Source organism: Scyliorhinus canicula, chromosome 7 (assembly GCF_902713615.1).
Source record: "Scyliorhinus canicula chromosome 7, sScyCan1.1, whole genome shotgun sequence".
NCBI classification, from domain to species: Eukaryota; Metazoa; Chordata; class Chondrichthyes; order Carcharhiniformes; family Scyliorhinidae; genus Scyliorhinus; species Scyliorhinus canicula.
Window position 1 is genome coordinate 111,190,368 of NC_052152.1, and position 288,358 is coordinate 111,478,725.

Consider the following 288,358-nt stretch of genomic DNA (forward strand, 5'->3'; position numbering starts at 1 on the left):
ATACTGACTGACACCATTCCACAAGGCAAGGGAAAACAAAGCCAATGTTGTCACCCTGATGTCCCCTTCCATCAACGTCCCTTCCCTAATCTATTGCCAGCTGCTCCTGGCAACAACCTTGTTTGTAAGCTGAATTCCAGTCAGTATAAACTTTAACTAGAGTGCAAATACTATGAGTCCTGCGAATCGATAGTCCAGGTCAAGTGACAGAATACATAAAATCTTTCTACATTGTGTATTTCCGGTGCCATCCAAGATGGCATTTTATATTTTAGCTGGTTTGTTATGTACCTTCACCGAAGTAATAGTTGCCTCTTCACCACCAAGGTAAGTAAGGTAACTAACAATCTTCAGAGTAATTTGCATGTTATCGTTTATGGTGTTGACAATAATCAAACATCCTCTCAATCAAACTGGAATGAGTCACACTGGGTTTGATTCTTGCTCGTTGTTCGATCACGGAGGAAATTAAAACAGCTTGCATCAACCCACTTTGGTTTCAACCATACTCCTGTACTTACAGCCAGCAGAGATCATTTATGTGGATCAAATAAATCTTTGTCGCATTTGATCAATATTCAACTTTTGAATATGAAATGCATGTGTGAAATCATCCATTTAAAAATGGTTTGCAAATTATCTTCAGAAGCCATCATTAATGCACCATCATATTGTTTGTTTTTTAGAGACCAGGTTTTGTCTATTAACCCTCAGTCGGATGAAGAGATTCAATTTGTCAAACAAATATGCAGCCAATATCAGGTAAAAAGTTAGCCTTTTTTAGGCATTAGACAATGTTTTTTAACAGTTCATTCATTTTACCTTTCACTGAACAATTTGCTTTATTTAAAAAGTTGTTTAATTTCCTTTTAACCAAGATGTAGTGTCGTTCCTCATTGTTCAGTTGTGGAATTGCTCTCACATAGTTCCACTCTTACCTATCTGATTGTACACAGAACAAAATTACTTCTTCCATTTCTTGAGCAGCAGTAACATTCTGCTGTTCCACATTCACCAACTGGCCACTATTTATTCTTCAGCCAAAGTTATTGTTATCCGTGGTATCCTACTGTACTCAAATTGGTTGAATGTTTCCCACACTATAACAATTACAATTCAAAAGTAATTACTTGGCTGGCAAAGCGCTTTGGGAGATCCTGAGGGCACACAAGTTGCTAAAGATATCCTCATGTAAACCAGTTAAATCGGTGCCACTTTGGTTGCTCACTCCAAACCATCAGATTCATAGCACCACATCCCAACCTAGTTCTTTTGGTAGAGTATGTTCTCTGGGCTTCCTGGAGAACTCTAGTCATGTACAGAAGCAATTTTCTGCTCTGCATACCAATTTAACCACTACCTATAGAGGGTAGATTTTCTTTAACTTTATCCATGCTCGCAATAGCGTTGGCAGCAACATGTAGAGCATACATTTGGACACTTCACTGTAAAGTTTTATTCCTTTTGCATCTTCTTTCACCCTTTGTGATAATTGTATCCCTTGTGTAATCCATATTTGATACTTCTCTCTTTCAAACTGTTTTTCCTATATATACTCATGACTTGAAGAAAACAAAAAGAAATTCCGTGTATAAAGTTACATAATATTACATCGGACTGAATTTTTACCTTCGGTGAGAAGGGGGTACGGGTGGCGGGAGGGAGTCAACATCAGCCTGGGTGTTAACGCGACGCAGATTGGCCATCCAGCGTGAAATGTGCTCTGTGAAAGGCTGAGCGGCTGCCGGAGAGAGCGGGAAGAGGGCAGGCGCCGAGAAAAGGAAGCAGATGGAAGCAGAGTGTTTCAAACATGAGTCCCTCAGGGGGGGACAGCCGCTGCGGAGCTGTCTGAGGGAACTGCTGATCCGTAAAAAATAAATGGCAGCAGAAAAATTACGCCACGAGGGTCTGGGCAGCACAATTAAAACCCAGACCTCAGTCTCCAGACACATTTGTTAATTATATTTAAGCTCTGACTTTCATCTCATCCTGGATTGAGGTTGCAGTTATGCCACCTGGCCAATCGACCCACCCACCAACCATAAAGGCAGACGGGCCATACTTTTGAGGTCCACCAACAAAATAGAAGAAAGGAAATAAATTTAGGGACAAAGGAAAGGGAAGCTCCTGTTAGGGGGACTGCCCGAACATAGCAAAGATCAATAGAAACTTAAAAACATCAAAGAAGAGCCCAATTAATGGGGTCAATAAAGCACCCCAAACCCTGCAGTGCTCATGGGGCACAGAAGGCCTCAATGGTGCCCGTGGACAGCGCATGCTCCCTTTCTAGGGACACCCGGCCGTGAATGTAGCCACGGAAGAGGGGCAATCTGGCCAGACAACACCTCGGTTGCCCCGCTGTCTGGACCTATAAATGGCGTGCTTCGCAAGGCCCAGGAGCAGGTTCACAAGGAGGTCCTCCGAAGGCAGACGGGTCATATAAAATCCCAATCAATTGATGTTTAATTCATTTAAATTGGCTTCTTGATTGTCAGCGGGTGCACTTTGGACTCGCACACGTGCCTGCCAACCAAAATATTGCATCAGGGTGCGGTGACGTCCCCAATGTCTTCGCGCGCAGTTTTTTTGGATCGGGGTGTGCCTGAACTTCATACATAAATTTCAGGCCATAGTATTTACAAAATCGGAACAGACCATTTGGCCCAACAAGTCCATGTTGGTGCTTGTACTCCATATACCTCGGCTGACACTCCAAGTGCAGAGCTGCAGGAATGACAGCTGGGGTGTCATCTTTCAGATGTTAAATCAAGGCCAAACGATTCCATGGCAATGTTGGGAGTAAAGCAGGGGAGATCTCGACAGCTGCCTGGACAGTATTTAATTCCCCAATCACCATCATTAAAACAGTTTAGCTTGTAATCATTGTGTTGTGTTTTCTGGAAACTTGCTATGTACAAATTGGCTCACATTTCCTACTCTTTAACACTGACTCCTTCTCTGGCTGTGAAGCAATTTGGGATATCCTCAGATCATGTAAATTGGACTCCTGGTGACGGGGATGTGCTGAGCAGTCGCACATCAGGTGGCCTTCCTCTATAGGACAACAAAATAGGCACTTTTGGCTGAATATAGCCCGCAATGTTGGACTTAAACATCCCCTCACCCTCAACGATAACACGGACGATAAAAATGCCAGGAAGCAGTAGCTTGAGAGGCCGCAGGGACATCAGAAATTGCCGCAAAGGACAGCAGCTCGGACAAGCAGGTCAGCGGACCCACGAGGCCAGGAGAGGGGGAGACCAGCGTCCCCTGAAGTTCTCTCCCCCACCCCCGCCAGGTGATGGATGAAAGACCTTCCTAAATAGGGAACTAAAAGAGATGAAAGATGAGATCAAGGCCGAGATAAAGGCTGCAGTCAAGGTGGGTAGGCACTCGCCACCATGCAGACAGCGTTCGACAGCATGGGGAAGAGACTGAAAGGCCAGAGGAGCACAATGCGGGAGCTGGAAAAGGCATTGACGGACCAGAATGACTAAATTGCCGCCCTGGAGCCTGAGATCAAGAGGTTGGTGGCGACACAGGGGAGTCTGAAGGGGAAGGTTAAGGACCAGGAGATTGGTTGAGGCAGCAGAACATTCGAATTGGGGGCAACCAGAGGGATTCAACTGCAGAGACCCAACAGACTACGTGGCCCAACTGCTGGGCAACCTAATGGGGACGGACAGCTTCCTCAATCCGCAAGAGATCAACAGGGCTTACAGGTCTCTCCGACCAAAGCCCAGGGCTGGGGAACAGCCAAGAGCGATAATAGCCAAACTGCACAAATATCAGGACCGGGACAGGATCCTTCACTGGGCTCGACAGACGAAGGCTTGCAACTGGGAGGGACATAAAATCAGAGTGTACCAGGTCATTGGGCCGAACCTGGTAAAGCGCGGGGCCAAATTTAACCATGCAAAGGCGGTCCTAAATAAGAACAAGGTCAGATTCGGGATGTTATTCCCAGCCAGGCTCTGGATCTCACACCAGGGCAAAGAGCATTATTTTACTGTCCCGTCAGAGGTGGGAGGGTTCGTCCGTAAGAACTGTTTGTACTGGCAGCAAGAGAGGCAGCGATGAGAAAGACACAAAGTAGGTAAAGAAAGAAATGGACAATTTTGCGTGGGACGGCATCGCTTTGCAATGAACAGGGGAGCCAGCTCATAGGAGGGAGGAGACGAGAGCAGCACAGCGCAAGAGAGGGTGAGGAGGAGATAGAAGGGACTCCAGCAGAATGGGTATAAGAGGGGGTTGGAACAACCCTGGGAGGGGGTCCACCACACTAGTGGAAGTGCTGGTGCCAGAAGGTTTGAAAGAGGGGAACCATGGCACATCTCCCACTGGGGAGAGAATCTGGCGAGGGGGGCAGTGAGAGACACAGCAACAGGGGGAGAGGGCAGGGGGGACAGTGAAAGGGGCAGAAGGGGGGAACAAAACGACATGTGGGGGGGAAATAATAATAATCTTTATTGTCGCGAATAGGTTTACATTAACACTGCAATGAAGGTACTGTGAAAAGCCCCTAGTCGCCATATTCCAGCGCCTGTTCGGGTACACGGTGGGAGAATTCAGAATGTCCAAGTTACCTAACAGCATGTCTTTCGGGACTTGTGGGAGGAAACCAGAGCACCCGGAGGAAACCCATGCAGACCTCAACTAGCCATTCATATTCCTTGCTCCTTTCCCTATCCGCAAGTGCCTTGAATGAGATAATCTCCCCCTGTACTACCGCTTTTAGTGCTTCCCAAAATGTGGCCGACAACCTCCCCGTTTCGGTTCAATTCTACATAATCTTTAATCACAGCCCACACTTTATCACAAAATCCTCTATCAGTCGACAACCCCAAATCGAGTCGGGACATTGAAAACAGCGCGAGAGGAGAAACAGCCGGGAGAGTGAAAACACCGCGAGAGGAGAGACAGCCGGGGGAGTGAAAACAGCGCGAGAGGAGAAACAGCCGGGGGAGTGAAAACAGCGCGAGAGGAGAAACAGCCGGGAGAGTGAAAACAGCGCAAGAGGAGTGACAGCCGGGGGAATGAAAACAGCGCGAGAGGAGTGACAGCCGGGGGAGTGAAACCAGCGTGAGAGGAGTGACAGCCGGGGGAGTGAAAACAGCGCGAGAGGAGAGACAGTTGGGACATTGAAACCAGCGCGAGAGGAGAGACAGCCAGGGGAGTGAAAACAGCGCGAGAGGAGAGACAGTCGGGAGAGTAAAAACAGCGCGAGGGGAGAGACAGTCGGGGGAGTGAAAACAGCGCAAGAGGAGAGACAGCCGGGGGAGTGAAAACAGCGCGATAGGTGAGACAGTTGGGACATTGAAAACAGAGCGAGAGGAGAGACAGCCGGGAGAGTGAAAACAGCGTGAGAGGAGAGACAGCCGGGAGAGTGAAAACAGCGCGAGAGGAGTGACAGCCGAGGGGGTGAAACCAGCGCGGGAGGAGTGACAGCCGGGAGAGTGAAAACAGCGCGAGAGGAGTGACAGCCGAGGGGGTGAAACCAGCGCGGGAGGAGTGACAGCCGGGAGAGTGAAAACAGCGCGAGAGGAGAGACAGCCGGGAGAGTGAAACCAGCGCGAGAGGAGAGACAGCCGGGGGAGTGAAAACAGCGCGAGGGGAGAGACAGTCGGGGGAGTGAAAACAGCGCAAGAGGAGAGACAGCCGGGGGAGTGAAAACAGCGCGATAGGTGAGACAGTTGGGACATTGAAAACAGAGCGAGAGGAGAGACAGCCGGGAGAGTGAAAACAGCGCGGGAGGAGTGACAGCCGGGGGAGTGAAAACAGCGCGAGAGGAGAGACAGCCGGGAGAGTGAAACCAGCACGGGAGGAGTGACAGCCGGGGGAGTGAAAACAGCGCGAGAGGAGTGACAGCCGGGAGAGTGAAACCAGCGCAGGAGGAGTGACAGCCGGGGGAGTGAAAACAGCGCGAGAGGAGTGACAGCCGGGGGAGTGAAAACAGCGCGAGAGGAGTGACAGCCGGGGGAGTGAAAACAGCGCGAGAGGAGTGACAGCCGGGGGAGTGAAAACAGCGCGAGAGGAGTGACAGCCGGGGGAGTGAAAACAGCGCGAGAGGAGAGACAGCCGGGGGAGTGAAAACAGCGCGAGAGGAGTGACAGTCGGGAGAGTGAAAACAGCGCGAGAGGAGAGACAGCCGGGAGAGTGAAAACAGCGCAAGGGGAGAGACAGCCGGGAGAGTGAAAACAGCGCGAGAGGAGTGACAGTCGGGAGAGTGAAAACAGCGCGAGAGGAGAGACAGCCGGGGGAGTGAAAACAGCGCGAGAGGAGTGACAGTCGGGAGAGTGAAAACAGCGCAAGGGGAGAGACAGCCGGGGGAGTGAAAACAGCGCGAGAGGAGAGACAGCCGGGAGAGTGAAAACAGCGCGAGAGGAGTGACAGCCGGGGGAGTGAAAACAACGCGAGAGGAGTGACAGCCGGGGGAGTGAAAACAGCGCGAGAGGAGAGACAGCCGGGAGAGTGAAAACAGCGCGAGAGGAGAGACAGCCGGGGGAGTGAAAACAGCGCGAGAGGAGAGACAGCCGGGAGAGTGAAAACAGCGCGAGAGGAGTGACAGTCGGGAGAGTGAAAACAGCGCAAGGGGAGAGACAGCCGGGGGAGTGAAAACAGCGCGAGAGGAGAGACAGCCGGGAGAGTGAAAACAGCGCGAGAGGAGAGACAGCCGGGAGAGTGAAAACAGTGCGATAGGAGTGACAGTCGGGAGAGTGAAAACAGCGCAAGGGGAGAGACAGCCGGGAGAGTGAAAACAGCGCGAGAGGAGAGACAGCCGGGAGAGTGAAAACAGCGCGAGAGGAGAGACAGCCGGGAGAGTGAAAACAGCGCGAGAGGAGAGACAGCCGGGAGAGTGAAAACAGCGCGAGAGGAGGGCGAGCCGGGAGAGTGAAAACAGCGCGATAGGAGAGACAGCCGGGGGAGTGAAAACAGCGCGAGAGGAGAGACAGCCGGGGGAGTGAAACCAGCGCGAGAGGAGAGACAGCCGGGAGAGTGAAAACAGCGCGAGAGGAGGGCAAGCCGGGAGAGTGAAAACAGCGCGATAGGAGAGACAGCCGGGGGAGTGAAAACAGCGCGAGGGGAGAGACAGCCGGGGGAGTTAAAACAGCGCGGGAGGAGTGACAGCCGGGGGAGTGAAAACAGCGCGAGAGGAGGGCGAGCCGGGAGAGTGAAAACAGCGCGAGAGGAGGGCGAGCCGGGAGAGTGAAAACAGCGCGAGAGGAGGGACAGCCGGGAGTGAAACCAGCGCAAGGGGAGAGACAGTCGGGAGAGTGAAAACAGCGCGAGAGGAGGGAGAGCCAGGGGAGGAAAACAGCGCGAGGGGAGAGACAGCCGGGAGAGCGAAACCAGCGCGAGAGGAGAGACAGCCGAGAGAGTGAAAACAGCGCGAGAGGAGAGACAGCCGGGGGAGTGAAAACAGCGCGAGAGGAGAGACAGCCGGGAGAGTAAAAACAGCGCGAGAGGAGAGACAGCCGGGAGAGTGAAAACAGCGCGAGGGGAGAGACAGTCGGGAGAGTGAAAACAGCGTGAGAGGAGAGACAGCCGAGGGAGTGAAAACAGCGCGAGAGGAGAGACAGCCGGGGGAGTGAAAACAGCGCGAGAGGAGAGACAGCCGGGGGAGTGAAAACAGCGCAAGGGGAGAGAAAGCCAGGGGAGTGAAAACAGCGCGAGAGGAGAGACAGTCGGGAGAGTGAAAACAGCGCGAGAGGAGAGACAGTCGGGAGAGTGAAAACAGCGCGGGAGCAGAGACAGCCGGGAGAGTGAAAACAGCGCGGGAGCAGAGAAAGCCGGGAGTGTGAAAACAGCGCCAGAGGAGAGACAGCCGGGAGACACAGTGGTTGCTGATTAAGTGTTTTATTTTTTTTTGTATTTTTACCTGTATTTAAGTTGGGCGGTAAGCTCTTTGTTTTTCTTGTTTTTATCGTAAGTTATCTAGGGGGGATGGCAGGGAAGGCAGTGCAATGTTCCTCCTGCAGAATGTTTGAGGTGAGGGACTCCGTCAGTGTCCCTGCTGATTTCACCTGTGGGAAGTGCATCCATCTCCAGCTCCTCAAAAACTGCGTTAAGGAACTGGAGCTGGATAAACTTCGGATCATTCAGGAGGCAGAGTAACTTCAGGGATGTAGTTACTCTGAAGAATGAAAATAGATAGGTGACGGTGAGAGGGGCTGGGAGGAAGCAGTCAGTACAGGGATCCCCTGTGGTCGTTCCCCTTAGTAACAAGTATACCGCTTTGGATACTGGTGGGGGGTGGGGGACTTACCCGGGGTAAACCAACGTGACCGGATCTCCAACACCCTCGTCCCTGTGGCTCAGAAGGGAAGGGAGGAGAGCAATAGTTATTGGGGACTCGATCGGTTCTGTGGCAACGAAAGAGACTCACGGATGGTATGTTGCGATCCGGGTGCCAGGGTCTGTGACATCTCGGACCGTGTTTTCAGAATCCTTAAGGGGCGGGGGGAACAGTCACAAGTCGTGGGACACATCGATCCCAATGACATAGGAAAGAGTAAGGACAGGGATTTACAACAGGAATTTAGGGAGCTAGGATGGAAGCCGAGAGCCAGGACAAACCATGTTGTCATCTCTGGTTTGTTGCCGGTGCCACATGCTAGCGAGTTGAGGAACAGGAAGAGAGTGCAGATAAACACGTGGCTGCAGGGATGGTGTAGGAGGGAGGATTTCAGTTACGTGGATAATTGGAGCACATTCTGGGGAAGGTGGGACCTGTACAAACAGGGCGGTTTGCACCTGACCAGAGGGGCACCAATATCCTGGGAGGAAGATTTGCTACGGCTCTTCGGGGGGGCTTTAAACTAATTTGTCAGGGGGATGGGAAAATGAGCTGTAGTCGAGAAGCCAGTGTTGATAGTAGTGAGGTACTGAGGAGGGTATCAAGGTTGCAGGAGTGTACCAGCAGGCAGGAAGGTGGGTTGGAGTGTGTCTACTTTAATGCAAGGAGCATCCGGAATAAGGTAGATGAACTTGGAGCGTGGATTGGTACTTGGGACTACGATGTTGTGGCCATTACGGAGACATAGTTAGAATAGGGACAGGAATGGTTGTTGGAAGTTCTGGGGTATAGATGTGTCAGTAAGAGTAGGGAAGGTGGTAAAGAGGTGGAAGAGTAGCATTGTTAATCAAGGATAGTTTAACGGCTGCAGAAAGGCAGTTCTAGGGGGATCTGCCTACTGAGATAATATGGGCTGAAGTTAGAAATAGGAAAGGAGCGGTCACGTTGTTAGTAGTTTTCCAAAGGCCTCCAAATAGTAATAGAGATGTGGAGGAAGAAATTGCAAAGCAGATTATAGATAGGTGTGGAGGTCTCAGGGAAGTTGTCATGGGTGACTTTAACTTTCCAAATATTGATTGGAACCTCTATAGGTCGAACAGTTCGGATGGGGCAGTTTTTGTACAGTGTGTGCAGGAGGGTTTCCTGACACAATATGTGGATAGGCCGACAAGAGGGGGGGGCCACATTGGATTTGGTACTGGGTAATGAACCTGACCAAGTGTTAGATTTGTTTGGGAGAGCACCTTGGAGATAGTGACCACAATTCGGTGTCTTTCACTATTGCAATGGAGAGGGATAGGACCATACCACAGGGCAAAGTTTATAATTGGGGGAGGGGTAATTATGATGCGATCAGGCAAGAATTAGGGAGCGTAAGATGGGAACAGAAACTGTCAGGGAAAGGCACAAATGAAAAGTGGAGCTTGTTCAAGGAACAAATACTGCGTGTCCTTGATAGGTATGTCCCTGTCAGGCAGGTTGGAAAAGGCCGTGTGAGGGAACCATGGTTCACAAAAGAAGTTGAATGTCTTGTCAAGAGGAAAAAAGGAAGCGTATGTAAGGATGAGAAAACAAGGTTCAGTTGGGTCGCTTGAGGGTCACAAGGTAGCAAAGAATGAGCGAAAAAAAAGGGCTTAGGAGAGCTAGGAGGGGGCATGAGAAGTCCTTGGCGGGCCAGATCAAGAAAAACCCTAAGGCTTCTCACTCTTATGTGAGAAATAAAAGAATGACCAGGGTGAGGTTAGGGCCAGTCAAGGACAGTAGTGGGAACTTGTGCATGGAGTCAGAAGAGATAGGAGAGGCGTTGAATGAATACTTTTCTTCAGTGTTCACCAAGGAGAGAGGTTATGTTTTTGAGGATGAGAGTGTGGTACAGGCAGGTAGGCTGGAGGAAGTAGACGTTCTGAGGAAGGCTGTATTAGCCATTTTGAAAAACCTGAGGGTCGTCAAGTCCCCTGGGCCAGATGGGATATATCCTAGGATTCTTTGGGAGGCAAGGGATGAGATCTTTGGGTCCTCACTGTCCACGGGGGTAATTTCTAAAGTGGTGCACGTGAAACTGGACCCGGGCCCTCGGGAGGCCATATTCAGGGTGTCGGACCAGCCGGGATTGGAAACAGGTGTGGAGGCAGATGTTGTACCCTTCGCCTCGTTGATCACCCGAAGGCAGATCCTGTTAGAGCAACCTCTCCACCGTGTGGAGTGGCGGGGGGACCTGCTGGGATTCTTGAGTCTTGAGAAGGTTACGTTTGAACTGAGAGGAAGGATGGAGGGGTTCTACAATTCATGGCGATATTCATTATGCACTTTCAAGAATTGGATAACATCAAACATTAGTGGGGGGGGGGGCGGAGGTGTTGGGAGGGTTAGGGGGAGAGGGATTGTATGTGTTAATGGTGACTATGGGTGATCCCTGATTCCTTTTTGTTGTTTATGTTAACATGCGGGCTTGTGTAAGGGACTAGTTAGATTTTAGCTGGGGTTTTATGTACCTTTTTGGAAGCCACACAATGGGAAAAATGTGAACGCATTGGAGAGAGTGCGGAAGAGGTTACAAGAATGGTTCTAGGATTGAGATACTTCTGTTATAAGGATAGATTGGACAAGTTTTGGACTGTTCTCCTTGGAGAGAAAAAAACCTAAGAAAAGATTTGATAGAGATGTTCAAAATCATGAGGGGGCTGGACATGCAGATCGGAAGAAACTGTTCTTGCTTGTAAAAGGACCGAGAACAATAAGAGTGCAGATATGAAGCAATTTGCAAAAAAAGCAAATGCAATGTGAGAAAAAGTTTTTTCATACAGTGAGTCATTCGGGTCTGGAAAACACTCCCTGGCGATAGGTTCATTCAAGATAGCATGAGATGATTATTTGAATAGAAACAATGGTAAGGGTTATCGGGAAAAGGCAGGAAAAAGGCCCTAAGTCATAATACTCACTTGGGGAACTGGTGCAGACACGGTGTGCTGGATGGTATCTTCTGTAATATTTCTGTAATTGTGTGAAACATTAATAAGTTCTCCCTGACAGCTGACATTTATGACCTAATGCTCTTGCCCCAAAGATTATCCCAAGCAGTAATAGGGGTAATGAAAATGCATGGGATCCCAATATTACATGACATGTTGTTACACCATCTTTCTCAACCATGTGTGCCGGCTTAACATCACTTTTGGAATCTTTCTCAATTCAATTAGCAAGCTGACTGTATTTGCCATAAAACACACAGAGCATGATTCTCCTGAATTTTAAGTTTAGTCACCAGGGGGAATCGGGAGTGTATCACACTGGCACTGGGAGTGCTGCTCAGGTGCCATTCAATGGCACCTTTTTTGGAGGTGTCGGACTTTCCGCTGGCCATGAGAGGGCGAGGGCTAAACTCGCTAACAATCCTCTGGATTGCTGGCAAGGGCCCTCCCTCAAGTGAGTGGCACTGTTATGTACTCACAAAATGCCCCCCCTTTAGGACCCCCTTCTTCAGCCACCCCCGCCCTCAAGTCCCCCTTTTAGGCCTCACCGCTTGGCCGTGCCAACAAAGCGTCTTGGATTCTGAGGTGGGCAAGGGGGTGATCACCAATTCTACATTTGCCTTCAGGGAGCTGAGGGGGGGGGGGGGAGAGTCCATCAGGGGTGGTGGGGTTTGGTGGGGCTTGGGCTGGGCTGAAGAGACTAAGGTCAGAGGTCTTTCCCAGGATGTATGTCATGTGACAGGTCTTCCTCTATAAGTTTGAAGACCATTAAACAGTCTTTCAGCGTGCCAAGTTTTTGTTTAAAGTCTTCCCTTTGGTGTGTTGGAACCCTTTGATGCCTCTCCCAGCAGGTCAAGTTCAAAGATCTGTCAGAAGAAAGTGAAAGTATTCTCCCTGTAGCCTTAAATCCTTTAAACGCTCTCCAGCATTCCAATATTAATGATCTGTCAAATGAAAGTAAAGATCTTGCCTTTAATGTGCTGGAAACCTTTGAAGTGCTTTTTCACAGCCAATTTCATTCCCCTCTAATTTCCATGTACATATGTACATATATAGGAGCCTGGAAGCTTTGAACTGCATTGTTTACATTCAATTTCACAGTCCATTACCTTTTACAAGTCTCTTGATTGACAGGTCCAGTTATTTCAAAGGAGTGATTAGCATTGTTTTATAGCATTTCACACCAGGGTCCCAGGTTCGATTCCCGGCTTGGGTCAATGTCTGTGCGGAGTCTGCACATTCTCCCCGTATCTGCGTGAGTTTCCTCCGGGTGCTCCGGTTTCCTCCCACAGGCCCCGAAATATGTGCTGTTAGATGAATTGGACATTCTGAATTCTCCCTCTGTGTACTCGAACAGGCGCCGAAATGTGGCGACTAGGGGCTTTTCACAGTAACTTAATTGGAGTGTTATTGTAAGCCTACTTGTGAGAATAAAGATTATTATTATTATCGCAGTGGTCCATTAACTCTGAAATGCTTCATCTTTTCGGTAGGTATTCTTTCTAACCACAGTTTTTTTCTCCGAAGAGCTTCCTAGAAAGACCAGGTGCTCTGTCTGAGTGCCGCTCCCATACCAGGGCCGGGATTCTCCCCTACCCAGCGGGGCGGCGGGTCCCGGTGTGTCGGAGTGGCGTGAACCACTCCGGTGTCGGGAGTCTCCGCACCTTTAGGGGCCAAGCCCTCACATTGAGGGGCTAGGCCTGCGCCGGATTGGTTCCCACTCCACCGGCTGGCGTGAACGGCCTTTGGCGTCATGCCATCCGGGGCCGAAAGGACTTCCCCTGCTGGCGTAAGTCCGTGCAGGCGCCGGAGCGTCAGCGGCTACTGATGTCATACCGGCGCATGCGCAGGGGAGGGGGGTCTCTTCCGCCTCTGCCATGGTGAAGGCCATGGTGGAGGCGGAAGAAAAAGAGTACCCCCACGGCACAGGCCTGCCTGTCGATCGGTGGGCCCCGATCGCGGGACAGGCCACCGTGGGGGGCACCCTCCGGGGTCAAATCCCCCCCCCCAGGACCCCGGAGCCCGCCCGCGCCGCCAATCCCGCCGGTCAGGAAGGTATTTTGATTCCCGCCGGCGGGAGAGGCCTGTCAGCGGCGGGATTTTGGCCCATCGTGGGCCAGAGAATCGCCGCAGGGTGCCCGCCGACCGGCGCGATTCCCGCCCCCGCCAAATCTCGGGGGGCAGAGAATTCAGGACATGGCGGGGGCGGGATTGACGCCGGTCCCAGGCGATTCTCCGACTCCCCGGGGGGTCGGAGAATCCCGCCCCTGGTCTTTCTGGAAAAAAATTAAAGGGGAATTAAATTGACTGTGAAGAAAGCACTTCAAAGGTTTGCAACATATTAAAGGCAAGATGTTTACTGTCATCTGACAGATCATTGATACTGATATGCTGTAAGAGAGTTTTAAAGTTTTAAGGCTGCAGAGAGGAGGTTTTCACCTTCTTTAGACAGGTTTAGCTCACTGGGCTAAATTGCTGGCTTTTAAAGCAGATCAAGCAGGCCAGCAACACGGTTCGATTCCCGTACCAGCCTCCCCGGACAGGCGCCGGAATGTGGCGACTAGGGGCTTTTCACAGTAACTTCATTGAAGCCTACTCGTGACAATAAGTGATTTTCATTTCATTTAAACTTGATATGCTGGGAGAGACACCAAAGAGTTCTAACACATCAGAGGGAAGACTTTTAACTACAACGTGAAACGCTGAAGGACAGTTTAATGATTTTCAAAGCTACAGAGGGAAGACCTGTCACGTGACCCCCATCCCAGGAAAGACCCCTTACCTGAGCCCGCCCAGCCCAGCACAAGCCCCCACCAAACCCCCACATCCCCTGAAGAACCCCCTGGGCACCCTGAAGGCAAGGACAGAGACAGTACTCACCCCCTTGTCCCCTCTCCCTCAAGAGTGCAAGGTGCCAGGTCCATGCTTTTCAGGCTTTGCACTAATTCACACCAGTGTGACTCCCAGTGGGAGGGCAGGACCTACAGCATCCCAGGAGGCCGGTGTATCAGGCTTCCTACCCGATAATCCCATTTAAATTGATGTAAAGTTGTTTGCATATTCTTCTCAACATCTATGGAATTCTTCCCTGTTTTCATCAATGCAAGGGGTCTTCTCTGACAATCATACAATCTATATAAATGATCTGCAAGCAGGGACAGAATGTAATGTAGCAAAATTTGCAGATGATGATAAAATAGGTGGAGCAGCAGGCAGTGAAGAGGAAGTAAAGAGTTTATAGATGGACGTAGATAGGCTTGGAGAATGGGCCAAAATTTGACAGGTGGAGTTTAATGTGGATAAGTGTGAGGTTATCCATTGTGGACGAATAAATAGAAAGGCAAATTATTATCTAAATGGAAAGCAGATTTGAGTATAGTTATAAAGTGACTTAAGTAAAGACTGATTTTGATAATGTATGAAAACACTAATGCCTATCTGATTTCATTATCTACAGGTTGTTTTCTGGCAACCCAGCTCAATTGATGATATCAGATTAAACAAAGAAATCCACCTTTACGTAAATGCATCTAATATTGAAGAGGTGAAAAATCAACTGGCTACAGCAACCATCACATATAGGTATGCCAAACATGATTTTTATTATGATACAGGTGTCACAGATAGAATACAGTGCTAAAAATATTGAAAAACCCTTTGGTATTGCAGCTGCTGCTCCTGTATGAGGATAGGCAGTGAGTACTAGCAGCCAAGGTTGACTTTTGTACTCACCGAACATTCACACAGCTTTCAGCAGGAGTCACTGGATGGCGATCAATAGTGGGAACACGGATGTTTTTCCTCTCCCCTTTAACCCAGTGTGCTGAGTTCCAATTGTGGCACACCCAAAGCTGCCCCAGTTGGTCCATTTGACTCACATTTACACTGGATTTACCAAATAATCCACGAGGGGAGCTCTGACAGCATTTTCCACATTGCGAGCCCCTGACATTTAAAACTTTGCCCTTCTGTGCTTTTTGCTAATTTTGTTTGGCTGATCATTTACTTTTCAGCAAGCTTGCTTGTCCAAGTTACCAGCATAATTATCATTTTTAGGGTATTGATTGAGGACGTTCAGCAGCTCATAAAGAAACAAAAAAACGAGGCTTTGCGGCCTCGAGGTTTTTTTTCGTATTATGAAACGTATCATCCACTGGAGGAGGTAAGAACTTTTTAAGTAGCTTTTATTTCAAGTTCATACAAATATGTTAAGAGAAGGAACATAGCAACATAGGAGCAGGAATAGGCCTTACAGACTCGCAAGCCTGCACCACCATTCAGCGAGATCATGATTGATCATCTATCTACCTCTATGCTATTTTCCCACGCTCTCCCCATAAGTCTTGGTGTCATTAGTATCTAAAAATCTAGCGACCTCCATCTTGAACAGAATGACTTGGCCTCCACAGCCCTGTTGGTCAAAGAATTCCAAAGATTCACGACCCTTTGACTGAAGAAGTTCCTCCTCGTCTCATTCTTAAATGACCTGCCCCTTATTGTGTCCCTTGGTAAATGTAATATCTCCAAATTTTCAGATGAAACAAAGCTGGGTGGGAGGGTGAGCTGTGAGGATGATGCAGAAATGCTTCAGTGTGATTTGGACATGATGAGTAAGTGGGCAAATGGAGAGATGGAATTGCTTAGGATTGTATTCACTGGAGTTTAGAAGAATGAGGGTGGCTCTCATAGAAATCTATAAAATTCTAACAGGACTAGACAGGATGAATGCAGGAAGGATGTTCCCGATAGTGGAAGAGTCCAGAACCAGGAGTCAAAGTCTGAGGATACGGGGTAAACCATTAAGCACTGAGATAAGGAGAAATTTCTTCACCCAGAGAGTGGGGAGCCTGTGGAATTCATTACCACAGAAAGCAGATGAGGCCAAAATATTGTATGTTTTCAAGAAGGAGTTAGACATAGCTCTTGGGGCTAAAGGGTTCAAAGGATATGGGGGATAAGGAGGAATAGGTTATTGAGTTGGATGGTCAGCCATCATCATAATAAATGGCGGGACAGGCCCGAAGAGCCGAATGGCCGATGCCTGCTCCTATTTTCTATGGTTCTAGTCTCCCCAGCTAGAGGATACATCCTTTCTGCATCTATCCCTGTCTAGTCCCCTTAAGAATTTTGTAAGTTTCAATAAGATCCCTCTCATTCTTCGAAACCCTTGAGAATGCAAGCCCAGTCTCCTCAATCACTCCTCATAGGTCACCACCATGTGCTCAAGGAGCAATTAGGGATGGGCAATAAAAAAGCGGGACAACAGTCTGTGAAATAATTTTAAAAATGCAATAAGTAGTTTTCTCAGGTATCCATGTTGAGGCCTTAGCTGTTAACAAAATATAAATACTTTGGATGAAGGAATAGAGAGTTATATTTCCTGAATTTGAAGATGACACTAAGTTTGTAAATTGTGTTGATGGAAACAGGAATTTACAAAGGGCCATAGGAAAACTAAGTGAGTGGACAAACCATGGAGTTCAATGAGTGTAGTATGTGGTCATCTACTTTTGAGCCGAGAAAAACGAATGACTAGTGCGCAGGAACATCAAGTAATCAATAAGGTGAACGGAATGTTACCCATTATTTCAAAGGGGTTAGAATAAACAAGCAAGCAAAATATGCTTCAACTGTAAGGAACCTTGGTCAGATCCTGCACTGCATCCAGGTTTGGCAACAAATCTCAAGAAAGTTAATTGGCCTCTGATTTTGTGTTGGACAGATTTACGAGAATGGTATCAGGGTTTAAAGATTTCAATTATGAGAATAGATTGCTTAAAATTGCTTTGTATCCCCTTGAACTTAAGACAGTCAATGGGTGGTGACGGTCTTTAAAAGGATAAAGGTAACCAGACACGCGTAGTCAGGTTGAAGATGTTTGTTTTTGAATTGAAGGCTCATGATGTACGTACCATGTCTCTGAAAATAAAAGCTTGCAAAGACTAAGCTCCAGTTCTCTCCTCCAATGCCTCTGAGTTCTAATGGAGATAGCAGCAAAGAGAGATGGACATTCTACACTGAAACAGAGAGGCGAACAATAGCAATCTTGTGATCGAATGTCACTTGAAAGCTGAACTCATGTAATTTTCCTCCACCTAATTTACAGATTACAGTTCAAGGTACAAATTGGCTACATTACAGCACATATTGTACATCATTGAGTAAACCAATCGACAAGTGAAGTGAGGAGCTACAATGCCATCTCAAGAAACATCCCATAATATGACTGATCTCTCAAATTTCTTTATCTCTACCCGCACTCCCTCAGACAATGGCAATTCCACAAACCTGGAGTCAAATCTTGACCACAACTGAATCACCAAGATTATGGAAGCACAATATTTAATCTCAAGGTGTGTCTACAGCATGTTTAGATTTATGGGATTCCTAAAGGGCACCCTCATCATCTATGCTAGAAACTACAGAAAGAAAAGGACACCTGAGTATTAACCTTGGTGTGATAGCTTGTGGTTAATGTGAACAGTTTGATACTGTCTAGTTGGAGATGGGCATTATCTGGCACTTGACTTGTGTGGTGCGAATGTTAATTGCAACTTATCAGTCCAAACCTTTGTCCGGTCTTGCTGCATATGGACACCAAATCTTCAGATACCTCCAGGGGTCCATAAATTTAAAGTAGCCATTAATAAATCAAATGGGAAATTCAGGAGAAACCACTTTGTTCAGAGAGTGGCGAGAATATTGAACTTCCTATTACAAAGCTTCTATAAGTATATAAAGAGGAAGAGAGTAGCTAAAGGAAATGTTGGCCCTTTAGAAGACAATACGAGTGAGGTAATAATGGGGAACGCGGTAGAGGATAATAAAAAATTTCCAGAAACTTCAGTAAATGCAGAGGATCTTGGTGCAATAACCGTCACTAAGGAGACGGTATTGAATAAACTAATGGGATTAAAGGCAGATACGCTTCTGGGACCTGATTGCCTGCACCCTCGGGTCTTAAGGGAGGTGGCAGAAGAAATAGTGAATGCAATGGTTATGATATTTCAAAATTTCCTGGATTCTGGAAGAGTCCTGGTGGATTGGGAACACGCTAATGTGACGCCACTATTCTGTGGTGGGGAAATCACTGGAATCAATCATTGAGGAGGAGATGACTGAATATTTGGAAGGACAAAGCTCAATCCACCATTGTCAGCATGGTTTTATGAAGGGTAAGTCATGCTTGACAAACTTGCTTGAGTTCTTTGACAATGTAACCAGCAAGGTGGATAATGGGGAACTAAGTGGGTGTGATATATCTAGACTTCCAGAAGGCATTTGACTGATGCAGAAGGTGATACCGCAGGGGATTGGGGGTAGAGTACTAGATTGAATTGAGGATTGGCTGACTGGCAGAAACCAGAGGGTCTGGAGAGATAGGTCCTTCTCTTGCCAGTGAACTTTAACAAGTGAAGTGCCGCAGGAGTAAGTCCTAAGACCTCAACTGTTTACAATCTATATAAATGATCTGCAAGCAGGGACAGAATGTAATGTAGCAAAATTTGCAGATGATGATAAAATAGGTGGAGCAGCAGGCAGTGAAGAGGAAGTAAAGAGTTTATAGATGAACGTAGATAGGCTTGGAGAATGGGCCAAAATTTGACAGATGGAGTTTAATGTGGATAAGTGTGAGGTTATCCATTGTGGACGAATAAATAGAAAGGCAAATTATTATCTAAATGGAAAGCAGATTGAAAATGTGTCTCAGCAGAGGGATCTGGGTGTCTTTTTCATGAATCATAAAAAGTCAGTTTACAGGTACAGCATGTAATCAAAAAGGCAAATGGAACATTTGCGTTTATTGCAAAAGGACCTGGGTATAAAAATAGAGAAGTGCTGTTGCAATTGTATAGGATGTTGGTGAGACCACATCTGGAGTAGTGTGTCCAGTTTTCGTCTCCTTACTTGAGGAAGGATGTGGTGGCATTGGAGGCAGTTCAGAGGAGGTTCACCAGATTGATTCTGGGGATGAAAGGGTTAACGAATGAGGAGAGGTTGAACAGTTTGGGCTTGTACTCACTGGAGTTTAGAAGAATGAGAGGGGATTTGATTTAGGTATATAAAATACTAAAAGGGATTGATAAAGTAAACGTAGACCAAATGTTCCCCCCTGAGGTGCAATCGAGAATGAGAGGTCACAGATATAGATTGACTTAGACTTAGAACATAGAGTGAAGAAGGAGGCCATTCGGCCCATCGAGTCTGCACCGACCCATTTAAGCCCTCGCTTCCACCCTATCCCCATAACCCAATAACCCCTCCTAACCTTTTTGGTCACTAAGGGCAATTTATCATGGCCAATCCACCTAACCCGCACATCTTTGGACTGTGGGAGGAGACCGGAACACCCAGAGGAAATCCACGCAGACACAGGGAGGACGTGCAGAATCCACACAGACAGTGACCCAGTGGGGAATCGAACCTGGGACCCTGGCGCTGTGAAGCAACAGCGCTATCCACTTGTGCTACCGTGCTGCCCAAAGATTTCAACTTCGTCAGGCTTTATTCTAATGATAATTGACCACTGTCACCATTAGACCTTCTTTTCCATCTGCCATGATGGGATTCAAACCTGGGTCCCAAGGGTATTACCCCGGGATCTCTGGATTACTAGTCCAGTGATTATACCACTACACCATCACCTCTTAAGAGAGGCGGGAGATTTAAAACTGAGATGAGGAGACACTACTTCTCACCGAGGGAGGTGAAATGCCAATAGTGCAGTGGAGTCTGAATGATTAATTGGTTTCAAGAAGGAGCTAGATATATTTTTTATGGAAAACAGGTTAAATGGAAGAGGCAGGGAGGTGGATTTGAGACCAGGAAGAGATCAGCCATGATCTGATTGAATGGTGGAGCAGGCTCGAAGGGCTGAATTGCCTACTTCTTCTCCTAATTCCTATGTTCTATATGAATTGAATAGCACAGATGCATGTATGGAGAGAGGAATCAAAGATTATGCTGGTAAGTTCCTTCAGTGTCACTGCGTCAAAATCCTGGAATTGCTAACAACAGGGTGGCTGTATCCACAAACATGGGGCGGGATTCTCTGATCCTGAGGCTAAGTGTTGACGCCGTCGTGAACGCCGTTGCATTTCTTGACGGGGTCAACATGCCCTCAGGAACAGCAATTCTGACCCCTACAAGGGGCCAGCACGGCACTGGAGCGACCCGCGCCGCTCCAGTTGCCGATCCCCGGCGTCAGATGGACGCCGCAGGTCTGCACTTGCGCAGTGAGACCAGCGCCTGCTGTAAAATTCGATGTAATTCTGTGATGTTTTTTCAGTAAACCAGGACCAGGATTCTCCGATCCAAGTTCGCCCCTCCACCGCTGCCAGCGAGAACGGAGAATTTGGCGTTCAGCTGAAACTTCATTTACTGCAGTGGGACTGGAGAATCCCGCCGGTGTGAACGGACAGAGAATTCCGGCCAAGGTCTACTTGCCTGGGAAGTTTCATGAAAACTGTTATGTAAAAGCCCACTGTGGTAGTCACCACTGTTGTATTAATACTGCATACGAGGGTATTACGGTAGGGCCCCTGGACTACAGGTACGGGGGTAGATCCCTGCCTGCTGGCTCCGCCCAGTAGGCGGAGTATAAATGTGTGGGCTCTCCGAGCTGCAGCCACTTCTGTGTAATAAAGCCTCGATTACTCTCTGCTCTCGTCTCGTCGTAATTGATAGTGCATCAATTTATTACGCAGAGATTTCAAAACGATGGATCTCCGCGTCAAGGTTGATCGCCTGCAGCTGCACCCTCAAGCAGACAATGCCAAGTCGGCCTTCGCACATTGGCTAGCTTGCTTCGAGGCATACATCGGATCTGCGACTGACCCACCCTCAGAGGCACAGAAGCTCCAGATCCTTTACACACGGCTGAGCTCGGACATCTTCCTCCTCAACCGTGACGCGCCGACATATGCTGAGGCCATGGCGCTACTGAAGGAGAACTACACTCAGAAGACCAACAAGGTCTATGCCAGGCACCTCCTCTCCACCCGGCATCAACTCCCCGGTGAGTCTGGAAGATTTCTGGCGTGCCCTGCAACTCCTAGTGAGAGACTGTGATTGCCAGGCCGTTTTGGCCTCTGAACATTCGGACTTGCTACTTAGAGACGCGTTCGTTACAGACATGGAGTCGGCCTACATCCGCCAGCGACTCTTAGAAGGGGCTACCCTCGACCTCAGGGGGACCAAGAAACTGTCGCTCTCGCTCACGGTCGCCTCATGCAATATTCAAGTGTATGCCCCCGACCGCACGGCCCACCCCTCCTGGATAGCGTGGACCCCGCCAGCGAACGCCCTACCGTGCACCCCATCCACGACCGCCCCCAGCCAACCCCAGGCCTGCGCCGCATGGCAACCACACAACCACGGGGGACCCAAGTGCTACTTCTGCGGACAGTCAAAGCACCCCCGACAACGCTGCCCGGCACGGAGCGCGCTCTGCAAGGCCTGCGGTAAGATAGGACATTTTGCTGCTGTGTGCCAGGCCCACTCATTGCTGCCGTTGCCCCGGCGCCCCCCATGTGAGCTCCGCAGGCATCGCCATCTTCCTCCCTGCAGACCTCGTGCGGTCCGTGGGCGCCACCATCTTGCTCCCCTCACAACACGTGTGGCCCGTGGGCGCCGCCATCTTACTCGCCACCTTGCTCGTCTCACACGTGCGGCCCGTGGGCGCCATCATCTTGCCCGTCCCAGGACACGTACGGCCCGTGGGCATCGCTATCTTCCCCGCCTCAGGTTCTTGCTCGTCGGACACCTCATCGGGCCACTTATTGCTGCAACCGCCGCCGACCAGCTACACCTGGCCTCCGTCACGATCAACCAGACATGACCGCACAACCTCGCGACCGCGTCAACGACGGTGAAGATCGACGGGCACAAGGTTTCCTGCCTTCTGGACTCTGGGAGCACTGATAGCTTCATCCACCCCAATGCGGTAAGGCGCTGCTCCCTCGCGGTTCACCCCACCAATCAGAGAATCTCCCTGGCCTCCGGATCCCACTCCGTGGCGATCCGGGGATACTGCACTGGCACCCTCACCATCCAGGGCGTAGAGTTCAGCAGCTTCTGGCTCTACGTTCTCCCCAACCCCTGCGCTGCCTTGCTACTCGGCATGGACTTCCAGTGCAACCTCCGGAGCCTAGCCTTGAAATTTGGCGGGCCCCTACCACCCCTTACTGTATGCGGCCTCACGACACTTAAGGTCGACCCAACTTCCCTGTTTGCGAACCTCACCCCGGATTGCAAACCCATCGCCACCAGGAGCAGACGGTACAATGCCCAGGACAGGACCTTCATCGGGTCTGAGGTCCAGCGGCTGCTACGGGAAGGTATTATCGAGGCCAGCAACAGGCCCTGGAGAGCCCAAGTGGTAGTTGTAAAAACTGGGGAGAAAAACAAGATGGTCTTTGACTACAGTCAGACCATCCATCGGTACACGCAGCTCGACGCATATCCCCTCCCTCGCATATCTGATATGGTCAATCAGATTGCACAGTACCGCGTCTTCTCGACAGTAGACCTGAAATCTGCCTACCACCAGCTCCCCATTCGCAAGGTGGATCGCCAGTACACCGCTTTTGAAGCGGACGGCTGCCTTTACCACTTCCTTAGGGTTCCCTTCGGCGTCACTAACGGGGTCTCGGTCTTCCAACGGGAGATGGACCGAATGGTTGTCCGGTACGGACTGCGGGCCACTTTCCCGTACCTGGACAACGTCACCATCTGCGGTCACGACCAGCAGGACCACGATGCTAACCTTTCCAAATTTCTCCACACTGCCAAACCCCTTAACCTAACAAACAAGGAGAAGTGCTTGTTCAGCACGGACCCATTAGCCATCCTCGGCTATGTGGTCCAGAACGGAGTTCTAGGGCCCGACCCCGATCGCATGCGCCCCCTCATGGAACTCCCCCTCCCCCACTGCCCCAAGGCCCTCAAACGGTGCCTGGGGTTCTTTTCATACTACGCCCAGTGGGTCCCAAACTATGCGGACAAGGCTCGCCCACTCATTCAATCCACCGTTTTCCCACTAACGGCCAAGGCTCACCAGGCTTTCAACCGTATCAAGGCCGACATCGCCACAGCCGCGCTGCACGCGGTCGACGAGACGTTACCATTCCAAATCGAGAGCGATGCATCAGACGTCGCTCTGGCCGCCACCCTCAATCAGGCAGGCAGGCACGTGGCATTCTTTTCCCGCACCCTCCATGCCTCTGAAATTCGGCACTCCTCTGTCGAAAAAGGAGGCCCAAGCCATCGTAGAAGCTGTGCGACATTGGAGGCATTACCTGGCCGGCAGGAGATTCACTCTCCTCACTGACCAACGGTCGGTTGCCTTCATGTTTAACAACACAGCAGGGTAAGATCAAAAATGATAAAATCTTGAGGTGGAGGATCGAGCTCTCCACCTACAATTACGAGATTTTGTATCGCCCCGGAAAGCTCAACGAGCCCCCCGATACCCTATCCCGAGGCACATGTGCCAGTGGACCAACTCCGGACCCTGCACGACAATCTGTGTCACCCAGGGGTCACCACTTTTATGACTTCATAAAGGCCCGCAATCTGCCCCACTCCATCGAGGAAGCCAGGGCGATCACCAGAGACTGTCAAGTCTGCACGGAGTGTAAACCGCACTTCTACCGGCCAGACTGTGCGCGCCTGGTGAAGGCCTCCCGCCCCTTTGAACACCTCAGCGTGGACTTTAAAGGGCCTCTCCCCTCCACCGACGCAACATGTACTTCCTCAATGTGGTCGACGGGTACTCGAGGTTCCCCTTCGCCATTCCATGTGCCGACATGACGTCTGCCACCGTCATCAAAGTCCTCAACTCCACCTTCGCTCTGTTCGGTTTCCCCGCCTACGTCCACAGCGACCAAGGATCCTCATTCATGAGCGATGAGCTGCGCCAGTACCTGCTCAACAGGGGCATTGCCTCGAGCAGGACGACCAGCTACAACCCCCGGGGAAACGGGCAGGTGAAGCGGGAGAATGGGACGGTCTGGAAGGCCGACCAGCTGACCCTATGGTCCAGAAATCTCCCGGCCTCCCGCTGGCAGGAGGTCCTCCCTGATGCCCTTCACTCCATTCGGTCGCTCCTGTGCACCGCGACTAATTAAACCCCCCATGAATGTCTATTTGCCTTCCCTAGGAAGTTCACCTCTGGGGTTTCGCTCCCAACATGGCTGGCAGCTCCAGGATCCGTTCTCCTCTGTAAGCACGTGCAGCTACACAAGGCGGACCCGTTGGTTGAGTGGGTACAGCTACTTCACGCGAACGCGCAATACGCCTACATGGCATACCCCGACGGCCGCCAAGACACAGTCTCCCTTCGGGACCTGGCACCAGCTGGGTCCCCACACCCCCACCCCCCTGCCCCGGCACCACCCTCCCTTCCCCCGGCGCACCCCGGCTCCAGGACAATCCACCCTCCCCTTGGTCCCACCCGTGGATGAAGATGAAGTTGACACGCTCCCGGAGTCACCGACGACCGAACCAACGCCGGCATCAACACCACACCTGCGGCACGCGCAACGGCGGATCAAGGCGCCCGATCGTCTAAATTTGTAGACGCTTTCAAAATGTTTTTAACAACCTGTATGTAAATAGTTTCCACCACCCCCGCTGGCCTCTTTTTTTAACAGGGGATGAATGTGGTAGTCACCACTGTTGTATTATATACTGCATAACGAGGGTATTACGGTAAGGCCCCTGTACTACAGGTACGGGGGTAGATCCCTGCCTGCTGGCTCCGCCCAGTAGGCGGAGTATAAATGTGTGTGCTCTTTGAGCTGCAGCCATTTCGGCAGCAGCTACAGGAGGCTACACATCTCTGCGTAATAAAGCCTCGATTACTCTCTACTCTCGTCTCGTCGTAATTGATAGTGCATCACCCACTACCTTTATCTTTCTGTTTTTAATAAACTGATTATCTGGTCACTGGGATTGAGGGGATTTGAGAAGAGAATTCATGTGGAGGGAAGGTGGAGCTGAGGGGGTTTGAGAAGAGGGCACATGTGCCGGGGAGGTGGGGCTGAGGGGGTTTGAGACCAGGCCTGTTAAAGTCCACACAATGTTAGTGAAACCTGGAGGAACACCAAAACAATAAACATAGCGTTCCTTCTGGCAATGCTCTTTGGATAAACCTGTGTAACAATTAAATGCCAGGTTTTTATTTTGTTTTTTTTTACTTTATCAGAGTTACACAGCCAGAGTTCAGAGTGTGGACAGGGGCAAATCCCTAATCCAGCTTCTTGCCTACTCCAAAAACCAATTCAAATTGAATCCAATGCATGGTCCCCACAAGAGAGATGTTCAAGATCCAGGCATTACACCTGACATCAAACAGTGACTTCATTTCCAGAAAATGTTTAATTGATTATGAAGTACTTTGGAAATTTTGAGTTTGCAAAAGAAACAGAATCTACGCAATTCCTTGCTTTTCTTACTTTCCCACCAGCTGGTACTGGGAAATTCATGTATAGCTACACACAATACACCTCCTACTGTCCTAATTAGGCCATTGGGGTCCAGTGCAACTTATACCTTAAAAGGCCTATCGCTTGACTCAGGGGCACCCAGTGGGAGGCCTGGGGAGATTGCTGCATCACTGCTGTTATAAACTGCCTGGAGGTCATGGCGGGATTCTCCAATAATGGGCCAATGTCCCAACGCCCACGAGAAAATGGGCGCGAATCACTTCGGACTTTTTTCTAGAAAGTCCAGAGTGACTCTCCGTTTTTAAGGGGGCTAGCAGGGCCCCAAAATGCTACACACAGCTCTGGCTGCCCATATGGACCCTGCACTTCCGGCCGCGGGTCCACACATGTGTGTAGCGGCAGCCTGCGGTGCCGGCCCTGCGCGACATGGCGGACCAACACAATGGGCTGGCGCCGAAAAAGTAGGCCCCCCCCGCCCCAGATCACGCGTGCCCGCCGATCGGTGGCCCCCGATCGCGGGCCTGGCCGTCGTGTAGGACCCCTCCCCATGGTGACGGATCCCCCCGCCTCCCACCAGGACGGCAATCACAGCCGCGAATCCGAGCTCCCACCGGATGGAACCATACGTGAACCACGGTGGCGGGAACTCAGCCAGTCGTCCGCAGAGAATCGCAGTGGAGACCTCTTTCAACGGTACCCGACCGGCACTGCGTCGACCGCGCGTCTCGACTGGCGGCGATTCTCCGGTTGCCAGGGAATCATGGGACGGCGTCGGACCTGATCGCGGGTCCGACTGCCCATTCCCCGCCCCGCGCTGAGCGCGATTGCGGTGCGGAGGCTCAGAGAGTCCCGCACCCATGGGTCTGAACCATTAGGTTCCCCTTGGCCTCACATGAATACGATCTTCCCCGATGCGGGGGCCGGGCTAAACCCTTAACCGGGAAGCTCTGTGCACATAAAAAGCTAACCTGGTGCGGGAAACCCTTCTGGGAGTAGTGCCTGTAACTTGTTATTTGTGTATTGAATCTTTTTGTTCCATATCCAATACTGCTTCCTTGTCGCCGCTTGTCTGGATCCTACACTGGTGACAAGGATCAAGTGGAGTTAATTTCCTCAGAACTCAGCCCATTTTGCAAAGGCCTCAGGAGGCCTCTGGCCAGCTATGCCGTATTTGGGAAGCTAGAGGAATTTGACGCCAATGCGGGTGATTGGAACAAGCTCATCGAGCAGATCCTATACGTTTTCTGTTTGAATGCAATCATTGGGAATGAGAGGCAGATAATTACCGTCCTCACGGCTTTGGATTGGATTTGTTTATTGTCACGTGTACCAAGGTACAGTTCAAAGTATTTTTCTGCGAGCAGCTCAACAGATCATTAAGTGCATGAAAAGAAAAGGAAATAAAATAAAATGCATAATAGGGCAGTACAAGATACACAATGTAACTAGATAACACCAGCATTGGGTGAAGCATACAGGGGTAGTGTTAATGAGGTCAGTCCATAAGAGGGTCGTTTAAGAGTCTGGTAACAGTGGGGAAGAAGCTGTTTTTGAGTCTGTTCGTGCGTGTTCTCAGACTTTTGTATCTCCTGCCCAATTGGAGAAGTTGGAAGAGTGAGTAGGCTGGGTGGGAGGGGTCTTTGATTATGCTGCCCGCTTTCCCCAGGCAGCGGGAGGTGTAGATGGAGTCAATGGATGGGAGGCAGGTTCGTGTGATGGACTGGGCTGTGCTCACGACTCTCTGAAGTTTCTTGCGGTCCTGGGCCGAGCAGTTGCCATACCAGGCTGTGATGTAGCCAGATAGGATGCTTTCTATGGTGCATCTATAAAAGTTGGTAAGAGTTAATGTGGACATGCCGAATTTCCTTAGTTTCCTGAGGAGGTATAGGCGCTGTTGTGCTTTCTTGGTGGTAGCAGTGACGTGGGTGGACCAGGACAGATTTCTGGAGATGTGTACCCCTAGAAATTTGAAACTGCTAACCATCTCCACCTCGGCCCCATTGATTCTGACAGGGGTGTGTACAGTACTTTGCTTTCTGAAGTCAATGAGCAGCTCTTTAGTTTTGCTGGCATTGAGGGATAGATTGTTGTCGCTACACCACTCCACTAAGTTCTCTATCTCCCTCCTGTATTCTGATTCGTCGTTATTCGTGATCCGGCCCACTATGGTTGTATCGTCAGCAAACTTGGAGATGGAGTTGGAACCAAATTTTGCCATGCAGTCGTGTGTGTACAGGAAGTATAGTAGGGGGCTAAGTACACAGAATTGTGGGGCCCCCGTATTGAGTACTATTGTGGAGGAGGGGTCATTGTTTATTCTTACTGATTGCGGTCTGTGGGTTAGAAAGTCGAGGATACAGTTGCAGAGTGAAGAGCCAAGTCCTAGGTTTTGGAGCTTTGATATGAGCTTGACTGGGATTATGGTGTTGAAGGCGGGGCTGTCGTCAATAAATAGGAGTCTGATGTAGGAGTCCTTCTTCTCAAGATGCTCTAGGAATGAGTGTAGGGCCAGGGAGATGGCGTCCGCTGTGGACTGGTTGCGGCGGTATGCAAATTGGATCAAGGCCTTCTGGGAGTATGGAGGTGATACGCTTCATGACCAACCTCTCGAAGCACTTCATTACGACTGACGTCAGGGCCACCGGACGGTCTTCATTAAGGCACGTTGCCTGGTTTTTCTTTAGCACTGGTGTGATGGTGGCCTTCTTGAAGCAGGTGGGGAGCTGGGAGTGGAGTAGGGACAGGTTAAAGATGTCCATGAACACATCTGCCAACCAACTGGTCCGCGCAGGCTCTTAGTGCATGACCAGGGATCCCATTCGGACCCGTCGCCTTCCGAGGGTTCACTTTCAGGAAAGCCAATCTGACTTCGGAAGCTCTGATGGTGGGTATGGGTGAGTTATGGGCTGCTGGGGCACTCGACAACGGATCGTTGGTTTCCTGCTCGAACCGAGCATAGAATACATTGAGTTCATCGGGGAGGGGTGCGCTGCTGCTGGAGATACTGCTCGGCTTCACTTTGTAGCCCATTATGTTGTTTAGGTCTTGCCACAACCGCTGAGAGTCTGTAACGCTAGTCTGTGACTCTAGCTTGATCTGATATTCTCTCGTGGCATCTCAGATGGCTTTGCGGAGGTCGTACCTTGATTTCTTGTATAGGTCAGGGTCGTACGGTAGCATGGTGGTTAGCATAAATGCTTCACAGCTCCAGGGTCCCAGGTTCGATTCCCGGCTGGGTCACTGTCTGTGTGGAGTCTGCACGTCCTCCCCGTGTGTGTGTGGGTTTCCTCCGGGTGCTCCGGTTTCCTCCCACAGTCCAAAGATGTGCGGGTTAGGTGGATTGGCCATGCTAAATTGCCCGTAGTGTCCTAAAAAGTAAGGTTAAGGGGGGGGTTGTTGGGTTACAGGTATAGGGTGGATACGTGGATTTGAGTAGGGTGATCATTGCTCGGCACAACATCGAGGGCCGAAGGGCCTGTTCTGTGCTGTACTGTTCTATGTTCTATGTCTGACTTGAACGCCTCAGACCTGTCCTTCAGTGTGGAGTCAATCTCGCGATTAAGCCATGGTTTCCGGTTTGGGAACATATGTACTGCTTTCTTTGACACGCAGTCGTCCACATTTAGTGATGAAGTCTGTGACGGTAGTGGCATATTCATTTAAGTTGGTTCTTAAATATGGACCAGCCCACTGTCTCCAAGCAGTCACGATAGGAGCTCTTCAGTTTCCTCGGACCTGGGCCCGCCACATACAGCATCATAAAAGCTTAACCTACCCAGGCACACCTGATATGCGGTCGTTCGCACAGCCACATTGGTGATTGAACATTTTAATCCAACGACACCCATTATAGTGAGGCATTTTTGATTTCATACTGCCACGCAAAGCCAAGGGGAATCGGCCATCTCCCTGGCCCTACACTCATCCCTAGAGCATCTCGAGAAGAAGGACTCCTACATCAGACTCCTATTTATTGACTACAGCTCCGCCTTCAACACCATAATCCCAGTCAAGCTCATATCAAAGCTCCAAAACCTAGGACTTGGCTCTTTACTCTGCAACTGGATCCTCGACTTTCTAACCCAAAACTGATTTTCTGGCCCGCCTGAAAAAACTTTCTGTCTTTGGATCGGCACGATCCGAGACACTAAGGGACAGATTGGTTTGTAGCATCCAGGATGCGGCAACCCAGAGGAGGCTGTTGGCCGAGATCCACCCAGATTTACAAAAAGCATCCAAAATAGCTTTGTCAAGAGAAAGTGCAGAGTAAGGAGTTCAAGAACTGGAAGCGATGGCACCCTCAGCCTTCCTGGGGTCCTGACCATTGTCGGCAGGCCCCATAGGATCGGCGACTATGGTCCCCCAATTTGGATGGCCCAAATCAGAAGGGTCAACACGCAAGTGGAAGGACTGGAGAGAGAGAGGCATCGGAAAGGAAACTTACCCGTCTGCCACCCCACTGGATACGGCCACCCATGGGTCAGGTCGTATTTCATAGATGACCGGCAACACTTGCACTGCATCGCAGCAGCAAGAGTGGAGCCAATCTCTGTCACTATCCGGGTGAATGGTTTCCCAAACAAGACACCCAAATTGAGAAGGAGGGGTTGGACGTGGTTTTTTGAGTGGAACGTTTTCACCAGTAGGTATACAGACACGCTTTTACAATCCTTACAGACCACTAACCCTTAATTGGGGTTATTCAAGAAGGAGAGGACAATTCCACCCCTGGCATCGGTGTGGACTCAGTGTTGGGCATTGCTATTGGCAGCCTATGAATCCATCCTAGAGCACAGATCAGGGATGAAGAATCCCAACGTGGATGCCCTCAGCCGGCTTCCTTTGCCAACCAGGCCACCGGCGCCTGTTTGCACCGACAAAGTGATAGCGGCCTAACATTTCTGGGACATTCAGCCTGTTATGGTGGCTCAAATAAAGACATGGGGCAGAAGGCAGAAGGCTTCCTTTTCTGCACCGGCAATGGTGGACAGCTACAGCCGCCGTTGCGCAAGAATAGAGTGCCCCCATGGCACAGGCCCGCCCGCGGATCGGTGGGTCCCGATCGCAGGCCAGGCCACCCTGGGGGCACCTCCCGGGGCCAGATCCCCCCGCGCCCCCCCAAGAACCCCGGAGGCCGCCCGCACCGCCAGGTCTCGCCGGTAAGGACCTACTCCAATTTACGCCGGCGGGAGTGGCAAAAAACGGGCAGGACTTCGGCCCATCGCGGCCGGAGAATTCAGGCATCCCTGGGGCCCATTGAGTCGCGCCGGTCCCTGCCATTCTCCGAGGCGGGCGGTGCGATTCACGCCGGGGCGATTTTTGGAGGGCTGGAGAATTTGGAGGACGGCGGGGGCAGGATTCACGCCGACCCCCGGCGATTCTCTGACCCGGCGGGGGGTCGGAGAATCCCATCCATGGACTCAGGCGGACCCAGTATTAGTGGTGTCCGTCATATTGTATTGTATTCTGTGGGTTCAGCATCGTTTGCTGTCGAACGACCTGAGGGCATTTACAACAAAGGTGGGGGAACCCAGTGCTGAAGACGGGGTCCAGCTGTGGGGTTTGTGTGTGGTGGTGCTGGAGAAAGGCTGCGGGTCTGTTCTGAAGGACATGTACAATGGGCCATCCGGGAGTCTCAAAGACAAAAATGCTAGCCTGCAGCTACGTATACTGGCCTGGCATCGATGTGGACATTGAGACACTGGCAAAGCAGTGCGTGTAGTGCCAGGGGCATGAAAGGCTGCCATTGGTGGCACCCCTCCATCCCTGGGAGTGGCTGGGCAGGTCAGGGTCGAGGCTGCACGTTGGTTTCACAAGACCCTTTCAGGGCTCAATGTTTCTACTCATCGTGGATGCCCACTCACAGTGGTCGGACGTCCACCACATGGCATCCACTACGTCGCAGGCCATGGTCCAGAAGCTCGGCCAAACATTCAGCATCCACAGAATCTCGGAAGTTTTGGTCTTGGACAATGGAACAGCTTCCATTAGCATGGAATTCGGTAACTTCCTACAGACAAACTGCATCCATTACGTGCAAACCGGGCCATAATATCCAGCGTCAAATAGGTTGGACAAACAGGCGGTACAAACATTTAAGCAGGGCATGCGGAAGCAGACCACGCTTGGCCTGTTAATTCTTCTTCTACAGAATCATACCACATGTCACACGGGATGGCATCATCCGAACTACTGTTGGGGCAATGATTGCACACTCAATTGAGCCTTGCGTTGCCCGATATTGTAAGGAGGGTGCGCAGCGGGCAGGAATGCTCCACCTTGGATTCAGCAGATGCATGCCCAATGGAGAAGTTTTGCAGATGATACGGTAAACGTTCGGAATTTTTCTGATGGAACCTTGTGGATTCCGAGGGATGTGGTACAACAGTTAGGACCAGTCTCCTACTCGGTACGAGTTCAGGGCAGAGTGTCGAACTGGCACGCGGGCCACTTCTGTAGCCACAACCAGGAGGTGTTCGATAGGTTTAGCGGTCAATATTGCCGCTCCCTCCGGCACTGCCACCTGTATCATCTCCTGAGGTGCACATAACCCATGACACAGAGATGCGGGAGACCCAGCTAACCAATGTGATCACGGATCCGTCCGAGGCCCTGACGCATCTGGTCAACTATACATTCAGCCCATCGAGTGTGCACCGATGCTCTGAAAGAGTACCCTACCAGGGCTCACTATCCCCACCCTATCTCCATAACCCGACCTAACCTGCACATCTTTGGACACTTAGTAAGGCAATTTAGCATGGCCAACTCACCTAACCTGAACATCTTTGGTCACGAAGGGAGAATTGATCATGGCCAATCCACCTAACCTGTACATCTTCGCACTGTATATCTTCGCTGGTTGGAGTCATACCTAACACAAAGGAAGATGGTTATGGTTGCTGGAGGTGAGTCACCTCAGTCCCAAGACATCACTGCAGGGGTTCCTCAGGGTAGTGTCCTGGTTCCAACCATCTTCAGCTGCTTCATCCAACATGAGGTCAGATTGGGGATATTAGCTGATGATTTGCTGATGATTTGCACAATGTTCAGCACCATTCGCGACTCCTCAAATACTGAAGCAGTTCACGGGCAAATTCAGCAAGACCTGGACAACATCCAGACTTGGCCTGATAATTGGCAAATAACATTGGGCCACACTCCAACAAGAGAGAATGAAACCATCGCCCTTGGCATTCAATGGCATTGTCATCACTGAATTCCCTATCAACATCCTAGGGGTTACCAGTGGGCAGCATGGTGGCACAGTGGTTAGCACTGCTGCTTCACAGCTCCAGGATCCCAGGTTCAATTACAGCCTCGGATGACTGCCAGTATGGAGTTTTCACTTTCTCCCTGTGTCTGCATGAGTTTCCTCCGGGTGCTCTGGTTTCCTCCCACAGTCCAAAGAAGTGCAGGTTAGGTGGGTTGGCCATGCTAAATTGCACCTTAGTGTCCAAAAGGTTAGGTGGGGTTACTGGGTGACAGGGATAGGGTGGTGGTGTGGGTTTAAGTAGGGTGTTCTTTCCAAGGGACGGTGCAGACTCGAAGGGCCAAATGGTCTCATTCTGCACTGTAAATTCTATGATTCTATAACTCCAGTTTTGCTAGGGCTCCTTGATGCCATACTTGATCAAATGCTGCCTTGATGTCAAGGGCAGTCACTCTCACCTCACCTCTGGAATTCAGGTATTTTATCCATGTTTGAATCAAGGCTGTAATGAGGTCAGGAGCTGACTGACCCTGGTGGAACGCAAACTGAGCATCCGTGAGCAGATTATTGCTGAGTAAGTGCCACTGGATAGCACTGTAATATACTCCTTCCATCACTTTACTGTTGATTGAGAGTACACTGATATAGCGGTAATTGACTGGGTTGGATTTGTTTTGCATTTAATGTACAGGATGTACCTGGGCAAATTTTCAAGTTGCCAGGAAGATGCCAGTATTGTAGCTGTACTGAAACGGCTTGGCTAGAGGTGCGGCAAGCTCTGGGGCGCGGCAAGTTCTGGAGCACAGGTCTTCAGTACTATTGCTGGAATATTGTCACGGCCTTTGCAGTATCCAGTGCCTTCAGCCGTTTCTTGATATCACATGGGATGAATCACATGGGATGAATGTGAAGACTGGCATCCACGTTACTGGGCCCTCTGGAGGAGACTGAAATGGATCATCCACTCGACACTTCTGGCTGAAGATTATTGCGAATATTTCAGCCTTGTTTTTTTCACTGATCTGCTGGGCTCCTCCATCATTGAGGATGGGGATATTTGTGGACTTCCTGCAGTGAGTTGTGTAATTGTCCACCGCCATTCACGACTGGGTGTAGCAGGACTGCAGAACTTAGATCTGATCCCTCAGTTGTGGGATCGCTCAGCTCTGTCTATCACTTAAAGCATTTGTTGTTTGTCATGCAAATAGACCTGTGTTAGGTTGACACCTAATTTTTCAGTGCCTTGTGGTGTTCCTGTCATACTGTCCTGCACTCGTCATTGAACCAGGATTGATCCCCTGGCTTGATGGTAATGGTAGAGTAGGAGATACTCCGGGCCACATGCAAACAGTGGCTGAGCACAATGCTGCTGATGGCCCACATGGGGACCTCGAGAGGTGACTGAAGTGGGTCATCCACTTGGCACTTGAGTACTGATTCATCAGCTGAATGTGTGAATCATCAGGAGGGGGCGGCACGGTGGCGCAGTGGTTAGCACTGTGGCCTATGACGCTGAGGGTCCAGGCTCGATCCCGGCCCTGGGTCACTGTCCATATGGAGTTTACACATTCTCCCCGTGTTTGCATGGGTTTCACCCCCACAACCCAAAGATGTGCAGGTTAGGTGGATTGGCCACGCGAAATTGCCCGTTAATGGGAAAAGAAATAATTGGGTACTCTAAATTTAATTTTTAAAAAAGGGAATCGTCAGGAGGTTTCCTTGTCCATGTTTGACCTGAAGCCATGAGACTTCATGGGGTCCCTCCCAACTGTATACTGGTGCCGGTGAGACAGGACATACCCAGGAACGGTAATACCGGGATGTTATCTGTAAGGTATGATTCCATGAGTATGACTATGTTAGGCTGTTGCTTCTCTAGTCTGCTCTCCCAATTTAGACACAAAGTAGGCATTTCAGAGGGCATTTAAGAGTCCACCACATTGCTGTGGATCTGGAGTCACATGTAGGCCTGACTGGGTAAGGCAAAAGGTTTCCTTCACTAAAGAACAATAGTAAATGTTGGGTGGCATGATAGCACAGTGGTTAGCACTGTTGCTTCACAGTGCCAGGGTCCCAGGTTCGATTACCAGCTTTGTTCACTGTCTGTGCGGAGTCTGCACATTCGCCCTGTGTCTGCATGAGTTCCCTCCGGGTGCTCCGGTTTCCTCCTACAAGTCCCAAAAGACATGGGGAGGGATTCTCCGACCCCCGCCGGGTCGGAGAATCGCCCGGGGTCGGCGTCAAGCCCGCCCCCACCATGTTGCGAATTCTCCGCCCCCCGAGATTCGACGGGGGCAGGAATCGCGCTGCGCCGGTCGGCGGGCCCCTCACTGCGATTCTCCGGCCCGCAATGGGCCGAAGTCCTGCCGCTGACTAGCCTCTCCCACCGGCGTGGATTAAACCACCTCTCTTACCGGCGGGATTGGCGGCGGGGCGGGCGCGGGGCGATCTGGCCCCAGGGGGTGCCCCCATGGTGTCCTGGCCCGCGATCGGGGCCCACGATCGGCGGGCGGGCCTGTGCTGTGGGGGCACTCTTTTTCTTCCGCCTTCGCCACGTCTTCAACATGGCGGAGGTGGAAGAGACCCACTCCGTTGCGCATGTGCCGGTATGACGCTAGCAGCCGCTGACGCTCCGGCGCATGTGTGGACTTACGTCGGCCGGCGAAGTCCTTTCGGCCCTGGGTGGTGTGGTGCCAAAGGCCGTTCACGCCAGCCGGCTGAGTGGGAACCACTCCGGCGCGGGCCTAGCCCCTCAATGTGAGGGCTTGGCCCCTAAAGGTGCGGAGACTTCCGCACCTTTGGGGTGGCCCGACGCCAGAGTGGTTCGCGCCACTCCGACACGCCGGGACCCCCCGCCCCGCCGGGGAGGGGAGAATCCCGGCCATGGTGTTAGGTAATTTAGACATTCTGAATTCATCATCCATGTACCTGAACAGGCGCCGGAATGTGGTGACTAGAGGCTTTTCACTTAACTTAATTGCAGTATTAATGTAAGCCTACTTGTGACAATAAAGATGATTATCATTTGTATTATTATTAAATTAGCTGGGGTTTTATGACAATCGACAATGGTTATTTCACAACACCAGGGTTCTATTCCCGGCTTGGGTCACTGTCTGTGCGGAGTCTGCACGTTCTCCCCATGTCTGCATGGGATTCCTCCGGGTGTTCCAGTTTCCTCCCTGTAGTCCTGAAAGACTTGCTTGTTAGATGAATTGGAATTCTGAATTCTTCCTCGGTGTACCCGAACAGGTGCCGGAGTGTGGAGTCTGGGGGATTTTCACAATAACTTCATTGCAGTGTTAATGTAAGCCTACTTGTGATACTAATAAAGATTATGATTCTTATTAGACTTTAAATTCCAGATATTTATTGGATTCAATTTCCACCATCTGCCGTATGGGATTAGAACTCGGGGGCGGGATTCTCCTGCATCCCCAGGATGGCCTGATGCCGTCGTAAAAAGCGGCGCAAACCACTCCGGCGTCGGGCCGACCGGAAGTTGTGAAATCCTCCGCACTTCCGGGGGCTAGGCCGGCACTGGAGGGGTTGGCGCTGTGCCAACCGCCGCCGAAGGGCCGGCACAAGTTAGCGCATGCGCAGAACCGCTAGCGTGCTTCCGCGCATGCGCAGACTGGCCGGTGTATTCTTGCGCATGCACAAGGGGGTGTCTTCCCCGTGCCAGCCATGGCGGAGCACCACAGGGGTCAGCGAGGAAGGAAGGAGTGCCCCCATGGCACAGGCCCGCTCGCAGATCGGTGGGCCCCGATCGTGGGCCAGGCCACCATGGGGGCCCCCACCCCGGGGCCGGATCCCCCCCCGAGGTCCGCACCAGCCGGCCTACCAGCCAGGTCCCGCCATGTGGGACCATGTCGAATCCACATCGGCGGGACTGGCCAGAAACGGACGGCCGCTCGGCCCATCGGGGCCCGGAGAATTGTCGGTGGGGCTGCTACCAACGGCCCCAAACCGGCGCGACGTGATCCCCGCCCCCGCCTGAAAACCGGCGACAGAGAATACGGCAGCCGGCATCGGAGCGGTGGGGCGGGATTTACGCCGCCCCCTGGGGATTCTCTAACCTAGCGGGGGTCGGAGAATCCTGCCCTGGCTCTCTGGAGTACCAGTCCAGTGACAATACCACTACTCCACCACCTTTCCTTCTGACGCAGATAGTCCTACCAGCTGAGAAGAGGCTGACACCACAAGATTTATTTATAGGAATCCACTGAGTATAATACCTTGCACAAACTATGGTACAATGACTGGACTAAAACTGCCTTCCGCCTCTGACAGCAGTGAATGCTGCCAACCTCTTTACCAACAGTATGCAACAACTCCGACATTCACTTTTGGTTCCCTTTCACCAAGGGACAGACAGGTTCCCATTCTTTCACTTTATTTCAGGGCAAACCTTTAAATATTCCATTCAAAGGAATGTTTCCATTCCTTTGAAATTCATGTGTGATGATGTCTATTATCATGAAATGCTTTGAGCGACTAGTCATGAGACGGATCACTGCCAGCCTCCCAGACGGTCTCGATCCATTGCAGTTCGCCTATCACTGCAAACGGTCCACAGGAGATGCTATCCCCCTGGCTCTACAATCAACACTTGAACACCTCAACAACAAGGACACCTACGTCAGACTGCTGTTCATAGACTACAGTTCTGCCTTCAACACCATTATCCCAACAAGACTAATAACCAAACTCTGCAATCTTGGACTTGACCCCTCCGGGTGCAGCTGAATCCTTGACTTCCTCAGCAACAGACCGCAATCTGTCAGGATAGCCAACAGCACCTCCTCCACAATAGTCCCCAACACCGGAGCCCCGTAAGGATGTGTGCTCAGTCCTCTACTGTACTCTCTATACACCCATGACTGTGTGGCAAGATTTAACTCCAACTCAATCTATAAGTTTGCGGATGATACGACTGTGGTGGGTCGTATCTCAAACAAGGACGAATCAGACTAAGGGAGAAGGGAAATAAATCACTTGGTTGCATGGTGTACCGAAAACAACCTCTCTCTAAATGTCAGAAAGACCAAGGAATTGATCATCGACTTCAGGAAGCGTAGCATGACACACACACCCGTTTGCATCAATGGCTCCGAAGTGGACATGGTCGATAGCTTTAAGTTTCTGGAGGTCACCAACAGTCTGTCCTGGTCAACTCACTTTGATGCAACAGTCAAGAAAGCCCAACAATGTCTCTACTTCCTACGGAAGCTAAAGAAATTCAGCATGTCTGCATCGACTCTAACAAACATCTGCAGATGTGCCATAGAGAACATCGTATCCAGCTGCTTCACAGCTTGGTATGGCAACAGGTCGGCCCAAGGTGACAAAAAACTGCAGAGTGTGGTGAACTCAGCCCAATGCATCACACAAGCTTGCCACCAGCACATTGATTTTGTCTACACCTCCCGCTGCCTCAGGAAGGCAGACAGCATTATCAGAGACCTCTCCCACCCAGGCTTTGCCTTCTTCCAGACCCTTCCATCAGGCAGAAAATACAGAAGTCTGAAGACCCGCACATCCAGACACAGGGACAGCTTCTTCCCCACAGCTACTAGACTCCTCAACGACTCTCCCTCGGACTGATCTGTTCCATGTAACAACACTATTCACGATGTCCTATGCTGCTCTTGCTCATGCTTTGTTTGGCCCCTTGTTCCGCACTGTAACTAATCACTGTTTTGCGATGTACCATTTGTCAATTTACTCTGTTGATTATTCTCTTTGTCTACTATGTACGTACTGTGTACGTTCCCTTGGCCGCAGAAAAATACTTTTCACTGTACTTCGGTACATGTGACAAATCAAATCAAATCAAAATCAAATTTTAACTCATTCTGCCTGGATGGCAACCACGGCTGACAGACTCACCCACAAATCCTGCGGGCTCTGATCTGCTCCTCTGAGGAGTCAAGGGGCGAACATCCAACCTCCTCCTTTAATATTCAAATCAGGCTCCGATAATAATGCACAGGCCCAATGAGGCGTTTTTGTCCTTCAGCCCCTCGTGAAGTGCCTCAAAACAAGCCTGCCCTGGATCCTCTGGCTTCATTGCCAAACCAGCCTGCTGTGATACCTCCAGCCTCTCGCAACGCCAGCACGCCCGACGTAGTGCCTTCCAACCTCCTCCTTTAATGTCAAAATCAGGCTCCGTAATAATGCACAGGTCCAATGAGGAGTTTTTGACCATCCGCCCCTTAAAATCTGAGCCAGTCCTTGCTGCTGTTTCATGCCTCATTCAGTTTATGGCTCGGATCTTGAAATGACCGAGACTGTGAATTCTGCAGAGGGTAACTCACCTCCTAAAACCCCAAAGCCAATTCTCCCCGTGTCTCCGTGGGTCTCACCCCAACAACCCAAAGATGTGCAGGGGAGGTGGATTGGCCACGTTAAATTGCCCCTTAACTGGAAAAAAAAATAATTGTTTGCTGTAACATCCCAAAGCCATCATCTACAAGGCACAAGTCAGGAGTGTGATAGAATACTCCCAACTTTCCTGGATGAGTCCAGCTTCAACAACACTTGGCCCGGCATCATCCAGGACAAAGCAGCCCGCTTGATTGAACTCATAAAATACTTGCATCTTAGTTGAACAGTTTGACACTTCCTTATTAGGGGCTGGTTTAGCACACTGGGCTAAATCGCTGGCTTTTAAAGAAGACCGAGGCAGGCCAGCAGCGCGGGTTCAATTCCCGAACAAGCGCTGGAATGTGGCGACTAGGGGCTTTTCACAGTAACTTCATTTGAAGCCTACTTGTGACAATAAGCGATTTTCATTTCATTTCATTATATGTCTTACCCAGACAATAATATCTTCTGTCGCAATAAATAAACTGTGGCTTCTTTATAATTGAAGCTGGTTTTTGACCTCATGCGTATCCTGCCTGAAATGGGAAAGCAGTACCACTACACATGCTTCATTTGAGGCACATACGGCAAGATGGAATATGAACATGTTGGCATTATTTCAGCTGCGGCAGGGAAATTAAACGGAGGAATTTGGATTTAATTTGCTCACTGTCACTTTGCTTTGTTTTCCTGATCTTGGTGACAGTGAGGAGCACAAATGGTGAGATCTATAAAGTTTGTGTTTGAGCTGGAGTCCCAAAGGAGGGGAGGGGAGGTGGGGCAGTCAGTGGAATGGGTAGGTTACGTGTGCAAAGTCGAAATTACTAATTCAAAACACAGCAACAATACATTCTGGAATGTTCCCATTATCTCATATTCACTCTGTCCTTTCCCTCTGTGGGGTGTGTTCCTTCAACTTTTCCAAGGACTTTCAGCATCGCTGGTTGAACAGTCATCCCAATTCCACACAATAAAGCAACTTTAGTCGCATTTTAGATTGGTACTGGGGCAAATTTTATACCAAATTGGAGAGCAAATGGAGTGAGGTAATGGGTGATGTTGCTCATTATGCTTTCCTTAATTTGCTCTGTTTCTAATTACCTTTGCTCAAGAGTCGCCAGGTATCTTTTTGATACACCACAAGGTTCAAAACCGAATACTGATCAATGACTCGATACACCAGTTAGTAAGTTTGAAAGCAATGCATATTTATTTACACACACAGTCAATTATTACTCATTCACAAACTCTACTCACTAAACTACAACTATTACTACGAAGCCTATACTTAGCTTCGGGTGCCCACTCAGTCAGAGGAACAATGGCCGTTGTCCGGTTCTGAGGCTGCTGGCTCCGAACGGGTATAGAATAGTAGCTAGGAGCGCCTATCTCGTAGCGTGCGTTGACCTTAGACTTACTTGGCTGTTGCTTGGCAGGCCTCTCGTCACTGAGAGCCAAAGGCCAAGGTGAAGGTGAAGAAGAAGAGTAAGAGCTCTTCCGAAAGCTTCAGAGAGACCGTTCTGACCTTGGGGACTCTGCTTTATAGTCCAAAGGGCTTCGCGCCCTTCTGGGCAGACCCCGGACTTGGTCCCAATTAATTGGACCATGTCCCAATCGTTTGTATCGATTCTCTCCAATAACGGAGTCGTTCCCCGATCGCTGGGCGGGCTCTAGGTAACCGTTGTCCTGCCTTTGTTTTAGTCTCCACTGGCGCCGGGGAGTCTGCCCTGGTACCGATTGCTTAAATGTTTCTCTTTTGTCCCCAGAGATAGCTCATTACTATGCTAATAGCTTGTAGTATCAGTCCTTTCTGGGATCTGCAGGTTCCAATCCACAGGAAACCTTGTACCTGCTTGTTTTTCTAGTGCTGTCTATTTTTCCCTGTACTCTTTGCGAGTGTCCATTTTGGAATCGGGACGTGGCCACCCCAGGTGGCTACACTGGGCAATGAGGCTGTATGAGCAATGTGGTTTCAGGAAAATCCACTAATTTAGCATCTTACTTTGGCAAGAAAATTACATCAGTCATTGCCAAGAATAAAGTAGAAGAATAAACAAATTATTTTGACTAATGGGCACATAATAACATGAATCTACTTTAACCAGGTAAATTCAACAATCTTACACTCCCAACACCAATCTGTCCTTGAACAGAGCACAGTTAGAGAGACGGCTACATAACGGATAACTCAACGTCAGTGAATTAAGCGCAGCATGGTGGCGCAGTGGTTAGCACTGCTGCCTCACGGCGCTGAGGACCCGTGTTCGATCTTGGGTCACTGTCTGTGTGGAGTCTGCACATTCTCCCCATGTCTGCATGGGTCTCACCTCCACAACCCCAAAAGATGTGCAGGGTAGGTGAATTGGCCACGCTAAGTTGCCCCTTAATTGGAAAAAGAAATTGAATATTCTAAGTTTATAAGGAAAAAAGAAATTAGTGAATTAATCTGCAAATATTCAAAAAAATCAATCATCAGAATATAAAGAAAAACAATTAGTGAAATGTGACTGTGTTAATAACTCTTTGGCCCAGACACCTAATTTATTGTAAAATGTCTACTTTTCTTTCATAGTTGAAGGCCAGGTACTTGCAAGAAACCCTTTCATTGCTAACTCTGTACAGACTCTTGCCAACAGCTAGTATACTGTAATTCTAAATATGCTATCACGTTTTACAAATGGAATTTCATCACTACTCAATAAAGAATTTGATAGAGTCAAGTATACCAGCTGCAGCCAAGTACAGAGTGATAGAAAAGGCCAAAGGATCACGTTAGTGAGAGTGGAGCGATGTCTGGCTATGGTAGTGTTGCATTGTCAGGTGCTAATGGATGCTGACACAGACTGTGGAATCATGCTGCCTTGGGGTACAACAAATCCCAGAAGTTGGTTTACCTTCTGCCAGGGCTCATTTCTGAACAGCAGAATCAGCCCTCAAAGGTCAGAACTTGATAGATGTAGGATTCAGATTCCAACTGATTCTGTAAATTAGTTTTTACTTTAAAACTTGGCTCGGTAACAAGAGAACGATTCAAAGGAGGAAATACAGCTGCTGCAGTTACTGTGTGATATATGTGGAAGCTGGCCTAGGCGCACCCGCCGGCAGCCGGAGAGCCAGCGCTCCAGGTGCCTCTGTCGAGGTAGGCATCTGTTCCAGGGCCGAGCCCTGCATCTGGATGACCCAGAAGAGGCAGAGGATGAGGCTGAGATGCAGTTGAACTGTTTGGCAGCACCCTGTGTGCCCCCTATTCGAGTTCCAATATAAGTGAATGGTTATAAGCTCCAAATGGAGCTGGATACAGAAGCAGCTGTTTCTGTCGTGGCGCAGAGCACTTCTGATCTTATCAATTGAATTATAGAATTTACAGTGCAGAAGGAGGCCATTTGGCCCATCTTGTCTGCACCAGCCCTTGGAAAGAGCATCCTACTCCTCAACCCTATACCCGTAACCAAACCTAACCTTTTGGAAACGAAGGGGCAATTTAGCGTGGCCAATCCACCTAACCTGCAAGATCTTTGGACTGTGGGAAGAAACCGGAGCATCCGGAGAAAACCCACACAGACATGGGGAGAAAGTGCAAACTCCACACAGAGAGTCACCCGAGGCTGGAATTGAACCTGGGACCCTGGAGCTGTGAGGCAGCAGTGCTAACCACTGTTCCACCATGCCGCCCAAAACAGGGAGTGCTTACTTTGTCTTTGGCTTACATGGCAGTTCGTTTGGCCACTTATACCGGGGATTGGCTGAATATCGTGGAGTCCACCCTCACTCCGGTGGTTTATGGGTGCTGATCGGTGTGCCTTCCCCTCATTGTTATGCAAGAGCATTGCCCAATTCGACGTCGACCTCTTTGTCACTTTGCACCAGATGGTGCAGTGTTCGTTCATAACTTCAACAATGGTACTTGCTGGCTCTCTATAATTGTCATCCATCACACGGGACCAGTCTCTTACCAAGCTCAGGTCCGGAGGCAACTAATGAAACGACACCTGGATCACATTCGCTCTCGGAGGTTGCTCCCTCGTGAAGTGCCTCAAAAGAAGCCTGTCCTAGATCCTCTGGCTCCATTGCCAAACCAGGGTGTGATACCGCCAATCTCTTGCAATGCCAACATGCCCGACGTAGTGTCTTCCAATTCCGAGATTGTCCGCCACGCTGCAGACAGCATTCATCGGCGCAGTAAACTCCGACTGATCAGGCACATCAGGTCCATGAGGACTACCAGAGCACAAGAGACTCCGATGTCCTCCGCCTGCTCCTCCTTCTCATCGCTTATTGAAGGGCGCATTGGACTTTGTGGGGTGGGGGAATGTAATATCCCGCACGGGACCTATGGGGTGGGAATGCTTGTCATTTCCATGCTCCTTGCAGAGTATTAGCGCCCCCTGCTAGGGGAGTGGGGTATCTCAATTATCCAGTGTATATAAGGTTGGCTAGTAAAACGCCGATCAGAAGGAACCCGGCAGGGAACTATTGGGAAGTGTATATATGTAATTTGTAAATAAAACTTTGTTCTTATTTTTACTGGGTGTGGATTCCCCGTGTTCTGATTAAAGTTTTCACCTCCATTGCTTTATTGGGGAGCCTTTTCCATGTGTTAATTGTTCTTTGTGTAAAGGAAAATATCCTGAGAAATAAAATTGACCTTTTACCAGTTTCCACCTGTGCCCTCTTGTCTGATCTAGATTCAGCTATTCCACAATCCTCGCCATCTGGCATATTTCTGTAAGAAAACTTATTTTAAGCCTGGAAGGCCCAAGTCTCTGCAGTCTTTCCTCATCAACTGTCACCCTAACATTAGGGGTCTGCCACATGGCTCTTTTCTGCACTTCTATCCAGTGCTTAATGGCTCATTGCATTGTGGTGCCGACAGCAATGCACAGTTTGATCTGTAAGTTACATTTGATGACGAAGCCATGAAGTGTGTTTAAATACACAAACCTTTCAACTCCAGAGACAAGAATACTATCAACTGAGACAAGCTTACATTATTGGTGCCATATTAGGTGGTTTAATTGATTTGTAACCTGCATTTCAATGGTAGTTACGTTCAAAAATAATAGTGGTTAACATGCCATTGGAAAATGTAACGCTACTGATGCATATAAAGAGAAATATCATAAAGATAAGAAATTGCTGATTCCCTTCCATTCCCAAACTGAGCCTTTTAATGAAAAACATTTCATGAAATTAATTACTTGGGGCCTATATGATGATGCAAATTATATTAATTATTTGTCTTTATGGCTTGATGTTATTAACAGATTTATTTATGGATGTCAGAAATTACAAATGCGTATCCATCCTTCATTCAAAAAATACTTATTGGACCATCATCTGAGAAGCGTCTAATTTATGTCTTGAAGGTAAAGTTGTTTTCTATTTCTGTTTTGTCTTTTTTTTCCTCTTTAAAGAGTGGGGTTTAAATGCACAACCCTTCCAACTCAAGAGACAAGAATGCTATCAACTGAGACAAGCTGACATTATTGGTGCATACCCTTGTCCTGTTGTCGCTCTTCTTTCCGCAGCTTTTCAATGGTACTGCATCACCGAAAGGCGCGGTGTGGATTGACTGTGGTATCCATGCCAGAGAATGGATAGCACCGGCGTTCTGCCAGTGGTTCGTTCAATACGTGAGTGTGTCAAAAAGACAGATTATTTCTAAACATGCTGCCGTGATTCCCTATGCACTGCATCTCCCAGTATAGAGAGAGCAACCTACTACAGTTACTGACACTCCACGATTGCCCTGGCACCTCTGGGAGTTAAGAAAGTAACCTCCAGAACACTGCCTGCGAGAAACCCTGGCGAAAAGCCATTAAAAATTGAGTTATTAAAAAAAATCTTTGAACGCTTTTCTTTATATTACTAAAAATAATGAAGCTGGGTTAAAAACAAAGCAGTTTGACCGACAATAAAGAATCAACCAATCAGAGAATGGAGAGTTTATCCAATTGATATTTTAGATCAAATAGTTTGGATGGGGTAGTGTTTGTGCAGTGTGTCCAGGAAGCTTTTCTAACACAGTATGTAGATTGTCCGACCAGAGGGGAGGCCATATTGGATTTAGCACTTGGTAATGAACCAGGGCAGGTGATAGATTTGTTAGTGGGGGAGCATTTTGGAGGTAGTGACCACAATTCTGTGACTTTCACTTTAGTAATGGAGAGGGATAGGTGCGAGCAACAGGGCAAGGTTTATAATTGGGGGAAGGGTAAATACAATGCTGTCAGACAAGAATTGAAGTGCAGAAGTTGGGAACATAGGCTGTCAGGGAAGGACACAAGTGAAATGTGGAACTTGTTCAAGGAACAGGTACTGCGTGTCTTTGATATGTATGTCCCTGTCAGGCAGGGAAGAGATGGTCGAGTGAGGGAACCATGGTTGACAAGAGAGGTTGAATGTCTTGTTAAGAGGAAGAAGGAGACTTATGTAAGGCTGAAGAAACAAGGTTCAGACAGGGCGCTGGAGGGATACAAGATAGCCAGGAGGGAACTGAAGAAAGGGATTAGGAGAGCTAAGAGAGGGCATGAAAAATCTTTGGCGGGTAGGATCAAGGAAAACCCCAAGGCCTTTTACACATATGTGAGAAATATGAGAATGACTAGAGCGAGGGTAGGTCCGATTAAGGACAGTAACGGGAGATTGTGTATTGAGTCTGAAGAGATAGGAGAGGTCTTGAACAAGTATTTTTCTTCAGTATTTACAAACGAGAGGAGCCATATTGTTGGAGAGGACAGCGTGAAGCAGACTGATAAGCTTGAGGAGATACTTGTCAGGAAGGAAGATGTGTTGCGCGTTTTGAAAAACTTGAGGATAGACAAGTCCCCCGGGCCTGACGGGATATATCCAAGGATTCTATGGGAAGCAAGAAATGAAATTGCAGAGCCGTTGGCAATGATCTTTTCGTCCTCGCTGTCAACAGGGGTGGTACCAGAGGATTGGAGAGTGGCGAATGTCGTGCCCCTGTTCAAAAAAGGGAATAGGGATAACCCTGGGAATTACAGGCCAGTTAGTCTTACTTCGGTGGTAGGCAAAGTAATGGAAAGGGTACTGAGGGATAGGATTTCTGAGCATCTGGAAAGGCATTGCTTGATTAGGGATAGTCAGCACGGATTTGTGAGGGGTAGGTCTTGCCTTACAAGTCTTATTGAATTCTTTGAGGAGGTGACCAAGCATGTGGATGAAGGTAAAGCAGTGGATGTAGTGTACATGGATTTTAGTAAGGCATTTGATAAGGTTCCCCATGGTAGGCTTATGCAGAAAGTAAGGAGGCATGGGATAGTGGGAAATTTGGCCAGTTGGATAACAAACTAGCTAACCGATAGAAGACAGAGAGTTGTGGTGGATGGCAAATATTCAGCCTGGAGCCCAGTTATCAGTGGCGTACCGCAGGGATCAGTTCTGGGTCCTCTGCTGTTTGTGATTTTCATTAACGACTTGGATGAGGGAGTTGAAGGGTGGGTCAGTAAATTTGCAGATGATACGAAGATTGGTGGAGTTGTGGATAGTGAGGAGGGCTGTTGTCGGCTTCAAAGAGACATAGATAGAATGCAGAGCTGGGCTGAGAAGTGGCAGATGGAGTTTAACCCTGACAAGTGTGAGGTTGTCCATTTTGGAAGGACAAATCTGAATGCGGAATACAGGGTTAATGGTAGGGTTCTTGGCAATGTGGAGGAGCAGAGAGATCTTGGGGTCTATGTTCATAGTTCTTTGAAAGTTGCCACTCAAGTGGATAGAGCTGTGAAGAAGGCCTATGGTGTGCTAGCGTTCATTAGCAGAGGGATTGAATTTAAGAGCCGTGAGGTGATGATGCAGCTGTACAAAACCTTGATCAGGCCACATTTGGAGTACTGTGTGCAGTTCTGGTCACCTCATTTTAGGAAGGATGTGGAAGCTTTGGAAAAGGTGCAAAGGAGATTTACCAGGATGTTGCCTGGAATGGAGAGTAGGTCATACGAGGAAAGGTTGAGGGTGCTAGGCCTTTTCTCATTAGAACGGAGAAGGATGAGGGGCGACTTGATAGAGGTTTATAAGATGATCAGGGGAATAGATAGAGTAGACAGTCAGAGACTTTTTCCCCGGGTGGAACACACCATTACAAGGGGACATAAATTTAAGATAAATGGTGGAAGATATAGAGGGGATGTCAGAGGTAGGTTCTTTACCCAGAGAGTAGTGGGGGCATGGAATGCACTGCCTGTGGTAGTAGTTGAGTCGGAAAATTTATGGACCTTCAAGTGGCTATTGGATAGGTACTTGGATTAGGGTAGAATAAGGGAGTGTAGGTTAACTTCTTAAGGGCAGCACGGTAGCATTGTGGATAGCACAATTGCTTCACAGCTCCAGGGTCCCAAGTTCGATTTCGACTTGGGTCACTGTCTGTGTGGAGTCTGCACATCCTCCCCGTGACTGCATGGGTTTCCTCCGGGTACTCCGGTTTCCTCCCACAGTCCAAAGATGTGCAGGTTGGGTGGATTGGCCATGAAAAATTGTCCAAAATTCTATGATTAACCTAGGACAAAAGTTCGGCGCAACATCGTGGGCCGAAGGGCCTGTTCTGTGCTGTATTTCTCTATACAGGAAGGTGGTATGTTGCAAGTATTGCGGCCTGTAGCAGAAGCGTGGGGACACAGGGCAGTTGGAAGCAGGAAGCGATGATGGCTTCAGTAATATATGCCACGAGAGTTAAGGAAGCGCTACAATTTACAGAGCGGAGAATGGAGCCAGCAATACAATGACTGCCACTACTTGAGCTGAAGTCTGGTGGTACTGTTGGTCAGGCTCCTGAGGAATACCCCAAGACTCCTGAGGAATTCCTTGTGATTCCTGAGGAATATTGTGCAGCCAGAGAGTCGTGCTGTTACCACGCCTACAGGACAGAGCTGTATAACATCTGCTTTCCTCCTAAACACCTGAGAATGAGCTACTCAGGTGACTAGGAGGCAGAGCTCCCTTCTAATTGGAGGAGCTCCCCACTGAATGTAAATCCTGACCTGGAAGCAATTCGGGGAAGGAGACCCTGTGGGGAATGGAGTAGAGTAGAGTGGAGTGTGAAGATGAGTGATTATTGTGACTCGTGTAGAATAAAGTGAGTTGTACCCTGTCAGCTTGGCCTTTCATGGGGTCTTTGCCGCCATCTACATCACTGGCGACGAGGATGACGTGGAGCTGCCATAAGAAGCCAGTGCTGCAACCTGGGATCGTTTATCAACCACTTTGGGAGGCCGCTCTCCAACCGGCAGGCTTGGCATACATAGGTAAACCTGGGCCCAGTACGTCGAAAGACTTCAATTTTTTTTCCGCACGAACACCATTTCCAGTGACAAGCGACAGTTCGTCACTGTGCTGACCACCGTTGACGGACCGACATATGCACTAATCAGGAACATGACTCGCCCGGACAGACGGATGGGTTACAATCGCCATGGTATCTTCCTGCGGGGGACGCGAGTGGTCATACCCAAACGGGGACGTGTGCTCCTGCTGAAAGATCTCCATAACGGGCACCATGGGGTGGCCAAGATGAAAATGTTGGCACACAGTTATGTTTGGTGGCCCGGAGTGGATGCCGAGATCAAGCAGGTGACCCAAAATTACATCCCAGGCCAGGAACACCAGAAGGCCTCACCGGTGGCTCCGATGCACCCTCAGAGTGCCCCAGGAAGCCTTGGTCACATGTACATATTGACTTTGCTAGTCCGTTTCAGGGGGCCACATTCCTTATAGTGGTGGACATCCACTCAAAGTGGCTGGAAGTACACCGGATTTCCACAGCAACCACAACGGAGAGACTGAGGGACATTTTTAGCACGCACGGACTGCCCGAGGTCCTGGTGTCTGACAATGGAGCGGCGTTGATGAGCCAGGAGTTTGTTTTCTCCATAGCGACAGGACCGCTCAGACACGGACTCCCACTGCCACTCACAGGTGTGCAACTTCACGTTAGGTGACAGGGTTTATGTGTGGAACTTTGGGACCAGAGCCACATAGATCCCTGGGATGGTCCTCCACATGACAGGTCCAGTCTTCTACACGGTCCAGGTGCAGGGGGCAGAGACACACCTCCACCTGGACAACTTGTGATGATGCGACCAGGAAACACCGGCCCATGGCCTGGAGGCCCCATGCAGGACCCGGATACTGTCCCCCGTATGGCCAAGGAGGAGCCCCAAAACCAGTGGGCAGCATATCGGCACCACTTGTACCAGCAGCCTTACTGACTGGGCCAAGCTAACTGCAACGTTCTTCACGGAAGCAGCGGTTCCGGTACGCTACACATCTCCAGGACCGGCTGTACCGCCCCTGGAACTCCGCTCACAACCCAAGCGGCCACGGCACCTTCCACCTCAGGAAATGTACATTTCTCCGGACTTAGGGGGAAGGGATGTTACAATCCCCTACAGGGACAGAGTTGTAATACATCCGCTTCCCCTCCTACACACCTGAGAATGAGCTATTCAGGTGACTAGGGGGCGGAGCTTCCCACAAAATATAAACCCCGATCTGGAAGCAGTTCAGAGAAGGAGACTGTGGGGAGTGGAGAGGAGAGTGGAGAGGAGTGCGGAGAGGAGAAGAGTGATTATTGTGACTAGTATGGAATACAGTGAGTTGTACCCTGTCAGCCAGGCCTCTCGTGGAATCTTTGCCTCCGTCTACAACACTTCTGATGCTAGTATAAATAACTCAAGGCTCCTTAAGGTCCTGGAATTCCCTCCCTGACAGGACTGTTGGTGTACCCACACCACATAGACTGCAACTGTTCAAAAAGGACACCTCCTCAAGGGCATTTAGGGATGGGCAATAAATACCGGCCTAGCCAGCAACACCCACAACCCATGAATAAACAAAAATACAAATTTGTTGAAATCATTGCTTCCCATCATTTGACTGAAGGGGCAGCCCATCGTGGGGGGAGAATTGTTGCTGCTGGGTGGTCCTTTCTGTAATATAGGGTCCACATTTTATAATCAATGCACTTAAATGCTCAGCAGTTGTAAGGTGAGAAACTGAACACTGGTAAGGTTTGGGCAGCCAGCAGCCTGTTACTAGATATTCAGACTTTGTTCATCAGTTTATAATTTATTTTGGAAACTTATATTCTGTTGCTCCCACTTTGCAAGGTACAAAGACACTGACTGACAGGATGGGTAGGAGACCCATAGAGTCATAAATACTTACAGGATAGGAAGAGGCTATTTGATCCCTCGTGTCTGTGCTGGTTGTTTGCAAGTAAACATATCATTAGCACAGGTTTAGATGTTGCCATTCATGCCTCATGAAATTCAAAGGTCTCAGAAGATTATCGGTGCAAATCAATCGAGATATTAAGAACATTTTTATCCTTTTGTGCATTTATTGGCCATCCTTAATTGCTCTTGACTTGCTTGCACGGCCATTTCAGGGGGCATTTAAGAGTCATATGTAGGCCAGACCAGGTAAGGATGGCAGATTGCCTTCCCGAAAGGACATTAGTGAACCAGCTCACAACATTGGTTTGTGTCATCAGATTTTTAATTTCAGATTTTTACTGAACCAGCTGGGCCCCCAGAACGTTACCTGGGGATTGGATTACTAGTCCAGTGACAATACCACCATGGCCATCACCTTCCCCACATCATCACCTCCCCCAAAGTAAATAATTTCTTGGAAATGAAGGGTGTTGATATGGAATTAAAACAACCTTCTAAAGTTAGTAAATATGGCAGGACAGGTGTAAGGAGCTGAATAGTCTGCTCCTGTTCACATCTGCCTACATAATATTGTGCACAATTCTGTCACAATAATTGTCAGACTACATTTTTTGCATTTTATAAAAATGTGGAAATTCCAGTCACTTACTCCTGACTTTATTTTCATATAGTTAATGGCTTGTTGATATGTCACAAAAATAAACATCTTGACTCTATTGATTTTTAGCTCATAGATTCACAGGACACGATGATCACTGACATTCTGAAATCTTTTGAAATATACATCCTTCCCATCTGGAACGTTGATGGTTATGAGTACACATGGACAACAGTAAGGTTTTTATTTATTTGGTTCATGTTAACATTACACTTAACAAGATAACTGCATTTGGAGCAATTCAATAGAAAGAAAAAATGATTAAACGTAAGTTTTTCTCTTAACTGTATAATCCAATTCCTATTTACATTTCTGATGAAATAGATCTGCCAGTGAATGGGGAGTGGAAAAGGGAGTTAGAGAGAAAATAAAGGAGAGTTTAGATGAAATTCCACGTCAAAAAGAGAGTGGAGAAATCAGCAAGGGGTTTAAATAGGTTCAAATCAAAGGATTTGATTGTTCAAGGTATTCCAGAATACTTATTAGAATAAATAATTCTTGAAAAAATGATGAATGAAGCTCACATGCTGTTTCATGGCAGCAAGGCGGCACAGTGGTTAGCACTGCTGCCTCACAGCGCCAGAGACCTTCAAAACCGACATCAGGTGACTGTCAGTGTGGTGTTTGCATGTTCTCCCAGTGTCTGCGTGGGTTTCCTCCAGGTGCCCCGGTTTTCTCCCACAGTCCAAAGATGTGTAGGTGGATTGGTCATGGTAAATTGCCCCTATTTGGGGTTACAGGGATAGGGTGGGAGACTGGGCCTAGGTAGGGTGCTCTTTCAGAGGGTTGGACTTGATGGGTCAAATGGCCTCCTCCTGCACTGTAGGGATTCTATGATGATGATTCAAGGTTGGACTAACAGGAACTGAAGTAGGTCCCACCCACCTTAGCACTGCCTTGCCTTTGCCCACTGACTGTATTGTTTCTGTCATTCACAGTACAACAGTGGTGGTGCTGATGTGGAGAACAAAATCTGCTAATTTAACAGTTTAAAAAAGGGTGGAAATACATTTCAGCTATCATTCAGAACAGTAACATGAACAGGCCTCTCTGCCTCTTTCAGCTGCTCCAACATTCAGCTCGATCATCACATTTCCGCTGCTCTTCAGTCATATCAGCTGCTGACAGACCTGCTGAGCTTTTCCAACACTTTCCATTTCCATTTCTCCAGCATCTGCAGTACTTTGCTTTTATTTCAGTTAGACCCTGGCTGATTAAAAAGGTTATAGAGTGGACGGAACTTCCCATAATTTGTAACAGTGTCAGTTTCAGTGTGAAAACCACCGTCTAGCTCTCCAGCTGCACAGCTGACCTTTCTCACCAGATTCTCTGGCACTCGGTGGTGAGCTCTGGTGGGGCGGGGCCTGATAGAACGGGCAAGGCCGGCTCCACACAGAGATTGGCGCATCATCTTTAAAGGCATCAGGGTGCCCACCCCACCACACAGGAATTGGGGCACTCCGCCCCACCACACAGGAATCAGGATGCCCCTTCCACACCACCATACAGGCATGGGCTAGGGGCGTGGAAAATCAGAAAATGAGGTCTGACCGTTTCCCGACTCTCGGTTGATTTGGGCTTGTGTTGCCGTTTACGCTGACGGCTACCACAGGCTCAACATCGCCCCAATGTCTTTCACAACCTCAGGATATCCCAAAGTGCTTCACAACTGAAGTGTTACTGTTGTAATACAGGAAATAAAGTTGCAATGCAATTGATTTGAACTGGAGTTGATCTACACCTCAACTCCATTTACCTACCTCAGCTATACTCCCCATTGTGAAAATGCAAACTTGCAGAATTTTCTCCCTTTTCTCCCTAGCCCAACTCCCTCAAATGCCAGCAAGTCAAGCAAAAAATTCAATTTTACTGAACTTTCTATGACATGTTTCTCTGACGAACAGTGGAGCCCCTCCCTTAGCACTACACTGATTGTCAGCTTAGATTTTGTGCTGAAGCATCTGGAGCAGGATGTGAACTGATTACCTTCTGACTCGGAGACAAGACTATTACCACTGAGCCACAGAAATATTTTAAAAATCAAAACAATATCTTGCGTAATTACCCCGTACGGGACTTACAGGGTGGGAATGACTATCTTCCCCGTGGTTCTCGCTGAGGGGCAGGGGAACTCTATTTACTTGTGTATAAAAGATCGACCAGTAAGGCACCGACCACAAAGAGACCCGTGTCCTTATGAAACTAAGCATATATTTAAAAAATGCGTCAAATACTTTGTGGGCAGCAGGGTAGCATGGTGGTTAGCATAAATGCTTCACAGCTCCAGGGTCCCAGGTTCGATTCCCGGCTGGGTCACTGTCTGTGTGGAGTCTGCACGTCCTCCCCCTGTGTGCGTGGGTTTCCTCCGGGTGCTCCGGTTTCCTCCCACAGTCCAAAGATGTGCGGGTTAGGTGGATTGGCCATGCTAAATTGCCCGTAGTGTCCTAATAAAAGTAAGGTTAAGGGGGGGTTGTTGGGTTACGGGTATAGGGTGGATACGTGGGTTTGAGTAGGGTAATCATGGCTCGGCACAACATTGAGGGCCAAAGGGCCTGTTCTGTGCTGTACTGTTCTATGTTCTATGTTCTACTCCACAGCCTGAGGTTTTTGCCCATTGAGCGTGAACTCTCGGCGAGTCTGGAAGAGGGCGTGGAACATGCTTTGTGGTAAACCACTGTTACACCTGTATTAGGTGATGTAAGGTAGGACCTGGACTACAGGTTCGCCGTAGCCCCTGCCTGCTGGCTCCGCCCAGTAGGAGGAGCGTGTCCTCTATCAGCAGCCATTTCGCCAGCTGCTGTGGGAGGCCACACATCTTACTGCAATAAAGCCACAGTCGTATCCAACCTTAGTCTTTGTACAATTGATCATGCATCAATTTATTGCAGTCAGATTTTCTAAAAGGTGGACCTCCGAATCAAACCAGATCGCCTGCAGTTGGATCCGCACTCAAGCGATGCCAAAAAGGACTTTAATTGCTTCGAGGCCTATATCAACTCAGCGACCACCCCTCTGACGGAGGCTCAGAAGATACAGATCCTATACTTAAGGTTGAGCTCCAATGTGTTTCCGCTGATCCAGGATGCCCCGAACTACGCAGACGCCATGGCGCTCCTCAAAGAAAACTACGCACAGAAAACGAACACACTCTTCGCCAGGCACGTACTCGCCACTCGCTCTCAACTCCCTGGTGAGTCCATAGAAGACTTCTGGTGGGCCCTAATCCCACTCGTCCGGGACTGTGACTGTCAGGCCATTATGGCCACGGAACATTCCAACCTTCTTATGCGCGATGCGTTTGTAACAGAGATTGGGTCGGACCTCATACGCTAGAAGGGGCCAGGCTCGACCTAGCACTCTCCATGACGGTCGCCTCACCTAATGCTCAGGCCTACCAATCCGGCCGAGGGGCTCACCTCTCCTATCCCTCGTGGACCCCACAGATGTCCGCCCCAGCCGGAGCTTTACCCAGCCAGTACGCCTGTGCCACACGCTAACCCGCGCACCCCGGGGTCCCCGATGTTACTTCTGGGGCCGGCAGAAGCACCTCCGCCAACGTTGCCCGGCCCGCACTGGCATTTGCAAGGCTTGCGGCAAAAAGGGGCACTTTGCCGCGGTGTGCCAGGCCCGCGCAGTCGCCGCTATCGCCCCCTCCCCCCTGACCTACACACAATGGGCGCCACCATCTTCGTCCCAGATCACGCGCCGCCAGTGGGCGCCGCCATCTTCACCTCCCCGGACCACGTGCAGCTAGTGGCCGCCGCCATTCCCCCCCCCCCCATAGTCCACGTGTGGCCCGTGGGTACCGCCATCTTGTCCAGCCCCCGCAATGTGCGGCCCATGGGTGCCGCCATCTTGTCCAGCCCCCGCAACGTGGGGCCCACAGGATCTTCAGGCGCCACCATCCTGTCTTTCCCACGGGGCATGGAATCCAACATCATTCCACGACCTGGGCCCCCCACGCTCTCCATCTTTTGACGCCAGCGACAACCGACCGCAGCTCGCCTCAGTGACGATCGACCAGTCACGTCCGCACAACCTGGCCACCACTTCGACCAGTGTGAGAATCAACGGTCACGTGACCTCTTGCCTGCTGGACTCCAGGAACACCGAAAGCTTCATCCACCCGGATACGGTAAGGCGCTGCCTCCTCGCGGTCTAAGAATCAAAGAATCTCCCTGGCCTCCGGATCCCAATCCGTCGTAATCCGGGGTTCTGCACAGTCACTCTCACAGTCCAGGGCGTAGAATTCAGTGGCTTCCGCCTCTATGTCCTTCCTAATCTCTGCACTGCACTATTACGAGGCCTGGACTTCCAGTGCAATCTCCAGAGCCTTACCCTCAAATTCGGCGGGCCCCTACCACCCCTCACTTTGTGCGGCCTCGCGACCCTAAAGGCCGACCCACCCTCCCTCTTTGCCAATCTAACTTCGGATTGCAAACCCATTGCCACCAGGAGCAGACGGTACAGCACCCAGGACAAGACCTTCACCAGGTCCGAAGTCCAGCGGCTGCTTTGGGAGGGTATCGTCGAGGCCAGCAACAGCCCCTGGAGAGCTCAAGTACTCGTCATTAAAACTGGGGAGAAGTATAGAATGGTCGTGGACTACAGCCAGACCATTAATTGGTACACGCAGCTCGACGCGTACCCCCTCCCACACATATCTGATATGGTCAATCAGATTGCGCAGTACCGGGTCTTCTCTACGATTGATCTAAAATCCGCCTACCACCAGCTCCCCATTCGCAAATCGAACTGTCCGTACACTGCTTTCGAGGAGGACGGTCGTCTCCATCACTTCCTCAGGGTTTCCTTCGGCGTCACTAACGGGTTCTCGGTCTTCCAAAGGGAGATGGGCCAAATGGTCGACCGGTACGGTTTGCGGGCATCTTCCCGTACCTAGACAACGTCACCATCTGCAGCCATGATCAGCAGGACCACGACGCTAACCGTGCCAAATTCCTCCACACAGCCACTCTCCTCAACCTCACCTACAACAAGAAGTGTGTGTTCAGCACAACCCACTTAACCATCTTCGGCTATGTGGTGAGAACGGAGTTCTGGGGCCCAATCCCGACCGCATGCGCCCCCTCATGGAGCTCCCCCTCCCCCACTGCCCCAAGGCCCTCAAACGCTGCCTGGGGTTCTTCTCCTACTACGCCCAGTGGGTCCCAAACTATGCGGACAAGGCCCGCCCATTCATTCAGTCCATCCACTTTCCTCTTACGGCCGAGGCACAACACGCCTTCGCCCGTATTAGAGCTGATATAGCCAAGGCCGGATGCACGCAGTAGACGAGACACTGCCCTTCTAAGTAGAAAGCGATGCATCAGACGTCGCACTTGCCGCCACCCTCAATCAGGCAGGCAGACCGTGGCATTCTTTTCCCGCACCCTTCATGCCTCAGAAATTCTCCATCTTGCGGTGGAGAATTGAGCTCTCCTCCTATAATTATGAGATTTTGTATCGCCCCGGCAAACTCAACGAGCCCCCAGACGCCCTATCCCGAGGTACATGTGCCAGCGCACAAATAGACCGCCTCCGGGCCCTACACAACAGCCTTTGTCACCCGGTGGTCACACGATTGTACCATCTTGTCAAGGCTCGCAATCTGCCCTACTCCGTCGAGGAAGTACGGACAGTCACCAGGGACTGCCAGGTGTGTGCAGAGTGCAAGCCGCACTTCTACCGGCCGGACCATGCGCACCTGATGAAGGCTTCCCTCCCCTTTGAACGCCTCAGTGTGGATTTCAAAGGGCCCCTCCCCTCCACCGACCGAAACACGTATATTCTCAGTGTGGTCGATGAGTACTCCAGATTCCCCTTCGCCATCCCATGCCCCGATATGACGTCTGCCACCATCATCAAAGCCCTAAACACAATCTTCGCTCTGTTCGGTTTCCCTGCCTACATCCACAGCGACCGAGGATCCTCATTCATGAGTGATGAACTGCGTCAGTTCCTGCTCAGCAGGGGTATTGCCTCCAGCAGGACGACCAGTTATAATCCCCGGGGAAACGGGCAGGTAGAGAGGGAGAACGGGACGGTATGGAGTGCTGTCCAACTGGCCCTACGGTCCAGGAACCTCCCAGCCTCTCGCTGGCAGGAGGTCCTCCCTGATGCACTACACTCCATCCGGTCACTACTGTGCACCGCTACGAATAACACACCCAATGAACGTCTTTTTGCCTTCTCCAGGAAGTCCACATCCGGGGTATTGCTCCCCACTTGGCTCGCAACTCCAGGACCGGTCCTGCTCCATAGGCACGTCCGACTCCACAAGGCGGACCTGTTGGTGGATAGGGGGCACTTGCTCCATGCCAACCCCAGTATGCCTATGTGGCGTACCCTGACAGCTGCCAAGATACTGTCTCCCTCAGGGACCTGGCACCAGTAGGTTCCACCCATACACACTTCTCTGGCCCGGCGCCACCCTCCCCTCCCCCGGCGCTCCCAACATTAACTCCACCAGGACCATCCCTCCTTCCCCTGCCCACGCCAGAGGATGAAGAGGATTTGGGCACACTCCCGGAGTCATCCAACATCAGGCCAGCATCGACATCACCAGCATTGACATCGCCGCCACCGCTACGCCGCTCCCAGCGGAACGTCAAGGCACCAAACCGGTTGAATCTCTAATTGGCACTGGACTTTCAAAGGACATTTTTTTTTCTCTTTTCCCTGATAAAACACTGTTCATAAATTCACTACTGTATATAGTTCTCCACCACCCCCACCGGACTCATTTTAACAGGGGGTGAACGTGGTAAACCACTGTTACACCTGTATTAGGTGTTGTAAGGTAGGACCTGTACTACAGGTTCGCCGGTAGCCCCTGCCTGCTGGCTCCGCCCAGTAGGAGGAGCATGTCCACTATTCTATTCAGCAGCCATTTCGCCAGCTGCTGTAGGAGGCCACACATCTTACTGCAATAAAGCCACAGTTATACCCAATCTTAGTCTTTGTACAATTGATCGTGCATCATGCTTCTAGCTGCGAGCGGTCCCGGAATGTGATTTCACTCTGACTGGCTGATTAACAGGCAGCCACTGTGAAATATGCATTGGGAAAGGCTCAGAGCTGCCGGGGAGGACGGGAAGAGGCCAGGTGTAGAGAAAAAGGAGGGTGCGGCCTGGTGCTTCTAACGTGCTCACAGGGGGACAGCCGATGCGGCGCTGTCTCAGGGAGCTGCTGACCTGTAAAATATAAACTGTAGTGGAGAAGTGCTGCAAAGAGAGTCTAGGCAGCACATTCAGACACAAACCTCAGTCCCTGGACACCTTATTATTTCAGCCGACAGTTCATCCCGCCCTGGGTCGAGGTGGCAGTGAAAACATAAAGGCCGCCTGGTGAATGTGCTCACCCACCAACTGGAAAAGCATACTGGCCAATGTAAAATTACCTTCAATTGACGCCTCAATGGGCTAAATTGCCTGCTTGATTGGTGATTGGCACAGTAGTTAGCACTGCTGCCTCACAGCATCAGAGACCCGGGTTCAATTCCAGCCTTGGATGTCTATCTGTGTGGAGTTTGAACGTTCTTCTCATGCCTGTGTGAGTTTCCTCCGGGTGCTCCGGTTTCCTCCCACAGTCCAAAAATGTGCAGGTGAGGTGGATTGACCATGCTAAATTGCCCCTTAGTGTCTAGGTTCGATGTGCAGGTTAGGTGGATTACAGGGATAGGGTGGGATAGGGGGGAGTGGGCCTACATAGGGTGCTGTTTCAGAGGGTCGGTGCAAACTCGATGGGCCGAATGGCCTCTGTCTGCACTGTAGGGATTCTATGACATCCGACTTACAAGTGCCCACCAACCAAAATAGCGCGCGAGTGCTCGATGACATCACGATCTGCACCCATTGTCTTTTTGTGCGATTTCATGTGCTTAACCAGATCAGGTGCGTGCCTGCTCAAGCAACATACAATTCTGCCCCACAAATTCTAAATGTCATTCTTTTAAGAATTATAGCATCTGGAGACTTCCAGTGCACTGCCTGAAGTCTAAAATAAAGGGTGGAGCATACCATTTTCAAGTTTTGTCCTGTGACATGGGCAACACCAGCAAGGTTGCATTTCACAGGATTGGTACAGTGCAGAAGGAGGCCATCGTGCCTGCACCGGCTCTCCAAATGAGCAATTCGATGAGTGCCATTCTCACATCTTCTCCCCTTAACCCTGCACATTCTTCCTTTTCAGCTAACAATGTAACTCCCTTTCGAAAACCTCGATTGAACCAGCCTCTACCACTCTCTGTGACAAAGGCAGTATTTTATATATATTGGATTAGAAACATTTGGCAAGTTAAAGGTAAAAGCCTGGGTTAGAGTGTGTTTGACTGCAGTATTCATGCTGTTAAGAGTCTGGTTTTGCAAGATTAATAACATTCGAAAACAAACCAAAATGTTGTGAATTGAATATTTCAGAACCGCTTCTGGAGAAAGAACCTTTCCAAACATAACAGGGGTCGATGCAGAGGGACTGACCTAAACCGCAACTGGGATGCAAGCTGGTGTGGTGAGTGGTTTATATCAAAGCACAAAGTTTTGTCCATAGTGTCAGTTCTCATATTCATTTTGGGGGAACTGTCTCCACCTTGATAAGAAATAAAGTAACAATACTGTGACTAGTTTTCATAACTCCATGAAGCCTGTTTTAGATGTCGAAAAATTCTGGCACTTTCAGTGGTAAGTGAGTCCAATATCTGTATTTACCACAGCAAGCTGTCAGGAGACAATTCTCCACATTATTACCAGTAATTAATGAAGCCTTTCTTCCCAAACAGCAACAGGGTTAATGAATGAAATGGAATACAGAAAGAGATGTTAATCTAGTCAAAAATATTCAGGAAGTCCAAATTAACTTAACGGGAGGTTGATTTTTACCATTAACGAGAATTTGAAGAGGCAGCTCTCCATCTCGGAAACAATCAATTTACCAGTGGCTGAACATCACCAATAGAAGAGGCTTCAGAGTGCTGAAAGCAATTTTTTGGGAGAAAAATAACTTGACTGGGGATATAAAAATGGCTTCCTTGTGTAAAGGAGAGGAGACTGTTGGAACACAAGTCTTGCATTCGATGCAGAAGATGATACTTGGAAGCTATAAATTAACAGGCGACTAATGTTTATGTTGATGTCAGGAATGATGATCATGGGGAGGAACAGCTTGAGTCAAGTCTAAATAAAGCCATGCTTTGTCTGAGACGCTCAGCACAAAGCCAAAAGTTTCAGAGGGCGGGATTTTCCGACTGTTCCTGCCGGCGGGATCTTTCGGTTCCACTGACAGCGACTGAACACGGAGCGGGTTCCGTGGCAGTGAAGGGTGCAAACAACGGGAAACCTCGTTGACCCATGAGTGACTAGGCTTTGAGAACTTGCTGTTGGAGGCTTGTCGAAAAAGATTTGATATGGTGAATTTTGGTCTAAAAACCTTTGAGAAGGAGCATGTGGTCATGAATATGAATAATGATGACCTGAATCCCACGTCTTAGGGAGTCTATTTCTCCAAAGAACAAATGGACTTAATTTGGTGCAGCAAAGGTCCAGGGAACAGGAAGGGGGAGGGAAGGAAAGGGAAATATTAGACACAGGGCCTGAATTTCATGGAACAAGAGCGACCTTTAACAGTGCCCGGTGGGACCCGATTCTGGGCTTCTAGCCCCCATTTCCGGCAATTTTCACTGCTACGGGATAGCAAATCAAAACCCTGCATTCCTGACCTGGCCTGCTTTATTGCGGGAATAGGCACCTCATACCCACCACATAAGCTACAGAATTTTTGTGGCCTTGGACCAGCTTCTAGAGGATAAGTGGTTCACAGTCGCTCAGAGGATTTATGAAGCAGAGTCTTGATTCCAAAATCTTATGTAATGGTCCCATGATTTCCCCCCCATGTCCCCATGATCCCCCCCCCCCCCCCCCCCCCCCCCCCCCCCCCCATGTCCCCAGATATGCAGTGCAGCGCTGCTTCAGTACTGCACTGGAGTGTCAGCCCAGATTCAAGTGAGGTTTAAACTCGTGACCTTCTACCTCAGAGGCAAGATTTCTACCACTGACCCAAGGCTGACACAGTCACAGCATATCAAACAAATGTAGATTTATATATTATGACTTCCAATGGCGGTGATGTGCTGAGCGGATGCACATCAGGTGGCTCTCCTCTGAACCAGGACAGGAAAAGGCACTTTTAGTTGAATTTTGTCCAAATTTCAAAGGAAACAAATCCCTCAACAACTAAAGGAGGGTAACCGATGAAAGATCCGAGCGAATGGGAGCTCGAGGGGCCGAAGAGATGGCAAAAGCGGCGGAAAGAGCCACAACCAGCAGGCGGACGAGACAGTGGACCTACAAGGCGAAGGGGCCCCGACCACCCAGGATAGAGGGCAGCTAATGACTCGAGCATCAGCCTCCACTCTCTCACCACCACCTGGAGACAGATGGAAGAGCTTCCTGATGAAGGAACTGACCGCCATGAAGGAGGCCAGGAGAGGACGATCCTCGACCTGGAAAAGACCTCGACGGACCAGAGAGACAGAATCGTCGCCCTGATGGCGGAGGTAAAAAGGTTGATGGCGACCCAGGGGAACCTATGGGGAAAAGTAGAGCATCAGGAGAACAGGTTCCAATGAGAAAACCTCAGGATCGTGGCAAGACCTGACGGACTACGTCGCCCAAATACTGGGCAACTTAGTCGGGTGAGACAGATTCCCCAAACTCCCAGAGCTCAACAGAGCGTACAGGTCGCTTAGACCGAAATCGAAAGCCAGGGAGCTGCCGAGGGCGATTATTGCAAAGCTCCACTGATATCAGGACATGAAAGGAACTTGCGATGGGCACGGCAAACAAAAGCAAGCACCTGGGAAGGACATAGAACAGAATTTACCAAGCCATTGGGGCAGAACTAGCAAAATGCAAGCCCAAGTTTAATCAGGCCCTGTACAAGAACGGGTACGTTTCGGTATGCTGTTCCCGGTCAGGCTCTGAATCGTGCACGTGGAAATTATAATAAAGACAAATTCTTCAAGTTTTGTTAAAGGAAATTTATTTGACATAAATATTTGTGGAGAGGGCCGGGATCTGGCTGCATAGCCATTCCTCACCACATACAGTTAAAAACCATTATATTTATAGTGTGAAATAAACAACTTTGAAGAGATAAACCTCGGGAACAAACTCAAGAGGAAATCTGAATGTTTTGCCCTTGGTTTAAAAACAATTTGAGTACGCATTTTATTGTCCTTCGGAAGAATAACTTGTTATCATAATAAGGCTGAGTCCAAAACACTAAGCAGTATTTTGTTTCCGTTACCTGACCAACTTATTTTCGTTCAAAACCAGTGTTAAACTATAGTCAATCATTCTCAGATTGCTTCAGTGGGCAACTCATTAATTTCCCTTCCACACTTCAACTCTCCAGAGGAAGCGAATGATTCGTTATAACCAATGGCCTGGACAAGGGACAGACACGGCACCGATGAGAGTTGTACAGAGAAAGACTCTGAAAGAGCAAAAGACTCATTGGACACTGAGCATGTTTGCGCAAGACTGTGCTTTCTCGTTCCGATTATAAAGGAAAGAGTATTAGAAAGGAGTGGAGACTGGGGAAAGCAGGTGAGGATTTAAACAGAGAGAATGGGCAGTCAGCGGAGGAGGACCACCACATTAGCAGCAATACCTAGCACGGGATGACAGAAAGCAAGGGGGACTGCGGTGCACCACCTACAGGGAGGAAGCGTCTGGGCAGGGGGCCGGGCACAGAGACGGGAAGGGAGAAACACAGGGGAGACAGGGAAAGGGTGACACAGGGAGAGGGGGTGGATGGGGGGGGGGGGGGGGGGGGAAGGGACACAATAGGAAAAGAGATGGAAAATGAGCTGGGTGTTGTATAGGCCTCGGCAAAGAGGAACAGGCTGAGGAAACAAGATGGCACCACAAGCAACCACTTTGGAGGGTCCCTAAACAAAGGGAAACCCTAGAGTGCAGGCGTACACAGAGTTGGAGGCTATGTTGGGTGCCCTCTGGACAAAGGGAAATTCTGGAGCGCAGGGACCCGACCACAAGGTGAGAATGGTGACTGCGGACATTTTGGACGGCCCCGTAACAAAGGGAAACCCTGGAGTGCAGGGGCGCGTCCACAAGGTAAGTATGGTTGATCTCACAGGAGCGGGGATAAAAAACACCCACCAGGATTTTCACCTGCAATGTCAGGGGACTTAATGGCCCAGTGAAAACAACTAAAGTCTTCACCCATCTGAGAAGCCTGAAAACTGACATAGTCTTGCTACAGGAAACACACATGAGGGAGAAGGACCGACTGTGGGTAAGAAAGGGCTGGGTGGGACAGACATACGATTCAAGCTATGGGACGAGGGCTAGGGGAGTAGCCATATTGATCAGTAAGAGGACAAGGTTCACGACGACAAGGATGGTTATGGACCAAGTGGGAAGGTACGTCACGGCTGGCAGTGTCCTAGACGGGGCACCAGTAGTCCTGGTTAATGTGTATGTGCCCATTGGCTTAATGTAAAAAAGACCTTGGTGCAAATCGTCGACATTGACACGCACCGACTGATCAACAAAGAACAAAGAAAAGTACAGCACAGAAACAGGCCCTTCGGCCCTCCAAGCCTGTGCCGACCATGCTGCCCATCTAAACTAGAATCTTCTACACTTCCTGGGTCCGTATCCCTCTATTCCCATCCTATTCATGTATTTGTGAAGATGCCTCTTAAATGTCACTATCGTCCCTGCTTCCACCACCTCCTCTGGCAGCGTGTTCCAGGCACCCACTATCCTCTGTGTAAAAAACTTGCCTCGTACATCCCCTCTAAACTTTGCCCCTCGCACCTGAAGTTAAAACTCACCACTATTCCTAGAATTCCCCCTATACCAAAAAGGGTCTATATTCTAAATGGTGAACAGGGATTCTCACTCCCTGACTCCGATGCAGGCTTCGGTGGGTGCTATTCAGGTCAAACTATATTTTCAAGTTATCCCCCGGTATAACCCATACCTTCACTTACCCCTTAGTAGCATCAATGTCCTGGGTCCTGCGTTGCTAGGTAAGTAAAATAGGCTAATAACCACTGTTTGAGGTTAAAACTTTAAAGTTATTTTATTATTATAATTTTTCTTTTAAAAGCTGCACTTTCTTTACAGAAAGGTAAAAAGATCTTGCTTCTGGATCCTTCTGGTTGGTTGAAGGGACCTTCAGGCCCAACTTGACAATCAATCTTCTTTTTAAAATCTGGTCTTCTTTAGATGTATTCGCTGGTGAACTCGGTTGCTGTGTCCTGTCCTTCCCATGTACCGAGCAGTGAGAGCTGGCTCTGCTGGCTGTCCCCTTTCTTCGGGTTTATATTCTCTTTCAAACAGTTATTAAGTTTTAATGACTTTAAGGGGCTGGTTTAGCTCACTGGGCTAAATCACTGGCTTTTAAAGCAGACCAAGCAGGCTAGCAGCACGGTTCGATTTCCGTACCAGCCTCCCCTGACAGGCGGCGGAATGTGGTGACTAGGGGCTTTTCACAGTAACTTCATTGAAGCCTACTCGTGACAATAAGCGATTTTCATTTTTTGTAAATTAGCTTATTTCACTTTGATTGTAAAAAGTATCTTTGATCTAAAACATTCTAATACAACTAAGTATTCATTTTGGGAATGGCCTCAGCCCTCAGATCTGATTACATTGTCCTTTGTGATATTCAAAAAATGCTTTGGTTTCAATAGAGGTGTTACTTTTAATACCTGTAATTTCAATAGTTTAATTTTCCAATTGTCCCCAGCTCATAAATTTGCCTTTGATTTTGACTTCAAATTATGTTTCTCGTAGACAGGTTGTCTCCAATTTTCTTTTAATTTACTTGGTATTAGTAGAATTTCACACTTAGAATTGACACCAAATTCAACTGAACATTCATTTCCTTTCCAGCTGTTTACTAAGCTGTAGTTGTTATGGGGGACTTTAACTTTCCAAATATTGACTGGAAATACTATAGTTCGAATACTATAGATGGGTCAGTTTTTGTACAGTGTGTGCAGGAGGGTTTTCTGACACAGTATGTAGACAGGCCAACAAGGGGCGAGGCCACATTGGATTTGGTACTGGGTAATGAACCCGGCCAGGTGTTAGATTTAGGTGTAGGTGAGCACTTTGGTGATAGTGATCACAATTCGGTTATGTTTACTTTAGCAATGGGCAGGGATAGGTATATACCGCAAGGCAAGAATTATAGCTGGGGGAAAGGCAATTATGATGCTATTCGGCAAGATTTAGGATGTATAGGATGGGGAAGGAAACTGCAGGGGATGGGTACAATCGAAATGTGGAGCTTTTTCAAGGAACAGCTACTGCGTGTCCTTGATAAGTATGTACCTGTCAGGCAGGGAGGAAGTTGTCATGCAAGGGAACCGTGGTTTACTAAGGAAGTTGAAGCACTTGTCAAGAGGAAGAAGAAGGCTTATGTTAGGATGAGACATGAAGGCTCAGTTAGGGCACTTGAGAGTTACAAGTTAGCCAGGAAGGACCTAAAGGGAGAGTTAAGAAGAGTGAGGAGAGGACACGAAAAGTCGTTGGCGGATAGGATCAAGGAAAACCCTAAGGCTTTCTATAGGTATATCAGGAACAAAAGAATGACTAGAGTAAGATTAGGGCCAATCAAGGATAGTAGTGGAAAGTTGTGTGTGGAATCAGAGGAGATAGGGGAAGCGTTAAATGGATATTTTTCGTCAGTGTTTACACTGGAGAAAGACAATGTTGTCGAGGAGAACACTCAGGTTCAGTCGACCAGGCTAGATGGAATTGAGGTTCAAAAGGAGGAGGTGTTATCAATTTTGGAAAATGTCAAAATATATAAGTCCCCTGGGCCAGATGGGATTTATCCTAGGATTCTCTGGGAAGCCAGGGAGGAGATTGCAGAGCCTTTGTCCTTGATCTTTATGTCATCTTTGTCGACAGGAATAGTGCCGGAAGACTGGAGGATAGCAAATGTTGTCCCCTTGTTCAAGAAGGGGAGTAGAGACAACCCTGGTAATTATAGACCTGTGAGCCTTACTTCGGTTGTGGGTAAAATGTTGGAAAAGGTTATAAGAGATAGGGTTTATAATCATCTTGAAAAGAACAAGTTGATTAGCGATAGTTAACACCGTTTTGTGAAGGGTAGGTCATGCCTCACAAACCTTATTGAGTTTTTTGAGAAGGTGACCAAACAGGTGGATCAGGGTAAAGCGGTTGATGTGGTGTATATGGATTTCAGTAAGGCGTTTGATAAGGTTCCCCACGGTAGGCTATTGCAGAAAATAAGGAAGTATGTGATTGAAGGTGATTTAGCGGTTTGGATCAGTAATTGGCTAGCTGAAAGAAGACAGAGGGTGGTGGTTGATGGCAAATGTTCATCCTGGAGTTCAGTTACTAGTGGTGTACCGCAAGGATCTGTTTTGGGGCCACTGCTGTTTGTCATTTTTATAAATGACCTGGAAGAGGGTGTAGAAGGATGGGTTAGTAAATTTGCAGATGACACGAAGGTCGGTGGAGTTGTGGATAGTGCTGAAGGATGTTATAGGATACAGAGGGACATAGATAAGCTGCAGAGCTGGGCTGAGAGGTGGCAGATGGAGGTTAATGCGGAAAAGTGTGAGGTGGTTCACTTTGGAAGTAGTAACAGGAATGCAGAGTACTGGGCTAATGGCAAGGTTCTTGGTAGTGTAGATGAACAGAGAGATCTCGGCATCCAGGTACATAAATCCCTGAAAGTTGCCACCCAGGTTAATAGGGCTGTTAAGAAGGCATATGGTGTGCTAGCCTTTATCAGCAGGGGGATTGAGTTTCAGAGCCACAAGGTCATGCTGCAGCTGTACATAACTCTGGTGCGGCCGCACCTGGAGTACTGCGTGCAGTTCTGGTCACCACATTATAGGAATGATGTGGAAGCTTTGGAAAGGGTTCAGAGGAGATTTACTAGGATGTTGCCTGTAATGGAGGGAAGGGCTTACGAGGAAAGGCTCAGGGACTTGAGGTTGTTTTCGTTAGAGAGGAGAAGGCTGAGAGGTGATTTAATAGAGACATATAAGATAGTCAGAGGGTTAGATAGGGTGGACAGTGAGAGTCTTTTTCCTCGGATGGTGATGACCAACACGAGGGGACATAGCTTTAAATTAAGGGGTGATAGATATAGGACAGATGTCAGAGGCAGTTTCTTTACTCAGAGAGTAGTAGGGGTATGGAACGCCCTGCCTGCAACAGTAGTAGACTCGCCAACTTTAAGGGCATTTAAGTGGTCATTGGATAGACATATGGATGAAAATGGAATAGTGTAGGTCAGATAGGCTTCAGATAGTTTCACAGGTCGGCGCAACATCGAGGGCCGAAGGGCCCGTACTGCGCTGTAGTGTTCTATGTTCTATGTTCTAAGAGAGTTAATTTCAATGAAGGTGTGAAACATTTGCTTTTAGCTGTATGCTAAATTTCACTTGGTTATGACTTGAAAGACCTGCCTGTTCTAAACATTTGTCACTTAATTCAATTGAAACCTTCATCCATGCTTTTCCAGATGCTTCCTAAGATAGTTACATTCAATGAAGGTGTGAGCCATTGTTTTACCTTAATACATGACTCGTGTGTGTTTGCTAAATCTGCTTGTGAGAAATAATCTGCATTTTATAATCCTGCTCTTTGCAGCTGCTATTAACCTTTTGTGGGATCTTTCCCTGTATCCTCTCATGTTTCTATTAGACCAGATATTGCCAGACTTCCATGTTTCAAATGGCACATTTTTCCGTATTTTCAACAACACACCTTAAAACTATGCCCCCTAGTAATTGACCCCTCTCCCCTGGGAAAAAGCCTCTGACTATCCACTCTGTCTGTGCCCCTCATAATTTTGTAGACCTCTATCAGGTCGCCTCTCAACCTCCGTCATCCCAGTGAGAACAAACCGAGTTTATTCAACCGCTCCTCATAGCTAATGCACTCCATACCAGGCAACATCCTGGTAAATCTCTTCTGCACCCGCTCTAAAGCCTTCACATCCTTCTGGTAGTGTGGTGACCAGAATTGAACACTATATTCCAAGTGTGGCCTAACTAAGGCTCCATACAGCTGCAACATGACTTTCCAATTGTTATACTCAATGCCCCGGCCAATGAAGGCAAGCATGCCTTATGCCTTCTTGACTACCTTCTCCACCTGTGTTGCCCCTTTCAGTGATCTGTGGACCTGTACACCTAGATCTCTCTGACTGTCAATACTCTTGAGGGTTCTACCATTCACTGTATATTCCCTACCTGCATTAGACCTTCCAAAATGCATTACCTCACATTTGTCTGGATTAAACTCCATCTGCCATCTCTCTGCCCAAGTCTCCAAACAATCTAAATCCTACTGTATTCTCAGACAGTCTTCATCGCTATCTGCAATTCCACCAACCTTTGTGTCGTCTGCAAACTTACTAATCGGACCAGTTACATTTTCCTCCAAATCATTTATATATACTATGAACAGCAAAGGTCCCAGCACTGATCCCTGCGGAACACCACTAGTCACAGCCCTCCAATCAGAAGAGCACCCTTCCATTGCTACGCTCTGCCTTCTATGACCTAGCCAGTTCTGTATCCATCTTGCCAGTTCACCTCTGATCCCGTGTAACTTCACCTTTTGTACCAGTCTGTCATGAGGGACCTTGTCAAATGCCTTACTGAAGTCCATATAGACAACATCCACTGCCCTACCTGTATCAATCATCTTTGTGACCTCTTCAAAAAACTCTATCAAGTTAGTGAGACACGACCTCCCCTTCACAAAACCATGCCGCCTCTCGCTAATATGTCCATTTGCTTCCAAATGGGAGTAGATCCTTTCTCAAAGAATTCCAGTAATTTCCCTACCACTGACATAAGGCTCATTGGCCTGTAGTTCCCTGGATTATCCTTGCTACCCTTCTTAAACAAAGGAACAACATTGGCAATTCTCCAGTTCTCCAGGGCATCACCTGAAGACAGTGAGGATCCAAAGATTTCTGTCAAGGCCTCAGCAATTTCCTCTCTAGCCTCCTTCAGTATTCTGGGGTCGATCCCATCAGGCCCTGGGGATTTATCTACCTTAATATTTTTCAAGACGCCCAACACCTCGTCTTTGTGGATCTCAATGTGGCCCAGGCTATCTACACACCCTTCTCCAGACTCAACATCCACCAATTCCTTCTCTTTGTTGAATATTGATGCAAAGTATTCATTTTGTACCTCACCCATTTCCTCTGGCTTCACACATAGATTTCCTTGCCAATCCTTCAGTGGGCCAACCTTTTCCCTGGCTGCCCGCTTGTTTTTTATGTACGTGTAAAAAGCCTTGGGATTTTCCTTAACCTTATTTGCCAATAATTTTTCATGACCCCTTTTAGCCCTCCTGACTCTTTGCTTAAGTTCCTTCCTACCTTCCTTATATTCCACACAGGCTTTGTCTGTTCCCAGCCTTATAGCCCTGACAAATGCCTCCTTTTTCCTTTTGACGAGGCCTACAATATCTCTCGTTATCCAAGGTTCCCGAATTTGCTGTATTTATCCTTCTTCAGCACAGGAACATGCCGGTCCTGAATTCCTTTAAACTGACATTTGAAGCCTCCCACATGTCAGATGTTGATTTACCCTCAAACATCTGCCCCCAATCTAGGTTCTTCAGTTCCTGCCTAGTATTGTTATAATTAGCCTTCCCCCAATTTAGCACATTCACCCTAGGACCACTCTTATCCTTGTCCACCAGCACTTTAAAACTTACTGAATTGTGGTCACTGTTCCCGAAATGCTCCCCTACTGAAACTTCTACCACCTGGCCGGGCTCATTCCTCAATACCAGGTCCAGTGCAGCCCCTTCCCTAGTTGGACTATCTACATATTGTTTTAAGAACCCCTCCTGGCTGCTCCTTACAAACTCTGTCCCGTCCAGGCCCCAGCACTAAATGAGTCCCAGTCAATATTGGGGAAGTTGAAGTCTCCCATCACAACAACCCTGTTGTTTTTACTCCTTTCCAAAATATGTCTACCTATCTGCTCCTCTATCTCCCGCTGGCTGTTGGGAGGCCTGTAGTAAACTCCCAACGTTGTGACTGCACCCTTTTTATTCCTGATCTCTATCCATATAGCTTCGCTGCCCTCTGAGCTGTCCTCCTGTAGTACAGCTGTGATTTTCTCCCTAACCAGTAGCGCAACTCCGCCACACCTTTTACATCCCCTTCTATCCCGCCTGAAACGTCTAAATCCTGGAACGTTTAGCTGCCAATCCCGTCCTTCCCTCAACCAGGTCTCTGTAATGGCAACAACATCATAGTTCCAAATAGTAATCCAAGCTCTAAGTTCATCTGCCTTACCCGTTATACTTCTTGCATTAAAACATATGCACTTCAGGCCACTGGACCCGCTGTTTTCAGCAACATCTCCCTGTCTGCTCTTCCTCAGAGCCATACTGGCCCTGTTCCCTAGTTCTCTCTCAATGCTTTCACTTTCTGACCTATTGCTCCGATACCCACCCCCTGCCATGCTAGTTTAAACCCACCCGTGTGACACTAGTAAATCTCCGCGGCCAGGATATTTATGCCTCTCCAGTTTAGATGCAACCCGTCCTTCTTATACAGGTCACACCTGCCCCGGAAGAGCTCCCAGTGGTCCAGATAACGGAAATCCTCCCTCCTACACCAGCTGTTTAGCCACATGTTTAGCTGCTCTATCTTCCTATTTCTAGCCTCACTGGCATGTGGCACAGGGAGTAATCCCGAGATTACAACCCTAGAGCTGCTGTCTTTTAACTTTCTGCCTAGCTCCCTGAACTCCTGCTGCAGGACCTCATGCCCCTTCCTGCCTATGTCGTTAGTACCAATATGTACAACGACCTCTGCCTGTTTGCACTCCCCCTTCAGAATGCCCGCTACCCATTCGGAGACATCCTGGACCCTGGCACCAGGGAGGCAACAAACCATCCTGGAGTCTCTTTCAAGTTCACAGAAGTGCCTATCTGTGCCCCTGACTATAGAGTCCCCTATGACTATTGCTCTTCTGCGCTTTGACCCTCCCTGCTGAACATCAGAGCCAGCCATGGCACCACTGCTTTGGCTGCTGCTGTTTTCCCCTGATAGGCTATTCCCCCCAACAGTATCCAAAGCGGTATACCTGTTCGAGAGGGGGACAACCACAGGGGATTCTTGCACTGACTGCCTGCCTTTTCTGGTAGTCACCCCTCTCTCTGCCTGCACCTTGGGTGTGACCACGTCTCTATAACTCCTATCTATGATGCTTTCCGCCACCTGCATGCTCCTAAGTGCATCCAATTGCTGCTCGAACCGAACCATCTGTGAGCGTCTGTGAGGAGCTGCCATTGGTTACACTTGCTGCAATGTAGTCGACCGGAATGCTGGAAGCGTCACAGATCTGCCACATCTCACAGTTGGAGCACTGCACCCCGCTGAGTGACATTTAAGCACTAATTAATTAATTAAAAACAACTGTGTACAGGACCCATTGACAGACTGATCGAACTCCAGATCAGGGAAAAGGATAGTCATGGCCAGGAAGTTGGCAACATTCATGGAGCAAATGGGGGTGGTGGACCTGTGGCGGTTCCCACATTCCAGTGAGAAGGAATTCTTGCTTGTTCCGCCGGTCCTCAAATCATACTCGAGACTAGAATTCTATGCAGTGGGGAAAGCGGTGCTTCCAGGGATAGTAAGAGCGGAATATTCTGTGATAGTTATGTCCGGCCACGCTGTGCATTATGTGGATGTGAGGTTGGAGACACACTTGAGCTGCTACTTTGTAAATATCACGTGCGTTCCATGTTAAACTGTTATCCTGTTAAAGTTGGTAAATGCCAATAAAAATATTTTTTAAAAAGATTTGTATATTATAATTAATGATTTTGTGATTTCCCCAGAAGATATTTCTTTATGAATATGATAGGCTGGCATCTGATATTCCAGCTGGGAATGTTGGCCAGGCCTTAATAAAACCATCTGTGTGGCTGAATAAAGCAGCTGTTTCAACGACAGCAATTAATTACCATGCTGGATTGATAAAGATACAGGCTGCATGCTAAAAAAAGAAAGGGCCGTTGAGCATAATGCACCTTGCTGAGGAAAGCCACAAATCTACTTTTGTCGAAGTGGAAGTAAACTCTCGAACTCATGGTCTATGAAGAGTAATATATATAGAATTCTGTGCAGTGCCCAGTATAGAACTGTGTGCGGCATGGAAATGTCAGCATAAAATAATGCGCACCATCAGTCTTCTGACTTGCAAACCTGCGACACCACAGGGTATTTGTGAACAATTCCACGGGAGAACCTCTGGCATATAATTATTTTTTCAGAAATTCACATCCTCAAATAACTCAGTCATTCTAACTAGAGATCATACTTCTGAGGTCTGAGGACACACAGGACTGTGAAATATTGAGACTGCTGCACCACCAACCAAATTAACGTGTGAAAACTGATCGACTATTTTTCCTGGTAAAACTCTACAATAAACAGGAGCAAATGTCTGCCATTGATTTAAGATAGTACAGTAATCTAAACGGTCAGAGGGTTCAGGAATAGAACATTGACAATTCAGGCCTCACTATGATGACATAGAGAGATATACACTGTTCTCCATTTCTAAATATGTTTGGCGAGAATATAAAAGTTAGTCTGTGTACTCATTTTGGCTTTTCTCCTGTCTAAAGGTCCTGGGGCATCAAACAACCCATGCAGTGAAACCTACTGTGGACGTCACCCTGAGTCTGAACCAGAGGTGAAAGCTGTAGCTACCTTCATCAGGCAGCGATCAGATCACATCAAGGGTTACATCTCAATACATTCATACTCTCAAATGGTTATGTTTCCGTACTCTTACAAAAGGTCTAAGTCTAAGGATCATAAAGAGTTGGTAAGAGATTAACTCAAATGTTCAAATAAAATTACATACATGTGGGCATGTGAACATACAGCCCAAGTGTGTAAAAGTTTTTGGGTGAACTAACACTCATGATCTCTCTATTCTACAGAATTATGTAGCGCAGAAGGCAGTTATTGCTGTCAGGTCTGTGCATGGAACCAACTACAGATACGGAAACTCAGCAACTTCTACTTGTGAGTATCTTTAAAGTTCGGCAAAACACATACCAAGAGGAGCAGTTCACAAAAAGCAGATATTATAGCAAAATTTCTTCTTTGAGGCATAAAATGAATTTCCATAACACATGAATGATACAGCACAGAGCGCGACTGTTTGGCTCAGCATGCCTTTATCAGCTCTTTGGAAGAGTCATCCACTCCCCTGCTCTTTTCCCATAGCACTGTCTTACTTTTCCCCTTTCAAGTATTCATCCAGCTCCGTTATGAATGCTACCACCACAGTATCAAGCAGTATATTCCAGAACACATTATAGTCATTCAGGAGACACAAAGATGAAGATTTAAACAGATTTATTCTAAACTCAAAAGCAAAGCGCACAACACAAGTGTCCCAGTCTGGAACTAACAGAACACCCAGTCTGGGTCTGGGATGGCATTTAAAGGGGACAGTAACAAGTCCCTGCTGTGGTGTTCTTTGTGTTGCTAATTTTAGGACAGTTGGCGTAGTGTTCACAAAGACTACAAATAGCCATAAATTTAACAAAGCTATAAATTTATTAACACTACTTATTTGGATTTGACACTTACTCCTGTAAAATTCACAGTTGATAATAAGCATATAATCTACACTCATCAACTACTAATCTCTACACTATTATATTAGCTATGATCTGCTCTCACTCACACTATCTTTCCTTCAGTCTGTTCTCTAGCTTTCTGCTCAACCTCTCACCCATAATGCTTATCATCAACACATTTTATAGTTGTACATCTAGCTCCCTCTAGTGGTTGATTTAGACATTACACTAACCCTTGCAGTTCTTACATTTATGATAATGTCACACCCGCTAAGTGGGTCACCACCTGTTACCATGGGAATTCATTCTCTATGAGCCCCATGGGGAGATTAATGAGTCATTCCCCGAGTTGCTCGTGAAGGTTATTACGTAAAGATCATAGGATTTACAGTGCAGAAGGAGGCCATTCAGCCCATCGAGTCTGCACCGGTCCTTGGAAAGAGCACTCTACCCAAGCCCACGCCTCCATCCCATCCCTATATCCCCGTAACTTAGTAACTCCACTGAACCCTTTTGGACACTAAGGGCAATTTAGAATGGCCAATTCACCTAACTTGCACATTTTTGGACTGTGGGAGGAAACCTGAGCACCCGGAGGAAACCCACCGCACACAGGGAGAATGTGCAGTCTCCACAAAGACAGTGACCCAAGCCGGGAATCGAACCTGGGACCCTGGAGCTGTGAAGCAACTGTGCTACCCACTATGCTACGTGCTGCATGTCTCCTCTGATTCTTGTGCCAATCACCTTAAACACATCGGGGTCAAAATACATCTCAGGTGGGGAGCACAAAATGGCGATATTGGATCAGCCCTCTGTTATACACAGCACCTGCTGTACAGTGACTATCGGGCGGTGCATAGAGTGGCCAGCCGGTTAATTATTGCCCACTTTGAGCCACCACCCGAGACAGATTTCTACCCCATGGACGGATTCTCTGTTTCTGAGACTAAGTGTTGATCCAACTCAGAACTCGTGGACTTTCACGACAGCAAAACTGGCTCTACACCTGGAACGAATCTGCTACCGTTAAGGAGCTTGCACCATCGCCACGTCGATTCAAATGAGAAATGGCGCCAGATCTGCCTGTTCCGTGATTGACACTCAGGAGCCTGTCAAGCTTCAGCAGCATATACACACTTCGCTCCCCACACACTCCAACCCAGCCAACAAGATGACAGCAAGGAGAGCAGCCCTGAGATTTACCGATGCTGAACTGGAGACCCTCTTGGTCGCGGTGGAGGAGAGGAGGATGACTCTGTACCCCGGCCCGGGAAGGGGGCTGCCAGCCAGCACTGTTTGCCATTCCTGGGCGCAGGTGGCAGAAGCGGTGAGTCCTGTGGGTAACAACGTCCGGACCGGCCAGCAGTGCTGAAAAAGCTGCAAAACCTCCTCAGTGTGGCCAGGGTGTGTAGGGAGCGCTGTACCCCTGGCACTAACCCACATCCCACACACCCGTGACCTGACCCCACCCCCCCCCCTCCCCCCCAACCCTGTGGGCGAGCGAACCTCCACACTGCACCACATGCCAGGTGCTACCCACCCCCTGGGCTGCATGCATTGGACTGTCCAACACTATTGTTTTCTGCACCCCCCCGCCCCCAGGGGAAGGCCGTGCAGACTGCCGGGAGCAGCAGAAGGTGGGAGGGGGAATGTCGGACCTGCAGCCCCTAACCATGACAGAACAGAGGACCCTGGACTTGGTCGGCGGTCTGGAGGAAAGGGAGGCCGCCAAGGTGTATTTGGCCGCGGGCGAGGAAGTGAGGTCCCGCTTAATTACGGTCCCCGTGACACGTGTGTCAACTCCTCCCCACCAACACCACCCCCACACCACCCTCCCCCCACACCATCTTCATCCTACACCACCCCCACCCCATCCCATGCACCAACCCCCCCCCCGGCCCATGGTCTAATCATATGTCTTGTCCTGCTAGTGATGGGGTGGGTCCACCTGACTTCCCTCATCCCCAGCCTGTGCCACAGCCGGAGCCCCCCACCCGCCGCCCCGTGAGCCGAGCAGTGATGGGAGCAACTCAGTCACCAACCCTCTGCCCGAGAAGTGGGAGACCCTGGAGCTCGGGTCAGAGGATGACAGTGACTTCCCGTCACAGCTGTCTCCAACACCCTCCATCATCCCAGAGACACTCACCTCGGTTGGGCACTTTAGTGAAGAGGCTCCTGGGACACTCTCTGGTGAGCACCACACAGCTGCTCTGGTACAGGAGGTGGAGGGACGAACACCTGAGGGAGCGGACGGTCAGAGGGCAGGCCAACCCGAGGAAATAGCCTCAATCCAGATGGGTCTCAAGCTTCTGGAACGGACAGTCCCATCCATAGTGGATATGCAGTCGCAGAGCCTGGAGCTACAAGAAGGGTTATCGGCGCACATTCACCACCTGCAGGTGCAGTTGGAGGAGTCCAACCATGTGCAGCATCAGGAGGAGGTGCCGAATGTGGTAAACCACTGTACACCTGTATTAGGTGATGTAAGGTAGGACCTGTATTACAGATTCGCCGGTCGCCCCTGCCTGCTGTCTCCGTGCAGGAAGAGGAGTATAAATATGCGTGTCCTCTATTCAACTGCCATTTCGCCAGCTGCTGTAGGAGGCCACGCATCTTACTGCAATACAGCCACAGTTGTCCCCAATCTGAGTCTTTGTACAATTGATCGTGCATCAATTTATTGCAGTCAGATTTTCTACAAGATGGACCTCCGAATCAAACCAGATCGCCTGCAGCTGGATCCGCAATCGGCCGTCGCCAGAAGAGACTTTAATCACTGGCTAGCTTGCTTCGAGGCTTACATAAACTCAGCGACCAACACACCGACGGAGGATCAGAAGATTCAGATCCTGTTCTCAAGATTGAGCTCCAGCGTGTTTCCGCTGATCCAGGACGCCTCGACTTACGCGGACGCCATGGCGCTCCTCAAAGAGAACTAAGCGCAGAAAGCGAACTCGCTCTTCGCCAGGCACCTACTCGCCACTCGCTCTCAACTCCCTGGTGAGTCCATTGAAGACTTCTGGCGGGCCCTAATCCCACACGTCCGGGACTGTGACTGTCAGGCCGTCACGGCTACCGAACATTCTAATCTCCTCATTCGCGATGCTTTTGTAACGGGGATTGGCTCGGACCTCATCCGCCAAAGACTGCTGGAAGGGGCCACACTCGACCTAGCGGAGACTACAAAGCTAGCGCTGTCCATGACAGTCCCCTCACGTAACGCTCAGGCCTCCCCCTCCGGCCGCGTTGCCCACCCATCCTATCCTTCGTGGACCCCGCAAACGGCCGCCCCAGCTGGGGCCTTACCCAGCCAATACGCCTGCGCCACACGCCAATCCGCGCACCCTGGGGGTCCCCGATGTTACTTCTGCGGCCAGCAGAAGCACCCTCGCCAACGCTGCCCGGCTCGCACCGCCATTTGCAAGGCTTGCAGCAAAAAGGGCCACTTCACCACTGTGTGCCAGGCCCGCGCAGTCGCCACGATCACCCCCTCACCCCTGACACACGCGCGGCCAGTGGGCGCCGCCATCTTCACCACCACGGACCACGCGTAGCCAGTGAGCCCCGCCATCTCCCCCCCCCCCCCAGTCCATGTGCAGCCCATGGGTGCCGCCATCTTGTTCAGCTCCAGCAACGTGCAGCCCATGGGCGCTGCCATTTTTTCCCCCGCAGGATCCTCAGTCGCCGCCATCTTTTCTTCCCCACGGGGCATGGACGCCGACGAAATTCCACGACCGAGGCCCCACACGCTCTCCGTCTTCTGACACCAGTGATGATCAACCGCAGCTCGCCTCGATGACGCTCGACCAGTCCCGGCCTCACAACCTGGCCACCGCTTCGACTACGGTGAAAATCAACGGCCACATGACCTCTTGCCTGCTGGACTCCGGGAGCACCGAAAGCTTCATCCACCTGGATACGGTAAGGCGTTGCTCCCTCGCGGTCCACCCTGCCAACCAAAGAATCTCCCTGGCCTCCGGATCCCATTCCGTCCCGATCCGGGGTTCTGCACGGTCACTCTCACGGTCCAAGGCGTAGAATTCAGCGGCTTCCGCCTCTATGTCCTTCCTAATCTCTGCGCTGCACTATTACTAGGCCTGGATTTCCAGTGCAATCTCCAGAATCTCACCCTCAAATTCGGCGGGCCCCTACCACCCCTCACTGTGTACGGCATCGCGACCCTAAAGGTCGACCTCCCCTTCCTCTTTGCCAATCTAATTTTGGATTGCGAACCCATTGCCACCAGGAGCAGACGGTACAGCACCCAGGACAAGACCTTCACCAGGTCCGAAGTCCAGCGGCTGCTTTGGGAGGGTATCATCGAGACCAGCAACAGCCCCTGGAGAGCTCAAGTGCTAGTCGTTAAAACTGGGGAGAAGTATAGAATGGTCATGGACTACAGCCAGACCATTAATCGATACACGCAGCTTGACGCGTACCCCCTCCCACGCATATCTGATATGGTCAATCAGATTGCGCAGTACCGGGTCTTCTCTACGATTGACCTAAAATCCGCCTACCACCAGCTCCCCATTTGTAAATCGGACTGTCCATACACTGCCTTCGAGGCGGACGGTCGTCTCTATCACTTCCTCAGGTTTCCGTTCGCCGTCACTAACGGGGTCTCGGTCTTCCAAAGGGAGATGGACCAAATGGTCGACTGGTACGGTTTGCGGGCCACCTACCCGTACCTAGACAACGTCACCATCTGCGGCCATGATCAGCAGGACCACGATGCCAACCTTGCTAAATTCCTCCGAACCGCCATTCTCCTCAACCTCACCTAGAATAAGGAGAAGTGTGTGTTCAGCACGACCCGCTTAGCCATCCTCAGCTATGTGGTCCAGAACGGAGTTCTGGGGCCCGATCCCAACCGCATATACCCCCTCATGGAGCTTCCCCTCCCTCACTGCCCCAAGGCCCTCAAACGCTGCCTGGGATTCTTTTCGTACTACGCTCAGTGGGTCCCAAACTACGTGGACAAGGCCCGCCCACTCATTCAGTCTACCCATTTTCTCCTTACGGCCGAGGCGCAACAGGCCTTCGCCCGCATCAGAGCAGACATAGCCAAGGCCAGGATGCACGCAGTAGACAAGACACTGCCCTTCCAAGTAGAAAGCAACGCATCAGATATCGCACTTGCCGCCACCCTCAATCAGGCAGGCAGACCCCTGGCATTCTTTTCCCGCACCCTTCATGCCTCAGAAATTCGGCACTCGTCCGTCGAAAAGGAGGCCCAAGCTATCGTTGAAGCTGTGCGGCATTGGAGGCATGACCTAGCCGGCAGGAGATTCACTCTCCTCACTGACCAACGGTAGGTAGCCTTCATGTTCAACAACACGCAGCGGGGCAAGATCAAGAATGATAAAATCTTGCGGTGGAAAATCGAGCTCTCCACCTATAATTACAAGATTCTGTATCGCCCCGGCAAACTCAAACGATCCCCCTGACGCCGTATCCCGAGGTACATGTGCCAGCGTACAAGTAGATCGACTCCGGGTCCTACATGACAGCCTTTCTCACCCGGGGGTCACAGTTGTACCATCTTGTCAAGGCTCGCAATCTGCCCTACTCCGTCGAGGAAGTACGGACAGTCACCAGGGACTGCCAGGTCTGTGCGCAGTGCAAGCCGCACTTCTACCGGCAGGACCGTGTTCGCCTGGTGAAGGCCTCCAAACCCTTTGAACGCCTCATCGTGGATTTCAAAGGGCCCCTCCCCTCCACCAACCGAAACACGTATATTCTCAGTGTGGTCGATGAGTACTCCAGATTCCCCTTCGCCATCCCATGCCCCGATATGACGTCTGCCACCGTCATCAAGGCCCTCCACACAATCTTCGCTCTGTTCGGTTTCCCCGCCTACATCCACAGTGACAGGGGGTCTTCATTCATGAGTGATGAGCTGCGTCAGTTCCTGCTCAGCAGGGGTATCGCCTCCAGCAGGATGACCAGCTACAACCCCCGGGGAAACGGGCAGGTAGAGAAGGCGAACGGGATGGTTTGGAGGGCCGTCCAGCTGGCCCTACGATCCAGGAACCTTCCAGCCTCTCGCTGGCAGGAGGTCCTCCCTGATGCACTCCACTCCATCCGGTTATTACTGTGCACCGCTACGAATAACACACCCCATGATCGTCTTTTTGCCTTCCCTCGGAAGTCCAGATCCGGGGTGTCACTCCCGACTTGGCTCACAGCTCCAGGACCGTTCCTGCTCCGTAGGCTCATCCGACTCCACAAGGCGGTCCCGTTGGTGGACAGGGTACACTTGCTCCATGCCAATCCCCAGTATGCCTATGTGGTGTACCCCGACGGCCAACAAGATACTGTCTCCCTCAGGGACCTGGCACCAGCAGGTTTCACCCATCCACACTTCCCCGGCCAGGCGCCATCCTCCCTCCCCCGGCGCTTCCAACATTAACCCCACCAGGACCATCCCTCCTTCCCCTGCCCACGCAAGAGATGAAGAGGATTTTGGCACGCTCCCAAAGTCACCCGACATCAGGCCGGCACCGACGTCGCCAGCATCGGCATCGCCGCCACTGTTACGTCGTTCCCAGCGGAACATCAAAGCAGCAGACCAGTTGAACCTCTAACTGGCACCGGACTTTCAAAAGACTTTATTTTCCCCCTCTTTTTTTTCTAATAAAACACTACATAATTTTCACTACTGTATATAGTTCTACACCACGCCCGCCGGACTCATTTTTAACAGGGGGTGAATGTGGTAAACCACTGTTACACCTGTATTAGGTGATGCAAGGTAGGACCTGTCCTACAGGTTTGCCGGTAGCCCCTGCCTGCTGGCTCCGCCCAGGAAGAGGAGTATAAATATGTGTGTCCTCTATTCAACTGCCATTTTGCCAGCTGCTGTCAGAGGCCACGCATCTTACTGCAATAAAGCCACAGTTGTATCCAATCTGAGTCTTTGTACAATTGATCGTGCATCACCCACCATGCATGCCACCCAGGCCAACACTGCAGGGGTGGTGTCCGTGATGGAGGCATTGGGGCGACAGTTTTGGCCATCGATCAGTATGTCAAAGGCCTGGGGCATTCTGTGCAAGCACTGACCGAGGCCCAGGACAGGGTTGCCACCTCACAGGCAACCATGTGCCAGAGCCACCTGGACATTGCGGCAGCACTCCTGAGCATGGCCTAGTCACAGCAGGCCATGGCTGGGAAAATCAGCGGCATTTCCTAGGCGCTGGCCAACGTGGCGCAGACACAAAGGGAGGTGGCCCAGTCCCAGAGGAAGATGGCACAGTTACTGACTATGTGACACAAACCCAGAAGATGGTGGCACAGTCGCAGCGTGATATGGTGCACTCCCAGACGGAGATGGTGCACTCCCTCTGCTCCATGGCCGCAAGCATGCGGACCCTGGTCGAGACCAGAGAGGGCCTCCAGGACTTGCTACGCCAGGTTGCAGGGGTGCCTAAGGGTACAGCTCTCCTCGCAACCCTGCCTTGTGGAGTAGCCCAGGAGCCATTGGGCATCCCGAGGGAGGAGGAGGTGATGGGATTGGTGTCGGCGACTCCTGCAAGGGAGGTGCCAGAACACCACAGCACCTGGGACCCCCACCCCCTTACTGTCCCTGGTGCATCTAATGGGCAGAAGGCAGAACGGGGCGGCACCACGCCACAAAGGATCCCTGAGCAACAACCGGGCCCATCCAGGCCCGGTCGCCCCAGAAGACGACCGCCAAAGGGGACCCAGGTCGCAGGGCAGGAATCACAGCTACCGCCTCCACTCCTGCTGTACTGTCTGGGGAACCACCTAGTGTAGCTTTAGGGCCCGTAAGACCAGCAAGTTTGAGTTGGCACGGGCGCAGAGCAGAGTTCAGTTAAGGGCCTAGGACACAAATCTGTAAATATTTGTTCTCATTAAACATATGTTATCACTGTTGCAACCTGTCTCGGTGCTCTGTCAGATGGGTGTGAGGGTTGAGTTGGCCTGGGTTGACCAGTGGGGGAGGAAGGAATGGGCGGACATTGTGGGCTCGCCTCCACCCAACCAGCCCCACGACCGTCACCCCATCGTTTAGATGGGACCGTGTGATAGAATGGCCAGCTCGCATGCAGGTATCACCCAGGTGGATGGCGGAAAGTACTTCCGTGGGCAGGAGTCAGATGTTGTCATACGATGTGGAGCACCAGAGCTCATCGCAGAGCGGGTTGTCATCGTCCTCTATCCCTTGGCAAGACTCGCTGTTACTGCCAACCCAGGACCCCACCCCTTGGTGCGGCAGGTATGTATCATGGAGGGAGTTGCAGACAGGGCATGGCCAGTGGGGTGATGTGGTGTCTGTGCAGCTGGCCAGTCCCCCCTTCCACCCCGCACCCCCCAGTTGATGAACTTGGAGGCGATCGGAACATCTCGTGCGGGTTGATCCTGGCACATATGTCATGCGGCCTCCCTGTCCTGCCCATCCCCCCCCTCCCCCGCATCCTACTCGTCAGACGAGGCCTGATGTTCATCCTCCTCCAGCACATTGCCTCTCTGCTGCACTATGTTGTGGAGGATGCAGCAGGCCACCACAATGCGGGTGACCTTCCCAACGTCATACTGGATGTGAACCACATCTTCAGGAGCCCAAAGCACTGTTCGATCACGCTCCCGGTTGCTGTATGGGTGTTGTTGTAGCGATATCCGCGTCGGTCTATGTCCTCTGGATAGATGCCATCAGCCACAATCTCAGTGGATAACCCCTGTCGCCCAGGAGCTAGACCCCTTGCCGCTGGGGTGTCTCGAACATGTCAGGAATTGTCGAGTGTGCCAGGATGAATGTGTTTTGCACATTGCCCGGGTATCGGGCGCAGAGGTGAATGATGCGCAGCTGATGGTCATATCTCAGCTGCACGTTCATCGAGCGGTAGACCTTTCAGTTTGTGTCGAGCAGCCTGTCATCTGGCTGCTTCCCGTCAATCACCCCCTGGACCGGGCGCATGTCGGCAACCTCGCCGGCGGGCCAGCCTGGTGGACCCAGTCCATATTTAAGTGGGTGTATTGAGCCGCCTGGGCATATAAGGCCTCAGTGATAATGTGGATGCACCTGTGCACCGTGGTCTGTGAGACCCCGGACAGGTCCCGTCGCATAAAAGTTCATGGTAACCCCGTCACCTTGAAGGCCACCGGAGCGGGCTGCAGCACACTCCACTGCTGCATGCTCCGCTGCTGCAGCTTCCTCCTCAAGCAGGTCCAGCTTGTACAACCGCAGGGCATCCCCCAAGGCTGTGGCGACTAGCAGGAAGGCCACCATTGCTGGTTGATATCCAATTTCTGCAGGGGTGAAAGGCTGACATGTTAGCATGGTGCATGCCCTCCCCCGTACCAACCAGGTCCAACGGGCTACATGGTGGCCCCTGTTGGCACTGCGGACTCTGCCCCCGCATGTCCCCAGTCCCCCATCTCCGCACTCCTGGCCCCGTCCCTTGCCAGCACCTTGGAGGCTTCTGGCCCTGGCACTTGTCCCTGATGCCAAGGTTACCATCGGCAGGCAATGCCTTCGCCAGTGGTACATTCCTCCCTGGGTGGGCCACCAGTGGGTGGTGGCCTGGTGTGAGGAGGCATGGCGGAGGGTATGAGGATGGGGGGCACCCATAAGGCTGATGTCCCTCTGCAGAACCAGGGTCCAGGCTTAGCGTTCAGTGGGGTGCGCAGCAAGATGGCTGCAGTAATGGCGGTCCGTGCCTGGACACTGTCCCAGTCCCATGGGAGGTCACCCAGGCCGCTTGGCCTGTTCCCCCCGTCACCCCACCTTTCCCAGCCCTGGCAGGGCCCCAACCAGCCTGGCCAGTGTCCAGACCGGCAGCTCACAATCGCCCCTTTCTCTATCCTTCATCAGTTTTTTGGGTAATGAACCAGGCCAGGTGTTAGATCTGGAGGTAGGTGAGCACTTTGGAAACAGTGACCACAATTCGGTGACCTTTACGTTAGTGATGGAAAGGGATAAGTATACCCCGCAGGGCAAGAGTTATAGCTGGGGGAAGGGCAATTATGATGCCATTAGACATGACTTAGGATGTGTTGGTTGGAGAAGTAGGCTGCAAGGGTTGGGCACACTGGATATGTGGAGCTTGTTCAAGGAACAGCTATTGCATGTTCTTGATAAGTACGTACCAGTCAGGCAGGGAGGAAGGGGTCGAGCGAGGGAACCGTGGTTTACCAAAGAAGTGGAATCTCTTGTTAAGAGGAAGAAGGAGGCCTATGTGAAGATGAGGCATGAAGTTTCAGTTGGGGCGCTTGATAGTTACAAGGAAGCGAGGAAGGATCTAAAGAGAGAGCTGAGACGAGCAAGGAGGGGACATGAGAAGTCTTTGGCAGGTAGGATCAAGGAAAACCCAAAAGCTTTCTATAGGTATGTCAGGAATAAAAGAATGACTAGGGTAAGAGTAGGGCCAGTCAAGGACAGTGGTGGGAAGTTGTGTGTGGAGGCTGAGGGGATAAGCGAGATACTAAATGAATACTTTTCGTCAGTATTCACTCAAGAAAAAGATAATATTGTGGAGGAGAATGCTGAGACCCAGGCTATTAGAATAGATGGCATTGAGGTGCGTAGGGAAGAAGTGTTGGCAATTCTGGACAAGGTGAAAATAGATAAGTCCCCGGGGCCGGATGGGATTTATCCTAGGATTCTCTGGGAAGCCAGGGAAGAGATTGCTGAGCCTTTGGCTTTGATTTTTAGGTCATCATTGGCTACAGGAATAGTGCCAGAGGACTGGAGGATAGCAAATGTGGTCCCTTTGTTCAAGAAGGGGAGTAGAGATAACCCCGGTAACTATAGGCCGGTGAGCCTAACGTCTGTGGTGGGTAAAGTCTTGGAGAGGATTATAAAAGATACGATTTATAATCATCTAGATAGGAATAATATGATTAGGGACAGTCAGCATGGTTTTGTGAAGGGTAGGTCATGCCTCACAAACCTTATCGAGTTCTTTGAGAAGGTGACTGAACAGGTAGACGAGGGTAGAGCAGTTGATGTGGTGTATATGGATTTCAGTAAAGCGTTTGATAAGGTTCCCCACGGTCGGCTATTGCAAAAAATACGAAGGCTGGGGATTGAGGGTGATTTAGAGATGTGGATCAGAAATTGGCTAGTTGAAAGAAGACAGAGAGTGGTAGTTGATGGGAAATGTTCAGAATGGAGTTCAGTTACGAGTGGCGTACCACAAGGATCTGTTCTGGGGCCGTTGCTGTTTGTCATTTTTATAAATGACCTAGAGGAGGGCGCAGAAGGATGGGTGAGTAAATTTGCAGACGACACTAAAGTCGGTGGAGTTGTAGACAGTGCGGAAGGATGTTGCAGGTTACAGAGGGACATAGATAAGCTGCAGAGCTGGGCTGAGAGGTGGCAAATGGAGTTTAATGTGGAGAAGTGTGAGGTGATTCACTTTGGAAAGAATAACAGAAATGTGGAATATTTGGCTAATGGTAAAATTCTTGGCAGTGTGGAAGAGCAGAGGGATCTCGGTGTCCATGTACATAGATCCCTGAAAGTTGCCACCCAGGTTGATAGGGTTGTGAAGAAGGCCTATGGTGTGTTGGCCTTTATTGGTAGAGGGATTGAGTTCCGGAGCCATGAGGTCATGTTGCAGTTGTACAAAACTCTAGTACGGCCGCATTTGGAGTATTGCGTACAGTTCTGGTCGCCTCATTATAGGAAGGACGTGGAAGCTTTGGAACGGGTGCAGAGGAGATTTACCAGGATGTTGCCTGGTATGGAGGGAAAATCTTATGAGGAAAGGCTGATGGACTTGAGGTTGTTTTCGTTAGAGAGAAGAAGGTTAAGAGGTGACTTAATAGAGGCATACAAAATGATCAGAGGGTTAGATAGGGTGGACAGCGAGAGCCTTCTCCCGCGGATGGAGGTGGCTAGCACGAGGGGACATAGCCTTAAATTGAGGGGTAATAGATATAGGACAGAGGTCAGAGGTGGGTTTTTTACGCAAAGAGTGGTGAGGCCGTGGAATGCCCTACCTGCAACAGTAGTGAACTCGCCAACATTGAGGGCATTTAAAAATTTATTGGATAAGCATATGGATGATAAGGGCATAGTGTAGGTTAGATGGCCTTTAGATTTTTTTCCATGTCGGTGCAACATCGAGGGCCGAAGGGCCTGTACTGCGCTGTATCGTTCTATGTTCTATGTTCTAAGTTACAACGCCAGTTTCACGATTTTTAAAAGCACAAGTGAACCACGCTATTGGGAACTTGGCCCATCGGAGGAGAATCACGGAGGCCCCGGAGAATATCGGGTCGGGCCCACTAATTATATCCAAACGGTGTTTACTATACTGGCGTTCCGGTACATACTGATGCTGCTGTCAAGGTGATGGAGAACTGCGATTTGGTGTCAAATCGGATCTGCCGCGATTTTGGCGTCAGAACCGATTCTCCACCCAATCGGGTATTGCAATTTCAGCGTCGGCCAACGGAGAATCCTGCAAAAGATCTATTAAATGTAGCAACATTAATCATTACAACTTACAACGGAACACCACCCATGTTATAAAGCATTGGCAATAATGACTGTCGCTCCAAGGTGGTTTTGAAACAAAATGTCCTCCTATACTGGAGGGAAGAGAGACATATCAGGTTTCAACACCCTTGTGTTTTAGTCACATTATTCCACTTATACCCACCTTGGAGTGTTTGGTATCCCTGTTAAAATTGATAGTGACCATGTGCAAGGAAGCATAGCAGGAAAGTTATATAAATCTCAAAAAGCATGAACCTTATCACAGTAAAAATCACTTTCTCAGCTAAATGTTTAAAATGGTTGGAACATTTCATTAATGTCTGCTCTATATCATTGCTTTATCAGGAGGGAACAGAAAATAAGAACAAAATTATTGATCATTTAAAAGACAAACTACAGAAAAACAACACTTTTGTTCATTAAATCCATCAATAACCGTAGAAGTATCAAAGGTCACAACGGTTTCAATCGATCTCCAGTCATTGAAAACAACTGGAAACTATTTAGAGCTTGAGGTGGCTGAAATGTATTATTATTAAAATAACTTTAAATTCAATTGTTAGTCCAGCAGAAGCTGGCAGGTTTTCTAATGGAACAATCAATCTGCCAGACTTTTCAGCCTTTCTGTCAGAATTAGTTAGAGGCAGAGACATCCTAATGTCATCTATCCAGTCCTGTCAGAGAATCACCTGCAATGGCTTCTCTTTCTGCTCCCAGTGTTACATCTGGACTTCTCCAAGGATCTATCCTTGGCCCCCTCCTATTGCTCATCAATATGCTGCCCCTTCTGATGAAGCAATTGATAAACATTGCAACAGGTTTCAAATATAGATCATAGAATTTACACTGCAGAAGGAGGCCATTCAGCCCATTGAGTCTGCACCGGCCCTTGTCTCCACCCTATCCCCATAACCCAGTAACCCTACCTAACCTTTGGACACTAAGGGGCAATTTAGCATGGCCAATCCACCTAACCTGCATATCTTTGGACTGTGAGAAGAAACCGGAGCACCTGGAAGAAACTCACGCAGCCACGATGAGAAAATGCAAACTCCACACATTCAGTCACCCAAGGTCAGAACTGAACCGGGGTCTCTGCATCTATGAGGCAGCAGTGCTAACCACCGTGTCACAGTGCCATGAAAAGTAGGCCCTTGTGCTCCTCGTAACCAAAATTAATAAACAGCTGTAGGTCAGGTGAACTCCATGATATACTTTGGAGTTTTCTAAACCCTGGCGCATAACTAATTGGAGGTTCGCGGGATAAAAGCCTATCCTTCATGATTGGATTGGCTTAGTGAACTTAAAGACAGTGAGGGGTGAGCATATTTGTGTTTGCTTTTAAGGTGTGGTATTCCAGTTTAGGTAGGGAGTGTGTTGTGGACAATGGCTCTTTCAGAGGATCAAAAGTTTTTGGGGGTGGAGAAGGTCACACGCAGTACTTTACAAACAGGGACTAAAAAAAGGCAAAAACATTGCAGTTAACATTGCCTGATAAAATACGAAAAGAGGTAATTGCAGCGGTAGCTGAACATTTAATTGCCTGAAACACAGTCAGACTCATTAGAAATGGCAAGAATTCAATTTCAGGTTAAGCAATTTGAACATGAAAAAGAATTAAAGCAGCTTGAATATAAAATGAGGGGAAAAGAAAGTATAGTCCTGGCGGAACAAAAAGAGAGAGAAAGGGAGGTACAGATCATGGAAAAAGAGAAAGAAAGAGATAGAGAGGAAAAAGAGAGAGAAGAAAGGGAAAAAGAGAGAGATTTCGAACTTCGGAAAATGGCCATGAAACGTGAAAGTCAGTTAAAATTGGCGGATGTAAAGAGAAACTTACAGTCTAAGGATAGTGATGAGGATAGTGAGCATGAGCGTCATAATCGAAGGCTTGGTGGGGATCTATTTAAATATGTCCAAGCATTGCCAAGGTTTGATGAGAAGGATGTAGAAGCCTTTTTCATTTCATTTGAGAAGGTAGCTAAACAAATGAAATGGCCACAGGACATGTGAGTATTACTGATTCAAACAAAGGTGGCAGGTAGAGCTAGTGAAGTGTTTGCATCACTATCAGAGGAGGCATCTGGAATGTATGAGGAGGTGAAAAAAATCCATCTCAGGTGCATATGAACGAGTGCCTGAAGCCTACAGACAAAGGTTTAGAAATTTAAGGAAATAACCTAGTCAAACAGACATGGAGTTTGAAAGGATCAAACAGAGTAATTTTGATGGGTGGATAAGTGCTTTGAAAATAGACCAAACGTATGAAGCTCTTAGAGAAATTATACTTTTGGAGGAGTTTAAAAATTCAATTCCTGATATAGTGAGAATTCATGTGGAAAAGCACAGGGTTAAAACTGCGAGATTAGCAGCAGAAATAGCAGATGATCATGAATTAGTTCATAAATCAAAGTTTGGTTTCCGACATCAGTTTCAGCCTGTGAGGGACAGAAACTGGGGAAAAGAGAAATACTCAAGTGGTAAAGGGAAAGGGTATTTAATGGGAGATAATAAGGAGAGTGTACCTCAGATTAAAAAATAAATCCAGGAGGGTGGAAGAGAAATGAAAAGTTTCAGATGCTTTTACTGTAATAAACTAGGCCATGTAAAGTCACAGTGTTGGTGGTTGAAGAAAAGTACTGGGAAGGCTGATGTGGTAAAACAGGATAAGTAAAGGAAAGCCCAAGTGAAGTGAAGAAGGTGCAAACGATTGTCCAGCCTGATCAACACGTTGCTTTTAAAGGTTCATCTACCACTGGTAACAATATTAAAACTTTACCTCCACTGACAAAACTACAAACTTTTGCATTCTTGTCCGCTACCCGTTTCATCACATGCTGTGCAACTTTTAAATGTTGTCTCGCCAATTCATCTGCTCCATTTAAGCATTCCCTAAAATTTGACAAGTAATCCAATAATGTAATTTGAGACTGCTCACTCAACAATTTCCCCTTAATCAATTTAAGTGGTCCTCTTACCTCATGACCAAAAATGAGTTCAAAAGGACTGAATTTGGTTGACTCATTAGATGCATCCCTAATTGCAAACAGTACGAATGGAATTCCTTTATCCTCTGGATAATCTTGACAATAAGCCCTCACCATTGTCTTTAACGTCTGATGCCACCGTTCTAACACTCCCTGCGATTCTGGATGGTACGCAGTTGATTTAAATTGTTTTACTCCTAAGCTATCCACAACTTCCTTGAATAACCTTGATGTAAAATTTGGTCCTTGATCCAATTGTATTTCTGTGGGTAGTCCACATCATTTTTAAGGTAATATCATTCCGGTATACACTCAGATTCCTCTTCCGTATATGCTTTCTGATACATCTGTTTTATTTCTATATCTGTCTGTTGTAACTCCGCCAATTTTCTTTACCTTCCACCAGATCTTGTTCTTTTCCAACCATCTGATCAAAAATTGTTTCCGATAATTGAACTTCAACTTTATATTCACTCTTTGATTTCTCCTCTTGTATTAACCTGTGACTTTGTGACCTTGTTACTACACAAGCTGGAAAAATCCCAGGATATTCGTCCTTCAACAATTCAGTTGCTTGATTTTGTACTAGCTTATCAACCATAGTAGGCATCACTTCCACCTGCGATCCAGCTATATCATTACCCATGATAAACTGTATTCCTGGACAAGATAGTTTCTCTATTACTCCTACTATCACTTTGCCACTCTTCACTGGGCTTTCCTACCTTACTTTATATAGTGGAACACTACTCTTCTCACCCTGAGTTCCACTTACCTTCCAGAGGAAAAACAAACTGACCTGAAAGAGTTATTAATATCACATGGGCAAGTTTGTGGAAATAAGTTGGGAAATACTGAAATGGCTATACATGATGTAGATGTGGGAAATGCTGCTCCAATTAAACAACATCCATATAAACTTAACCTGTTAATATTGGCACAGTTTAACAAAGAAATTGAAAGTATGCTGAAAGATGGCATAATTGAAGTGGGTTGCAGCCAATGGAGCTCACCCATAATGATGGTACCGAAATCGGACAGTACCTAATGATTGTGTGTGGACTGTACAACGGTTAACGCAGTTACAAGAACAGACTCTTATCCTATCCCATGCTTAGCGGACTGCATTGAGAAGCTGGGACAATCAGCTACTGTCTCTAAACTGGATTCACTTAAAGGTTACTGGCAGGTACCTTTATCCGAAAGGGTGAAGGCGATGTCAGCTTTTGTGACTCCAGATGGTATATACCAATTCAAAGTTATGCCATTGGCATGAAAAACGCCCCAGCCACATTTCAATGGTTAACTAACAAAGTAATTTCAGGATAACCCAATTGTGCGGTATACATCGATGATCTGGTGATTTTTAGTCAGGAATGGAAAGAACATTTGAAGCACCTGATGGAGTTATTCGATCGACTTCAGGATGTGGGTTTGGTGGGAAACCTAGCCAAAAATGAATTTTGAAAAGCCCAAGTCACGTTCCTTGGCCATGCAATTGGACTGGGTCGAATGGTCCCACGGGATGTGAAAACAAAAGTTATTAGGGCGTTTCCAAACCCTCTACACGGAGGGAAATAATGCAATTTCTTGGCATGAGTAGATTTTACCGAAGATTTGTGCCGGATTTTAGCAGTGTGGTTGTTCCACTGACGGACTTGCTGAAGAAGCATCGCACATTTCAGTGGACGGCAGAGTGTCAACAGGCATTTGACGACCTGAAGGCTGTGTTAACCACTGCTCCTGTGGTGGCCACCCCAAATTACACAAAGTGGCTGTCGATGCAAGTGATGTGGGCGTAGGTGCTGTACTCTTGCAAGAATACAACGAAGGAATAGAGCGGCCTATTGGATATTTTGCCAAGAAATTGAATAATCACCAGAGGAAGTATTCAACGATTGAGAAGGAGACTTTGAGCTTGGTGCTGGCTTTGCAACATTTTCACATTTATGTGACCAGCACTTTGTCTGAAACAATTATATATACTGATCATAAACCATCAACGTTTTTGAAGCGATTCAGGAATAACAATACCAGACTGTTTCGATGGAGTTTATTGTTACAGCCATTTCATTTAAAAATTATACATGTGGCTGGACGATAAAATGTGATAGCCGATGCTTTGTCACGAATGTGATGAAGCAGGTTCGATGGTGGAAGAAGAAGAAATAAAATGGACTATTATTATTATTGATTGCCTGTTTTGTTTTTGTTTAAAAAAAAGTATATTTATTGTCAATTTTTCTTAAAGGAAAGTGGAAAATGAAACCATCTTGAAGTTGATGGGTTATTTTTTTTTCTTGGGGAGAGATGTCATGGTTGTGTCCTGTTAAGAAATGGTTTGTCTTCTCAAATGGCAGCTGTGATGTCATTGTGTGGGTGGAGCTGGGCTGTGGCTCTGGCTTTTACTTTTGTTTTGAGCTGGGAGCTGGCTGTGGCTCCGGTTTCTACTTTCGGCTTACACTGTTGGAAGCTCGATTCAGACAAAGAAGGTTTCTTTAGTCTCTCTCTCTCTGCATGTTAAAAGGTGCCCAGATCACTTGATAATTTAAAAGTGATAGCTGTTTTCTGGAAAGAACTCAAACCTACATCTTTGGTAAAAGGGTTTCCTGGTTTAGTGGATGTTATCAAATTGAAACAGTTGAAAGGGAAGTTATTAAGGGTTTGAGAGAGAGAGAGAGAGAGAGAGAGAGATTAAAAGCAAATTATTGTGGATGCTGGAAGCTGAAACAAAAGAGAAAATGCTGGAAAATCTCAGCAGGTCTGGCAGCATCTGTAGAGAGAGAAAAGAGCTAACGTTTTGCATCCAATTACTCTTTGTCAAAGCTAACAGACAAAGAAAGTGGGAAATATTTATACTGTGAAATGAGAATGAAAGATGAGTCATAGCCACAGAAACCCAGGTAAATGGGGTGCTAATAGCCACGGAAACTGCTAATGGCAGTCCTCAGAGAGAACAAAAGGTGTGAAAGGCCAAACAGCAGAGAAAGTAATATCAGAGGGTAAACTGTGACAGATGTAGATGTGGGGGGAGATGGGGACAGGGGAAGGGGGAAGCAAAGGGGAGAAAGTGGAAGCAAAGGTGGATAAGATGCGGAGTGTTAAATCAATATTAAGCAAGACAAGAAAGAAATAGTAAAAGACATTTAAAATGAAATGGGATGAAAACAAATGGGTCGAGGTGGGGACTCAAAACGTTAGCTCTTTTCTCTCTTAACAGATGCTGCCAGACCTGCTGAGATTTTCCAGCATTATCTCTTTCGTTTTATATATATATATATATAGAGAGAGGGTACTGTAGCTGTGTGGGGTATTTATGTTTGTAGTTGATAAAATGCTTACTGTGTGTGTTTATAGAAATGTTAACTGAATTTGAAGAGTAAACTTTGTTTTTGATTAAAAGTGCTTAATGCCTCTGCTGAATAACACCTTATCCTCCTCGTAACCAAAATTAATAAACAGTTGTAGGTCAGATGAACTCCATGATATAATTTAGAGTTTTCTAAACGCTGGCTCATAACACCGTCCATAATATACACTGACGACACCCAGCTCTACCTCACCACAACATTTCAACCCCTTTCCTGTCTCCAATTTTTCATGCTGCTAGATCTGACATCCATTTACGCACGAGCAGGAATTTCCTCCAGCTAAATATTGCCAAGATTGAAGCTATTGGCTAGGATTTTGCGCCCGTGCGGCAACGTGGGCACAAAATCCCTCAAGAGAGAAAAAATGGGTATCTTGCCGGTGAGGTCTCGTGGTGTTTGTCCTCGTCCTCCAGCCATTGATGTTTTGAAGTTCCTGCCCAGGAAGGTCAGGAACCTAATTCCAATAGATTAACATCTAATTATAAGGCTTCCCTGCAATATTGTGTCCTCACATTGGGATTCCACCCCCCCTCCCCCTCGTCAACGTGGTCATGTCAGCGCGGTTTATAATAGATGGCAGTGCCTGGGACAGTGTGGTGGGAGTCCTCTGGGGAGCTGCATGGTGCGATGGGTTCCTAGTGTCTGTGGGGGGGGGGGGGGGGGGGGGGGGAGGAGAGGGGAGTGTGCGGGGGGGGGGGGGGAACTTAGTGTCATCGACAAACTTAAATAACATAATGGAAAGCCATGTATCCAAGTTATTAATAAATATAGTGAACAGTTGAGACCCCAGCACAAATCCTTGTAAGACACCACTAGTCACTTACTTCCAATTTAACTACATACTCATTATTGCTACTCAATATGTCTTCTACTGCCTAACCAATCTCCTAACTTAGAATTGAAAGCAAAATACTGACATTGAGCCTTAACTTTAGTGAACAGTTGCTTACGTATTACTTAATTGAATGTCCATATTAAACACACCCACAGACATTCGCCTGTTGGCTAATTTAGTTGGTGCCTCAAAAAATGCAATTAAGTTTGTTAGACGTGCCCTCCCTGTTGCAAATCCCTGTTGGTTCTCATGGATTTCAGAATCACAGGGAAACCAAATATTCACTTGATGTCCACACATTTGCATTCCCATTAGAGATCATTGGACAGCAAGGAGGAATTGGAAAAAGCCAACCTTGCCAACTCTAAATCACCACTGACGGAGTAGCTGAGCTTGGTCAATTCAGACTAGAAAACTTAATCTGGGATATGCATGGTTTGATTGCTTGCTGGATGAAATTATTTCACCTGTTAGATAATCCTCTCCTTTGGGGACAGCTCTTAAGAAATGATGGCTGGCAAATTAAAATAGATTCTTAAAATCTTTTTCTCATCATTGTTACAGATTTATCTAGTGGATGCTCAGATGACTGGGCTTATGACTTGGGCATCAAATATTCATTTACCTTTGAACTTCGTGATACTGGGAGATATGGCTTTTTACTTCCACCTGACTTAATAAAACCAACTTGTGAAGAAGCTACAGCTGCTGTGAGCGAAATTCTGCGCCATATCACTCAATCCATTTGAAAACACTCATCTCTGATCAAGAGTACCAATAGAAATGTTTAGTTACAGCTACTCTCTGATGTTCTTATGCATAATACTTTTTTCCCATTTTGGTAGCGTATCTCAGTCTATATCTGATAATTCAGTCGCTTTTGCATTCTGTAAATTGAAATATTAAAATATTTGAACTTAGCAACATATACAATGCAGTGTGGAAATTTAATGCTTAAAATTTGAATTAATTGACTTTGAAATAAGTGTTTACTGTATGTGATTTAGAACAATATTTGAAATATTCAATTGTATTGGGCACATAGGTTTATTGCATGATAAACAATGTGAATTATGTCAATGAATCAGTAGAAATCTAAAGTTAATATATATATGGAGTATGTTATACTAATCATGGAGACCAGATTTGTGTTTTCACTTGGGATCCTGACAGGAAGTGATTTTATGCATATATTGGATGTGGCGTGGCTAGCAGGGCAATAGCCAGTTTAATTGACGGGCCTGTGGGGCAGACACCTGAACCAGGAAGAAGTTGCTCGAGGTATGGCCCTCAATTGCCTGTCCACATAAACAGCAAATTGAAAGGAAAACCCATATTTATAGGTAGAATTTAGGACAGTTTTCCTTCACGGAACTTGACCAGGCTCAAAATAAACTTTGAACAGATTCAGTGACAGGGCTGATCAAAAGAAAATGTCACTGAAATAGGTAATCGGAACAATGTGGCATATTTTTTATTAATTTCTTCACTATCGAGCAGGAACTCAAGTCAAATTGAAATAAGATGTGGAGATGCCGACGTTGGACTAGGATGAGCACAGTAAGAAGTCTTACAACACCAGATTAAAGTCCAACAGGTTTGTTTCGAATCACTAGCTTTCGGAGCACTGCTCTTTCCTCGGGTGAATGAAGAGGTAGGTTCCAGAAACATATATATAGACAAAGTCAAAGATGTAAGACAACATTTTGAATGCGAGTCTTTGCAGGTAAATTGAAATAGGCTGAGATTTGCTGTAAATGTTATTCTATATGTTCACTTACTGACTGTTAAATAAAGTAGTTTAATGATTCATATCTGGTCTTGGTTAATTGAAGCATTTAGCACAGGATGCATCCTAGGACGCTGATGAAAGTATAGCAGAAATTGCAGAGATACTGGCATAATCTTCCAATTTTCTTCAGATGCAGGGGTGGTGCCAGAGGACTGGAGAACTGAAAATGTTACATCCTTGTTCAAAAAAGGGTGCAAGGATGAACCTCGCAATATAGGCCAGTCAGTTTAATCTTGGTGGTGGGAATGATTTTAGAATTAATCATTCAGGACAAAATTAACAGTCACTTGGAAAAGTATGGATTAGTTAATAAAAGATTTAATGAAAAATTCTGTTGAATTCACCTGATGGGTGAAGACAGTGACAGCATGGATATGAAGTTCGCTGAGGGTGAATGGTTGTTTTTCGGATTGGAGATAGGTAGTGATGTTCCCTATCGTAGCAATGTTTGAATGCAGGCTACTTACCTGGATCCACAGGAGTTAGGAAGATGTTGGCAAATGACAAGGATTATGTATTCCCATCTATGTGTGCATATGTTACTGAAATTTAATTATTCACTGATTCGTTCCCCAAGGCAATGCCTTAGCCAATCTAAGTCAAGCTGCCTGTTTTAAATTTAAAACACTGTTTGGCAGTTAACTGTCATTCCCCATCAACTAGTGCATTCTCCATGGCAACAACTCTACCCATCAGAGTCCACTTTCCAAACAATCTGCACTCTCTTCTTCTCCTGTATAAACTGTTGTTTTTCCCTTATACTGGTATTCTTGAGAAGTGTCCTGATGGGCACAAGATAAATGTTTTGACATGTCTCTTTTTCAGTCATACTGAAGTTTAACCAGTTAAAATTATGATATTATAATAAATCACTGGAAAGCTTCACAACGTTTCCCCAGCTGGAACCAGTCCAGCGATCAAAGCATTGCTTGCAAGATTATCCAGAACTGAGTGGAAAATTTCCAGTTGCTCCCTTCAGCCAATACCCAGCCCGCTTCCCCATCAGATGATAATCCCAGATTCCATTGGGGAGACAGGCTTGCTGGTCACTCATCTACTTTGGGAGTACTGTTGCAGACTTGACTAGTGAAGTGTCAGATTATTCGTTTACCACAGAGTTACATTTCCATCACTAGGCGTTATCTCGACAAACTTGATCGCAGAGCCAAAGACAGAAAATACTGGACAATCTCAGTGGGTCTGACAGCATGTGTGGAGAGAAGGGAGCTAATGTTGCGAGTCTGGATGACCTTTTGTCAGCTCAGGCTCAAAATGTTTGCTTTCTTCTCTCTCCACAGATGCTGTCAGACATGCTGAGATTGTCCAGTATTTTCTGCTTTTGTTCCAGATTCCAGCATCCACAGTAATTTGCTTTTGATCACAGATACCTTACTTCTCCTCCTTAACCCATTCCCAAAAATGTCACTAAGCAGATAGCGCCCGCCAGGAATTCCTGCTGAGATATATGGCTTACTGCCATTTTCTCTCTCACTACAGTACTGCTGCTGTCAGTTGAGTGATAGCATCAACAGCTGGAGTCTGAGAGTTACAGTAACTGCATGACTCTCCCCAACTCCAAAAAGACAACAGAACCCTGGATATATTAGTGCATGCTCTCGTGTCCATATAATGGGCGGATTTACTGAATTTTTTGTCAAATGTCAGCTCAGGTGGGGAAAGCAGGGGGTAGCCCACTGGTTGCGCTGCCGGCTTTTCCCACTATAATTTAAAACTCTTTGTTGTGGACGGAGGCAAAGACTCCACAAGAGGCCAGGCTGACAGGGTACAACTCATTTTATTCCACACTAATCACAATAATCACTCCTCTCCACTCCCTGCAGGGCCTCCCTCCCCAAACTGCTTCCAGGTCACAGTTTATGTTCTGCGGGGAGCTCCTCCAGTTAGGAGGGAGCTCTGCCCCTTAGTCACCTTGAGTAGTTCATTCTCAGGTGAGCTGTGTAGGAGGGGAAGTGGAAGTTATACAGCTCTGTCCCTATAGGAGGTTCTAAAGTCCGGAGAAATGTCCATCTCCTCAGACGGAGGGTCCCGTGGCCACTTCGGTTGTGGATGGAGCTCCAGGGGCGGTACAGCCAGTCCTAGAGGTGTGTAGGGAACCGGGGACTGCCATTTGCATGAAGAACATTGCAGCTGCTGGTACAAGTGGTGCCGGCGTGTAGTCGCTAGGCAGTCCAACGTCCATAACGGAATCCAACTCGCTGTCTACGTCGTCGCTGGCCGGGTCCAAAGACACCACAGATCCCCAGCATCTTGATGGGCAACAGGAGGCAGAACGGGCGGGTGGAATCCATGTTCCCCACTGGTCTCGGTGTCTGGGTCGTGCGTTGGGCCTCTGAGCCATGTACCGGTGGTTCCTGGTCGCGTCGTCGTAAGTGGTCCAGGTGACAGTGTGGCTCTGCCCCCTGCACCTGGACTGCGTGGGAGACTGGCCCCGTCGCATGGAGGATTGTCCCAGTGCCTCCGGTCCCGAATTCCACACATAAACCACATCACTGTTGTGAAGGTGCACACCCATGAGCGACGGTGAGGGTCCGTCTGAGCGGTCGGGGAGGACGAGGCTGAGACGCATCTGGTGTCAGCGCCGAATGAGTAACTCTGCCAGTGCGATGCTGATTGTAGCATGAGGCATCGTACAATAACTGAAAAGAAACCCCTCCAACCCCAAGGTCATCTTTTACATGGCTTTCTTAAAGATTTGTACTTCTCGTTCGAATAGCTCATTGGAGGCTGCGTGGTATGGGGCCATCCGTATGTGCCTGATACCATTCACGGCCATGAACGATGCAAACTCTAAGCGTAGTTGCCCGCCAGCATTTTCATCTTGGCCACCCCGGGGTACCCGTTATGGAGGTCTTTCAGCAGGGGTGCACGTCCCCTTTTGGGTACGATCACCCACATCCCCCAACGGAGGGCACTGTCTTCGACGCTCATCTCGGGTAGCTTTGCGGTGTAGGTAGTATCGCCCTATGTCAGGCCCCGTATTGGACCATATATCGGACCCGTGACAACTCGGGGTCGGTCTGTGTCCATTCTCTGTTATGAGCTGCCATTCTTGGCAAAGTGTCCGTGAATTGGAGAGCGGCTATCACCTCCTCAACTGGGGCGGGAGCCACAACTTCGAGGGTAGAGGCAGGCGACTCATTGCGTCCGCATGTGGGATTCTTGTGCCCGGGTGATGCTCCGTAGCATACTCGTAGGTCATCAGCAGCAGGGCCCACCGTTGAACCCGGGTGGATGCTATCGGCGGAGCCACCCGATCTTCTTTAAATAACCCCAGCAGGGTCTTGTGGTTGGTATAAACCGTGAACGGGCCCCCAGAAACGTACTGGTGGAATTTCCGCACCGCAAACAGCACTGCGAAGCCTTTCTTCTCTATCTGGGCCTAGTTCCGCTTGGTGTTCCGCCAGCATGGGGGACTCAGAGGCTGGAGGTCGCTCCGAGCCATCGGGCATCCAGTGTGCCAAGACCGCCCCGATGCCATATGGTGAGGCGTGGCATGTGAGGGACAGGGGCTTGTTCGAGTTAAAATGGGTAAGCAATTCCTCTGACGAGAGCCACTGCTTCACCTTGTGAAATGCCTTCTAGTCAGTCTCTACAATGAAGGTTGGAAGCCCAAACACTTAATCATGGTACCTCGTCAGCCAATTATTGAGCCCGAGACACTTTTTCAATTTGTGTGTATCATCGTTCAGTGTCTGACATCACCCTGGATGCATACGCCACCGGCAGCCAGTCTCCTTCTAGATTCTGCTGGAGCAGGACCACCCCCAAACCATCCTGCGCTGCACCGGTTACAATTTTTGTGTTCTTAGTTGATCAAAAAACATGAACACTGGCACCATGGTAAGCAAAGCCTGCAGTGCCTGTCACTCTTGTTCGTGCTTGCTAGACCACTGGAATGATGCATTCTTCTTCATGGTCTCCCTCAGATGTGCTGTTTTGGCTGCCAAGTTCGGATGAACTTGGGCCCAAAATTTATCATGCCTCGCATTCTTATAGTGCCTTTTTCATCCGTAGGGTGTGGCATCTGCAGAATCGTCTTTATCTTGTCTCGATCAGGCTGAACCCCTTGTGCGGACAGCTTGTCTCCCAGGAAGGTGATAATATGCACCCCAACTTGACACTTTCCCTGTTTAATCTCAGATCATTCTTTTTGATACTCTTCAGGACCCTTAGCAGACGCTTATTATTTTCTTCCCGAGTCGACCCCCAAATGATAATGTCAACCACATACACACAGACCTCCAGGACTCCTTCCATTATATGCTCCATGGCACGATTAAATATCTGTGAAGCCGAGGTGATTCGTAAAAAACAATACCTCTCGAAGGGTGCGTTGAATGTGGACATTTTTGCGTTTTCTTTATCTAGCTTCAATTGGCAGAAGCTTTTTTGATGCGTCCAATTTGCTGAAACAGGTTGCTCCTGCCATTTCACACAATATATGAGTCTATTATCTCCTCCCTTTTTGGTACAGGGTAGTGTATTCTTTTCATATTGAGATTCAAATCCTTCAGATCCATGCAGATTTTTAGGTCCCCATTACGCTTCTTTACACAGACCATGGAATTAACCCAGTCAGTACGGGCTTCAATACATTTAATGACACCCAAGGCAATCGTTCGCTCTAACTCTACCTTTAGTTTATCCGTTAATGCCGCCGGCACACACCTCGGCACATCACAGGCTTTGCATCTTGCTTCAACTTAATCTTGTATGTGGACGGTATTGTACCAAAACCGTGGGAAATTTCAGGGAAATCATTCAATATGGAGACTCCGGAGGGTTGAGAGCCTGTTGCAGCATTGTCCGCACTGTAGACTCATCGGCCGAGCTGTAGCTCCTCATACGCCTCAACTCTAAAATAAGGACTCACGGTCCGCCACCACCGCAGAAAATTTCAGCTTGTACCTCTTGGTTTTGGCTTTGACATCAAGCTCACATGCTCCTAACCACGAGAATTAGTTATCATTATAATCTTTCGTTATTACCTTTCCGGTAACTATTTTTGGCTGAAATCGGAGCTTTTTTACATCAGACAGGTTGATGAGGTTGGCCCTCGCGCCAGTGTCAAGTTTTACTCTTATTACTGTGCCATTTATTTTTAATGGCACCGTCCATTTATCTGTATAATTATATGATTTCAATTCATTATTGCTGCTGATTGGACAAAATATTCTTCTGTTTGATATACCTTGAGTCATCTCGTCTTTGTCGGAGATCACGGGCTGGATTCTCCGAGGCTGAGATGATGCCAAATGGCATTCGTAAAAAACAATACCTCTCGAAGGGTGCGTTGAATGTGCACATTCGAAACGCGATCAGCCGGAGAAAAGGATTTGATGCCGAAATTGGCTCCAACGTCGGTTCGGCACCAATTTTAGATTGTTCGCACCCGCAAAAATGGCGTGATCGCGGAGGGCGCCGCACAGCCCAGAGAATCGCAGGAGGTGCCCCAAGGACCAATTCTCTAAGCCCTTACACATTCTGCACCCCGGATGGGCCGAAGGCCCGACGCCGTGATTCGAACCACGTATTAAAAATCGCCAACCAGTCGTGCTGGCTGTTGAGGTGGCAGGAAGAGGTAGGGGTCGGCGTTGGGGGGACCTCGGGTTCTCAAAACGGACTTGGCCATGCAGGGGAGGGGAGAGGCCTTCCAGAGTCAGGGGAGTGTCGGTGAAATGGGGCGGAGACAGTCTGGGCAGCTGGGAACCACCCGCCATGTCGGGGTGGTGCCAACTCAACGGACGCCATTACGGCAGCCATGTTGATGGGCACCCACCCGGGCGATGGCTCAGCGCAGGGCTTCTTGGCCGTTTGGGTGGTTGCCGGACCCCTCACAGGACACCCTACCCAGCAGGCGACACCCACCAGGGGGGAAGACCCAGGGCCATACCCACGGCAGCCCCCAGTGAGGGCAGTGCCATTAAACGGTGGTCCTGGCAGGAGGGACGGGCGACAGGAGCCGAGGCACTGTCGGGGCGGGGGTGAGGGGCATGCTTGGCTGGGGCGCATGCAGCCAATGTGGGCGACCATGTAGCCCATAGCAACTGGTTGTGGAGGGATGTATGCCCCATGATAACATTTTGTGTATCCTGTTTGGGCACCAGCCAGTGATGTTGGCCGCCGGGGGGGTGGGGGTGGAGGCGGCTGTGCTGGATGAAGCCTTTGGGAGCAGGGGCAGGGGCGACACAGAGAGGAGGCAGAGGCTGCAGCAGAGGAGCGGGACACAGAGGGGCAAATGCCACCCGCTCAGGCTGGAGTGCCGCTCACCCGAAAGGCAGAGGAGGAGGAGGATCAAGACCGGGGTGGGGGGGGGGGGGGGAAGCCACAGCATGAGGTTGCCGATGAGGAGGAGGAGTGGGGGAACAGAAGATGGTGGTGCCAAGGAGACCCCCAATGAGGCCTCGTTCATACCGGTGCCACATGTCCTACCAGGACCTCACGGACCAGGCATGCAGGAGGAGACTCTGGATGAGCCGGGAAACTGTCGCCCATATCTGCCACATGATGGCACACCTGGCACCATGTGGGACAGGGGAAGGACACCCTCTCCCGGTGCCCATCAAGGTGACGGTCGTCCTGAACGTTTATGCTGCGGGATCGTTCCAGTTACCGAATGGAGACCTGTCCGGCATCTCGCAGGCATCAGTGCACCGGTGCATCCGTGCCATGACGGATGCCCTGTATGACCTTGCAGACCAGTATATACAGTTCCCTGTGGATCGCGCCCACCAGGATGCCAGGCAGCTGGCCCCATTGCCATCACCAGGATACACGTGGTTCAGGGGTAATTGATGGGGTGCACGCTGCCCTGTGACCCCCAGCGGATAACAGGTCGATGACAGAGGGTCTGGTCCATGGCATGGAGGATGATGACAGCCCGCTCTGCGATGAGCTCTGAGCTCCACAGCGTTATACAATGTCTGACTCATGCTCACAGTTAGACCCTCCACCTGGGTAGTTCCTGTATGCGGGCTGGACACTCCATCACATGACCCTGTCGTTTTGCTGGGGGGCAGGGTGGTGTGGATGTCCGCAGGGGGCGCACGTCACACCCACCGGGGCTCAACGTTCCATTGCCCCGTCACCCACAGTGGCACCCACTTCTGGCCCCACCCCCACACACATTAGACAGAGCGCAGAGGCATCTTCCATCCGTGGTAAAATGTGTTTCATTAGTAAAGTTATATACATGTGCCCTGACCCCTATAACTGAACTGTGCCCTGTACCCGTGCCAACTTACTAAGTGTCTAACTTTCTGGCCTTACGGGCCCCAACACTACGCCGGGGTGCTTCCCCAGATGGTTCAGCAGGAGTGGAGGTGGACTGCTGTGATCCCTGCCCTGCGACCCGGGGCCCTGTTGGCGCACGTTTCCTGGGGCGGCCCGGCCTGGATGGGCCAGGCTGCTCCTCGGGCATCCCGGCTGGCGTGGTGCCGCCCTGTTCTGCCCACTTCCCACCAGATGTACCAAGGACAGGAGGGAGGGGTGGAGTTCGAGGTGTTCTTGGGCATCCCCTTCAGGAGTCACCGGCAGGGGCACCAATACCTCCTCCTCCCTCGGGGTGTCCAGAACTTGGAGGACACGGTAGAGTTAGCTACGACTATGGAGGTCACGTTCCGCAGTCTGAACTCATTCACTGCGGACCAAGCGACCCCATCGTGGGCCACTGATCAGCGACTGCCCCAGGCCTGTGCCGCGCGGCCACCCACCCACTTTGGAGCACCAGCGTGCCATTTTTGTGGCCAGCCCCAACATCCACGGCAGCACTGCCTGGCCCGCAACGCGACCTGCAGCAGCTGCGGTCGTAAAGGACACTATGCCCGAGTATGCCTGGCAAAATCGCTATCTGGGAATCCAGGTGGCTCGGAAATGGGAGGCACTGCATAAGCTTAATCTATCCCGGTTGGTAGAGCAAATGGAAGGGGACTTTAAGAGATGGGACATGCCTCTGTTGTCACTGGCGGGGAGGGTACAGACTGTGAAAATGACGGTCCTCCCCAGATTTCTGTTTGTCTTTCAGTGCCTCCCTATCTTCATCCCTAAGGCTTTTTTCAAGCGGGTGGACAAGATCAGCACGGTAGCATTGAAGGGCAGCACGGTAGCATTGAAGGGCAGCACGGTAGCATTGTGGATAGCACAATGGCTTCACAGCTCCAGGGTCCCAGGTTCGATTCCGGCTTGGGTCACTGTCTGTGCGAAGTCTGCACATCCTCCCCGTGTGTGCGTGGGTTTCCTCCGGGTGCTCCGGTTTCCTCCCACAGTCCAAAGACTGGCTTAGCTCACTCAACTAAATCGCTGGCTTTTAAAAGCAGATCAAGCAGGCCAGCAGCACGGTTCGATTCCCGTACCAGGCTCCCCGGACAGGCGCCGTAATGTGGCGACTAGGGGCTTTTCACAGTAACTTCATTGAAGCCTACTTGTGACAATAAGCGATTTTCATTTTTTTTCATTTTCAAGATGTGCAGGTTAGGTGGATTGGCCATGATAAATTGCCCTTAGTGTCCAAAATTGCCCTTAGTGTTGGGTGGGGTTACTGGGTTATTGGGATAGGGGAGGTGTTGACCTTGGGTAGGGTGCTCTTTCCAAGAGCCGGTGCAGACTCGATGGGCCAAATGGCCTCCTTCTGCACTGTAAATTCTATGATTCTAAAATTCTATGATCATCTCGGGCTTTGTATGAGCTAGTAAAACCCCGCGAGTGAAGAAAGTGTTGCTGGAGCGCAGTCGGGGGGAAGGTGGGTTGGTGCTGCCGAACTTCTGCAACTACTACTGGCCGGCTAACATGGCCATGATTAGGAAGTGGGTAATGGGGGAGGGGTCAACATGGGAGCGGTTGGAGCGGCGTCATGTAAAGGAACCAGTCTGGGAGCATTGGTAACAGCACCTCTACCTCTGCCGCGTCGATACTCCACAAATCCGGTAGTAGTGGCAGCACTGAGGACTAGGGGCAATGGAGGAGGTTTAAGAAGGTGGAGGGTATGTCCTCCCCCTGTGTGCGTGGGTTTCCTCCGGGTGCTCCGGTTTCCTCCCACAGTCCAAAGATGTGCGGGTTAGGTGGATTGGCCATGCTAAATTGCCCGTAGTGTACTAATAAAAGTAAGGTTAAGGGGGGGGGGGGTTGTTGGGTTACGGGTATAGAGTGGATACGTGGGTTTGAGTAGGGTGATCATGGCTCGGCACAACATTGAGGGCCGAAGGGCCTGTTCTGTGCTGTACTGTTCTATGTTCTATGTCGGTCTGGACCCCGATTTGCAACAAGCACAAGTTTGCACCGGGCAGGCTGGAGGGCAGGTTCCAGAGCTGGCAGAGGGAAGGAATTAAAAGGATGGGGGAATCTGTTTATAGATGGGAGCTTTCCCAGCTTGGGGGCGCTGGAGGATAAATTTAAACTGCTGCCAGGGAATGGTTTTAGATATTTGCAAGTGCGGGACTTCCTGAGAAAGCAGGTACCGGCCTTCCGCTACTGCCGCCGCGGGGGATACAGGATAGAGTAGTGTCTGGTACCTGGGTGGGGGAGGGGAAGGTGTCGGGTGTCTCCCACCTTTCGGAGGCGGAGGAAACCCCGGAGGAGTAGCTTAAGGGCAAGCGGGAGGATGAGTTAGGTGGAGAGTTAGAGGCGGGTCTATGGGCGGACGCCCTAAGCAGGGTTAATTCTTCCTCATCATGTGCGAGACTCAGTCTAATACAATTTAAGGTGGTCCACCGGGCACACATGACGGCGGCGAGGATGAGCAAGTTTTTCGGGGTAGAGGACAGGCGTGCAGGAACCCCAAGGTAACCATGTCCACATGTTCTGGGTATGCCCGAAGCTCAGAGGGTTTTGGCAGGGGGTTGCCAAGGCAATGTCCACGGTGCTTAACACACAGGTGGTGCTGAGTCCAGAGGTAGCGATCTTTAGAGTGTCAGAAGATCTGGGAGTTCAGGAAGCGAAAGAGGCCGACGTTCTGGCCTTTGCCTCCCTGAGAGCCCAGAGACGGATCCTGTTAATGTGGTGGGACTCGAAGCCCCCGAGTGTAGAGACTTGGGTCAGTGACATGGCTGCGTTTCTCAGGCTGGAGAAAATAAAGTCTGCCTTAAGAGGCTGGTGGCAGCTGTTCGTCGACTTTCTCGGGGAAAATTAAAATGTCGGCAGTAGCAGCATTCTGAAGGGGGGGGGGGGGGGGTGGCAGGCAGGTCGGTGTTAGATGGTTGAGGTGTGTGAAGATTGGGTGGGGTGGGAAAATGTTTATTTTACCATGTCAATGTTATTGTTTTTGTTATTGTTTTAAAAATTTTGCAAATACCTCAATAAAAATATTTTAAAAAAGAGAAAACAAAGAGTAGGTATTAACAGGTCTTTTTCAAATTGGTAGGCAGTGACAATTGAGGTACCGCACGGTTCAGTGCTGGGACCCCAGTTTTTCATAATATATATTAATGATCTGGATGAGGGAACAAAATGTAACATCTCCAAATTTGCAGATGACACCAAGTTGGGTGGGAGGGTGGGCTGTGAGGAGGATGCAGAGATCCTTCAGTGTGATTTGGACAAGTGGGAAAATGAATGGCAGATGCCGTATAATTTGAATAAATGCAAGGTTTTCACTTTGGTAGCAAAAGCGGAAAGGCAGACTATTATCTGAATGGCTGTAAATTAGGAGAGGGGAATGTGCAATGTGACTTGGGTGTCCTCGTACACACGTCACTGAGGGTAAGCATGCAGGTACAGCAGGTGGTAAAGAAGGCAAATGGTATGCTGACATACATTGCGAGTGGATTCGAGTACAGGAGCAGGGATGCCTTATTGCAATCATACAGGGCCTTGGTGAGTGTTGCTATATTTATTTGGTTATAAATATGGCAGTCAGTATGGTCGCCTTCCTTAATCCTAATTATGTGTGCTTTAGAGTCGCCAGGTATCTCTCGATACCGCCACAAGGTTCAAACCCGAATGCTGATCAAAGAGCCAATAGTTAGTTCAAAGTCAATACTATTTATTTACACGATGTGGAGATGCCGACGTTGGACTGGGGTGAGCACAGTAAGAAGTCTTACAACACCAGGTTAAAGTCCAACAGGTTTGTTTCAAACACGAGCTTTCGGAGCGCAGTTCCTTCCTCAGGTGAATGGAGAGGTATGATCCAGAAACATTTATATAGACAAAGTCAGAGATGCCGGACAATGCTTGGAATGCGAGCATTTGCAGGTAATCAAATCATTACAGATCCAGAGAGAGGGATAATCACAGGTTAAAGAGGTGTGAATTATCTCAAGCCAGAACAGTTGGTGGAATTTTGCAAGTCCAGGCCAGATGGTGGGGGGGTGGATGTAATGCGACATGAATCCAAGATCCTGGTTGATTTACACACGCAGTAAGATCTACTCATGCACAAAGTATTACAAACTAAACTATCTCTAATGCTGTCTATACTTAACTTCGAGGGCCCACTCAGTCAGAAGAACAATGGCCGTTGTTCGGATCTGAGGTCGTTGGGTTCGAAGTGGTACAGGAGAACAGCTAAGATCGTCCGTCTGGTAGCGAGCGTTGACCTTGGACTTACTTGCTTCTGGTGATGCTGGTGGACGGGTCTCTCCGCTTTGAGAGCCAAGTCCAAGAGAGCGAGTCTCTCGTGGGGGTTCCTTCTTATACCCGGAGGGGCTTCGTGCGCTTTTAGGCGGGCCTTAAACTTGGCCCCAATTAATTGGGCTGCTTCACGATCATTGCTATCGATCTTGACCAATAAAGGGGTGGGTGCCCTGATGGCTGGGCGTGTCTTAGGTGGCCGTTGGCCTGGCTTTGTTTGTGTCTTCGGTTGGGGAACTGGCGCCGGGATGTCTGAAACAGTATCGGTTGCTTGAGTGTCTTTCCTTTGTTCCTGGAGATGGGCCATCAATATGCGAATTGACTATAGTTTCAATTCCGTCTGGGAGCTGTCTCTCCAATATGCATGCAGGCTCTATGCCTGCTTGTTTCCCTAACATTGTCCACAGTTCCCTACATTCTTTGCGAGCATCCATTTTGTATTCTGGAAGTGGCCATCCCAGATGGCCACATGAATGAAAATGAATGACTGAAAATCGCTTACTGTCACAAGTAGGCTTCAAATGAAGTTACTGTGAAAAGCCCCTAGTCGCTACATTCGGCGCCTGTTCGGGGAGGCTGGTACGGGAATTGAACCGTGCTGCTGGCCTGCCTTGGTCTGCTTTCAAAGCCAGCGATTTAGCCCTGTACATGAGCCACATCTGGAATATTGAGTGCAGTTTTGGTTTCCTTATCTGAGGAAGGATGTTCTTGCTCTGGAGTGAGTGCAGCAAATGTTCACCAGACTGATTGCTGGAAAGGTGAAACTAATGTATATGGTGAGATTGAATCCATTAGGATTGCATTCGCTGGAGTTGAGAAGAATGAGGGGATCTCATAGAAACCTATAAAATTCTAACAGGACTAGACAGGGTAGATGCAAGAAGGATGTCGCCGATGCTGGGTGTGTCCAGAACCAGGGTTCACAGTCTGAAGATACAGGTAGACCATTTAGGACAGAGATAAGGAGAAAGTTCTTCATCCAGTGAGTGGTGAGCCTATGGAACTCTTTACCACAGGAAGTAATGGAGGTCACAACATAGTGGCTGGGATCAGACTCCGGCGGGGGCCTCCACAGCGTCCAGGCCCGCGATCGGGGGCTACCGATCGGTGGGCACCCACGATCTGGAGGGTGTCTACCTCCTCCCTGCAGGCCCACTGTAGGGCTCTGCCATGTTGCTCCGGCACCAGTGCGGAGACGGCCACCATGCGCATGCGCTCGCATGATGGCCGTCGCGCGCATGCGCGGACCCGCACCGGAAGTTCAGGGCTGCCTTTCAGCAGTGGAGCAGTGCACAGCACTCTGCCGCCCCCTGAGGGCCGCTGAATTGCTGGGCCAGGAGGCCTGTTGACACCAGCATGCACCACTCCGGTATTTACGTCGGCATCAACACTTGGCCGAGATTTCGGAGAAAATCCCGGCCAGTATGTTTTCAAGAAGTAGTTAGGTATAGCACTAAGGGCAAAGGGAATCAAAGAATATGGGAGGAAAGCGGGATTAGGGTAGTGAGTTGGATGGTGGAACAGGATCAAAGGGTCGAATGGCCTCCTCCTGCTCCTATTTTCTATGTTTCTATTATTACATTTAAGAAATACCTCAATATGATTCACAATTAATTTAGTTGAGATGAGGTAATTGTAGTTCCAGTCCAATGCAAACACTGACATGGTACATGGTTAAAACTGCCCAATGTACTTTTTCGGAAAAAAAGGTGAATTTCTAAGATTGTACTTATGATTTAAACAGAACACATTGAGGCCCTGTTGATCTTTCATTACATTAAGGTGAACAATTCTTTTTATATGAAAATATTGTGTATTGCAATTTTCACCGTGTGAACGAGCAAGCTGGTATTCCCACAAGTAATGTCCGCTTTACTTTAAGAAGTCTTACAACACCAGGTTAAAGTCCAACAGGTTTCTTTCAAACACGAGCTTTCGGAGCACGGCTCCTTCTTCAAACCTGTTGGACTTTAACCTGGTGTTGTAAGACTTCTTACTGTGCTCACCCCAGTCCAACGCCGGCTTCTCCACATCATCGCTTTACTTTAGTTGAGGGTGTGTCTGCAACAAATGTATTATCGCAGTTTGGAAAAAAAAACTCACATCAGATGACAAATCTCATTGATAATGCTTTTTGGAAAGAACTGCACCCACTTCAGTGGGAGGATCCTGAGTGTTTTTAAAAAGGGATTAATTTGCTGAAACACTGTTTGATAGTCAAGAACTCCTTGCTTGATAGTACAGAAATTCTTGTCTGACTTACTGCTGCAGAGGTGAATTCAGGCTGTCACCTCAGGGACTGGCTGACTGGCGCTCTCTGCGTGTTGTCGCCGGGTGATGACGTTGCGGTGTCGCCCAGTTAGCGAGCAGCGAGGCCCCGGCCGTCCGGTCCCGGACCCTCAGCGGCATCTTCAACCCTCTCCAGGTGGGTGCAACACACTGAGCCGGGAGGCTGCCTGAAACAGGCCGCTAATCCGCCAGGTTTAACCGAGAGAAGGATGGGAGGGTATAAGTGAGCGGGCCTGGGCCTCGGCTCGGCGCTCACCGCGGGGAGGGACATCTCTTGGCTGCTAAATGGGCCGGCCCGAGCCGCTCTGTCCTTCTCCCCACTCTGGGGAACAATAGGGGGACAGCTTGCCAGAGGCGCAGCGGTTAAACCCCAATTCTCTTAATGGCTTTGTAAAATCCATCTTGGTTTGTTAACGTGGCTAGTGCGCGTTAAAGTCTGCATCTGGATGGGTGCTTTTTGTACAAAGCCACCCCCACAGGGCACATTTACAAAAATCGTTATCCCTGTGGGTGACCCACCCTGCCAGGCAGCTCCACTTGGAAAGGCTGTGCTGGAAGCAGAGACTGAAGGGCCTTTTTCACCTGTAAAACACCTCAACAAGATTTAAAAAAAGAAAAGCATGGATTTATCTCATGGTTATTGAGGCCACTAGGCACCTCAAAGCGCTTTATGGGCAATTAAGTATATTTGAAGTGCGGTTGCTGTTGTGATGAAGGAAATGCAGGTAGCTAATTTTACACACAGTAAGATCCCACAAACAGCAGTATGATCATCGTCAGATATTCTGTTTTTGTGATGTGGAATGAGGGATGAATATTGGTCGGGATAACACTGATAACTCCCCTGCTCTATTTTGAAATAGGGTCCTGGGATTTTGAAATAGGGTCCTGGGATCCTTTGTATCCACCAGAGCAGGCAAATGAAATATTGGTTTAAGCTGCAGAAACTAACTAAAATTCTCAGCCTCTGACCTCTTATAGTCACCATCAATATAACTAAGAATAATTAGAATTAATAATCTTTATTGGTGTCACGTAGGCTCACGTTAACACTGCAACGAAGTTACTGTGAAAATCCCCTAGGTGCCACACTGCGGCGCCTTTTCGGGTACACTGAGGGAGAATTCAGAATGTTCAGTTCACCTAACAAGCATGTCTTTCGGGACTTAATGGAGGAAACCGGAGTACCCGGAGGAAACCCATGTAGACGTGGGGAGAACGTGCAGACTCCGCACAGACAGTGAACCAAGCCGGGAATCAAACCCTGGCGCTGTGAAGCAACAGTAATAACCACTCTGCTACCCCAGTTCTGTTTCTGGTCAATGGTACCCTCCAGAATGCTGATAGTGGGGATTCAGCCATTGAATGTTATGAGGAAATGGTTGGATTCTCTATTGTTGGAGATGGCCATTGCTTGGTCTTTGTATCTCATGAAGGTAACTTTCAACTTCTCGGCCCATGCCCGAGTGTTGTCCAGGTTTTGCATATGGATGTGGACTGCTTCAGTATCTGAGTCACAAATAATGGCGAATATTGTGCAATCATCAGCAGACATCCCCAGTTCTGACCTTATTTGTGACGGAGAGAACATCATTGAAGCAGCTGAACATGGTTTCGCCTAGGATACGTTTCAGGAGGAACTCCTGGAACTGGGATGATTGATCTCCAACAACCACCAGGTAGGTATGAGACCCACCAGTGGAGATTTTCCCCCCTGATTCCCATTGACTCCAGTTTTGCTGGGGCTCCGTGATGTTCAAATGCTGCCTTGATGTCAAAGGCAGGCACTTCATCTCATCTCTGGAGTTCAGCTCTTTTGTCCATGTTTGAACCAAGGCTGCAAACAGGTCAGGAACTGAGTGACTCTGGCGGAACCCAAATTGAGCGTCAGCGAGTAGGATACCTCTGAGTAAGTGCTGCTTGACAGCACTGTTAATGACACCTTCCATCACATTGATAAAGAGAACAGTGGAGTGGTAATTGTGTTGGATTTGTCCTGCTTTTTTGTGTACAGGACATACTTGGGCTATTTTCCACATTGCTGGATAGGTGCCAAAGTTGTAGCTGTACTGGAACAGCTTGGCTAGGGGCACAGCTAGTTCTAGGGCACAAACCTTCAGTACTTCGCAGTATCCAGTGCCTTCAGCTGTTTCTTGACATCATGTGGAATGAATCGAATTGGCTAAAGACAGGATTCTGTGATACTGGGCACCTTAGGAGGAGGCTGAGCTGGAGCATCCACGCAGCATTTCTAGCTGAAGATAGTTGCAAATGCTTCAGCCGTATCTTTTGCACTGATCTGATGGGCTATTGAGGGTGGGGAAATTTGTGGAGTCCCCTGATCATTAAGCCAGTCGATCATCTGCAACGCACAAGTCAGGAGTTTGATTAAATATTCTCCACTTGCCTGGATGAGTGCAGCTGCGACAACACTCGAGAACCATGATACCATACAGCACAAAGCAGCCTGTTTGAGTTGCACTCCCTCCACCGTCTCCAACATCCACCCCATCCATCACTGATGTACAGTGGCAGCAGGCTGTACAATTTACAAGATGCACTTCAGCTCACCAAGGCTCCTTCAACAGCACCTCCCAATCGAGTGACCTTTTCTACAAAGAAGTATAAGGGCAGCACATGCATGGGATCACCACCTTCAAGTTCCCCTCCAAGCCACACCATCTTGATTTGGAACTATGTTGCTGTTCTTCACTGTGGCTGGGTCAAAATCCTGAAACTCCCTACCAAACAACACTATGGATTTACCTACACCAAATAAGCTCACCACCACCTTCTCAAGGTCAATTAGCGATGGGCAACAAATGCTCGCCTGGACAGTGATGGTCACATTCCATGAAAGAATAGGAAAAAAAAAACAGACTTGGCTGCCATGTTGGGTAGAAATTTGTTATAAAATGGGAAGTAGCACATCTGCCACCTATTGTACATTCCAGCCCAGTTTTCAATTCCTTTGAAGTCGTGATGGGCAGCCAATGTGATAGCATCGGTATTTTGTCACCGCTAAAAAGGAATTTCTACCACATTATTTTTTTTGAATTCTAGAATCCACGCAGTGCAGAAGGAGGCCATTCAGACCATCGAGTTTGCACCTAGTCTCTGAAAGAGCACACCACTCAAGCCCACTTCCCTGCCCTCTCCCTATAGCCCTTTAACCTAACTTACACATCCTTGGACACTAAGGGGAAAGTTAGTATAGCCAAAGCACCTAACCTACACATTTGTGGACTGTGGGAGGAAACCAGAGCACCCAGAGGAAACCCACGCAGGCAGGCACCCAAAGCCGAAATTGAATCTGTGTCCCTGTGTCCCTGTGAGGCAGCAGTGCCAGGGACTGTCCTGCTGTAAGGGGAGAGCCGACTGGGGTGATTTAACCTGAGATGCAAAGTTGAGAAGGTGGGGCCTTCATGAATAACACAGCTGGTACGGGATTTGAACCTGTGCTGTTGCTGTTCTGTATTACAAACCAGTCGTCCAGTCAACTGAGCTAAACTAACCTATCGCATGGGAACACATCAAAGACTCAAGTTCTTTACCAATCCCCTCCAGGGTAAGATCCGGTGTCTCCCTCAAAGAACGAAGAAAAGTACAGCACAGGAACAGACCCAAGCCTGCGCCGACTATGCTGCTTGTCGAACCTAAAACCTTCTACACTTCCGGGGTCCGTGTCCCTCTATTCCCATCCTATTCATATATTTGTCAAGACGCCTCTTAAATGTCACTATCGTACCTGCTTTCACCACCACCTCCGGCAGCGAGTTCCAGGCACCCACTACCCTCTGCATAAAAAAAACTTTGCTCGCACATCTCCTCTAAACTTTGTCCCCTAGTAATTGACTCATCCACCCTGGGAAAATGTTTCTGACTCTCCACTCTGTCCATACCCCTCATAATTTTGTAGACTTGTATCAGGTCACCCCTCAACCGTTGTTCCACGGTGAGAACAAACTGAGTTTATCCAACCTCTCCTCATAGCTAATGCCCTCCATCAAGGTTAACGGAGAAACTCTCCCAAATGTGGAACTTTTCCCATATCTGGGGAGCCATCTCTCCTCCAAGGCTGACATTGATGCGGAGGTCCAACATATCCAATCTGTGAGCACCTCCTTCGGATGCCTAAGGATGGGAGTCTTTTAAAATAAATTTAGAGTACCCAATTATTTTTTTTCCAAATCTTTACTATAGCTTTTCATTATGTCCAAAGATTTTGCATTCCTCAGCATGGCCAATCCACCTAACCTGTACATCTTTGTGTTGTGGGGGTGAAACCCAAGCAGACATGGGGAGAATGTGCAAACTCCACACGGACAGTGATCAAGGGCCGGAATTTGAACCCGGGTCCTCAGTACCGTAGGCAGCAATGCTAACCACTGTGCCACGTGCCGCCCTAGGATGAGAGTCTTTGACCATGACATCTGTGCTGATACGAAGATCCTTATGTACAAGGCGGTTGTCCTCCTAACTCTTCTATATGGTTCAGAAAGGTGGACAATATACAGGCGTCCCCTCAAGGTCCTGGAGAGGTACAATCAACGCTGTATAAGATGGATTCTCCGCATCAGCTGGGAGGACAGGTGTATTAACATCAGTGTCCTTGAAGGAGCCAAGAGTTCCAGCATCGAGGTCACGATCATTCAAAACCAACTCCGCTGGGCTGGCCATGTGCTTAGGATGTCGGAGTCTCGACTTGCAAAGCAAATCATCTTTGCCTAGCTCAGGGAAGGCTTCCGAAGGACTTCAAAGACACTCTGAAGACTTGCCTCAAGAAATGCAACATCAAAGTCAATGCCTGGGAGACCCTTGCTCAGAAGAGACCTACTTGAAGGAACATCGTGATTGAAGAGACACAATTCCTCGAAGACGCCTGATGGCAAGAGGAGGTCGAGAAAAGGAACCTGAGAAAGGAATATCAGCAATCTAGAGTCCGGGGACCAATGCCATGTCCCGGAAACACCTTTCAAATGTGTGGTCAAAGAAGGTGCTCTAGGATTGGTCTCATCAGCCAAACAAGAACCCACAGAACCCAGTACCAGTAAAATGGAGCTTCTCAGGTGGACAATCATGCTTATTAGTGCATTATCACTGAAGAAGAAGATGTTGTTAAATACCTTGTAGACCCAGAATAAAAGTAAAATCCCGTGGATACTGAAAATCTGGAAAAAAAACAAGGTGCTGAACATAGCAGATTTGGCATTTACCATTGTCTTTTGCCATTTCTTTCTTTATTAATATATATTTAATTCCCCCCCCCCCCTCAATCTTATCCATCTTTCCTTCATCTTTCTCCTCTTTGCTTCCCCCTTACCCTCCCCCCACATCTACAGTTCATCCTCTGATGTTAGTTTCCCTGCTGTTTGACCTTTCACATCTTTTGTTCTCTCTAGGGACTGCCATTAACACTCTTTCCCCATGGTTTCTGTGGCCATTAGCACTCAGTTTCCCTGGGTTTCTGTGGCTATGACTCATCTTTCATTCTCACTCCACAGTATAAATATTTCCAACTCTCTGTCTGTTAGCTTTGACAAAGAGTTATCGGACTCGAAACGTTAGCTCTTTTCTCCCTACAGATGCTGCCAGACCTGAAGTTTTCCAGCATTTTCTCTTTCATAGCAGATTTGGCAGCATCTGTGGAGAGAGAAACAGTTAACATTTCAAGTTGAATATGACTTATTTGGAGCAGAAAGGGTGTAGGTTTATACTGTTAAAAGAGGGAGGGAGGTAGAACAAAAGGGAAGCTCAGAGACAGGGTAGCAGGTGGGAGAGATGAAATGACAAAAATGTCAGGGAACAAAAGGGAAAGGGATTGGCAATGGTTGTAGTAAAGAAAGAAACATTGATGCAGAGTGAGTGTTAATGGAACAACCTTCCTTTGGGCACTCTACAGCCTTTAGACTAGACAACTTCAGATCGTGAACTCTATCCTCCATTATGATTTGCGTTTTTGCCAAGTGTCAGTCTATTTTCATGATTTTTGAGCTGTTTATTATTCTGCCATTAACAGAGATAACAACTTGCAGTGTTTACTACAGAGACGGGGTTTCCATTAAAATTTGGTGAGTTTTCTCACCATTTCTGAGTTTTAGTAGAACTTATTTAAATGCTCTGCCGTGACTTCAGCCCTTCAAACATCATTAAATCAGGCCAGGTTTCGGAAGAGGCTTCATTATTGATTAACTTGCTGGAGTGATTCTTGCCCAGGATCCTTACCTGAGACTCTACCCTTTGCTGAGGACTTGCACAGAAAATTGCTGCCAATCAGCCAAACACCTTTTAAGGCTCCTGCCTCATTGTCAGTGGTAAGGATCTACAGCTGTAAGCAATATTGTGCAAAACAAAAATCAATTTTACCTCCTAGATTTTGTATCCAATGTTTCTGCGTATGAAACCCAAAACCCCAGAGTCAAAGATGGTGTCTATACCCTGGATTTCCCTGTTCTTCCAATGTTGTTAAGAATTTTACCATTTAGGATTTACTTCCTCCCCAGGTTTCTCTACATTGGGCTCCAGTGCTCTTTACCCAGTCCCCTACCCTCTTCATGCCCTGCAACCTGTACAATTTATTTTCAAAGTTTGCAATGTCCTCTAACTGGATGTCTGCTAATTTGGTAAGATCAATGAACTTTGATTTAATTCTTCTTTTAACTATGTCTGATTATTTATAAAGAGAGAAACAAAAGCAATGCTAACATTGTTCCTTGCCACTAATCACATAAATATTCATTTATTCCTCCATTTTCCCTCCCATCCATCTATCTAATTATGCCGCTGTATTCCCTTTAACACAATAAGTCTTTGTGGCATCTTGTCAACTGCTTTATGACAATCTGTAACATAATTTCCATTCCCTTTACAAATACTGTGATATTCCTGAGAAAGTTATTTAATAAAACGCAGCGTGCCCATTATACTTTTGTGCTGACTGTCCCTAATTAGCTCATTACTCTGTAATGCAACAGATAGGAGAGAGAGACAGGCAAACTGTACCTACTTTGCCCCTACCACCTGTCAGGGTTTTGAATTATTTTAAAATATGTAGTGTCATGGTTTCTAATTCCTCAGTTTGCGTGACCCAATTTACTAATAATCCAAGCAAACTCCCAAGTTATGATTAACCCAGAGGGTTAATTTTCTTCACATTAGAAAACCCTGGGGTGGAGTGTCCACAACTTCCCACCGTGCTACACGCACACACACAGTACAGGTGGGATGGGATACAAAACAAGAGGTGTGAGATTCCAGAGAAAATATTTATTTTGTGCGTGTAACCTCTTGGGATAACCCCCAGACAGAGGCCAACCCTGTGATCATGTGGCTTGTAGCAGCCATCTTTTTTTGGTTCCACAGAAAGTCTTTTTTAAATGGCAAAGGAATAAAGTTATGTGTTTCTTTCCATGCCCTAGGGAACCAATATTAAGCATTCATTAATTTGTCACTTAGCAGTACAGAAGTTGAGTTTTTCTGAAAGAAAATAGACTTGCTGTCGAAGTTCATCTTACAGTCATCACGACAGATGCAAGACTGCCAAATTTCAACGGGAACAACAATTTATAGTGCATGCGAAAAGGGATGCTGATTGGTTGGCAAGTTGACCCTGATTGGCCTAGCCATTGCCATGCCTAATGCACCACGGAGTTATTGTTCCCCATGCTTTTGTTTATTCAGAAAGTTGCAATGTCTGGACACATTCCCTTTGGTGCGCAGGACAGGTCCTTGCAAATTGATCTATGTAGCTTCCAGCAAGTGTAAGTGAGCTACATTGTGAGGTGCTGCCCAATTGTGGAATCACATTTAACATTATGTTTTGAGTTTTGCAAGCATGGGTTAGTTGAGTGCGGTCAGTATTCTGCCTATTGTGAACAGCTGAAGGGAAGTGTTGTTTGTTATGATCTGTCAGTCGTTGGGGCATACGACCTGCATACCTGACTTTGTACCAGCACGAAAATTCAATACACCTCATTACTCAGGAGGAGAATGAAGGTTGTTACAGATGTATTCTGTTTCTTGCTTCTATCATTTTATCTGGTTGTCCGTGAAGCTTTTGGTCTTTGCTGACAGAAATAACCAATATTACTGCAATATTTGAGACTGAGCTGAAGAATGAACTGAATACAAAGTCTGTGTTCTGGTACTAATATTCAGAGCAATACCTGGAATGGATTGAGAGACACAGAGGACCCTGCACATATTCCCACTCTATTGTATCAAAAAGGAGCATGACTTGTTGATAGTCTTGAACAATCTTGATGTTCTACACTCGATTTACTGTCTGTGTTGGGGATCTTGCGCTTCAGTTTGATAAATGAGTTAGATTTCAAGTCTTTGCTGGTATGTAAAGCATTGATTGATGTAAATCTGTACTCGGTTTTAGGTGATCGCAATCTGCCCTATTGGCAATTCTGAGCAAACCATACTTGTGCTGGGTAGGGGGCTGAAATATAGTTACCATTTCTGAAATCTTGACCGGGTTTACTGCAATATATACATGTTAACCTGGGTGGAGATGCCAGCTGAAACCATGAAAATGGTCAAAAAAGACTTTGACTGAGGCATGTAAGTGGATATCAAATAATAAGTATTCGTAGATGTTCATTAATAAATGAAAAGGGGACCATAAGATGGTCAAATTCAATTTAGTCAGGTAAGGTTTGAATTTAGTGTTTTTGTGTGCCGAAGTAATAGAATGATGCTATTCAGTCAAAGTAAAATACCACACTGGGACTTAATATGCCGTTCCAAATTCTTGAATACTGCAGTAGATTCCATCTCTCATCCCCAAGTTTGAATAACCGCTAATATATGCTGTGCTAATGTAGTGAATGAGTAAGAGCGTATCAGCTCAATGGATTTATCATGAAATAGTGGCACGGTGAAAAGAAAGTGCTTTATTTTACATTTTTTTTTTTAAAAAAAAATTACTTTTCTGAGTTACAAAGCCAGGTCGCAGAGTGTGGTCAGGGGCGAACCCCTAATCCAACTCCTTGCCTGCTCCAAAAACCAATTCAAATTCAAATTGAATCCAATTCATGGTCCCCACAAGAGAGACATACCAGATCTGAGCCAAAAGGCAGGGCAGATACTACACTTGATCTTAGCCAAAAGACCGAGAAGCGATTATTTTACAATTATTATCAACCTTAAATGTACTTAGTACAGTTAACAACAATTCACTACCGCATGCCAATACCTGTGACCTCTTTCAGCCATGAGTGAGAGCAGTTATTTCATTTTGTATGAAAATACATACAACCTGTTCATTTAGAGTGCATGTGTGGATTTTAGATAGGGAGAACACCTATCTAATAATCTACCCCAAGTTCCTCCCTATGGCCGGAGAGAATCCCTGCACGACCTTGTGTACTTTCCGATATCCATTCAGACTGGCATAAATAGGATGAATGAAATATTAGTTTCTGCTAGAAAGGACCAGTATTTTGTTAGTCTGTCCTGGATGCCCAACCATTATTTTTAAAAATGCAGTCAGCTCTTCGTCCTCCTGGCGAGCTTCTCCTGTCAGGTTTTCCTCTTCATTTTGTATTTTAATTATGGATGATGACATATGTGTTTTGGCTGAGTTTTTCTATACAATTTAATATTAACAGTTTTACTGCATAGTCTATTCAGCACATTGTTAACAAACCATGGGAATATTGAATTTAAACTAATGCTATTCCTTGTCTGCTCCCCCACTGACGACCCCCCCCCCCCCCCCCCCATGAAGAATTTATTTTTCCAGTTTTGTTCTTCTCTTCTGAAGACATTAACTCCTGGGTTCTGTTTCCGCAGCCATGGATAGGGTGCAGGACATCCTCCAAAACGTCAGCATGTTCACTTTCCTGCAGTGATAAATGGATATTGATAAGTAAAAATTCTGACTGACCCCATCTCCTCTTTATGGCTCAAGGGTGCTGAGGTTATTTACAGAAATCCAACTGCTGCCCTGGTTCAGATCAGCAGAGGTCAGGAATCAAGCTCCACTTGGAAACTTGAACCAATACATGCCAATGCAATTATCCAATTGAATGAAGCTTGTCGACCATTATTTCCGTTTGTTCCTGTGACTCTTGTCGCTATTGACAACAGTGCTTTGCATTATATTACAATCCGGGCCAGATCCCAACAGTTGCTAGGATACTGGACAGAAACCCCAATATTTGATTTAATTTGTAAGACTGTGAGGAAAGGACACTTAGCTCCAGGAGTGCTTCCATGAACAAATATCGCTATGGTATATTAAAACTTTATTACTAACACAGGATTAAAATAACTTTTCACATCATACAAGAAAATAGCGTACAATTACCCATTAACAATACTTAGCAATGAAAATGAAACAACTCTTATCTCCAATCAAGCAAAACCCGTCTCAGGTCAAAATCCACTTTTAAATACAGTTAAAAAACACAGGGTTACATGTTGTACACTTGAATAGAGTTCCTTTTAAAAGACCAATAGGAGAAAGGGGAATCCAGTCAGGAAACAGTCTGTAGATTGTTGTCTGGCCAGACTACTGTTTAATCTGCCAGCCTTTGGCAAAAAGTTTCTACCCTGTTCACAGGCAAATCTTGAACCTTTTGAGAGAGGTTGTTTGTCTGGTCACATCCCAATCTTTAACTGAATTCCAAAACTGAAACTCAACACCTGACTGCCTCAGCCCCTGGCTCATCCCATTAATTATATCATCATACTAAAGTTAAACACAATGTGTCTGATTATCTGCTCCCCAGGGAACGCTCTTTATATAACCAGCAGTCCTTTCTTTTACTATGCTTTAATTGTACCTCTGTTATGGGCCATGGTTTAGAGAATCCCAAAGTGTATCATGGAGTTCACCTGACCCACAACTTTTAATAGATTGTGGTATGGGGAGCACACGGCCCACTCTACAGGTGTGGTACAGCAGAAACGGAAAAGTATTTTTTAAAGCAAAACAATGTTTATTCCATGAACTCAAGTTAACCTTTTTAAAACATACAGTGAACATCTTAGCAACCATCTATTCAAAATATAACCCCCAAACAATACAACGCTAAGTAATCCTTAAGCAGTCCTTTTAACATCCATAAAACGAAAAAAAAACTTTTAACAGAAGCACATTAAAGTCACTACTGAGAGCAGTTATTAGTTTTAAATCACCAAAGGATCGATTTACAGTCTTTAGATTACAGAGAGAGAGAGACTCGTATACCTTCTGGCTGTGACTGCAGCTATCCCGCTCTGAAAAAAAAATTAAAATGCACCCTGCAGCAAACAGCCTAAAACAAAAGTAAAAAGCTGACGTACAGCCTAGCTCCACCCACACTCTGACATTACTGATAAACACCCATTTCTTAAAGGTACATTTCTTAAACTCTCATTTCTTAAAGGTACTCTCACATGGCATCTCTGTAGCCAAAAAACCTGGCTGTCTTTTAAATGTGGACTTTTAAAAGTGCATCAACACACTAATCCATGCTTTTAACCTTACTGCACCAAATACATATAATACAATATATATATGAAATTCCTATATTCATCACACTTAGAATATTTTGAGACACAACATAAGATTTACTGTCCAAAATTGACATTTGTAATGTTGCCCATTTTCCATTGGCAAACCTGTCATTACAATCTCAAGCTCCCATTGAAACATAGCTGTATGAGAATGTTTAGGTTTGTGATATTGCTACCGGGGAAGAATTGATTAATGGAAGTTGCCATATAGCTGTTATTCAAGTGGATCCCAATGGAGAGTGTATATTTTCATACAATGTCCCCTTAAAACATGTGGGGATCACAGCAGTAACAGATTTAATCTTTTTCTTTTCTGATATGTGGATTGTTTGTGGATTAGCCATTTTGAACTATACAAGTAAGTAAAGCTGCCAAAGGCTGATTTCCCCTTTGAAGGGGAGAGCTGACTGGTGGTGATTTAATATGAGGATCACCACACCTCAGGCGAAGGGCAAGGTTGAGATGGTGGTGACAATATTGAGTTCTTTACCAATCAGACTGGCCTCAATAAAACTCGAGATGGATTTGTAGATATAGTATTATTTATTTTTAACCAACTTGCAAGGCTGACTCGCTCCACAGAGATTCAGAACACAGGCAGTCTTCTGAAGCCCCAGAACCGAGTGAAATCGGAGACAAAGAAATCTCTGCAAATATCATTCAAATGGCATCAAGTTTCACATACAAGATTCCCATAGGTCATCCTGTACACCTCATGACCTGGCCATATATCCTGATTGGCTCACTTCGCATTCCTCAACCCTGGGCCTCTTGTTACCCAGCATCCTTTTCCCCAATCCGCCACGAGGCACCCCTCCACCCTTCCTGGCCATGCTTTCTGAATCTCTTTGTCCTTTGTTTGTGAACTCACTGCTATCAGACTGGCTCATATCTACATTATTCTAACTAATATTTTAACTAACTATTTTATATCACATTCGTTTGTTCAATTCCTCAGTGGGGCCTTCATGAATAACCTCAGCCGGTATTGAACCCGCGCTGTTGGCCTCACTCTGCATCACAAACCAAATGTCCAGCTAAACCCGCACACCAGGGTGAAGTGTTCGTACTTGCATATATCTGACATGCGTATTGCACACCATTTTCATCATGAAATCAGAGGTTCATACAAGAAGCATATCTTATACAAGCCAAGATGCTTTAATTTAAGTGATTCTGTTGTTTTTGCTTCAACCTCGCGAAATAAACCCAGCTCACACTGAACATGAGATCAAACATCTGCAAGGAAGTTTCTGCTGATAGCATCTTAAACCCCCTTCAGCTGATGATTCACTACTCTTCTATGTTGAATACCATTTGGAACAAGCAGTGAAGGTGGCAAAGACACAGAACGTACTCTGGGGTGGTGGCTTCAATATACATTTATCAAGAGTGGCTTGGTAGCGCCACCATTGAAGAACTTCATTGATCTCATCCTCACCTGTCCTAAATGCAACTCTCCATGATAGTATAGACACAGTCCTTCTGGAGATGAGGACCAGTCTTCATGCTGAGGACACACTATTGTATTGTGTGCACTACCACTTTCTCTCAATTGCAGATTTAATTAATTGAATTTATTAATTAATTTAATTTAAATTTCACCGGCTGCCGTGGTGAAATTTAAACCTGTGTCTCCAGAGCGTTAGCCTAAGCCTCTGGATTACCAGTCTGGTGACATTCCCACTATGTCACCATATCCCCAAATGTTACTGTGAACTTATTCGTTAACCGATCAAGCTGGCAACCAATCCTGTTTCAATGAGGAATGTAGAAGAAGACATCAGAAACCATACCAGGTGTACCGAACAATGAGATGTCAACTTAGTGAAGCTACAACAAAGAACTCCATGTATGCTCAACAGAGAAAGCAACTGCATTCAATCCCACAACTAATGCATTAGATAACAATTGTAGGCCTGCCACATCCATTCATGAATTAAGGTAGATGATTAAAGCACTAAAAGGCAGAGAAGGCTCCATAAACATCTCCATCCTCATTAATGATAGAGCATAGCAATCATTGAGTGCAAAAGGCAGGGCTGAAGCCTTTGCATCCATCTTCAGTTAGAAGTGCTGATGATCCATCTTGGCCTTTTCTTGAGATCCCCATCATCACAAAAGGCAGTCTTCAACCAATTCAATCCACTCCACATGATATCAAGAAATGGCTGAATGCACTGGGTGCTGCAAAGGCTATAACAATATCTGGCTGCAGTGCTCAGAGTTAACATGTCTCAAGCCAAACCATTCCAGTTAATATTCAGAATCTACCTGACAATGTGGATAATTGCCCAGGTATGACCTGTCCACAGAAAGCAGAACAAATCCGATTGGGCCAATTGCCACCATTAGTCGACTATCAATCATCAGCAAAACAATGGAAGTTGGCATTGCTATAAAATAATGTTTATTCATCAATAACCTGCCCAGCAATGTTCAGTTTGGGTTCCACCAAGTTAGCTAAGCGCCAAACCTCCTTCCAGCCTTGGTCCAAACATGAACAAAAGAGCTGAATTCCAGAGGTGAGAGTGGCTGCCCTTGGCATCAAGGCATTTGATCACGTTTAGCATCAAGATCCCACCAAGAGGAATACTCTTCAGTTGCAGATCTCATACCTAGCAGCAATGAAGATATGGTTATTGATGTTGGAGGTCAATCAACTCAGCCCCAGGACCTCACTGCAGGCGTTACTCATCATTGACAAAAAAATTGACCATGTACTTAAATATTGTGGCTACAAGAGTAAGTCAGTGTTCTGGGTATTCTGCACAAGTGACTCATGTGATTTCGCCCAAAACATTTCTACCATCGACAGTTTTGGAGTTTGTTGAAATGCTAGTTACCTGTCTGGGTGAGTATCAGCTCCAACAACGCTCAAGAAGCTCAATAGCATCCAGGGAAAAGGAGCCAATTGATTGGCAACCCATCCACCACCTGAAGCATTCACTGCCTCCACAAACGCTGCACAATGACAGCACTGTGTACTATCCACAAGATACATTGCAGAAACTTACCAAGTCTTTAACAGCGCCGTCCAAACCTGTGACCTTGACCAGCTGCAAGGGAGAGGACAGTCCTAGCTCATCCTGACTTGACCATTCCTTCATTGCTGGGTTAAATTCCTGGAACTCCCTCCCTAAGCGCTCTGTGATTGTACCTACACCACACAGACTGCAGCGATTTAAGAAGGAAGCTCATCACATTCTTCTGAAGTGCCATTGGGAATCGGTAACAAATGCATGCCTTGCCGGTGAAACCCATATTCTGTGAATGAAATTTAAAAATCATTTTACATATCTTATTTAATATACTTTTCCCTCCAAATGTTAAATGCCTCACCAGAAATTTAAAAATCATTTTACATATCTTATTTAATATACTTTTCCCTCCAAATGTTAAATGCCTCACCAGTATTAGGGGCAGCAGGGTAGCATGGTGGTTAGCATAAATGCTTCACAGCTCCAGGGTCCCAGGTTCGATTCCCGGCTGGGTCACTGTCTGTGTGGAGTCTGCACGTCCTCCCCCTGTGTGCGTGGGTTTCCTCCGGGTGCTCCGGTTTCCTCCCACAGTCCAAAGATGTGCGGGTTAGGTGGATTGGCCATGCTAAATTGCCCGTAGTGTCCTAATAAAAGTAAGGTTAAGGGGGGGGGTTGTTGGGTTACGGGTATAGGGTGGATACGTGGGTTTGAGTAGGGTGATCATGGCTCGGCGCAACATTGAGGGCCGAAGGGCCTGTTCTGTGCTGTACTGTTCTATGTTCTATGTATAGAGCCATGGAGGTCTACACAGAAAAGGCCCTCCCAGCCCATCGCGGGTCAAAAACAACCACCTAATTATTCTAATCCCATTTTCCAGCACTTGGGCCCATGGCTTTGTATGCCTTGACATCTCAAGTGCATGTTTAAATATTCCTTGTAAGCACTAGTAAGACATTTCTTATCCTTGATTTTCTCACATTTTTCTATAGAAAAAGATATGGGGGGAAAGCAGGATCAGCCATGGTCATAATGAATGGCGGGGCATGGTCGAAGAGTTCAATTCCCTCCTCCAATTTTCTGTGTTTCTATGACTATAATGGGCTGTGAACCACAGTTTGTGTGTACATCACTGATGTCACTAAGCATTATTTTTACATATAATGTGACCACCAGAGACATGTGATCTCATCATGTGACATGATGGGACAAAGTATTTTACTGCTGTGAAGAAATTTATTGCAAATTGAGATCAGGAAGAGCATTGAAGTACTTTGGGAAGTACAAGCTGAACAAAAAGCAGCATTGGTTTGTAAAGGGTAGATCATGCCTGACTCACTAAATTGAATAATTTGAAGAGGTCAGTAGCACGGCGGACAGAGCATTGTCTATGGGTGTTATCTCTCTGGACTTCGAGAAATAATTTTATAAAGTTCCACAGGAGATTATTGGCAGAGGTGAAGGTATACAGAATTGAAGGGAACCTTGTGACTCATGGATTGATGATTGTTTGGGAGGTAGAAGGCAGTGAGTTGATCAATGACTGATAGGATGTGACAAGTGGTGTTCACCAGAGAATTCTTTTGGGCATATATTGTGATGGACACCTGGTCAGCTCTCAACAGTGGCTAAGAGACTGGGCTAGATGCCGTCACATTTTAAAGTTTTAGGGCGGTGCGGAAATATCGATTTGTTCCAGGAGTGGCAAGGCATTAAGGGTAAAGTAGTAGCATGGATAGAGGGTTGGTTAATTAGTAGAAAGCAAAGAGTGGGGATTAATGGGTATTTCTCTGGTTGGCAGTCAGTAGCTAGTGGTGTACCTCAGGGATCAGTGTTGGGCCCACAATTGTTCACAATTTACATAGATGATTTGGAGTTGGGGACCAAAGGCAGTGTGTCCAAGTTTGCAGACGACACTAAGATGAGTGGTAAAACAAAAAGTGCAGAGGATACCGGAAGTCTACAGAGGGATTTGGATAGGTTAAGTGAATGGGCTAGGGTCTGGCAGATGGAATACAATGTTGACAAATGTGAGGTTATCCATTTCGGTAGGAATAACAGCAAAAGGGATTATTAAATGATAAAATGTTAAAATATGCTGCTGTGCAGAGAGACTAGAGTGTGCTAGTGCATGAGTCGCAAAACGTTGGATTACAGGTGCGACAGGTGATTAAGAAAGCAAATGAAATTTTGTCCTTCATTGCTAGAGGGATGAAGTTTAAGACTAGGGAGGTTATGCTGCAATTGTATACGGTGTTAGTGAGGCCACACCTGGAGTATTGTGTTCAGTTTTGGTCTCCTTACCTGAGAAAGGACTTACTGGCACTGGAGGATGTGCAGAGGAGATTCATTAGGTTAATCCCAGAACTGAAGGGTTTGGACTACGAGGAGAGGTTGAGAAGACTGGGACTGTACTCGTTGGAATTTAGAAGGGTGAGGGGGATCTTATAGAAACATATAAAATTATGAAGGGAATAGATAGGATAGATGCAGGCAGGTTGTTTCCACTGGCGGGTGAAAGCAGAACTAGGGGACATAGCCTCAAAATCAGGGGAAGTAGATTTAGGACTGAGTTTAGGAGGAACTTTTTCACCCAAAGTGTTGTGAATCTATGGAATTCCTTGCCCAGTGAAGCAGTTGATGCTCCTTCATTAAATGTTTTTAAGATAAAGATAGATAGTTTTTTGAAGAATAAAGGGATTAAGGGTTATGGTGTTCGGGTCGGAAAATGGAGCTGAGTCCACAAAAGATCAGCCATGATCTCATTGAATGGCGGAGCAGGCTCAGGGGGCCAGATGGCCTACACCTGCTCTGAGTTCTTAACGTTCTTATGAGTGATTGTATAACAAATAGGGCGTGGTTATTTTATAAACAAACTTTATTAAAAGGAAAGAAAACCATATTTAAACTTCAAACCTAACAATTACATGCAGTTCTTTAACACACTAATTCCCATTAAAAGAACGTCAAATACATACATTCAGCTCTCATTCCACTTACAGAGACAGGCAAAGAAGGTACTTGTATTTGTGAAGCAATTCTCTGCTGTAAGTTAAGTTCCTTTAGAACCCTTTTTGAAAGTCTGTATTTGGAGCAGTTTCTTTCATGACCACTCCGGATGACTTTTCCAATCCTTCTCCTGTACCTGTTCAAAACAGGATTTTCTTTCTCTCTCTCTCTCTCTCTAAGCTCCACTCAGCCCCTCACAAAAGAACAGAGCCATGCTATTGATCTGCAACTAACCTCCCATTGACTGACAAAGAAGCCGCCAGACTCTGTAATGGGCTAATATCTGGTTAGACAAGATGGTCCCAAAGGACAGTGGATCTCGAGTGACTCATCCTTGCTGAACTGGGTCATCCTGTGTATCCCCACTAACTAGTTTAAATCCGAATGGGACAGTGTAACGCGTGCCAGGTGTGGGCATGACTCTGTGCTAACAGTTTTTTTTTCCTCGGCCTGTTTCACCCCTAAGTTGCTGGCTACATTGGGATCTCATTTCTGGACTCAATTTCCTAATATCGCCCTTGTGTAACAATATATTAATAACTTGTTTAAAGAAAGTTTATATTAAAATTTGAAGGTAAATTGTAAATTGTGTTGATAGAGGGAATTTACAAATTTAGTGGAAAAACTGGCAGATAGACTTGAGTGAGGTCATAGACTTTAGATCTGAGAGACAAATGGAGTATTTTCTGACTGGTGAGAGAAGATGAACTGAGAAGAGAGATGTGATTTGGGTATCCGCGTGCACAAATCACTCTCACAGTTGCAAAAGGTAATCAAAAAGGCTAATGGAGTGCTGCCGTCTATCACTAGGTGACTTGAATGCTAAAGCGAAGAAGTGATGCTTCGGTTGCACAGCGTCATGGTCTGGCCTCAACTGGAGACCTGCTTCCAGTGCTGTGAACCACATCTCAGGAAAGATGTATTGCCCTTGGTAGGGATATAGTGTATATTCACCAGAATGATACTGGGAATGAAAAGAATAAATTATAAGGACAGGCAGCCTAATTGTTGCATCATGTTGCATTTAGAATGTTGGGGTGATCTAATTAAGGTTTTAAAAATGAAGAATTGATAAGGGAGATACAGACACACTATATCCTCCAGTGGAAGAATCTAACCCAAGCTATCATGATCTTAAAATGAGGGCTCAGCCAGTTAAGTGTAAAAGCATTCTTTCATACAAAGGGTGTAGAGAGAATCTGGAACATTCCCCAAAAGGCTGTGGATGTTGGGTCAGTTGAAATTTTCAAAGGCAAGGGTACTGATAAACGGCAGAAATATCGGGAGTAAAACATCAGCAACATGAAATAGGCTCAGAGCGAGTTGGCAGCTAATTCTTTACCATTCCCAGTCTTCATCTCACTGAAGTTCAGAGCGATAGTTCAAACTCTTTTCAAACCACTTCCTGGTTTCTAATATTTTTAGTTGGTTTGAAATGTAAAAACCGTGACGATATTTTCCAAGTCCATGAAAAATTAAAATTGTGGAAAACTGGCTGCTGGTTCACTATAGGCTGTTTTATCACCACTACGTTAGATCTATATCACCCCTGAAGCGCTGAGGTACAAATCTACTATGGTCTAATAGAAGACTAAATTCAAGGGGCTGAATGGCCTACTGTTTCTTTTTTGACTTTCCTTTATATACAGAGTTATATTCACATCTATGAAACAATTGAACCTGGTTTCCCCCTCTTGTGTTAATGCTACATTGCCCAGTATTAGGGTACCGAACCAGACTCCCAATTTATATTGGGGAAACTGGCCAAGAAACCTCAAATATTTTTTTATTTGTAAACTGTGAAGAAAGGATACTTCACCCCCAGGAGTGATTCCACTGACAAATAGGGATTTTTTGAATTATAACAAATGTTATTCACACAGGATTAACCCCATTAACATCCAAGTTAAACCGTTTTTTAAAAAAAATAAAGAAAGGTGTTGAGCTTACTTTCCCATCTACTTCTAAAATTTCAATTGAACAAAATCCCCATACAGGTCAAATGCTACTTATTAATAAAGTTAATGCTTGGTGGCTTACAGATTTATTCAGAGAGAAGCTTTCCTCAGAACCCTGGGCAGAACTCTAAAACCGAAACTAAAAACAGACGCATGGCATGAAAAACAAAACTAAAGACAGACCCAGTCCCTCCCATGCGTGACATCACAGCCTGCCCAACATTTAACTCCTTAATCGCAGCTTTTTAAAAAAAAAAATGTTTTTATTCTCCATTTTCACATTTTCCTCCAAAATCTACACCCCACCCACAAACAGTAAACGGTAACAAATACAAAATCAATCTCCTTAACAATAACAACGATCCCATCCTCCCACCACCCCAAACAACGGCCCACCTGTCAATATATGCATCCAATAAAACAAACCCTCCCATGGTGGAAACAAAAAACAAAGGAGAAAAAGAAAAAGGAGTCCGGGGCTACCCATGGTCACCATAGAGTCCACCCCCCACACACTCAACGCCGCCCGACCTCTGAAAAGTACCGTACGTGATACCCGAGAGTTGTAAACGCCCCCCCCCCCAAACTCCTCCCGTCCACTGCCTCTTGTAAAACTCCTCCCCCCAACCTCGGTTCCTTCCCCCCAACTTTCCACCCCGGCTAGACCATTCGAACCCTGTTCTGCCAGGCTCCGATGGCCGCAGCCCCTCCCCCCACCTCACTCCCGTTCACTGGCCGGTTTAAACCCCGCATATCCACCTACACCCCACCCGTGTCCAAATATATACAACATTGGATCCTTTAGCCCATATACCCGCACACAGTGAAACAAAAAAGAAGAAAATACAGTCCTGAGGTTACATCGGCACATGGCCATTTCTCAATTTCTCAGTTCTGCCACAGTCCTTCTACCTTCGCAAACTCCTTCGCTGCTTCTGCCATTCCAAAATAAAAGTCCTTGAGCTTATAAATTACCCTCAGCTTCGCTGGAAATACAATGCCGCACTGCTAATGTACAGTGCCTTCTTCACCCTGTTGAAAGCAGTCCGCCTCCTCGCCAGCTCCACCGTAAACTCCTGATATACACGTATACCATCTCCAGCCCACTGCACCACCCGCTTCTGCTTGGCCCAGCACAGGACCTTCTCCTTCACACTGTACCTACGGAAGCACAGAGTCACTACCCTTGGCGGCTCACGCGCCTTTGGTACAGACCTCCACGACCGATGAGCCCGTTCCGGTTCATATCGGGAGGGATCCTCCCCCAATAGTTTCGCCAGCATAGCGGCAAAATACTCCGTCGGCCTCGGCCCTTGAACTCCTTCGGGCAGCCCCACAATCCTCAAAGTCTGTCGCCTGGATTTGTTTTGCACGTCTTCCATTTTTCTTCGCAGATCCTTGTTAATCTTCATCACCTTCCGCATCTCCTTCCCCATCGACGTAAGTTGATCACCGTGCTGCAACAACGTCTCCTCCACTTCCTTCAGCGCCTCCCCTTGTGCCCGCACCTCCACCACTGTACCCGCCACCGCCGTCGTCACCGGGGAAATCGCCTCCTCCACCAGCACACTCAAAACCTCCCTCATCTCCTTCCTCATCGTCTCCAAGTGTTTTGTAAACTGCCTTTCGAATTCTGCAGCCATCACCTTGGTTATTTCTTCAGCCGTAGGCAATGCGGCCTCCCTTGGTGGTCCAGCCTCCTTTTTCCTTGGTGACCCCGTGGTGACCTCTCCACTCCCCGACGGGCCCTCGGCTGTTTTTTTAACGGCCATTTTCTTGCTGATCCTGGACATCTTCTTCTGCTGTGCCTTCTCCCTGCCTTTGACGCGTCCGTGGACCCTGGGACCGGGCTTAAAGCCCCTAGAATGCCGTTCCTGAACGGGAGCCCTCTGCGCGGCTGCCTCCCGCCCGCAGTCACCGGAAGTCCCATAATCACAGCTTTAGCAGACATATAATCTGGATACTTTGACCTAAATTATTTTACTGCAACAACTATATAATACCATATATATCAAAATTTTCTACATTCATACAGCTACACTGATAGGTGATATCTATACAGACAAGACAGGCAATAGTGAACTTTTGTTGTCAGTTGTTATAAATACCTAGTTCATGGTTCATAGAAATATTTTAAGGGTCATTTTCAGTTTTGGAAAGATTAGGTTTAATTAAAAGAGGGGATAAATGCAACTAAAGCAGCTTGAAGATTATTACACTTAAAATGTTGGGTCATGTTGATTTAAGAGGTTAACAGATTGAAAGGTAAGATCTTAGAAAGCAGATGGGCTTCCTTAGCTGGAGAATCGGAGATGAGTTGTCTACACTGCTTGTAAATAAATGCAGCCGAGAGAATTTTTGTTTTGGGAGTTGGAGCTGCAAATAATTAAGCATCCAATAAGCCTTGGAAGGCTGTGTTGTAATGGGGGTGGGTGAATCTCAAGTAAGTTCAAAGGTTTCAATTTATCCATGTGTTCGTGGGGAGGGAGTGTTCTGCAGCAGGAAAATACCGTAATGAGAGGGTGCTGCTGCTAGCAGGCTCCAAACAACCAAAGTGTTGCTGAGTGTTGCTGTTAGCTGGCTTGTGTGATTGAGACTCAGAAGACCCAAGAACCGTTTTATGGCACCGTGCAGTTAGGGCACAGTAGAAATCCTAAGGAGCTGAGATGGTGTCAAAGATCATTGGTTTTATGCTGTTTAGGGTTCAGAAGAAGCCCTGAGAGCTATTTATATATTGGTATAGCTTGGGGGATTGGAGCGTGATGAAATCCAGGGGCAGTGCTAGCACAGTGAAGCTAGCCAGCTGTTTAAATGCTGAAATTGCACCAGTAAGTAGAGGCTGACGTGCACTTAGAAATCCAGGAGAACAGTGTCTTTGGAGACGAGATTGAAACCCTCGGTAGTCTGCCGTTGATGAGGCAATTGACTTGAAGCGACTTTGAGAGAATTCAGAGGCAGGAGTTTCAAAAGGATTGGTTGACTCACAGTGTTTACTGATGTCTGAGTGGGGTGCTGAGAAATCTATGGGGTCGCATTTATTATTTATGTACAATGTGGAGTGTTCGGCACAGTTTGTCTGTTAATTCACATGTACATCATATTAACCCTGAATATTTGAGTATAAGATACATATTGTAAATTATTTTCTTTTTTACCTTGTTTGTTCAAAATCTGTGGAATCTTATGGCTTCATTCACTTAGCAAGTGTCTGGAATCTCAAGCTTTGTCTACCTTAAACAAAAACATTATTGGTCCTTAACTGGATCTTACCAAAAACCTGGGGATCCAATCTAGGATCATAACACAATGCTGAGCTTTGCTAGACACAACTAAGACATGATAGGTCCACATTTTGGCCTGCACTTGCCACTAATCCGGCTTTACTCAGATCGCAAAGCCTTGCAAAATTATTCCTAAAATAGTTGCGTTTTTAAATTTCCGTACAAATATAATGGAGGGAATCTCCCCTACAGTGACTAGTGAAAAGCCTGGTAAGGTAAGGCAAACTTAGCACTGATATCCGGAAGTTCTTCACAAAGAGTAATTATTATTTGGAATGTACCCCTGAGTAGCTGATTACAGTGATGGGGGGACTGTAGACTTTGTTGAATGGGTGAGCTAAGCTGACCTAAACCTATACGTATTTATCTTGTGTTTTTGTGACCTATTGAAAAGTATGGTTGTGAATCCTTAAAGGAATAGACAGACCACCAAATAAATACGCATATGCAGTGATTTGCTGCATAATAATCCGACCAAGTGTAATTAAATAAACCCCAAGACTGTGCATTTTCTTTAACCCAGAAAGCCTATTTTTATAAATCTGATGTTTCAATTTGCAAATTCATATTCATAACCTACTTAACTCAGAGCTACATTTAGCCTTTTAGTTTTCCATTTATCACGATTAAAGCTAAAAGTGCAAATGAAGAAGCTAGATGTTGTCCTGTACACTTTCATATGGTTGTCTTTTTATTTTTAGCTTCCAATGAATCAGAATGTCAAAAGTGAGGAGGAAGGTTACTGTTGAAAATTCAAAGACCATTTCTGAGAGCACGTCTCGTAGACCCAGTGTGTTTGAAAGGCTTGGGCCTAGCACAGGGTCAAGTGCTGAGGTCAGTATTTTATAATGGGGATAGCTTCTACTCTCCAGTTTTTTTTATACTAAATATTTTCTTAAAAGGATACTCTGGACAAACAGAAACCGATGCTATGATATAATGAATGGTACAATTGCATTTAATCGCTGCAGTGTTGATAATCTAATATAACTTTTGAATTTAATTTATATTTTCAGATGCGTATTCTGAAAAAGAATTGAGAATTTCTTGGTCCTTTTTGAAATTTATTTCTCCACTTTCCTGTGCACTGTTCTCAAACTGAGGGGTTTAACACACTTTATAATACATGTGCCGCTTTGTCAAGTGAATTTAAAATCAAATTGATTACCACTGTGACATTTGTATGTATTCACCTCCACAATATCTCAAACAATGGCTCCCTTCATATTTTTTATTATTTTGTGTTTTTCCTTTTTTGTCCTGGAGCAATACAGACCAGATAGTCAAGAGAATTCCTGAACTATAGATGCAAATGATCATCGATCAGAGAAAGAAGATAGATTAAGGTGGCAGGCTAGGGACTGCCCAGTGATTTGCTTAAATAAAATGCAAGTTAAAGCTTGTGAAGGAGGTTGGGTGGCTCCTGGTGTGTCATAAATATCTCATAACCTTTGAATAAACACTTGGATACCTGTGCAACTTACCCTAAGCCAATATGTTAATACAGACTGGAAGTAGGAACTCCTCAAACATTTGGATACTTCATTGATATGTTTCTGAGGTACTGAGATTGACCGTAATTTAAACATCAAGTTTTAATCAGCATAATGTTTTTGAATACTTATTATTTTACACGTGACACATGTCAGTCCTTACTATTTCGTTTTCTTCCTGGTTGCCTTGACAACCAATTACCTACTTCTAGCCAGTTAGTTTGCCATATATTGTCTTGATCATTTGTGTGTAACTGTTTACAGATTTTTTTTTTTACTTCTTTATTTCAATGAGCTAAAAGGCTACAGCTGTCCATCAGAGAGTCATTGATCTGAAATTGTATTAATGGCAGTACCCTGAGCAACATTTTTGCTGCAACTTCAGTATTTCGGGCTATATTTTGAAAATATAAATGTGCTTCGCACAAGTGATGTATGTAATGATCTGGGAATTGGGTATATAATGTATGGGAACTCAATCCATTCACCGTTGAGACATATTGAATCCTACCTCGACTCCCATCTCTCCTGACACTTATGAGCTTTAAGAGTAATGCTCACAGATAGTTGCAATCCAATTCATAGCACAAAGATCATTTGGCTCTGGATTGCTGCCTTGTTCAGAGAGAAAACAAGAATAGTTGGCAAAGAAAGTACTCCTATAAGAATAGTTGGTGAACACTAATATAGTAGAGGATTTTCTGAGGAAGAGGGTCAAGGCACATTTTTAGAGCAGCCTAGAGATTCAATGTGGGATGTTCCTGATCTAGAAGTACTTGATAACACTAAGTGCCAAAATTAGGAAACAGTTCCAATTCCAGGAATTAACTGTGTCACCTGATGTCCAGATTCATTAAAATATTAAATTAAGCCAAATGTGTTTCTGGTTTCCTGGAGTACAACTTTTAAGTTACAATGGAAAGATGCATTCATGAACATTTTGTGTTAAATTATTTTGAATATGGTACTGTATGTATTTTCACATTGCACTTTGTTCAGATGTGTGGCTGTGGTGTCCAGAAATAAAGCATAGAATTCACACTGTGGTATCAAGTGTTTGACTGATATTGCTGGTTCATCACTGTGCTGTGGTGTGTTCTACACATCTCATTTTGTGTTATCTGTTTGCCAGTTTTCTCTTTATAAAATCATAATAGGAAAAAAAGGTTGTACAGCATTCCCCACTGCATGATGCACTCAACAGGCCGAATTACGACAAAAAAATGGAGTGTTGCCCCCGTTCCACCTCTGTTGTTTCGAGAGAAATGCCTCCCTCAAAAATGAATGAAAGGAAGGCTAATTTAGGAGAGTTGGGGTTACTTAGAACAGTAAATAATTTTATGTGGAGTGAAAAAAATGGTTTCAACAATGCTGAAGCAGCATGAAATATGCTTCAGCATAAATTCATACTTGTATTTCATGGTTACTCTTGAATGTTCCAATGCATTACACTAGTTTGTAAAATACTGCTTCTTTGTACTTTTGAAAAACGCATGAGGTGCAACTTCAGTATCATGTTTTATAGCTCGTGAGGTTAATTTATTTTTAGTACAGTAAGATTCACATTAGTAATCACCTGTATCACCCACCACCAGTTTCCTTTCAAAGATCATTTGTAATCCCATACTTAGCAGTCATCGTAGGATACGATATTGCATGGAAGGTATTCAGACTAGCTGTAATTTTACAGTATGAGGTTATTGCATTTCTGAATACATTGGTGCACATTTAAAGTATAATTGTCAGAATTATTTGAGTCATAACAAGGCTAAGTAAAAAATCTTGGCCCAACTGGCCAATTATTAGTGCACATTAATCACATTACTCATAAAACATCTCTCATCAGTCATTGGCATTGATAGAATGTGAGCAATGAGTTTGAGTTGTAGCCGCCAGTCACATTTGTGACATTTTTAGCCATACAATAACTAGAGTATTCTACATGAACAAGGCGATATGGTGATCTTGTCATAAGGTAGCATCACTTGTTGATTGCTGCCAATTTTCCCTGTCTGCAGCCATTGTTTAGGTTTCTCTAGTTATTGGTAAGCATATTGGATTTTATAATTAGATGGCAGTTGACCTCTTGAATTGCTCTGCACTAGTTAGGATAAACATTATTGACTGGAAAGCTTGTTAATGTACCAAGTATTCTCACGTAAAAGAACATGGTTCTGTTGATAACCACTTATGCAATATTTCATTAAACATGAATGAACTAATTGCTATATCCGTGAATCATTTATTCACTATCAAGCTAAACGAAACACTACATATTTCATAGCTCTATATAAATCCTATATTCTGAGTAGTAACTTCAAGAAAAAATCTAGACAAGTTCTGAACATCAGGATGTTACATCCATGTTATAAAATGCGGGGAACACTCGTGCAGGCCAGTCAAGATCTGTGCAATAAACAGCCAGGTTTTCCTTTTATGGGCAGACTCCTGAGAAAACTGTTCTCTCCACAGATGCCGGCTGACCTGAGTTTCCCCAATATTTCCCGTTTCTGTTTCATATTTCTGCCGTATTTTGCTTTTTAATCGCGTTTTTAAATTTAAGCAATTTATGCATTACACAATATTTCAAAACAGGGGCATCTAAATTACAATACAATTACAATGATGTGAAAGATTAGCCTTCAAAATCTCTAATCGATCATGATGTACTTTTATTGTAGGGATGAAGGTTTTATGAATCCGTTTCGAGACCCATCATGTACTTTGTTCATAGCTACATTACATAGTCAGGATTGAAATAATGTACCTTCATAATTATATTAGCAAAATGACTTGATTTCTGTGGCTTGCTTCAGTGGTTTGAAGTGTTGTAATTCTTACCTGCACAGATGAAAAAGAGGAGCTGAGTTTGGAAATGGACCTTACTTCTTAGTTTCCAAATGTGACAGAAGTCATGAAAATTAATTTCCCTGGATGGTGCAGCACTCCGAATCAAATTCATTTTTATGTTCAAAACAAAGAAAAGGTGCGGGTTACTTTAATTAAATTTAGGAGATGTGAGGGTGATGGACTATATAGCTGTAAAACTAAGTTTTTAAATCGTAAGTTGTTGAACTAAAAACATGCCCATGAAACCCTAAAAACATTCCGAACCAGGGTGTTTAATGGGCACACAAGTTTAGCAACATCCTTTATGTCAAAAGATGCATAATAATCCATATACAAGAAGCTACTAAACAGAACATTTAAACAGGTTGGAGGGTCATGAGCAATTTGAGTCTCTATGGACTGACTATTTTGTTAGTTTGCACAGAATGATGCTTAAAGAAACACCAATGCTATGTTAATAATTCGCTCACATCAGCAGCAGCTTTTTTATAGCTTCACATATTAAAACTAACAAATAATTAGCAAAATACCTTGAGCTAGAGGGTGGCACATGTTTGTCTAGTTTTTATAATCCCAGCAGAACTTGTATCTAGTTTCTAATATCGATAGCATTAGTTTCAAAAAAAGTTATACATTTTCAGCCCATTTATAACAGTTAATTTCACACCACAATTGGCCAGAACTGGTAATTAACAACGACAAGCTACAATGGGAGCGAGGATGTCGCAAGACATACGATAATGACGTAACCATGACCGAGGATCTCCTGGTAGGAGTAGCTATAAGCAGGAGAAAACCCCAGATATTCCGAATGCACGCAATAAAATTAGTCTTAAAGTGGCTGCAGACATCTTGTAAAAATTTTTCACTTACTCTTGGAGTTAATAATTCATGAGGTGGTAATTTGAACTTTATTTTCATTGTATGGTGGAACTTTGGTTAATGAAAATTTTGAGTTTTTTCATTGCTGGGACTTGAAATTCTCTTAAAGCTGGGAACCATTTTAGAAAATGGAAAAATAGGAGTTGGAAGATTCATGAAATTGATGCCTGCTTTACTATGATAACTATCTATAAATTCTCTACAATGGTCTGCCTTTGCAGAATCTTATTTCATAATTTTCCAAATCTTGTCACAACTTGCATTACCATTTAACACAAGTGTGAGAAATGTATTTAAGTCACATACAGTAGCTTGCTCCAGTAATGCTTCTGTATATTTTGAACGGTTGCTTTCTTTGAATATTCGTTGAACATATTCAGGTCCTTGTGAACGTTTAACCAAAATATTAGCCTTGAACACTGAAGGGGCGAAATCCTTGATTATTTGTAATTAAACTATGTTTTTGTGACAGGGTTTTCAATAGCAGGTTTTATACAAAATTTATAAACTGGACCACCCATGCTTATTTTATCAGTCTATTTTTTAAAGCTATTCTCAACAGTTGTATAATTACAAATTCCCTGTATTTTTATTTAGACACAATGCCGTAATTGGATGAAAACTGGCCTCTGTCCATATGGGAACACTTGTAGATTTACGCATGGATCCTCACCCAGAGGTAAAGGATATAGTGCCACATACAGAAGGTAAAACATAACTGATTTTTAAAAACTTAAAAGAAAATGATTTTAATAACCATTTTGTAGGACATTGTAGAATGATTTATTTAAAATCATTCACTATGTTTTATACATTAATCCTGTTATAAAACAACATAGTTCAAATGACTGAGTAATGTGACAGGAGATCTATTGTATTTAAATAGATTTTTAAAAAAGTTTTTTATCTGCCACAAGACCAGGCTCAAATTTCAAATCTACAAATCAGGGAGACATCATTACAATCAACAATCAAAAACTTAAATTTTGGATTTTATAAGGGAAAATGAAAATGGGGTGATCAGAAAAAAGAACAGGGAATAAATCAGTCTTGACGCTTGAAATAATTTTCAAAATGTTTTTGTACGCTGTCTTCGACCAGCAGTAACAAAAATTACAAAAAAACTTGTCACTTAAGATATAAAATAAATTTGCAAAACATTTCATCTTTCTCATAAAATCCCCAACTCATCCAACCGCCCCATTTAAGATTTAACTTCAATGTTAAACTTCAGATTTCTTAAAATCAATGGGTACTGATTGGACTATTTCACCATGTGTGTGGCAACAAGATTGACTGTACTAAAGTAAGGAAGTGACTTTGAGCTTCTGCTCAAGCCAAATTGGTCTTGACAAATGAAGGACTGCACTGAATGAAACATTGAATTTGGGGGGGGGAAACTTACTTGCTGGCCACAAAATATCTCTCATTCAGTGTCACAGGTATTGCCATCTTTGTACATTGACAGGATTAAATAGGAGACTGGATGTGGAAGAGGGATTGAAAACAAAGCCTGAGAAATGTGGGCCAAGAGAGGGATGGGGTGGGTGGTTTTTCCTGTAGTTAATTAATTGTCAACTAAGTAATGTTTGCTCAGCATTGTTTTTAGTTTGTTTGTTAAAGTAAAAGTCTTAAAATGTGAAATCTTGTGTGTTTCTTTGCATTGGTAACTGGGCTATTCATATCTCTTTAAAAGTTATCAATCTTCACGGGATCGTAGCAATTCGAGGAAGCTTGGTGAACAGTTAAGGGGGAATTCAGTGTGGCCAGTACAATTATCCTGCACATCTTTGGGTTCTGGGGGGGGTGAGACCCACACAGAGACTGGGAGAATATGCACACTCCACACGGACAGTGACCCGGGGCTGGAATTGAACCCGGGGCTGGGATTGCTAACCATTGCGCTTATCGTGCTGCTGTAACACTAAATATTTAAAGGCATATCTGGAGACTTGCATGTTAAATTGTAGAAGAAATAGAAGTCTAAGGGAAGTGATTGTGTGTCAATAAGGCTATTTTATTACCTTCAGTATGCATAAAACTCGATGCTATAACTAGCAATTTTGAAATTGAATTTGAGATTAAACTAAAATAATTATTGTAAATTTTACGTGGTACGAGTATAATAGGTTTAACGACAAATTAATACAAGCAACCTTTGTCACACCACGTGGAATTTAATCCATCTGAAATTCATGGTAAGTGTTCACATTAATTTCTCCTTTGCCCAATAATGCATTGATTTTAGGGTGTTACTTTGCATTACATATTAGTAACAGGAATGGAATCCCCCTTGCCCTCCAGCCCATAAAACAGTGAGAAATCTAGTACCAGCTATTAGATTACAGAGCTGCAACAGATTTGACTAAATGGAAAGTCAAGTTGGAAGAAGTGATAAATTTGGATGAGAATAAATGAAGCAAAAAGCAATTAGAGATGAAAATGAAATATAACTGACTTACCCCAAAATTTTGAAGGCCTGGATGGCAAGATGAGAATGGAGCTAATGACCAGAGAGAAAAGCAATTACAATTCTAGAAGAAATGATCAAAGTTGTCTAGGCATTCAACATTGCAGCTATGTAGGATCTTTAATACAGGAAAATGTTCCACAGCACTTTACAAAGGGTGGTAATGAGAAAGCCGTCTTTAAAGAGAAATGCCAAGAGTGAAGGGCAAGGGAAATGGGATACCAAGTCACTCGGCAATTTTTCACATCTAGCCTTATTAAAATGTTGTTTGCTCATCTTGGATGAAAATAGGCTGTTTCTCTATGGCGCTAAAGAAAGGAAGACTTTGTTTAATAAAGTGGAGTAAATAGCATGAAAAAAGGAACTGAGTGAGCAAATAAGACAATCTAAGCAGATCATGTTCCGCATGATAAATATGACTAGTATTGAATTGTGAAGTTGAGTTGAGCTGTGCTCAAGACTGTTTGCCATTTAAGGTCCGTATTTATACCATGCAAATCTCTTTTCAACCCTACTTTATCCATCCTTCAGCGGTGAATTGGCTATCCTCTCCAATTCAGCAATTTCATTGAATGCACTGTTATGATCCAAACATGCTGTTTGGGGAACTGTGGGCTTGAACTCATGAAATTGTTGTTTGTCTCCATCCTTCACCCTCTTCATTCGACATTGCCCTTTGGTTGCATGGTTGGTCTGCACATCAGTGACTAGAATAATGCGTTTTGTGGGAGACATCTGGGACATTTCTGAGAGATGTGACAAGACATCAAACAAATATTGATTCTCCTCTTTGTAGCACCGACTCCGAATGTTCCCACGCGCATCTATGTAGGTAGAAATGACAGAACAACTTAATGTTTTTAAAAATACTTTATGGTTTACTTTATGATGTCACGGTCAAATTGTTGTGACTTCAGAATAGTTATTATGATCTCATAAAGTTATATTTTCTCTTGAGGACAGTGAAATTTATGACTAAAATCCCTTGAATGCAGAGTCTGCCCCTTAAGTGAAAGGAATGTAATTTGTTCCCATTCTTGAGGACGACTGAAAACCTCGCCAGTGCCACAGGTCAAAATGAGTTGTAGGCTTTTAGTTTAAATATTTTCATAGCTGTTAGCCAATTATGTATATGATAAGTACAATATAAATACTTCAATATGTGAACATGCAGTTTTAAAAGAAATGTTAGGGCAATGTTAGAAATGTTATATAGTGGGTGCAGCAGTTTAAATATCATGCACTGGATCTTGAAATGGTCAGCTCAGAGATGTGTGGATAGTTCTAAATTACAGTCCCAGGCCCTCCTGGCTATTCAAGCCTGCCAGACCATGGTCAGGATATCATTATTTGGGTGAAGGCTGTGCAATTTGAATGAACCCACTTAGAAGTCCCACAGCCTGTACAATTGTGCCTAGTTAGTTGTCAATGATACTTGAGATTTTGTTTTAGTTGACGAGCAGTTATTAAGCTTTATAAGTACAAAATTGCCTCTTTTTTTTAAACTCAGGCAGAAGCAAAATTTTGAAGCTCCTTCAAGTTAAAAGTAATTAATAGTATTGAGGATTTAATGGTAGCTAATTGGAAAAATTAATGTCTTCAGAACAATTTTCTTAGACGTGCTAGATATTCCTGTTGCTAAGTTCAAGTTGGGTTTAGTTTTCATCAGTTAGTATCTATATTGTGGCTTGTAAATTGGAATTGTAATGGTGTTAATTGCATGGGCTGTGTTATCCATCTGTCAATATATCTTCTGCATGTCTCTAGTGCAGTGGCCGTGCATGCCCTCTCGTCTGTGTATTTGACCGAAAAACTAGAAACAAGAATCCCTTAAGAAAATTTCTGCTTTGTGTCAACAGAGAAAAGTGTGTTACTTTATTTTGTGGGTATATAGATCTCCAGAAAGGCCAACTGGTGATTTACGAGAGAGAATGAAGAACAAAAGGCAAGATGTGGAATCTGAACCACAGAAGAGACCCCAGGATGAGTCTTCATCCCCAACAAGGGTGAGAAAGAATCCCATTTCAGAATTTATGGATTTAACTGACATATTCCAGTCAAGGTTGACCCTTTCACCTTTACCAGAGGCTAATTTTTATTCCTAAAGAAAAACGTTAAAGTCAAATAGTTAAAAACTTTGTAGGTTATTATATGGTAGTGGAACATTTTGGGCTGTAAATCATGACTATTTTGTAACTATTTGTCAATGTCCGTTTATAGCCAACCTGAAAGCTGCCGATTCAAAATAATGCTTAGTGTTTTAAATAAATTTGGGGTACCCAATTCTTTTTTTCAATAAGGGGCAATTTAGTGTGGCCAATTGACCTACCCTGCACATATTTGGGTTGTGGGGGTGAGACCCATGCAAACACGGGGAGCATGTGCAAACGCCACACGGACAGTGACCCGGGGCCGGGATTGAACCTGGGTCCTCAGCGCCATGAGGCAGCAGTGTTAACCACTGCAGTGCCATGCCGCCCACATGCTTAGTCTTTTCAAGGGGATTTTGAGTAGAATAACTCATTTTCTATTTCGTTGAAATGCAAGCTAGATTTAATTGCGTTGGAGTTTTGGACTTTGGAATCTATGAACGCTTATAATAACTAAAGCAATTCAATTATATTTCTATGCGTTTATATTTTTAAGAAAGTTGAGTAGTAATAATTAACCCTAGAAGTTATGATTGAAATAATACTTGCCGACAGAGGGAGGACATGGTGTGCCAGAATTCTGTGCTTGTAAATTTATTATGATTTCTTAGTATAAATTTACAAGCAGGAGCGAACAAAATTATGAATTAGGAGCATGAATAGGCCATTAGGCCCCTTGAGCCTGCTGTGCCATGCATTAAGATCATGACCGGTCCGATTATGGCCTCAACTCCAGATTCGACCTCCCCCTGATAACCTTTGACTCTTGCTCTTCTAAACTCCCAGTGGCTGCAACCAACCTTTCTTTGTAGCTCAGATTGTGAAAGAGCAAACCAGAAGAAATATATGCATTTTGTGCAGCACAATGATATACATTCTCATTTTATTTAGAGGGATACTTCGAGGAGCAGACACCGAGAAAAAGAAGATGCTAACCTGAAAATTACGAAGGAGCGCACCCCAGAAAGCGAAGAAGAACCGGCTGATTGGGAAGCAGGTGGGGATGGTAAGTGGGATTTAATCAAAAAATGCTATAAATAAATATATATTTTTATTCCACATTTTCAGATTTATACATCATAAAAACAATAACATGATATAACCCCCCCCCCTCCCCACCACTAGAAAACCAAATAGAAAACCCACCCACCACCTGCCTCCCACGCCCTCCCTAACAACTAACTGTGACCTGCTCTTTAAAGTGCAAAATAAATGGCTGCCACCTTCGGTAGAACCCTTCAATTGCTCAAGGTACAAAAGTTCTATGAGATCCTCCAGCCATACTGAGGCACTTGGTGGAAAAGCTGACCAGCCCATCAGCACCTGCCTTCAAGCAATAGGCGAGACAAAGGCCACAGCATTAGTCCCCACCCCGTCTGCAGCTGCAGCAGGTCCAGTGCCTTAAATATGGCCCTAAGGGGCCAAGGCTTCAGTTCAATTTGTAGGATCAGCGACATGGTGGCAAAGAAGGAGATGCAGAACCCCATGATCTTTGGACCCGACCAGAGCATGTGTACATGGTAAGCCGAGATCCTCCCACAACGCCCACATTCATACTCCACACCGCAAATAGCCTGCTCGTCTTGGATTTGGTCAAGTGGGCCCTATGCACCACCTTCAACTGTATCAGCCCTAACTTCGCGCATGATGATGTTGCATTCACCCTACGCAGAATCTCACACCACACCCCCAGCTCGGACCCCAGCCTCTCTTCCCACATGGCCTTAAGCCCCTCCAAGGATACTGCCCCCTTTGCTATGATCCTCCCATAAACCCTGAGGTGGTTATCCCCAAGTATCTAAAATGGCAACACCCCCAAATTGACCCCTCTTCCCCAGCTGAGTTTCAGGGAAACACTCACTTTTCTCCCAATTCAATTTATACCCTGAAAAAGCCCCAAATGACTTCAGTAGTGCCATGATATTCCCCATTGTGGGGATCGGATCCATTGCATAAAATAAATCATCAGCCTACAGGAACGCCATGTGTTCACCACCGACCCGACCCCTACCCTCCTCCACCTATCCAACCTCCACAGGGAAATAGTCAACGCCTCAATTGCCAACATAATGCCTGTGCAACTGAAAATACCCCGAGCTCACATTGTGTGCTCCAACACTAGCCTTAGCTGCCTTATTAAAATCTTTTTATTCTCCTCATTTTCAACATTTTCATCAAATAAACAACAAAAGAAAACAAACAAAAACAAATACAGTACCAATCCCCCAAACAACACCTCATTCAATATACAGACCAAAACATCACCTGTACAGTCCAAGTAAAAACGAAAAGTAACAATCAATCAGTAATCAGTGTAACCATGAACAACTATTACCCCCTCCCTAATGTTCGATGGCAACCAATTCTCGAAAGTGCATAATAAAGTCCCCATGAATTGTAGAACCCTTCCTTCACCCCCCTCAGCTCAAACTTCACTTTCTTGAGAGTCAAACATTCCAGTACATCCCCCCGCCAAGCCGAGGCACAGGGCGGAGAGGGTGACCTCCATCCCAACAGGCCACGCCTCCAGGCAATCAGCGAGGCGAAGGCTAAAAACATCTTCCCCCGCACCCGCCTGCAGTCTTGGTCAGTCCGACACCCCGAAAATAGCTTCCAGGGGCCCTGATTCAAAGTTCACGTGCACTACCCTCGAGGTGATTCTAAAAACCTCCCTCCAGTACTTCGCCAGCTTCAGACAGGACCAAAACATATGTACGTGGTTTGCGGGGCGCCTCCCACATCATGCACATACGTCCTCCACTCCCTCAAAGAGTTGGCTCACCCTTGCCCTCATGAGGTGCGCCCTGTACACAACCTTGAGCTGTGCCAGTCCCAACCTCGTGCAGGAGGTTGAGGCGTTCACCCTCCGGAGCACCTCATACCACAGACCATCCTCCATAACCTCCCCCAACTCTTCCTCCCACTTGGCTTTGATTTCCTCCATGGACAGCCTGTCCTCCCCCAGAATCTTCCCGTCGATTGCAGACACCTCTCCATTCCCCCTGCCATCAATATCTCTTCCAACAATGAGCTATTGGGAAGCTCCGAAGTTCCTTCCGAGCAAAGTCTCAGAGCTGCAGGTACCTAAACCCTTCCCCTTGCCCCAGTTCATACTTCTCCCCAACTTTTCCAGCCTCGCAAAACATTCCCCCAGGAACAGGTCTTTGAAAACCCTGACCCCCCCCCCCCCCTTCTCCCATCTCCGAAGCCTCCCGTCCAACTTCCCTGGCTCAAACCTATTATTCCCCCTAATCGGCATCTCTCTTGACCTCATCCACAACTTAGAGTGCTGCCTTTACTGCCTCCAAATCTTCAGCGTTGCCCCACCACCGGACTCCCAGAGTATTTACCCGGGGCCATCAGGAGTGGCACTGTTACCAACGGCCTCAGCCCCGACCCCTGCACAGACCTTCCTCCATTCTAACCCGCTGGGACTCTTTTCTCCATCCCCCAAAAACAAACAAAAAACGATCAGCTTATCCACCCTCAAAAAAAGCCTTTGGCAAAAAGACCGGCAGGCACTGAAATAGAACAAAAATTGCGGCAGTACATACATTTTAATCAGCTGCACCCGACCTGCCAGTGACAGAGGGAGGCTAGCCCACCTTGCCAAATCCGCTTTCACCCTCCTTTCCCTCATCCGGCATCATGATAACATTTAATAATATTTGAGAATAGCAGCCTTCCTTTCACAAACTCCGTCTGGTCCTCCCCTATCACCTTACGGAGGCACCCCTCCAACCTAGCCGCCAGTACCTTCGCCAATATCTTTGCTTCAACATTTAGTAGCGATATAGGCTTGTACGACCCACACTCCGTCGGGTCCTTATCTTGCTCCAACAACAAGGAGATTGAGGCCTTCCCCAATGTTTGTGGTAGCACCCCTTCCCTATTACCTCCTCGAACATCCCCACCATCAGCTTCGCCAATGTATCCTTGGATTTCTTGTAATACTCCACTGGGAAACCCCCATGGCCCTGCCATCTTACCCGATTGCCTCCTCCCAATTGTGTCCTTTATTTCCTGTTCACTACCGACCTCATCAGTGTGGCCCTATCTTCCTCCTCCAGCCTCAGACACTCCAGTCGTTTAGAAACTCCTGCATCCTCTAATCCTTCTATGCTGGTTCCAACCTTTACAGATTTTCATAACCCCCCCCCCCCCCCCAATGTGCTCAATAAACCCCCTCAGCTTCTTCGCTACCGCTGACACTCTTCCTGACCTCAAATTCGACCGATCCAGCCTTGGATCCAGAACCATATTAAAATCCCCTCCCTATTATCAACCGATGCGAGTCTAGGTCGGGGATCTTCCCCAGCACCTGTCTCATGAACTCCACATCGTCCCAGTTCGGAGCACAAATATTGACCAGCACCACCGGCATCCCCTCCAATTTCCCACTCACCATAGCATACCCCCCCCCCCCCTCGAGTCAGCCACTATACTCCCCACTTGTTAATCAAAATTGTCACCCCCCCCCCCCCCCCCTCGTTTTGAAATCTAATCCTGAATGGAATATCTGCCCTACCCACCCTCTCCTCAGGCTCGTCTGATCCGCAACAATCAGATATGTTTCCTGCAATAGAGCTACGTCCACCTTTAAACTCTTTTAATGTGCAAACACACGAGCCCTCTTGAATTGCCTTGGTTACAGTGCGGAACAAGGTGCCAAACAAAGCAAATACATGAGCAAGAGCAGCATAGGACGTTGTGAATAGTACTCTTACAGGGAGCAGATCAGTCCGAGGAAGAGTCGTTGAGGAGTCTAGTAGCTGTGGGGAAGAAGCTGTACCTATGTCTGGATGTGCTGGTCTTCAGACTTCTGTACCTTCTGCCTGGTGGAAGGGTCTGGAAGAAGGCAAAGCCTGGGTGGGAGAGGTCTCTGATAATGCTGTCTGCCTTCTTGAGGCAGCGGGAGGTGTAGACAGAATCAATGTGCGGGTGGCAAGCTTGTGTGATGCGTTGGGCTGAGTTCACCACAGTCTGCAGTTTCTTGCGATCTTGGGCAGAGCAGTTGCCATACCAAGCTGTAATGCAGCCGGATAGGATTTTCTCTATGGCACATCTGTAGAAGTTTGTGAGAGTCGTTGCGGACATGCAGAATTTCTTTAGCTTCCATAGGAAGTAGAGACGTTGTTGGGCTTTCTTGACCGTTGCATCAACGTGAGTGGACCAGGACAGACTGTTGGTGATGGTGACCCCCTAGGAATTTAAAGCTGTTCTTTTAAGTTGCTGTTCTGACCTCCTCCAGCAACTCCTCCATCCCTTCCCGATCTTCCTCCTCGACCTTGGGGCACTCCAAACCCTCCAAAAACCTCAACATATCCAACTCCTCCTCCGACAGTTCCAACCTATAAAGATTCTTATACCGCCTTAAACGCCCCATTAACTTTGTCCGGTGCCGACACTAACCTACTACCTGATTCCCGAATCCACACAATGTCCCGGGAGGCCATCTGCTGCCTCAGTTGACCAGCCATGAGCCAACTGGCCTTCTCTCCATATTGCCTTATCTGGATAGCAGATCAAACTGCTACTAGTCAGAAGCTCTGATGTCGGATCACTCAAATACCTGCCATCCACCTCCAGAATCTCATCCACCAACTGCTGACGCTCCTCCTTTCTTGTCTCCCGATTCCTTCTGTGCCTTCCCTTGCACCACTGCCTTTAGGACCTCCCACAGTACCAAGGGCGGGAACTTCCCATTCTTGTTGAACCCCACATATTCATCAATCACCCTAACCTTCTTCTCACAAAATCCCGAATCCGCTAACAGCCGCACGTCCAAACTCCACGCCGGCTGCTGGGCCGACTCCTGAACCACGTCTACCAGGTGCAGAGCATGATCTGATATCACTATTGTGGAATATTCTGCTTTCCTCACTCCTAGCAGCAGGGCTCTCCCCATCACATGCTATGCGCGAGTACACATTGTGCACCAGAGAGAAAAAGGAGTATTCCTTGCACCCAGGGTGCAAAATTCGCCATGGATCCGCTCCATCCATCTCCTTCATGAATGCTGCAAATATCTTCGCTGCCCCCAAAGGGGCCAGTGCTTTCGGCTGACACTGATCCAGCTTGGGGCTCAAAATGCAGTTCAAATCACTTCCCGATATCAACTAGTTCATATCCATATCAGATATCGCAGCCATCATCCTCTTCATAAACTCCACTCAATCTCAGTTTGGGGCATACATGCTCACTAAAACCACCTACGTACCCTTCAGTGTCCCTGTAACAATGACGTACCTGCCACCCTGGTCTGCCACCACCTCCTTGATCTGGAACCAAACTCTTTTATTAATAAATATTGCCCCTACTCCCGGGCCCTGCTATCAAAGCCCAAGTGGAATACCTGGCTAACCCAACTCTTATGAAGCCTGGCATGGTCCTTTACATGCAGGTAGATCTCATGCAAAAGGACCACATCGGCTTTCAAACTTTTTTAATTGAGAGAAAACTATTGCATGTTTCACTGGGGCCCCCAAACCCCGCACATTCCACGTAACCAATTGAACCGGGGGTCTCTAACCACCCCCTCCCCTTCAAGTCAACCATTTCCACCATGAGGGCTTACCCCCTCCATCCACCCATACCCCTGAAAACATAGCCCACCCAAGGTGGCCACCTGCCCCACCCCACAAATGGGACAACATCCTACCCTCTATCATCAGCACTCTATTCCCCCATCCCAGAAATCCCCCAACCACTTCCTCTCGAACCGCTACCATCCCCATCCCCCCATCATTCGCACCTTCTAGGCTCAACGAAACCTGGCCAAAGAGGTCCTGCAAGCAGCCCCCACCTACCCACCTCACTCCCGTTCACTAGCCAATCTCACTCAGCTAGCAAGGGAGCCCCCTGCAAGAGCCCACCATACCCAAGTAAACAATCAAAAACAAAAGCCAGACACCAAACCAAAACTTCTCCAATCATCAAAAAAGACTTGCGTAGGGGGCGACACGGTGGCGCAGTAGTTAGCACTGCTGCCTCATGCCGCCGAGGACCCGGGTTCGATCCCGGCCCGGGGTCATTCTCCATGTGGAGTTTGCACATTCTCCCCGTGTCTGTATGGGTCTCACCCCCACAACCCAAAAAAGTACAGGGGATGTGGATTGGCCATGCTAAATTACCCCTTAATTGGAACATTTTTTAAAAAAGACTTGTGTGCAAACATAGCATTTATAAAAGTTTGAGGCCAAGACTATGAACTTAATTATATTAGTACACTTAGCAAATATAGTGAGACAGTTCAAGTAATGAGAGTTTAAAATGAACAAAACAAAGTTCCTTTCAAGCATGCTCATAATTTTTCTCCATATGTTTGCCACTTGTCTGTTCCCCACCAGAACACTATGTACCTGCAGGATGAGACTGAGGGAGAAGAATGAATAAATGCTTGCAAATAATTCCTATTTGGAAAGTATTTTTTAAAAATATGATGTAATTGTAAGGCCCTGGGTTGGTTGGCTACTGACTGCCATCTGTTGGGAAACAAAACAATGGTTTTAATTGTCTTAACCCTGACCTAGGACAAAGTGTTGAAGATCTAATAATTTGCAGAAGTGAAATAAGGAAGAAAATACATATCACAATTCCAGTAGGAAGAAAGGTGTAGGCCTGAGGAGGACATTTTATAAAGGTGATCAGCAGGCATGGAGGAATCTAGGAGTAAGTCCAATTTGGTGCTCAGCATAGCAATATGGATACTACAAGAGTGAGAGTAACTGAGAACCCTAAAGAACGGCAACAAATGGGCGGCACGGTAGCACAGTGGTTAGCACTGCCGCTTCACAACGCCAGGGTCCCTGGTTCGATTCCTGGCTTGGGTCACTGTCTGCAGAGTTTGCACGTTCTCCCTGTGTCTGCATGGGGTTCCTCCAGGTGCTCCGGTTTCCTCCCACAAGTCCCAAAAGAAGTGATGTTAGGTAATTTGGACTTTAATTCTCCCTCTGTGTACCCGAACAGGTGCCGGAATGTGGCAACCAGGGGCTTTTCACAGTAATTTCATTGCAGTAATGTAAGCCTACTTGTGACAATAAAGATTATTATTAAATCCAAATCTGAGGAAGAATAAGAATACATAACCAGAATGATACAAGGAACATTTCCTCTATAATTCGTGATAATTCCAGTCAGATTAACAGCTTCAATGTAATAATATGGTGGCTCTCAAAGAGCTGAATAGCATAGTCCTGAAAATTCTTGAAATGCCATCCTGGGATTGCACCTGCCGATACACCTGATCATTAAATTTCTTTGGCATTGGATCAAGATGTTAAAATAAAATATATATTTTTTAAGAGGTCTGGTCTGCTTTGCCTGATGTAGACTCTTCCAGGTAGGGCCCTCTTGTGTTCATTTGGAGGGTGACATGCTTTATCTTGCTCTGTGTTGGTCTCAAGTACTACACCAGGTTGCTACTAGGCCAAGGAAGCATAAACCCCAGGTGTAGGGTGTCACTGTCCCTCTGGCAGAATTTGCCTCCTCAGGAATGGGTGGAGCAAAATCCCAGAGACAGTAAAGATTCAGCACAGCCACATCCCTGTTCTTCTCTGGTCTGTTCTGGACCTCAGCAAATATTTGGAGTCACAAATCCTAAGGAAAGGATGTAGTTTCTTTGAGGTAGTGGAAGTTTTTAAAATAAATTTGGAGTGTCCAATTCTTTTTTTTCCAATTAAGGGGCAATTTAGCGTGGCCAATCCACCTACCCTGCACATCTTGAGTTGTGGGGGCGAAACCCACACAAACACGAGGAGAGTTTGCAAACTCCACACGGACAGTGACCCAGAGCCGGGATCGAACCTGGGGCCATGGTGCCGAGAGGCAGCAGTGCCATCCACTGCGCCATCGTGCTGCCCTGAGGCAGTGGCAGTTGAGGGGTGCAACGTTTTGAGATGCCAACACAATTGAATACTTGGGCCTCTCTGAATTCCATATGAGCTAACATGGTATCTATTTCAAAAATATCGCTAGACCAAGCCAAATAATTACAACCCTATCTGATAATATATGGAATTAGCTGTCAAAGGTAAACTTGAATCCTCCCGTATGGTTAAATACAATAAATATAAATTTGCATTCAGAAGGAGAAGGTTGTTCCTGATTAACCCTGTTGTCTTTTTTAATAAGTGAATGTCCAGCTGTACTGTAGAAAGGTGTACCTAACTTCATGAATGGTGTACCTGAACTGCTGAAAAATAGTTGTCAAAGTTCCACCCAGATTACTGCTGCTTCAGCTTAAAATATTGAGGATTCAAAAATAATATTTGGAACGGATAAGAGATTGGTTAAATAGGATCAATGATGGGAAGTGGAGGAGTGAGTGCCTGATGGATTAGTGTCAGCATCTTATTGTTTTGAATTTAGTTTAACAACTTGTGTTGCCTTTGTATTATTCTTGTGCTGCCCCAAGCCCTAGTCTGAAGTGGGAAAAAAATAGATCCCGATGCTTAGTGCAATCAAGACTGGTACAGAAGGTGAAGTCACACGGAATCAGAGGTGAACTGGCAAGGTGGATACAAAACTGGCTCGGTCATAGAAGACAGAGGGTAGCATTGGAAGGGTGCATTTCTGAATGGAGAGCTGTGACTCGTGGCGTTCCTCAAGGATCAGTCCTGTGACCGTTGCTGTTTGTAATATATATATATAAATGATTTGGAGGACAATACAACTGGTTTGATGTAAATTTGCGGACGACACAAAGATTGGTGGAATTGCGGATAGCGATGAGGACCGTCAGAAGATGCAGCAGGATATAGAACAGTTGAAGACTTGGGCGGAGAGATGGCAGATGGAGTTTAATCCAGACAAATGTGAGGTAATGCATTTTGGAAGGTCTAATACAGATGGGAAACATACAGTAAATGGCATAACTCTTAAAGAGTATTGATCGGCAGAGCGATCTGAGTGAACAGGTGCACAAGTCACTGAAAGTAGCAACACACGTGGAGAAGGTAGTCACGAAGGCATACGGCATGCTTGCCTTCATCGGCCGGGGCATTGATTTTAAAAATTGACAAGTCATGTTGTAGCTTTATAGAACCTTAGGCTTCACTTGGAATATAGTGTTCAATTCTAGTCGCCACACTACCAGAAGGGTGTGGAGGCTTTGGAGAGGGTACAGAAAGGATTCACCTGGGATAAAAACTTGGTTTGTTCTCACTGGAACGACGGAGGATGAGGGGTGACCTGATAGAAGTCTACAAGATTATGAGGGTCATGGGCAAAGTACAAAGTGGATAATCAGAAGCCTTTTCCCAGGGTGGAAGAGTCAATTACTAGGGGGTATAGGTTTAAGGTGCGAGGAGCAAGGTTTAAAGGAGATGTACGAGGCAAGTTTCGGGTGGTGGGAGCCTGGAACCCGCTGCCGGGAGAGGTAGTGGAAGCAGATACAATAGTAACTTTTAAGGGGCGCCTTGACAAATACATGAATAGGGTGGGAATAGAGGGATATGTCCCCGGAAGGGTAGGGGTTTTAGTTCAGACGGGCAACATGGTCGGTGCAAACTTGGAGGGCAGAAGGGCCTGTTACTTTGCTGTAATTTTCTTTGTACTAAGTTACATATGTAGATGATATCAAACTTTGGAAAGGAGTGGAAAGAACTATGTAAATGTATAAATAAGACAAAGAGAGGCAGATGAATTTAAATGCAAAGATGTATGTATAAAATGTACACAAATAAATGTTAGAAACCTTGGAATATTAATGCACTGTGACTTGACATGCAATCAGGAGAACAAGTACAATGCTGAATTGTATGAGCAACCCGGAAGAATATGAGTCTGAGGAAGTTATTCTTCAGTTGTAACCACTGATTCTTTCGAAACAATGCGTTGCATGGTAGCATAGTTGGTAGCACTGTTGCTTCACAGCGCCAGGGCCCCAGGTTTGATTCCCGGCTTGGGTCACTGTCTCTGCGGAGTCTGCGCATTCTCCCTGTGTCTGCATGCGTTTCCTCCAGGTGCTCCGGTTTCCTCCCACAAGTCCTGAAAGACGTGCTGGTGGGTGAATTGGACATTCTGAATTCTCCCTCTGTGTACCTGAACAGGCGCCGGAAAGTGGCGACTAGGGGCTTTTCACAGTTAATTAATTGCAGTGTCAATGTAAGCCTACTTGTGGCAATAAAGATTATTATTATTCTTTTGAACCATTAAGCTGAGTCAAGGCATTCACCAGCAGCGGACACCTTATATCTTTTGGAAGTAAATGGATCACAATTGTCGGGTCACAAATGGCAAAATTTAAAAGCCCACAGACGATTTGAAAATACGTTTTGTGGCTTAATAAATTCAGTATTTATGACTCATTTGGGGGAGGAGAGTGGAGGGAGAAATTACGTAGTATTTTCCAAGCATGTTCATTTTTCATGGTAATATTATGGATTTACAGATTCTGATAATGGAGATATTAACTATGATTACGATCATGAACTGTCTCTTGAGCTGAAGCGGCAGAAAATCCAGCGGGAACTGATGAAACTTGAACAGGAGAACATGGAAAAAAGAGAGGAAATAGTCATCAAGAAGGAGGTTTGTGAGCAAGGAACCCTCTTAATTGTAATCTCGCACTGGTAAGATCTAGACATCGTACTGGGCCAAAGCATACTAATAATTGAGACGACATGTTTTTCAAGACTTAAAACTGTGTAACTCTTATTGTCTCAGCCTGAATTGAACATATTGTGCTAAATATTAGAATTTTTTTTACTGTAGTGTTGGAACTTTTTATTTGTTATATTTATAATGATGTAATTTATAACAATATTAAATACACATGGATATTATAGAAATTCTCTCATTTGACTCCTCGAATGGGAAAGCTGTAAAAGGCTGAGAACTGTTCGCTAATCAGTTGCTTTATAAATTCTATTTCTTATATATGTAGCTTTTTAAAATGTTATTGCTAGTAACTGAAGTTCCCAATCACAACGTTTATTTAAATTTGAAAGTATGTGTTTGATTTCCTCCTGAAGCCTGTTAGCAGATAGACAGTAATGGCAAATTAACTTTCCTGCTTAGGTAATGACAGAGGCTGGGAGAATACATGTATCGTAGATGATGGGCGGAATTCTCCGCAAGGCCCGACGCCGTCGTGAAACCCGGAGAGGTTCACGACGGCATCGGATGCCGCTCCTGGCCCCCTATCCCCCCCCCCCCCCCCCCCCCCCCCCCCCCCCCCCGGGGCTAGGAGGGCCGTGCCGTAAATCTCGGCCGCCGGGCCTTGTCGCCGCCGTTAAGGCCCGGCGCGCCTAATGACGTAAGCCGCACATGAGCGGTTGCCGTCTTCCCCTCCGCTGCCCCGCAAGACGTGGTGGCTTGATCTTGAGGGGAGGCGGAGGGGAAAGAGTGCGTCCCTTTGAGACGCCGGCCCGACGATCGGTGGGCACCGATCGCGGGCCAGTCCCCTCCCGAGCACGGTTGTGGTGCTCACTCCCCTCTCCGCCCCCCACAAGCCACAAACCAGGTATTGGCGCCATGTTCACGCCGGCAGCGACCAGGTGTGGTTGCCGCCGGCGCGAACCGGTCGGGAACGGCAGGCCGCTCGGCCCATCCGGGTCGGAGAATCGCGGGCTGCGTGTTCAGAGCGGCGTGTCACAAAACGCGACACGCCATTTTGGGCGGGGTGGGAGAATCGCGGGGGTTGCCAGAGCGGCCCTCCCGCAATTCTCCCACCCGGCATGGGAGCGGAGAATCGCGCCCGATATGTGCGTTATTCAGAGGCAGCTCATAGACCACTACAGCTTAATTTTTTCCACAAATTGTAATGCCTCAGTCCAGATTTTAAAAAAAATTATATCATAGATTTCTCCAGAACCGGTGAGAAGTAAGCACTCTCCATCTCCAAGAAAAGCAAGCAAATCTCCGAAGCGGAAAACAAGTCCAAAGTTATCTTCGTCTGGTAAGAAGGAGAAAAAAGCATCAAGATTTTCCTCTCCTCTAAGAGACCCACAAAGGTTGGTTTGACGGTTTTAAATATCAGTACTTCCTAACCACTGCAAATGTGGGAATGTTATGGTTTGAGATATTGTTCTGGATCACAATGGGTTTCCTAATAATTACCTTTCCTCAGATATCAAGCTATTGTTGGAAACTGGGCCAACTTGAACCTTCCTATATCTCAGTCACATACCTACACGAAGAGGTGGTTTCTGTAAGTAAAACAGAAATATAACCAAAAACAAATCCCTTTCCTGGATGTGCACTTGCGATCCCATCTGGAAATGGGATTAGAATAGCTAGGTGGTTGTTTTCGACTGGCACAGGCGCGATGGCTCAAGGCCTGTTCTGTGCTGTAGACCTCTATAGTTCCAGATATTCACTGTATCAAATTGTGCAGTTAAAAACTGGTTTATTGCTCCACCATATGGCAGAACTGACCATGGTAAGGCACAAAGGAACCCCTTTCCTGTTGTCTATTTTTAATATAATCTCAGGTCGCCATAATCCCAGATGGCCATAGGGTGCTTTCCCATTTGAGGGGTAGAGCTGACTGGGGGTGATTTAACCTGAGGATCACCACACCTCAGACGAGCGGCAAGGTTGAGAAGGCGTAGACTTCATGTATAACCTCAGGCGTTACGGGAATTGAACCTCCATTGTTGGCCTCGCTCTGCTTCACAAACCAGCCGTTCAGCCAACTGAGGTAAAGTTAGATCATTTGCATTTCAAAGAATAGCGGAGGCTGTCGTTGCAAATAACGGTTATCTGGAAATGATGTTACCACTAAGCCATCATGAAAACCTGGACGTCTATCATCTTTAGTATCTGTCATGATGCTGTTGATTTGTCCATCATTGTTAATGGCGTCAGCCTGTGATTTATTTCCAGGTTGATACAGGGTGTGGATTGTCATGTGACTAAAGTCTGATTTTTGCAAGTAATGTTTCGACACACTTGGAACATCGACTGAAGGCCTGGGGCTGGCTTCTCCCCTACCCGGCGGGGCGGAGGGTCCCGGTGGGATGGAGTGGCGTGAACCACTCCGGCGTCGGGCCGCCCCAAAGGTGCAGATTTCTCCACACCTTTAGGGGCCAAGCACTCGCCTTGAGGGGCTAGGCACACGCTGGAGTAGTTCCCGTCCTGCCGACTGGCGTGGAAGGTCTTTCACGCCATGCCAGCCAGGGCTGAAGGGACTTTGCCGGCCGACGGACGTCCGCGCATGCGCGGGAGCGTCAGAGGCTGCTGACGTTATCCCCGCGCATGCGCAGGGGAGGAGCTCACTTCCACGTCGGCCATCGCGGAGGCTATGGCCGACTTGGAAGGAAAAGAGTGCCCCCATGGCACAGGCCCGCCCACGGATCGGTGGGCCCCTATCGCGGGCCAGGACCCCGGAGCCCGCTTGCGCCGCCAGTCCCGCCGGTAAGGGAGGTGGTTTGATTCACGCGGGCAGGACAGGCATTACAGCAGCGGGACTTCGGGCCGGAGAATCAGGGGGAGGGGAACGGCTGACCGGCGCGGCCCGATTCCGGCCCCCGCCGAATATCCGGTGCCGGAGAATCCGGCGGGGGCGGGATTAACCTGTCTGTTAAGATTCTGCATTTATTTAGGCAATACTTTTTCACAGTAACTTCACTGCAGTGTTAATGTAACATTGTGACAATAGAGACTATTTTTAAAAAAACTTGTCTAATATGTGGATAGTCCACCTCAGCTGTACCAACATCATTGCCTCTGTGCCGAACATATCTACCCTTCTGAGAATCTCATTGATCTTGTCCCACCATTGAACTTTCATGATCTTTCTGAGATAACCTAGGTGAAAAAACATGGTTGCATTTTCTGATGTGGCCATTCTTTAAGTGGCCCACCTATTACACGTCTATAGTCAGGATGTTACAGCTATTGCTTTTTAGATTTTAAGTTTTCATATCCGTTTAATGTTTTTGTTCCACAATGTCACAGAACCTTCCAAAAGCACTACTGCCTTTAAACAATCAATAGTTCCCTTCATTGCCTGGGTACACATTGCTTCCTTCAATTCAAACAGGGTGCATTTTTCATTGATGATATAGGGTTTTCCAGTGGCAGGCTAGTATAAAACCTCCATCGACATGAGATTGATGATGAGACCAGTTTTCTTCCAAGAGCCTGAGAAATGGTCCACACTAACTCAGGTCATCTTCTGCGCAGGCCGCAACCATCAGCAAACAAAAATAAACTTGCTTAGGTATCTGCTATATTGTAGCTGTTGAGGTCAGCTACAAATTGTGCCATCTCTATAAGTAATTGGTAATTAATTTTAATAGAATTTACAGTGCAGAAGGAGTCCATTCAGCCCATTGAGTCTGCACCGGCCCTTACCAAGAGCACCCTACTCAAGCCCACTATCCCCGTAACCCAGTAGCCCCCACTTAACCCTTTTTTTGGACACTAAGGGCAATTTAGCATGGCCAATTCACCTAACCCGCACATCTTTGGACTGTGGGAGGAAACCGGAGCACCTGGAGGAAACCCACGCAGACACGGGGAGAACGTGCAGACTCCGCACAGACAGTGACCCAGCGGGGAATCGAACCTGCGACCCTGGATCTGTGCAGCAACTGTGCTAACCACTATGCTACCGTGCTGCCAAATCTGTTAAACCTGGTTTATGTTTATCCAGAGATTGCAATAAGGAAACCCTCTCTAGCTGGCTAATTGAATTACCAAACTGCAGTTAATATTATAGAAGCCCGGATTGGACTGTAAGATGAAGTATCAGTTCAACTCTCTATCATTGTTGTGACTGCATTTTCCTGCAATCGTACATTCGGTATACAATTCCAGGGTTCTCTGAGAGGCATTGCTATAGTTTTGATGGATGATCATTGACCTGAAACATTAACTCTGTTTTACTCTACAGGTGCTGCCTGACCTACTGAGTTTCTGTGGCATTTATTTTCTTATTTCAACCATTGATAGACTAGCTATTGAAGTGTCGGTCGCAATCCCCGACAGCTCTACACAATCATTCCTTCACTGGGCTCTTTTCTTTTCATATGCTATTTGGAAATCTGCTCCCTCCATAGCACATTCAACATTGCACTATGCTTCCCTTTGTTCCTCTCATCACCAGCCCTATGCTATCTTCATAAATCCCCAGGTCTCACCTATATATGATCAGATGTTGTTGCCTACAGTGTAACTATTGGAATGGTATACCTATGGAATGGCTCAGCGATATTTACTGATCTAAAAGTCAAATTGCTTCCTTTGTGTCTCGCAAGGGAAAACTGTGCTTAATAAATGGCGAAGAAAAATCCAGAAAGTTAAAAAAGAATCCTCTTTTTAAGGAATAAGGACATATATTTATATAGTGCCTTTCGTGACCACGAGACTTTACGGCCAATGAAGTACTTTTTGAAATGTAGTCGCTGTTGTGTTTTAGGAAATGGAGCTGCCAATTTATGCACAGTGTAAATATTCTGGGTTTTTTCTGATGTTGACTAAAAGATAAATATTGACGAGGGCAATGGGGATAATTCTCCTCTTCTTGGCAATGGATATTTTGCTTCCACTTGGGAGGGCAGTTGGGGCCTCAGTTTGACATCTCGTCTGAAATAAATCACCTCTGACAGTACAGCACTATCTCAGTGCTATAGTGAAGTGTTAGTTTTGATTTTTCTGCTGCATGTTGCTGTGGGATTGGAGTCATGTGTAAGCCAGACAAGGTAAGGACAGCAGATTGCCTTCCCGAAAGGATATTAATAAATCAGATCGATTCTTATAGCAATCCTATGGTAATGGTTACCTTTACTGAGGCTAGCTTTTTTTTTTTCAGATTTATTTAATTAATTGAATTTAAGTTCCCCAGTTACCATGGTGACATTTGGGCTTGTGACTCTGCATCGTTGGCCCAGACCTCTGGATTACCACTCGGATTACATAGCTGCTTTGCTACTGTCAGGCTGAAGTAGATATTACAATGTGTATTTGGACAAGATGTCTGCACTCGCACCACAGTGCATTTATTCTTTACTGAAATGCTGCTTTAATCTTTGAAGCTGGCAACATGCCAATAAACCAGTTGTGCTTCTATTACTTCAACTAAGTAAAGGCCTTTGTTGTAATGATATACTATCTTCCTTTCCAGAAAATCTTCAAAAGTGCAGCAGGGTAAAAAGAAAGGACCTCGTACTCCGAGCCCACCACCCCCTATTCATGAAGAGACTCCGGTAACTAAAAAGCATAAAGAAAAGCTAAGGACAAAGGAGAGAACTGAAGAAAAAACCCGAGAGAGTAGAGAAAAAGGAAGGGATGTAGAAAGGCATAAAGAAAAAAAAGAAAAGCACAGGTGGGTGATACTGCCATGATAAAGCTGAATTTTCTTTTGAATTATTGCCCTTCCTTACAAAATACTTAACCATCTCTCATTGCTACTGTGTATGAGTACATAACAAGCTACATTTGAGGTGGTATCTTAGTTGTGATTACTATCAAAGGCCCCTTCTAGCTTAACTTCAGTTCATTATTTATTGCTATTTACAAAGGTACCATCAACCATGATGGACAGGCTAACAAAAAGTAGAGCTTAGAGGAGTGTAATGAAGCCTTTTGCTCATTTATATATAGGTTGTTTTCCCAGCAAAATTATTTTATATTTGATGTGTTGACCAATACTGCGAGATATTTTTTCAAATATCTCCCAAATAGCCTGTCTTCCTAATTACAACCAAGTGTCTCTCAGTGGGCTTTTCAGAATATTAATGAGTTAAATTGAGCAACTTTATCCATTCTAAGCTCTTCCGTCAGATTTGACAGATTTGAATTGGAACTATATCCAAAAATTAAGCATCTTTACATTGATTTAATATTGCTTTTGAAGCCAAATACATTTCCCATTAAATGGCCACAGTGTGTAATAATTTGCCGCAATTATCAAGTTGATATTTAGAACAGTCTGTCCATTGAATATTAGGATTGTTCTAGAAAAAAGTTTCTTATTTTAAGTGCTTGTTAATCTATTGCCAATTTTTGACTCCTGCACAGAGCAAAATGTAAGATTAAAGTATGAACTTTGGGATCATCTTGTACAGGATCTAATTTCTGTTTAGCTATTTGAATGGGTCTCACCATTTTATCACTTTAACCTTTTACTCTTGATCTGCATTCAAGTAGATCACACAAACAAAATAGTAGTCTGATTTTCTAATAGTTGGATAGACACAAAATGAAATGTGCATGAAATTCACAGTGCTGTTAAATTGTCATGTTGACGCCTCAAAAACATTGTCAAAATTAGTCATAAATTTCAAGTGACTAGCAGGTCATCTGAAATGTCATAGTGCAGTTCATGGTACTTTTTCTCCCCTTAAATCGATATGACCTACCAGGGAGTGTTTGGTACTCCCAATGAAATGCAAACATTTTCTCTTTCCCAATAAATTCACCCATTCAAGGGATGAGGATTAGACAAAAAAAAAGTTACATTTGTGTTCAGCAAATCCAATTATGATATTGTGCAAAAATTATTCTTCCTACGAATATCATCAGTTAAATTGTTTTTCTGAAAATATCCACTTACATTTTTGCTCTGTCCAATATGGAATAAACTTGCAAATTCTGAATATTTTAGGTGATGTATGGCTTCTGTCACACTTGACAGATAAGAGTGAAGAAATTATGCAATAGAACATTGCAGGTTAGATCTCTATCTTGTTCAACTTTCAGGGATCACTCTGATAGCCTACATAGACAGAAGAGGTCTATAAGCCCCGAGGAACAGTCTGGCAGCACCTCTTCTCGTTCCAGAGAATATTCCCCACCGGCAGCAAGGAGAAAATCCGTCTCTCCAGCTCCACCTAAGTCAACTTCATCTTCCTCTTCTCGAAAGCATTCCTTCTCCCCACGTCACAGGTATAGAATCCTCAAAATTGTGACAAGAGGCAGGTGAAGACGATGGCTACAGGGGAATAGAATATCTTTAAATATTTACAAAGGGTGTAATGCATATGTGCACTCTGTTTAGTAAGTAGCAAGTTTTTTTGTGACTGACTATAGTTTGTAAAAATATACATTGTGTAAACATGTATATATTATGTATGCAATAGTATAATGTGTTTGAACAGGTTAGAATGTAAAGCTGGATTGCAATTCACTGCAATTAGTGGGAGATGTTTCACTTGTTTGGTGTGCCTGGATGTAGCAACCAAAGCAGTTTCTAATTAGTTCTGGTTGTACAAGACAAAAAGAAAAGGAAAGTTTTCTCCAGATGTAGCAAGTGATTGGTACAGTTTCTGTATATTGATGTGAAAAATCTGCCATGTGCTTTATAATAAAAAATCTAGACATAATGTACTCTGCAAAAATTGAAAGAAAAATAATTTTAACGTTGGAAGTAGAACATAGAACGATACAGCGCAGTACAGGCCCTTCGGCCCACGATGTTGCACCGACATGGGAAGTCAAAAGCTAAAGGCCATCTAACCTACACTATGCCATTATCATCCATATGCTTATCCAATAAACTTTTAAATGCCCTCAATGTTGGCGAGTTCACTACTGTTGCAGGTAGGGCATTCCACGGCCTCACCACTCTTTGCGTAAAAAACCTACCTCTGACCTCTGTCCTATATCTATTACCCCTCAATTTAAGGCTATGTCCCCTCGTGCTAGCCACCTCCATCCGCGGGAGAAGGCTCTCACTGTCCACCCTCTGGTCATTTTGTATGCCTCTATTAAGTCACCTCTTAACCTTCTTCTCTCTAACGAAAACAACCTCAAGTCCATTAGCCTTTCCTCATAAGATTTTCCCTCCATACCAGGCAACATCCTGGTAAATCTCCTCTGCACCCGTTCCAAAGCTTTCACGTCCTTCCTATAATGAGGCGACCAGAACTGTACGCAATACTCCAAATGCGCCGTACCAGAGTTTTGTACAGCTGCAACATGACCTCATGGCTCCGGAACTCAATCCCTCTACCAATAAAGGCGAACACACCATAGGCCTTCTTCACAACCCTATCAACCTGGATGGCAACTTTCAGGGATCTATATACATGGACACCGAGATCCCTCTGCTCATCCACACTACCAAGAATTTTACCATTAGCCAAATATTCCGCATTCCTGTTATTCTTTCCAAAGTGAATCACCTCACACTTCTCTACATTAAACTCCATTTGCCACCTCTCAGCCCAGCTCTGCTGCTTATCTATGTCCCTCTGTAACCTGCAACATCCTTCTGCACTGTCTACAACTCCACCGACTTTAGTGTCGTCTGCAAATTTACTCACCCAACCTTCTGCGCCCTCCTCTAGATCATTTATAAAAATGACAAACAGCAACGGCCCCAGAACAGATCCTTGTGGTACGCCACTCGTAATTGAACTCCATTCTGAACATTTCCCATCAACCACCACCCTCTGTCTTCTTTCAACTAGCCAATTTCTGATCCACATCTCTAAATCACCCTCAATCCCCAGCCTCCGTATTTTCTGCAATAGCCGACCATGGGGAACCTTATCAAACGCTTTACTGAAATCCATATACACCACATCAACTGCTCTACCCTCGTCTACCTGTTCAGTCACCTTCTCAAAGAACTCGATAAGGTTTGTGAGGCATGACCTACCCTTCACAAAACCATGCTGACTATCCCTAATCATATTATTCCTATCTAGATGATTATAAATCGTATCTCTTATAATCCTCTCCAAGACTTTACCCACAACAGACGTGAGGCTCACCGGCCTATAGTTACCGGGGTTATCTCTACTCCCCTTCTTGAACAAAGGGACCACATTTGCTATCCTCCAGTCCTCTGGCACTATTCCTGTAGCCAATGATGACATAAAAATCAAAGCCAAAGGCTCAGCAATCTCTTCCCTGGCTTCCCAGAGAATCCTAGGATAAACCGCATCAGGCCCCGGGGACTTATCTATTTTCACCTTGTCCAGAATTGCCAACACTTCTTCCCTACGCACCTCAATGTCATCTATTCTAATAGCCTGGGTCTCAGCATTCTCCTCCACAACATTATAAAGTAAATATGCTTTCAATTTTATGAGGCGATGGTAATGACTTCTGATGAAGGAGAAGGTTCTTTCTATTAAACTTGTAAGTAAGTCTTTCGAAGCTTTTCCCTGGGCCATGTGTCTTTGTGTCCAAGAGGCCAAGAGGTGAAGGACAGCAGTTCAGTCAGGTAGTCCATCGTGTTTCCCTTCTCTTTGCCGAGAGATTCCTGGCCTCTGTCCAATGCATTGCCCTATGGCTGACAGCAGACTGGAGTCTTTAACCACCTGCACCATGATTCTGTCTCTTGGGCCACATTGATATTAATTGAAGTGAAAATAATACTCCTGGTATAAACAGCTTTGGGAGTGAATTAGCTCTGATGTAGCTGCTCGTTGTTACAGTTTCTCTGATGGTAATACCTTGGTGGGATTTTTCCCAGCTACTATTCTTGGTAGAAGAGGTCCTTTCGATCAGTTGAGAGGGTTTATTGGAAGACATACGAATTATAGAACTGTTATGCATGACTAAATTCTGTAATTGTCTAATATTTGTTGTGTAAACTTAACTTTGATAGTTTATTAAGCATGGAATTACTATTAGTTCGAGGAAATGTCCCTTGATTTGAAGTAATAGGTATGTAAGTAATTTTTAGGAGTTTTAATTTTGGGAATCTTGGTAGTAAGAATGTTGAAGCTATTCAAGCAAACAGGATAATAAGATCTATTCTATGTTTAAAATTTTGTTTTCTCCTGTTTGAAAATGAATAAGAAATGATAACGAAAGCTTTGATTGAAATTGATTTTAAATTTTCTGAAATGAGACTGGGTATCGAATTATTTATGTATTTCTCTAAGGGATATTTTCTAAGTAAGGAGCAATAAGGTCTCAATGCAGATCAGATATTTGACAGGTATGTGGATTAGAAAACTAGTGAGCACTTGAAGGGAGAGCACTTTGGAACAATTACAAGCCATAATTCAGTGTTCAAGTTAACAGTAAAAAGTATGTCTGGACTTTTGCTCAGTGGAATATTGAAAAAGCACCCATAATAAATTACTAGCTCTGTTGTCTCGTGTACCTTCAGATGTGGAACAAGATTTCAGTTATAGCTGAGCATTAGGTTGGGTCTCTGGATTACTAGTCCAGTTCCCTTCCAACTTTCCCCATGCTCGTAGACAAGATTGTAGATTGCAAGAGGAGATGCTTTAGAAGGCAACAAAACCATTTTAGAAGTTGATACACTTAATAAATGGTGCTTCAATGCACAGGTAACTTATGAGGGATTTAATCAATTCCACTGCTTTCCTATCAAATACTTTGGAGAGATTAAATTTAATGCAGTTGGTACCATTGGCTAGCTATCTGGATTTTCAGCTGGAAGAGATTATTTTTTTCTCTTTATTCTTTCATGGTACATCCCTAATTGCCCTTGAACTGAGTGGTTTGCTCAACCATTTAGAGCAGGGGTGGGCAAACTGCGGCCCGCCAAAGGTCTTTATGCGACCCACCAAGATCAAGTCATTAAAAATAAATAAATAAATAATTTTTTAAAAAGGTTAATGGGGGTTACTGGTATAGGGTTGATACGTTGACTTGAGTAGGGTGATCATTGCTCGGCACAACATGTGTTTCATGTGAAGTTTCTACTTTAAAATATTAATTAATAAAAATTAATTGCTTTTTTTTCTTTAAACTGAGTTACTTTGTTTTTCAAATAAATGTGTTTCATGTAAAGTTTCTACTTTAAAATATTAATTAATAAAAATTAATTGCTTTTTTTTTCTTTAAAAACCTTTTATTTTGGCTATTTTAAATATTAATTATTTTACTTAATATACTATGCGGCCCTTTAAAATTGTGAATTTCTGAATGTGGCCCTTGCACGGAAAAGTTTGCCCACCCCTGATTTAGAGGGCAGTTGAGAGTTAGCCACATTACTGTGGGTCTGGAGTCCCATGTAGGCCAAACAATAATGACAGATAAAAGAAAAGACAATTTAATTAGACATTTATAGTTCTGGTAGTTGTTCAGAAACTTACAACTGCTCATCGGTCCTAGACTAATTTAAGAGGAAGCCATTTAACCAGTGGTCAGGAAGCTCTTTAACAGCAATAGCCCCTCCTGGTTCCTGCCTCACATCTCTGCACCATGCTTTTAATTTTTATTTTATAATTTCCAGATTGCCAATTATTATTATAAACCAGGGGCTGGTTTAGCACAGGGCTAAATCGCTGGCTTTGAAAGCAGACCAAGGCAGGCCAGCAGCACGGTTCAATTCCAGTACCCGCCTCCCCAAACAGGCGCCGGAATGTGGCGACTAGGGGCTTTTCACAGTAACTTCATTTGAAGCCTACTTGTGACAATAAGCGATTTTCATTTCATTTAGAGTACCCAATTCATTTTTCCAATGAAGGGGTAATTTAGCGTGACCAATCCACCTACCCTATACATCTTTGGGTTGTGGGTGTGAAACCCACGCAAACACGGGGAGAATATGCAAACTTTAAAAAAAAAAATTAGAGAGCTCAATTATTTTTTTTACAATTAAAGGGCAATTTAGCGTGGCCAATCCACTTAACCTGCACATCTTTGGGTTGTGGGGATGAAACCCACGCAGACATGGGGAGAATGTGTAATCTCCACATGGACAGTTACCCAGGGCCGGGATTCAAATCTGGGTCCTCAGCGCCGCAGCCCCAGTGCTAACCACTGCACCACATGCCGCCTTGAATATGCAAACTCCACACGGACAGTGACCCAGAGCCGGGATCGAACCTGGGACCTCGGCGCCATGAGGCAACAATGCAAACCACTGTGCCACCGTGCTGCCCCTTAATTCTTTCTTTTCATGTTCAACCAACTTGGTGGACCAAATGTTGGTGGGTAACTTTTGGGTAAGTGTGATCATGGTATCTTAAGGTTTAGATGAGTAATGCAAAAGAGAAAGGAATATCCAAAGTTGAAGGTTTAAATTTAAAAAAGGCTAATTTCAATGTGCGAGAAGAGACCTAGCTAGGGCAAAATGGAACCAAAGGCTGACAGGAAAAACTGTTATGGGGCAACGAATAACCTTTAAGACGGAGAAGCTTCAGGTACATTCCAACAAGAGCAGAAGGTAGGGAAACCTGAATTCCTTGGATGATGAGGGAAATAGAAATTATTCGGGATAATGAGGATGCTATATGCTTAGAAGTATAGGCTGAGGCTAGAATACTTGAACAATTTGTATCAGCATTTACTAAGGAAGAGAAAGCTGACAAATTATCGGTAGAAATGGCGATGGAAGTGGTAATGGTTGGGGTGAAGATTGAGAGGTAGGAAGTATTGGTCATGCTTCGAGTGGATAAGTCACCTTGGGCAAGATGGCTTGGAAAAGGAAGTGGGGTGAAGATAGTGAAAAGGCTTTCCAAAATCTTACAATCTTTCCCAGACAAGGGGGAAGTGACAGGATGGGAGAATGGCAAATGTGATACATTCAAGAAAGGGTGCGAGGCTAGTCCTAGTATCAGGCCAGTTAATTTAATATCAGTGGTGGGCTTATAAATCATAATTGGTGGGGGGGGGGGGAAGAATCAACAGGCACATGGAGAGATTTGAGTTAATTAAGGAGAGCCAGTATGAATCTGTGAAGCAGACTAATCTAATTGAATTTGTTGATGAAGTGACAGCAGGTTGATGAAGGGAATCAATGGATGTGTCCATGCAGATTTTAAGAAGCATTTGACAAAGTACCACATAAAAGGCTGGTTAATATAACTGAGGCTCATGGAATAGGAATGTCAGTGTCAATTGGGATAAAAATTTGGTTTAAAGACAGAAAATAGTGTTTTGTGGTAAATGGTTTCTTTTTCAGACTAGAGGGTGGTATTAACTTGGATGTTGAAATTACAAAACTTGCTGATACCAAAATTAGAGGAGTGGCAGTGGGGATAATACAAATTGACTACAACAGGACACAGATTAGCTGAATGGGTAGGTAGGTGGCAGATGAAGTTTAACACCGAGAAATGTGAGGTGATGCATTTTGGCCGGAAGATTAGGAAGCGGCAATAAAGACCCAATGACATAGTTCTAAGGAGTATACATAGATCGAGGGACCAGGGAGTGCATGTGCATATATCTTTGAAGGTGACAGGACATATTGAAAGAGTGCTTAGAAAAGCATGTGAGATCTTGGGTTTCATAAACTGAATCATTGACTTCAAAAAAAGTGAAGTTATGTTGAACAAAGCTCTGGTTAGGCCACAATTAAGAGTATTGCAACTTGTTCTGGTCCCCACACTTTAGGAAGGATGTGAAGTTCCTTGAGAGGATACAGACTAGATTTTCCAGAATGATTCCCGGGATGGAGATTTTAGCTACACGGTTAGGTTGGAGAAGCTGGATTTGTTCGCCATTGAGCAAAGCAGACTGAAATGAAATGAAAATGCTTATTGTCACAAGTAGGCTTCATTGAAGTTACTGTAAAAAGCCCCTAGTCGTCACATTCTGGCACTTGTTCGGTGAGGCTGGTACGGGAATTGAACCGTGCTGCTGGCCTGCCTTGGTCTGCTTTAAAAGACAGCGATTTAGCCCAGTGTGTTAAAGATATGATAACGGTGTTACAAGATTATGAAAAGTTTTGTTAAGATAGACAAGTTAAATCTTTCCCATTAGCCTGATGATACAACAAATAGGGAACACAGATGTATGGTTGTGAAATCTGGAGACTTTAAAAAATGCTTTAAGTATGTGAGTTAACTTTTAAAATGCTATCCTTCTAGCAGATCACCTTCTTCCCAGAGACAACATCAAACTCCTACAGTGTCTAGACAGCACTCTCCATCATCACAGTCCGGTTCACCTGGAACAAGACGATCGACTTCCCCGCACCATAAACGATCCACTTCGCCAAGCTACCATCGTGCTGCATCTCCTTCTCAAAGACGTTCCCTTTCACCATATGCTCCACACTCCTCTTCACCGCAGAGAAAGCAGAGTCCAGTAAGACATAGGTCCTCTGGCAGGGAAAAAAGCAAGCACGAACAAGAAAAATCACCATTACAAGAGCGACGTCGTGAGAAAAGGGAAGGTAAAAACAAATGGAATCTGAGAAAGATTAAATTGAATTTAAGTGCGTCTTTGTTTTTTAACAAAATGTTTATTTGTTGCATCAGATTTAATATGCTTGAATATCCAATGATTGATGTACAATTCAGAGATAATCATATCTATCGACGTTCATTTTTATATATCGGTCCTGTTGCGACCCCTGGGCTAGTATGCAGTCAATTCCAGCCCCACTTGACGTGGAGCCACAACACAATTGAAATTAACAATTCTTAGAAAATAACTGAAGTCTCTGGTCTTTGGTGGCCGAATAACTAGAATCAAACTAGAAGGTTAGTAAATTTAAAGACAATTGATTTTTATTAATCATTATAATTAAATATGCAGAAAATACAACTGGTTAACTATTATCTAATTCCTAACCCCCTTAACTCGTGCCACCCTCTACCCACACAAAAAACAGGCAAACACAGAGGGGAAAGAGGTGTCTAAAGTAATTTGCATCAGATGGCCATCTTCCAGTACACCTTTCTTCAATCTAGGCCTTCAGTTGGAGGTTTTGTTTTCAGTCTGTAATGATTTTCCCTGTAGATTCATCATTGTCTCAAAAAGCTCTCTGCAGGTTCAGAAAACAGTAAATAGGCAGTATTTCTGGACAGAGAGAGTGAGACGCTAACAGCTGCCCCTCTGTGTCCAGGATCCGACTCACTTCCTGTGTCCTCTGAAAACCATCCCACTCCGGTAGGACCTAATCACCGCCTGTCGCGGGGCAGAATACGGCCATTTGCCAATTCATTGGCCACCAGTCAACCAATCGAACCGAATCTCTCGGGTGCCAAAAAGTCTTGAGTTTTTCTGTTCGGAAGCTAAACCTCCATAACACAGTGTACCATTTTGCAACTTTTGAGTTCCACACTTCCTCTGCTCGACCTAAAGGTATATGTCTGCGTGGGTTTCCTCCGGGTGCTCCGGTTTCCTCCCACAGTCCAAAGATGTGCAAGTTAGGTGGATTGGCCATGCTAAATTGCCCTTAGTGTCCAAAATTGCCCTCAGTGTTGGGTGGGGTTACTGGGTTATGGGGATAGGGTGAGGGTGTGGGCTTGGGTAGGGTGCTCTTTCCAAGAGTCGGTGCAGACTCGATGGGCCGAATGGCCTCCTTCTGCACTGTAAATTCTATTCTATTCTATCCATGGATCAAAATAATAACCACAAAGCAAGTTAAATGGAAATAAGATAATCAACAGAAAGGGCCCTTACATACCTCCCTCCGTAAAAGGAATGAAAGGTTAGGGCACAGATGTTTTGTTATGAGGTATGCAAGACATAAACCACAGACATCCATTCATCCAGAATAATATTGCATTCCGGGTTTTAAATTCTTTTATAAATGCAAGCGGATTATGGTCTGTATAAACTAAGCTTTGTTTATTGTCATGCCATATATATATACTTCAAAGTGCTGAAGGGCTAGTAGCAATGCTGCTCCAGTAGGACCTGATAGCAAAACTTCTTTTTCAATTCTCGAATGCTTTCTTTGGCATGGACTTAGTTTTTTTTAAATCCCACTGGCCTCTCTATTCCTCCATTGTAGCACTGCCCCCACCCCCAGATCGCCAGCAGCACCTTTTTAAAAAAAATGTATTTTATTACAAACATGTATCAAAACGGGTTACAGCAAATAAACACCCCCGAAAACATACTTCCCAACAATCAACTATACAGTCTGTACAGATTCTCCCCCCCCCCCCCCCCCCCCACGGTCACAAACATCCCCCACCTTTTCTCAAACTCCCCTGCTGAGCCCCTTAACTCATACTTTATCTTCTCTAATCGCAGGAAGTCGTACAGATCACCCAACCAAGACGCTACCTCCGGTGGTGATGCCGACCACCACTCCAGCAAAATTTGCCGCCATGCAATCAGAGAGGCGAAGGCCACGGCATCAGCCTTCCTCCTCTCCATGAGCTCCGGCTTCGCTGAAACCTCAAATATCGCCACCAAAGGGTCAACTGATTCAATACTTTCACCATGGACCTCCTCCTCCACTATCCTGGCAAAGACCATGAACACCCCGCCCAGAATCTTCCCAATTTTTCACAAACCCAAAACATGTGCGCGTGATTCGCTGGCACACCTATCACACTCATCTGCTACCCCGTGAAAGAACCACTCATTCTCGCCCAAGTCATGCACACCCTGTGCACCACCTTAAACTGTATCAGACTTATCCTTGCAGAGGAGGAGATCCCGTTTACCCGGCGCAGTGCCGCACTCCATACTCCCGAATTGATCTTCCCTCTCAGTTCCGCTTCCCATTTCTCCTTGATCTTCACCACCCGCTCGCCTACCTGCTCCCCCAGCCACTTGTATATATCCCCAATTCTTCCCTCCCCTTCCACATGTGGACGCAGCAGTCACTCCAGCAGGGAGTATCTTGGCAGCCTAGGGAACCCCCTCCAGACCTTTTGCGCAAAGTCCCTAGCCTGCAGATACCTGAACTCACACCCCTCGGCAGCTCCACTTCTCCCTTAGTTCCTCCAGACTGGCGAACCCTTCTTTCAAATACAAATCCCTCACCTTGACCAGCTCCACTTCCCTCCACCTCCTGTATACACTATCCATCCCCCCCAGCTCAAACCCATTATTCTCGCACAGCGGCGTTAGCACCAACATCCCTTCCATCCTAAAATGCCTCCTCAACTGATTCCATATCCTCACTGTGGACTGCACCACTGGGCTCCCTGAATACCTAATCAGAGCCATTGACAACGCTACCGTTACTATAGCCCTCAAACTAGACCCCTTACAAGCTTCCTCCTCCATCCTAACCCACTCCACCCCTTCCTCCCACCACCGCCACACCTTGTCCACATTCACCGCCCAATAATAATGAAGCAAGTTTGGCAACGCCAACCCCCTCTGCTGCCTCTGCCCCTGTAGCAGGGTCCTCCCCACCCTCGGCACCTTCACCGCCCAAACAAAGTCAGAGATGATTGTGTCCACTTTCCGTAAAAAGGCCTTTGGTATAAAGATCGGGAGAACCTGAAAGATAAACAAGAACCTCGGCAGAATATTCATTTTCACCACTTGGACCCTCCCCGCCAACGTTAAGTGCAGTGTATCCGACCTCCGAAGATCCTCCCTGGCCTCCTCCACTTATGGAACCCCGTCCATTCCCTCGCTGCCTGAATCCCCAAATACCTAAACCTATCCCTCGCTACTGTAAATTAGCCCGCTGTGCTAGCTCATTCAACGGGAATACCTCGCTTTTCCCTACATACAACTTGTATCCTGAGAACCCTCCAAACCTCTCCAACAGGCCCATGATCCTTCCCATACTCTCCAACTGATCCAAAACATACAGCAAGAGGTCATCGGCATAGAGCAACACCCGATGCTCCCTCTGTCCCCTCGTAATCCCCCGCCACTCCTCTGACCTCCTGAGACCCACCACAAATGGCTCTATGGCCAGCACAAACAGCGATGCTGACAGTAGGCACCCCTGCCATGTACCCCTGTGTAAGTCAAAGCTTCGTGAACTCGTATAATTTGTCCTCACCCTCGCCCTTGGTGCCACATACAGCAACCACACCCATGCCACAAATCTCGGCCCAAACCCAAACCTTCCCAAAACCTCGAACAAGTACCGCCACTCCATCCGATCAAATGCCTTTTCTGCGTCCATGGGCACCACCACCTCCGGTACCAGAGCCCCTGGCGGATTCATCACCACATTCAACAGCCGTCTTATATTACTCGCGAGCTGTCTGCCCTTCACAAAGATCTTTGATCTTCGGCAACCACCACCGGCACACAGTCCTCTATCCTCCCCTGCCAGCAACTTAGCCAATACTTTCACATCCGTGTTCAATAGTGATATGGGTCCACACGACCCACATTCCACCGGATTCTTCCCTTTTTGGAGATTAGTGTGATTACTGCCTGCATCATCGTCTCCGGCAACTCCTCCTCCTCCAATGCTTCATTAAACGCCTCCAACAGATGTGGTGCCAGGTTTGTCGCTAATTCCTTAGAAAATTCCGCCAGATACCCATCCAGCCCATGGGCCCTCCCTGACTTTATACCCCTGATACTACCCTTCACCCCCCTCAGCCCTAGGGGCTCCTCCAATGCCTGCCTCTTTGCTTCCTCTACCTAGGGAAATTACAGCTCGTCCAGAAACCACACCACGTCCCCCTCCTCTCTCCCCGGGTCCGACTCGTAAGTCCCTAGTAGTGCTCCCTAAACAGCTTGTTTATCCTCCCTGGCTCTGACACCGCATCCCCAGCCCCAGTCCGTATCTTCAGTATTTCCCTAGACACGGCCTGCTACGCAGCTGGTGCGCCAGCATGGGGTTCGCCTTCTCCCCATACTCATAGAGCACCACTCTTGCTCTATACAGTTGCCCAACCGCCCTCCCTGTTATCAGCCTGTCAAATTGCCCCTGCAACTTTTTACACCTCGCCAGTCCCTCCACGGTGGGCACCGTCGAATATTCCCTGTCCACCTCCACTATCTTGCCCACTAGACGATCATGTTCCTCCCTCCTTTCCCTATCCGCACGAGCCTTCAACAAAGTGATTTCCACACGGACCACTGCCTTCAGTGCTTACCAAAGAAATGGCTGGCAACACCTCCCCATTCTGATTCAGCTCTACATACTCCTTAATCGCCGCCCGGACCTTATCACAAAAACATCTACCAACAACCCTGAGTCAAACCTCCACCCCAGACACTGCTCTCGTCCCGTACTGAACCGAATATCCAGCCAGTGGGGCGCATGATCCGAGATAACTATCCCCGCATACTCTCCCCCTCCATCCCAACCAATATCTCCCGACTCACTACAAAGTAATCAGTCCTCCAATACACCTTATGGACGTGTGAAAAGAAGGAATACTCCCTTACCCTTGAAAACGCCATGGATCCACCATACCCATTCTCTCCGTAAACCCCCCCCCTCCATCGCCATTCGTACCCTACTCGTCGACCTGGTGCTTGACCTATCAACCCTCGACTCCAGGACACAGTTAAAATCTACTCCCATGATCAACTGGTACCTGGCTCAATCCGGGATCGTGGCCAGCAACCCCCTCATAAAACCCACATCATCCCAATTTGGGTATTACACATTTACCAACACCACCGGCTCCCCTTCTAATACCCCACTCATAATCACATATCTCCCACCAAATCCCTCACCTCCTTCGCACTCTCAAATATCATTTTTTTGCTCATTAAAAACGCCGCTCCCCTCAATTTCAAATCCAACCCGAAGTGAAAAACCTGCCTGACCCACCCTTTCCTTAACTTAACCTGGTCCTTCACACAGAGGTGTATCTCCTGCAGAAAGACCACCCCTGCTTTCAAGCTCCTGAGGTGCGCGAACACCCACGACCTTTTAACCGGCCCATTCAGTCCCCGGACGTTCCACGTTACCAGCCTTACCGGAGGTTTACTCCTCCAATCCCCTCTCCCGTCTGTCATCTTCCCCACTTAACTCCCGCCCCCTTAATTCCACCCTATACCTAACCCATCCCAAATGGCCCTTTCTCCGCCCCTGACCCTGTAATCTCTCACTCCCTGCCATGTCGTAATAATCTCCTTCCCCTACTCCGCCCAAAGGCACCTCCCAATGACCACCCCCTCCCTCTGCCCCAGTCCTCAGCTCAAGGAGGAAGGCTCCCTGCTGACCTTACCCTCCCGCACCCAAACTCTCCTGAACTCCAGCAGCCTTCTCCAAAAGGAAACAGATGTTAAACACAAACAGTCCCGTAAAACAGGAGGGGGGGACAGGAACATCCATCCCCACATAAACTCTTCACCCCCACAAAAACTCTTCACCCCCACAACTCCTTACAATCTCAACAGTAAACAGCAAACCCACCCATCAAAAAAAAGCCGAAATCCCCCAATCCCTACCCCCACTTCAAACATGCTTCCGACCATTACAAAGTGCCAGCACCCCAGTTCCCAAGAATTGTCTGCTCGCTTATCCCCCGTTTATGCTCCTTAATGAGGTCTTCGGCCGCTTCTGGGGTCTCGAAATAATACTCTCGGCCTCCGATCGTCAGCCAGAATATCGCCGGCTAGAGCACCCCAGACCTGAACTGCCGCTGGTACAGCACTGCCTTGGCCTTGTTGAAGCCTGCCCCCCATTTTGCCAACTCGGCTCGATGTCCTGATAAATTTGGACACTATTTCCCTCCCAGTCGCACATCCGCTTCTCCCTGGCCCATCGTAGAATTTTCTCTTTCTTCACAAATTTGTGGAGTTTCACGATTACCGCCCATGGCGGCTCCCCAGCACTAGGCTTCTGCCTTGGGGACCTATGCGCTTGGTCCACTTCAGGCGCCGTTCTGCCACCAGCCATGCCAGCATCTTTGAGACGTCCCTCGTGGAACTCACACCTTCCAGTCCTTCAGGCAAGCCCACTATTCACAGGTTCTGCCTTCTCAAGTATTCTCCTGCTCCTCCACCGTTGCCCTCAACGTTATACACAGGTTCCCTAGGAGCCTCACCTCTGCCTCCAGAGCCACCACACGATTGCTGTGATCACTCCTTCGATCTCCCGAATCTGCGACCCCTGCATCTCCAAACACTTCTCCACCTGTTCCAGAGAACTCTTCAGGGGTTCCACAGCTCCTTCGATGGCCTTCGAGCGATTCTCACGCATTTCTTTCCTCTGCTGGCAGAATTCCTCTTTAATAAACGCCATCAGCTCCTCCATCTGGGGCCTTCCAGCTTGCATCAGTCCTTCTCTCGCCGCTTTGCTTACACTGGCTGTTGCTGCAGTACAGGCTCCCAAACTCTTTAGTCTGTTCTCTCACTGTTTTCTGCCGGGTCTGATAACAAGCAGACATACCACTCCCGGGGGAAACTACTCTGCCAACATGCACCTACGCCTTTACATTAAAATTCCATCCAGTATCGGGTAAAAATAGCTCTTTCATGTGCCTTCAAGCAGATGCTGCCTTGTGTGTGACCACTCACTCCATGGCCACAACCAGAAGTCCGCCAGCACCACTTATTAATACGAACCCTAACTTCTCAAGAACTGCTTTGCAATCTACAGACCACACCATTTTCACTTGTTTCCTCAGCACATCAGTCAACGACACTGCTGTAGTACTGAAGTTAGGTATGAATTTCCTATAGATTCCACACATGGCCAGGAACCTCATATTCTCCTGTTTAGCTTTGAGGACGGGGAAGTCTAATAATGCCCTTACTTTGGTCATTCTTGGCACCACTCATCCCTGTGATGTGATGTAATGGACATTGATAGGAAGAATAGAGGCATAGACTATTTTCTAAATGGGGAAAGCTTCCGAAAACAGAAGCACAAAGGAACTTAAGAGTCTTAGTTCGGGCGACACAGTGGCGTAGTGGTAGTGGTTAGCACTGCTGCCTCGTAGCGCCGAGGACCTTGGTTCAATCCCGGCCCCGGGTCACTGTCCGTGTGGAGTTTGCACATTCTCCCCGTGTCTGCGTGGGTCTCACTCCCACAAACCCAAAGATGTGTAGCAGAGGAAAATTGTCCCTTTATTGGGGGAAAAAAAATAAATTGGGTACTCAAAGATTATGTAACAAAAAAGAGTCCTAGTTCAGGAGTCTCTTAAGGTTAACATGCAGGTTCAGTTGGCAGTTAGGAAGACAAATGCAATGTTTGAATTCATGTCAACAGGGCTAGAATGCAAGAGTAGGGATGTACTGTTGAGGCTGTATAAGGCTCTGGTCAGACTCCATTTGGAATATTGTGAGCAGTTCTGGGCCCCTTATCTAAGGAAAGATGCGCTAGCCTTGTAGAGGTTCCAGAGGAGATTCACAAGAATAATCCCCGGAATGAAGGACTTGTCATATGAGGAGCAGTTGAGGACTCTGGGTCTGTACTCTATGGAGTTTCGAAGGATGAGGGGGGTTGTCATTGAAACTTAAAGAATACTGAGAGGCCTGGATAGAGTGAACGTGGAGAGGATGTTTCCACTAGGATGAGAAACTAGAAACTGAGGGCACAGCCTCAGACTGAAGGGATGGTCCCTTAAAAGAGAGACAAGGAGGAATTTCTTCAGCCAGAGAGTGGTGAACCAGTGGAACTCATTGCCGCAGAAGGCTGTGGAGGCCAAGTCACTGAGTGTCTGCAAGACAGAGATAGACAAGTTCTTGATTAATAAGGGGATCAAGGGTTATTCAATCAAGGGTTATGGGGAGAAGGAAGGAGAAAGGGGCTGAGAAACATATCAGCCATGATTGAATGGCAGAGCAGACTTGATGGCCAAAAGACTTAATTCTGCTCCTATGTCTTATGGTCTGTCCCACAACATGCCCTAGATAGGTTACTTGGCAAACTTGCTTTTGGCCAAATTGATTACTAGCTTGGCCAACTCCAAATGTTTGAATTACTCTTTCCATGGGCTCTTTCCACTTGTCACTGTGTAGTACCACATCGTCCAAGTAGACCACAGTTAGGCACTCCAACCACTACTTGGTATATAAGCTGTTTGAATGTTGCTGAGTCCGAACGGCATCACCATAGAACATAGAACATTACAGCGCAGTACAGGCCCTTCGGCCCTCGATGTTGCGCCGTCCTGTGAAACCCCTCTAAAGTCCCTCTACACTATTCCCTTATCGTCCATATGCCTATCCACTGACCATTTGAATGCGTTTAGTGTTGGCGAGTCCACTACTGTTGCACGCAGGGCATTCCACGCCCTTACTACTCTCCGAGTAAAGAACCTACCTCTGACATCTGTCCTATATCTATCTCCCCTCAATTTAAAGCTATGTCCCCTTGTGCTGGACATCACCATCTGAGGAAAAAGGCTCTCGATGTCCACCCTATCTAATCCTCTGATCATCTTGTATGCCTCAATTAAGTCACCTCTTAACCACCTTCTCCCTAACGAAAACAGCCTCAAGTCCTTCAGCCTTTCCTCATATGATCTTCCCTCCATACCAGGCAACATTCTTGTAAATCTCCTCTGTACCCTTTCCAATGCTTCCACATCCTTCCTATAATGTGGCGACCAGAACTGCACACAATACTCCAAATGCGGCCGCACCAGAGTTTTGTACAACTGCAACTTGACCTTATGGCTCCAAAACTCAATCCCTCTACCAATAAAAGCTAACACACCGTACGCCTTCTTAACAACCCTCTCAACCTGGGTGGCAACTTTCAGGGATCTATGTACATGGACACCGAGATCTCTCTGCTCATCCACACTACCAGGAATCTTACCATTAGCCCAGCACTCTGTCTTCCTGTTATTCCTTCCAAAATGAATCACATCACACTTTTCTGCATTAAACTCCATTTGCCACCTGTCAGCCCAGCTCTGCAGCTTATCTATGTCCCTCTGTAACTTGTAACATCCTTCCGCACTGTCCACAACTCCACCGACTTCAGTGTCACCGTCCGTTGATACAACCCTCGGAATGTTGCAAAGGCAAATCTCCTCTTAACCATGGGTGTTAACGAAGCCTGCCAATGTCCCTTTAACAGATCAATCTCCGACAGGAATGAGGCACTACCTATTCTATCAGTGCGATCCTCTAGCCTTGGAATCAGATATTAATCCGTTTTGCCGATGGCATTTATTTTCTGGTAATCTGTGCCGAAACGGGTTATTCTATCCAGCTTAGGCACTATCACTATCTGGCGAACTCCAGCATCTTCTACTGGGCTCAGTTAAATGATTTTCCAACATATATTGGATCTCTGCTTCTAACTGAGCCAGTTTTTGTGGGTTCAGCCAATACGGATGTTGCTTTATTGATTCTGAGTTTCCTATGTCTACATCATGATTAGTTAATGGAGTGCACCCTGGCGTGTAGGAAAAAGGAAAACTGGGCCTCTAATTGCTCTAAGTTGTCCATATTCGTTAGACGTACCATCGGAGGGGTCATTCTGTGAACTGTCACTGAACCTCTTCCACTACTTGAACCACCTGACACACTTATCCTTTCCTATCCTCTTCGCTACAATCTTATTTCTTTAACACATTTGTGGGGCATAAATCGGTCCTCCTTCCTACGGTCTGGAGTATCTATTAGGTAAGTCACCGTACTCACTCTCCTAGCCACCTTACAGGGGCCACTAAGTTGCATTTTCAGTGGTTCACCCTGCAACGGCAATAAAACGAATACCTCAGCTCCAGCCTGGAAGCTTCTGGACCTAGCATGTTTGTCTGTCCACATTTTCATTCTTGCTTCTGAAACCTTTAAATGCCCTCAGGCTACCTGACACTTCATTAAGTGCCTTGCTCTGACATCTCTAGATCTAAACATTGTAACCATTAATTGTCTCAAATTACTGAGGAATGATTAATTAATGCTTCAAACCATTAAGAAATGATGTGTACCTTATTGTTTTTCAGTTACAGACAACATTCACCATTCAAGTTCTCAACACAGGAGCCCTTGTAATTACCCCAATGTTGATTTGCACAGGACATGTTTTGCCCCGATTAACTAATAAAGTTAATAAACACTAATTACAGATTTTCTTTTTAGAAAACAGAGGAAAACGGGAACGAGAAAAAGAGAGCAAAGATAGTCGTGACCAGCGGGATTACGAACTAGATCAGAATACTGCCCAAGAAAGGGATGAGCGAAAACACAGGGAAAGCCGTGATACTAGAAGCAGTCGAGATCGCAAAGAAGTGAAAGACAACAGTGAGCGCAGAGAGTACAGGGAACCTCGTGACACAAGAGATACCCGAGATTACAGGGACAGCAAAGACTCTCGAGATCTGAGAGAGCAACGTACTGCACGAGATGCTCATGACTATAAAGAAAGCAGAGACTCCCATCGGAAAGATGAACAGTATCATGAGGAACGTAGTTACAGCCGAAGCCATGGCAGAGATGAAAATTCCCGAACTGACGGCAGGAGTGAGAGCAGGAATGATGCCAGAAGTGAGAGCAGGAGCGAGAGCAGGAACGACTCTAGGAGCGAAGGAAAGAATGACTCCAGAAGCGAGAGCAGGAATGACTCCAGAAGCGAGAGCCGGATTGACTCCAGGGGCGAGAGCAGGATTGACTCCAGGAGCGAGAGCAGGATTGACTCCAGGGGCGACAGCAGGATTGACTCCAGGGGCGACAGCAGGATTGACTCCAGGAGCGACAGCAGGATTGACTCCAGGAGCGACAGCAGGATTGACTCCAGGAGCGACAGCAGGATTGACTCCAGGAGCGACAGCAGGATTGACTCCAGGAGCGACAGCAGGATTGACTCCAGGGGTGAGAGCAGGAATGACTCCAGGAGTGACAGCAGGATTGATTCCAGGAGCGAGAGTAGGATTGACTCCAGGAGCGACAGCAGGATTGACTCTAGGAGCGACAGCAGGATTGACGCCAGGGGCGAGAGCAGGATTGACTCCAGGAGCGAGAGCAGGATTGACTCCAGGAGCGACAGCAGGATTGACTCCAGGAGCGAGAGCAGGATTGACTCCAGGAGCGACAGCAGGATTGACTCCAGGAGCGACAGCAGGATTGACTCCAGGAGCGACAGCAGGATTGACTCCAGGAGCGACAGCAGGATTGACTCCAGGAGCGACAGCAGGATTGACTCCAGAAGCGACAGCAGGATTGACTCCAGGAGCGACAGCAGGATTGACTCCAGGAGCGACAGCAGGATTGACTCCAGGAGCGACAGCAGGATTGACTCCAGGAGCGACAGCAGGATTGACTCCAGGGGCGACAGCAGGATTGAATCTAGGGTCGAAAGCCGGATTGACTCCAGGGGTGACAGCAGGATTGACTCCAGGGGCGACAGCAGGATTGACTCCAGGAGCGAGGGCAGGATTGACTCCAGGGGGGAGAACAGGGTTGACGCCAGGGGGGAGAGCAGGATTGACGCCAGGGGAGAGAGCAGGATTGACGCCAGGGGGGAGAGCAGGATTGACTCCAGAGGGGAGAGCAGGATTGACGCCAGGGGGGAGAGCAGGATTGATGCCAGGGGGGAGAGCAGGATTGACGCCAGGGGGGAGAGCAGGATTGACGCCAGGGGGGAGAGCAGGATTGACGCCAGGGGGGAGAGCAGGATTGACGCCAGGGGCGAGAGCAGGATTGACGCCAGGGGCGAGAGCAGGATTGACGCCAGGGGCGAGAGCAGGATTGACGCCAGGGGCGAGAGCAGGATTGACGCCAGGGGCGAGAGCAGGATTGACGCCAGGGGCGAGAGCAGGATTGACGCCAGGGGCGAGAGCAGGATTGACGCCAGGGGCGAGAGCAGGATTGACTCCAGGATTGACGTCAGGGGCGAGAGCAGGATTGATGTCAGGGGCGAGAGCAGGATTGACGCCAGGGGCGACAGCAGGATTGACACCAGGGGTGAGAGCAGGATTGACACCAGGGGCGACAGCAGGAATGACTCTAGGAGCGAGAGCAGGATTGATTCCAGGAGCGAGAGCAGGATTGACCCCAAGACCGAAAACAGGATTGATGCCAGGATTGATGCCAGGAATGATGCCAGAAGTGAGTCCAGAAATGAAAGAACAGCCAAGGGGAGAGGGAGAGGATCAGAAGTAACTGAAAAGGGTGAGATTTATATGTTTTTATTTCTTATGAATCCTAGATCCATTACCCATGATTTCCTACCACCAGCACACACACCTGAGAGAAACTTGCAGAATCTTTTCTGGTGCAATTTTGCCAGCATCATAAAACCCAAAATAAGTTCTAGGTGAGATACTTTCAGCAAGAAATTGCTGCTGGTTATAATAGTGAAATCACAGGGCGGCATGTGGCGCAGGGACTGCGACGCTGAGGACACGGGTTCGAATCCCGGCCCTGGGTCACTGTCCGTGTGGAGCTTGCACTTTCTCCCCATGTCTGCGTGAGTTTCAACCTCACAATCCAGAGATGTGCTGGTTAGGTGGATTGGCCACACTAAATTGCCCCTTAATTGGAAAAAGAAGGGAAAAAATTGGCTACTTGAAATTTATAAAAAATTAAAATGATAGTGAAATCATAAATGCAGTTTTTTTTTTGTTTTTTTATAGAATTTACAGTGCAGAAGGAGGCCATTCGGCCCATCGAGTCTGCACCGGCTCTTGGAAAGAGCACCCTGCCCACATTGCTGAACAGTATGAAAAAGAATCTCTCATACATCACTTGTGTTACATTTGCAAATGTGCTTGTCATTTAAATAGCTCGCCTCATTGATTGAATAAGTGTTGTTGCTAAGTGAATGCAACAAATGTTTGTTCTCAAGTTAGTCTCACACTGATTGGTGGAACACAGTCTTGCCTTGAGTCAATATTGTGATATTTCTGTGGGTATGGAGCCACATGTAGGCCAGACCTGGTAAGGTCAGCAGATTTCCTTCTTTAAAAAGACATGAGTGAAGCAGATGTTTTTTTTTTACAACAATCGATGATAGTTTCACGGCCGCCATTATTGAGACTACTTTTCCATTCCACCAGCTGCCGTGGTGTCATTTGAACCCATGTCCCCAGAACATTAGCCCAGATCTCTGGATTCTTAGTCCAGTGACGACATTATGCCACCATCTCCCCCAACCCTAAATTTCTTGGTAGCCTTGATGTAATGGTTGGATTCATGCACATCTGAGTATATTGAATTGTGAAAATTAAAACTGATCTTTCTTATATTCCCAAAAGGTTGAATATTTATATGTTAGAAATACAATTGAACGCAAGAGTACCACATACTTGGAATTGGGCGTAGGGAACTAGAGTGACTTCCTCTGAATTAATATATAAGTGATGCTATTCCCATGAGCAGTGATTACCTTAAATTGAAGGAAATTATCCCCATGTCATACACATTGATGATTTCACAGAATTTGGAGCAGCACTGGGTAGCTATCTTAAAAACTGGAAAGCAGCATTGTTCCTGCTCAGTGAGGTTGTCTGATCTTGGTAAAAGAAGGGCTAGTGGGGCTGGTTTAGCACAGGGCTAAATCGCTGGCTTTTAAAGCAGACCGCGGCAGGCCAGCAGCACGGTTCAATTCCTGTACCAGCCTCCCCGAACAGGCGCCGGAATGTGGCGACTAGGGGCTTTTCACAGTAACTTCATTTGAAGCCTACTTGTAACAATAAGCGATTTTCATTTCATTTCATTCAGAGGGTGGATGATACCAGGATTCTAGCAATTTGCTACTTGCAAATCGAAAAATTAACTCGTTGGTGTCATTGATACCAATGGAGTGGTGGTGCCATGGTATTGCCACTGGACTAGTAATCCAGAGAGCCAGGGTAATGCTCTGGGGTTCGTATCCCACCATGGTAGATGGTGACCTTTGAATCCAATGAATATCGGGAATACCATTAAACGAATGTCGATTGGTGTAAAAGCCCATCTGGCTAATGTCCTGGTTAGCACTGCTGCCTCACGGTGCAAGGGACCCGGGTTCAATTCCGGTTTTGGGTGACTGTCTGTTTGGCAGTTCCTCCGAATGCTCCGGTTTTCTCCCACAATCCAAATATGGGTGGCACGGTAGCACAGTGGTTAGCACTGTTGCTTCACAACGCCAGGGTCCCAGGTTCGATTTCCTGCTGGGTTACTGTCTGTGCGGAGTCTGCACGTCCTCCCTGTGCCTGCGTAGGTTTCCTCCGGCTGCTCCGGTTTCCTTCCACAAGTCCCGAAAAATGTGCTTTTAGGTAATTTGGATATTCTGAATTCTCCCTCCGTGTACCCAAACAGGTGCCGGAATATGACGACTAGGGGCTTTCCACAGTAACTTCATTTCAGTGTTAATGTAAGCCTACTTGTGACACTAATAAAGATTATTATAAAATGTGCAGGTTCAGTGGATTAGCCATGCTGATTTGTCCCTTAGTGTTCAAAGATGTGCAGGTTAGGTGGGGTTACGGGGATAAGGCAAGGAAATGGGCCTAGATAGGGTGCTATTTCGAAGGGTCGGTGCCGACTTGATGGGCAGAATGGCCACCTTCCACCCTGCAAGAATTCGACGGATATCTGAGTTAAACTCCACTCCAGGATTTAGAGCACATAATCTGATCTGACATTTCAGTGCAGTAATAAAAGACTAACATCCCTCAACCACCACCAAAACATTATCCTTTTATACCAGTACTACTTATGTTCAAATTACTTCAAAAGTAATCAATTGCACATCCACCATTTGACTTAAGGAGGTGAAAGGTGCTATATACAGACAAGTTCTTTTTTTCCTGGTGTTTCTTGATAGAACTGAGGACCTTTGCTAAATTATGAAATTGCATTTTTATTATCTCTAGTAATCCATTGTTTAACTGTGTTTGTCAGCTAGTAGAATTTTCCTCCTGGTATGCACCAGGAAAGGTGATTTTATTTGTACTACAACATGAAGATGCCTTCTTCACATGATTTATTTTTGCTGATTTTGTCACACTGACATATTACATTCCCTTCAGTCTTCACATCTTCTAATCTCTGTTGCTACCTGTGCTTCCTGTTTGTCAGATTGGTATAGTGCATGCCTACACAAAGTGAAAGAGTAATAATTTACTTGTTCTGCTTGTAATACCACACAGCTCTTTAACACAGATAAAACTACTGCTGTTATACCACAGCAAGGATCTGAGTGAGAAACATTCAACTCTGATTTTTGCAACTTTAGGAGCGTGTAGTCAATTTTTGTATGTGATCTTCATTAACAGCGAAACATCCTAGTGCTTTTTCTCTCTTTTTTTAAAATTTAGAATACCCAATTCATTTTTTCCAATTAAGGGGAAATTTAGCATGGCCAATCCACCCACCCTTTGGGTGGATGGGGGTTTTTGGGTCATCTTTGAGTTTGGGGGGGGGGGTGAAACCCAATCAATCGTAGTGCTTTTTCAATGATAGATTCAAGGACTATATTGTAAAGAGGGCCTATGTGTTTCTGGTGAAGTACTCATTTTGGATCACAAAATAAACAAATCTCTGATCTCTCTAGGGAGCCGTGGAACAGCAAGAAGCACTCAATTTGATACGCACAGCACGAGCAACAGTTACCATGAAAGCTGGGATACAAGAAGTGGATACACAGATAGAGATCGATACGAACGAGACCAAAACAGAGATGCTTCCTTTGATAGGCGGGGTCACACAGAAAGGGATAGACGTGAAAATAGAGATCGTGAAAGAGGTATGAGCAGCAATTGATGGTGTGTTGAAGCCAAATTGGCCTTCAGCTTAACCTCCCTCAGATCTAAAAGTGTTTCCATTGAAAGTTCTCAGTATCCCACCGTTTGAATAAGGAAAACCTGTTTTCATTATTGAAAGTGAATGTGAAATTTTGTTCTTGTGCTCTAGGCTCGAGGACTTTTCAGGAGTGCCAAGACATGTGCGGAGATGGTAGATAGAGGTGGAAGTAGGCAGCCTACATGATAAGGAGGACATTGAGTTGAAAGATAGGCTGAGGGTCAGATAATATGACTGACAGTCTGGAAAGGGACAGGGAAGGATTCGGTAGCAGGGAAAAGAGATTTCGGTGGAGGGCAGAGACCATGCTTCCTAGTGTTTAATTGGGGGAAATTTCTGCTCATTCAGTACTGGATGTTTTAACAAGTCGTATCTATTCAGAGCATTGGAAGAATTGAGAAAAGTGCTAATAAAGTAGAGCTGGGTGTTGTCAGCTGAAATGTGGAACCGGTCTTTGGCCCTTAACTTGCTCAGAGTGGCACTCTCTGGTGGATTGCCACTCTGGATAGACGCCCTTGCTGAAATTCCAAAGCCCCTGTCTTCCTCACTCAGGCTAGGTAAGACAGGAGCAGTGAAGCACGCCCCAGGTGCATCAGAAAGGTGTAACTCGGGAGCAGAGAAGAAAGAGTCGCCCCCTTTTAAAGGCACTAGCTGCTGTAAAGGAGATGTTTAAAGGGACAGTTTAAACATTTTAAATCCCCAAAGGCAGGGAAACATCCTTTCAACATCTACCTTATCAAGCCCTGGAACAATTTTTTGTATGTTTGAATGAGATTGCACCTCATTCTTCTGAAGAATACAGGCCCAGTCTCCTCGATCTCTCCTCTTTGGATATTCTTGCCATCCCAGGAATCAGTCTGGTGAACCTTTGTTGTACTTTTTCTGTGGCAAGTATATCCTTCCTTTGCTACGGCGACTATAGCTGTATGCAATACTCAGGTGCTGTCTCACCAAGGCTCTATACAATTGCGGCAACACTCGTTTACTGTACTCAAATTCTCTTACAATAAAGACCAAAATGCAATTCAATATATAATTCTAAAGGATATAGATTTAAATAAACTGTACTGTACCTAAATTTAGTTTTCAGACCTCCAAAGTCCCAAATATTCCCCAAAGTTCCATGCTAGGTGCAATTAATTAATTAATGGGATTTTTCTGTCCCCCTCATGAAACATATAAAAGACAAGAAAACTGCCACAAATTATTGCGTATGTTCTTCAAGATGACTTTTAGGCTGTGAAAGAATAGATTTGGAATTTTGCAACAGTAACTTTCAAAAGGAATATGAATATATACTTGAAAAGGAAATTCCTGCAGGGCCACAGAGCAAAGAGTGCAGGACTAATTGGGAAGGTGCCTCAAAAAATGGGCACAGACATAATGGACAGAATAATCTACTTCTTTCCTGTAAGATTCTATATGACTTGTTCTCTACTGATCCACGTACTCTTTTTATTTTACAGACCACACGGCTAGTTCTGCTACGCGACATCCAGGGCGGACTGATGATCATGACCATGAGGACAAAAAAGATGAGCGCAGATCAGATCGAGAAGAAAGGAGGGATGATAGGCTAAGGGAAAGAGAACGAGAAAGAGATCGTGACAAAGATCGAGATAGGGACAAGGAACGAGAAAAGGAAAGGGAGCTGGATCGGGAGCGAGAAAGAGCCCGTGAACGAGATCGAGAAAAGGAGCGAGAAAAAGAACGGGACAGGGGCAAGGAAAGAGAGCGAGAAAGGGACAGGGAGAGAGAAAGAGAGAGGGACAGAGAAAAGGAGAGAGAGAGGGTTAAAGATAGGGACCGGGAGAGGGAGAAACAAAAAGATTGGGATGAGAAAGATAAAGGAAGAGATGAACGCAAAGATAAAAAGGATGATCTGCGAGAGGACCGAGATTTGCGAGAAAGTCATGGAGAAAGAAAGACGAGGTATATTCATTCTTAGTACATTTGCAAAATTAATCTGCATGCTTTAACAGATCAAATTTTCAGTCTTATTGCGTGAACTGTTTAAGGGCAAATTGACTAATGCATGGAATTAAAGAAAAATGAGTTCAAAGACTGGTGCAGGCTGGAAGATCATTAATCAATTATCTGCTCCCAATAAAATTTTCATGACTTAGCTAATTTTGTGAATGCTGGCTACTAATCAATTATCAACACCTATGTAAATTAGCTTTCGCAAAACCACAAAGCAACTCACTAGCTGTTGCATAATTCAACAAACGTCTGGTAATCCTGATTCTTCTCTGAGGAACTAAGTTGAAGTAATGTTTTATTTCAGTAGACCTTTTAAGTATCCTAAATATTACTATAACCTTGGTCCCAGTATGTAATCAGAATGCTACACCAGACTAAGCACCTTTCGACATCCTTAATAAGTAATGTACCAAGAGCATAAACATCAAATTCTTACATAGGACATACAATAGTAGTTTAAATGTACAAACATGACTACGAATGAGCTGTTTTTTTTGTAGTGAGACATTGGCCAACAAGACAGGTGAATGATTGAGTGCTGCTCTGTAGTTGGACTCTCGGAGCTGAGCAAGATGCTGATTGGAGTCATGCTTCAGTTTTTGTTGCCTTCCTCAGGAGAAAAATGGCTTCTTGCTTTTTCATAGTTGTACGGCAGATATTGGGTACAGGCCACATGCTTGCCTTCCCTATTAATGCTAGAACACATTGTGTGACCAATTTGTATTCCTCATCAACTTAGTGATGGCGCTGCATGATTGGGATGCAATAAGGATTGTTTGAATTATTAAAAGTCCTATTGAGATCAGTTTCCATTCAGTTTTCTGTGGTACATAGTTAATCCTTCTGCATCACTGACACTATATTATGTCTAGAGCAAATTAGAATTAGGTTAAAAACATGATTATTCTATCTATATTATGCACATTGTCAATGATGCCCCAAGAATGAAAGAAATAAGACGTCAAAATTGGTCAACGTCAGTTATCTTTAATGTGGAATTTGTAAGTGTGACTTATAAATTTGTACGTGCATGGGCTAGTATATAATAAAATCTCATGGAACAGCAAGAATGGCTTACCAATGATGATAAAAACCCTAAACTGTGGATTCTGCACATAACTTTTGATTACAAAAATGGTTGTTTAGATTGAGGTATTAAAATTGTTGATTAATGCCTTAAATACATAAGGATGTTCAAACATATACATGCAAATATGTAAGCAGTTAAGCATTAACTAAGCAAAATATGCATTTTTAAGTAAGAATTAAGAAAAATTTGAGCTGAATATTTAAAGGATTAATTTTCACCTGAAATATTATTGCTGAAAAAGGAAGCATGCTACCAAAGATTTTGATCTTGCATCGTCAGGACAGCTCACAAGAAAATACCAACAGTAAAGGGAACAATAGTTTGTACTAATTGGCTGACAAGTGGACTCTGATTGGCAGAGCCGTTACCATAGGGAATGCAGCCGGAAACCATTAATTGCCAAGCTTTTCGTTCAAATTCAAACCAGGCAGATTCACTATGATTAGTTCGGGTATTGCATATTCTCCCCGTGTCTGTGTGGATCTCACCCCCACAGCACAAAAAGATGTGCAGGGTAGGTGAATTGGCCGCGCTAAATTGCCCCTTAATTGCTGTGCGGAGTCTGCACGTTCTCCCTGTGTGTGCGTGGGTTTCCTCCGGGTGCTCCGTTTTCATCCCACAGTCGAAAGATGTGCAGATTAGGTGGATTGGCCATGATAAATTGCCCTTAGTGTCCAAAAAAGGTTAGATGGGGTTACTGGGATAGGGGGAGGTGCGGGCTTGGGTAGAGTGCTCTTTCCAAGAGCCGGTGCAGACTCGATGGGCCGAATGGTTTCTTTCTGCACTGTAAATTCTATGAATTGGAAAAAAACAATTGAGTACTCTAAAAAAAAAAATTTTAATGATTGGTTACGCTAATGTCCTGGAGAAAGAACCAGGAAATGGCAAAAAAGCTTCACAGTTAACTCTTTCCTGCTGCACTCTCCATGGCAACACCTCTACCATTCAGAGTCCACTTGCCAAACAGTCAGGACTTTGAAAGGAATATGTGGCAACCCAGGCACTTCACTCACACTCTCCTCCAACCACTGTCTGCCCCACCTGTGACAGAGACTAGGTCATGCATTGGACTCCTCAGTCACCTGAGAACTCAATTTTCGTATGGAAGCAAGTCAGCCTTGACTTTGCGGGACTGCTCAAGAAGAAGTATAAATTGTTGCTCCCTTTACTCTTGGAATTTTCTTGTGAGCCATCTGTCCTGATGAGTGTAAGATAAAAATCTTTGATAGCATGTCTCTTTTCAGAAATATTCATTTTACATTATCAAACTATTATAAATGTTCCTCAACCAAAGTTAAAAAACAGTCCCACAAGCCCTATTTTGATTTATTTATTGTCACATGTACCGAAGTACAGTGAAAAGTATTTTCTGCGGCCGAGGGAACGTACACAGTATGTACATAGTAGACAAAAGAATAATCAACACAGAACATTGACAAATGGTACATCAACAAACAGTGATTGGTTACAGTGCGGAATAAGGGGCCAAACAAAGCAAATACATGAGCAAGAGTAGCATAGGGTGTCGTTAATAGTCTTCTTACAGGGAACAGACCAATCCGAGGGGGAGTCTTTGAGGAGTCTTGTAGCTGTGTGGATGAAGCAGATTTCGAGCACATATTAGTTAAAAATGAAAAGGTCTTGTGTAATATTTCCTTAATATTAAAAAATAATTTCAAGAAAATCTTGTGCACCACATACTACAATGGTACATTGTGAAGTCTGTTTTGCATCAAGTTGGTTGTTCTTGACGAATGCGCATATGGGTACTATAGTGGGTTGAAACACCCTTGGACCATATGAATGGGGGTGGCGGGTGGAAAGCAGTCAATTGTCCTGCTCTTGGATGCTTTCTGGAAATATGTACTGGGAATGTATGTTGGCAGACCGGTGGGCAACTCACAGGATCAATTGGTAGTAAGGATCACTACAGAGCCCACTAATTGTAACTGTCAACATTTACTGCTGAATGGCAGCAGTTTAGCGTGCCAAAGGATTGTTAGAGACCATGGAATCATGACCCTGCATGGGTTTTATCTCAAGAACTAGAAGAAGAAACTCAGACAATCAATAAATGCAACTTTGACTGAAATAAGTAGAAATTGCAACTTGGACTTTTATTTAAACCAGGGCTTCGCAAACTGTGGGTCGTGACCTCAAGAGGGATTGTGTGACGAGCCTTTGGGGTCGCGAGTTCACAGGCAGCAGCAGGATCACATGAAGTCTGAGGCATTAAATTGGGGTGACACTGGGAAAAAGTTTAGCAAGCGCTGATTTATTCACTTTATTTGTGGAATAATATAAGCAGCAATAATTTTCTCTAGCTTAATGATGCAGTCTCCAGAAGGGGACTTAACTGGGATTTGGAATCCGCTTCTGACTCCTGTATCACTGTTGTGCCAAAATGTATCCAAAACTGCTTTCCATTGTTTCAAAAGTGGCTGTATAACTGGATCTTGTGAGTTGCTGTACATCCAGTGTGTCCATGATATTGAATTTATACTGATTTTTTTCTACCAGAAACGACCTCGAACTGAAAGCAGCCTCAGTCCATTGGCAAAGCGTATCCGTGAGGAATCTCCCGATAGTGATACCTACAACAGTAGTGATGAGAAAGGTAAGTCTAGTATGCACTGATTTTATAATCCCAGCCTCTACAGTCATTAAATGGTGCCAAACAAATCAGCTGTTTATATTCTGTGCACTCCTGTGTCCTGCGAAAGGCTTTAATCACCATAACCTCTTCAACACTTGGTATGAATTTTCAGGAGGTTTTCTATAAGTTAATTTGTGGGAAATTATTATTCATAGGGATGTCTACTCTTCCTTATTCATAGTCCATGAGTGGAATTTTATGGCGCTGTCACGGTGGGGCAGGCCCCTAAAATGCATCAACGATGCATAAATGGAACCTGACAAAGTTGGTGGAGGAGGTTAGGGGGACTTTAGGAGATTGGATACGTTACACCTGACACTGGTGGGGAGGGTCCAGGTGATAAAAATAACCGTTCTGCCAAGGTTCCTGTTTGCATTCCAAACCCTCCCGATGGGAAGCGAGTTCAGGTAAATGCAAGTTAGAGTCTTTGCATAGAAGGAATGGAGCGGGTTTCCCAAGCTGCCGGAGTATACTCTGTTGGAGCGGTTGCTGCTCCTGGACGTGGAAGAGGAGGGTAAGATTGGGGTTATATACTGGTGGCGGGGGGTGGGGGGCGGGGCAAGTGGTGTGGATTAACGAGAAATGGGAGGAGTAGCTGGGGGAGGGGGGGAAGATAGGATGGGATATGTGGAGTGAGGCAATGCGCAGGGTGAATTCGACCTCGTCCTGCGCGAGGATGAGTTTGATTCTGTTTAAGGTGGTGCACAGGGTGCATATGACTCAGACTAGGATGAGTGGGTCTTCCTGGGGATGGCAGACAAATGTGGGCAAGGACCATCAAATCAAGCACATATATATGTTCTGGGGCTGTGAGAAGTTGGAGAGATACTGGGAGGAGATGTTTGGGACGTTATCAAAGATTGTGGGGGTAGAGGCCGGGCCGAACCCTATGGTGATGATTTTTGGTGTGTTGGAAATGCCAAACTGATGGAGGGGAGGAAGGCTGAAGTTGTGGCGTTTGCCTCTCTTGTTGCCCGACGAAGGATTCTGTGGGAATGGCAGTCGACAACGCCACCATGGTGGGTGTGGCCAGGCTGGGGGACCTGTATGACTTTCTCTGGCTGGAAAAGATCAAGTTCAAATTGAGAGGATCAGTGGAGGGCTTTGAGATACAGTGGAGACTATTCATGACCATGTTTAAGGAATTGTTTGTCGCAGGGGTGGTGAGGGAGGAGTGAAAAGGGGGCAAAACCTGCACCAACTGTGAGGTATGGAGGATGTTTTCTGATTTATTTATATTTTTGTACCTTCGAATATGTTTGGAATAAAATACATTTTTTTTTAATGTTTAACTTTGATGGGACCAGAAAATCCCACTGGCAGAAGGGGCTGTCTGGTTCTATCCCTTGTTATTCACCTACACTTTGGCTGGAAATCTGCTCTTTAAAGCTAGCCTTAAGGTGACTATAAAGCCAGGATTAGCCATAAGCAGCCTTACTCTCCCAACTTCTTTCCCACTTTGTGAGGTGCTCATGTTTGTTTTGGCTCTGCACAACGACATGCAAGCTGAATAGGGTGAAAATCTACTAGCAACATTATGGCAACAGTTCCATTCTGCCTATGGTGCCTGCTGAATTTATATAATCCATCTGGATGCAATCTTTTGCACATCATTAAGACCATTTTTTGCTTTACAACGTGAAATGCAATACAGTAGTCCCCCTTTATAACGCGGGTGTTGGGGTCTAAGACAGCCACCCGCGTTGTAACCGAGCCGCGGATATCCACGATGGGGGTTTTAAATTTATTTAAAAATCTCTGCTAGCGCTTCCCATTGAGAGTCTACGGGGGGCGGGGGGAGAGGTCAGACCCCCGTAGACTCACAATGGGAAGCGCTAGCATAGATTTTTAAATAAATTTAAAACCCCCATCGTGGATCCAATTAAAATTTCAGCGGCCGGCTCACTTTGATCCGGAGAGGGAAGCTGCTCTCACTGAAATCAGCCGGCCGCTGAAATTGACACTGCCCGCTGCTCTCTCCCTCCAATCCAACTTTTAAGTTTTAATGTTTCTGATTGGAGGGAGAGAGCAGCCGGCAGTGTCAATTTCTTTTTTTTTCCTCCGGCTTGCCCCCTCTCCCCCCACATCCTCCAACTAGACCCCTCTCCCCCCCACACCCTCCGACTCGCCCCCTCTCCCCCCCAACACCCTCCGGCTCGCCCCCTCTCCCCCCACACCCGCCGGCTCGCCCCCTCTCCCCCCACACCCTCCGGCTCGCCCCCTCTCCCCCCACATCCTCCGGCTCGCCCCCTCCCCACACCCTCCGGCTCACCCCCTCTCCCCCCACAGCGTCCAGCTCGCCCCCTCTCCCCCCACACCTTCCGGCTCGCTCCCTCTCCCCCACACCCTCCGGCTCTCCCCCACACCCTCCTGCTCTCCCCCACAGCGTCCAGCTCGCCCCTCTCCTCCCACACCTTCCGGCTCGCTCCCTCTCCCCCTCTCCCCCACACCCTCCTGCTCTCCCCCACAGCGTCCAGCTTGCCCCCTGTCCCCCCACACCCTCCGGCTCGCCCCCCCCCACACCCTCCGGCTCACCCCCTCCCCCCCCTCTCCTCCCCCGTCCCCCAACACCCGCAGGGCCCCCCTCTCTCCCCCAACACCCGCAGGTCCACCCTCTCTCCCCCACACCCCCAGGGGGGTCTCCCCCACACCCCCAGGGGGGTCTCCCCCACACCCGCCCACACCAGCTCCCCCCCAACACCCGCCCCCCCACCTCTCCCCCCCCCCCCCCCCCCCAACACCCGCAGGACCCCCCTCTCTCCCGCAACACCCGCAGGGCCCCCCTCTCTCCCCCACACCCCCAGGGGGGTCTCCCCCACACCCGCCCCCCTCCTCTTCCCCCCCCAACACCCGCCCCCCTCCTCTCCCCCCCCACCCGCCCTCCCCACACCAACCTTGCTGTCATGGATGACCCTATCAGGACCAAGGAGCTCCAAACAGCATCACTTAAGGGATCAATTCAGTGCAAAAACCTCGCCATCTTGCGATCCTCTTCTTCCCCCCCCCCCCAAACACCCCCCCCCCCCTCTTCTCCCCCCCCCCCCCCCCCCCAACACCCGCCCCCCCCTCTTCTCCCCCCCAACACCCTCCCCCCCCCCCCCCCCCCCCTCGGCAGTGTCAATTTCAGCGGCCGGCTGATTGTTTCAGTGAGAGAGCAGCTTCCCTCTCTGGATCAAAGTGAGCCGGCCGCTGAAATTGACACTGCCCGCTGCTCTCTCCCTCCAATCCAACTTTTAAGTTTTAATGTTTCTGATTGGAGGGAGAGAGCAGCGGGCAGTGTCAATTTCAGCGGCCGACTCACTTTGATCCAGAGAGGGAAGCTGCTCTCACTGAAATAATCAGCCGGCCGCTGAAATTGACACAACTGACAGTTGGGGTCCATAATCCCCCCCGCGGTATATCGCGAACCGCGGTATAACGGGGGACTACTGTATACAACATTAAAGTCATTCCCTTGTCTCATTGTTCATTGATTTAGAATACTGGACCATTTCCCTGTTGTTATGGGCCAGGGTTTAGAGAACCCCAAGATGTTTAATGGAGTTCACCTGACCCACAACCTTTACTAGATTGTGGTATGGGGAGCACACGGCCCACTCTACAGGTGTAGTACAGCAGAAATCGCAAAGTATTTTTTAAAGCAAAACAATGTTTATTCTATGAACTCAAGTTAACCTTTTTAAAACATACAGTGAACATCTTAGCAACCATTAATTCAAATACAACCCCCAAAGAATACACCACTAAATAATCCTTAAGCTTTCCTTTTAACATCCATAAGACATAAATAAAAACCTTTTAACAGAAGTACATCTGGTTTAAATTCACTACTGAAAACAGTTTTAATTCTGAATTCACCAAATAATCAAGAGATAGTCTTTTCATGACAGAGAGAACAACAGTACACCTGCTTTGTCTGGCTCCAGCTCCAACTCTAAAACGAAACCAAAAAAACGGACACACCCAAGCTTTTCTCAAAGTGAAACTAAAAAGCGGAGCCAGAGCTCAGCTCCACCCACACTCTGACATCACGGCAGTAAAATGAGCAGACAAACATTTCTTAAAGTGACATTCTCATGGCATCTCCCCCCCCAGAAAAAAAAATAAACCATCAACTTCAAGATGGTTTCATTTTTCACCTTTCCATTTTCCTTAAGAAATGCACACAGTGAATATACTTTTTTGTTTAAAAAACAACACACTCAAACATGTATAATAATATAGTTAATTTTTTGTTCTTCCTCCAACTGGAATCCTTCTCGATTGACAGTCTCTTTGAACAAGAAGGTCTCTGCACGATCCATCCATTTCTCTACACCTCAGCATTTCTCTTCATAGTCAGTTACTTAGTTCAATCTGATCACAGAGTCCCTTGTAATTCTCCAATACAGGAGCATTGGTTATCACAACTTTCAGGCAGTCAAATGCCTGTTGAAGCTCCGCTGTCCACTGAAATTTTCGACGTTTCTTCAGCAAGTCCATTAGTGGAGCAACCACGCTAGAAAAATTTTCCGCAAATGTTCGATCAAATCCACTCATGCCAAGAAATCACATTATTACCCTTTGTGTCGAGGGTATTGGAAACTCCCCAATAACTGTTGGTTTCACATCATTGGGACCATTCGACCCTGTCCGATTGTATGGCCAAGGAAAGTTACTTGGGCGTTTCCAAATTCACTTTTGGCTAGGTTTAGCACCAAAGCCGCCTCCTGAAGTCGATCGAATAATTTCATCAAATGTTTTAAAAGTTCTTTCCATGTCTGGCTGAAAATTACCAGATCGTTGATGTATACCGCACAATTGAGTAATCCTGAAACAACTTTGTTAGTTAACCGTTGAAATGTGGCTAGGGTGTTTTTCATGCCAAATGGCATTACTTTGAATTGGTATATACCATCTGGAGCCACAAAAGCTGAAATCTCCTTCGCCCTTTCGGATAAAGGTACCTGCCAGTAACCTTTAAGTAAATCCAGTTTGGAAATAAAAGCTGATTGTCCCACTTTCTCAATGCAATCCTCCAAACGTGGGATAGGATAAGAGTCCGTTCTTGTAACTGCATTAGCCTTTCTATAGTCCACACACAGCCGTTGGGTGCCGTCTGGTTTAGGTACCATCACTATGGTTGAGCTCCATTGGCTGCAACCCACTTCAATTATGCCATTTTTAAGCATACTCTCGATCTCTTTGTTAACCTGTGCCGATTTTAGCGGGTTAAGTCTGTATGGATGTTGTTTGATTGAAACAGCATTTCCCACATCTACATCATGTATAGCCATTTTAGTACTTCCCAATTTACCTCTACAAACTTGCCCATGTGATATTAATAACTCTTTCAGGTCAGTCCGTTTTTCCTCTGGAAGGTAACTCAACAATTTATCCCAATTTTTAAGAACATCCTCGTTTTCCAATTTAATTTGAGGTATGTCAAATTCACAGTCACCTGGATTTGGTTTGTCATTTTAAGTTAGAATCATTAAAACCTCCTTTTTCTCTCCTTCCCTTTCAAAGTACCTTTTAAGCATATTCACAAGACACACTAGGTGAGTTTTCCTTCTATCTGGCTTTCGTACCACATAATTCACCTCACTTAATTTCCTTTCAATCTGACAAGGTCCACAAAACCTTGCTTTTAAAGGTTCACCTACCACTGGTAACAATACTAAAACTTTATCTCCACTGGCAAAACTACGAACTTTGGATTTCTTGTCCACTACTCGTTTCATCACATTTTGTGCAACTATTAAATGTTGTCTAGCCAATTCACCTGCTCTATTTAATCATTCTCTAAAATTTGACACGTAATCCAATAATGTAAGTTCGAACTGCTCACTCACCAATTTTTCCTGAATCAATTTAAGTGGTCCTCTGACCTCATGACCAAAAATTAGTTCAAAAGGACTAAATTTGGTTGACTCATTACGTGCATCCCTAATTGCAAACAGTCCGAATGGAATTCCTTTATCCCTATCCTCTGGATAGTCTTGACAAGCCCTCAACATTGTCTTTAATGTCTGAATCCACCTTTCTAACACTCCCTGCGATTCTGGATGTACGCAGTTTAGATTAGATTAGAACATTACAGTGCAGTACAGGCCTTTTGACCCTCAGTGTTGCGCCTACCTGTGAAACCAATCTAAAACCCATCTACACTATTCCATTATCATCCATATGTTTATCCAATGACCATTTAAATGCTCTTAATGTTGGCGAGTCCACTACTGTTGCAGGCAGGGCATTCCACGTCCCTACTACTCTCTGAGTAAAGAACCTACCTCTGACTTCTGTCCTATTAATATCACCCCTCAATTTAAAGCTATGTCCCCTTGTGCTAGCCATCACCATCTTGAGGAAAAGACCGTCACTGTCCACCCTATCTAATCCTCTGATCATCTGGAATTCCTCTATTAAGTCACCTCTTAACCACCTTCTCTCTAACGAAAACAACCTCAAGTCCCTCAGCCTTTCCTCATCCCTCCATACCAGGCAACATCCTGGTAAATCTCTTCTGCACCTTTCCAATGTTTCCGCATCCTTCCTATAATGCGGCCGCACCAGAGTTTTGTACAACTGCAACATGACCTCATGGCTCCAAAACTCAATCCCTCTACCAATAAAAGCTAACACACCGTACGCCTTCTTAACAACCCTCTCAACCTGGGTGGCAACTTTCAGGGATCTATGTACATGGACACCGAGATCTCTCTGCTCATCCACACTACCAAGAATCTTACCATTAGCCCAGCACTCTGTATTCCTGTTATTCCTTCCTTAATGAATCACCTCACACTTTTATGCATTAAACTCCATTTGCCACTTCTCAGCCCAGGTCTCCAGCTTATCTATGTCCCTCTGTAACCTGCAACATCCTTCCACACTGTCCACTACTCCACCGACTTTAGTGTCTTCCACAAATTTACTCACCTATCCTTCTACGCCCTCCTCCAGGTCATTTATAAAAAATAACAAACAGCAGTGGCCCCAAAACAGATCCTTGTGGTACGCCACTCGTAACTGAATTCCAGGCTGAACATTTCCCATCAACCACCACCCTCTGTCTTCTTACAGCTAGCCAATTGCTACTAAATCACCCTCAATCCCATGCCTCCGTGTTTTCTGCAATAGCCTACCGTGGGGAACCTTATCAAACGATTTACTGAAATCCATATACACCACATCAACTGATGTACCCTCGTCCACCTGTTTGGTCACCTTCTCAAAGAACTCAATAAGGTTTGTGAGGCACGACCTACCCTTCACAAAACCGTGTTGATTATCCCTAATCAAATTATTCCTTTCTAGATGATTATAAATCGTATCTCTTATAATCCTTTCCAAGACTTTGCCCACAACAGAAGTAAGACTCACTGGTCTATAGTTACTGGGGTTGTCTCTACTCCCCTTCTTGAACAAGGGGACAATATTTGCTATCCTCTAGTCTTCTGGCACTATTCCTGTAGACAATGACGACATAACGATCAAAGCCAAAGGCTCTGCAATCTCCTCCCTAGCTTCCCAGAGAATCCTAGGATAAATCCCATCTGGCCATGGGGACTTATCTATTTTCACACTTTCCAGAATTGGTAACACCTCCTCCTTATGAACCTCAAACCCGTCTAGTCTAGTAGCCTGTAACCTAGTATTCTCCTCAACAACATTTTCTTTTTCCTGTGTGAGTACTGACAAACAATATTCATTTAGCGCCTCTCCTATCTCCTCGGACTCCACGCACAACTTCCCACAACTGTCTTTGACTGGCCCGACTCTTACCCTAGTCAGTCTTTTATTCCTGACATACCTATAGAAAGCTTTAGGGTTTTCCGTGATCCTACCTGCCAAGGACTTCTCATGTCCCCTCCTGGCTCTTCTCAGCTCTCTAGGTCCTTTCTAGCTAACTTGTAACTCTCGAGCGCCCTAACTGAACCTTCACGTCTCATCTTTACATAAGCCTCCTTCTTCCTCTTGACAAGTGATTCAACTACTTTAGTAAACCACGGTTCCCTCCTGTGACCACTTCCTTCCTGCCTGACAGGTACATACTTATCAAGGACACGCAGTTGATTTAAATTTATTCCTAAGCTATCCATAACTTCTTTGAATAACCTTGAGGTAAAATTTGATCCTTGATCCGATTGTATTTCTGTGGGTAGTCCATATCCAGTAAAGAATTTAAGTAACTCCTCCACAATCTTTTTAGTTGTAATATTAAGTTCTGGAATGCCCTCTGGAAACCTAGTAGACACATCTATTATAGTGAAAAGATATTGATTCCCACTTTTCATTTTAAGAAGTGCTCCTACAGGTTAAGCAATCAATTAGGAGCCTTGTAAAAGGTTCCTCAAATGCTGGAATGGGTATTAAGGGCACTGGTTTTATCGCTGCTTGAGGTTTCCCTATCACTTGACATGTGTGACATGATTGACAAAATTTAACTACATCTTTATGTAGTCCAGACCAATAAAAATGTTTTTGTATTTTAGCTTGAGTTTTCCTTCCTCCCAAATGACCTCCCACTGGTACCTCATGTGCAACTCGCAATACCTCCTTTCTATACCCTACTGGAAAACTACTTAATGAACCTCTGCCCACTTTTCATCTGCCTGCATATGTAAAGGTCTCCCATTTTCTCATCAAGACATCGCTTTTACGGCAATAACACTGGTATACACTCAGATTCCTCTTCTGTGCAGGCTTTCTGATACATCCTTTTTATTTATATATCTTTTTGTTGTAACTCCGCCAATTTTCCTGAACTAAAAATTTCTGCCTCATCCTCCACCTGTTCTTGTTCTTTTTCAATCATCTGATCAAAAATCGTTTCTGATAATTGCACTTCCACTTCATCTTCACTTTGATTTCTCCTCTTGTCTTAACCTGTGACTTTGCGACCTTGTTACTACACAATCCAGAAAAATCCCAGGATATTCGCCCTTCAACGCTTCAGTTGTCTGATTTTCCTCTTGCTTATCAACCACAGTAGGCATCACTCCCACCTGCGATCCAGCAATATCATTACCCAAGATAAACTGTATTCCTGGACAAGATAGTTTCTCTATTACTCCTACTACCACTTCACCACTCTTCACTGGACTTTCCAATCTTACCTTATATAATGGAACCTCTTCTCACCCTTAATTTCACATATTACCACCTTTTCTGGGAACATCCTTCCCAAATTACATAACTCCACATCTCTTAACATTAAAGATTGACTAGCTCCCGTATTTCTTAAAATTGTGACTTCCTTACCTGCTCCTCCTGATACACATGAGTAAACTTTACCCACACAAGTAAATTCTTTAAAGACATCTGGCACCTTCTTATCAATCACCTCTTGATCAGGTGTACAATTCTTTGCACCATCTTCGCTTAACTTGGGCTTTCCTTTACCACTTTAACACTTTAACAAACCCCACTGTCTTATCCTCTTTTACCACATCAGCCTTCCCAGTGCTTTTCTTCAACCACCAACACTGACTTTACATGTCCTAGTTTATTACAGTGAAAACATTTGAAACTTTTCATTTCTTTTCCACCCTCCTGGATTTTTAAAAATCTGAGGTATACTCTCCTTATTATCTCCCATCAGATCACCTTTACCTCTACCACTTGAGTATTTCTCATGTCAGTTTCTATCCCTCACAGGCTGAAACTGATGTCAGAAACCAAGCTTTGATTTATAAACTAATTTATAATCATCTACCATTTCTGCTGCTAATCTCGCAGTTTTAACCCTCTGCTCTTCCACATGAGTTCTCACTACATCAGGAATTGAATTTTTAAACTCCTCCAAAAGTATAATTTCTCTGAGAGCTTCATAAGTTTGGTCTATTTTCAAAGCCCTTATCCATCTCTCAGACTTACTGTTTGATCCTTTCAAACTCCATGTATGTTTGACCAAATTCTTTCCTTAAATTCCTAAACCTTTGTCTGTAGGCTTTAGGCGCTAGTTCATATGCACCTAAGATGGATTTTTTCACCTCCTCATACGTTCCAGATACCTCCTCCGGTAGTGATGCAAACACTTCACTAGCCCTACCTACCAGCTTAGTTTGAATCAGTAATACCCACATGTCCTGTGGCCATTTCATTTGTTTAGCCGCCTTCTCAAATGAAATGAAAAAGGCTTCTACCTCCTCATCAAACCTCGGCAATGCTTGAACATAATTAAATAGATCCCCACCAAGCCTTCGACTATGAAGCTCTTTCTCACTATCCTCAAACTGTACTCAAACTCTTTAAATCCACCAATTTTAACTGACTGTCATGCTTCATGGCCATTTTCCGAAGTTCAAACTCTCTCTCTTTTTCCTCTCTCTCTTTCATATTCAAACTCCTTTAATTCTTTCTCATGTTTCATTTGTAACTGAATTTTTGTCATTTCCAATGAGTCAGACTGTATCTCGGGCAACTTTAAATGCTTAGCCACCGTCATAATTACCTCATCTTTTCGCATTTTGTCAGGTAATGTTAACTGCAATGTTTTTGCAAAATCTAAGTCTGTTTTTAGTCTTGGTCCGTAAGGTACTGCATGTGATCGTCTCCACCCCCAAAAACTTCAGAGCCTCTGAAAGAGCCATTGTCCACAACACACTCCCTACTTAAACTGAAATACCACACCTGAAAAGCAACCACAATATGCTCACCCCTCACTGTCTTTAAGTTCACTAAGCCAATCCAATAGATAGACTATTATCCATCTCGAGCCCCCAATTTGTTATGGGCCAGGGTTTAGAGAACCCCAAAGTGTATCATGGAGTTCACCTGACCCACAATTTTTACTAGATTGTGGTATGGGGAGCACACGGCCCACTCTACAGGTGTGGTACAGCAGAAGCCGCAAAGGATTTTTGAAAACAAAACAATGTTTATTCTATGAACTCAAGTTAACCTTTTTAAAACATACAGTGAACATCTTAGCAACCATTAATTCAAATACAACCCCCAAAGAATACAACACTAAGAATCCTTAAGCTTTCCTCTTAACATCCATAAGACATAAATAAAAACCTTTTAACAGAAGTACATCTGGTTTAAATTCACTACTGAAAACAGTTATCACTCTGAATTCACAAAATGATCAAGGGATAGTCTTTACATGGCAGAGAGAACAACATTACACCTTCTCTGGCTGACTGCAGCTCCAACACTGAAACGGAACCCAAAAAACACAGACACACCAAGCTTTTCTCAAAGTGAAACCAAAAAGCAGAGCCAGAGCTCAGCTCCACCCACACTCTGACATCACGGCAGTAACATGAACAGACAAACATTTCTTAAAGTGACATTTTCATGACACTCTCTTTGAATTTATTCCAGAAACTTTGCTTTAGATTATGCTGCAGTAAGCTTTTATATTGGTCATGAACATCACAGCTGCTTGTCTGCATATTCTCTCTGCTGATCTGACCAACAGATGGAGGACTTCATTCTGAGTCTTCACTGGTATGGAAAGCTGTTGCCGTGGAGAACCGAGGATACAATAAGCATTGCCAGGGGTAAAAATGTTAAACTGCCATTTGCAGGTGGCTGTAAAATTGATTGGCCATATGGCAGTGTAGCTGAATTTATCCGATGCATTGTATCTGGGTGACAGCTGGGGAAATTGACTTAAAAATGGTTTGGATGCTTTCGTCATGTGGGAGATTTTTCAGAATGAACAACTTATGATAAATGTAATAATTTATTTCAAGGCTAAAATTGCACTATTTATGTGTAAGCTAATTGATCACCCATGGTATTGTTTATGGAGATGAAACTCTGGTTTTCAAATCTCAACTTTGGTTGACATTTGCTATCAAAATAAATTGAAGAGTTCCCCTATTATGAAAATTCCTATTCAAATGCCTCTTTGCATAAACCAGAGTAGCTTAACAAAAAAAAACACTACAGAACCATCCCCAAGAAACAGAGAGCAATTTGGACAGATAGTGCACACTTTGTCACACATTCCACCATCGAGTTTCACAACCAATGATCTTCTCACAACAAAATACTTAAATCCGACCTGATCGATGGTGTTGAAAGCTTTCAAGTCAATAAATGTCCGTATAAAAGTATTGATTTTTCACCTGCTGTCTGTAAATTGTCAGACACTTGGACCAATTTATTCTTGTGTGTCTTAATGCATCCTTTTGGTCCTATAGGGCCACCATTTCTCTCCAAATTGTATAGAATTACATTAATTAACAGCACAGAAATAAGTTATTTGACCCAATGCCACATAACCCTCCTTCCACCCTTCATCAAAGCTTATCTGCATGTCCATATATTTCTTTCTCCCTCACGTGCTTATCTAACTTTCCCCTAAAGGCATGTAAGCCAATCTGAACAATTCTACAAGTTCACCTTTCTAGCTATTCTTTGAATAAGGAAGTTTCTCCTGAATTCTTTGTTGCATTTATCAGTGATTGGGTAGAACAGCTTGTGCAGGCACCAAGTAAGAGGCACTGGGAGACCTGGTTAGGAAATTGTAGGTCTGTAGTACCAGATTGTCAGCCTTCTTTAATTAAAGAGGCCGTCAGCCTTGGTTTTGCATAGCGTGCTCCCTGTGCACTTCTCTACGTTGGCTATGTCCAACTATGAAATCAATTGTTAAATCTTTTGAATAGCTTCCTGAATTCAACTGGCAGTACTTTGGGGTGCACACAAATATATTAAAATGATTTTTTAAGTTTAAACAATAAATTGGATCTTGGTTTCTATTGACGTATTTCCACATGATACTTTTGGACCTGCATGGCAAGAAGCATGGTGATAAAAAGATAAACAAAATTATAATTTATACCCAAGATTCTGTGGGAGTAATGTCCAAATGCAGCAGAAGTGACTGGTACAGGTGTAGAATTAATTTGTTTAATGTTCCATTAGTTTCTGAATGAAATGCCTTTTTGTTTCAGGTGAAAAGCATCGGTTGTTGAGTCAGGTTGTACGCCCACAAGATTCTCGTGCCCTCAGCCCATCACGTATTACTGAAGACAGAACCAGCAGCTGGAAAGAGGATGACAGAAAGTTAGACAAAAAGGAAAACACAAAGAGGCGTGAAGACCATATGCTGAGAGAAAGAGTTGCTTCAGGGGACAAGCAAAGGGAGCATATTGCAGATCCTATTGAGAGCTCACGAGGCAGAGAGTTAGACAGCACCACTCACCATGTCGCTGAGGATAGGGAGGTACCTCTAGGACTACAAGAGTATGGTAAGAAAAAGACTAAAGGGCAACGAAAATCTCAGAAGAAAAACAAAAGGGATGAAGACTATGTATCTGAAAAGTACATTCCGGAGCCTGTAGTGGAGGAAACGCTGATTTTGTCACCCAAGAAGCCTCAGAAGAAAAAAAACGCTGAGAAAAAGCGAAAACGCTCTAAGGGTGATTCAGAGCCTTCTGATGAGGAAGTGGTCCCACAAGCCAAAAAATGGAAGGGGCCCCGGACTCCACCTGTAACACTAAAGGAAGAATCTGTAGAAGAAGTGGCTGAAAAGAGTGTTGAAGGTAACGCACAGGGCGGAGGTGATGTTGTTTTCAGTGACTGGTCAGATGGGGATGTGCCGGATCGTGAGGAAAGTATAATTTCTGACAAGAGTGTTGATGAAACTCGAAAGAAAGGTCACAGAAATAAGGTGGAGAAAATAGAACTTCCGACCGTGGCTGACGATCGACCCAGTAAAACTGAAGAACACAAACGAAGCAGCAGTCTTGGCAGTAATCGAAGTAGGACTTCAAGTCGTTTGCGATCACCGTCCAATGAATCTACCCATCGCAGTGGAGATGACCAGAGTGGCGGACGAAGACTGCAGCAAGGAACATCGAAAGATGGGCAGAAATATCGAAGTATCGAGTCTGGTGAGCGGAAATCCCGAATAGATCAGCTCAGACGTGGGGAACCCAGCCGCAGCACCTCCTCAGGTAATAAGATTTTGACCTTCCCTTTACTTAGAAGCATGTGTGTGTTGAAATATACAAAGTTGACTGGTATCTTTAACATTGAAAAATCGCAACAGAGTGTAAAAAACTTTGGTGTAAAGAAATATGCAGAATGCTGTGGATAGATTTACCATTAGTGAAGCAGTAATCTATTAGATCTAGGATCCTGAATAAATCTATACAATGAATGATTGTACTTGAGAATATTAGAAAGGTTTATTCCATTGTTACAACATAAATGTCAGTGTTTATTAAAAGCTTTAATAATACTATTGAACAGGACCTCCAGTGGTCGTACTTTTGGTGGCTCCCGCTCAAGGTGGATTTTTTGTTGGTCCTTCCCCGTCCGTATGGGGGTTTTGTTTACAAAAGGGAAGGTAATACTCCTCTGGTGAGAAGTGTCATGAGAATCATAGAATTTACAGTGCAGAAGGAGGCCATTCGACCCATCGATTGAGCTGGGGGGCGGAGGGTGTGAACATGGGAAAGAGTGAGGTGTTCTCGATCAATGCCAGAGGGCAGGAAAGGAGATATTGGGAGTTGCCATTTAGGGCGGTGGGGACGAGCTTCAGGTACCTAGATATTCAAGTGACTTGGAACTGGGCCCAGCTGCATAGACTGAACATGGCTTGATTGGTGGAGGGGATGAGGATGGATTTGGGATGTTTTTCTGCTGTCGCTGGCTGGGCAGGTACAGACAGTGAAAATGACAGTGCTGTCTAGGATTCGGTTTGTGTTTCAGAACCTCCCTATCTTTGTCCCCAAGTCTTTATTTCTAAGGAAAGTCAATTGTCTAATCTCCAGGTTTGTGTGGGTGGGGAAGGTCTGGAGTGCTTTTTTGGCGGGGGGAGGGGGGGGGGGGGGGGTGTTGGAGTTACCGAATTTGATTAATTATTATTGGGTGGCAAATATTGCAATGGTGAGGAAATGAGCTGTGGAGGAGAGGTTGGTCTCGGGAGGATTGAGGCAGCAGCATGTAGGGGTACGGGTTTGAGGGCTTTGATGCTGGCGCCTTTGCCATGCGGGGGAAGTGTAGGCAGCACTTGGGGTTGGAGGATATGTTGTTGTTGGCGCTGATTTGCAACAAACATAGGTTCTTACCAGCGCGGCTGGATGCAGGGTTCCGGAATTGGCGGCAGGTGGGGATTGAGTACTTCAGGGACTTGCGCGTAAATGGGAAGAGGAGCTCGGAGGGGGGGTGGGGGCTAGGAAGTGGGCTGAGGCATTGCAGAGGATGAACGCATCCTCGTCGTGTGCAAGGTTAAGCCTCATCCAGTTTAAAGTGGTGCATAGGGCTCACATGACGGTGGTAAGGATGAGCAAGTTCTTTGGGGGGTGAAGATAAGTGTGTGCGGTGCACGGGGAGGCACACGAGTCATGTCCAAATGTCTGGGCATGTCCAAGATTGAGGGGGTTCTGGTAGGGGTTCTCGGACGTGAAGTCTGAGTTGCTGGGTGTGGGGATGGTTCCGTATCCAGAGGTGGCAATATTTGGTGTGTCAGAAGACCCGGGTGACCGGGGCGGGATAGGGGGAGAGGCCAATCATTGGCCTATGTCTCCCTGATAGCCCGAAGACGGATTTTGCTGTGGTGACGGGACTCGGAGCCGCCGAACGCAGAGGTTGAGCGACCTGGCAGAATACTTGAGGTTGGAGGTCAAGTTTGCTCTGCGGGGGTCGTTAGAGGGGTTTGCCCAGAGGTGGAAACCATTAATTGATTTCTTCAAGGAGAATTGAGAATTGGGGGGTCAGCAAGGGGGGGGGGGGGGGGAAGAGGGATAAAATGGAGAAAGTAGGACGTGGTGGGGTTTGGTGTCAAGGGGTCTGAAGGGTTGTGGTTGTTTATTGGGTTGATGTGTTCTTATGATATTCTGTGTATATTTGTTAAATGCCTTGAATAAAAATATATATGCTTTTTAAAAATAGTATTGAACAATGGAATTTCCCTTTGTCACATTGCAATTGTCCTTGATTACCAGGATGTCTAATGGTGCAAAGCTTTGCAGAAAATATTACCTCAGTACACGCACGCAACCAATCTCCTTCTATTTGATATAAATGTAACCTGTTAATCCCGCCAAGGTTAGCATAATTTTAATGTTGTTTGTCTTGTACTTGTCTTCGTTCCCATGCCCCAGGGTATCACTGAAATGAAAAATCGCTTATTGTCACGAGTAGGCTTCAATGAAGTTACTATGAAAAGCCCCTAGTCGCCACTGTACGCTTAAGACCAAATATTTGGGCATCTTTCTTTATCAACCAAGGTGGAAATTCTGCTCTACTCTGTACAACACTGCAGGTAGAATTTAGAATAAATAGGTGATCATTTTAATTGTCTGTTTGAACAATAGCTGTCATCTCAGTAGTTTAGGTTTTGCACTGGAGTGCTGAACTTGGTGCATTTGAGTGCTACAGTGAGAGTTTGGTGACTGAGGGAGTTAGGTGAGGAGGGAGCAAGGTACTCCTTTCATTTCATTTCCGCAAAGAGCGAGAAGGGAGCCAAGAGTTTACAAAGTGCAGCTGACTGCGAGCAGAGTCAGAGGGCGGAGGTCCAGTTGGTCTACAGGACAGCTATATTCTGTAAAGTAAGAGGGGATGGAGGCTAGGGCAGTTGCATGCTCCTCCTGTAGGATGTGGGTGGTGAGGGATACCACCGGTGTCCCCGCTGACTATACGTGCGGGAAGTGCACCCAACGCCAGCTCCTCAAAGACCGTGTTAGGAGTCTGTGGTCGCGAGCGAGACTCCCGGAAGGTATGTTGCCTCCCGGGTGCCAGGGCCAGGGATTTCTCGGATCATGTCTTCAGGATCCTGAAGGGGGAGGGTGAGCAGCCAGAAGTCGTGGTGCACATTGGTACCAACGACATAGGTAGGAAATGGGGTGTGGAGGTAATAAACATGTTTAGGGAGTTAGGCTGGACGTTAAAGGCCAGGACAGACAGAGTTGTCATCTCTGGTTTGTTGCCGGTGCCACGTGATAGCGCGGCTAGGAATAGGGAGAGAGTGCAGTTGAACACGTGGCTGCAGGAATGGTGTAGGAGGGAGGGCTTTGGGTATTTGGATAATTGGAGCGCATTCTGGGGAAGGTGGGACCTGTACAAGCAAGACGGGTTGCATCTGAACCAGAGGGGCACCAATATCCTGGGAGGGAGGTTTTCTAGTACTCTTCAGGAGGGTTTAAACTAATTTGGCAGGGGAATGGGAACTGGATTTCTAGTCCAGCAACTAAGGAAGCCGATATTCAGGATGCCAAAGCGTGTAGTGGCGCAGTGGGGAAGGTAACGCTGACAAAGGAGAGTACTTGCAGGCAAGGAAATGGGTTGAAGTGTGCATACTTCAACGCAAGAAGCATCAGGAATAAGGTGGGTAAACTTAAGGCATGGATCAGTACTTGGGACTACGATGTGGTGGCCATCATGGAAACTTGGATAGAAGAGGGGCAGAAATGGTTGTTGGAGGTCCCTGGTTATAGATGTTTCAACAAGATTAGGGAGGGTGGTAAAAGAGGTGGGGGGGTGGCATTGTTAATTAGAGATAGTATAACAGCTGCAGAAAAGCAGTTCGAGGAGGATCTGCCTACTGAGGTAGTATGGGTTGAAGTCAGAAATAGGAACGGAGCAGTCACCTTGTTGGGAGTTTTCTATAGGCCCCCAATAGCAGCAGAGATGTGGAGGAACAGATTGGGAAACAGATTTTGGAAAGGTGCAGAAGTCACAGGGTAGTAGTCATGGGTGACTTCAACTTCCCAAACATTGAGTGGAAACTCTTTAGATCAAATAGTTTGGATGGGGTGGTGTTTGTGCAGTGTGTCCAGGAAGCTTTTCAAACACAGTATGTAGATTGTCTGACCAGAGGGGAGGCCATATTGGATTTGGTATTTGCTAATGAACCAGGGCAGGTGATAGATTTCTTAGTGGGGGAGCATTTTGAAGGTAGTGACCACAATTCTGTGACTTTCATTTTAGTGATGGAGAGGAATATGTGTGTGCAACAGGGCAAGGTTTACAATTGGGGAAGGGTAAATACAATGCTGTCAGACAAGAATTGAAGTGCATAAGTTGGGAACATAGGCTGTCAGGGAAGGACACAAGTGAAATGTGGAACTTGTTCAAGGAACAGGCACTGCGTGTCTTTGATATGTATGTCCCTGTCAGGCAGGGAAGAGATGGTCGAGTGAGGGAACCATGGTTGACAAGAGAGGTTGAATGTCTTGTTAAGAGGAAGAAGGATATTAACCCTGACAAGTGTGAGGTTGTCCATTTTGGAAGGACAAATATGAATGTGGAATACAGGGTTAACGGTAGGGTTCTTGGCAATGTAGAGGAGCAGAGAGATCTTGGGGTCTATGTTCATAAATCTTTGAAAGTTGCCACTCAAGTGGATGGAGCTGTGAAGAAGGCCTATGGTGTGCTAGCGTTCATTAGCAGAGGGATTGAATTTAAGAGCCGTGAGGTGATGATGCAGCTGTACAAAACCTTAGTACGACCACATTTGGAGTACTGTGTGCAGTTCTGGTCACCTCATTTTAGGAAGGATGTGGAAGCTTTGGAAAAGGTGCAAAGGAGATTTACCAGGATGTTGCCTGGAATGGAGAGTAGGTCTTACGAGGAAAGGTTGAGGGTGCTAGGCCTTTTCTCATTAGAACGGAGAAGGATGAGGGGCGACTTGATAGAGGTTTATAAGATGATCAGGGGAATAGATAGAGTAGACAGTCAGAGACTTTTCCCCGGGTGGAACAAACCATTACAAGGGGACATAAATTTAAGGTAAATGGTGGAAGATATAGGGGGGATGTCAGAGGTAGGTTCTTTACCCAGAGAGTAGTGGGGGCATGGAATGCACTGCCTGTGGAAGTAGTTGAGTCGGAAACGTTAGGGACCTTCTAGCGGCTATTGGATAGGTACATGGATTATGGTAGAATAATGGAGTGTAGATTAATTTGTTCTTAAGGGCCGCACAGTAGCATTGTGGATAGCACAATTGCTTCACAGCTCCAGGGTCCCAGGTTCGATTTCGGCTTGGGTCACTGTGTGGAGTCTGCACATCCTTCCCGTGTGTGCGTGCGTTTCCTCCGGGTGCTCCGGTTTCCTCCCACAGTCCAAAGATGTGCAGGTTGGGTGGATTGGCCATGATAAATTGCCCTTGGTGTCCAAAGTTCTATGATCTATGATTAACCTAGGACAAAAGTTCGGCACAACATTGTGTGCCGAAGGGCCTGTTCTGTGCTGTATTTCTCTATGTTCTATGTTTAGCTCAACCATTGAGCAACTGAAACACGCTGCTTGGGAAGATCTCAGCTTTTGTGCCCAGTGCTGTTAGCTGATCTTCACAAGGAAACTCAACTTGGCTTAGGTACCCCATCTGAAGTACTAAAGACAAAATTAACATTGATTTCCTTGCTTCTGATCACTATCTAGTCTCATCTGACTAGACATGTGAATATCAGATTAAACTACTTGTTTAGCTGGATGCCTGATGTGCTTACAAACCCATCATGATGCTGAAGAATGTCCAAACCAAACTACTGAGAAGTTGACCCAGGCAGAGATTTTGCCCGCCAGGCATAGTGTTCACTGACTCCAGGCATAAGGAAGCAGCTGATGAGCGTAAGCCTAAAGAATTTTGGGAGTACTTTGACTGGAGGCGTCGGATATGTTCAGGCAGTTCTGCTGGACTTCGACCAACAATTGCACACCCTCTTGATACAGAGTGCGAATCGGATTTCTGCTCTTTGTCTAGCCAGGATTATTACCCTATCCATAGGACTTTGCCCTATGTGGCGGACAGTAGGAAGCATTCCAGCCCCCAACATGCCTGGGTGACTGCTTACATCCTCTTTAGTGACTTTTTGTTCCTCTCCCCCACTTCGCTTTGCACCTTCTAAGTAATAAGTGACCTCCCTATTCAGTCTGTCAAAAATGTTCGACCTCTCATTTATCAATGTTGATCTCATTTGCCAATTGTTTGGAAGTTTATTTGTGTCCTCCTATAATAGTCAGTATTGACTGTTCAATCACGCCCCCCACCCCAACACACCTAATTTGGTGTCATTGCAAATTTAGACAGTGTTTTTGATTACAAAGTCTAAACCATTATTCTAAATTGTGAACAACAATGGAGAAATAATGCCTCTGCTGCCTCTTCCTTAGCTTCTTTCAAAATAACGTGGATTAGGGCAGCACGGTGGCACAGTGGGTTAGCCCTGATGCCTCACGGCGCCAAGGTCCCAGGTTCGATCCCAGCTCTGGGTCCATGTGAAGTTTGCACATTCTCCCCGTGTTTGCGTGGGTTTCGCCCCGACAACCCAAAGATGTGCAGGGTAGTTGGATTGGCCACGCCAATCCAAAAAAATACACCCAAAAAAATAATTGGGTACTCTAAATGTATTTTGTAAAATTAAAATAAAATAACGTGGATGCAATCCAATGGGCCGAGGGTTCCAAAAGCAGGTGTTCCTTGATTTAAAAAAATAAATAACGCCACAGACTTTTTTGTTTTGTTTTAATTGATTGCCAGCAACTTCATGAAGAATCTTCTGTCAATTTTGTGCTACTTTTTGACATTGGCTCATCGGTAAATTATGAATGCCTGCACCATGTTTCCAGAACTAATTGCATCTTTAACAGGCAATGGTTTTAAAAGAGCATCTTTAATAAACTATTGATTTTTGTTTCTTTCAATTACTTTTCTTTCGGAATTTTCTTTCTTAACAAAGTTAAAGGTGTTTGCCTTGGGAAATGAAACAATTTCCTTTCATACATCAAACATTCCTAGATTAGAACAGGGTTAAATTCTCTTTGCTCTACAATATGCCTCACCTCAATTTCAGAATTAAAATAACAACAAAAAGGAATTGGATTTCTATGGTGCCTTTCATGACCTCTGAGTCTGACTGCCCCAAAGCACTTTTGTAACCAATGAAGAACTTATTAAGTATTACTTCCACTGACTCCAGCATGTTGCCACCACCAAATACATCTTCCCCTCACTCTCTCGTGTCAGCATTTTTCAGAGACCGTTCCTTCCGGGATACCCCTGTCCACTCCTCCATCACCCCAAGCATCTCACCTCTTCCCACGGGACCTTCCCATGCATTCGGAGAAGGTGTAACACCTGCCTCTTTACCTCCTCCCTTCTCACCATCCAAAGGCCTGAACATTCTTTTCAATAAGGCAGCCCTTAGAACATAGAACAGTACAGCACAGAACAGGCCCTTCGGCCCTCAATGTTGTGCCGAGCAATGATCACCCTACTCAAACCCACGTATCCACTCTATACCCGTAACCCAACAACCCCCCCCTTAACCTTACTTTTTAGGACACTACGGGCAATTTAGCATGGCCAATCCACCTAACCCGCACATCTTTGGATTGTGGGAGGAAACCGGAGCACCCGGAGGAAACCCACGCACACACGGGGAGGACGTGCAGACTCCGCACAGACAGTGACCCGGCCGGGAACAACCTGGGACCCTGGAGCTGTGAAGCATTGACGCTAACCACCATGCTACCGTTGTGAATTGCGCTTTCACGTATCTGATCGTCAGTCCAGAAGTAAAACACTCGAACACGTCAGTAACGAATATTCGTTTATTTACGGCCGGGACAAATCTCTAAGCAGTCGGGTAACCACCTTCGAGAAGTGCCAAAATCCCAGAATAAGGACGGTATCTTTATACATCTTACAGCTTAGGGGTGGTCCCTTTAAATTCCTAGATACACCTATGATTTGGCAAGGATCCAGAACATGTACATATATGGAATTATTCTTCGAGGTCGGGAGGTTATTTTTGACATAATCATTAGCACAAGTCACTATCAATATTAATACAAAGGTTTTTGTATCCCATGGCCATATGGCTCAACTCACTCCAAAGACAGTCCCTCTTACATTTCAATGTTTATTTGTTCCAACTGGTCAAACGAGCTTAATTATGTTATCTCTGCAATAAAGTAACGGTTCCCATTCATTCCATTCTTTGCCTTTTTGACCTCTCTGCTTTTACAGATACGGGTCAGAACATTAATTAGTACCAATGCCACACTCCCTATATTCCATCCCATAACCTTCTGACATCTTTGCTTTTACAGATGCCGGTCAGACACACTCCCTTTATTTCATCCCTTGACCTGTTGACATCTCTTTCACAGAGCTTTTCAGAACTGTTATATTAACCCTATCAGCGAAGTTCCAAATGAAATCCACTTCTACACCGTGCTGCCTTCACCCCTTCAATCTCGTCTATTGCATTTGCTGCTCCCAATGCAGTCTACTCTACATTGGAGAGACAGGGACAGCACAGTAGCATTGTGGATAGCACAACTGCTTCACAGCTCCAGGGTCCCAGGTTCGATTCCGGCTTGGGTCACTGCCTGTGCGGAGTCTGCACATCCTCCCCGTGTGTGCGTGGGTTTCCTCCGGTTTCCTCCCACAGTCCAAAGATGTGCAGGTTAGGTGGATTGGCCCTGATAAATTGCCCTTAGTGTCCTAAATTGGTTACTGGGTTATGGGGATAAGGTGGTGGTGTTGACCTTGGGTAGGGTGCTCTTTCCAAGAGCCGGTGCAGACTCGATGGGCCGAATGGCCTCCTTCTGCACTGTAAATTCTATGAGAATAAATGCAGACTGGGTGACCGCTTTGCAGAACACCTTACCTATGTTCTGCCATTTAACACATTCTAATATCGTTATGTGCTGCCATCAACAGCCTTCTTAGCCTTAATCACCCCAATTTACATTCCCTTTGTCTTTCTGCCCATGACTTCTTTGTCAATTTCCACCTACCGCTGGCCCTCTTTTCAGCCCCACTGCTTCACGACCCCCCCAACCCCACAACAGTATAAATCTGACCCTATTTCCAGTTCTCTCCAGCTTTGACAAAGTGTCATCCAGACTCGAAACGTTAGCTTCCTTCTCTCTCCACAGATGCTGTCAGACCTGCTGAGATTGTCCAGTGTTTTCTGATTTTGTTTCAGATTTTAGCATGCACGGTAATTTGCTTTTAACTTATTAAGCATAATGTCTGGAAAGCACAGCAGCCCATTTGCAGCCAGCAGCTCCAAGAACATGGTGATAATGATCAGATGATCTGTTTCAGTGATGCTGGTTGAGGGATACATTTTGGGCAGGAGGCAAGAACTCTTCAAAATAGTATCATGGGATTTTTTACATCCTCCTGAGAGTACAGACAGGGCCTTGGTATAACCCTCTCCATCCAAAAGACATTTCTTATTGTGCCAGTGTGAAACTTTCCGATTTCCTACACCTGCCTCCTAGTTTTTTGCTAATTTAGTGCCTGTTATGCTGAATTAGTATTGATCATGTGGAAAATAGAAAAATGAATATGATTCAGCAGGGTGCATAGTTCTGGAATTAAGGATGTGACACTGTCCTTGGAGAGTTTAACTGTTAATCATGCCCATGCTTTTCCGGATGTTAGAGCACACGCTGTCGATATTGCTTTCCAACACTGAAGGGACGATCCCAAAATTAACATGCCGACTACTGGAACATTGTTAACTAATCTAGAAAGTTAACTTGCCAATTTTCTTTGGTGTTCAGAGATGCCAAAGGATGATATGCCATCAATAAGAAAATAAGGTTTGGCAAACATTTATCCCTGCAACCTTTAGCGTGATAATGCAGAAACCAGTAGCATGTTGTGATGCACTAGTTAAATTAAAAGAGCTTTATATTACAACAAGAACATTCTGAAATTGAAAGCGATAGATTAAACTGTTGGTTGGAATGTAATTTGTTTTCTAAATTTATTTATTGATTCGACTGTTCAGTTTTTATTTAAGGGCCTGATTTGTCTGATGGATTTGCTGCTGAACATACAGTTGTGTAACTGTAGCTATTGATTGAGGAAAGGCAACAGAATGTGTCGTCATGTAGCTGGTCAAAATAGCTTGTACTTTGCAATCTTGATGAATAATAAGTCTATTTCATGGAAAAATACTTTCCGAAGTTTATTTTCATTTGACTGATTCATGTGATTTTAATGTGTTTTATAGATCGGCAAGATTCAAGGAGTCACAGCTCTCGACGAAGTTCCCCTGAATCTGACCGACAAGGACGCTCCAGGGCTGGATCCTTTGAGAGTAGAGAAAAGTTGCCGGAGAGTGAACATGACCGAGATCGAGAACGGCGCGACAGAAGGGAATGGGAGCGGGATGGGGAACACCGGGACTGGGTGAAGACCAGGGACAGAAATAGAGACCGACGAAGAGAGGCCAACAAGGAGAGAGAGAAACCACCGGCAGAATCGCCTGATAAAGACAAAGAACGAACTGTAGAAGCTGCTTCCATATTGGAACAGCCTCGAGTAGAACCAAGACCAGGAAGAGAAACTGAGAAACAATTAGAGCAAGTTGATTCTGCAGCAGTAATAAGCTGTGAAAAAGATGTAAAGGAGATGGTGAAAGAGCCAGAGAATGAAGAGATACAAGCTGATGAGCCCATTGACAGCATTGAAGGTAGTGTTTAATTACAGAACAGAGAAAATTTGCTTAAAACTCTGAACTGAACCAAGCATTAATTGACGATGCATATGTTTTTATAAACGTGAGAAAATCATTGGAGAATTATCTTGCCCATTGTTCCCTGCACTTTCTAGTGGCTGGTTATAAAGTGCCATTGAAGGGTTTTGATAGAATAAATAGAGAGAAATTGGTCCACTGGCTGAAGGGTCAGTAACCAGAGGACACAGATTTACGTTAATTGACATAGAGCTCGAGTTTTATGTGGTGAATTATTATGGTCTGAAATGCATTGCCTGAAATGATGGTGGATACGAGTATATTAATAACTTTCAAAATGGAATTGATAAATGCTTGAAAATGTGCGAGTTACAGGGCTATGGGTTATTGTGGAAAGTAGAAGGGAGTGGGGCTTAGCTGGCATCGTGACAATTGACTGAATGGCGGTCTCCTCAACTGGTTTCTATGATTGATGAAGGCCTGGGGGGGGGACAGCTCATTCTGTGCAATTTTTAATAAGTTATAGGTGATATTAACAGAGATCTGAGAGGTGGCTTGCTATTTCTCTTGAAATAAACAAATCCCACCAACACTGCCAAAATGCTGCAGAGTTGCTTCAAAGCATAGCTGATACCTCAATATGATTTGCTCCATTGTTTACAAAATGAAATGGAAGGCATATAAATGTGAATATTTTAAAAGTTTTGTCACTGTATCTTAATAACTTGCATTGATGTGGCACCTTTAATGCAGAAAGTTCCCCCGGCACGACATGTAGCATAGTCAGCCAAAATTAGAAACTAAGCTGAAAAGAGGTGTCTTTGAAGAAAGGCCTTAAAATTGGAGAAGTGGGGAGATTTGGCGAGGATTTCCAATCGGCCTAGATGGCTGAAAGTGCGGCTGTTCAATGGGATGAATGGATTAGCAGGTTTACAAGAGGACAGAGTAAGAAAAGTATTACATTGTCAGAGCTTTGCAAGACTGGCTAAAGCTATGAGAGTAGGGAAGGCAAGGTCTTGAAAGGATTCTCAATGTTTTCAGACTGTTTTGGACCTTCTTATTTCTGCCTCCATAACATTGCCTAACTTCAACCCTATCGCAGTTCATCTGAAACCCTCGTTCATGTCTTTGTTACCTCAGAAGAACAAAGAAAATTACAGCACAAGAGAAGGCCCTTCGGCCCTCCAAGCCTGCACCGACCATGCTGCCTGTCTGAACTAAAAACCCTCACCTCCCAGGGACCATATCCCTCTATTCCCATCCTATTCATGTATTTGTCAAGACGCCCCTTAAAACTCACTATCGTATCTGCTTCCACTAGCCCCCTCAACCCCCCACCAGCGAGTTCCAGGCACCCGCCACCCTCTGTGAAAAAAAATTGCCTCGTACATCTCCTTTAAACTTTATCCCTCGCACCTTAAACCTATGCTCCCAAAACCACCTTTTTGATCTCGACATGACCCAAACTATCTATACAGCCTCCCACAGACTCATCATCCACCAAATCCTTCTCTTTGGTGAATACTGACACAAAGTACTCATTTAACACCTCGCCAATTTCCTCTGGATCCACGCATAGATTTCCTTCCCTCTCCTTGAGTGGACCAACCCTCTCCCTGGCTACCTTTTTGTTCTTTATGTATGTATAAAAAGCCATGGGATTTTCCTTAATCCTGCTGGCCAATGACTTTTTGTGACCCCTTTTAGCCCTCCTGGCTCCTTGCTTAAGTTTCTTTCTACTTTCCTTGTATTCCACACTTGCTTTGCGTGTTCCCAGCCTCCTAAGCCTTAACAAATGCTTCCTTTTTCTTTTTGACTCGGCTCACAATATCTCTCGTTATCCAAGGTTCCCGAAACTTGCCATACTTATCCTTCATCCTTACAGGAACGTGCCAGTCCTGAATTCCTATCAACTTGCAGAACTTGCCCTCAAACATCTGCCCCAATCTACATTCTTCAGTTCCTGCCTAATATTGGTGTAATTAGCCTTCCCCAATTTACCACCTTCACCCGAGGACTGCACTTATCTGAGGCTCCTTCCCTAGTTTGACTATCTACATACTGTTTCATAAAATCATAGAATTTTCAGTGTAGAAGGAGGCTGTTCGGCCCATCGAGTCTGCACCGGTCCTCAGAAAGAGCACCCCATCCAAGCCCACACCCCCCACCCCATCTCTGTAACCCAGTAATCCCACCTACGCCTTTCAAGAAGCCCTCCTGGATATTCCTTACAAACTCTGCCCCATCCACGCCCCTAGCACTGAGTCCCAGTGAATATTGGGGAAGTTAAAATCACCCACCACAACAAACCTGTTACTTTTACACCATGCCAAAATCTGCCTACATATCTGCTCCTCTATCTCCCGCTGGCTGTTGGGAGGCCACTAGTAAACCCCCAACATTGTAACTACACCCTTCATATTCCTGAGCTCTACCATATTGCCTCGCAGTATGAGCCCTCCGAGGTGTTCTCCCTCAGTGCAGCTGTGATTATCCTTAACCAGTTGTGCAACTCCTCCACCCCTTTTACATCCCCCTCTATCTCGCCTGAAACATGTGTATCCTGGAACGTTAAGCTGCCAATCCTGTCCTTCCCTTAATCAAGTCTGTAATGGCAACAACATCACAGTTCCAAGTTCTAATCCAAGCTCTAAATTCATCTGTTTTACCTGTTACACTTCTCCGATTAAAACAAATGCACCCCAGTCCACCAGACCCTCTTTGATCAGCAACCACACCCTGCCTGCTGTTCCTCTGAGTCTTACTGGCCCTACTCTCCAGTTCCCCTTCAGTTAATTCACCTTTGCTTTGGTTCCCACCCCTCTGCCAAATAGTTTAAATCCACCCGTGTGACATTAGCAAACCTCCTGGCCAGATGAGGCTTTCCAACGTACTCCAAACTGGTCTCCCAAAGAAAGCTGTAGGTCATCCAAGACTTTGCTGCCTATGTCCTTAATAATAATAATAATAATAATAATAATAATCTTTTTATTGTCACAAGTAGACTTACATTAACATTGCTGGCTCTTATTCAAACAACGTCTTGATTTTTACATTCTCATCCTTGGTTTCAAATGCCTCCAAGGCTTTGCCCCACACTATCTCTGTAATTTCTTCCATCCACAATCAAGATATTGGTACTCATCTAGTTCTGGCCTCCACCATGGCTGGCAATGCTTTTCGCTACCTGGGTCCGAAGCACTTGCAATTCCTTCTGAAACCTCTTTCCTCTTGTAAGACCTGCCTCTTTGCCCTAACAACACCTATGTGGCTCCATGTCTATTAACACTTTTATAATGCTGCAATGAAACAGCTTGGATATTCTGTTATGTTAAAGGTGCTATATAAATATGAGTTGTTGTTGAAATAGTTTTTAATTTAAAAATATGCATGAGAATTTAAACTTTAGGCACTGAGGGATCAGAATCAAATGTAGGTGAGCGAGCAGATCGGTGAATAGGATTGAATTGGATTTTGTTTATTGTCACGTGTACCAAGGTACAGTGAAAAGTATTTTTCTGCGAGCAGATCATTAAGTACATGAAAAGAAAGGAAATAAAAGAAAATACATAATAGGGCAACACAAGGTACACAATGTAACTAGATAACACCGGCATCGGGTGAAGCACACGGGTATAGTGTTAATGAGGTTAGTCCATAAAAGGGTTGTTTAGGAGTCTGGTAACAGCGGGGAAGAAGCTGTTTTTGAGTCTGTTCGTGCGTATTGTTAGAATTTTGTATCTCCTGCCTGATGGAAGAAGTTGGAAGAGTGAGTAAGCCGGTTGGGAGGGGTCTTTGATTATGCTGCCTGCTTCCCCAGGCAGCGGGAGGTGTAGATAGAGTCAATGGATGGGAGGTGGGTTTGTGTGATGGACTGACCGGTGTTCACAACTCTGACGTTTCTTACAGTCTTGGGCTGAGCAGTTGCATACATGGCTGTGATGCAGCCAGATAGGATGCTTTCTATGGTGCATCTGTAAAAGTTGGTAGAGTTAATGTGGACATGCCAAATTTCCTGAGGAAGTATAGGTACTGTTGTGCTTTCTTGGTGGTAGCGTCGACATGGGTGGACCAGGACAGATTTTTGGAGATTTGTACCCCACGGAATTTGAAACTGCTAACCATCTCCACCACGGCCCCGTTGATGCTGACAGGGGTGTGTACAGTACTTTGCTTTCTGAAGTCAATGAGCAGCTCTTTAGTTTTGCTGGCATTGAGGGATAGATTGTTGTCGCTGCACCAGTCCACTAGGTTCTCTATCTTCCTCCTGTATTCTGACTCGTCATTATTCGAGTTCCGGCCCACTATGGTCGTATCATCAGCAAACTTGTAGATGGAGTTGGAAACAAATTTTGCCATGCAGTCGTGTGTGTACAGGAAGTATAGTAGGGGGCTAAGTACGCAGCCTTGTGGGGCCCCGGTATTGAGGACTATTGTGGAGGAGATGTTTTTGTTTATTCTTACTGATTATGGTCTGTGGGTTGGAAAGTCGAGCATCCAGTTGCAGAGTGAAGAGCCAAGTCCTAGGGTTGGAGCTTTGATATGAGCTTGGCTGGGATTATGGCGTTGAAGGTGTAGTCAATAAATAGGAGTCTGAGGTAGGAATTCTTGTTGTCGAGATGCTCTAGCGACTATATGCAGGATTGCATAGGGGCAGTCTAGTTTTAGATGTGTTGAAGTATATGGGGAGTGGAGGACGTAAGACCAGACAGGGGAGCAGTAACGTCGTTGAATCTGGGTGAGGACTATGGTTTGGAAGTTTCAGCAACAGATGAGCTAAGTGGGGTGGAGGCAGGCAATGTCCTCGAGTTGGCGGTCAAACTTCAAATAGGACATTGAGGTTGTAAATGTTTTGATTTGGCCAGCACGTTGGCACAGTGGTTAGCACTACAGCCTGACGGCGCCGAGGTCTGAGGTTCGATCCCGGCTCTGGGTCATTGTCCGTGTGGACTTTGCACAATCTCCCGTGTTTGCATGGGTTTCTCCCCCACAACCCAAAGATGTGCAGGGTAGGTGGATTGGCCACGCTAAATTGCCCTTTAATTGGAAAAAATGAATTGGGTACTCTAAAAAAAAGTATATATTTTTTTAAGTAAATGTTTGATTCCACCCAAAACAGAGGAAGGGAATGGAATTGGTAGCAAGGATACAGAGTTACATCAGGGGCAAAAGACGACGCCTTCAGTTTTTCCAGCATTTAGCTTGAGATAATTGTGGCTCATCTACGATTCTATGTCAGGCAGGAACCTAACATCATAGAGGCAGTGGCGAGGGGGCGGAGAGGCTGAGCTGGCTGTCACCATTGTCTCTATACTGCCAGATTGTGTTGCCAAGGGACAGCATTTAGATGAGAAGGAGAAGGTGGTCATGAATAGATCAGTGGGACTTCCTATGTGGTCCATGGTGTGAGTGGTCACATACAGGGCAGCTCCTGCTCACAGTCACAGAAAAGAGCTTTTTTTAACCAATATTGCGTGGAATTTTGATGAAAAGACGTAGGTGAATGTTGGAGGAGTAATTTCCCCTAGGAGTGGTATGACTGCTAGTTACCAGACACGGCAGAAAACAGTGAGAGATTTGGCCAAAAAGTTTTAAACAAGCTTGTGCTGCAGCAAAAGCCACTTTCAGCATGCAGACGGGGGAAGGGCTGATGCAAGCTGGAAGGCTTCAACTTGATGTGATGGCCTTTATTAAAGCTGAATTCCAGCAGCAGAGGGGATAAATGCGGGAAGACCTCGCAAAGGCCATTGAAGAAGTGGTGGCATCCCGAAGATTCTTTGAAATGGGTGGAGAAGTGCTTGGAGGTGTAGGGATCTCAGATTCAGGAGATTGAAGGAGTGATCTCGGACCAAGAATAGATCAGTGCAAAGTCCAAAAAGGAGGGGACATTAGCTACTGCTGGAGCTGCCCTGGCTACATTTGAAGAGGTCAGAATGGAACAACAGGAAAGAAGTTCCACTAAGCCCGTCATCGTAGGTGGGGCACTTTATGGGAGTATAATGGTCATGCCTGTCAAAGGACCAGGGATGCCCCAGTTTTTTTTTACTTTGATCAACAGTTTACTAGCCATTTTGTTCACTCTTCCATTTTCTAGAGCTTTTGGTTCGGATTTCTTCATCAATAATCAGTTTGTATATTTTGTTGACATTGTGTTCCCGAAGAAACTACAAATATGAATTGAGTCTGACATGGTTTATAGAGATACATGCAACGGTCAAGGTGGACAGTGGCTGGTTGTGCCTAGCCTTTCGGAGCCTTTCCTCACTCACCTTGAGGTGTATTAAGCTTGTTTAGTGTTCTTGTACCTGAAGCAAATTGGGATAAACAATACTCCCACTTCTCCTTTGTGGATATATGTGTGTCCTGTTCATTAGCAGAGAGGTTTAGGGGTCCAAGGAAATAGGCCTGTAGCTTTTCCAGTCTCAGGCAGAGGCCAGACATTGTTTTGACTGGCTTGGATCCAACGGTGTTTTACCCTATATGTTTATGGTGGGGGAACATGCATACCTCCACTGCAGCAAGCTGACTACTGTCAATAATGAATGTTAGAGTAGAAAATGGGTGCCTGTTCTGTCAACCAGGATATAGAGCTAGGTGAGAATGTAAGCCAGGAAAATACAAATAAGCCACAAATTGATATGGGCAGGTTAAGTGAATCGGCAAGATGATGCCAAATGGAATGTAATGTGGGGAAATCTGAAGTTATCCACTTTATTAGGAAAAATAGAAAAGCAGAATATTTTTAAGAGGTGAGAGCTTTTAGAGAGATAGATGTCCTTGTAATAAATAACAGAAAGTTAGCATGTAGTTCAACAAGCAAATGGGAAATAAAACTGTATGTGGAACAGGGACTGCCACCTTTTCATTGAATGTAAATAATGCAGTTCAAAGCTTTCAGCTTTCTCGGCATGCACAGATTTCTATACTTTAACGGGCAATGAAAAGCGCTTCAAAAGTTTCCACCATTTTAAAGGGATTACTTTTACCTTCATCTCGCAGACCTTTAAACTTGGCATAATGACAGACTTTTTAAGGGGATCACTTTCACTTTGTTATGAGAAAACTTTAATTTTACATGCTGAATTACTGTTTAAAGGTTTTAAAGGCTGCATTTGGGTAGAGCAGCCAAACAAGCCCCATCCCAGGAAAGACCCGACATGAGCCCCTCCAGCCCAACACAAGCTTGCTGACCCCCACCTCACATGAAGCACCCCCCTCTGCACCCTGGAGGCAATTGTTTGGAGGATACTTACCACCTTGCCACCCCTTAGACTACAAGCTATCAGATCCAAGTATCTCAAGATCTGTACCAATTCATGCCAGTGGGAGTCTGGGGTGGAGGGAACTGGAGCATTCCAGCTGGCTAATGAATCGGCATCCTGCCTGTCAATGAGATGTAAGACAGCTCTAATGAGCTATTTGCACATCCCACTGGGCCAGGCGGGAGACTCGTCTGGGACATCGGGAAACCCAATATGGCAGGAAGACTCGCGAATCCTAGCAGATGGCCCTGGAGAATCTCGGCCCATGTTTCAGTCAATCATTTATTCCATTAGTTTGAAGGATTAGACAATGTCATCCAAGACACAGCAGCCCACATAAATGATGCTCCATCCATCTCATACATTAATTCCATCCACCACCGCTGCACTGTGTACCACCCACAATTTGCATTGTGGCAACTCGTCAAATTTTTCCAATGTGCAACCTCTACTGTCTAGATGAGACAATCCCGCCGCCGTGGTTTCAACCACCTCTGGTAGCGGCGGGATTGGCGGCGGGAGCAGGCCCCTGGGGTCCTTGGGGGGGGGGGGGCGATTGGACCCCGGGGGGTGCCCCCACGATGGCCATGCCCGTGATCGGGGTCCACCGATCGGCGGGCGGGCTTGTGCCGTGGGGGCACTCTTTTTCTTCCGCCGCCGCCACGGCCTCCACCATGGCGGAGGCGGAAGAGAACCCCCCTACCGTGCATGCGCCGGTGGTGGCGGCAGCTGACGCACCGGCGCATGCGCGCACCGGCAAAGGGCTTTCGGCCAGCCCCGACGCCGGCCGGCGGGCGTCAAAGGCCGTTGGCGCCGGTTTTGGTGCCAGTCGGCATGGCGCCAACCACTCCGGCGCGGGCCCCGCCGGGTAGGGGAGAATCCCGGCCAAGGGCAGCAATTGTATGGAACACTCCCACTTGCAAGCTCCCCTCCAAGTCATCCACTACACTATATATGAATTGAAAATATGTCACTATTCCTTCGTTGTTGCTGGCTCAAAATCCTGAACCCCTTACCTCGCTTCACTATTTGCGTGCCTACACCTGGTAATGACTTCACATGGAGCGCTGTAGTTCAAGAAGGCAACTCACCACTTTCGTAAAAAGCAACTAAGGAAGGTCAATAAATGCTAGCCTTGCCACCAATTCCCATATCCAATGAACAAGTAAAAACAACGTTGTTAGTATTGCCATGTGACATTTTGTTCTCTCTCTTCGAAGCAGCACTTAAGTTGCGATATAACTCCAGAGTCAGATCCCATTCTGACTCCAGAAGAGATGGGCAGAGACGCTTGAGTTTGATTTTTAGACATGTGCAGCATAGTTGCAGTAGGTTGAAGTGTTCAGATGGCCCATTGGTTCTCCTGGGCATGTAATAATTTAAATTGATGCAAATTGTGGAAATTACTGTCTATATTCCTAACAAAACAGCAGGGCGCGCCATTACACATGTATTCAGGAGATGTGCTCTTGGGTCGCTATTGGATCTTAGTAGTCACTGTGAAGGTGTTATCAGCTACAAATGTACCTTTTAGCAGCTGTCAATCTGAGATAAGTAGTGATAGTAAAATTTGAAGTAAAACTACAGTAAAAAGAAGTCATGGACACCACCAAAATTATCTGGAATCATTTAAATTATTTTGAGGGCAAGGATAAGGAGAGTTCGTATTCTGAAGTTTTCCTGTTTATTCATTCCATCAGTTTATCCATCGGTATACTTTTTTTATTGCATCTAGGTGAGCAAGATGGAAAAGTAGATGATGCACAGTCCTCTGTGTCAGGACCTTGTGAAGAATATGAGCCAATTAGTGATGATGAGCTGGATGAAATCCTGGCGGACGATGCAGGAAAAAGAGAAGAGAACCAGGATGAAGAAAAAATATCAGGTACCTCTTTAAAAACCTGGATTATATTTTTGTGCAGTGGGTTTTGTAATATTTATTTTCTAATTTTTAAATAATAGTTAATATTTAAGAAATAAAAACGTCATTCACAAAATCTAAATTGAAAATTCTCTTTGTAGTGCACAACTTGCCTTTTGATGCAAAATAGCCAATCATTTAAACCTGGTCTTGCTTAAGCATGTAACGTTATTTCCTTTTATTTGTAAAGGGATATTGCTATTTACTATATTAAATACGTTTGCGTTTGACGCCATCCCTTTCAAGACAGCCTCCTCACAACAGAGCTACAACCATAATATTTCCCAGACACAGGGATTCACTCTAGACTCCTTTGGTTTTATTCTAATTTGTCGTCAACCTTTACACTGGCATGGGGATGATCTTCAGTTATCAGTTTTCACTGTTGGTGTTTAATTGTGCCTGATTCACTCAGTCCTTGCAATTTTGCCTCAGTCTATTTTGCAGCTCTGTGCCATCAGTTTTGTAGCTTTTGAATAGGTGTGAGGAGCCCGCCCAAGCTTTAATTTTATGCCTGGTGAGAGAATATCCTCTTCCACCTGCAGGTGAAATTATTTGAAATTCCTTCAAACGAGTGATCTATTTGAGGAATAAAGATCAGAATACATCGGCAATATTCTAGAGTATAAGATTTTGGATTTTTGAATTCAACTTGTTGGTCACTGACCAACCAGACATTATTTTGTCTGGGCGGCGCAATGGCACAGTGGTTAGCACTGCTGCCCCACAGCACCAGGGACCCGGGTTCAGTTCCAGCCTTGGGGGACTGTATGGAGTTTGCACATTCTCCCCGTGTCTGCATTGGTTTCCTCCGAGTGCTCCGGTTTCCTCCCACAGTCCATAGGTGCTAAATTGTCCCCGAGTGTCCATCCAAAAGATTAGTTGGTGTTATGGGGATAGAGTGGGGACATGGGCCTAGGTTAGGGTGCTCTTTCAGAGGGTCGGTGCAGACTTAATGAGCTGAATTACCTCCTTCTGCACTGTAGGGATTATATGATTTTAAAATAATCTTTGAATAACTATTTCATTGATTATTCATCAGATAAAGCAGTTATACAACCTGGGGAGTGAGAGCTCAATGAAAGCTGCTGTCTGGTAGTAGATGAGTTTGTCAGAGTTTCCATTCTTGTGTGCACCTTGTAGTTATTTATGTTGGTGTTGCTGTTTCGTCTGATTGTTTATAAGCTTTCTCTAACTGTTTAATCACTTGTCCCTTGGTAAATGCATTCTTCCTCTAATTGTTCAATTTAACCATTACAAAACTGCTGAAAGTGAGTAATGCCATAACCTGGAACACAATTACTATAGTCACAGTGAAACTGCACCCTCCAATAAGTGATAAAATACTTGATTCTTGATCGGGTATGTTAACGACTATATTACCTGTAATTCTGATTTTCATTCAATGTCTCCTCAATCCAAAGTCTTTATTCAACTTCATTTTAATCCAATAGCTGCTGCACTCACCTTTTTTAATGCACTCATTAGACCAGAACTTAAAATTAATCATAAATGTGTTGAGCTTCAGTGTCTCAGGAAAATTATGGTACCAAAATGTCGTTGTCACCACACAGTTTAAAGAAAGTATACATTTTATTGATCATTTTATATATAAGGATATGTACCCAACCAGATATTCCTTTTTTCCACTGTTAACAGAACACTGGAAAACCTGTCTGCGTACATGACATGTTTAATATCTTCAATTTTTATTCCTTGGAAAGCAGAGCACCACTAGGAAAAGTAAAACCACTCCTGGGTCTGTAGATAATAGTGTCCCAGTGTTAACTTCCGGAGAGCTATATCAACTGATAAACACATTTTGTGAAGAATCTCTGTTTTTGATCAAATTTCTTGAAGTGGTGTTGCTGTGTTCCAATTTGACTTCAGCCCTGATCCAGAAAAGAGTACCACATATTATTTTCCATTTGATGTTACCAATGAATTTCAAAGTTGAAGACATTTATGAATATCTAACATAGACTGCTGTGGTAGCCAAGTGGATAATGGTGAAACATGGTATACAGTGAGTCAATACAGGTCCATAGATCTGAAGTTCCATTACCAACTGGTACTGAGTTGAATTTATCAATAAAATCAATTTAGTAATCATAAGGTCAATTTAATCATAGATTTGGACACTAAATATAAATTGGTTAATTAAATATTGATAAAAAGTTCAAGAAAGTCTACGTACTCAAAAGTAGCATAACCAATTTTTAAGACATGACCTTTTTATGAAACCATGATGGGTTTTCCTAATATGTCCCTCTCCATTTAAGCAATCTTACATTGATCACTAATAGAAAGAGAATAAGCATACAAATCGGCATTTGTAAAATGAATGTGAAAAGAAAGCTCTGTAATCATGAGTTGAGGTAGAGAATAATTGTCATGTGGTAAATGTATGCTGTTGTAGTTCTCCAGCTGGAGTATTTTAAGTACAAATCAGTAGTACTGGGCTATAATTATTAGAAAGATGGATATAGAAGTGAATTGAGATTCCTAGACATGTCAGGAATTCTGTTTGTGTATAAATTGATGATTCCAAACATTTCTGTAATCATGAAAAGGCTTTTTGAGGCATGATCAGGTTGATTGAGTGAGGAACCTCACTTGCAATGTGTTGCCGTTTTGTTGCTTGATTCAGAATGTTTTATACCAGTAAACGGAAGAAAACAACTTATCTTGCAGATCCCATGGATGTGATTGATGTTGATTGGTCAAGCCTGTTGCCCAAGCAGCCCAAAGAGCCCAGGGAACCTGGAGCTGCTTTGTTAAAGTTCACCCCTGGTGCAATATTATTACGAGCTGGAATATCCAAGCGCTTGGCTGGTGCGGAATTGTTTGCAAAGGTCAATGAAACTTGTCGGGCCGCCATGAACAACACTAAAGGTATTGGTAATATCATACCACATTATCGCATTATCTGTGCTGTAAAAACCATTTGGTGAGGACCAAATATTTGTATTTGATTGACCTTCATGGTCTTGTGGGAAACTACCTGTTTTCTTTTTTTTTGTATTTCTGCAGTTTAAACTATTTTATTTTATTTCCCCATAAAGGTGGCAAATTGTGTTTGATGGATTTTTGTAGTTATGAGTTAAGAATGTAAGAAAAAAGAGCAGGGGGAGACCATTCGGCCCCTCAAGCCTGCTGCTCCTTTTTGTACAATCATGGCCGACCATCAACTTTAACTGCACTTTCCCACTCCCATATCCCTTGATTCACTGAATGACGAAAAATCTGTCTCTGTGCCTTAAATATATTCATCGGCAGAGCATCCACAACTGTTAGGCTAGAGAACTCCAAAGTTTCACAACCCTTTGAGTAAATAAATTATTTATGAAGGTACACATTACAGTTGGAATAATGGTGCAGGTCTTCAAGCTGTAAGTGATACAAGACCACATGTAATGTCATGATGACGCTTTCATGTGCATTCCCAGCATCTTGTGACCCTTCAAACTAGGTATATTACCCATGATGAGTGACGGATACATATTATTCAAAATATAGCAAAGACCTTTTCAGGCTGACATTCCATCATTCCGAATTAAATCTCAGACACGCAAAAGCTTAATCAAGTTGAATGTTACAAAGATGGAACATAATATGGTTAGGATTTTTGTTTATCCACGGTATCCACTTCATAAGGAATCCAGAATCCTAATGTTTGACAGAAAAGATGCCAATAAATGATTGCTGTGTCAAAAAATCAACATGTCGCATTGTATGCTTCCTTGATAAATGAACTTGAGTCTGCAGTATTGATTATAATTCTTCCAATGGTCGGAGTGTATGGATTGGTCTCTACACAGGTTCACAGTCTTTTTTGCAAATCAAATAACCTTTCTATTGATCAAATATACTGGATGGAGGAAGCCTGAGTGAATTGAATGTACTCCAAACAAACCATGCACCACTGTTGTACTCTTTGCTTTTATACTTTATTTCTTTTCTAAATGCAGTGTTGCTAATCATGTATTAATTGTATTAATGTATTAATTGTGTTTGGTGTTATGGGCAGGTGATGGACATTAACTGGGATTCACATTCACTCCTATAGATAGGAACACACTGAAACTGTCGGAGGCTGGCTTAACAGTTATACATTTGTAATGTGTACCTGCATAAAAAAAACTTATAAAGATGGCCAGTTCAATCTTCCACCTCATAGAGCTCTGAAATAGAACAGTGCTTGTTTGAGGATTTTGAAATTATGGGATTTAAAATGGCAAGCCTCTGGCAAAATAGCTGGTTACTTGTTTCTAAAACTGCGAAACTTCTTTGTGTGGTCAGGTATAATTTTGAAACCTGTGAACCCAATGTAAGACTGTCAGAGCATAATTTGCATGTTTTGTGCATTCAAACTCCACGTATAAACAAGTACAATATCCAAATTAACAGGAACCATCTGACACAATATAACTCTACACCTCTGACAAACCTTAAAGTCCTGAGAATAGGATGGAGGAACTGAAAATGTAAACCTCTTTCTACCAGAGTTTCAGACAGGGAGAGGGGTGCTGACAAAAGGCTCCACTTAAACACCATTTTCCTGTAATCTGAACACAAGGGTTTTTGAACATTGTCCTCATAAGTATTTGTGCCAAATTGAATGTTTTGAAGAAAGAACTGGTTTCATAGACAACCTTCCCTGTTCTCGGGACATCTCAAAACGCTTCATGGCAATTAGTTTTGAGCTGGAATGTGCTGCCTGATAGATTCACGAGTAACTTGCAAAAGGAAATGGATAAATATTGAAAAGGAGAAATTTGTTGAGCTATGGAAAAAGAGCAGAATATTGGGACTTAATTGCATAGCTCTTTCAAAGAGCTGGCACAGTCGTCCAATGGTGAACCTCTAAGATGTGCAATGATTCAAACCTCCAGATGATGAAAATATGGACTAGGATTCTTCACCAATAGATAGGAAATGAGCCTTGTTATCAATACCCTCACAGTCCCTGTCCCCCCCGCGGCAAACAATCCCTCAAACATTGTCATGAACCGTGACAATGAACCCCACCATGTCTCAAAGCCCTCCGCTGACCCTCAACTCGAACTTGATCTTTTCCAGCTGAAGGGAGTCATACAGGTCCCCCAGCCAGGCCGCCAGCCCCAATCCAACAATATCCTTTGCCGGGCAAGTAGAGAGGCGAAGACCACGACATCGGCCCTCCTCCCCTCCATCAGCTCCTGCACTCCCGATACCCCATAGATCGCCACCATTAGGTCAGGCCCGACGTCTACCTCCACAATCTTCAATAGCGTCCCGAATACCGCCTCTCATTATCTCTCCAACTTCTCGCAGCCCCCAGAACATTTGCGCACGATTTCCTGGTCTCGCCCACACTTGTCACACTTGCCTGCCACACCCTGGAGGAACCCACTCATCCTCACCCGAGTCATATGCACCCTGTGCACAATCTTAAATTGAATACAGCTCATCCTCGCACACGAGGAGGTTGAATTTACCGGGTGAATCGCCACATTCCCCATCTTATCTCATGCCCCGCCCCCCAGCTCCTCCTCCCATTTATTCTTGATCCTCACCACCTGCGCTCCCTCCTGCTCCACCAGCCAATCATATATCCTCCCTCCCCCTCCACATCTGGGAGCAGCAACTGCTCCAGCTTGGGAAACCCTCTCTATTCCTTCTGCGCAAAGTCCCTCACTTGCATATATTTGAAATCACTTCCCTTCGGCAGCTACAACCTCTCCTGCAGCTCTTACAGATCTGCAAACCTCTCTTCCAGGTACAAATCCGTCACCTTCACCAGCCCCACCTCCCTCCACTTCCCATACATGCCATCCATCTCCCCTGTCTTAAACCTGTGGTTTCCACACAATGGTGCCAGCATCGAGATCCCCTCCAACCTAAAGTGTCTCCTCAACTGGTTCTACATCCTAATCGTGGACTGCATCACTGGGCTTACCGTGTACCTCCCGGTGCCAGCGGGCGCGATGCTATCACCATAGCCCCCAGGCTGGACCCTCTACTGGACTCTTCCTCCATCCTAACCCACCAAACCCCTCTCCTTCCCACCCCTGTCTCACCTTCTCCACGTTCGACACCCAATATTAATGCAGCAGGTTTGGTTGTGCCAACCCCTCTTTCTGCCTCTGTAACAGCGCCCTCTTTACCCTAGGTACCTTCCCCGCCCATATAAACTCCGAGATCGCTGTGTCTGGAAAAGGGCCTTTGGGATAAAGATCCGGAGAGTCTGGAATACAAACAGGAACCTCGGCAGAATTTTCACCTTAACCACCTGGATCCTCCCCGCCAGTGTCAGGTGTAACGTATCTCCCTAACCTCCTCCACCAACGTTGTCAGGTTCCACTTGTGCATCGTCAACCACTCCTCCGTCACCTGGACCCCCAGATATCTGAATCTGTTCCTGGCTACCCAAAATGGCAATGCCCCCAGATTGACTCCCCGACCCGCCACATTCATCGGAAACACCTCACTCATTCAACTTTTATCCCGAGTAGGCCCTGAACCTCTCCAGTATGCCCATAATTCTCCCCACACTCTCCAGCGGGTCTGACACAAACAGCAATAGGTAATCTGCGTACAGCAACACCCGGTGTTCGCTGCTCTCTCTCACAATCTCCTGCTGCTCTACTGACCCCCTAAGAGCCGTCGCCAAGGACTCTATCACCAGCGCGAACAAATGTGGCGACAATGGACACCACTGCCTTGTTCCCCTGTGCAACCCAAAGCTTTGTGAACTCATTTGTCTATGCACTCGCCATTGGGGCCACGTACATCAGATGCACCGATACCACAAACTTCGGGCTAAACCCGAATCGTCCCGGGATCTCAAACAGGTACCTCCACTCCACCCGGTCGAAAGCCTTCTCCGCGTCCATAGAGACCACTACCTCCAGTATATGTCCCTTCGATGGGACGATAATCACGTTTAATAGCCTCCTGATACTGGAAAGCTGCCTGCCCTTTACGAAACCCATTTGGTCCTCAGCGACCACTTCCGGATCACACCCCTACATCCTCCCCGCCACTAACATGGCCTAGCTTTCACATCCGCGTTTAAAGTGAAATGGGCCTATATGACCCACCCCACACTCCAACATGTCCTCTTCCCCCCCCCCCCGTTGGGATTAGCATGATTGACGCCTGGGTCAATGTCTCTGGTAGTTCCCCCTTCTCCAGCGCCTCGCTAAAAATCCCCAAGAAGTACGGTGCCAGCTCCGTCGTGAACTCCGCCGGGTAGGCATCCGGCCCTGGGGCTTCCTTGACTTCATCCCCCTTATGCAATCCATCACCTCCCTCCGCCCTAATAGTTTCTCCAGCGCCTACATTTTCTCTTCATCCAGCTTTGGGAACTCCAGCTCATCCATAAATCATCCCATATCCACTTCCTCGCGACCCGCTCAACCTTGTAAGTGGGCAGCATGATGGCGCAGTGGGTTAGCCCTGCAGCCTCACGGCGCCGATATCCCAGGTTCGATTCCGGCTCTGGGTCACTGTCCGTGTGGAATTTGCACATTCGCCCCGTGTTTGCATGGGTTTCTCCCCCACAACCCAAAGATGTACAGGGTAGGTGGATTGGCCACGGTAAATTGCCCCTTAATTGGAAAAAATGAATTGGGTACACTAAATTTATTTTTAAAAACCTTGTACAACTTCTTGTAATACTCCCTCGATGCTTCATTGATCTTCCCCGGCTCCAACACTACCTCCCCCTTCCTTGTCCGTACTGTCAGAATTTCCCTGGATGTGGCCTGCCTCGGCTGCTAGTGGACCAGCATACGGCCCGCCATCTCTCCATACTCATATTGCATTCCCCTCACCCTACTAGCTGCCCCACTGCCTTTCCTATTGTCAGCCTGTCAAACTGCCCCGTAACCTATTTCTCTCCGTCAACCCCTACTGATGGGAGCTCTCGAATACGTTCTGTCCACCTCGACTATCTCGTCCAACAACCGTCTGTATTCCTCCCTCCTCCTGTCCCTGTACACCTTGTACGGGATAACCTCCCCTCAAATCACCACCTTCAATGCCTCCCAGAATGTGGCCACCGACACCTCCCCATTCTGATTCAGCTCCACATAATCTCTGATCACTGATCGCACCTTCTCACAAAACCCCATATCCGCCAAAAGCTCCGAATCCAGCCTCTGCTCCTGCCTCGAGCTGAGTGTAACCTCTAACCAGTGCAGCGCATGATCCGACATCACGATTCCCACGTACTCCACCACCCCCACCAACACCGCTCAGCTCACTCCAAAAAAATACCAATTCTGGAATATACCTTGTACACATATGAGAGAAAGGAGTACACCCTCTCCCCCCGATTCCTAAACCTCCACAGATCCACATTCTCATCCATTCCATAAACCTTCCAACTCCTTCTCCACCCTCAGTCTTTTCATTGACTTGGGGCTCGACCTGTCCACCCTTGGTTCCATCACGCAGTTAAAATCACCCCCCATAATCAACTGATGCGTGTCTAAGCCCAGAATCATTCCCAGCAATCCCCTCACAAAACCCATGTCATCCCAATTTTCGGCGCAGATATAGTCACTAACACCACCGCCGTCCCCTCCAAAACCAGCTCATGATCACATATCCTCCCCACCCGGGTCTCACACTTCCTTGCCCTACAAACCCCATCCTTTTGCTCCGCTAGATGGCCACCCCCTCCGAGACTTTGAATCAAACCCCGAGTGGAATACCTGTCCCACGTGTTTCTTTCTCAACCTGACCTGATCCTTCACCCAGAGGTGCATCTCCTGTAGAGAAGACCACCGCCGCCTTCAAACTCCTCAAGTGCACAAACATTCGAGACCTCTTCACCGGCCCGTGCAGTCCACGTTACGAATCGTACCGGAGGCTTACGCCTCCAGTCCCCTCTACCATCCACCTTCATCCCCTTCCAATTCTATCTCCTTTAATTTCATTCCAACTCCTCCGTCTCCCATTGGCATTCAGTTCTCCCCCAATTTATGGTCTCTTAGGAAGTCATTGGCCTCTTCTGGTGCTTCAACCCTCGAAAGTTACCCATAGTTTCGCCGGGTACAGTACCCCAAACCGAATCTGTCTCTGCGTATCAGATTTTAAAACTTAGTATTGCAAACTTTAAATGTAATTATTCTCCACCTAACAAGTGCTGTTGTATTTAGCCTCTTCCTTTCCCAGTTTTGGAATGTTTAGAAATATCTGTGTATATATAAGACAAATATTTTGGTACATGTTCCTTTTGTATGCAGTTCCAGTTCCATTTTCCTTTAACTGCATTGGTCAGAAAAATAAACTAGAGATTAATTTACTCTACATACACAATCTAGACTTGGTGAATTTGTGTCAGTCATTAGAAACGAACAGTGTGCAACTTCCTGAAGGAATCGTAGGACAGATTATCCACATAGCATGGAACCATGTTCAACAGGAACACTTATTCGAGAGTCAGTACTACAGTCCTGTCCCTGGTCTGCATATCCTCAGGCACAGCTCACCACTGAACCACAGCATCTAGTGAATTGGATGTACATCCCCGATCAGATTTTATTTGTGAATGGTAAATAACGTTCAAAGAATAAAAGGTTAGAATGTAGGCAATCTAATGTTGATTGTTAATTGCATTTAAAAATTGAAACTACAGCACAGAAACAGGCCATTTTGCCTACCTACTCGAGCCTCCTCCCATCTTTCCTTATCTAACTTTATCAGCATAATCTTCCATTCCCTTCTTCCTCATGTTTATCTAGCTTCCCCTTAAATGCATCTATACTCTTAGCTTGAACTACCCACTGTGGTAGCAAGTTCTACATACTCGCCATTCTCTGGGTAAAATATTTCTCCCGAATTCCCCATTTGATTTCTTTTTTTTTAAATTTAGTGTACCCAATTCATTTTTTCCAATTAAGGGGCAGTTTTAGCGTGGACAATTCACCTACCCTGCCCACCTTTGGGTTGCGGGGATGAAACCCACCCAAACACGGGGAGAATGTGCAAACTCCACACGGACAGTGACCCAGAGCGGGGATTGAACCTGTACCTCGGTGCCATGAGGCAGCAATACTAACCACTGTGCTACCGTGCTGCCCCCCATTTGATTTCTTGGTGACTATTTTATATTGCTCTTCGCCACATGTGTCAATACTCTATCTGTGTCTGCACTATCAAAACCTCCCATTGTTTTAAATATGAATTAATAATAAACTATGGTTTTAGTGTGTTCATCTTTTCCTTGTCCGAGTATGAATATGATTGTATTTTTTGTATTCTATTGAAATGTGTTTATTCACAATGATTGTAATTTTCTTGAAGATGCAGAAAGTCTTTTTGAACATGAGCTCGGTGCCCTCAACATGGCTGCTATGCAGAGAAAAGAAGAGAGAGCAAGTCTGCTGAGTAACCTGGGGCCCTGCTGTAAAGCACTTTGCTCTCGAAGGGACCTTGCCATTCGCAAACAGTTAGTAAGAAATGAAAAAGTAAATATCTTTCCATTATTTATCAACAACTGCCTCATACTCCAAGCGGAATTTTATGGGCGTGATTCTCCGCTCCCCACGCCGGGTGGGAGAATCGCGGGAGGGCCCCCGACTAATTTCACGACCCCCTGGCGCCCCCCCGCGATTCTCCCACCCACCGCTCGGAGAAATTGCTGCTCGCCGTTTTTCACGACGACCGGTGATTCTCCAACCCGGATGGGCCGAGCGGCCTGCCGTTCACGACTGTTTCACGATGGCGGCAACCACACCTGGTCGCTGCCGTCGTGAAAACACCGTGAGATGCCCATTTGGGGCTTGTGGAGGGCCTGGTGGGGACTGAGCACCACGACTGTGCTCGGGAGGGGACAGGCCCGCGATTGGTGCCCACTCATTGTCGGGCCGGCGTCTCAACGGGGCGCACTATTTTCCCTCCGCCGCCCCACAAGATTAAACCACCACGTCTTGCGGGGCGGCTGAGGGGAAGACGGCCACCGCGCATGCGCGGGTTTGAGCTGTCAGCCGTCGTGACATCACCGCGCACGCGCTGGTTGGAGCCAGCCAACCTGCGCATGCGTGGCTGGCGTCACATAGGCGCCGCCGTCGCGTCATTCTCGGCGCGCCGCCTTGACGCAAGCGTCAAGGCCCGGCGGCTGAGAATAACGGAGCGCCGCTCCTAGCCCCCCGGGTGGGGGTGAATTCGGTGAGAAGAGCGGGATCCGAGGCCGTCGTGAAACTCGGCCGAGTTCACGACGGCCTTCACGATTTTTCCCGGGAGCGGAGAATCGCGCCCTATGTATATGGAATAAATTTAAATATCAGGGTGATTAAGTCTGTGTAACTTGGTAAAAGATGTTCTTCGTATAGCTTGTGTCCAAATAAATTCTGAATCTGGTAAACACTTCCTATTCAATTTGCCATCATCACACAGATATTGGAATGAACTATTAATTTCAAGGCTAATGATAATGTATGCTGTAGTGGGTATCAAAAAGTATGGCATTAAATGTAGATTAAACAAGTCAGAGTAAAGTGTGGTCATCAGGTTGTGCCCAGATGGCTATGTTGTACTCAGTAATAAAGACCAGACAAGTCCCAAGTATGATCCCTGGGCTCATTTAACTGGTCTGGGCTTGGGTGGAGCAAATTGGGAAGGCATTGAAGCTTCTTGATCCTGTGCTGAATTAGCTAACTCAGATTTGCGAGCAATGCAGCCCACAAGCTAAAAGAAGAAAAATCACCCCCGAGATTCTGGTTCCTGATTACCATCCGATGACCATGTTGAAGTCTATTTATATAAATGTCTGGTGAGAAGATAGGCATGAGAAAACACTGCTCTCCCAGTTGCAGCTCGTCACTATAACTCCCCTAATAGTAGCCCACTGTGTCCTGATAACAGTCATTGTTTTTCTTCCAGTATTTTGGCTTGGCAGAGTCTACCAAAAAATGTATAATTCTGTGAGTTGAAGATGTTCTTCTGTTAGTCATTTCAAACTTTTCACTCACTGAATCTGTAGGTTCAAAAATTCATTGGTTTCCTGTTGTGCAGAAAATTATTTTGGCTCAGTCTTGTGTTGCTACATGACTCCTTAATTAAATTATCTTCTGAAATCACATTTTCCTTGATTTTTCCTGTTCTCTTTCTGCGTTGTTTAATTTTCTCTTAAAAGTACACTTGATTCTGCTTTATTAACCATGTTGTGTGGTTAAGCATTCCTTGCCCTAATAACCCAATGCTCTCAAAATAAAATCCTAACCTTCCTCTTAGTACACCTAGTTCATTCATTCATTTGTACCCTGTCCAAAGGCAGGCCTGGGCTCATTATCTACAGTTGCTTCATCCTGAAACATTTTCGTGGCAGTTTTTGTCAGAAGTGGTTTGCCATTGTCTTTCACTCTTGGGGCAAGGCAAGAAGGCAGACCCCTTGTCTACCTCAGCCAGAATGGCAATCAAACCCACGCTGGTGGCATTATTCTGAACCACGCTCTAGCCATTGAACCAATTGAGTTGACTAGCCCTATCCATCTAGTACCAATCTTGAATTTTGGGTTACCCATTTATGGACCAGTTTATTAAAAGATGTTTTACTATTTACTTTCTCAAATCCTTTGATAATCCTGAGCAATTCTACCGTTAACTTTCTTTCACCGTACCCGCTCATTTATCATATCCATATGTCACTCCATACTGCCGTTGCCGCCTCAATAGGTATGTTGATGACACCCAAATTTAACTGTCTTCCTTTGATCCCATTCCCATCCTTGTCATGGTGGAGCTACAACAACATTCAGCTCAAATTTATTTCATCACCAAGCCCCACCATCTTCAGCTGTTTCATCACTGACCTACCCTCCATCATGAGGTCAGAAGTGAGGCCTTGAGGTGCCTAGGTCCAACGACCGGAATTCATTCATCTCTGCCTCTCCACTTCCATCTTCATTTCTTTCATCAAACTTTGATCACCTCCATCTTCCCCAACACCACACTCCCAATACTTATCTCATCTGATTTGTCTTGACGTCTGTAACTTGCCTTCTACCTCGATCAAACATTTTGCTACCATATTAGTGTATATTTGATTGTACATTTCATGATGTCTTTTTCATATGCTTCTCCTTCCCACTGTACCTTCCAAGAGATTCTGTATACCAGTGCCCATCCTCAAAACCAGGTCCTAATTTCCCTTAAGTCTGATGTTGAATTGACCACTGGGATTTCTGAGATAACTTATTGACTTCAGAATAAAAGCAAATGACTGCAGTTGCTGGAATCTGAAACAAAAACAGAAAATGCTGGACAATCTTAGCAGGTCTGACAGCACTGCGGAGAGAGAATAAAACTAAAGTCGAAAGTAGAGAGAACCGGAAATAGGATGATATTTATACTGTCATCTAACCTGCCGACAAGGGTGGAGTTCTCTGGCATACTGACCTCTTGCAGAGGCTGAACCTCTCAGATACTTCTTCCTACCTCCCCGGACCATGACTCCACCACCAAAAATCAAGCCATTGTTTCCAGGACTGTCACTGACCTCATCTCCTCTGGAGATCTTCTCTCCACAGCTTTCAACCTCATAGTCTCCCATACCCAAACTGCCCACTTCTATCTCCTCCCTAAAATCTACAAACAGGACTGTCCTGGTAGGCCCATCGTCTCAGCCTGTTTATTTCTCGACTCATTTCTTACTATCTTGACTCTATACTCTCTCCTCTTGTCCAATCCCTTCCCACCTACGACTGCAATTCCTCTGATGCCCGACATGTCAACAACTCCCGGTTTCCCGGCCCTAACCGCCGCCTCTTTTCCGTGGATGTCCAGTTCCTCTATACCTGCATTCCCCACCAAGATGGTCTGAGGGCTCAATGTTTCTTCCTCGAACAGAGGTCTGAACAATCCCCATCCATCACTACTCTCCCCTGTTTGGCTGAATATCCTCCACTGAACTATTTCTCCTTTAACATGTCCCACTTCCTCCAAATCAAAGGTGTGGCTACGGGTCCCAGTTTTGCCTGTCTCTTTATTGGGTATGTAGAACATTCCTTGTGCCAGTTCTACTCTGCACCCCCCCCCCCACAACTCCTATCAGTACGTTGGGTTGTGGGGGCCCACGCAGACACGGGGAGATTGCGCACACTCCACACGGACAGTGACCCAGGTCCTGGGACCTCAGTTCCCTGAGGCAGCTGTGCTAACCACTACGCCACCGTGCTGCCCTCTCTCTCCATTTCTAGGGATAGACTGTCCATCAGTATCCATTACAAGCCCACCGACTCCCACTGCTACCTCGACTACAGCTCTTCACACCCCACATCCTGTAAGGGCTCCATCCCGTTCTCCCAGTTCCTTCGCCTCTGTTGCATCTGTTCAGATGATGCCACTTTCCAAAACAGTGTTGCTAACATGTCTTCCCACCCACTGTAGTTGACTGAACTTTCAATTGTGTCCGACCCATCTTCCGCACCTCTGCTCTCAGCTCTTGCCCTCCCTCCCAGAAGCAGGATAGGGTTCCCCTTTTCACCCCACCAGCCTCAGCATTTAAAGGATCATCCTCCATCAGTTCCGCCAATGCCAGCATGATGCCACCACCAAACAGATTTTACCCTCGCTTCCCCTGTCAGAATTCTGCAGGGAGTGTTCCCTCCAGGATACCTTGATCCACTCCTCCATCATCCCAGCTCCCCTCTTCCCATGGCACTTTCCATGCGATCGCAGAAGGTGCTCCTTTACCTCTTCCCTGCTCACAATCCAAGGGCCTAAACACTATTTTCAGGTGAAGCCGCTTTCCGAACACCGGTCTATCCATAAGCAGGACCCAGACCTTCCTGTTGCTTGCCATTTCAACCCACTGCCATGCAACTCGTGTCTCCTATCCGTCCCGTGCCTCTGCCCCACAATTAGGGCCATCAGTTCCAAGTTGTCCTTCGACACACTTTTTTCTGTTGCTCTGCCATTAACACATTCTGGTCTCCTCATATGCTACTATTAGCACTGTTTTTAGTCATTATTACCACCATTTATATTCCCTATGTCTTTTTGCCCATGACATGTTTCTCAGTTTCCACCTATCACTGGCTCTCTACCCAGCCCCACTGCTCCACCCTCTTCTCCACCTGCCCCCAGCAACTGTGTAAATCTCATGGTATTTCCAGTTCTCTTTAACTTTGATTTAAGAGTAATGCAGACTCAAAACATTAGCTCTGTTCTCCCTCCACAGACGCTGAGATTGCCCAGCATTTTCTGCTTTTTTTTAAACATCCGAATTCAATAAGAAAAGTATTGACGTTAGGACATTCATTTTATTGGTTTTGTATTTGTCAGGGTGCAATCAAGCAGATGTATACAAACCAACCAGTGGTGGACAACGATCTTCTAAGATCAAGCCTTCGGCTGTTCAAACGGAAGGCGCTGTGTCATGGACAGGAAAAAAGTGATGAAGCCAAGATTTCTCGGCCAAAGCTGAAACATGAAGTTTGTGTTACATAAATGTTGGGCAGCATCATGGATTGATTTTGATTTTGGTGAACCTGTATATAAAGAACTGGACCCCGCACTTGAACAATTGGATGGATACCACTTGTTTGTTTACAAGCCTGCCTCAGGGCCTGTAATGGTCAAACTTAAAATTCCAGCTTTCAAGAGTATTTGTTTTAGGAGTTCAGATTACCTTGTCAGATACTGTTCTATGTACTGTATAAGTGAATGTTTCATTTTTGCAGTACAGTTTTGAAGTCTTTAATAAAACCTTGTCAGCTTTGTGCTTTGTTTTGTTGAAAAGTGTTGTTTCTTATTGAGAAGTGTATGCAAAAGGAGGTGATTCATTGGAATTCTAAGCAATCACAGTTTCATATCTTGCCATTTTGTGTAACGACCGTTGATTTTCAGCCTCAGCGTTGGTAATGGATAGAGAGGTGAGTGTTTTGTGTATTATATCTTTATACTAATTATTCTGAGCCACACTCAAATGTTTCTTTTCATCCAGTAGAACTTGAAAGAAGGTAACCTCATCAACTAATAAGAAAACATATTCACTCCATTTAATTTTTCATTAAAGAACCAGGCAATATCTTTGATTTTAGATCCATTGATTTTAAATCAGTCCACCTATTTTCAATTTCTTACATTGATGTAAATCAGGGATTTCCTTCAAACTAAGTAATAAGAGACCATTGTGAATGCCTGGTTGCAGTTCAGTTAAAACACTTCTTTGATTATGGTTAGTTGTGGACGATTGAATTTTTACATGCAAAATTCAGTGTTCCTGTTGTCAGGCTATGAATTTTGTTGAGTTCTGCACTTGCATAAATGTGTTTGAGTATTTTCATACATGTTATTTATATTGTCAAGACCATAAAACCATAGACTGACACAGCACGAAAGGAAGCTGTCACCATTTGAAGATATGACTTCAAAGAAATTAAGAGATTAATGCAGGTCTGTAAAACTGTACGGCACTCTTTCACCTTCTGGTAACTGAGCACATAGAGACCTCACCCACTTACTCGTTGGAGGAGTCGATTTGACACCACGTGTTACAACAAAATGGATATGGTGCAAGAAGACAAAAATTATTGAATTTACCTCCTTGGTAGCAAAGATTTTATTTTGCCAAATTTATGACTATTGTTCTTCAAAAATACATGCAAAGTGTACTTGGCCCATGGCAGACATTTTTCATATCTTATATATTGCACTGTTAGTATTTTTTATGAATTTTATGCGTTACATCCCTATTTAATTTTCAATAAATATATTAGTTGGTTCAGCCTGTAAAACTGGTCTCGGTTTGATATTCACCATTCTGAAATAAATGCGATAGACTACCATGATCTAAGTTTACCTAGTAAAAATTACGTGTATGATCACCCTTGGATGGTACAGTTAAATAAGGATAAGAGTATTGAAAGTGCACAACTTCAAGATTACAAACATGTAGATCCATTTGTGGGTACTGCTATTGAAAGACAAATTAATTGTGGCAAACACCTGAATTGTGATGATTGGTGACAGTGCTGGGATGTATTACTCATGGTCACTTTATTTAATGGTGAAAGCTGACAAATCTAAGGAAAAGATTTAAAACACAATAGGAACATTGGGAACATGAATAGACCTTTCAGTCCATAGGTACTACTCACTGTGTAAATGTGCAACGTTGCTATTTATTGAGTAGGTGTTATTAATTAGACCATGGCTGATCTGCATCTCAACTCCGTTTCCCCACCTTCTCCATATCCCCTGATAATCTGACCCAATGATTATCTATATCGCTCTTTAAAGTTTCAATTCCCCAGCATCCAGATGTGTATACTTTGTGTGAAAAAGCGTTTCTTGATCTCACACCTTCATGTTACAATTATATTAGTAGATTATAAAAGGAACAATTTTAAGGTTATATCCCCATGTTCATGATTACCAGCCAAAGGGAATGATTTCTTTGTATCTTCCCCTTTGAGTGCAGCCTGCTAGGCTAGCCATTGCCGCTGATCATAAGAGGCTTTGGGCTTTGTCAGGACTGAAGCCTTATCAGAGTTAAAACAATGAACATAGAACATAGAACAGTACAGCACAGAACAGGCCCTTCGGCCCTCGATGTTGTGCCGAGCAATGATCACCCTACTTAAACCCACGTAACCCGTATACCCGTAACCCAACAATCCCCCCATTAACCTTACACTACGGGCAATTTAGCATGGCCAATCCACCTAACCCGCACATCTTTGGACTGTGGGAGGAAACCGGAGCACCTGGAGGAAACCCGCATAATTAGTGTTGTGCCCATTGAATCCACAACCTGTTAACATACTCAATAGTTTCTCATACAGCTGTTGTAAATAGTAGTCCGATTAACATATAGCTCTACAAAAAGTGAAGTAGTACAAATTGCAGGTGCCCAGGGCAGGTCAGTGAGGTGGACAGATCTAATAATGTGATTGACCTACCAGTGTGGTGATGTAAAATCAGTACTGGCATGTGTACTAATTAAATTCTAAACTCAGCTAATGACCTTGTGTCTATACTCATAATGGAGGGATTGTAATTGATTCAGTAGATGACTGAAGAAATTCTTTGGAGCCTACTGATTTAGTTTAATAGCTGGCAAGTAAACAGAAACCACCAGTTTACAGGATTGCTAAGTACTGTATTTTTTTAGTCACTCTTTTGCTGCAAAACCCAGTCACAGATATGTGTCCTTGCATTTGTAGAGATTAGAGCTATCGCTGCAGTACACGAGGGGCAGTAATGAGCCCCTTCAGAACATTCCTCTCTCTCAGGGTGAGTTTGTAATACTTTATACTTGAAGTACTGAACAACCCTGTTATGCATATCCTCGCAGAGATTATCACGATGGGCCGAATGGCCTTCTGCACTGTAAATTCTATGATCTAAGAAATAAAGTGACCCCATACTGGACAGAATGTGCGCTCAAGGGGATCAGTATATTTAATTATCCTCTGTAAAGAAGAAAAATGTAAATCAAATCAATGAATAAACAAACAAACCCCATAATGTGTGTTGTGAGAAAATTATTGAGCTGTAATAATTATGGCTTTGGTGGTCTTGCACAACCTCACTGATCCTTAGATTTCCATATAGTGAAGCCACAGCTATAAATCTCTACACAAATCAATGGCCGACATTACACAATATTAGTCAAAATATAAAGCGATCTGAGGTTTGATCAATGTACTATTTTCTGGCTTTATCCAGTACAGGTACAATGCCAAAGAACATATTAACTCTTGGCACATCAAACAGTGTTGAAGGAGAATTCTTCTCTAGGAGTACTAATGTTTCAGCAATTGAGCTTGTTTGCACTAACCATGCTTTTTTGGTAAATATAAGGGCCAGGATCCTCCCTTTTGGGGACTAAGTCCCCATACACGCCGGAAAAAGGGTGAGAATCACTCCAGACTTTTTCCTCGAAAGTCAGTGGTTATTTTCCAGGGGGCTAGCAGAGTCCCGGTGTGCATCCCGCAGCTCTGGCTGCCGGCGGGACCCTGCTGTACAGACCACACATCTGCGCATGCGCACGGCGGCCCACCTCGGCGCAGGTGCCGCCGACATGGCGGAGCCACACAGCGGGCCCGCGCAGAGTAAAGTAGGTCACCCCCAGGTCCCGGTGGTCCCCGATCAAGGGCCTAGCCACTGCTGAGGCCCCCCCCCCCCCCCCCTCCGGAATCAGATTCCCCCACCAGAACCGCGGCCATGGGTCCGAGCTCCCGCCAGGTGGTACCAGATGTAAACAACGTCGGAGGGAGTTCGGCTGGTTGACCACGGAGAATCGCCGCGGCATCCACTGCGCTCGCTGTCCGGTCCGCGGAGAATCGCGGAAGCGCTGTCACTCTGGATTTCTGGCGTGAATGCCCATTCTACGCCCCCACTCTGAGCTTAATTTCCGGCGCGGAGGGTCGGAAAATCCCACCCATGGAATTTCCCAAGCTGATTTATACATTGTATTAGATCAAAGGAAGAGGCTTGTATTGCTACCAGAAAAAGGGAGTAAGCCTGAGGAGTGGAAGGATTTTGGAATTCATCAAAGGAAGATGAGGAAAGAGACGATGGGCAAAATTCTCCGACCTCCAGCAGGGTCGGAGAATTGCCTGGGGCCGCCGAAAATCCGGCCCCCACCGTGGCAGAGGTTCTCCGCCACCCGGGAAGTGGCGGTGGCGGGAATCTCGCCACTCAGACCGGCGAGGCCCCTGCGGTGATTCTCCGGCCCGAATGGGCCGAAGTCCCGCCGCTGGGAAGCCTCTCCCGCCGCCGAGGTTTGAACCACCTCTGTAACGGCGGGATCAGGGGCGCGAGCGGGCCCCTGGGTGGGGGGGGGGCGATCGGACCCCGGGGGGTGCCCCCACGGTGGCCAGGCCCGCCATCGGGGCCCCCCGCTCAGACTCCGGGCCAGTGCCCTGGGGGCACTATTTCTCTTCCGCGGCCACCACGGCCTCCGCCATGGCGGAAGCGGAAAGGAAACCCACATCGCGCATGCGCCAGTGGTGACATCAGCGGCAGCTGGCCGCTGACGTCACTGTCGGCGCATGCGCCGACCGGCGAAAGCCTTTCGGCCAGCCCCGCTGCCGGGGGTACCGGTTTTTTGCGCCACTCGTCTGGTGCCAACCGCTCCGGCGCGGGGCTCTGCCCCAAAGGTGGGGAGAATTCCCCACCTTTGGGGAGGCCCGACCCCTGAGTGGTTGGTGCCACTCCCCTCCGTCACGCCGGGTAGGGGAGAATCCAGCCCCATGAGAGTAGACTTCACAAAACATAAAAGCATTATGAAAGTTTCTAGAGGTAGGTAAATCAGAAGAGATTAGTAAAAGTAAATGTTGGCCTATTAGAGTAGAGGCACATGAAACTATACTCAGAAATTTGGAAGTAAAAGGCATAAAAAGAATTTCAAAAATAATGAGGAACCAAGGGTCTAGCAAGCAGGGTCCAGGGTGTTGTTGAACAGAAAATTAACATGCAGACACAACAAGCAATTAGGAAAACTCATGACTTGTTAGCTTTTGCAAAGGGTTGGAATACGAGAGTCAACAATACTTCTGGTCTCCTTGCCTATGGAAAGGCATATGGGGCAGGCAACCAGAGGTCATTAGAGCGGTTCCTGAGTTGAGGGGCTTGCCTTGTGAAGAGAGATTTGAGTAAGCTGGGCCTATATTCACTGGAGTTAAGAAGAATGAGAAATTATCTAATTGACACACACAGTTTTTTCAGGGGCTTGATAGGCCAGTGTTGAGAATTGGTTGCCCTTGAGAATCTAGAGTGCGGGATCATAGTCTCAGAATAAGTGGTTGGCCATTTAGGATTTGAGAAATTTCACCACTCAAAGGATGGGAATTCTCTGCCCCAGAGAGCTACTGGTGCTCAGTTGTCAAATATATGTCAATAGGGTTTTTGGTTCCGAGAGCTAGAATTAAGAGATATTGGGATGTTACCGGAAGGTGGAAGTAAGGTACAAGATCAGTCACCCTTATTGAATGGTGTTGCAGGCTTGAAGCGACGAGTGCTCTACTTCAGCTCCTCATCATGTGCTTATGGAATGCTCAGAAACAAAAAAAAAGCTTTGGAAACTCAAAGTAGATGATGCACTACAAAGTGCCAGGTGTACCGATGGTTCCGACTATGTAAACCGAAGAAGTTTGTAATAACAAAATTCGAGGACACCTTGAATATTAGTGTGGGTTCTGTGGGAAATTCAGCCCCTTGTTTTTGGCTCAGCAATGGTACGCTTCTTCATACTTCATACTTATTAACCAGGGAGTCTGTTAAAAGCTTTCAACAGCTGGTCTGAATGTCACCTTAATATGTGTTCTACTATAGGAGTTTTTAAAATTATTAAATTGCATCCATTTAGTTTGCACAATGCTAAACAGTTGTCCCTGATCGTGCATAATTTACATTTTCACTTGAGATCGTTTTTAAAGGAGGTAAAATTCAGGAGCAGCATTTCTTATTCAAAGTACTTTCTTTTTAAGTGAAAAAATAATGGCCTCACCTTTGATTTGAAGGGGGGGGGGGTTCAGCGATGATACCTCTTAAAACTGAATAATTAGCATGCCACTAGAGTAGTTTTACATAAGTTACTTTATTAAGGATTGGGATGAATTACAGTACTGAGTAATCATTATTAACCATTAACATGTATTTTTAGGACATAGAAGTAATAAGTAATCAAATGGGATTTAGGATAGCTAACTTGTACCAAAAGGATATTACTTCTGACATCCTGTCTTTGTGAAACAATCCAGGGTGCTGGTTCTGTTGTTCTGTTGCTCACAAACAGGACAGGCTGCTGAGATAGCTGTCAGGATGAGGATTAATCATGTGCTGCTTGCAGTTCTATTGGGTGAAGTTTAAACACTGCTTGCAATCCTATTGGATAAATTTAAACATAGCAACTTCAGGGATTAGATCACGTCCAACTGGGGTGGGTTATTGATTTTTGAACGTTGTACAAGTACTGTATTCTGATCTTTGTTCGGCAGGACAGGTCTTGGCAAATATCCAGTCTGGTCTCTGTGTACACGTAACAAGCTTGATTAAATAGCTATCTTGTCCGGGTTGTTGTTGTTCCTCTCTGTACTGAGTTGAGCCACAGGGAATAACCCCACGTGGACTCAATACACAGGTCTTGAAATCACTCCTACATCATTTGGTGCACTGCAAGCGCGGGCGTCCACAGGATCCTGGCAGAATGATCCGCCTCCTAAATACAGGTGAGTACATTTTAATTTACCACCCAGTAGATAGAGGAGTTACAGATCAGGCGGTTGGATCCATAAATTGTGCAGCCCGAACAAGGGTTGAAAGTTGCGAGTAGGTAGCGGTGGACACACACAACACTGAGAACGCGCTAATGTAGGGTGGGCGTAGCCGGACTTTTATGCCACGCTGGTGATTAGAGCAGGATAAACCGCCGTGCGTTAAAAGGATTGGAAAGGGTCGGGCCCCACGACAATTTGATGGAAGCCAAAACAGGGAACCCCAGAGGGGCTCAGAGCAAGTGACCAGTCAGACAAAGCTGGTGTCATTATTCTGAGGTTGTATGTGTAACAAGCATTGATACCCCACTGCTTAGGGCAGCTGTGGAGAAAAGGGGGGTGGGAACACAAAAAACGACAAAGGAACATGAATTGGAGCACAAAAGTTAACTTTTGGCATGCTATTGATGGTTTTTAAATTGCCCCGAAACATGTGTAAATTACTTGATACAAGATTAAATTGTGGATGTATGGACATTCACTAACACAGTTAAATGTAGACATTCTAAACATGCATCACCCCTGTGAGGAAATAAAGGTTTGGTCACTCATATGTTTGAGGGAAATAACTTTGAGATTTAAATTTACTAAAGGATTGGTGATGCCTATTAAATCAGGAGTTGAGGATTGGATTAAATGGAAAAAGGAAAGATAAATGAATCAAACAAACAGTTTAAGTTTTATAATGAAAAAGGGTAGTGAACCTTGTTCATTAGTTTAACAAAAAGAGTGTCAGCTTGTGGTGCAGCAAGAACAAAAGGCTGCTGGGAACTTTACAAGCAGAAGTGTTGTGTCTTGTTTGGAGGAGATGCGTAGAGTAATATTATTAAGATTTATCTTTCTGAGGAATTAACCTTTAGTCTTTTACAATTGCAGATGCCGGAAGTGTAGGGAAGAACAGGCAGACAGAGAAATTTATGTTGTTCATGTTGATTATTTTCGTTTCAAAACACTTGCTGTCTGAAGTTGCGTTTTTTTTAAATGTTTAATCATTTAGGTGCTTCAGGTCCAAACAGTTGACAAAAACCTGGCCAGAGACATGATTCCAGGATAGTTTTGAACAACATGTGGGAATTGTAATCCGGATATAAATTCACACATGTAAGAATGAGACCATTTTAATTTAATAGGATTGATTGAAGTTTGAGATATCTAAATTGATTATGGATGATCCTGTATTGGATTAATTTTGTGTTGAAAAATAATTATTCCTGACACAATTGATACAAGGAGGAAGAAAGGAAACAAATTTTGAAGGAACAAAAATGGGTGTAGATTAGAGATTGATAACAATCCCTCCTCATGTTTCTGGTTAAGTCAAACAAAGGAGGGTGGTGACGTAATGACGTCCATTTGAAGGCTTTTACCCCGCCTCTCTTCATACAGCAGATAATTAACCCTTGCCTGTTAACAGCTGAAGATGTTTTTTTCTAAACAAGCATTAAGAATTTTAGTAAGAAGTCTTACGACACCAGGTTAAAGTCCAACAGGTTTGTTTCAAACACGAGCTTTCGGAGCCCAGCTCCTTCCATTCACCTGAGTAAGGAGCTGCGCTCCGAAAGCTCGTGTTTGAAACACACCTGTTGGACTTTAACCTGGTGTAAGACTTCTTACTATGCTCACCCCAGTCCAACGCCGGCATCTCCACATTAAGAATTTTAACTTTGAATTGTCAGCTGGAGAGGGTTTCTTTTTTTTAATAAACAATTTTATTGAGGTATTTTTGGCATATAAAACAATGACATTGTATAGTACTGTATAAAAGGAAAAGCAAATAACACACAGTGCAAACCTTGACTCCATTCGCGCAAGGGCCTGCCTAAACCACCCCCTTCTCTACACTACCCTCTACGCTACACTACCCTAGCCCCCCCTCCCCCCCTGCTGACGATTAATTCTCCGCGACAAAGTCAATGAATGGCTGCCACCTCCGGGCGAACCCCGATAGTGAACCTCTCAAGGCGAACTTAACCTTTTCTAGACCGAGAAAGTTTGCCATGTCCTATAGCCATGCTTCAGTCTTTGGGGGCTTTGAGTCCCTCCATGCCAACAGTATTCGTCGCCGGGCTACCAGGGAAGCAAAGGCCAAGACATCGGCATCCTTCTCCTCCTGGACTTCCGGGTCCTCCGACACCCCTAAGATTACCACCTCAGGACTCATTACCACCCCAGTTTTCAAAACCCGGGACATGATGTCCACAAATCCCTGTCCCGTGCCACCTGTATCCCTAAGTATCTAAAGCTTTCTCCTACCAGCCTGAAAGGCAACCCCTTCAGCCTACTCTCCTGCCCCCTCGCCTGAATTACGAACAACTCGCTCTTAGCCATGTTCAATTTATATCCTGAAAACCGGCCGAATTGCCTCAGGATTTCCATGATGCCGTCCATCCCCGCCATTGGGTCCACTACGTATAACAACAGTTCATCCGCGTATAACGAGACATTATGTTCCACTCCTCTTTCCCCCCCCCCCCCAAAACCCGGACCAGCCCTTTCCAGTCCTTTGAAGCGCTCAGAGCAATTGCCAGCGGCTCTATGGCCAGCGCGCACAGCAGTGGGGAGTCCTGTCTTGTCCAGCGGTGTAGTCTGAAGTAATCTGATGTTGTCCTGTTCGTCCTTACACTAGCCTCTAGGGTCCGGTATAACAGCCTAACCCAGTCAATGAACCCCTCCCCGAACCCAAACCTTCCCAGCACCTCTCGCAGATAGTCCCACTTGACCCGGTCAAAAGCCTTTTCCGCATCCATAGCTATCTCTGCCTTCCTGCTCTCTGGGGGCATCATGATCACATTAAGCAGCCTTCTTAGATTGGCCGCCAGTTGCCTACCCTTTACTAATCCAGTTTGGTCCTCCGCAATTACGTCCGGCACGCAGACCTCAATTCTAGTCACCAAGATCTTGGCCAGTAACTTAGCGTCTGCGTTGATCAAACAGATCGGCCTATAAGACCCACAGGCCTCCAGGTCTTTATCCCATTTCAGAATAAGCGAAATAGTGGCCTGCGACATCATCGGGGGTAGGACCCCTCTGTCTCTTGCCTCGTTAAAAACCCTGACCAGCTCCGGCCGTACTATCTCGGCAAACTTTTTGTAAAACTTTGCCGGATACCCATCCGGCCCTGGGGCTTTACCCGACTGCATGACCTTCAGGCCCCCCAGTACCTCTTCGATCCCAACCAGGGCCCCCAGTCCATCTACCAACCCCCTACCCACTCTTGTGAAGATCAGTCCGTCCAGGAATTGTTTCATCCCCTCCGGTCCCCTGGGGCGTTCTGAAGTGTACAGCTTACTATAAAAGTCTCTAAACACCTTGTTCAGCCCTGCCGGGTCCCCCACCAGATTTCCCTCCCCATCCGTTATTCTTCCTATCTCCCTAGCCGCTTCTCTTCCTTAGTTGTTGCGCGAGCATTCTGCTGCCCTTCTCTCCATACTTGTATATCGCGCCTTTTGCCTTTCTGAACTGCTCTACAGCCTTGCCTGTGGTCAGCACCCCAAACTCGGCCTGCAGCCTCTGTCGTTTCCTGAGTAACTCTGGCCTCCGGGACTCCCTGTGGCTCCTGTCCGTCCGTAAAATTTCCTGAACCAGTCGGTCTGTTTCTGCCCTGTCTGTCATGTCCCTATGGGCCCGGATTGAGATCAGCTCCCCTCTCACCACTGCCTTCAGTGTCTCCCAGAGCACCTCTGCTGAGACTTCTCCGGTATCATTTACCTGCAGGTAATTCTGCATGCATTTCCTGAGTCTCTCACACATCGCCTCGTCCGCAAGCAATCCAACTTCCAGCCTCCATTGTGGGCGCTGAAAGCTATCCTTACAAATCCGTAGGTCTACCCAGTGCGGAGCATGGTCCGATATGGTAATTGCCGAATATTCTGCCCCCACCATCTCGGCCAGCAAGTCCCTACTCATGTCAAAGAAATTAATTCGGGAATACACCTTATGGACGTGGGAGTAGTATGAAAACTCCCTCGCCGACGGCCGGCTAAATCTCCACGGATCAGCTCCCCCCCCATTTGCTCCTTTGCCATCGCTGGCAACCTGCCCGTTTTTAAAAATGACCGATCCAGGCTCGGGTCCAGGAATGTGTTAAAGTCCCCACCCATGATCAGTTTGCGTGAGTCCAAGTCAGGGATCTTACCTCGCAACCTCCTGATAAAATCCACATCATCCCAATTAGGGGCATACGCACTGACCATGACTACTCTCACCCCTTCGAGCTTACCCCTAACCATAACAATCTGCCGCCCCCATCCGCAACTGTACCCTCTGCCTCAAATTGAATCCTTTTATTAATCAGGATCTCAACCCACCCTAGTCTTAGTGTCGAGCCCCAAATGAAAGACCTGACTAACCCAGCCCTTTCTCAACCTAACCTGGTCTGCCACTTTCAGGTGCGTCTCCTGCAGCATGACTACGTCCGCCTTCAGAACCTGCAAATGCGCGAACACGTGCCCACTTCACTGGCCCATTTAGCCCTCTAACATTCCAGGTGATTAGCCTGGTTGGGGGGCACTTTGCCCCCCCCCCTTTGTCGATCAGCCATCCCCTTTCCTTGGCCAGCCCCCCAGCCAGTGTCGTGCTTCCTCTGGCCCTGCTCCTGGCCGGCTCTACCCATGACCTCCTCACTGTTGCCATGTCCAGTTTCCCTCCTCGTCAGCAGATCAACTCCTCCCCCCCCCCCTTCCCCCAGTAACACCATCCTACCACCTAACCCCTGCTCTAGTCTAACTGTATGAACCCCCCCCCCAACCTGGCTTCTATTGACTAGCCCACCCAGCTAGCCTGGGGCTCCCAGCTTCGGCGCCAGCGAATCTCTCACCCATTGTTCCCTGGCACCCCTCCCCCCAACCCAGCCATACCACTTCCCCAAACCAGCCCTGCTCAAACAAAAACTCTATACAAGTCAAAGACATCCCCTACAATAGTGAAATTTAGATCAAACAGATGGAGATAAGCACCAGGCACTCTCGGTCCTTTCCCTCCACACACAGAAAAAAATTCCCCCGAAACTCCCATCATAACCACACCTTTTTAGTTATTTTCTTTTTTATTTTCCCCATTACCAAACCTCCAACCAAACAAGAGACCCCAAAAAGGAAACATTTAGGGAAACCACGAAAAAGAACAAGAAAAACACATCGCAACCAAAATACATCAACCTAAAAAGGTTGCAAAAACGAAAAGAACAGATGCAAGCATGCAGGCATCTCTCAAAGCGAGAGAGAAACAAAATAGACTTAAAAGTTCTACCATGAGTCCAAAAGTCCTCAGCTCAGAGCCAGCCCTTGCTTCATTTCACCTTCTGTACCTTTTATATATTAACTATGTATTGATTTCAGAGCAAAAAAACAATAATTAAATTCATGATTATTAACAAAGTCCATTGCCTCCGCGGGTTCCTCGGAATAGTGGTGCTGGCTCTCATACGTAATCCACAGTCGTGCCGGAAAAAGCAACCCGAATTTCACCTTGTTCTTGTACAAAATCTCCTTCACCTGCCTGTAGCCTCCCCTCCTCCTGGCCACCTCAGTGCTCAGGTCTTGGTAAACACGCAGAGTGCTATTGTCCCAGGTACAGCTTCGTGTACTCTTGGCCCATTGCAGAATCCGCTCCTTGTCAAGGTACCTGTGGAACCGGACCACCATCGCTCGTGCGGGACCCCTCGTCGCAGCTGCCTCACCTGCACTCTGTATGCCCTGTCCACCACCAACGGGCGAGGGAACACCCCATTCCCCAGCAGCTTCTGGAACATATCTGCCACATACGCGGCAGCATCCAGCCCTTCAGACCCCTCCGGGAGGCCAACAATCCTTACATTCTGCCGGCGAGATTGGTTGTCCAGCCCCCCGAGTCTTTCTAGGAGCATTTTGTGCTGACCACTCAGCCTCCAAATCTCCACGTCCGCCACCGTTTGAAAGTCAGCCTGCTCCTCCACAGTCTTCTCCAACTTCTGGAGCTTCTCAGCCTGATCATCCAGCCTTTTTCCAATCGGTCCATCAACTGCTGGAGCGGCTCCAAATTATCGCGCTTCAGAGCTAAAAAGCCCTCCTGGATGGCCTGTAGCAGCTGCTCCATTGTAGGCTGGGCTGTCGGCACCTTGCTCTGGACATCGGCCATATTGGTCTCTCTCACAGCCTCCACCATGCCCTTGTTTGACCACTTCTTCTGCTGTTTACGGTCCCTCCGGCTTTTTTTTTTTTTTTTTTAATTTTTTTTTTTTTTTTTTTTAAATTTAGAGTACCCAATTATTTTTTTCCAATTAAGGGGCAATTTAGTGTGTCCAATCCACCTACCCAGCACATCTTTGGATTGTGGGGGTGAAACCCACGCAAACACGGGGAGAATGTGCAAACTCCACACAGACAGTGACCCAGGGCCGGGATTCGAACCCGGGTCCTCAGCGCCGTAGGCAGCAATGCTAACCACTGTGCCACCGTGCTGCCCCCCTCCGGCTTCTTGAGTCCATACAATTCAGTATGGGTTCAGTGCCTGAATACTATTGCTTTCCAGTTCCGTGCTCAAAAGCGCAGAAAAGTCGGGGGAAAAGGTCCAAAGGTCCGACTGAAACAGGAGCCAACGGGAAATGTGCGACTTGCTCCCTCATAGTCGCCACCGGAAGTCTGGAGAGGTTTTCTTTTAACAGGAATTGCGAATTTTAATATTGACTTGTTCGAATGGATCTTTTGTGTTTTACTTTCTAGGTAACTGCCAGCGGAACAAGATTTGCAGTAGCTTCGAGGATTTGAGAATTTCTAAGTGACTTTCAGTAATGCTACAATAGCCAGCATAATTTAAAATCTAGTGGAGGGGTAAGCAACCTTTGTTAAACCCCTACAAGGTTTAGCAAAGCGGGGAAGGGCCAGCAAAGACAAAGTAGAGTGCGGGGAGGAGAAGCAGGCTTTTCCAATCTACGCAAGTAATGGTGACGGAGCCTGCCCTGGGGTGGCCGGGCCTTAGTAAGCCATTCCACATCTTCTGCCAGGAGGCTAGTGGAATGTAGGTCGCTGTAGTAGCCCAGAGGCATGGGGATGAATTAAGACCAGTGGGATATTACTCCGCCCAAATGGATGCGGTAGCCACAGCCATGCACCGATGTGTGTGGGCTTTGGCATGCTCGTCATGGGCAATAAATGCATCAGAACCCACCGCCCTGATGGGTAAGATAATCCTCCATAGACGTCCGGTGGCGGCTACGAAGGGGTAAGTCGTACATTTGGTGGCTCCCGCTTGGGTCGGACTTTTGGACCTTTTCCCCCGATTTCTTTCCGGATTTGATTTGAAAAATTGAGGACAGAGGCAATTGTGTACAGAATTCCCATATCGGTGCATGGAGAGAAGGACTAGAAGTGCTCGTAAAGGCAGAAACAGAAAGACAGAGAAGGCTTGGGCTGAAGCTGCAGCAGGAGACAGCATGGCGGAGGACCGTAACTCTGGTTTATCGATCCAGCGGTCAAGGAGCAGTTGATGCAAGTTAGGCAGAAGCAGGTCTGCTTGGACTCGATTAAAGGGGCAATTTTGCGGCTGGAACTTAGATTGGATGGCCAAGATCGGGCGATCCAGAAAGTAGAGAAGGAGCTGGTTGACCAAGAGGAACATCAAACAGCGGTGGAGTTGGAGGTGGGGATGTTAAGAGACCAGCAGAAAAGGCTCCTGGAGAAGGTGGAGGTCCTAGAGAACAGGTCCCGCCGGCAGAGCCTGAGAATCATTGGGCTCCATGAGGGGTCCGAAGGAGCGGACACTGGGGCATACATAGAGGCCATGTTCGAGAAACTGCTGGGGGATGGGGCACTCCCCCGATCCTTGGAGGTGGACAGGGCTCACAGAGCGCTTGCAAGGAAGCCGCAAATGGGAGACCCCCTGAGGGTAATGGTGGTGAGATTCCATAGATATCTAGATAAGGAGCGTTTTTTACAGTGGGCCAAGCAAACACTGAGCTGCAAGTGGGACAACAGTGTCCTACGAATCTATCAAGACCTGAGTGCGGAGGTGGCCAGAAGAAGAGCGGGATTCAATCAGATCCGGTTGACCATTTTCAAGGAAAGAGTGAAGTTCGGGCTGTTGTACCCTCCCGCCTCTGGGTCACATACGAGGAACAACATTTCTATTTTGAGTCGCCAGAGGAAGCGCTGGACTTCGCGAAAAGGAAAGGACTGGTGTCGGACTGAGAACTTTGAACTTGGAATTTGGCTGTAGCTTTTATGTTTTGCAAAGAAAAAGTTTCTTGTTTCTTGTGGGGGGTTTTTTCGGACATTATGTGTAATGCCTGCTGTATGGATCTGGGACCAACTGCAGAGCTGAGTGAGGTAAAAGTTTGTAATTGCACTGTTGGGGGATGGAGGTGTGTTTGTTCAGATGCTGGATCTTTTGCTTGACCTTTTCCTTTGTTTGAGTTCAACTAGGGTTTTTTTTCTTCTCTGTCGGACAGTTGTGTTGGGATTGTTTTTTCATTTGAATATGTATGTCTGGCACCAGGGCAAGGGCCACCAAGCTAGCTGGGCGGGCTAGCTTACGGAAACATAGTGGGGGGTGAGCAGATGTTAGGCTTATCAATGGGGTTGATTTATTTAGTGCTGTTACTGGGGTGGGGGGGGGGGGGAAATGTACTGCAGACGAGGGAGGGACTGTTGCTGAGGGACAGAGAGGGGGTCGGGGGCGGATGCTGCTTGGGGGCGGGCTGGTGGAGGCGCGGGGCGCAGGCTGGTGACTGGCCCAAGAGAGGGGATGGCTGATCGGTGAAGGGTGGTGGGGGGCAATGAGCTGCCCAACTAGACTGATCACCTGGAATGTAAGAGGGCTCAATGGGCCGGTCAAGAGGGCACGCGTGTTCGCACATCTGGGGGAACGGAAGGCGGACGTGGTAATGCTGCAGGAGACGCACCTTAGAGTAGCTGATCAGATTAGGTTAAGGAAAGGTTGGGTTGGACAGGTTTTCCACGTGGGACTGGACTCAAAGACCAGAGGGGCCGCGATCCTGATCAACAAACGAGTGGTGTTTGAGGTGGGTGGAATAGTTTCAGACGGGGCAGGCCAGTACATTATGGCCAGTGGGCAGTTGGAGGGGGTGCAGGTGGTATTAGTACATGTATACGCGCTAAACTGGGACGATATGGAGTTTATAAAGAGGATGCTGGGGAAGATACCGGACCTGGATTTGCATAAGTTGATCATGGGAGGGGACTTCAATACAGGTATTGACCCTGGTTTACACTGGTCGAGCTCCGAAACGTGCAGGGTGCCAGCAATGGCTAAGGAGTGAAAAGGGTTCATGGAGCAGATGGGGGGGGGGGGGGGGGGGGGGGGGGGGGGACTGATGGAGATTTGGGCAGCCAAGAGTAAAGGAGTTCTCCGACTCACACGTGCATAAAGTGTACTCCCGGATCGATTTCTTCAATCTGAGCAGGGCTTTACTGACGGGGGTGGTGGACACGGGGTACTCGGTGATTACAATCTCTGACCATGCCCAGCACTGGGTTGACCTACAGGATAGTAAAGATGATAATCAGCGCCCGCACTGAAGGTTAGACGTGGGGCTCTTAGCGGGTGGTTGAGGAGATATATTCAGAATTACCTGGAGGTCAATGACACGGGGGATATTTCATCAGCGGTGGTCTGGGAGGCATTGAAGGCGGTGGTTAGAGGGGAGCTGATCTCGATGCGGGCCCACAGGGAGAAGGTAGACAGGGCAGAGACGGACCAACTGGTAAAGGAGATACTACAGGTCGACAGGAGGTATGCGGAGACCCCAGAGATAGGGCTTCTAAGGGAACGGCGGAGGCTACAGACGGTGTTCGGCTTGTGAACCACAGGGAGGGCGGTGGAGCAGCTGAGAAAGGCAAGGGGGGGCGATTTATGAGCATGGAAAGAAGGTTAGTAGAATGCTTGCACAGCAGCTTAGAAAGAGGTAGGCACCAGAGAGATAGGGAAAGTAAAGGATGGAGATGGGAACCTGGTGGGAGATTCAGCAGGGGTGAATAAGGAGTTTTAAGGAGTTTAACATTTGGCTGTACGGGTCGGAACCCCACCCGGGCCAGAGGGGATGATTCTGATTTGGACGGGGCTTTATTGACTGGGTCAGGTTGCTGTATCAGGCTCCTGTGGCGAGCCGAATAGGACGACATCGGACTATTTTAGGCTACATCGGGGGACGAGGCAGGGGTGCCTCCTCTCCCCACTGTTGTTTGCGCTAGCTATAGAGCAGCTGGCAATTGCGCTGAGAGCCTCAAGGGGCTGAAAGGGATTGGTCCGGGTGGGGGGGGGGTGGGGAGTGGAGCACAGAGTCTCATTTTACGCAGCCGACCTGCTCCTGTATGTGTCGGACCCAGTGGGGAGGATGGAAGAAGTCATGAGGATTCTGGGGGAATTTGCCCGGATTTCGGGGTACAAACTATATATGGGGAAAAGCGAGATGTTCGCGATCCAGGCAAGGGGACAGGAGAGGCGACTGGGGGAACTGCCGTTTAGAGTGGTAGGGGGGAGTTTTAGGTATCTAGGCATCCAGGTGGCGCGGGAATGGGAACGGTTACACAAACTTAATCTGGCCCGTTTGGTGGACCAAATGAAGGATGATTTTCGGAGGTGGGACGCGCTCCCGCTGTCACTAGCTAGGAAGGGTCCAGACGGTGAAGATGACGGTCCTTCCGAGATTCCTGTTTGTGTTCCAGTGTCTCCCCATCTTTATTCCGCGGACCTTTTTAAAACGGGTTAACAAAGTTATCACGGGCTTTGTATGGGCAGGCAAGATCCTGCGATTTAAAAAGGGGATGCTTGAGCGGAGCCGGGGGTAGGGCAGGCTGGCGCTGCCAAACTTCAGTAACTATTATTGGGTGGCGAATATAGCCATGATCTGGAAGTGGGTGGAGAGGGGAGGGTTGGCATCGGAGCGTATGGAGGCAGCTTCGTGTAAGGGCACCAGTTTGGGGTCGCTGATAACGGCGCCTCTGCTGTTCCCGCTGGCACGGTACTCCACCAGCCCCATAGTGGTGGCAGCACTGTGCGTCTGAGGGCAATCGAGGAAGCATGTGGGAGCAGAGGGAACATCGGTATGGTCCCCAATTTGTAATAACCACCGGTTTACCCCAGGAAAGATGGACGTGGGATTTTGGAGATGGCAGGGGGCAGGAATTGAGAGGATGGGGAATATGTTTATAGAAGGGAGCTTTCCTACCTTGAGGGAGCTGGAGGAGAAATTCGGATTGGCGAGGGGAAACAAATTTAGGTACCTGCAGGTGCGGGACTTCCTGTGTAGACAGGTCTCAACCTTCCCGCTTTCCACCAAAGGGGATTCAGGATAGGGTAGTTTCCAGAGTGAGGGTGGGAGAAGGGAAGTGATTAATACCATCCTTAAAATAGTTTGTTCAAACTTAAATACACATTTTGTGTATGTGTAAAAGTCAACATCTTGCTATCAGCAAAATTATTAAGCGCTCATTCACTAGGGTTTACAGCATTCAGTATAAGATGTATTCAGAAATCCCACACTTATAATGATACTATAAAGAATGAAACTTGAGTAACTTCTGAATTGCAGCAAAATACCAAGATTGAATTAGTTCCTTAAACTCAACGGTATTCGATTACTCTTTATTATATGTAGCATGTAGTTTGTTGTCTATTACATCTTTAACTTCAGTCCTGCAGAAAGGTCATCAACCTTCGGTAAAATGAGGACTGAGGAGACTTAATTGAGGTATTTGAAATCCTGAGGGGTATGGACAGGGTAAATTGTGAGAAACTGTTCCCACTCCAGAGCATTGTAGACTAGAGGGCACAGATTCAAAATAGTGGGTAAATAGCCACCTTCTGGGCTGCAACAATTCTGTTATTCTGAAACATGAACTGTTTCTCTCTCCACAGATGTTGTCTGACATGCTGAGTATTTTCTTTTTATTTCAGATTTCCAGCATCTGCAGTATTTAGCTTTTGTATGCATTGATTTATTGATTTTTTTTTAAACCAAAGAGTGTTTCCTTTTAATTTTTCTGAAGAGTTGTAAGGGCAATATGAAACAAGTAATAGTCTTTATTGTGCAAGACATCTACAACAGGAGCATCTATGCTTTATTTCTTTGTGGATCTCTTGCACATTTGGAGATTTGAGAACTGTGGTAAACCACTGTTGCACCTATATTGAAATGAAATGAAATGAAATGAAAATCGCTTATTGTCACGAGTAGGCTTCAATTAAGTTACTGTGAAAAGCCCCTAGTCGCCACATTCCGGCGCCTGTCCGGGGAGGCTGGTACGGGAATCGAACCGTGCTGCTAGCCTGCTTGGTCTGCTTTAAAAGCCAGCGATTTAGCTGCGTGAGCTAAACCATTAGGTGATGTATAGTAGGACCTGTACTACAGGTACGACGGTAGTCCCTGCCTGCTGGCTCGGCCCAGTAGGCAGAGTATAAATGCGTGTGTCCTCCGTGCTGCAGCCATTTCTCCAGCTGCTGTGGGAGGCCACACATCTTAGAACAATAAAGTCTCAGTTGTATTCAACTCTCGCCTTCGTGCAATTGATCGTGCATCAATTTATTGCTCTAAGATTTTCAAAAGATGCACCTCCGTATCAAGCCGGATCGCCTGCAGCTGGATCCGCAATCAAGCGACGCCAAAAAGGACGTTCAGCACTGGCTGTTCAACTCGGCGCCAAGCCCTGTCTCAGAGGCTCAGAAAATACAGATCCTGCAGTCAAGGTTGAGCTCCGACGTCTTTCCGCTGATCCAGGACGCGCCAAACTACGCCGAAGCCATGACGCCTCTCAAAGAAAGTTACGCTCAGAAGACGAACACACTCTTCGTCAGGCACGTACTCGCCACTCCCTCTCAACTTCCTGGTGAGTCCATAGAAGACTTCTAGCGGGCCTTAATCCCACTCGTCCGGGACTGTGACTGTCAGGCCGTTACGGCCACGGAACATTCAAACTGTGTTGTTACTCGTGTCTTAATAAAGCTCGTAGTCTCAAATGTGGAGAAGATGCTTTATTATGAGTTTGTTCACTCTTCAGAGCTGTTTCCTAAGGTGACCTTCAGTGTTCCTAGCTGGCGTGTGTCTTGTATCTGTGTTGCTCCAAGTTCTGCCCTTAGTGAAGTGTGTCCTCACTTCCTGTCCCCGTCTATTTATATGGCTCTCCCGTGCCCCCTCTAGTGTTTGCTCAGTTGTATTGCATCTAGTTAACTTGTGATCACCACATCCCCCTTTTTCTCTTTACATATTTTCTGTACATCGTTAAAGAAAATTGTACATCCTTTCCCGGTGTATTTATAGCTCTCCCTCTGGTGTTTGCTCAGTTGTTTTGTATCTAGTAAATCTACGATCACCACATCCCCCTTTTTCTCTTTACATATTTGCTGTACATCGTTAAAGAAAATTATAGAAAACAGTTACTTATGATATGCGTATCTATACAGGTGATGGTGCTATTGCATACTGTACAAAGCCAATGTAGTTATATGTCCAATCTCAATAAAAACATTTATGAGTCCAAACTTGATGAATTTGTTCAGAGCTTTTTTTTCTTTTTGTTGTTGATGACGTGGTGATATCGATATTGCAAGTCCGCTGTGAATGTTGTTGGTGTTCCTTGTTATTTTAAGTACCCAATGCATCATCCCGAGGTGTTTGCATGGTCCTCACTGATGTTGACTGGCATGGCCTTTTTTCTGTGCTTGTGGTGTTGATTTATTGTCTCATCCGCCTTGGATGCTGGTGTGCTTGCTCATTCTGGAGCAGACGTGAGTTTGTGCGATTCGTTGTCATCCCATGACATGTTTGTAGTCTTGTCATCGTTTTGCAGTGTGCTGTGGCATTGTCCTTCATGTGCCGAGTCGTACCATTGTGTACAAGTCGTTGTTTCATTGCTGTTGTCTCTGTCGTTCCTGTTTTTGTTGTTTTCGTTGCCGTACTTGTTGCTGTTTTTGTCGTTTCTGTCTTTGGTGTTGGCACTGTCGTTGTTCCTGACTTTGTTGTTTTCGTTGCCGTTTGTGTTGCTGTTTTTGTTTCTGTCGTTGTCGCTATCTTTGTGCCTGACTTTGGTGTTTGTCTTGTCGCGCTTCATGTTGCTTTTGTTCTTGCTGTTGTTTGTCCCGTTTCTGCTGTGCTTCTTTTGACTTTTGTTTTTCTTGTTATACTCTATTCGTGTCCCGAGTGGATAATTTGAGTCATTGAGCATTTCGTCTCGAGAGTGGTGCGAATGATCTGATGTTGCATCAGTGCAGGTGACCTCAATCAGTTGTGGAGAATTGGATTCCGCATCTTTGCTTTCTTGGTGCTCCTCTTCCGTAGTCAAATTCTTCTCGATTTCATTTGACGCGGTGTCTCTGGATTCTTGGCGCTCCTCTTCTGGAGTCAAAACCTCCATGATTACAATTGACGTGATGTCTGCGGACTTCTGGCGCTCCTCTTCTGGAGTTGAAATCTTCATGATTTCCGTTGATGTTATCTCACTGGACTCCAGGTGCTCCTCTTCTGGAGTCAAAATCTGCATGTTTTCTTTCGGCATCGTCGCTCTGGACTGTTGGGTGGCCCGACTCTGTGCTTCTGTACAGACAAGCTGAGAACTGTCAGTCTCGCTGTGATCCTGTACGTCGAGTGCGATCACCTTGTTACTGTTCTCGCTCTGTGCGTCGGTACACACAAGCTGAGAACTGTCAGTCTCGCTGTGATCCTGTACGTCGAGTGTGATCATCTTGTCACTGTCTTCGCATGCAGTGGGTAGAGGTGCATTGTCTTCTTCTTGTTCATGTGAGCTTGTTAGACTTTCATAGTCTGCTTGTGGTTGCTCAGATACTGCGGGTTGACCTTCATGGTCTTGTGCATGCATGGTGTCAGTGGTGAGATGTACGTTGTCTTCTTCTTGTTCCTGTGAGCTTGGTAGACTGTCATAGTCTGCTTGCGGTTGCTCAGATACTGCGGGTTTACCTGCATGGTCTTGTTCATGCATGGTGTTCGCCAGGGAGTGTTTGCTTGCATCCCTTTTGGAGTCTTTCATTACTCGCACTGTGGAGCCTGTCATCGCTCGCTCTGTGGAGTCTTCCTGTGCTCTCTGTGTGGCGTCGTCTTCGTCTTGGGTATTGCTGTCATCCAATGTATCGACGAGCTGCCATGGCCTCATGATGTTGGATTCATCTACCATGAGTAGAGTCGTGTTGAGCTTTGCAACGGTGTCGCTGATGCTGTGATCAGCATGTCCAAATAACTCCTCCATGTCTGAGTAGTATTCCTTGATACCCATTTCATCTTCGTTGGCTTCTTCTACCACGAGTTGATTCGTGTTGAACTTTGCGACCGTGTCGCTGATGCTGTGAGAAGCATATCCGACTGACTCAGCTGTGTCTGAGTAGTATTCTTCGAAAAACAAATCATCCTGGTTGGATTCTTCTACCACGAGTTGATTCGTGTTGAACGTTGCGACCGTGTCGCTGATGCTGTGAGAAGCATATCCGACTGACTCAGCTGTGTCTGAGTAGTATTCTTCGAAAAACAAATCATCTTTTGTTGTTTCGGAATTCTTTTTGTTCTCTTCACTTTGGGTGGTGCAGACTGCTTTTTTCAGGGTGTTGTGCAAGTTGTCTTTAACTGTTGGTGTAAGTTCAGGCGTTTTTCTGTGTTCTGAGGCAAGAAAATTTGTGTTTACCACTTTAAGTGTCTTATTTTCAATTTTCGGGCATTTCCCTTTTAAGTGGGCGTGGTCGGGATGCTCAGACGTCATGACGTCACGCGCAGGAATGCATTGCGCATGCGCAAATCGGCCTTCCTCCTTCACTGCGCGATTTTGTTTCCATTGCGCATTACGATCCGCGACCAAAACTTCTTTTGACTGCGCATGCGCGGCTTGCGCATGCGCATCACGATCGGCACCGCAATCTTTTTTAAACTGCGCATGCGCGGGTTCCGGCGCATGCGCAGATGCAATTTGTAGTTCTTTGCTTACCGGAGACTGCAAAATGTGCTCCAACGCCATTTTTTGGCGTTTTTCGCGGATTTCAGCGATTTTTCTATCCCACCAGGACTGGGCTTCCAAAATTCGTAAGTTATCTTCTCTTCCCGATTTGGACAGGGTTTCAGCGTTTTGGCTTTGTGAGAAATTCTTTTTATTTCTTCTTTTTGATCTGTACTTTTCATTCGCGATTTCTTGCTCTTTTCGTGATTTTTTAAGTTTTGCATCACTCAGTCTCTGTGCAGTTTGGACTCTGAGTATGTCTTGCTGTTCAAATTTCTCACAGTACTCTTCAAATTTGTTTAGTAACGTTTGTAAGCTGTTTCTGTCTTCATCTTTTGAGTATTTAAATCCATTATACACTTTCCTATTTACAGGCCCTGCGGTGAGAATTGCTATTTTAATGTTGTCGGAGGCGTCTTGTACCCCATTACCTAGGAGATCAAAATCAAACAGTTGTTTAAACCTTTTCCAGACACCTCTTTCATTGCCAGTCAGGTCTAGCTGCGCTGGGTATCCAATCCACATCCTTGAATTAGCGATGTCTTCCCAAGTCAAATGTCCAGTAGGAGATTTCCATGCCATTTTGAGCTTTCTGTATCTGCCACTGAGTTGTCCTGTAGTAAGCGTCTGAAGCCACTCCTGGGTACCATGTGTTGTTACTCGTGTCTTAATAAAGCTCGTAGTCTCAAATGTGGAGAAGATGCTTTATTATGAGTTTGTTCACTCTTCAGAGCTGTTTCCTAAGGTGACCTTCAGTGTTCCTAGCTGGCGTGTGTCTTGTATCTGTGTTGCTCCAAGTTCTGCCCTTAGTGAAGTGTGTCCTCACTTCCTGTCCCCGTCTATTTATATGGCTCTCCCGTGCCCCCTCTAGTGTTTGCTCAGTTGTATTGCATCTAGTTAACTTGTGATCACCACACAAACCTCCTTATGAGAGATGCTTTTGTTACGGGGATTGGGTGGACTGCATATGCCAGCGACTGTTAGAAGGGGCCACGCTCGATCTCGCAGAGACAAAGAAGCTAGCGCTCTCTATGACGGTCGCCTCGCGCAATGTTCAGGCCTACACCCCCAGCCCCGCGGCCCACCCCTCCTACGCATCTTGGACGGCCGCCCAGCGGGGGCCTTACCCAGCCAATACGCCTGCGCCACGCGCCAGCCAGCGAACCCCAGGGGTCCTCGATGTTACTTTTGCGGCCAGCAGAAACACCCCCGCCAACGCTGCCCGGCCCACGCTGCCCTTTGTAAGGCTTGCGGTAAGAAGGGGCACTTCAGGGGGCAGCACGGTGGCACAGTGGTTAGCATTGCTGCCTACGGCGCTGAGGACCTGGGTTCAAATCCCGGCCCTGGGTCACTGTCTGTGTGGAGTTTTCATGTTCTCCCCGTGTCTGCGTGGGTTTCACCCCCACAACCCAAAGATGTACAGGTTAGGTGGATTGGCCATGCTAAATTGCCCCTTAATTGGAAAAGATAATTAGGTACACTAAATTAAAAAAAAAAAGAAGGGGCACTTCGCCGTGGTGTGCCAGGCCTGTGCAGTCGCCACTATCGCCCCCACCCCCCTCGTTTACGGACAAAGGGCGCCGCCATCTTCACCTCCCCGGACCACACGCAGCTAGAGGGCGCCGCCATCTTCCCCTCCGTGCAACACGTGCGGCCCATGGGTGCCGCCATCTTGTTCAAACCCTGCCACGTGCGGCCCATGGGCGCTGCCATTTTGTCATCCTCAAGATCTTCAGGCGCCACCATCTTGTCTCCCCCACGGCACATGGGCACCGCCAGCGTTCCAGGACCCGTGCCCCCCGGGCTCCCCATCATCCGCCACCAGCGACGACCGACCACGACTCGCCTTAGTGACCATTGACCAGTCTCGTCCGCACAACCTGGCCATCGCATCAACCAGCGTGAAAATCAACGGGCACGTTGATACCAAGGCAGTGGGTCCCAAACTATGCGGACAAGGCCCGCCCACTCATACAGTGCACCCATTTTCCCCTGACGGCCGAGGCACAAACAGGCCTTCGCCCGTATCAGAGCCGATATTGCCAAGGCCGGGATGCATGCAGTAGACGAGACACTGCCCTTTCAAGTAGAGAGTGACGCATCAGACGTCGCCCTAGCCGCCACCCTCAATTAGGCAGGCAGACCTGTGGCATTCTTTTCCCGCAGAAATTCAGCACTCATCCGTCGAAAAAGAGGCCCAAGCTACGTTGAAGCTGTGCGGCATTGGAGGCATTACCGGGCCAGCAGGAGATTCACTTTCCTCACTGACCAACGGTCGGTAGCCTTCATGTTCAATAACACACAGCGGGGCAAGATCAAGAATTATAAGATCTTGAGGTGAAGGATCGAGCTCTCCACCTACAATTACGAGATTTTGTATCGCCCCGGCAAGCTTAAGGAGCCCCCAGACGCCCTATCCCGAGGTACATGTGCCAGTGCACAAGTAGACCGACTCCGGGCCCTGCACGACGGCCTTTGTCACCCAGGTTGTACCATATGGTTGTACCATTTTCTAAAGGCCCGCAATCTGCCCGACTCTGTCGAGGACGTACGGACAGTCACCAGAGACTGCCAGGTCTGTGCGGAGTGCAAGCCGCATTTCTACCGGCTAGACCGTGCGCGCCTGGTGAAGGCCTCCCGCCCCTTTGAGCGCCTCAGCGTGGATTTCAAAGGGCCCCTCCCCTCCACCGACCGTAATATGTATTTTCTCAGTGTAGTCGATGTGTACTCCAGATTCCCCTTCGCCATCCCGTGCCCCAACATGACATCTGCCACTGTCATCAATGCCCTCAACACAATCTTCGCTCTGTTCGGCTTCCCCGCCTACATCCAAAGTGACAGGAGATCCTCATTCATGAGTGATGAGCTGCGTCAGTTCCTGCTCAGCAGGGGTATCACCTCCAGCAGGACGACAAGCTGTAACCCCCGGGGAAACGGTCAGGTAGAGAGGGAGCACGGGACGGTATGGAGAGCCCTCCAACTGGCCCTGCGGTCCAGGAACCTCCCGGTCTCCCGCTGGCAGGAGGTCCTCCCTGATGCACTACACTCCATTCGGTCACTACTGTGCACCGCCACTAACAACACACCCCATGAACGTCTCTTTGCCTTTCCCAGGAAGTCCACATCCGGGGTGTCACTCCCGACTTGGCTCACAGCTCCAGGACCCGTCCTGCTCCGTAGCCATGTCCGACTCCACGAGGTGGATCCGTTGGTGGAGAGGGTGTAATTGCTCCATGCAAACCCCCAGTATACCTGCGTGGTGTACCCCGATGGCCGCCAGGATACTGTCTCCCTCAGGGACCTGGCAGCAGTAGGTTCAACATACCCACACCCCTCCGGCCCGGCGCCACTCTCCCCTCCCCTGGTGCTCCGAGCAGAAACCCCCCCAGGACCATCCGTTCTCTCCCCTGCCCACACCCGAGGATGAAGAGGATTTCGGCACGCTCCTGGAGTCACCGAAGATCAGACCAGCATCGGCATCGCCGCCACCACTGCATCGCTCGCCGCGGCACATCAAGGCCCCGGACCGGTTAAACCTCTAACTGGTCCACTGGACTTCAAAAGACATTTTTTTTTCTCTCCAATATTGTAAATGTATGACTCATTTGTTGTATATAGTTCTCCACCATCCCCACCGGACTCAATTTTAACAGGGGGTGAATGTGGTAAACCACTGTTGCACCTATATTAGGTGATGTATGGTAGGACCTGTACTACAGGTACGTTGGTAGTCCCTGCCTGCTGGCTCCGCCCAGTAGGCAGAGTATAAATGTGTGCGTCCTCCATGCTGCAGCCATTTCGCCAGCTGCTGTGGGAGGCCGCACATCTTAGGGCAATAAAGCCTCAGTTGTATTCAACTCTCGTCTTCGTGCAATTGATCGTGCATCAAGAAGCACATGTAAAGATGTTTCCTAAATACCTACATATTTCATGTTGTTGATTGATAGTGCTGCATCTTTGTATAATGATCAAGGATTTATCCACCACCATGGTGAAGCAGCCAAAAATAACATTGTTCTTTTTTATCTACTGCCACATCAACATGATGGCTGTCTGCCCAAAGAGCTTTCGCATGGTGAACATGGCCACTGGGTCATGACCTCCTGGGCGTTCATACCTCTGCCCCATGGACACCTGCAAGTGAGATATGAAGGTAGCGGACATTGACAGTCTCAACTGAAAGACAGTTGTTGGCAACCACAACCTCTGCAGGCTTACTGTTTGTAAGGGCATTGGAAGAGGCTGGCAGAAACAAAATGTTCAACTAGCTGAGAAGAGGGCCCAGAGAAAACCGAGACCAGCGAATTGTGCCCCTTCTCAGCTCCCTGTCTTCCTCTGCAACAAAAGCAGCAGAGACTGACATTCCAGCGTGGGACTCCTAAACCATGCCAGGCAATTCTTAACAAAGAGTCAACCAGCACACTGCAAATCAATGCCTTGAGGCAGCAGGGACAGCACGGTGGCCTAGTGGTTAGCACAACCGCCTCACGGCGCTGAGGTCCCAGGTTCGATCCCGGCTCTGGGTCACTGTCCGTGTGGAGTTTGCACGTTCTCCCCGTGTCTGCGTGGGTTTCTCCCCCACAACCCAAAAATGTGCAAAGTAGGTGGATTGGCCACGCTAAAATTGTCCCTTAATTGGAAAAAAATAATTGGCTAATCTAAATTAATTTAAAAAAAAAAAAAATGCCTTGAGGCAGACCGCTGATACCAAAACCAACACAATTGAACTACTAATTAATAGGTGAAGGATATTTCAAATAAAAAAACAATCTCACAGCCTTATCATCTTGGCCTCCAGTATGCAGGATCGCTCACTTCTCACTTAATGGATTTTGCCCTCAAAGCACTTTTACCAGCAGATGTATTCTATCTGAGGCTCCTGAATACGGTCGACACCCAGACAACACATCACTACAGAACCTCCTTAGCTCACAAAAGGTTCACAAAAATCTTGATGGCACAAAATCCTTTACTCTCCTTTCTCCGAGCCCTATGAACACTCTGGCTCTGGCAAAAATGAAGCCACAGCAGGGGTCTTGACCAATCCACATTCCCTGATTTCCCTGTCTTCAAATTTCTGTTCTTTTTTTTGGATTTAAAAAAAAATTTAGAGTCCCCAATTCATTTTTTCCAATTAAGGGGTATGATGAATGGTATCAGTAGCTGCTGTGACGGTACCTTACCTTTAATGCATTGGCCCTTTAAGACCGGGCTTGGAACCCTGGGGGACTCCGCCTCTGGCTCCGCCCCCAGGAAACAGCATATAAGATGAGGCTCACTCGGCAGCATGTGATGAGCACACTTCTCGGCTGCTGTTCAGTTCTCAGATGATTAAAGCCTTTGAATGCCTATCTTCTCTCCTGTGTCGTAATTGAGGGTATCTCAATTTAATCATCTGACTCATCCAGATGGACAGCGCTCTAAAGCCGGAGAAACTCAACCTGGACGCTCGGTCGCCGGAAGCCCCGGAAAGTTTTAAATATTGGCTGCGGTGTTTTGAGGACTATATTGACTCCTCAGCAACTGATGTCGACGGCGCTCGCAAGCTGCATTTACTATATGCCCGGGTGGGCCACCGACTCTCCTCCGTGATCGAGAACGCTGCAAATTACGAAGCTGCGGTCGAGATACTGCCGAAACGCTTTGTCAAGCCGATTAATGAGGTACACACCAGACATTTGCTCTCAACCTGCAGCCAGCATTCCGGGGTAACTCTGGACGAGTACGTGGAGAGACTCACTGCGCTCGCGAGGAACTGCAACCATAAAGCAGTGACGGCAGAAGCCCACATGAACTTGCATATTCGCGATGCCTTTGTGTCCGGTATCAGGTCCTCGTACATCCGGCAGCAGCTCCTAGAAGACGGGGCAAAGGATCTCCAAGGCACAGTAATGCTCGTCTCTTCTCTAGAAACGGCCCACCGTAACCTCAGTACATACTCCGCGGACCTTGCAAGCCCCTCTCGATCCCCTCCAGACTCGGCCACGCTACAGGCCTGCGCCACGCGGTGATCCGCTCACTCCGGGGGTTCCCCATGCTATTTCTGTGGGCAAGGTCAACACCCACGGCAACGTTGCCCAGCCCGCTCCGCGATCTGCAACGACTGCGGGAAGAAAGGGCACTTCGCTAAAGTCTGCCTGGCAGGCCCCAAAGGCCACAAACAAAATCCTCACCAGGCCCAGAAATCAAGCTCCCGGTCTCACAGGCCCCGCAACACGGCCGCGCGGCGGCCGGACACGCCCACTTCCGAAGCATGATCGACCTCGTGTGAGTCATGGGAGCGGCCATCTTGGCGGCGCCCATCTTCGAACCCCGACACGTGCGACCGATGGCAGCGGCCATTTTGTGACTCCAGGCGGCCATTTTGTGAGTCCGACTTAATCGAGGACTCTGACTACCCGCAACTAGGAGCGATCACGCTCGATCAATCGCGGCCGAAACACCTGCGGAACTCAATGATGCAGGTGCGAATCAAAGGCCACGACATTTCCTGCCTATTCGACTCCGGGAGCACGGAGAGCTTTATCCATCCGGACATGGTAAGGCGCTGCTCTCTGCGCACCCACCCCGCCTCCCAAACTAACGCCCTCGCCTCTGGGTCCCATTCGGTACAAATCACAGGGTATTGTGTCGCTGACCTCTCAATTCAAGGCGCTGAATACACCGTTTTAAACTTTACATCTTCCCTCAGCTCTGCGCCCCCCTGCTGCTCGGTCTGGACTTTCAGTGCAGCCACCGGAGCCTGACACTGAAGTTCGGCGGACCCCTGCCCCTGCTCACGGTATGCAGCCTGGCGACACTCAAAGTTGCGCCACCCCCCCTCTTCGCGAACCTCACTCCCGACCGCATGCGTCCCCTTAAAGAACTCCACCTCCCTCGTAGCCTCAAGGCACTCAAACTGTGCTTGGGGCTTTTCTCCTATTACGCCCAGTGGGTCCCCAGATATGCGGACAAAGCCCGACCACTCAATAAGACCACGGTTTTTCCCCTGACGGCTGAGGCCCAGCCGCATCAAGGCCGACATCATCAAGGGCATCATCAAGGCCGCCATGCACGCGGTGGATGAAGCCATTCCCTTCCAAGTAGAAATCGACGCATCAGACATCGCCCTGGCTGCTACCCTCAACCAAGCGGGCAGACCAGTAGTGTTCTTCTCCCGAACCCTCACCGCCTCAGAAATTCGGCATTCTGCAGTCGAGAAGGAGGCACAAGCCATAGTGGAGGCCGTGCGACACTGGAGGCACTACCTAGCCGGTAGGAGGTTCACCCTCGTCACCGACCAACGGTCGGTCGCCTTTATGTTCGATAACGCACAACGGGTCAAAATAAAGAACGACAAAATTCTGAGGTGGAGGATAGAGCTCTCCACCTATACGTACGATATTAGATATCGCCCGGGGAAGCTCAACGAGCCCCCGGATGCCCTGTCCCGCGGCACGTGCACCAACGCGCAAAAAGACCGCCTGAGAGCCATCCACGATGACCTCTGCCATCCGGGGGTCACCCGGCTTGCCCACTTCATCAAGTCCAGCAAACTACCCTACTCCACAGAGGAGGTCAAGGCCATGACTAAGGCATGCCAGATCTGTGCGGAATGCAACCCGCAATTCTATCGACCAGACAGGGCCCGCCTGATAAAGGCCTCTGGGCCCTTTGAGCGACTAAGTGTGGACTTCAAACGGCCCCTCCCGTCCACCAACCGCAACATCTATTTCTTCACCGTGATCGATGAGTTCTCCCGCTTCCTTTTTGCTGTCCCCTGCCCAGATATGAGCTCGGCCTCCGTGATCAAGGCACTGCACAGCATCTTCACACTGTTTGGTTTCCCCGCTTATATCCACAGCGACCGGGGTACATCGTTCATGAGCGATGACCTGCGTCGATATCTGCTCAGCAAGGGCATCGCCTCGAGCAGAACGACAAGCTATAACCCGCGGGGAAACGGGCAAGTGAAGAGGGAGAACGCGACAGTTTGGAAGGCTGTCCTTCTAGCCCTATGGTCAAGGAGTCTCCCAATCGCCCGCTGGCAGGAGGTCCCACCCGATGCCCTACATTTCATTAGGTCGCTCCTCTGTACAGCCACGAACGAGACCCCTCACAATCGTTTGTTTGTCTTCCCCAGGAAGTCCACCTCTGCGGTCTTGCTTCCACGTTGGCTGACGACTCCGGGACCAGTCCTACTCCAGAGACACGTGAGGAGCCATAAAACGGATCCCATAGTCGAGAGGGTCCAACTGCTACACGTGAACCCTCAATACGCCTACGTCGAGCACCCCGACGGCAGGCAGGATACTGTCTCCCTGCGAGATCTGGCACCTGCTGGCTCGCCCACCGACCCCAATGCTTTCCCCACCGACCCCCCCCCCTCCTACCAACGCTCCCCTCCCCGTACCGACTGCGGACCCCGACAGCGCCCCCCCATAGCGCCCCCTGCCCTCCAGCCGGCGCCGGCACTGATCACCCTAGTCACCCCGGATACCCCCCCGCTCCAAGGCGGGCAAAGGCTCAGCCAACCGTGCTCCCGGATATACCACCATCAAAACCGACCGTATCCACGGCACCACCACCGGAGCGGAGAAAGTCAGCACGAACAGTCAAACGACCCACAAGACTGAACTTATAACCCCACTTCTCCCCCGACTGACTCCCCACTTCTCCCCCGACGGACTATGTGTTTTTTTAAAAACAGGGGGTGAATGTGATGAATGGTATCAGTAGCTGCTGTAACGGTACCTTACGTTTAATGCATTGGCCCTTTAAGACCGGACTTGGAACCCTGGGGGACTCCGCCTCTGGCTCCGCCCCCAGGAAACGGTATATAAGATGAGGCTCACGCGGCAGCATGTGATGAGCACACTTCTCGGCTGCTGTTCAGTTCTCAGATGATTAAAGCCTTTGAATGACCTATCTTCTCTCCTGTGTCGTAATTGAGGGTATCTCAAGGGGCAAGTTAGCGTGGCCAATCTACCTACCCTGCACATATTTGGGTTGTGGGGGCAAAACCCATGCAAACACGGGGAGAATGTACAAACTCCACAACGACAGTGATACAGAGCCGGGATCGAACCTGGGACCTCAGCGCCGTGAAGCATACTAACTACTGCTCCACTGCGCTGCTATGGCTTTCTGTTTTGACTATTGCACAGACAGATCCTTGTATCTGCTTTGGTCCCCTCAGCTGCTGGTTCAGTTCTACACACATCTGTATTTGAGTCCTAAGACTGGTTATAATTCAATATCCAATTGTTGATGTATTTTTGCTTAGCTCCATCGCAAACTGAATCACATGCGCACTTCCCAGTGGTTTCAAGGACATATTGCCAGATTTATCTTATTTTCACTTTTGTCTTAAAGAGGAGATTTCACAAAAAGAAAATACAGGCTTTTTCCAAAGCGCAAGAGATGCCGCAGCCTCGTCTGAAAGACAGTGCATGCACAGTGCAACACTCCCTCATTATTGCGCTGCAGTGTCAGCCTAGATCGTGTTCATGTCTGTAATGGTGCCTGAGCCTGGTACATAAACTGCCATTATTGCAGTGCTGAGGAACAACTACATTGTCAGGGGTGTCATCATCTGGATGAACTATTAAACCAAGGTTCAGTTTGCCTGCCTAAGGGGATGTAAAAGATCCTGCGGTATTGTTTGAAGAGGAAAAGCAATTCTCCTGTTCCAGGCCAACGTTCCAACTTAGCCCAGTATCATCAAGGAAGAAACAAATTATCTGGGTATTCATCACAGTACAACGTTGCACCTTACCTGAGCAAAATTACTTGGTTTCTTTGCGTTATATTTCCTATTTCTTCGAGTTAGCTCCTCTTTTGGTGGCTTTAATTCTGCAACTGCTCCGTCCAATTCAAGAAACTTTGCTTGATATAAGCACTCCTTTTGATCTCTTCCACATGGCACCAACTCCTGCCGCATCTCAAAAATGCATGGCGTAAGATCACCCATATCAATGTTTGCCACAAGAGTGTGTGCGGCTGTCGATTTGAGGAGCTGCAACATTATTCCTTCTCAGGATGAGTGTGGTGCTGGCAAGGTAAGCATTTATTCCCATCCCTCGTCATTTTGAGAATGTGGGGGTGAGGATGGCAGTTCCTTGGACTGATCCAGTCTGTGGGTGATTCTGCACCTAAATTAATGCAAGGATATTGATATATTAAGTAAAGGGTGATGCAGTGGTTAGCAATGCTGCCTTATGGCGCCGAGGACCCGGGTTCGATCCCAGACCCAGGTCACTGTCCGTGTGGAGTTTGCGCATTCACCCCATGTCTGCATGGGTTTCACGCACAACCCAATTTGTGCAGGGTAGGTGGATAGGCCACGCTAAATCCCTCATTGGAAAATCTTTAATTAAAGCATGTTTTTTTTAAAGATTTGGTAAGTACAAAGAAATAATGAGATATGTCCAAATCAGGATGTTACACATTTATTCTCCTCCTTAGGGAGTCACACCTCAGTGTGCAATAATACAGCAAGTCCCAAAAGAACATGGGTGTTAATATTAGAATTAGAATTTGTAATCTTATTTTAGTGTGTACATCGTCATTTATTCTTGTGAAATCGACTAGAAACGCAAATTTTTAAAAACAAATTCATGCCCTATAGTATTTGGGAAGTCAATGTTTGTTTTTACCTTTCATTTATCACATGTTCCAGCTGCGAACCCAATATAGTCTTCAAGCCCAGGGCAGTGTTTCAGCCCAAGCCAGTTCTGGGGTTTGAATCTGAGTTCTGCACCATGTGAGCCCTTGAAGATTGTTGCCGTGTTGCTTCTTGAGTAAATCCCTCAGCAAGCGACACTTTATTTAGTAAATGTTCCGTTGCCCCATCTAGTTTTTGCAGCATGGTCCACGTTGTGACCAAGAGAATGACCGTCTACCACTACCTTAAATCGATATTCAGAGGTAGAGGCAATGACAAAACAGATTACAAGATGGAGCAGATTTGTCCAGCAAGTATAGGTTTCTCTCATTGATTGGCTGATCTATCTAAGCATTTGAGTAGCTTCATCTCTGTGCCACTTCATCATGGCTTCTTGGTGCTCACAGCAATCTTCTTATTAACTGGATGTTTTATTAGAAAACAACATTTTTTTCTGGATGGTAGATTTCTCAGTGTGTTTCTTTATGCCATGGGAGCCCTCGATTAAGCTTTGCTGTTGAATATTTGCACAACTGAGCAAAATCCTTTTAGCATTGCTGAAGAGTTTCCACCAAGACTATTACTTTCTTTTGGTGGACAATAGTTAATATGCTTTTGAGGTTAACAGCATAAGCAGCTCAGTTTTTACAAAATGAAGCCACGTCTTCTCAAGGGGACGCTTTGGCTAGGCGAGGAAAGCCACTTGTTTTTGATTTTAAAACACAATGTAGTGAAATTCCTTTGAGGGAGGACAGGCTCATGTGCAGGTGTTCTAATATGTTCAGAGCAACTTTCATAGCTTTAACACAAACTTTCTCCCTACAAATCACCAGTTCGGGAAATATCAAGATGGTTAATGTGACGGAGTCTACCAAGGAGATGCACATTGAGTTGGCTATCTCCAGACAGGTTGGCACCAGACTTGCTCACTTGTCATCCAAGCTTAGTAGAGCTACCAGTGACAGGGGTGTAGTTATAGCGATATAGGACCAAAATAACTGAGATGAACTGCAAACCCAACTGTTTTATTTTTTATAAGTGAAGAACATCGATGTAGGTCGCATCTTTTTGGACGAAAGGTTGAAACGTTTGGACCTGGTTGTAGTTTTCTCATGGTGCGGGGTGACATTTTGGCCTTCTCCCTGGCTTCCAAAGAACGTTTTTTTGGAACGCCACTATTTTTTCTCGGATGCCGGAGCTGAATGCTGTGTTCCTGCTGGAAATCTGTTCATTAGTGCCTGCATTTTGTGCTAAACATCTTAAATGAGAGGTCAGTCTCATTGTGTTCTCCAGATCTTCAGTCAGTGCCTGTGGCTTCACTGGCAAAGTGCACAGGAGCAATTTTCATCTTAATTCCATCCCAGGAAAGCTCTGCTGAATAATCTGTCCCCATATGTCAGCGGTTTTCCCAATCTGACATCATGCTCTCAGTTTAAATACCAGCCCATCGTTTTCCTGGCTATGATCCAGTATTCTCTCGCAGCCTTTTCTATTTACTTGCAAGTCAGCACAGGCAGACTATAAATTGATTACTGAGAGACATTTATTTTTAAAAAAACAGTTTTTATGTTTCCATCTTCCAGTTTCACGTGTTTGTTGCACTAATGATAAAAGCTAAACTTGAAACTCCCATTTGAACTGAGAACATGTTTATTATCACATTGAGATAATAGAGGGGTCCTTTCAGCTTTTAACTTGGAAGTGCTGTACAAGATAAAACATGCATTGTACTAAAAAGAAAGGATTTGCAAATTGCTTTTAATTCCTCACAATGTCCCAAATCAATTCACAGCAATTCTGCTGTGATGCAGACAAACATGAAGGTCAATTTACGCACAGAAAGGTTCTACAGCAACAAAGCAGTGAAGGCCGAGTCAATCATCTACTGAGGCCCTGACCATCCCAGAGGCCAGTTTTCAGCCAATTCAATTCTCGGCACATGATGTCAAAAATCATGATCAATGCTGAAGACTTGTGTTCCAGAAGGAACTGCAGCTCAATCCAAGATATTCCAGTAGCATAAAATCAAGATGCTGCGGATGCTGGAGATCTGAAATAAAAACAAAAAGTGCCGGAAAAGCTCCGCAGGTCTGGCAGCACCTGTGGAGAAAGAAGCAGAGTTAACATTTTCAGTCCAATGTGACTCTTTTGCAGTCAACCTTGGCAAATGAGTAGAGGCAACACAGAGCAGGGCAAACTCCTGGAAGGAGGAGAAAAGAATCGACTCCAGGTTCTGCACTAAGCCCTGTGCCAAGTTACTGCTGAACTCCTCCGTGGTCCCTGACATTGACTGCAGATTTTCTGGCTGGCCTGCCAACTTCTGCAGGCTTCCTCATCCAAATCCTGAGCTGAGCTCTCTGCAGTGGAACCCATGAGTGACCTCGGCCTTCAGCAAGCTGGTACCTGTGCTACTTCTGTCCCCTGCCCTGCTCGCAGCCCACTCACACCAAAGTCCCGTCTCAAAGTTACCCTCTAGAGTTAAGCACCGCACCTCTGAGTGTTGGAGTTTATTCTTCATCACTGTATTCCTGGTTTTCCACCTCTTTCTATTCATCACTGCTTGGCCAAGTGGCAGTTCTTGGGTATGTGAAGGATGAAACGCACAAGGGTACGACTGTGATAAGAGGAGGGGAAGGAAAGTAAGAGGTACATGCTTACACCATCTGCCACTTGAAAATCAGAAGAGCTTGTGGGGTAAGGAGGGAGCAGGCTGTGAGGAGGAGGATTAGGTATGAGGATTCTGTCCCCTCCGAGAATCGAGGTAGTTTCTTCACTGGCATCCTCTTGCCTTGAATGAGAAGTGCTGTGGAGCCGTTCAAATGCAGCCTTTCATCCCCATAACCTGAAATGTCACCTTCCAGCATTTGGGCCACATAGTCTGTTGGGTCTCTGCCCTCAATCCCCTTCGGCAGGCCCACTGTTCGGATGTTCTGCTGCCTCTTACTGTTTTCTTGGTCCTCCACCTTCCCTTTCAGGTCACCACCAATCTCTTGATCTTGGCCTCCAGGGCGACCATTCAGTCACTCTGGTCCATCGATGCCTTTTCCATCTCCCTTATCATGCTCCCCTGGGCTTCCAGTCTCTTTCCCACGATGTCGAGAGCCGTCTGCATGGTGGGTAGCACCTCTGCTACTTTGACTGCAGCTTTTATCTCGGACTTGATGTCGTCCCTCATCGCTTTCAGTTCCCTGGTGAGGAACTTCTACCACCCATCGTCTGGCCGGGGGGAGCGGAGGGGGGTGGGGTGGGGGCACCTGTTGTGCAATTACTCAGCACATCCCCGTAACCGGAAATGTCACCTTCCAGTGTTTTTAACCCTCGGTGATTTGCCAGTTACATACAGCAGTCACCACACCAGCAACAAAAACTTCAGCAAGCTGTAATAGCATTTCTTCAACGTCGTTAGCAAGTGGCCCATTTGGAACAGCGTCGTGCACCAGGTCCCGCAGCATCGTCTTGTTTCAAACCGGATTGTCTTCTGGATTCAGACATCCCCCTGAGCCCAGTGTTCCAGGACCCAGGTATCTTAGAGAGAATTCTCCTTCTTTACAGCTACAGAAAAGGAAGGAAACAGCAGCAGCAAGCATCAAACACAACCTTCTGTGAGTAGCTGACATTGTTAAGGGTTAACTCTTGATGGCCAATTAGTTTGCCGAGCATGAGTCTCAGGAACGTTCAAGGGCACAATTGCTTTCTGCTTCAGGGATCGGCAAGGCTAATAGGCACCCTTCTTACTCAGTTTGCATCATTCAGAGATCTCATTGCTGTCGTGCCTCAACACTCTTGGACAGTCCTACCCCTCCCCAACCCACTCAGGCTGGGCACCGTGTTGCCTTCCCTTTCCAGCCCAATAGACCCGCCTTCTTGACTTTCATCACACCCAACATCACAGTCAGCAGACTCACACATCTAAGAACTTTGAAAAGCACAGGCAGCAGACCTTAGGTCCACCAACACTAGCCACAACCCTCAATCTGATAGCCACCAGAATCTACCGCCCCCAACTCCCCCCGACACCACCACAGAGCTAGCCTATGGTCTCTAGCCCCTTCGACCATCTGGTGTTCATTGGAGACAGCGGTGCTCACCTCCTATCTCCCTCTCGGAGGGCATGGCGCCTGGTTCCCGTTTTTAAAAAGCAGTAGCATTTTGCGTCAGCATGATGTCATGTCTGGGAGGTGGGATGATTCAGAGAGGGCTAGAGATGTGACTTTTATCACACTATAATTATATTATAATGGATTCAAATTGGTGCAAATTTGGTTTGTGTCCTTCTTGGGTGCGAACCTGATCACGTCATTGGAGAGGCCCTGGGAAAACCATGTTCCGAAACCTAGCCGGCGCAAATCCCATTTTTGGCCTCTTGAGAGATTTTGTGTCCTCGGCGAACAGATCTGCTGATTCCCCTCCCGGTGTCTGGTTTTCTCTGTAAATCAGTTCAGAGGTAATTTTGAAATGTACAATTCCTGAGAACATTGTGGCACAGTGATTAGCAGGGCTGCCTCACAGCACCAGGGACCGGGGTTCAATTCCGGCCTTGGGTGACTGTCTGTATGAAGTTTGCATTTTCTTCCCGTTTCTGCGTGGGTTTCCTCCGGGTGCTCTGGTTTCATCCCACAGTCCAAAGATGTGTGGGTTAGGTGGATTAGCCACCCTTAATTTCCCCTTTGTGTCCAGGGATGTGCGGGTTAGGTGGGGCTACGAGGATAGGGCAGGGGCCTGGGTAGGGTGCTCTTTGAAAGGGTCATGAAAGCAGAGTAAGAAGTATTCCAACACCAGGTTAAAGTCCAACAGGTTTGTTTCGAATCACTAGCTTTCGGAGCACTGCTCCTTCCTCAGGTGAATGAAGAGGTGGGTTCCAGAAACATAGATATAGATATAGAACAGTACAGCACAGAACAGGCCCTTCGGCCCTCGATGTTGTGCCGAGCAATGATCACCCTACTGAAGCCAACGTATCCACCCTATACCAGTAACCCCCCCCCCCCCCCCTTAACCTTACTTTTTAGGACACTAAGGGCAATTTAGCATGGCCAATCCACCTAACCCGCACATCTTTGGACCGTGGGTTTCCTCCGGGTGCTCCGGTTTCCTCCCACAGTCCAAAGATGTGCGGGTTAGGTGGATTGGCCATGCTAAATTGCCCGTAGTGTCCTAAAATGTAAGGTTAAGGGGGGGGGGGTTGTAGGGTTACGGGTATAGGGTGGATACGTGGGTTTGAGTAGGGTGATCATGGCTCGGCACAACATCGAGGGCCGAAGGGCCTGTTCTGTGCTGTACTGTTATATGTCTATGTTTGAAACCCACGCATGCACGGGGAGGATGTGCAGACTCCGCACAGACAGTGACCCAGCCGGGAACTGAACCTGGGACCCTGGAGCTGTGAAGCATTTATGCTAACCACCATGCTACCGTGCTGCCCTAATATATAGACAATATATATTACATATATACATATATATATATATATATATATATATATATACATATATATATATACATATATATACATATATATACATATAGACATAGTCAAAGTCAAAGATGCAAGACGATACTTTGAATGCGAGTCTTTGTGGGTAATTAAGTCTTTACAGGTTCAGACGGAGCAACTGGAGAGAGAGATAATCACAGGTTAAAGAGGTGTGAATTGTCTCAAGCCACGACACAAAAGGTCAGTGCAGACTCAATAGGCCGAATGGCTGCCTTCTGCACTATAAGGGTTCTATAATTACTTTAAGAGACCAATAATTTCAGATAAAAATCAAACATTCTTCTTGTCTGGAGTATAATTATTTTTAAAACTCACGCTTGCAGGCCTGTGAGCTCTGCTTGCTGAAGGTGCACCTCCAAGGGAGATTCAATGGAGTCTTTATGCTTGGAATAAAATCCTTCCAGGCTCTTCTCTGTCTAGAGCTTATTCTTTCTGTTGAATATTCTCCGCGTTCGTATCTTCAGTTGGGATTTTGTTTCCATTCTGAATTGGTTGAAGGATATCTTGCTTTTGAAATACAGCTCACAAAATGCCAAAGTTTCTCTCCCAGAAATCTCGCTGGTCACACTTCTCAAAGTAGAATTGGTCTCTTAATTAAGGCAGATTGGTCAGATTGAACACCATCAAAGCTTTATTGACACATAAAGCAAAACTCCATATTGCTCTGTAATCAAAAGCCAATTGAGATAACGTTTTACAGCAATTCTACCATTCACACTGACAGCACAGCAACTTGGAGAACTGATGCTGGGCTCAAATCTATTCGGCAAAACTGATGATCAAAGCTCAACCCATGAGCACTTCTGTTCTCAAGACGCCGTCTGTCTTATTTAATTGCCTTAAACATTGATACACTTCACTTTCAGATGGGCTACTTTCTGATTTTGTGCATGAAGTGCTGCTGCTCTTTATAATCCTCTGCACTTTACCTGCTTTGACCTTAGCTTGTGTTTGCTATATTGTGCCTTGAATGTGTCATAATATACATCCATGTATTTGATGGAGTGCAGACAGACAGTGATTGACATACAGGATGACCAGTGAGCACACAGAACACAGCAGCCAATCACCAGACAGGACACGACCATTATAAAGCCAGAGGGCACCAGTTTTCCCGCTCTCTTGGAATCCAGCCTTTGAGACAGTCGGAGCTCGTGAGCAGCAGCTAGTACAAACACCATGTGGTAGTCAGTTAGTCTGGTCAGGCTAACCTCAGGTCTCCAGTCAACTCAGCATAGTGTCAACCCACAGTTAAGCCTGTAATATAGTTTAGATGTTAAATAAAATTGTGTTGCATCTCATCAAGTGTTGGAAGCCTGTCTCTCTCTACACTGCATCAAACACAGTCCACATAGACCCAGCTTACCCAACACATCATGGTACCAGGTATGGATGTTGAGAATTGACGGACTCACCTTGAGATAATCAGATAATCTGACCAGCGATCAGCCATCCGGTAGCATGGACAGCGTCCGCCCTCCCCCGCAGCTCCGCATCACCGGCAACCTCGGTGCAAACTGGAAGATTTTCAAACAGAAGTTCCAGCTCCATCTTGAAGCCACCAACCTCGAGGCCGCATCAGATGCCAGGAAGATCGCACTATTCCTTTCTATAGCCGGTGACCACGCTATCCACATCTATAACTCCCTTACATTCGCTGAAGGCGAAGACAAGACGCAGTTTAAAACAGTCCTGCTGAAGTTCGACAGCCACTGCGACATTGAGGTGAATGAGAGCTTTGAACGCTATGTGTTCCAGCAGAGGCTTCAGGGTAAGGATGAACCTTTTCAGTCCTTTTTGACCCATCTCCGCATCCTCGCGCAGTCATGTAACTATGACTCGACAACTGATTCCATGATCCGGGATCACTGTTTTTTATACTTTGTTGCCCCACTGACCTGCGTTCTCTTTGTAACCTGGGCACAGCAGCAGCAAAAGTGAGGGTCACAACACGAGGCACACTTCAGGCGACCGTCACAAATACAATCTATTTGTGAACTAACTCTTAAATGGTCAAAATATTGGTCAAATTGTATCCATTTGTCTGTTTCCGTTAATCAAAATGGCATCTGGAAATCACATGATTGCCAGAATGCCTCTGCCATCCCAGAAGGAAGAAACATTTGGTTGAACATTCTTATTTCCCCGTTTTACGAGTGTTCCATTTTAAAGTATACAAGACCTGTTCAGACCAGTATTCCTATTTCCCCATTTAAGTCCTGGTACTTTTTTCATGACTTCTAGAACTCTCTAATCTCACTGTTGCTAAATGTGCTGTTCCTATTTCTAGCGGTCATGCTCAATTCCAGATTTAGCAATTTGACTACCTCCAAATTTGGCCTAACACTTACAGTACTTTATCCATGTAGATTCTATGATCCTGCATTACAAGGGACTGAAGTAAAAACCAAAGGAAGGTTGTGCAGGGTATTGGTGAGACAAGGCCTCTGGAGTACTGTGCACAGTTTTGATCTCCTTATCTAAGGAAAGACATACATGCCTTGAAGCTGATGCAGTGAAAGTTCAGTAGATTGATTGCTGGGATGCGGAGTTTGTCCTATGATAGGTAAAGTAGGTTAGGCCTGTCCTCTGTTCAGTTTAGAAGAATGAGAGGTGATCACATTGAAATATACCAGATCCCAAGGAGGCTTGACAGGGTAGATCCCTGGCTGGACAGCCTTGAACTAGGGGGAAGAGTGTAAGGGACAATCATCTAAAACTGAGGTGGGAAGACTTTCATCACTCAAAGTAGTGAACCTCTGAAATTCTCCAGCCCCCAAAGGCTGTGGTTCTCATTGTTGAATATATTCAAGGCGGAAAATATAGGGCAGCACGGTAGCACAAGTGGCTAGCACTGTGGCTTCACGGCGCCAGGGACCCAGGTCCGATTCCCCGCTGCATCACTGTCTGTGCGGAGGCTGCACGTTCTCTCCATGGCTGCGTGGGTTTCCTCCGGGTGCTCCGGTTTCCTCCCACAGTCCAAAGACATGCAGGTTAGGTGGATTGGCCATGATAAATTGTGCTTAGTGTCCAAAAGGTTAGGAGGAGTTATTGGGTTACGGGAATAGGGTGGAAATGACGGCTTAAGTGGGTCGGTGCAGACTCAATTGGCCGAATGGCCTTCTGCACTGTATGTTCTATGTCTATGATTTTTGGATTCTAGGGAAATGAAGAAACATTGAGACTGGGCGGATGAGTGGAGTTGAGGCTGATGGCCAACCTTGACCGTATTGAATAGGGAAGCAGGTTCGCGGGGCCATTCGGTCTACTTCTCCAATTTCTTCTGTTCGTATTCACCCAGTCTGTGAGCCCAAAGCTCAGCTTCAGTTTACTGTGGCTTGGATCTGATCTCAGATCCAGCTGACACCTTCCCTTTGGTCCTGTCCCAGTTGGATCAGATCGCAGGTCTAACCAGCACCCCACCCTCAGACCCAGTGTTCCTGTATCACCTTGAGACCTGGCCTCACCCCTGACCTGCATCCTCCCACACTCTCAGCTGGCCTAACCCCGACCTTCAGGCTTTAGTCTTGAGGCCAGTATTTACCCTTCTCGTGCTCTTGTTACACCCAACACCATTGCTGAAATATCCCTTTTGTGTCCAAGGCATGGTGTGTGGCCAGGGTAGCAGCCGGTAACGAGGAAAAACAGTTGAAATGATCAATACCTTTTCTTCAAGATAGCACAACACATGGTGTGTACCCAAAGTCACCTCTGCAATGACATCAGCTAAACTTGATGCTAGTGGACAAGCTCCTTTATCAGTCATATTTCAGTCGCGTAATTATTGAGAAGCAATAAGACTAGACTGGCATCTATTGAATAACAACTGGTAGAATTTCCCTCAAATTGAAACAATTCCTTAGCTAATTTCTTGAATGAAAGTGAGCTTTTTAAAAAATTCATTCTTGGGATGTAAGTACTGTTTATTGTTAGCAAGGCCAGTATTTATTGCCCATCTCTAACTGCCCTTGAGAAGGTGGTGGTGGGCCGCCTTCTTGAACCACTGCAGTCTAAAGGGGAGATAGTGGCATGGTGGTGTTGCCACCAGGATAATCCAGTTATCTAGGGTAATGCTTTGGGGAGCCCGGTTGAATACCACTGCAGCAGCTGGTCAAGAAAATTCAAGCAACAGCCTGACATAATCGTCCTCACGGAATCATGTCTTACAGAAAATGCCCCAGACTCCATCACCATTCCCGGGTATGCCCTGCAATGGGAGTTTTCAACAATGACTCCAGACACCATGAAGTTTCATTGTCAGATCAAACATAGGCAAGGAAACTTCCTGCTGATTGCCACCTTCTGACCTCCTCAGCTGATGAATCAGTACTACTCCATGTTGGATGGTACAGAATGTACTCTGGGTGGGAATCCAGAGTGGTGTGGTAACACCACCACAAACCAAGCTAGCCGATTCCTAAAGGACATTAGCTGCAAAACTGGGTCGCAACCTCATCCAGACCAGCCTGCCTGCCGCAGGTGCATCTGTCCATGACAGCATTGGTAGGAGGGACCACTGCAAAGTCTTTGTGGGGATGTAGTCCCATGTTCACATTGAGGATACCCTCCATTATGTTGTGTGGCACAGTAGTGCTAGGAAGATGTGCAGGTTAGGTGGATTGGCCATGCTAAATTGCCCTTAGTGTCCAAAAATGTTAGGAGGGGTTATTGGGTAACGGGAATAGGGTGGAAGTGAGGGCTTAAGTGGGTCGGTGCAGCCTCGAAGGATCGAATGGCCTCTTTCTGCACTGTATGTTCTATGTTTTATGAAGGGATTTTTATGGAACAACAGTGAAAGAACAGTGAGATAGTTCCATGTCTGGATGTTATTTCTTTGTTTATTGTTTCACAAAGTGTGAAGTTTGCTGGTTAGGCTAGCATTTAGTGTCCATTCCTAATTACCCTTGAGAAGATGGTGGTGAACTGCCTGCTTGAACCGCTGCAGTTCACTGCAGGGCAGCACGGTAGCATAGTGGTTAGCACAATTGCTTCACAGCTCCACGGTCCCAGGTTCGATTCCCGGCTTGGGTCACTGTCTGTGCGGAGTCTGCACATCCTCCCCGTGTGTGCGTGGGTTTCCTCCGGGTGCTCTGGTTTCCTCCCACAGTCCAAAGACGTGCAAATTAGGTGGATTAGCCATGATAAATTGCCCTTAGTGTCCGAAATTGCCCTTAGTGTTGGGTGGGGTTGCTGGATTATGGGAATGGGGTGGAGGTGTGGACTTGGGTGGGGTGCTCTTTCCAAGAGCCGGTGCAGACTCGATAGGCTGAACGGCCTCCTTCTGCACTGTAAATTCTATGTGATATTGATGCACCCACAGTGCTGTTAGGGAGAGAGTTCCAGGATTTTGACCCAGCTACAGTGAAGGAACGGCGATATGTTTCCAAGTCAGGATAGTGAGTAGCTTGGAGGGGAATTCTATTTAATTATGTCTCTATGCGTCTGCTCAACTTGTCGTTTTAGGTGGTAGCAGTTATGGGTTTGGAAGGTGCTGCCAAAGGAGCCTTAGTGAGTTGTTGAAATGCATCTTGTGGATGGTACACAGTGCTGCCATTGTGTGTCAATAGCGGGGGGAGTGCATGTTTAAGGTGTTTTGTCGTGGATGGTATTGACCTTCTTGAGTTTTGTTGGAGCTGCACTCATTAAAGCAAGTGGGGAGTATTCCATGACACCTTGACTTGCGCTTTGTAGATGGTGGACAGACTTTGGTGAGTCAGGAGATGAGTTGCTCAGTTTCTGACCTGCTCTAGTGGCCACAGTATTTATGTGGATGGTTCAGCTCAGTTTCTGGTCAACTGTAACCCCAAGGATGTTGATAGCGGGGGGATTCAATGATGGTAATGCTATTGAATGTGATGGGATGATGGTTAGATTCCCTCTTGTTAGAGGTGGTCTTTGCCTGGCACTTGTGTCACGCACATGTTATTTGCCACGCATTAACCCAAGTTTGAATGTTATCCAGGTCTTGCTGCATATGAACACAGCCCCTTCACAGACTGCTAAACAAATGGACTGCTTTGCCTTGCGATTTTTTTCTAAATGTAAATGGTTTTGTTTGAATGATTGTTCCTCGCAAAATGGAACATAATAGTGAGTTAAGATCTAGATAACAGTATTGCTCCTGTTTATACTAGCACTTCACTGGCCTGATTATTCCAGGTTGCAGTATATTTGAGAATGAAGCTAATGTTTTGAGCCTGGATGACTCTGTCAAAGCTTTGACAAAGAGTCATCCAGACTCGAAACGTTAACTCCCTTCTCTCTCCACAGATGCTGTCAGACCTGCTGAGATTGTCCAGCATTTTCTGTTTGTTTCAGATTCCAGCATCTGCAGTAAATTTACTTTTATCCGGTATATTTAATTTTATTGGGAAGATATTCCATGAGTGATTTGAAAATTCACTGCCATTCATTAGTGCTTCGAACGGCGATTTCTCATATTATAATCTTAAAAAGAATAGTTAAACATATTTCAAAGTCTGAATCATTCTGGGAAGCGTTTTTTTAACTACTCTTGTTTTATTTCCCAAATTGGTTATCAAATCTTGCTGCTGTGAATATCATCTCAAGGTGAATAGTTAGGTCAGGGAGAGGTTGCAAGCTATCAGAATGTGCTGATTGCATTTCAAGCTCTTTCAAGATCCTCGGTCCTATCAAGATCTGAGCTGTAAACTGAATGAGGCAAGAAACAGCAGCAAGGGATGATTCAGATTTTAAGGGGCTGAAGGTCAAAAACTCCACGTTGGGCCTGTGCTTAATTATCAGAGCATGATTTGAATATTAAAGGGGGAGTTTGGAGGGTCACCCCGTGACTCCTCAGAGGAGCAGATCAAAGCCTGCAGGATTGGTGGGTGAGTTTTAGTCCCGTCATTGTACAATAGTTTGGTGCTGTTTATTACACTCAGTAGATTCCTACAAATTAATCCAGTGGTGCCAACCACTTGTCAGTTGGTAATACCTTCCAAGGCAGCACCTTCCAAACCCACGACCATTATAAAATAAATAAATAACCTTTATTGTCACAAGTAGGCTTACATTAACACTGCAATGAAGCTACTGTGAAAAGCCCCTAGTCGCCACATTCCGGCGCCTGTTCGGGTACACAGAAGGAGAATTCAGAAGAAAAAAGCAAATTACTGCGAATGCTGGAATCTGAAATGAAAGGGAAAATGCTGGAAAATCTCAGCAAGTCTGGCAGCACCTGTAGGGAGAGAAAAGAGCTAACATTTCGAGTCCGATGACTCGTTGTCAAAGCTTTGACAAAGAGTCATCGGAGAATTCAGAATCTCAGCTGGTATGGGAATTGAACCCACGCTGCTGGCCTTGTTCTGCATCACAAACCAGCTGTCTAGCCCACTGAGCTAAATTATCTAGAAGGACAAGAGCAGCAGATACCCAGGAACCCCACCACCTAGAGATTCCCCTCCAAGTCACTCACCACCCCGACTTGGAAATATATCGCCTTTCCTTCACTGTCGCTGGGTCAAAATCCTGGAAGTCGCTCCCTAATAGCACTGTGGGTGTACCTACACCTTGGGGGTTGCAACAGTTCAAGAAGGCAGTTCAGCACCACCTTCTGAAGGGCAACTAGGGATGGGAAATAAATGCTGGCTTAACCAGTGATGCCAACATCCCATAGATGAATTTTAAAAAACTATCTTGTCAGTGGATCGTGTGTTCCAGTCTCGCTCCAGGACTTGAGCACATAATCTAGGCTGACACCCCAGTGTGGTACTGAGGGAAAGCTGCACTGTCGGAAGTGCCATTTTTCATATGAGCCATCTCAGGTAAATATGAAAGATCTCACATCACTATTCCAAGAAGAGAAAGAGGAATTTACTCATGTCCTGGCTGATATTTATTCCTCAACCAGCTCAAAATTGTGCAGGATAGGTGGATTGGCCATGCTAAATTGACCCTAAGCGTCCAAAGATATGCAGATTAGGTGAGGTTATGGGAAGTGGGCCTATGTAGGGTGCTCTTTCAGAGGGTCGGTGCAGACTCGATGGACTGAATGACCTTGTTCTGCACGGTAAGGATTCTATGATTCTTTGCTAAATCTGTTTATCTGTTTATTATTAAATTGTTGTTTGTGTGAATTTATTATGTGAAAGCTGGCTGCAAGATTTTCTAAATTACAGCAGTGACTACTCTTCAAAGAAATTCTTCATTGTCTGCAAAGCAATTCAAGGTCATGGAAGGTGCCATATAAAGACAAGGTGTGGAATTCTCCATAGTCCGACACCAAAATCTGGATCGGCAATCAGGCGGAGAATGGCTTCCGATGCCGGATTCGGGGCAGGCAGCGGTTCGACACTGGTTCATGATGCCCCGCCCCCTCCAAATTGGCATCATCGGGTCGCGCGGCGCAAGCAGCCGCAAGGCTGTTGGCACGTCATCAGCCGGCCCACCCACGATACTCCGCCCCAATGGGCCGAGTTCCCCATGGCGCAAACCACGGTCAGGAACCTGGCATACCGGCTGAGGACAGTGTCCAGCGCCTGCTAGGGCTGGGGGGAGTGGGGGGGGGGGGGGGGGGGGGGTGTGTCAGAGTGGGCGGGTTAGGGTTCCAGCACAGCCGGTGCCATGTTTTCTGTAGCCGCCGAAGTTGGCCATTTCCCTAAATACAAAATGGAGGAACGCAAAGCATACAGGATAAAATGGACAATGTTTGCAGCCCCAGCAGGCTGCACCTAGCAGGTGTGGATTCTGTCTGCTAAGAAAGCAGACAGCACCGAAACGAACGTTCCGCATACTAATGAGGCAATCACCGGGATAATTAGCATGTTAATGGAACAATTCCAGATACAATGGACACAAACGGGGAAGCAACTGCAACATTGTAAAGGATACCAGACACTCAGGCACCAACAGGGTTCGAAAACAAAGAGCCTGAGAGCCCGCCCAGTAGCTAAGGAACAGCCTCAGTATTGGGGGGATTCAAACATATCGATTGGGAAGAGACGCAATCGATTCCAAGCAGGTAAGGGAGTCTGCCCAAAGGGGCGCGGATCCCTGGGACCTATAAAAGACAGGTCCCACACATGGTTCAGTCTTCTCGTCCAGCCCTCCTCTCTTTTTGACCAGCACTCCTCCGTGGACCAGTACCTCGATCAGCTTTTGCTAAAAAGACCCTGAAGGAGAGAGAGAGAGGTTCGGACAGCAGCCGCCAGCAAGTAAGTGTCTCACAACGATCGCTACCAGAGATAGACACTCCTGACCCCTTTTAACTTATACCAACCTGAAGTCTGCAGACCAGAGCAGAGCAAGAGGCCTTGTTCCCTGACCCGGCAGTTCCCTCAAGATAAGTATTAGTTTATTTAGCGGTAGGAATAGCTTAATCCTTTTATCGTGTGCATGGGTAGTTATTATAATTGTGTTATAATAAACTCAGTTGTTTGAACTTACTAATTGGTGTATGGTTTTGTTGCTTTGAACTTCACCTTGAACTTGTGGCGGTATCTTAACAATACCTGGCGACTCTAGAGCTAAGTAACGAAACAGAGCCAAATTGAGTGTTAAGCACACTCACCCAGAACGACCAACATTTCCCGTGCGACCGGTGCAGCTCGTCAACGCTGCGCATGCACGGCCCAGATCCTGCCGATTCTCCAGCTGCTTTCCGCATGATCCGCGGGTGTTCCACACTGCGCTGGTGATAGCCCCCTCACTGGTACCGGAATCGGTGAGGGGCGCACGCCGATTTTCCCGTCGTGAATCACCCACGGATTCTCCATTGTGTAGCCACCTAAGATGGACACTGGGCTACAAAATGGAGAACTGCTAAGGCTGCAGGGAGAAAACAGTCTTAGCAAGGACAAGCAGTTTGCAGAAGGCTAATTAGCATTCTGCACGTACAGAAACCAGTTTATGGCCAGGTGCAGAATCTCAGCTAAAGGTTTAAATGGCAACAACGATTTGCATAGTAATGAGGTGATCTAGATCCAGGCCTACACAATAGAAACATTTAGGTTTGAATGGATACTTTGAGTAGACGCCCAGACGAAACGGCACCATAAGTATCCATCACAAAGCACCATAGAGACCGCCCCACCCATCGAGAAGCGACCCTCAGATTGGGGGGTTTGGAAAATATCGATTGGGAGAAGACCCAATCGATATACAGCAGGTAGAGACCGCCCCGAAGAGGCACGGTCTTTGGGGGGACCTATAAAAGTAGACCCCGCACATGGTCCGGTCTGTTGTTGCTCCGGCTCTCTGCTGTTTTCATCGCTTTGCTGATACGTCGCATCCTGACTCCAGTTCCATCACCAGCCGTTGAGCCACCAGCCATCGAACTGTAAGTTTCACCACAACGATCGCTACGTGAGCCAGACTTGCTAGACCCTGACGACCTTTAACACTCTGAGACTTGCAGACTAAGAACGGGACGAAGGCCTCGCTCCCTGACCTTGCCTGTTCCTGTTTAGATAAGTATTTTAGTCGTTTAGTTTAGAAGTAACTTAGTCTCTTTAGCGTATGCATGTGTATTTATTATATTTGTTATAATAAATATCAATCGTTTGAACTTACTAATCGGTGTACAGATTTATTACTTTGAACCTGACCTTGATATACTTGTGAGGTGTCTAAATACGGCACCTGGCGACTCCGAGCAGAATTACATACACAGAGCTGTAGTAGTGTTAAGCACACGGCCTTTAAACGGAGGCGTGTTAATACACTCCAATAAAACGCGTAATACACTCAAGTAAAACGTGCAACAATTGCCACCGGTACCCAGCCTCAGGAACGGAGAATTCTGCTTTCTTTTCTCTTTCACACACTGAGCCCACTTCAAGTGGCAATGTTACAGGAGTCTCTCGGAGACAAATAAAGCGCAATAGGCTTTACCAATCTGGGATTGTCTGAATGTTAAAGGTCAGGGGTT

The 288,358-nt window shown here is 46.6% G+C and overlaps 2 protein-coding genes and 1 pseudogene across 2 annotated transcripts; 2 read left to right on the forward strand and 1 right to left on the reverse strand.

Moving 5' to 3' along the window:
* The first annotated feature begins 221 nt into the window (after positions 1–221).
* cpb2 (carboxypeptidase B2 (plasma)) lies at positions 222–95,294 on the forward strand. The gene is made up of 11 exons (XM_038802678.1): positions 222–327; positions 687–762; positions 14,723–14,847; positions 15,322–15,427; positions 44,562–44,663; positions 44,826–44,930; positions 51,217–51,321; positions 59,568–59,658; positions 72,846–73,048; positions 73,167–73,251; positions 94,047–95,294. The coding sequence occupies exons 1-11, from the start codon at positions 257–259 to the stop codon at positions 94,229–94,231; spliced, it is 1,254 nt and encodes a 417-aa protein (XP_038658606.1). The 5' UTR covers positions 222–256; the 3' UTR covers positions 94,232–95,294.
* Positions 95,295–109,101: 13,807 nt separating this feature from the next.
* zc3h13 (zinc finger CCCH-type containing 13) lies at positions 109,102–238,920 on the forward strand. The gene is made up of 19 exons (XM_038802332.1): positions 109,102–109,285; positions 132,588–132,720; positions 137,709–137,818; positions 141,476–141,587; positions 142,623–142,737; positions 153,124–153,263; positions 154,536–154,687; positions 158,806–159,006; positions 167,435–167,739; positions 178,236–180,263; positions 183,631–183,822; positions 185,345–185,810; positions 189,390–189,568; positions 202,504–203,508; positions 213,538–213,999; positions 223,000–223,149; positions 225,880–226,080; positions 233,485–233,648; positions 238,465–238,920. Exons 2-19 carry the CDS (start codon positions 132,604–132,606, stop codon positions 238,627–238,629), a joined length of 6,264 nt encoding a protein of 2,087 aa, XP_038658260.1. The 5' UTR covers positions 109,102–109,285; positions 132,588–132,603; the 3' UTR covers positions 238,630–238,920.
* LOC119969791 lies at positions 118,074–118,279 on the reverse strand (annotated as a pseudogene).
* Positions 238,921–288,358: the final 49,438 nt, after the last annotated feature.

Coding starts and splice junctions, on each gene's coding strand:
- cpb2 (XM_038802678.1), top strand. CDS start 257: ATGGCATTTTATATTTTAGCTGGTTTGTTATGTACCTTCACCGAAGTA. Junction 44,664..44,825: donor GTCTAATTTATGTCTTGAAG/GTAAAGTTGTTT, acceptor TTCTTTCCGCAG/CTTTTCAATGGTACTGCATC. Junction 59,659..72,845: donor CTGGGATGCAAGCTGGTGTG/GTGAGTGGTTTA, acceptor TCCTGTCTAAAG/GTCCTGGGGCATCAAACAAC.
- zc3h13 (XM_038802332.1), top strand. CDS start 132,604: ATGTCAAAAGTGAGGAGGAAGGTTACTGTTGAAAATTCAAAGACCATT. Junction 159,007..167,434: donor GAAAAAAAAGAAAAGCACAG/GTGGGTGATACT, acceptor TCCTTCTAGCAG/ATCACCTTCTTCCCAGAGAC. Junction 167,740..178,235: donor ACGTCGTGAGAAAAGGGAAG/GTAAAAACAAAT, acceptor TTTTCTTTTTAG/AAAACAGAGGAAAACGGGAA.